At 37.7% G+C, this 288,358-nt stretch overlaps 4 protein-coding genes across 11 annotated transcripts; 1 reads left to right on the plus strand and 3 right to left on the minus strand.

Annotated features, from left to right (window-relative positions):
* Positions 1-42,437: 42,437 nt before the first annotated feature.
* Positions 42,438-52,736, minus strand: MACIR (macrophage immunometabolism regulator). The gene is made up of 2 exons (XM_015849436.2): positions 52,636-52,736; positions 42,438-44,927 (listed from the first exon to the last, which is right to left on the minus strand). Exon 2 carries the CDS (start codon positions 44,904-44,906, stop codon positions 44,337-44,339), a length of 570 nt encoding a protein of 189 aa, XP_015704922.1. The 5' UTR covers positions 44,907-44,927; positions 52,636-52,736; the 3' UTR covers positions 42,438-44,336.
* Positions 52,737-59,012: 6,276 nt separating this feature from the next.
* PPIP5K2 (diphosphoinositol pentakisphosphate kinase 2) lies at positions 59,013-105,599 on the minus strand. Its single transcript, XM_032441356.1, has 32 exons — positions 104,568-105,599; positions 99,786-100,188; positions 98,583-98,778; positions 97,776-97,866; positions 96,803-96,888; positions 93,496-93,650; positions 92,893-92,994; positions 90,447-90,608; positions 89,266-89,387; positions 87,596-87,697; positions 86,980-87,066; positions 86,194-86,269; positions 85,995-86,104; positions 84,799-84,884; positions 84,006-84,131; positions 83,780-83,901; positions 81,071-81,253; positions 79,325-79,466; positions 78,030-78,253; positions 75,680-75,807; positions 75,372-75,486; positions 73,998-74,105; positions 73,797-73,913; positions 72,936-73,109; positions 70,431-70,604; positions 69,090-69,159; positions 66,988-67,107; positions 66,031-66,093; positions 64,342-64,401; positions 62,051-62,182; positions 60,616-60,744; positions 59,013-59,200 (listed from the first exon to the last, which is right to left on the minus strand). Exons 2-32 carry the CDS (start codon positions 99,927-99,929, stop codon positions 59,100-59,102), a joined length of 3,807 nt encoding a protein of 1,268 aa, XP_032297247.1. The 5' UTR covers positions 99,930-100,188; positions 104,568-105,599; the 3' UTR covers positions 59,013-59,099.
* Positions 105,600-107,417: 1,818 nt separating this feature from the next.
* Positions 107,418-124,261, plus strand: GIN1 (gypsy retrotransposon integrase 1). 5 transcript variants are annotated; one of them, XM_015849433.2, is made up of 9 exons: positions 107,418-107,684; positions 111,202-111,357; positions 111,962-112,107; positions 113,032-113,225; positions 114,349-114,654; positions 115,854-116,042; positions 116,140-116,307; positions 116,715-117,003; positions 119,903-124,261. In XM_015849433.2, exons 3-9 carry the CDS (start codon positions 111,969-111,971, stop codon positions 120,202-120,204), a joined length of 1,587 nt encoding a protein of 528 aa, XP_015704919.1. In that variant the 5' UTR covers positions 107,418-107,684; positions 111,202-111,357; positions 111,962-111,968; the 3' UTR covers positions 120,205-124,261. The 5 variants fall into 5 exon arrangements, with proteins under 5 accessions (XP_015704919.1, XP_015704920.1, XP_015704918.1 ...); XM_015849434.2 differs by lacking the exon at positions 111,202-111,357 and having other exon boundaries at positions 107,418-107,753; XM_015849432.2 differs by lacking the exon at positions 111,202-111,357.
* Positions 124,262-126,431: 2,170 nt separating this feature from the next.
* On the minus strand, positions 126,432-238,935 carry PAM (peptidylglycine alpha-amidating monooxygenase). 4 transcript variants are annotated; one of them, XM_015849427.2, is made up of 26 exons: positions 238,798-238,935; positions 187,899-188,408; positions 187,000-187,120; positions 182,958-183,015; positions 176,131-176,218; positions 171,256-171,341; positions 169,649-169,732; positions 163,687-163,735; positions 163,116-163,183; positions 162,367-162,447; positions 162,177-162,253; positions 161,773-161,876; positions 156,562-156,749; positions 155,387-155,455; positions 150,374-150,676; positions 145,734-145,863; positions 140,703-140,819; positions 140,033-140,105; positions 139,327-139,534; positions 138,842-139,042; positions 136,269-136,387; positions 133,165-133,264; positions 131,806-131,859; positions 128,916-129,119; positions 127,734-127,790; positions 126,432-127,286 (listed from the first exon to the last, which is right to left on the minus strand). In XM_015849427.2, the coding sequence occupies exons 2-26, from the start codon at positions 187,988-187,990 to the stop codon at positions 127,105-127,107; spliced, it is 2,913 nt and encodes a 970-aa protein (XP_015704913.1). In that variant the 5' UTR covers positions 187,991-188,408; positions 238,798-238,935; the 3' UTR covers positions 126,432-127,104. The 4 variants fall into 4 exon arrangements, with proteins under 4 accessions (XP_015704913.1, XP_015704914.1, XP_015704916.1 ...); XM_015849428.2 differs by lacking the exon at positions 238,798-238,935 and adding an exon at positions 213,223-213,333; XM_015849430.2 differs by lacking the exon at positions 150,374-150,676.
* Positions 238,936-288,358: the final 49,423 nt, after the last annotated feature.

Genomic DNA, 288,358 nt, shown 5'->3' on the forward strand with positions numbered 1-288,358 from the left:
GATTTACATTTTCTACAAGTTCATTATCTACATTATAATGACAGAAGAACGATTGTTTAGCCTAACACAGTGAATTATGTACAAAATCTTCAGCTCCCTCCTATCATCAGTATTGCTCTAATTTATTTCAGTGTTATACGGCAAGCTGAAACTTACCTTCCTGCAAGTTATAAGTATTTATTTAGATTTAATCCACTGGCTTTCTATACCGAAGTCCTGAACGCGTCCTGAAAATTGCACATCCCTTTGAAAGTTATCTACATCAGCAAGAATCAAAAGAGGTGGTGTTACACACTTATTCAGCTATACTAAACTGAGCTATTCTCATTACTGGTTATTTTATAGGTGGCTGGAGGCTATGGAGAAAGCAGTGCATCCTGTCCATCAGGTAATGCTTTATTTATGTGAGAAGCATGGTATAGTATATTGTGCAGAAAACTGAGAGACCATAGATATTTTTGTGCATGGCCCAGTGCAGATAACAACATGGAAGCTGCAAACATTTGTTCGAGGCAGCTGAGTTGTGAATCAGCTCCAATCTGAAAGTCATATACACACATTATTTTGTTTCAGCAAATATGTTTTGCTGCCATATGGTGGTATGAATCAAAATGTTCCCTCTCCAGATATCAGCAGCTTTTAGCTCATACAGAAATACAACCTAAAATGAGACTAGTGGAAAGGTAGAAAGGAGAATGAGCACAGTTCAGAAGACTCTTACTATGTCATGTGCTGCACAATGTAATACTATTTAGAATAAAAGGAGAGAAGGGCTTTATCGTCTTAGATATTCCCTGTAAACCCGCCTTGATTGCTAGGTGTTTAGGTTTTTTTGGAGGCTATATACTGTCCCTTCAGACAGATTAGAAAGAGTGTGGTTGGGGTATTTTTGACATTTCTGTATTTTAAGAGATAAAGAGAGATGAGGCAGCTGATGGATTTGAATTTATCTCTCCATCTCTTTATACAGTTCTGCTCATTGCTGGGAGTTCTCCTCTGTGGCTATAAGTAATGTTGAGCTGCAAAAGGGAGACCTTGTGCTATCCAAGATAGTTTAAACAATCCTTGACTGGTTCCAGACTAGGTGCTGCAAAGATAGTTCTGTTAATTCTGGGGTTAGAAGCATAGGAGTTAAAGCTTCCCCTTTCTTATTTTTTTCCTCCTATAGACAAACCACTTTTATAAAAATATGCTGTTGATCTGTAAAATCATTTTTAAAGGGGTGTAGCTACTGAACCAGTTTGGATTTTTAGCAAAAAGAAAGTGAGGCTGAAATGCAGGATAATTACCAAAGCCTACTTCTTTCGCAAATGAAATAAAGTCTCCAATCATGCCATTAAAATGTTCACAACACAATGCACTCCACCCAACAGAAACAATACTTAGCTTCACCCAAGGCTGAGGAGAAGGGTACATATATACTAAAGAAAATGCAAAGTCATTCTTTAGGATAACCTGTAAAAATAATTTGTCAAGAGATCAGACTTGATATAACTAGATATTATTTCATGCATTCACCCTCTAATAACACAATCATTTGGCTCCTTTCTGTGCTACTGTGTCTTGAGGAAACAATATCCCTTTCTGAAATAAAAGCTTGATTTACTATGTTGCTTTCATTGCCTAATTTCTACTTCAGTGAATTCTGTATGTCCAGCTAGTTCCTTCTCTCAAAATGGACTTTCCATTCAGTTGAATAGAAGTTTTGTAAGTTTTGTTTGTTTCTTTGTTTGTGTTTGTTTGGTTTTTTGCTATATTATTTGTTACTTTTTAGAACATCTACTGTGTTATAATAAGAATCATAGAACCAATGATATAAAGTCCTCTTAATGAATCTACAAATGTAACTATTTTATGAATACACTTAGTATTTCTGAAGCCATAATCTACACTGTACAGCAATAAGTCCCAGCAAATTCCCTGCTCATAACAAAACACAGTTATCTTTGTTTTGTTAGGTCTTTATTTCTTCGTTGTCTTGTCAAGCAGGAAAGAGAGAAGGAGAGGGAGGGATGGTCATTATTTGACATCAAATCCAGTTCTTTCAATTGCATTTCCAGAGCTGACCTCACAAGCTATTTTCACATCTAAAGCCTACATGTGACTAGAGACAGTGGCATTTCATACTGGCAGGCCATCTTTAATTTCTTAACATAACTGTTCATTTCATGCTTACCTTACAGAACCATGTGTGGGTAGATGTCACACTGCATAACACCACATTGCCACCCTTAGCCATCAAAAACCCAGAGTGCCTGGGGCTCCTACACGAGCTGGACAGAAGTAAAGATGCCTGGATTCAGCACTACTGCATTCTGAAGGATGGCTGCTTGTACTTCTATGCCACCCTCCGCTCCACACCTGCCCAAGGTAGGGCTGGCTGAGGGATTGCAGATATTTATTAAAAATAACGATAATGATAAATTTATTGCAGTTTCCAAAATAGAAGTTGGACCACTAATAAAAGTTTCTTATCAGCAAATTCTCAGTATTCTGTGAAGGTAACCATAGGAAGAATAAGCTCAGTTTTCTTTTCATAAAGCATACTCCGCATTCTTTTTGTTTGTTTGTTTTGTGGTTTTTTTTTTTAATGTCCAGTGGTCTTAATTTTTGCTTCTGGAACAGAGCTGATAAGACAAAGGTGTGCAGAAACTTCACCCTCCAAAAGCACTGCCTAGAGGCTGGATTCCTTACCATTGGTGGCTGAAAGTCTGTTGAAAGCTCTCTGACTACTCTGTGATAAATAGCCTTGGAGGGAGGGACATTATAACTCTGGCTGGTTTCTTCACCATTACCAGGCTTTCATACAGCCTTGGCAAAGGCAGAACAGCAACAGGAAGAACTCCCTTCCTGCAGCATAGGTGGGTCTTTCAGGGTCTGGCCAAGTTCTTCCATCTAGGCTGAATAATCCACGATGTTGTGTAGTGGTTCTCCTTGTAACAGAATAGGAACAGGTCTGGCCACTTCATGAAAGCAGAAAGGAGACATTACCAGGCATCCATCGCAAATGACTTTGAGGTAGAGGAGCTGAATTTTAGGCACTCAGGACAACTTCCTCAAACTTTGTATTTAAAAAAAAATAATAATAATAACAAATTTTTAAAAAAGGTTATTTTAAAAAAGGCTCAAGGAAGGAGGGTATTGATTTCTTATCCTAGGGAAATTGGCAGCCAGAAGAATCAGAAAGGAAATGCTGTACTTTTCTTACTATCCAGCTTTCAAATTGAAAGAGAAAACCTTTTTTGTTCGCCTGCAAGAGGCCACGTGTATGTGTGAAATGGCCAGTGAGTTCCACAGTAAACTGAAGCTAAGACTTGCCCAGAGTAAAGCAATGAATTAGCAGAAAGGGGGGGAAAAAAGCAGTGTTTTGTATTTCTGAAATTATAGTGACATTCCTTTAAAAACAAAAGAGCAGATAAAACAAAAATATTATGAAGAACAAATGCTGTGTAATTCCTTTCCTTAGAGCTACTGGTGTGGCCTGCAGTGGAGTTCCAATTACTGATGGCAGCATGTCAAATAAGGAGGACAAATGCTGATTCCAGGATTTTTTTATTATTTTATTTTATTAGTTTATATCCCATTGCTTTTTTAAGGGAAAAAAAAAAAAAAAAAAAGCAAAAACACAACACCCCACACCAGACAGATAAAACAAAAATTGCAAGTTTAACCTCAAGCAGCCTCTTGGATTAACTGACTGAAAGCAAATGCCTGAATCTTGGGTGTTCATAGAGTTTTCAATACAAGAGTATGGCATACAGGAAACTGAACATAGCACAGATAAATTTCAAATCCAAACTTCTTTTCAGCTCTAACTTTTAATACAGTTTAATTTTAGTATAGTATTTGATGTCTATACATCATGTTAGGTTACTTTATCAGTGAGCTAATCTCACATTTTGTGTAATCATATTCATGCTTATTATGTTTTTGTATTCCCTTTATCTGTCAAGTCAGAGTGAGCTTTCATAATGTTAGGTTCTGGTAACTGGACAGGCATACTTATGCCAAAACATCTGGGAGCATAAGCATTAGCTGAGAGACGATTCAATCTTTAACAGTAAAATCATTTACCTCCTGTACACTGCTTTTCATCCAATGAAGTGTAGCTCTTTCCTGATGCAGTGAAGGGGCTGCAATGAAAGCTGACCAGGCAGAACTCCTGCTGAGTTCTTTACCAAGCAACTGGAAAAGGAAAAAGAAATCTGAAATCTTGCAGAAAGAGCAAGTATGGAGCTCCTTTCATATCAATTTTCAGAAGAAAGCTGATATTTTGTAATTTTCGTGTTCTTTATGCAAATTCTGCATAACTGTGGAAAAGCCCAACACAAGTCATCTGGAAATCTTCTTTTGCAAAAATTTTGACTGTGCAGCTAGCAAGCAGTCATTACCTAAATAGTAGCTGCAATATACCTGATGCATACTAATTTTTTTCCATCGAGGTGGCCTCTACCTCCAGGGATATATTGTGAGTGAACAGTCTCTGGGGTCCAAGAGATCAGTAATCGAACTCAAGCCTCCATCTGAAGAATTTAAAACTTTCTACTTATGTGCTGAAAATGTAAATGAAAACAAACGGTAAGCCAAGATTCTTGTTTCTATTTTATGTGCCAGACTTAAGAAAACTGGGAACACTGGAGCTTGGGGAAGATCTGGTGACAGCTTTTCTTTCTGTTTTCACTTGTTTCACTAGACTTCCTTTCAGTTCTAGCTTTAGTCACACTGCAGCACAACATGTTGGATCATGTGAGTCATCAGTTTGTTAATGTCAGTGATGGAACTGCATGGAATTCTGGATTGCAGAGTTTCAGAAGTGAATCTGAATACAGTGCCTTTTGCAAGGGCATAGGGGTTATTACACTGAACAGAAAACCTACAGTGCTTTCTCATTAGAGGAGCCCGAACTAGTAGAATATATATCCTCCTTATTCCCAACATTCCCAAGGAGGATTTACTTCCAACAGTGATCATTAGTAGTAAAAATGAAAATTAGTCCATAAAGTCATGTTCCAAAGGTGAATCCTGTAATATCAATTCAGTCAAATTCCATGGCTGTCAGTGGAGTTCTGGTTGTGTAAACCTTCAAATTGCAGGATTTGGATTCTAATTTAATGAACAGAGGACAAAGCTATTGGGTATGATGGGAGCTGGATTTAAGATATGTAGCTGTTACAGTCAACTCCTTTGTGTTCTACCCTTCTCTAAGCAGTAACACATTTGTACAAACACCATTCATAGAACGTTGCAGAAGGTATTGAAATGCGTTCATAACACCCAAGTATATGCAATTGTTGGTCTTTCTTTTAGATGGATTACAGCTCTGAAGGCTTCAATTAATAAATGGTTACCCCTACACCAGGCAATTCAAGATTTCATGAACAGGCCACTGGAGGAGACAAGGATGTAAGAAGAAAGATTTTTTTTTTCATGCTGCGTCTTTTGGTTCATCTAGAAAGATGTTCTAGCAGTTGGTAAATTTTAGTGATACTATTCATTCATTAGCAAATAAAATTAAAGCAATATTGACTTCTTTGTGGCTACCTTTATTTTATGTTTCTACTCAATTTCAGGGCCCATAGGCCATGTGTGAAGTTACTTTGGCAATGAAGTAGTGAACCGATATTTAACTTATGCTACCAAAAGGGAGAACACCAAATTTCAATTATTTGGTAGTACCTGATATCTTATATTTGCATCACATTTCGTTTGAAAGAGCACCCTTTGCAAATACTCCTGCATCCCACAGCTTCTTATATGGATTTGCCTCTAAGTTTCAAGGTACTGCGAGGTTCAGTGTAAACTGAGACACTAACAAATACATACTATCAGAGTATGCCTGGAGGAATGGAATAATTTTTAATGATATAGATTAATACCTTTGTTTCTTGTACATTCCTTGTCAACATAAATTATAGTCTAAAAGTAGTCTTATTTTGACCATCTGCCATTACAATACAACATGTTTACTGAGATACACCAATATTCAAAGACATTATTTCCTCCAAAATTAGTAAAAAAAACAGCAATATAGGTCTTCAACAAATGTAACAGAATCAGACTTCTGTGGTCTTTGCAGCTGGTCATATGTAATGTTCTACATTATTCTCTAACATTAAAGTAATTTTTCCTATGAATAAATCTGGGCAGAGTGTTGCAGTTGACAGCTCTGTGTCCAGCCAGAGGCTTGTGACTGACTAGTTGTGATCCTCAGGAGCTCAGTGCTGCTTAACATCTTTATCAGTGACACAGACAGCGGCATCAAATGCACCCTCAGCAACTTTGCTGATGACACCATGCAGAGTGGTGCAGCTGATAAAAAAGAAGGAAGGGACGCCATCCAAACAGACCTGAACAAGTGACCCCATAAGGAGGCAACCTTCAGTAAGTTCACCAGGGAAGCTGTGGGTGCCCCATCACTGGAGGCACTCAAGGTGGGGAGCCCGGGGCATCCAGATCTGGTGGGTAGCAAGCCTGCCCATGGCAGAGGGTTGGAACCAAATGATCTTTAAGGTCCTTTCAGATGCAAGCCAGTCTCTGATTCTATGATTAAGAATCGCTGTTTATCTTGCTATTAAAAAAATGTGTCCAAATAAGTACCTTCACAGATATTGCATCAGAGTGTCATAATTTACTATTTCAATTTGCTACTTCAACTTACTAATGAAGCATCCTGCTTCCAGTTGCAGTGAAAGCTGGGGAAAAAAAAAAAAAAAAAAACAGTGGCAGCTTAGCTATTTTTACCCTCAGGTGCTCATTGCCAACCTCACTTAAGGAATAGATTTTAAACTGTCACATTTTATAAGCCAGGAGAAAAGACTGTGTGATAATTTCTCATTTTCTCTAATGCAAAACCATTTGGTATTGTTTAAGCAACTGCTGACAGCTTTACTTTTATCTTCATAGGGAAAATATACTGGGAGAACAATGAGAAACATGATTGCAGGAAAAACTCTATTTCTGTCCTGAGACATGCAGGTCTTTTTTGGTCTTCCCACAAGATAAAAGAACCATATTTGTAGTTTTAAAGAATATTTAGTCATGTGCTACTTTTTCCAGTCTTCAAATTATTCCAGTGAAGGCAATAAAATATTATTATCTTTAAACTTAGAACATTTCAAGTGGAAGATTAAAAAAATAGTCTAAAATATTCTGAGGAATCATGGAAAGAAAGTCTGCAGAAATGAGACAAATCAGATTATTTTTAAAAAGAAAATAAAGGTACAGATTTTGCAATGAGAAAAATTTTATTTAGTCACCAAAGGAATAGTATCCAACCATGACATCTTCAAATCTAGATTTCTCCAAAAGCTGGAGAATGTAAATCTTTGAATTAAGTTCCCCTTCAGTATCTCAGTTTGGTCCCATTTTTCCTTTTTCTTCTTTTTCTCTCTTTCTCTCTTTCTCTCTTTTACTCTTTCTTTCTTTCTTTTTTAAATTTCTTCAAAAGAAAACACAGAATGTGAAGCTGGGGTAACCTAGTCTGTCTCCTATCAGCAAGGGATTGGCTCAGCTGTGCAATCACTGTATACCTAGTATCTTACCATGGGTCATTTGTTTGTATTCAAGACTCTATATTTATTGCTAGATACACCCACATTCAAGGCTTTCCTTTCACTGCCAGGAAAAAGATAGCTATATTGAAACCAGAACAGTTCCATTAGCAGAGTATGATATTCCGCTGAGAAGAAATGGGGTCATGTACTTGAAGCATGATTTATTCAGATGGTTAGCTGCACTCCAAATGGAGCTCGTTTTCTGCCCTGTTCAGCAGAAAATATGTACAAGGTTCTACAGAGGGAAAGCCACAAAAGGTCACAAATGCATTTTCCACAAAGGAATGAGTTATTTAGCAGGAAACACTCCAGGGCCACAAAAACATTGCAAAGTGCATAATTCCTTTCTGTAATGCATTTCTGAAGGACACAGCTGTGTGAGTTTTGGTTTTTTTTCCCTTTCCTTATGTCAGACTTTCAAATCTCATTTACCAGAAACTCAAAGTCATTTTAGTAGAAAATATTTCTGAATCTTCCAGAGTTAATCCACCCTTCAGCGATAATGATGAAATACACCTTAGCCAAGGCTGAAACACTGCAGCTTTCTATGAGAAAAGTCTGACTGCCTAACACACAGACTTTACTGACGAGAACACTTATGCCCATTCCCTTGTTGCTGGCATTATGCCCATTCACAAGATGACATGCTAATTTTATCTGAGTGCAGAGGAAGGATTGCTGCAGTGTGTAGAATGTGACATCTCTTATTCAGGATGATCTTCTCAAGGGCGGTATATTCCAGCCAAGCCAGATACTTCATAACAAAAAGTCTTGTTGTGTCAGAAGTAATGTTTTTCTTTTTGTGCAAAAAGGAATGTGGCTTTCACCCACAGGTTTCATTACTAGAAGATTTCACAGTCATGCAAAATAAAAAGGGATTTCTTTGTACTCTAGAATATCCACAAGTTTGGAAAAAATATTTATTTTTCAATTGCATATTACAGTATTTAATATGATGTCAGCTAACATTGAACCTGTTTTTATAATTTATGCTAGTAATTTCCTAATTTTATGTTGCTGAGAACAGCTGTTACTCTGCATCTGCTGAAACTGTTCATTTTCATTGCAACAAACTCAAGTCGCTGTGATTTATAAAAAGTAGCTGAGTTCTTGATGTAGACGATGGGATATTTCAATTAAAAAGTCACACTGCTCCTTCAACATTCTGAAAATAATTCTACATCTCTAGAGTTTACAAAAATATCTAAAACTAGCATTTTAAAGAAGGATATTCTGCAAGAAATTTTGGACATGTTTAGCCTTGTCATAAATGGGAATGAAAAACAGAATTTGCATTTTGAGTAACAAGAAGTAAATTCCTGAATTTTGGGGAGGTAATAAAATACATTAATCAAATAGTGTTAATTTTATTGATGCACTGGATTATTATTAGGTTTTTTTTTCTGAATGGTATCATTGCTCCAAGTTCTGGAGTGGGAAGATGTGTAACGTTGAAAGCAACACCGTAAAGTTTTAGCTAAGGATTCTTTAAGAGTTAACTTCAAACAATAAAATACAAAAGCTGATAAACTAATTTCACAGGTAGATGACTGCTACTGGATTCGTTGTTGCCCTCAATGCAGGTGTGCCACTTTGAATCAATAAGTTCAGTTCACTACTTTTGTCAAGAGTTTCGTGGATAAAAAGATTTCCTTGTGCAGGAAAAGACCATGGGCTCACTCCTGTCTGTCAGTGGAGCACCAAACACAGAGAACTGCTGCAGAAAGACCAACAGATGCTCTGCTCTGTGCTTCACTATGATAGGAGGGTAGGAGAGGAAAATGCAACACAGGAAAAATAGTTGCTTCATAGAACGACAAAATCAAAGAATGGTCTGGTGTGGAAGGGACCTTAAGGCCCAGGCAGTTGCAGCTGCCATGGGCAGGGCTGAGACTCATCAGCTCAGGCTGCCCAGGGCCCCATCCAACTCGACTTTGAACACTGCCATAGATAGGACACCCACAGCCTCTTTGGGAAGTTCTGCCAGGGCCTCACCACTCTCTGAGTAAATAATTTCCTCCTAAGATGTAATCTAAACCTCCCCTCTTTTAGTTTAAAACATTTCCTCTTGTCTTGTAAGCCTGTCCTAGTCTCTCTACTGGCAGGCTACAAGGGAGCAGGCATGAGAACTAGAAGGATCTCACTAGAGGAAGTAGAATTATATCAAGTATGAGCCAGATTCTACTTTGTGATTCTTTGTAGGGTAGAGATACCACAAGCCGTGGTTCGTAAATGAGTTTGAAAATGTCTGGATTATGTGAACAAAGCAGATCTCACTGCATGAACATAGCAAAGAAATCTGATGAGTGAAAAGTACAAAGCAGTAAGGGTAAGCACAAAAGTACAAGCATCTAGGCTCAGTCTGAAACTCAGAAGCAGCCCCAGTTGAAGCTGCATTCATAAGAATCCAGTGTCAAGCAGACAGCATGAAAGCTGGGAGGAAGAAATATCCTGGCTGAGTACTATGGGGAAAGGGTACAAGAAAAAAATATACATGTCAGGTATTCACAACTTTCTAAACAAAGAGCAATTGGTACATACAGGAAGAAATGGAGGTGGAGACATAAACATCCTACAAGGAGTATTCCCACAGCATGATTTTAGTAGAGGTAGGAAAATCTGCCCTAGTTCAACTTTAGATATTGCTAAACACAAGACAAACCTCTGCATTGATTGGAAATGAGAACAAATTCACATTCCCTGCAAAACTGAATTCCAGCCTGCTGTACTTTGATGATTGTAAACACCTGTGGTAGCAACACAAAAGTTTACACTGTTTCCCATGCATTCAGAGCATATTCACTGCTGAAAAGGCTGGTTATTTGCAATTGTTCAATTAGATAACAACCAATTTTAACTGGTCTGCAAAGCTGAGTACAGCATAATCCCAACAGTATCAGCAATAACAGAGCAGAGAAATATGACCAGATGCTTTCAAAAAATCGTTCTAGGGGCCATCTGTGAGAAGAGATGTAGGCTGTAAATAAGACAGAGAAGTGAAAGGAAACCCTAAGGCTTTCAGCTGATGACAATGGGTGAACATGTAGGAGTTCCACCCGTGGCAGAACAAGCAAGGTAATCTCACAGAACACACCATGTGGAGAAGAGGGAGTAGACATCTTCGTCAAGCAGAAAAAGGATTCAGATCAAGGATATAGTTATAAAGAGGAAACAAGACTCAGTAATGGAGACCTTTACCTCCTCTTCACAGTAAATTAATATATATGTCAGATCTCCAAGCAAGTCATTGCACAATAAAATCTTACAGAAAGTTTCCAAGTTAGACTTGCTCTTAGAAGCACAGTTATGACAAATCCTAGTGGTAGAACACAGACAGAGCATGCAGCCTTTGGCAAAAAAGTCATGATGAATATAGTGGCAAGGCATAGGTCAAGAGGCTGCCAGTTAAGTTCTTAGGACTGAAGGACCTAATTATCATTATCAGTGAAAAGAAAGTGCACAGGCAGCCATTAGGAAACATTGTGAAAAAGAACAGTATGCACAGCTCATGGAGAACCTGGGAGAGTATTCACTGATAGTAGCAGTTGTATAGATCCCATGTGTTCTCCATTGTTCAAAATGAGATAGAGTTTTGCAAGTGCAGTTTACAAAAGCTATGAAAGTCAAGCCAACAAATTTCCAAAAAGGCAGGAAAAAACTCCATAGTCAACCACGTAAAAATTTAAAAAGTCAAAATCCGTAACATGTATTTCCAAGTACCAACAAATGAAGAGTCGTACTAAAGGCAACAATTTATATAAAGGAGAAGAAATTCCCCTGCCATATTAAGAGCATACATCTCATGGCAACTGTGCTTCCTAGCAGGATACTGAATCCTGCTTGCAGCAAGAAAGGTGAAGCATTTACTAGTAAAATCTGAAAGAGCAACTGGGAGTATGCTCATGTGGAGCATGGAGAATGCACTAGGAGGGGCACTAGAAAGACTGCAGTAGCAGGGCACAAAGCATGTCAGTCCAAAACATCTTGTGAGTCTGACCTGCTTGTATTCTTTACTATTTGGAGCACTGAATCTACTTGTTATTCATACACAGAGAATCTAGTATGAAAGATGGTGTTACCACAACATAAATACATATGATAAGAGGAAGGAAAAGAGATAGTAATAAATATCATGGAGTTTATCTCCACAATATATAATGTATATATATATATATGTATATATATTCTTATTTTCTTGGCAACTTGTGAAGATTTATGTATATATATAAATCCTGTGAATTAACTAAAATACCCCTGTACCAGCACCATCCAAGGATCAAAAATGCCTTATTGTCAGTGATCTGGAAGATGAGGAAGAGTAAATATTACTTGTTCCTGAAGACATTTATTGAAAGAAGAAAGTTTTCACACTTTGATAGTCTAAATGACCTGTACTTTAAGAAAAAAGATGGAAAATGCTCCAAGATCTGTTTTGTTCAGGGGATGATTAGTCAGCAGAAGCAATGAGCATGAATGGCTTCTCTTGAAGATGTTTAAATACATGTTCTGACATTCAGATAAGAACACACAGCTGAACATTAAAAGACTGAGGGAAAACCAGGAGAAAAGTGTTAACATAAAATGAAATTTTGCAAAAATAAATAAATAAATAGATAAAAGCAAAAATTTGTTAACAAAAATGATGTGGCGTCCTTTAAAATAATAATAAAAAAAAAAGAAAAAAAAAAGAAAGAAAAACTGAGATGCTGCATTTGGAAATGGAAAAAATGAGATTCTTTCAAAAGAAAAATTGGACACAGCAGGGGTAGTAAGCCTATTATGGAGAGATACAGACAACTGACAGACAGTAAAATGAGAATTTGATAGTAAAAACAAATTGTTCAGCAATCAAGAGGCCCAATAGCACAAGGCCACTCTTGCAAAAGCAAGAGGAAAGTTGCTTTATCTGTAAATTCATACAGTACAGGCTAAACACTCCTGTCATCTGGCTCACAGGAGGAAGGAGATACATACAGCAACAGGAAACAATGTAAGTAAATGTAGAATTTAATACCAGGTACATAAAGCTATCTCATCATATTCATCACAGCAGTGCTGTGGAGAGAACTGATCATCTCTACCTTCCTCTGAGAGAAATGGGTTAGCTGAAAATACGGTTTATGTAAGTGTCTGCATACAGTGAGAGAAAAGGTGAAGAGAATAGATGATATAAAAGCTTAGAATGAGTGATAAGGACATACTCTGACACACTTGTAACTGCACTTATTATTTTCTGCAGACAAAAATAAACTGTTACCAAAACCAAACGTCTTCCATTTCATTGTCTTGCAGGTTGTTTCGCTTGAGGTTTGATCAAGGCTATTTAAAATATTCATGGTCTAAATTACACATGCACGTGTGCACAGACATTCTGCAAGGATTGTACTGCTGTCACTACCTTTAGCTTGAACCTTATTCAGGTCAGCCAAGACCCTGTGGGACTGCACTGTTGTTTACTGTCTGGTAGCTCAGACATGATTTTCTCTGGAGATGGCTGCCCAGAAACAGCCTTTCGACAGAATGGAAACTCTCTACCAAGAAACCCCCAAGGGAACAGCTTGGAGATCTCTGCTGAGAGGATAAGAATGTGTAATAATAGAACACCAGACCTCTTTTAATTGAAAGTGTGAATTTGCTTGGTTTCGTTTATTTGCTCATTTGTTTGCTTAGAGTGCCAAACTAGCATTTTTACAAGAGCAGCAAATGCAGAAATTTCAGTTCAGGGATGCACAGCTTGATAGAGGGAATTGAAGAGGGAGAGCTTTTCTTCTCCCGTCCTTTTGCAGCCTCTGTCTAATTGCTGTATTGGGGGAAGAACAACAGCTCACCAGAAATATCTACACATACCCACCGCGCAGCTGCTTGCCCTTGACATCTTGTAAATGGCACTGCAATGAAAAAATAAAGCTCTTGCATTGTAGGAGATAAGATTGCAATGTAAAATAAGGAAGGTATTGGAGTATGGTCACTGAAGGACTATTCAGCTGTGACAAGTGATGTAATTAGCAAAGATCAGAGAAAAGAACATTTGAAAGCATTTTACATCAAGAACAACCTGGTAGAGACACTGCAACTTTTTTCACGTACTAGCATTCACCTCGCCAAATCATAAAAGCTTTCTTAATTCATTAGAGGGACTCTTGAACTGCAGTTTTATGCTGGCTGGGTGAGTATTCTCTTGATATCATGATGAATAGAATTTATAATCATTAAAGCTTTTACTCAAGATTTGAAAGCTTTCAAAAATCTTTTGTGCTAAACAAATTTAGATTGGGAGCACATAATATGATTTTACTTACTAGTTATGAAAACACCTTAGTGACAACCTGTGACAGCAGAGATCTTTTTCCAGGGTCACTACCCAAAACAGTAGTCATGAATATCTGATATCATAACACTGAAATCACACTTTTTGACTCTATTAGCATCTGGAGTTAGCTTTTGTTGTTGCTGCTGCTGCTGTTGTTTAACCACGCACATAAACCTGCTACTTTTGCTGGATCTTTCTGCTCCATGTGATTTGGGATTTTCTTTCCATCATTTTATCTCCCCTCTAGTATGCAAAGTGATCACAACTACGAGGGAAAGTTAGGAAATGCTAAGCACTAAATTGCACCTTAAAATAATTTATTCCTATGCAAATTAAAGCACTCGTGAGAATCTGTACAGAATTTTCTAACCAGCAGCAATTTAACATATTTCACTTAAGCATGCAGGGAAACAACTCACATTAGAATCTTTGAAGTCAAATGTGGGGCACGTACAAGGAATGCCAGACAGAGCACGCAGTTCATGGAAATGTTTATGCATTAGTAATCTAAACACATTCAGACTGTGGAACAGGAGCAAACAACTTGGTACAGCTAAACTCAAATACGTGTTTGTGTGTTTTATTTAAAGGAGAAAAAAAAAAAAAAAAAAAAAAAGCCATGATGGTTTCTGTAAATTGAACAGTTCAGTAAATTAAACAGTTCACAGGTGCCAGTCTAAAATGGATCATTTGTTGATCAAAAATAAACTCTGCATACATACGATCTCAGCTTCAAGGGTGAAAACTAAATGCAGGCATTCTCACCATTAAGGCAAGCTATTGTATGTCAGTTTCAGAGAGCCTGAAAGACTTGCTAGGGTGTTGGCATAGAAGCAAGAGTGTCTTATGGATGTGTTAAGAAACAATTAAAGAAGTCAGCTACAGGTTTTCTGGCATCCTATCCCCAGCACCAACCCACAGCTACGGCATCCCAGCACAGGAACAGCAATAGATAGATAGACGGGCAGACAGACAGATAGATAGATAGGAAAAAAAAAAAAAAAGCAATGGCTAGTGGATTTTATGGAACAAGTTGGTCAGAGCCAAGTGTAGACCAGTGTACTCTTCTCTGACCTCTTCTTACTCAAATAGCCACTGGTGACAGTGCTGTAAATATCCGCGTGGCAGCCGCTATGCTGGCCAACTGGCTGAGCAGGCAACTGTCAGAATTAAATCTCGAAGTGCTGACTGGAGCAGGCAAAGAGGAGCAGCAAAAATAAAAGGAGCTTCAGGAGCAGAAACAGAACAGGGAGAAGAAAACCACGTGTAAAAGAAGTTGGAAGAATGGAGAAACACAGTGCAAAGAAAGCCCAAGGAGGCAAAGGAGATGTCCAAAGAAGTGGTGGGATTTTCCTCTTAACTCCTCTAGAAAAGCCACCTGCTTCATGTGGGCAGAGACAGCAATGTTGATAGAAGTATGTAGCAAGCAAGCAACTTATGGTAATTACTACATGCAGAAGAGAGACTAAGTATTTCAGATAGAAATGGGGGAGATAAACATTCTGTTTTGGCATATTCTCCTCATCTGAGACATATTATCATCTTTGTATAATGGTGGCTGCCACTGCAACCTGAAGAAACTGATAACCTAGAAAATCCCCTCAAACCTCCCTCTGCGCAGCACTGCCTGAAAAATAGCCATTAGATGTGTAACCTATTTAACTTAAGTAGGTTAGCTTGCTTAAATAGTGTCTCATGGAATAAATACTTGAATTCCTATTTCAGCTTCAAGATGACCTTGGTGTGTCAGCGTGAATATGTGTAGATGACAGCAGACTACAGGCAGCAGAGTGCACTGTTTGATGTAGTGAGCTGCTTATGAACAAGTCTGCAAAAACAGATGACCTGCTCTACAGAGCAGCATTATTCCTAATCATTTGTAGCTTCCAATCATGTCTGTGTGCACTCTTCATTTGCCTTTACTGCCATTAGTGATCATCAGGAAACACTTTAACTCAGATCTACAGATCATCTCCGGCATTACATCATTCCCTCATGGCCTCTCTGTAAACAAAGAAAGTGTGCTGGGAGGCACTGCAGCTCTGTCCTTGAACATTAAACACAGGATTAATCTTCTTTAAAAAACAATGAAAAAGAGGTGAGAAATGTTAAATAATTTCTACATATTTGATGCCAAAGGAAAGCTTTTCATGCCTCCTGTGGAATTTTACACTAAATGCTTTTTGGCAAAGAACCAATGCAGTTGTTATAACAGATACCTGAACTTCTGTGGCCAAAATCAAACTGGCTGAACTCCACAAGCATACCATGCTATGTGCTGTACTGGTAGATAATATTTCACTTTCAATTCTGTAACCAGAAAAACTAGATTGAGATCGGGCGAGACTCCTTCCTCAACCTTCTTCAAAGGGAGTCAGAGATAAGATCCTAAACATGAAAGGGCAGAGACTTTGATGGGAGTCCTGCAGGGACAATGTCAGGAACAAAAGAAGGGGAAAGTATAACTAGACCAATAATACAAGTAAGTCTACCTACCATATATGTACAATTGAAATTGCAGACTGCATTCCCAAGCTACTGCAAAAGTTTCTGTATCTTCATAATCACTGAAACTGATTTATGTACTATGCTGTCCTTTGCAGCAGGAAGTTTAAGTGCACATCTTGTACATGTGCCTGGCAGCCACCATAGAGAACACCAATAAACTCTGAAAAAATATCCCAATTACATACTGTATATACATGGCAGCAGGCTTCTTCTATGGTACACTGAAGTCATCCCTGTATTTCATGCCTTTTTTAAAGGTGCTTCCTTTGTAAATTCCCCAGTTTGATGGGTTAAAACTAGCTTGGCTGAATGGTCTCACTTTCAATTTGGGATTAATAGCTACTAGTAGAGATATGAGACTCTAAGAAACTCTAAGAAACTTATTTATTATTGTAAAACATTGTTTTACAATAGCAAATACAAACATTTACTTTCCACTGAAGCAAAGGAATATAGAATGCAGTTCAGGTAAGTATAACTTGTATATATGGCCCAGAAATACATCATAGCTTTAACCCGTCTTCACATCAGACATAATAGATACTTACACTAACATTATGTTAACACATTTTGATTTAAAATTTCTGGCAAAATTTCTTTACAAATTTCCATTTGATGTACATACGATTTAAATACGTTTATCATCTTCATTTTTCATGTTAAATATTTTTTTCTAGGTGGGTAAGATAAGCAGCATGAAAGGAAACAAAATTGGGAGTGAGAGAAATTAAACACCTCTGGCTTAAAAAAATAAATAAATAAAGCACAAATCTGTAATTTACATAGCTCCTTATCATATGAAAACACATTTTTGCAACAGAATTATCAGCGATATCAGCAGAGGCTTAGAGAGAACAGTGTTTATTCATTAACAGTTCCGGTAGAATCCTAGGAGGTGAAAACATGAGAGGATGCTTTTTACTGGGAGCTGCTCAGCTGAGGGCCAGTGCCTTTCTCATTCACGTTCTTGAAAAACCAGGAGCAGCTATTTTAAAAGATATCTATGACAGACACAGCCAGGTTTTCAGGAGTGCTGAACACCCACCCCAGCAGGCAGGAATCAGCAGGAGCTGCAGGTACTTGGCCTTTAAAAAGCAGAGCTATAAATTTCACTAGACTTTCTCAGTGTTCCACTGTTACTACCTAAAGTATGTCACAATTTCTGCCCACATTGTCACTGACCTTTTATCATTACACATTGTTTTCTATCTTGGCATAATGTTTTGGGGGCTTTTTTTCTTCACAAGCTAAAGCACTGCAATGTAATGCAACGCGAACATACATACACACATTATATTTACATACCTGTTGAATGAATATATATAAACACCTGAAAAAGAAAAATGAATGCTAGCATTTTTTCCTAGAGTATAAATGTGCCATGTGGAAAGCATAATTATCACATATTCAAAACATTATTTAGTCCCAGAGAATATAGGAAACTGATACTGAGCCTGATAATGATACTCTGATCAAAGTTAAATTGACTGCTTTCAGAATACAGCACTATTGCCTGTAGGTAGAAATTCTGCGTCGTGACTGATACACTGTTATTAATCAATATAATCTATTTGTCAGAGCGCTTAAAGTTGTGAAATGTCCCTCTATATGGGGAGATATCAGTAAAAATGGCATGAACAGATTCAATCAAATGTTGTCACACTCATGACTGAGGAATCATAGACATTAAAATGCAATATGAGTTTTCATAAACACTGCCAGCCCTTAGTGCATTAGATGATAATAAGCTGCCTGTGCAGACAACAAGCAGCAGAAACTAAGCCAAATGACTGAAGGTAGAACAAGATGTTCAATCTTCTTTCCATTTTTGTCCGACAGAGAAGAGTCCACAGTTATGAAGACCACCATTTTGCAGTGAACAGTATGTCACATGTTTTTTTATCTGGGTTCTGAATTGCAGGTCAGATAAGCTCTTCAGTTCCTATCTGTAGGAGGTATATTTTGTCCTTCCGTTTCTGTTTATTGTTACAATTAAAGGAGGAAAAATGCTAGAATATACAAGAGCATATGTTTATGTGAAATGCATCTAATTAATTACTTGAATAGCTGTAGGCAGAATTCACAAGTACTATCAGAATATATAGGAATTAAATTCTGAGTGTTAGGGGGAAGGGATTATGTTCTGAGGAAATTAGGGCTTCATATAGATATGAATCTTTAGGCTTCTCAGCTATTATTTGTGGAATTCATTTAAAATCCATCATTCATAATACATTCACATTCAGTGCTCAAATAATTCATAAAAGCATTCAACTTAGAAGGCTGTCCAGATTGTATACATCCTCTCCATATAGCTGCTGTTGTGTACTTGACCCAGATAGACTGTGACTTTTGCCAAAGCCTTCATTATTGCTAGCTCTTCTGAGATCAAAGTGAAGTGAGATCAGTCTTTCACACAGATGTTCTTCTCCTTTTCCATCGTGGCTGCTCTTGAAAATGCTCCTGGAACAATGTGTGAAAAGGCACACTGAATAATTCTATTCCTAAAGAACTAGCCTCTATAGAATAAGGAGTTTTGAGATGCAGTGGTGTTTTTCTTAAATACAGAAGAAGTGGTTTTATATGGCTGGCCCATTCCAGAAGCAAATTAAATACCACTAGATTGGTCAGGTATGATCTACCCTTGATGAAGTGGCACACCTCCTGATGTTACGTGTGCCTTAACATATCTTCCAGGAGTATCTACTTCACAATCTTTCCAAGAACAAACTTGAGGTTCACTGGCCTGTAGTTTCCTTTCTTTAAAGTTGGAGTAATGCTTCCCTTCTTCTGATCAATTGGAACTTCACCAGACAGCCTTTTCAGACATGCTGGAGAGTGGTTTAATGTACACAGCCTGCATAAATACTGAAAGACAATCATTCCAAGCCCAATGATAAAAGTTTATAACTGCAGTATATCTATCTCTGTACACAAATATAGCATGGGAGGACTAATGCCTATCATCTATCCACCTCCTTTACTTTTTCTGATATTTTACCTAATAGAATCACTTTAATTAGTAGCACCAAGTAGCAGGCTGCTGACAATGAGGTAGCACATCTCAGACTAAAGGCAGAAATCAGCTGCCAGACAATGGCTCATTAAATCATGCCTCAGTGAAAAGTCAAATAAAGGCAAATATAATTTGAAAAAGTAATTTTAAAACCACTTTAAGACATCCCTCACAAATGTGTAGATGCCATTCTAAAGTTATGTGTATCTTATTCCTTTCATCATAGTCAGTATTTTTAGTCTTCTGTATCAATGTGATAATTTAATGAATTTAAAAAAGCTCAATCTCGGGAATCCCAGACCCTGGAGCTTAGTGAGAGGGTGCCCAAAGGGTCGAAAGTTTACAGTAAGGAAGACAATGAGCCCTGGTGAGGAAGATGATGAGCCTTCATCCCATGACCACCCCCACAACTCACTATGCACGCACAAGGGGGGAGGGACTGCATGCTAATGGAGTCTCAGGAATGTAATGAATATATATCTGAATTCCTTCAAACTATTGATTATGTATTAGTTCAGCCTATATCTGTTGCATGCTTTCTCCTGACAGTGTGCCAGTGAGGGGGAGCTATCCCCCTTGCACCAGGGTGTATGTGCATCACTCATTAAACATACCTGCTTTATAACTGCTTTGTGGTTATGGAGTTTGATTCCACAAGTCAAAAGGCTAAGTGAACCATGTTTGTTTAGCCTTGAGAAAAGAAGGCTGAGAGGGGACCCGATCCAGGTCTATAAATATCTGAGGTGTGGGGGGCAAAATGGTGAGACCAGACTCTTTTCAGCAATGTCTGGAGACAGGACAAGGGGAAATGGCCAGAAAGTGGAGCATAGGAAGTTCCACACAAATATGTGCAAGAACTTGTTTACGGTGAGGGTGACGGAGCACTGGAAGTGGCTGCCCAGGGGGGTTGTTGAATCTCCTTCTGGAGATATGGAGATATTCAAGACCCACCTGGAAACCTGTGGGACCTGGTGTAGGGAACCTGCTTTGGCAGGGATATTGGACTTGATGATCTCTGGAGGACACTTCCAACCTCTACGATTCTTTGATTCTGTGAATTTACATGTTAATATACACAACATATAAGTGTATTTTATTTGTCTGACAGAGAGAAAGAAAGAAGCATGATTTTTTTTCTTTTGCATGTTGTTATTGTGATGATAATTGAAATGAAATTTAACCAATTTAATACTAAACCAAAACCAAACCTATTAATATGGTGAGTAAAATACATTTTTAGATGGTTCTGAAACTATTAATTTTCTAGCATGCTTTAAAAACAAACATCTTCTGTTATACAGCCAACTGCAAAAGTCTTTGTTCTTTATGTATTAACAAATAAGCTACTGTTAATATCTTAAATCTGTTCAGTTTTACAAGATGTTCCCATGTAGATGTAAGTTATGGAAAAACATTGTGGTAATTATACCGCAGATAATGTCTTCATGATAGTCTTTTCCATGTAGAATGATTCTAAGTAATAAAGTCTACTCCATTTCAAGATGTTTATTCCTTTACATTTACTATCTTAATTTAAAATATGTTATTTTTATAGTAACTCTGTTGACACTAAGTGTAGACACTAGCCAGACATTTCTCCTTGTTATCTCATAACAGATACAAACTCCATCAGTGAAAATCTCCTACATATTCATTGAAATGATGAGTTTAAGAGTTAATTTAACAATTGGTGAACTTTACTTTATTCTGTAAGCCCCATTTAAAACTTTATATCTACACTGTATGTTTTCATAATATATTTTACATCAGCTGTTGTCTCCAGTCCTCATAAGACCAGCCATCCACTGAAAAAAAAAAACAAAACAAAAAAAAACAACATATATATATGTTGTTGGTTTTTTTTTTTCCTTATATATATATATATATATAAGATATGCACTCCTATATGAACACATGAAATCATGACTGAATTCTTGTACCTCAGCCAACAAGATAGGTTTGTTTTCACACCAGACCTACATCCACTGATATTAATATTGGCATGCTCCAAACCCTGTGCCCTGGAGCAGGTGACTAGATGCGTGATAATAAATTGCCTCAGGACTGATCCATATCATCAGGCCAGGAAGGCATCACATCTCCATTTGGCAATATAAAATAAATTTCACACCCATTCAAGATGGATCAGTTGCTGAGCAAAAGACAAAACCCCGAGCTCTGCATCACACTGCACATACACAAGAATAATAAAAAGATGGAAATAATAATCATTCTTTTATGTTCTCTCCTAAGCTATTAACAGTGACGTATTCCAGTCATTTTAACATGGCCAGTGGCACTGTGAGCACATAACTACATCACCAGGAAAAACAAATGTATTTAAGTCAAAAGCAAATACATTTAGTTGAATATCTTGGCTTTTCAATTTCTTTTCCTTTATTATTGCTATTTTTAGTATGCATAAAAGTAATAAGACGGGAAACAGTGCTAATCTGAACACAGGCAAATTGTATGATCCCAAGTTAGTTTATAAACAGATTACTAAGAGAGTTCCATTGTCTTTTTTTTTTTTTCCCTCCAGTTGAACTGGAAACAACTCTTCAATGAAACTTCTTTTTTCCAAAGTATGTGGACATGACTGGCAAAAATACTTTGAAAATTCATGTGGATTTCTGTTGTTTTCATTCAAAATTGATACTAAAAATCAGAAAACAGGACATTTTTTCAGATTTAAAGGTCTTTCATCATTAAAAATTCTAACTTTCTAAAATACTAAATATCATTCACATTTTTAAATCAAAATAGTCTGAGGAGAATATTTCATTCAGCCAAGACTTACTTTAGCCTAGCCTGTGAATGGTAAATTAAACAAGACACAGCCCTATAAGTTGATGTTAGAAGATGTGATCTATATCCAGACTACTCCATCACGGATGATGATCCGTGAACCTCATGCTCAGCTTTCTGTTTGTTAAAATTCTTGAATATGCTCTTAAGATCATTCTTCAGGTGATCTCATTCATTTATTCATAATCTCATTCATTTCTTCACTTGTCATTGATGTAACTCAAATAGAAAATTCTCCATTCCAGGTTTCTTAATGGAAATGGAAGTTTCTCTCTAAACATTTACAAGTAGGAAAAAGTGCATTATGAAAACCTCTCTACTAATTTAACATCTATCACTGAATAATAAGAAATGTTTGGGATTTGTTGTTGTTGTTTAAAAAACAAACAGGTAAACTTTCTACAGGTACAATTTTAAGCAGCACCCAACTTCCCCTGTAAGGCCATTGCATGTCTTGCTTCAATCATAAACATATAAAATTACTTATTTGCTGCAGTTCTGCCAACTGACCCCACTTGCAGGTCTCATTCCTCCATCATGGATGTGAATGAGGGACCTGAGCACTCCGTGTCCTCTGAAAGCTCAGGTCAGTTCATATCTCCTCTTTGATTTTCCATTTTTCTCCTTTCTCCTAGATTCTCCAGGCATGTTCTTCTCTTTTTGGAAATCTCAATTTCCCTATGTAACTGGCTTTGTGTTGAGTTTCAGAGTCTTAGTTTGAGGTGCTTTCTTATCCCACTTTCTGCCCCAAATCTAACTTTGCCCTCCCAAAACCTTGGTTCCCCACCTGATGTCCACTCCAGTATAGTTCCTCTTCCCTTTAAACATAACTTATTCCTGCCCTGCCTCCTTTTTCTCCCATTCACAGGACTATATTAGCCCGTCTTTTAATAAATGTTCTAAATTTAACTCATGAGGAAGTTCTCTGTGTTCTTGCATCATAGATTTGGCCTCATGTCAAAGGTATCATTTCCTCCCTTGACTTTCTTCTAACTGTTGCCACCTGTTTGGCTCTTGCCTCACTGAGAATCCCCCAGGCATGCTGTGGAACATGCCACTTTTGCTATGATAGATTTCCCACATCCCATTTAATACCTTATCTTTCTACTTGGGTGAAGACAGCAAAACCCATGGCAGTACCAACACTGCACTGTGGTGTCAACATTCTTCTGAGAAGCAGAAGTCAAACAGGATAAGGAGAAGGAGGGGAAACCAGGCATGGTGCTTCTCTCCAGCTTCGGATTCCTGCCAAAACTGTCAGGATCATACAGTTTGCTACCACAAAGCACACACACAAACAGCCAAAAGATTATTAGAGTACATTGTCAGTTCTCAGTCCCTGACCACAAAGCAGAACGTTGCAGCAAATATCTCATTTTCTCTGCTAGCGGAGGAACTAATTTAGATCTCTTAACTGAATAATAATAAGGTGCTTCCTCTGTATGAATGTGGCCTGGATAAATAACTTTTTCAAAGTGAACTGTTTCCTGTTTATCAGCAACAATTATATCCTGAGCTAAAAAAAAAATAAAAATGTTAGAGTCTGAGTCCTGAGGTGTTTATTACCCATGAAAAATGCAATTAATAACAAGTTAACAGGAAACTCAAGTTATAATTACACAGAGAAGTCTAATAATTACATCTTTGGAGGCATAATTGCCCTAAAAATAATTGCGATATTTTAGCTGGAAGAAATGCTAAACTGAAGCAGCCAAATTAATTGTAGACCTCCAGATGATATTGAAGAAGTAAAGTTGAGTGTACCACAAAAAGTACCATAAAGCTGCTATAGCACTGCGAGTGAATAATTTCACAACAGCCTTAAACAGGTCAGTGAGACACCTAAAAGCTGACAGTGCCGTGGAAAAAAGACTGACATCCATTACAGGATGGAGTCATTCCTTTTAAGTCTTTTTATCTTAACTCACATAATTTTTACTGCAGTAAGGATTTTAATTTGTCATTATATATTTCCTTAATTACTTTAAAAAGGCATAAAAGCGAAGTGCAATGACAGAAATGAAAAAAACCATTACTAGGAAATCCTTGCAAACAAAATTTCTCCTTACTGATATTTCTTCAAATATCAAAAAATTCAAAAAATTTCTTTTTGGAGAGGTATCATTTGTTTGCATATAATCAACTGAAATAAGCTTGATCTCACTATTGTAACACTTGCACGTTCACCTAACGCTACTGATTTTTAGATTAAACAGATGGAAGAGAAAGGTGAGCATCCATTTTTGATCTGTGAACTGCAGAGTCCATCTCCCACTGCCCAGCTGGGCTGCAGCTTCCAGCCTCCTCAGAGCTCTGCGGTTCAAAGGACAAAAAAAAGTACCCGTGTCTGGAGTTCTAAACAGCAAATGTTTTGTCTCCAGCCCCCAGGTCCTACAAAATCATTTAAACAATGACTAGCAGCCTGTCTGACAATCACTGCACATCTTCTTCCCAACTCCTAACCAAAGTTTCACTTTATTTTAGATACTCTCAAATCACCATCAATATACTTGTAAATATCCTCAAACTTGACTTACATAAGTGTTTAAAGAGGAAAACCTGCATTTATCATGAGCTTAGTGCTGGAGTGATGTGCGTAAGAAGACTACTTTAACATTCAACTTACACCAGCCTTCATTTATATCAAAATCAAAATACAAAAATCTTTACAAAGTTGAAAAACAAATATTTTGGATGATAAATCTTCAAGTAACTAAGGACATCTACATTCCAGTAAGCAGGCCTTCATCAAGCAGGTTTTCAGCAGTGTTCACAGGATTTAAAAGAAAAAAAAAGATGTGTTTCAGACTAGTTTAAATAAAACAGGTTGGGATTTCAGTTTGCTGAGGTTCATAAGACATTCTGTTCACTCCGGTATTAATATGCTCCTGCATTCACCTGAATTACCTTGAGGCCTCACAAGGCAAAGGAAACATGAGGCGATTCAGCCGCAAATGATGAGAGGCACCGAGACATTCAGCTGTGGGTATACACAGATAACTTGCACAGCCAAGTCAACACGAGAAGAGTTTCCTGCTGCAGAACACCTCCTCACCATGAGGATAGAGTGTCAGACTGTGGTATCTGCGCTCATTTCATCTCAGGTTCCTTCTCCTCTGTGGAAGCACATTCCTGGTCCTGAACACAGATAAAAGTTAGTATCCGGGGATAGAAAGGCTGGTCTCTTACCATTTCTCTTTATTCCAGTTAGTTTTTTTTAAAAAAAAATTCTCACCAGCCTTAAAACAAATGTGATATACACAGGAAAACACTGGCCAGCAGTAGAAAAGAGATGTCTGGTCATTAAAAATGAATGGGTATCAGTTCCTTTCCCCTTGCTTGATTTCAGTTTTAGTGGGAGCAACAACAACAACTAGCATAAACATAATGCTAACTCACAGGTGACATTAACTTACCTAACCTACAGACTCATTCTTTGTCAACATACTTATACAACCATCGTGCTTGTTTTGATAAGGCAAATGACATCTATATCAGCTTATTTCATTACATTAAAGTGTCAAAAGAATGACACAATACTCATTACCTCGATATTACTTACAGTTTGCACTATAATGCCTTGATTGCATAAGTCATAGGACCCACTGTTAGCTTTAATGTCAGCAAAAACTCAGTACCAGATTTTCTTACACATTATTGTTGATATTACCGTAGCACTTTGAAGCAGTAGTAATGCATCAAGACTGAACTGTTACTCTCCAGTCATTCTTAAGGTCAGATAAACATAAGAAATTTTTCTTACTTGCGTAAGAAATTTTGTTTTCTATACATTTTTATTAAACTTTTAATTGTAATTCAGTGTCCCAAACAAACTTGATGACACAATAGGTCAAAAATTGTTTGATTTTCATGATTGTATCAGATGGTTTTAACTAAATAGTAGGGAAATAACTACTTTTTTTCTTTTTTTTTTTTTTTTTCCTGTCAAGAAAAAAAGTCGTGAGTAACAGAGCACTGGCATTTGTTGCCCCTAAGAGGCTGTAGAGACACAGACCCAGGCAAACAGCTCTAAAAGCAAGAGACTGGGTTAAATAGCTTCCAGAAGTCCCCTCCAATCTCAGCCATTCTGTGATTCTGAGCATCACTGGAGTAGATATTCCTGAGCAGTTTTAAAAATAGAACCCAGCCATTAGCTTTTATTCTGCCACCACTGTTGTTAATGTTGGATTTTTAGAGTCTGAACGCACAAATCAAAGTCCCCTTCCTTCAGCAAGTGCAGATGTGAAAAGGTGTACTTTATGCTGCTTCACTGTTTGTGTAGTGCCTAAATCATAGAATGGCTTGGGTTGGAAAGGACCTTAACGATCATCCAGTTCCAAACCCCTGTCCTGGACAGAGTGTCTACTTTCCAGATCAGGCTGCTGCAAGCATTTTCCAACCTGGTCTTCAATGCTGTCACGGTTGGAGCACCCACAGCTTCTCTGAGCAGCTGTGCCAGTGCCTCAGCACTCTGAGTAAATAATTTCCTCCTAACATATAACCTCAGTCTTCCCTCTTTTAGTTTAAAATTGTTCACCCTTGTCCTATCATTATCAGACCATGTAAAAAGCACCCCCTCTCCTGCTTATAAGCTCCCTTTAATACTGGGAGGCTGCAATGAGGTCTCCCCAGAGCCTTCTCTTCTCCTGGATGAAGAGGAACAAATCCCTCAGTGTGCCTTCATAGGGGAGGTCCTGAAGCCCCCTGATCACTTTTGTGGCCTGGCATGAAGTGCTTGAAGCTACCCTTGAATGGACTAGGTTCCTAAAAAATAATTACCCATGAACCCACTCAGCAAAAATAGATAAGCTATGTTAACTTGTTATCTTAGCAGGACGTATTATTTTGTTGCCCACATATTTGGTATAGATATTGCAGCATTCTCTCCATCATGCATCAGCTCTGCAAATATCTTCAGCTCCTCACTCTTCTGCAAAGAAGCAATATGGGTTCTACAAGACACAGGAGACAAGGCATAGGTAGAAAAGAATGCTCCTCTGCAGAGTGGTTGTCATACCATTGCTGGTGAGCTCTAGAGATTCAAACAGCTGCATTCAAGTTGAGGCCACATTTTTGGGAAAACAAAAAAGTTGGGGTTGCCTTTCTTTATTGTGAATTTACTTACCTGCTGTACTAGCAATTAACCTCTCCACACACATCATTTTAAAAAGTATCCCATCGCTGAGCTGCTTCTTTGTGACAGGATATGCAGAAAAAAAATGTCACTTAATTGCAATACATTTTTTTCCCTTTTTCAATGAGCCTAACAAAGTTGTTAAGTACAGTGACAAAACAAAAGGAACTTTCACCATAAGTTATGGTTTCGTGTCTATTTCTGCAAACTACAGAGAGGGATGACAGCATCTGGCAGATGTGGGGTTCTGTATTGCCAGAGAATGAAAATTATCCAGAAGAATTCCAATAAACTGAAATTTTGCTTATTTTGGTATGTGTTAATAGTAGTTACGCCTAGGCATTACATGCTCATAATACCAATTTACTGTACATATTTTCTAGGACAACAGAACACACAATCACAAAACATTATATTAACGCTGTGACTTCCCATCAGCTCTTTAACACAAAAATCCTAAGATGCTTTTTAATGTTAATTAAGATTCATTTCTGCTGGGTGCTGCGTTAAGTATGGCAAGAGTTATTCAATTTATTTATTCTATAGGATTACAAAAACCTCTGAAATATGAGCTGAGAATCAAATTCCACCACAAAAGGTGGAGAGTAGTCATTTCACTAATTATATAAAGAAACTGTTGTGACATCTACATTTCACATAAGCAGAACAAACTGCAATGTCTTCAGAAACCAAGTAGGTTGGTTGCTAAGGCTGCGCTGAAAATAGCAGGCTTTTACAAGTTCCTTACCAATGTGTTTTCATCAAATGGCAACAGAATGCTGCTTCATTTACAAAATTGTATCAAATGCTACAATTATACCAATTTGACTGTAAAAATTCAGTTTTGTTTTGCTTTTTTTTCTACAGAAAATATCTGTAGTGAGAATTTTTACAAAACGGATCAGAAATGGATTACCATTTTTAAGCAGAAGTCTTGCAAATGTGTTTTAAAATTGGTAGTAACCAGTTTTTGGTAGAAGAAGGTTAAAAGCAAACTTAATGCATTGACTGTAGTCCTCTCTTACTTTTCTGCAAAGAATATGTGAAATATTCTATTTTTTTTTCCATAGCTGCTAATATAAAAATCTATATGAATGGTTGTGTTTAATTCTCTTCTCATGCAAAGGCTTTTCTGTTACCCTTGAATTCCTATGAAACCACACTGTGAATTATAATAAGAAACAAGATGACAGAGCTCAACATTTTCCAGTTAATTTTATTCTGCTTAAGGCATTCCTGCTGTCAGCAGGAGTAAAATTTACTGCCACAGAAAAGCACAGAAAAGTCAAATAAGCTCTTCTAAAATTCAATGCAACTTGCATGTAAATGAGACCACAGCAGGGAAGGCACCTCCATCTCCCTCTTTTGTTAAGGTAGGGGTCAAGCACCCGTCATGAGTCACCCCAAAAACTAGGGCGGAAATGGGGCTCCATGTTGTACAGGAAGAAAAAAAAAAGAGAGAGAGAGAGAGAAGAAAGAAAGACAAAAAGAAAAGCCCTCTGACTGAATAAACAGAAACCTTAATACTCAGCACGAGGAATAAAGCTGTTACTGTGGCAACGGCTGCATCACATGGGACTCCTTCCGCCTCCAGGCCCACCACTGTCACGGAAACTCTCTCACTCTGATCTGGAGCAGTGTCTCATGCTCAGCAGTGCAGGCACACAGCCAGATGAACACCGATGCATGGAGCACACTTACATTTCCAGCCAACGCCCTGAGTGCTTTCCTGTATTCCTGCCCAGTTCTGAAGCCCTGTTTCAGAGCCAACTGCGTAATCCATTAGCTCTGAATCTGAGATGAAATTGGTGTAACGCTGGCACAGAGTAAAACAGAAACAGCACTGAGACCATGGAAGTAATGGGAAGAAGAAAACCAAATTTGCCATGGGAATAACATGTGCAGACGTAGTTCAGAGGAGTTACAGGAGTGTGCTACTTGGTCTAAAGTAATTTATCTATGAATCTTTTCTCTTCCTAGTAGTTCCACTTAATTACTGTGTGCAATAAAGTTTTTATGGTAAAAAGTCAATGACAGGTTTTTCATTAACTTTTAAAAGCCACTCCCATTAATTTATGATGTGACTGTTACTAAACTTCACTGAACAGGATCCTTCACTTATCCACATAGCAACAGCTATGACGAGATACACATAACTTTATGGCTATCTCTTCCTTTACCCAATAGAGCAACATTTTAAAGGTACTTATCTACATGAAACAAGACAGCTTTGAAAAACCTGCTCTGAGTAATTTCCCTTCATGCAGTTCCTCACTTCCCATTTCTCTCGGTTTTCATTTGCTGCAGATATACTGAAATTACTCTGCAAAAGTAACTTACACCTCATGTTCTCCAGATCCACTCCACAGCATCTTACCAGCTGTGTATGTTCTGCAGCAGGACGAAGTATCAGCCTCTCCCTTCATCTAAATATAATTTGCAAAAGCTAATGGAGCCAAAAGAAGATCTATAAAAGAATCTGCAAAATTAACTTACAGTTTTCAATAGAATCAAAACATTTATAAAATCTGCTTGCAGCTTTGTGAGGGATGTGGCACATCCAGAATCTACACCAAAACTTAAGGAACAGTAACTAGCTCAACTGAAATTCCTTGTACTAAATGTATGAAACAAGCTACTATGCTGGCTCCGAAAGTAATGCCTCCTATTTATTTTCATGGAAACTAAGATAGTTACAAACAACACAGCAACACTGTTTTAAAGAGCAAATTCTGAGCAATAAGACATATTTTTCAACACAGACCCCACCATTAGCTATATATTTTTGCCAAACATGAACATGAGCCTGTATGCAGCATCACCACTGCTGAAATGTACCACCCACTGCCTCATTGTGCTCACATCCACTGTTTGATCACCAGAAACATTCAGCAGGTGCCAGTGGATGCCACTGTTTTCCACATGGAGGAATTCAATAACACACCTTTGCTGCAGCTGCACTTCCATGTCAGATGCCATTCTGTTGGACTGCCCCTCTTCTGCCATCTGCCATGGCAACAAAAATGTAATGGGATCTTAGAGGGAAGGTTCAGCATCTACTGCCATACCATCAACATCCACCTCTGACACTGTGGGCAAACATAATAAAATAAGAAGCATTACTTTCAGAGCAGCCATCATAAATCTTAACGTAAATAATCAACAATTTATTAAAAATACATTTACCTGTATTAGCTTACATTTACTAGCAGTCAAATACTAGCCAAAATTCACTGGCAACGTGGTTACAGACACAAGGAGTTTTTCTGACCTTGCCTCATAAACGGTTTGCAAATACTTCATTGATTAAATATCAAACTGAGAACAGTATTAAAGCAGAAAAAAAGACCACCTGGCAAAAAATGAGCTGCTTTATCCTACAATGATTTCTCTCTCTAAAAACATGTGGACATATTTTATGTACACATTCCTCCAGAGAGCATAAAGTTCCCTCTCAACACAATCAGTTCCTTTTTCTCATAGTAAACAAACAGATAATTCCAATTTTTCAGTTCTAGAGTAAAATATTTGCTTCTTTAAATTGTGTCAGAGTGCCCCATACCAATGCTGTGAGTTGCTGTAAGGGGTTAGCACTCTGAGAGGCTTTTAGACAGCCTAAGGGGACACTCACAGAGCAAACAGAATAGCAACATAGGGTGAAAATAAACAAATTCCTTCTTCCTGACAGTCACACACAGCAAGGTTAAACAAAATATCATACATTAAAGAGGAGGTTTCTCAAGATGTCAATGCTAAGAGCTGGATGATGAATGAGGCACAAGAACTGCAGCTGGGCAATACAGCAGCCCAAAGCTGCAGCCTGTTCAGCCCTTCCAGAACAAGGGTTCCCAAAAAATGCTGCTGCTACAGTGATTTGAGCAGCAGAGCAAACTTGGTATCTTGCTCCTGTCAGAAGCCTCTGCTTTTCTTTTCCTAGCTCCCAATGACCTCCCAGTGTTCTCATTAATTATGGCTCCAGCTGGATGCTACAGTTAAGTGCTTTAAACCACTGAAACAGCAGAATATGTACTATTTTTCCCAGTGGATCTATTGTATGTCATTCAAGCAAGATGAAGCAGCTCTCAGGCAATGAAGCAGAGTGACAACTAACACAAAGTGAGTGGTGGCAACTCATGAGCAAAGACAGAAGGAGCAGAGAGCTAAAGCTTAAATTCATGTGACATACTGACCCACAATATTTAGCAAAACACCACATTTCATGAGTTCTAACAAAAACAACAAAAAGTATATGCCAGTTAATAATTAAAAACAAACAAACAAACAAACAAACAAAACACTTTTTCAAATACAAAATCAGGTGCTGGCATTCACTTGCAGGTATTCAGTTCAAATGTAAGTTAGCACAGAATACACCATGAGTATCTCACACATTAAATACTTTTTAAAATAAATCTACTTCCCCAGAGCAGGCAGAAGGTAAGTTTGGATGTTACTACATGAGAACCAGACAGAACAGACAAAACGAGGCCTCAGATTTATCCATAGCTCTATGCCATTGGTGCAGTATTTATAAACAAGAATGGAGCTTCATGCACATATGAGAGAGAAGCATGTTTCTTCTAGCCATTTAGCCAGTAGGCTGCTCTACCATGTGATAAACTCTTGGCTACACCTTGCTCTATATGAGCATCAGCACAATTCAAAGCTATTTGAGTACAACAGACTGCATTTAGCCCTCAGTTCAGTACAACAAAGCCATGGCAACTGTGTGTTTTACATTTTTGATTACAAAAATAATGTTCCCACTTTAATCAATAAAAACAGTGGTTCCAATAAGATAAAATTAAGATTAAACCTTCAGAATTATGTTTTAATTCAGCTAATGAGCGGGGAATGAAATAAGAAGGCACAGGAGCACAAAAGCTATGGATGTAGTTCAGCTGGAAATACAGTTTAATAAGAACGGATGGGTTTGGTACAGATATCGTTGGATAATGTATGAAGATTAGGCTAAACACCATAGTAGTGTTTAGTGAGCACATAGATGTGCTCAGAGCAGTGGCACTGTAAAATGGATTTCAATCATTTCTCATGTCTTTGTAAAAGCCTTCTTTTTAAGATCATCCAACTGATTTCTATGTTTTGCCTATTCTTTATTACACTGGAATTAACCAATAACCAACCAAACAAAAAAAAAAAATAAAAAATATAAAAATCACTATATTAACTTTCCAAAATCTAACTATAACTTTGTTTTCAGTGAAATCTGGAAGAAGCCTATGTTTATACATCACATCCAAGTCACTTAATGATTTCAAGGACAACTACAGAAAAAAGAGATTTGTTTCTTACAAGTACTCCTAATAGTCATAAAATTCAGTTCAATCCTAGTTACTCTCAGACTGCTAACAAAACAGAATGAAATGCAAATCAAGAATACATAGGAACTGTTGAATCACAGCCTGAACCTCTGATTGACCTCCTGAGGCAAGCACTGAGTCAGCTGGGGAAGCACAGGTGAAGGCAATTCAGCTGTGTGACCAGAAAGTGTGGAGCCTGGCTGCACCTCTCCTAGACCCCATTTAAGAGCTGACTGCCACTGGGGATGGATCTCTGTGTCTGGGGGACCAGGCACAGTATTTGAGCTTTAGAAGAAGCAGTACTCCCAGAAAATAAAACTAAAGAGTCAGTTGTACAAAATCCTCAGCTGGGGCCAATAATAATTGAACCCCCACTGGATTCTGGTCTCAGATCTGGCACAGAGCAGAAAGGATATAGTATGATTGAAAATCAGTTACTGGCTGCCTACTCCACATTACAGGCAGTAGAGCCGATAACTCAAACAGCTGAAGTTATAGTTAAGACCACTCTGCCAATTAAGATGTGGGTAAAAGACAGGTAAAAGATCTGATCCACCTTCCTAAGACAGGGCACTGATAATCAGGTGAGACCTCAGATTGGCAATGGAAATAATCTTCTGCTCCATGCCCCTGAGGATGTAGATCCAGGTACCCATAGGATAAAATGGCCTTGGAAGGTGCAGGTAGGACCTAAGTGGTGTGACTTACTTGCATCTTGGGGGAGATTACTGGAGGCAGGAGGCTCGGTAGTCCCTTCAGTAATAGTTACATGACCTATGGATGTTGTGGTTAACACTCCAATCTTCGTTGCTAAAGAGATCCCCGTTATGTCCCTATGGCAGATCAGGACACCCACTGTGGTGCCTGATATAGTTATGCAGCTGCAGACATCTGGCCAGAAGGTGTGGTACAGGCGGCCGGGGCATGCCCCAGTACAAGCTGAAGCGTTGACCCAGGATAGAAATACAGCCTGTATCTTGCCCTGGAGGGCAGACCTTCCCCTCCTGGTACCTCTGAAACATCTGTATTACTCCCTGTGAGTCTTTGAGCTTCCAGGATCACTGGAAGGAACAAAATGCCATCAAAGTGTTCTAGCATTGGATCATGTGAAACACATGATGATCTACATGAGACTGATGAAATATACGGTGGACTTGGCATCTCACAACTACATGCCTCCAGTAGCATCATCAAGCCCTGGTCCATGGAAGAACATGAACCAATCATCACCCGCCTTAAATTGTGACAGGACATTGTATAAGTGGAGTGATGTGTCAGATTTCTGTAGATTTCTGTATTAGGAAAGACTCACCCTTTAGTTAACTCAATCATTGGTTTATGCTGTGAAGGGGTGGAGTGCACGGGAACTGCTGAATCACGGCCTGAACCTCTGATTGACTACCAAGACAAGCAATGAGTCCTCTGTACAAGCACAGGTGAAGGCAATTCAGCTGAGTGACCAGAAGGGGTGGAGCCTGGTTGCACCTCTCCTAGACCCCATTTAAGGACTGGCTGCCACTGAGGCGGATCTCTTTTTGAGATTGCTCCTTGTAGAGTTTCCTGTGGGGCTTTCAACACCAATGAGCACATTTCATTTATCTCTGCTTATCTTTTCCAATGTGATGATCTCACTAGCCTAACTTCTCTGAATTCTATACAGCATCTGTATACACTTTGATCATACAAAGAAAGAAACAATCTAGTTGGGAAAGCAAGAAAGAAATTTAAGATGGAAAGAATACAGCGATTCAGTCTTCACTAAAAGAACCAACTTAATGTTCAAGCCAATTAAAAACACAGTTTGGCCTCCAGATGCATCTTTAAGACTGGCAAGAATATTACAAGAGATTATAAATCATACATATACTTTCATCAGGGCTGCTTGAATTGCTTAATTTGATCCAGAGTGTGTAATAGCAACTTCCAATTACTCACTCAAAAATATTTCCTGTACCTTCATTAATTTTCAGAGTTGAGGTGGTTAAGTGCAAATAAAACCTTAGACTGTTAAAAATAATTTGAGTTGCTATGGGGGCAGAAGGTCTGAGTAAGGTCTGCTATATTGGATACAAGGCAAAAGGTACAGAGCAAGGAATTTTATTCACTATTTTCCATCGTAACTTCCAAAAGATATTGCACCTGATGTTAATGATTTTCTCTTTCTCATAAATCAGCTATCACAGACATGCATGAGGCTGGTATGGGAAAGATGCCAAAAAAGATCTCCTCTGTGCCACCAGTTACTTAAAAGTACTTCATGCCTGAGTTTACTTTCATTATTAAAAGAACTTTGTACAATCTGGTATTTCCTTCACCTTTCACTATGAAGGATGACTTCATCTTGAGTACTGTCCCCAAAACCCGACAGACTTTCGAAACCTCCTTTGCTTTCCAAGCTCTGTTTCTGCATCCTGTACTATGACCATCCAGCCCTGTGGTGATGTACTTGCTTTAATAATCTCACCTGCACATGTATCATAAAGTCGAGTAGACTCCTTTATCTGCATGTTTTCCCACCTAGTGCACACTCACCATTTTGTTAAAAAGGATGAGGCTTGAGAGAGCACACGTTGCCCCAACAGACCACACTTACATGTGCACTTAGGTCTCACAAGTGAATGCCGCCCAGATCTGGAGGCATATTTGTGTTGTGTTTCTGTATGTTTCACCATTTGAATAGGCTCCCTTCCAATCAAGCTGGCTCCTCCAACCTCCCCAGTGTTGGGAAGATGTCAGAAGTGGGGATATTGTAGTCAAATGACAGAATCAGTGTGTAGCATAGATTTAACCTTCAGGTTCACAGTCAAGGCAGATATTTGTGCATCACCTAACAGTGTATTAAATGCTGCTGTCTGACCTGTCTTAAATTCTTCATCAAGCCAAGGGCGCTCTGCAAATAAATGTAGCCTGGCATTACCTCAGCCATTGTGGGCAGCCACCCATGCAAAATAGCTGGTTCTGAGCACAGCAACTTGTCAGCAGCCAGAACGCTTTCTCAAAAGGGGTTCTACTCTCATCTTAAAATGGGATGACTCTCACGGTGATCTGGGTTTGATTAATTCAGAAAGTTTAAAAATAAAAGCCAGATTTTCAATTGAATTTCCTTGGGCTTAGCTTTCATGCAGTTCTTTCCTCGCATTACTAAATTTGAGAACCTGAATACCCAGAGTCTCAATTATTTGTGATTATTGTTTACTATGTTTTGATAACCTTTTTGTTGCCCTTCAAAGGACAAAAGGATTTGTTGTGTGTGTGAGAAATCTTCCCAGCTGTAGGAAAAGATACAAAGAGTTCATTGAGGTCCTCTGTCAAGGGTCTCATTACTCAAGTGCCCCCAGCACCCTTTTTTCTCACACGGTCTCACTGACTTATAAACAACGTTCTAATTTTGATGTACATATTTACAGAACGTTTCACTACCAGCTTTAGTTTCTTTGACAAAGAAATTCTAAACTCTTGGACTCCTGTTTTCATTTGACCAGTTTGTCATATATTAGCAGCCTTGTTCCTGTCTTTAACGTTTTCATTTCTTGAAAATCAGCCTGTCCCCTAGAATAGCCACCTGGAGTCTTCCAATGAGTTTTACTGAACCGTGTTTTTATTAGATCACTTTTTCTTTTTGAAATGTAGCACACTTCATGTTGGCCAGTAGTGATCTTAGTGATCTCCAGTTGTTATTTTTGTTCTTGCTTTCTGAATGCCTTATTTTTACATAAGGAAATACATGGTGGATTTATCTGGATAGGTTCTGCACCCTTTATTTGTCTCATCATCTCTCTCTTAATGTGACTGTCAATCTAATTACATTTCTGATGGTTACTATGATGCCTTAAAGTAACACAACTCAAAGAAGAAGTGCAAAAGAGCATCTACCCTTAAATTGCTCAGGAAGAGTTCTTCCAAAGAGCAGTCATGTACTAAGTCTAAAAAAAACCTCACTATTTTTAACATACATTCTAATACAGATTTTTTTTTTCCTAAGCTGTGGTTTTCAGGTATAGTCAATGTTAGCTTGCAGTGATCATAGAATTAAAACATGTAGACTTTTGTTTTTCCAACTTCTGGATTAGGTTTGCATTTGATAGTGGGCATTAATCTTTTAGACAGTTTATACCATCCTGGTGATGTCATCTTATCTGGGTGATTAAGGTCAGCTTTAGTCTTCCAATCAGACAAAACATTCAGTCTCAACAGGAGCTTTAATCAGAATGATTACTTGCTGTGTTGAAATTGCCCCAGTGAACCGTCTTGCTGACCTTCCTTCTGCAGGAAATTGAAGTTTCTGTGAATTGACCAGTCAGAATTACTGCCATTTCACCCAAGATCAGAATTAAATATGGACTTTCCAAGCCAAAGACAGAAGAAAAAAAAAACAACAAAACAAAACAAAACCAAAACAGATTAGATCATTTAGAAGGACCTATAAAGTCTAATTGCCTGACCATCGTAGGGCTAACCAAGAGAACTTCCCATTTCTACAAGAAGCGTGTTCTAAAATACTGCCAATACTTACCACTTTAGACTTGTTTTCCTTAGTCTTCAAAAGCTACACCGGGTACGTCCTGTGGATCCAGGTGCTATCTGAAGTCATTGCCTCCTATGGGTAATGGCACACACTTAACGACTTTTTTTTTCTGGTAGGACTATTTTCTAAATTACTATTAAGTAATAATAGTCACACTAAGGTTTCTGCCATCTTCCCACAGCTCACAGTCAAATAAAAATGAAAAGCCATCAGCTCCCAGAGAACAATTTTTCCTGATGTAGGCAAGTTTCAGCAAAATTGCTGACTTGTGAGAACATCTCTTCATTCCAAAAATGTCTTGCCTTCTGGCTGATATTCTCCTGAATTAATTAATGAAACCTCCACAGAATAAGAAATGAAGAAGCAGGCTGCTTGAAGGTTTGACACAGCATCACAACTTTGGCTTTCTAAGTCTAGATCCTGCATACGTAACTTCAATGGTCATTTTCCAATTGACTTGGAAGTAAGTAAAGCTAAATCATACGAGCAGGGAATCTGACATCATATGAATGCTTTTTAAAGGAATTTCTCACTTCAAGGCCAGACAAAATGCTACTGATGACTGCAACTGTAGTTTTCATTCTGATTAACATCCTGGATTGAAGACTAACTTAAACTATCAATATGTTAATAATCACTTTTTTTTTTAAAAAAAAAAAGGTCTGCTGCTGTATAAACAGCAATACAGGTGGTAGCAAACAAAAATGAATATCAGACAGTAACATCAGAAAGAATATAAGCTGAAACAGCTAAATGTCAAATCTCATAATTCTATTTAAAACCTTGTGTTATTCCACAGCTGGTACATTATAAGGTGCATGTTATATTTCAAGAATAGAAACAGAAGACTTCTTTTATCTAAAAGAATACCTAGATGTAAGATGACAAAGAAAAGCACGAAGACTGTATTTCTAAAGCAGGAAGGAAGGTAAAAATATTCAAATATTGAGAATAAATTCTTTTAAAATTGAAACTGATCTTTGCTCAGTTTCAAACTTAAATACAAATGTCATCTTGAAAGATGCAGTATCAACATCAGAGAACTCAGCTTTCCTTCAGCTTGCACTTCAGGTCCCAGCATCGCCATTCATGGGTGTAACTGATCTTACTGCTACCAGCTGCTCACTTCACTATCAACACTACTCCCCACAAGACTTACTCAGGCATTTGCCAGAAGCTCAGGGCTGAAACATGAGGATATGGTTAAAGTTATAAAATTAGCATAAGAAGGAAGAAATTTGGACATCTGTATTTGTTTTTCATCTTACTACGTTTGATTCTGCAAAGCTTTTCTCCCAGATAAAGCATTCTAAAATTCATGCCTCTGAGCAGTTATTGTAAATCCTATAAAAAACCATGAAGATTCCTCACTTTTTATGCTCCTTTACTGCCATAGCCAGCCATTTAGCCTTTGAAGATGTCTTAAAGAGGACTATTTTGAATTCAGACTTAAAGCTACCAAGATGCCCCAGGAACCAGAGGTTGCTGAAATACCATGCTACCATGAGATGCGAGTATGTGGAAACTGATCTAGTTGATGAGAAGTGAGTAATCCAGACTTCTAAAACCCTTCTGGAATGTGAAAATTTCGTTTAATGAAGCACTAGATCAACTGTAAAACTTGTCTGTATCTCTCAGAACAGTCATCTGTTTTAGAAACTTTGTGCTGTGCCACTAAATATTCCAGTGCACTATGACATTTTCTCTCCTTCTGTTTATTCATTTGAAGCTTGTTTCACAGAGCAAATCTCCACACTGCAGTGTTTCTGGCCTGAAATAGAATTCTAAAAGTATCTCAGTACTTAACACTTTTCTTCAACATTTTTTTTTTCCTTCCAGTTTCTGAAAAATAGGTTAATGTAAAGCACTACAGAGAATCAAGCCTTGCTCAAGTTTTCCAGAGCTCTTAATGCTGTTCTGAAAGTTCTTGCATATTTTAGCACTGAGGTCTCCTTCACAGAAATAACAGGTCATTGGGAGCTCAAGCAGGCACAAGTCTAGCAAAAATAAAATGGGGTAACAATCTCACCAGACATTATCACTGGTGTTTATACTGGCATACAAAAAGAAGCTTGAAGCTTTCTTACCTTTTTTTTTTTTTTTTTTTTTTTTTTTTTTTTTTTTTTTTTTTTTTAATATATTTCTTTCTTCTTTTCAACATAACAATAAAGAAAATTTACAGATAAAAGGTTTTGTTCTTGCTTCTTTGTCAAAGAGCACTGTAAGTTGCACCAACTGCCTGCTGTCACAGCGTACAGCTGCACTGTGGGATCTGAATTCAGATCATATTTGAATGGTGTAAATTATTTAGCTTATAATTTTATTCCCCTAGAACGTTCTTCTAAATTTCACCTAAGCTTATGAGTATGAACATTTGCACGCATAGCCTCAAGCTCCTTCTTTCAATCTCTGCAGCAGCACAGCTCCAGTCAAGAGCATTTTGCTACAATGTCCTGCACCTCCTCAGTCCTCCTGAGATAACCAAAAATGCCTTCTGGACATATTTGAGATCAGCACAATCCAGCTTCCCCCCCCTCCCCTCTGCTTGTTTTGACGCTGAAGCCATACAATTTCTCTCTGCTCTTCTTGCAGAACTGCCCCAAAGGGTTTTGAATGTTTTAATTCTTCGGTCCTACTCCTCCTAAGTTTTGTTGAATTCTTTCTGCCCTTCTACGTTTTAAAGAAATATAACCACAGCACAAAGCACTCTTCCTTTTTCCTCCACCTTTTCAGCACAGACTAGTTTCAATAAGGCAAAGCATTCATAAATTTAGACAGCTGTCTCCTTAGAAAGCCTGGGTAGGAATCAGTCAATACCCATTACCTTTCCTTCCATTTTTGGTGCTTCTGGATTTTTGTCCAGTTGCCCTTTACAATATGCTCTAATGTGATCTAGATAGATAGTCCATCCACTGACACCACTCGCTACCACCAAACCACTACAGCCTAAGCAGCAAGCTACCAAGTTAAGGAGAACATAAGGCAAACTGACTGTTCTTTGAAACGCTAGTTCCACCCTTGAGCCATGCCACAAAAATGCCCAGAATTAGGTTTAGTGCTTTCGGTATTGGAGCAGAAGCACTACATCTTAATTAGTTCCATTCTGAAGCAGACAGATCTGACAACCAAATGCAACTTCAGAGGGAACGGCTTTATTAAGACTGACTCAACCGATCCTTAAACTCTGGATGAGGTGGCCACTGATTGACAGAAGTTATCACTCTGTTGCAAAGAATTGCCTGGTAATGAATCCTGAAACACAAGACAGGTGTGTGGTGGTTCCTTTTGTTTGTTTTTGTTTTTCTTAAAATGAACCTGTTATGCTTTGTAAATAAGTTACATCTCATAACTCAACCTGTGCTCCCTCATGTTACTCCCATGATTAGAGTCAGACACCTACAAAAGTAGCTTACATAAAAATTCCTACACTCAAGTATGATATACCTAAATGAGATTAGAAACAAATCCTGATTAGAAACAGGTACTGAAGACAACTAGTGCTTTCCCTATTCCTTCCTAAAAACAAAGGTTTCCATATTTTAGTCATGAAGACAGCTGGATCTTCCCTCAGTGCAGAATGGGGTCAGGGAGAGGGGAAATGGGAAGGGCAAGCAAAATAATTGACTTTTGGTACTCTTACTGTTGGTAAATATTCAGTGTGTCTTTTAAGTTATTAGCATGGTTAATAACTTCATATTTCTTTCAATTTTAGTTCTGCATTTTTACTACAGCTGAATTTTACTACCTACCTACATTTCTGCACTGTAGTGACACTTAAGAACAGTCTTCCTCCTAAGGAAATGTCTCTGTTTGTTAGGTTTTTTTTCCTTATATGCTCATCAGAGATCATTTCTGCTATTCTTTTTCTAGGTAAACATCAGTTATCAGTCTCCCAACCATTCAGGCTGTCAGCATTTCATTATGTTGAACAAATTCCATCTTGGATTCTCTGACTCACTGGAAAACATTAATGACAATATGCATTAATAATTCTTTGATTAGTCAAAGTTGTAGGTCATACCTCCTGTCCTACTCCAAATATATATTTGATTAATTAATTAACACAAGCTCATCAGCTATGTCTCATCCAGATGCCAACATCTGCATTTTGAGAGGTATAAAATCTTCTATGTTCTCCCAAGAAGAAATGCTCTCTCCAGGAGAGCAGATTTACAAAGCTCTAAAAGCCAGGTACTTGTTTTGTGATATTGTTCGGCAGCCCTCACCTGCAGCTAACAAATCCCACTGCAGCAAATGTGCTCCAAAAGGAGATAATCTCCCAGAAAATTTGACTTATAGGTCAGAGTGCACTGGATGGATAAAGTAAATTAATGCTGTGCCTCTGAGTATTTGTACAGTTGTAACTATGAACCATAACAAAGCATGAGAGCATTATCTACAAATATATACATGTAAAGAGAGAAAGCACTGGAAAACTAATCCATTTCTCAGTATATTAAAAAAGTAAAAACAACTATGTGCCCTGCTCTAAGATCTGCCTCAATACCCCATCTTGAACACATGCACTTGATACCAAGCCGAATTTGGAGCTGATGATCTACAGAAGCTTTCTGTTATTATCTTGTACAGTTTTTACCTTCAGACATCTGATCCTCTGGATCTACTTTATACCAACAACAACCCACTTTAATTTAAAAATAGTGAGAATAGACAGATCTCACTTTGAAAAGTTATTTATATTGTTCATATTAACAGCCAGAAAACTCATCACATCTTAGATTTTAATAAACTAATGGCAGGTAATATAAACAGCAAGAATAAAATCAAAACCCTTCACTTGGCAGGCTGTCCCTCCTTAAAATACAGAAAACAGGCACTCCTTAAGGATTTTGCAGTTCTGATGGAGAACATAACAAATCAAAGCTTCAGGATCTTAAGTGGTAATACCATGCGACATCTGCTAATGATATTATTTTGTGCAAGCACTCTAGCAAGTACGACACAGAACAGATAAACCCCTAGCACATTTTTCATGTTTGAACTTGGCAAAAAAGACCAGCCTCCAGCCCCTCTATGAACGCAGCTATACACTTACAGCCCAGGTGCGTATTAAGAAACATACATGCAACTTTTATAATTGCAGGTCCAATTTTCTGAAATAACATAGTCCTAAGCATTAATGTCACATAAATCCAGGATTCCTGCTTTAGAGTTATGTCTTCAAATGATTTCTTGGCCAAAGCTGTACTTTTTCTCAATGTCCTCACTCTTCTTCATAGCAAAACACTCCACAACAAGAGATATTCAGTATCCTTTTTATTTTTTTTTTCCAGACAGAAATACAGTTTCATATGGTAGTTCAATAAATAGTGGTGTTTATTCCTTAAGCAATATCCCCATCTTCTTTGGCATCTGACCATATTGTTTTTCAAACTAAAGACTATATAGGAAGATTTTACTTTTCAGATCATTGTTCAATACATTAGATTTACAGAGGTGTAGTTAACTTCAACATACACATCAGTTAACAAACCTAGAAAAGAAAACCCAGGCCAGTAAAAGGCAGACAGCCAGGCTGCCTTCATTTACAGCTGAGGAGTAACTACTGGATTGATATGAACTCTCCATCTTCCACGGCATGTGAGCCAACCAGTGCTTCTTATTCTCTCTGAACAAACAAAAATTAAAGTAAAAAAAGAAAAAAAAAATTGCATTGTACCAGAAACAACTGATCAAATAAGTTATGTTTCAAAACAATGTTATCCTAACTTCTACAGTAGTAATCAACCAAAACCAAGTCACACACCGATTCAGTAAGAGATTGCACCTAAAAAAAAGTCTAATAACTATTTTTCATTTTCCAACATAAGTTACTAAAGCATTTTAAATACACCTAAGAATACAGCTGTCAAAATTGCTTTTGATGTCACATTTGGATAAAAATTTCTTGAGCAACCAAGTAAGCCAGTGTATTCAATCTACCCTCAATTAATCCAGGATCATCTCTTCAAGGCTAACATAGGAATACTTCACTTGCACTCCATCAGAAAAAATATCCATCTTACAAATCCCTGTAGAAGAGTTCAGTTCTTCAAATCAACTAAATTCCCAAAGCAACAACAAAGTTATTTGACATCTCCTACTAATATATATGTTACGGACATAATGAATTAGAACACTGACATACTGATGCAGACATTCTAGTGTATTTCCTGAAATCTAAAGTGAATCCTTGCTTAGGTGCTGAAACAATGTTAAAAAAAAAAATCCTATTAAAAAAAAACCCCTTCATTCCCCAAAAGATTTTTATAGTATTTGAATATGCATCCTGAAAAATTCTGTAGAACAGAGGAGGCAAAGCAGTTCACTCCATGCAGAGTCAAAAAAAATTTAGTGTGATTAAAGTACCAAATGAACTAAGTTTAAATCCATAAAAGGGCTCAGGGAAGAAGGAATCCAAAGACCTTTCAGTTCCAACCCCCGCACTTACCCCTGCATTTATGAGTGAATTTGCCCCTCATCAGCAGTGCAAGACCAATTTCTAGACTGTTTAAATATCAAACAACCAAGTTCAGCCAAGCTCACATTTCCTTCAACGATGTGGAAAAAAAAAAACAACCCAACAACAAAAACTCAACCAATTTCTCTACTGTAGAATACAGGAACAAAAACTAAAGACAAAAGACCCCCGAATTTGAGTACTTATCCAAGAGCAGTTTCTAACATCAAGCCAAAATTAGCAACAACCAAGCAGACATCACTGATTTTTCAGTGTTAAATTACTGTAGATGCTAGACCTAACTGTACAAAAAAAAAAATTAAAAAAAAATCCCAAACCCCCCAAAAAAAGAAACCAACCCAAAAGCATTTTTAACATTTAGGAACTTTTGTTGTTAAAAGGTATCCAAAGAAATATCCCCTAGTTGCAGTCAAGTTTGCATTAGAAGCTGCTTTTTCAGGAAAGATTTATCCTTCCAAGTATTTCTAACACATTGCATTGTCTAGATTTCTTTCAAATAAAATTTCTGATAACATTTAGCTGATACAACCACCTACAATGTGGACAGTCATGTACACAGAACAATAGTGGATTTTTGCAGCAACAGATAAACAATCAGAAATTGGTTTTACATCTGAGAAGATAGCTCATGTGTTATTTCTTGCAAACATACGGTCCCCTCTAAGGGTAAGGTGTTGGAGCTAGTATTGTAGCACTTTTGTGTCAGCAGGTTCCTTGATGCTCATTTTGTCTAAATTGAGGTAGTCCAGAGATTTTGAGTGAGCCCTTTTACCTTTTAAAAGGCAAAGAGGCAGGGGACCGTGAAGTGCCTTGTAGGGTTCATATGGTAAAGCCTTAGTGCATTTATTCCCTGATCTGGGCATTCGTCTCCTCCTCCTTCCATTTACTGCTGGAATCTCATATGGCTGATAATACCTACTTCTAGCTTTGTACAAACGGGAGGAACGTGCAAGTCCTGAATCAAGCTGTTTGGAGCGCAAGTTAGGCCCAGTTTCCCCTTTACTCTCTTCATTTCCTGTACATTTCTGGGCGAGTTTTAGCAGTTCCTCTCCAGTCGCGAAGCCAACCAGGTAGTTAGAATCCATGTGGAGGATCTGATATCCCGAAACCGTCCGTCGCATGGGTGAGCAGGGGGTACTGGAGCAACGTGGCTTCTCAGCTTCTGTTCGGCCTGCAGCACTCACCTCTGCGAGGGGCACCGGGAGTGTGGATATGGCACTTCTGGACTCTCCATTGATGTCAACTTCCATTTTAGACACAATGCTATTCTCCTAAAATAAAACAAAGCTTGTTCAGAAACAGAGCCTTTACACAACAGGACAGGCTGAGAGAGGATTGCAGAAATAAGACTTTTTTTTATCAGCCAGAAGTCAGCACCAATACTTCCCTGTTCAGCTGCCTTATGAGCTGTGGGGACTCCTAACAAAGCAATTACTGACATCTGCCTTCTAAAATTGTTTCCAGTAGTTTTTAAGAACAGGTATGGGAAATATATTCCTGATACTGTGTTCAAAACACTTGTGATTATTATTGTACAAAAAACAAGCATCTTCCCATTCCATTTCTCATTTTAGTCCATTTGACCCCTTACATTCCCTCTTCTCAGGTCAACCATTACAACATCCATAATAGTTTCTCCCACATTCAGCTTTTCACCATTAACAATAATGTCAGAAAACACAGTTTTAGAAAACTTCTGTCTAATAGCTACTACCTAGGGCATCACCACGGAGCAGGCAATGCAGCTGTGGGAACAGTTCATTTTACACTGAAAGAGCAATATCTTGACTGTTCAACAGCATCTTTGTGGGCTCTCAGGAAGTCTCCCCCTCCCAAAAACCATCACCTTATTCACAGTTAATCCAACACAATTACATTATTTAATCTAACCCATTTTTAACAGTAGAAATAGTATTCTAGAGATCACTAAAAAGCAAAAGACAAAGCATCTCACAAATAACCTACGTTCTGATTTCTGTGCTACATTTTTTTTTCCTACTTGTTTTGGAAATAAAAATTTTGCCCTCTACCCTCCTCCACAGCTATTCCTAAAACACAGATTGGTGTATTTTTCATACACAACAACCTCCTTCTACAAGTCAGTGTCACCTCTAACATAAAAAGATAAAGTCGATATCACAACAAGTATATGCCAGTGGATGCCCAGGCACAGAGAAATCAATTCTTTTCAGTATCATTTACAATCCCCACACCACAGCTACGTCAGAAAACAGAAAGGTCAATTTTTCCTCCTCCTCGTCTGTGCTCCCCCACTATTAGCCCCACCTTCGCTCTTGATAGTAACTAGTGACTGCCACACCAAAGCCTTTTGGGAGGCGAAGTGGGGGATGGACAAAAGAAAGCAGTTTTTTAATGGATACTCAGAGGAGAAAGAAAATGCAGCATGCAAGCAGAAAAAAATTCCCCGCTTCACTAGCAGTTCAAGAATATTTACGTAATGAGCCACTTTTATGTATTTATTTATTTTAAAAACAAATTTACCAGTTGGTAATAGCACGTTATAGCTGCTACTTGCAGCCAGTCTAATCATAGGTAAGAATGGAACAATGAACCTTGTGTAATCAGACACCCTACAAAAATTCCATTCAAGATGATTCCCAATCTTAACATATGGGAGAAAGAAGTGTGCAGATTTAGCTTGCAAAAAATCAAAATATCCATCCATAAGAAAAATCTAAGCCTGCCTTGTATCCATTCAAGAACTGGAAGGGAACAGACTAGGCAATGCTCCAACTTCTACCTCTTCACTTAATCTCAAATCAACATTGCTCCTCCTGTCCTGTTCTAAGAAATGTGCAAGCAAACAAATCACCATAGTTTTGCTAAAGAGGATTTTGTTTTGCCACTGACAAACTTCTACTATAGGGAGACTGTTGTGCCTCTGTAGTACAGCACCTGCCAGAAACACATTAACATGGTAAGATTTTCAGCCAGGGAGCTACATTCAGGAAAGCTCTAAGATTACTGCAAGCATAGCATAGACAAACCTTGCACTAAAACTTTTGGTTATCATATGCTTTAGCCAAGAAACAAACTCAGCTGTTCCTGCTCTTTTAATTTCCGATTTTTACCCTGCAGTTTAGAAACCATGTTTATAGCATTATGGAAAGATTCAACGTGTTCTGTTTAGAAATATAAACAATGCTAGAAAAAGTGCAGCTTAATCTCAGATGTATAAATAGAATTATCACACAGCAGGTTTAAAAATGAATCATTCTGTAGACAGGTGTAAACAGCAGCAATCAAATAAATCAATAATCTATGCTTTAAGTGAAGAAAAGGTGTCTCTGTGCAGTTACTGAGTTAAAAACAAACAAAAAAAGCCTTGAGAACTGGAAATCTCTCTTCTAAGTACAGCTTTTAAAATTAATTTACTTCAACCTGAAATACAGGTGTGTGTCTGCTAACAGAAAGCAATCAACTTCAAAGAACAGCCTGAAGCAGGAAAGAAGAAAGAGTAACGACCTTTCAACTGTCCAAAAACAGTACAAAGGGAAAATGAGAGGAGTAAAAAGGCCTTAAAGTGAGCAAGCTCCAGCCTAGTAGTTAGTCTGAAGCTGCAGAACTTCCATGTCTGCACTGTGGTGCATGAAGCAGAAATCCGACAGACATTTGAACACAACAGTAGCATCAGAAGCCAAATTGCAGGATTTGGTGCCATAAACATCAGAAGCTTAAGGGAATAGCACGGCTCGTTGGTGCGAGGAATGACTGGCCAGCTCCGCAGGCAGAGGTCCAAAACTCAGTGTATATGTGTTCAGCTGTTCTCTCCCAAGATTTAATGTGACTGACTCAAGCTGCCATATGGCTTCAATATGCTTTGTTTCCTTATCTGGTAAAAAAAGATGGAGTAGCATTACTTAAGACTTCTATAAAAAAAATAATCATCTGATAGCTTCACAGTATCTGTGAATATAGATAACAGTACCTACAAATACATTTAACACTTCCAGACTGAATTTTTAAGCTATCTCCACAGTTCTCTACATCAGGTGACTACTACTAGGTTTGCTGCTGAGTAATAGTGTAACCTTGTCAGTAATTATCAGCATCAACTATAGCACTGAAGAAAAACAGCACTTTAGTTCAAAAAGATTAATTCTTCTGATCACAGGTCCCCCATCTTCTCGCTTCACAGGGCTTGCCAATTCAAGATAATTTATAATTAAAGATTTACTATAGAATCGATACAAGGAGAAGATAAACAAGATGGCATTTACTTTTCTTTGCTGCTGCTTCACTTTGCTGCTTTGAGAAGTGCAGGAAATCACTGAAGGTAGCAGCAAACTAGAGGACTCACTCGATCAATACGCACTAAAAGTGGTTCCAAGATGCACTTCCCTTAAATGAGATTTTTTCAAGATTATAACAATTATCTTTAAATTACAGAGCAAGCTTTGCATATAAGGAAATCTGGCCAAATCCAGCTAAATACTGACAAGGCTGGCTAAACCACAAAGAAAGAAAATTATGTATAGAAATGAAAGGTTAACTAGTACAAATAATTTTATTGCCTCAATAAATGCATTAGTACTCCTGGGACAGAAATTTGAGGGCAAAAAACAACAAAATAAGAAGCCTCAGCTTTTTACACATACACCTGTCTGATTTCTGAACATTTACAAAAGTTATCAAATGCCACTCAAGGACTGATGTGTTGCAAATAAAAAAAAAAAGAAATGTATTATGCATTAACAGCACACTAACATACACACACTAAATTGTTTGTTGTCTTGGATTAGAGCCCTGAAATGACCTCTAGTCATGTGCTCTTGCTGCAACAAATTGTATTTTTTGCCTTTTTTTCCTCCTAATCATTACTATTTTTCTGCTAAATGTGTTACTTACATTTGTCTCCTCCTCAAAGAGAGGGGAAAGGAGTCTTAAAAATAAATCACCTTTAATTATTCACTATCTAAAGACAAACAAAGATGCAGCAGGGTTTCTCCTGACAGTCCTAAGTTTTATATACAACCTGTGTTGCTTCAAAACCACCAAAGAAAGATGCTCTCAGAAAACAAACTGATTCTCTGTAAATTGGCACATCCCCACTGTTGTTCTACTATCTATCTACTAGAAGGTGGAGCAATTTGAGAACATGCCCTGCAGCTGCAATTTATTTGCTGCCGTTTATTTAGATGAGCAATAGATTCCTGCCCATCTGAACACTGTTGCTTGGGTGTTCTTTTTCTTCAGATAAGATACCTGCTGGAGATACCATTTGTTAAAAATCACCTAGATCTCTCTCACTGAGAAAATACTCTTAAACTGTAGATGGAAGAAGGGAAAGTGGTAACAGATGCAGCATGTCCCAGTCGAGTACAAGCATCAAACACATCAGGCAGAGACACCAACTCAAGCAGTACCAGTTCTGATGTTTCCCACATCAGTTTCTGATGTGAAGGGGAAAAAACAAGGTCTACATCTTTACCCTCGCAGTCTGAAAAAAAATCTCAAATGCATATGCAATATGTATACCCTGAAATATCATCTTGTTCTGCTGTCACTGGTGGACAAGCTGATGGAATTACATACTTGTAGAGCAAAGGTTTCTGGAAACAATTATTTCCAATCTGCGATTAAAACATTAAGTATTTAGTGAAAACATTGTGTCTTACAGACCAACATTGTGTTTATAGAGACAGGAAAACATAAAAGAAGAAGCAAAGAACAAGCTCAAGACAGGTACTGATGAACTGTAAACATTCCTAAACACTTTCTGTTTGCTAAGACAAAGGCTAAGGTAGTCCAAGCCAAAGAAAAATATTAATCTCTGGCATTTCAGAATGTAAAAAAAAAATAAAAGCTCTGAGTAATAAGTTAAAATGACAACTACAGAATCATAGAATCACTGAACCCATAGAGATGGAGGGGACCTCTGAAGGCCATCTTGTCCAACTCCCCTGCAATGAGCAGGGACACAACAACTAGATTAGGCTGCCCAGGGCCTGATGCAGCCTCCCCTTGAAAATCTCCAGGGACGGGGCATCCACCATGACACTGGGCAGTATCTCACCACCTCAGTGTAGATTATTTTTTCCTTATGTCTAACCTAAAGCTATGGTTCCTGAGCTTGAAGCCATTTCTCCTTTTTTACCAACACAGATCTTGCTAGAGTCTGTCCCCTTCTATCCTGCAGCTCCTCTTCAGATGCTGAAAAGCTATCAGGTCACCTTGCAGCCTTCTCTTCTCTCAGTCTGTCCTTGTAAGAGAAGTGTTCCATCCCACAAATCATTTCTGTGGCAGAGATACTGTGACCAAGAGCAGGTGAAGGATTAAGACCTCCAGCAACCCCAAGTATGGGGAAACGACACAGCACTTGTACCACACAGTTCGTGCAGAACGACAAATTGCTAACTGGTTAAAAGAAAAAATAGAAAATGCACACACCAAATTTCCAGTTACATTCTTACTGCAAGAAGCAGTCAACTAATTTGTTAACCCTTGCTACTCATTTGGCTTTAAAAAGAAAGCAAACCTGATCTAGAAATGATTCATCAGAACAGAGAGGGACACAAGTGCTGAGGAACCACACGAGCTCTCCTCGCTGATGGGCCGGCCGCAGAGCAGGCCAGCACTACAGTGTGCTGTTAGACCCAGCAGAGACAGAAGGAATTTCAAAAGCCGGACCAGGCTGATGAATTTTGTATAAGGAGGCTTAGTAAGCAGGAAGAGTAAAAGAAAATGGTAGGAAAGGCGGCCATTTAGTATCTCTTTGCCAAACAAGAAGAAAGAGAAGCATTTAAGAGGGTACCTTTTCTGGAATGTGTTCAGCTCTTTAAATAAGCAATACCCCTTTCTTTCAGGTTGGAGTGCCCCTCTTCATTCCACCATTAGCTGATGTTCCCAGCCAACACAAAGCAGCTGTTTGCTATTACTGCGTATCAAAAGGGTGAGTGGTACGACACAGAATGTTCCTGACACAAAACATTGAGTTCTTTGGTTAGTAACGGCCAAAAACTAAGATGCGTGCTTTACAATTGCATTTTATGTTTTCACATCTTTGCTTTCCATCTTAATAATGAAAATAAGTAATTTTCAAAAGTTTCCTTCTCACAAGCTTTAGGTTAGCTGACTTCAGGAAAAAAAAATAAAAACAAAAAAAACTACCACGTACTACAACTTGTCTAAAGACACAAGAATCCCTTTTTAATACAGAAGGGAAAAAGATGGGATAATTTGGAAGATATCACAGACTTCATTGATTAAGTACTGATCTTTACCTTTAAAGAAAGAAAGCATGAACAGCAATGAGGGCATCCACTGAGGTGAAACAGGTGTTAAGCAGCGTGCTGTTCCACACCTGAAAACACAGCTCTGGAGATAACATGTTGAAAACACCAGCCCAGATAAGAACAGCTCTGCATTCAGCTTTGATTAGGAACAGGGATACAAAGACACCAGCCAAAAACAAGATGCGCTCTCGAAGCTATTGGGGAAGATACTATATTTAACTCATGTGATTTGCTTTGCTGGATTTCTCACTTAACTGGAGCACTCCAGATGAGCAGCTCTCCCTCTCAAGGTGATGTAATCTGCACCAGATATTTAGGTTTTTGCTGAAAAGGTACGTCTCATTCGCTTACACCATCCATACTAGAAAAAGGCTAGTTGCTAAGCTTCCTAAGCAAAATAATGCAATGGCTTTAAAGTTTTCTCCTTCCTTCTCAAATGCTCCTTCCGATAGTTAATGTTGGCTAAACACATGTTCTTGCAAGTGTAATACAAATAGTGGTGAATATTATTAAACATCCAATGGCATACCCAAGCACAGTGCATTTCTTTTTACTACAAGTGCCAAGTGAAAACTCTGACCAGGAACTCGGGGTTTGTTTGACTTTACCCTTACACATGTACTTGCATATAATCGTATGATTACGCAATGCTGGTGGCCAGCCCTTCGTAGTAAGGCTGGTCAAATGGGGGGATTATTAATGGCTACGATGTAGGTACTGTTACGCAAGAACTTCACTTCAAGGGCCACACCGCCCCTGCCTCCCTTCCCTCCATTTCAAAGTCCGTGGGATAAACTCCCTCCTCCATCTTCATTATTCTAATAAGAGCTCTTCTTCGAGGAAGGGGAAAAAAGAAAATAAAAGTGCACTACATAGGAGAACGCGTTTCAAAACGCACAAACAGCAGCAGGGCAGCGGGAAGAGACTTTGAGGACGGGGATGGGAGGGAAGGCTGGAAGGGGATGGCACACCACAGCCTGTGCCCCGGGGCGGCCCTCGGGGTTCGATGGGGTTCACCGCTCCCACCGAGCCGCTGCACCACCCGCTCCCAAGGGCAGCACCCATGCACGGAGGGCACGCAGGGCTCGGTGAACAGACACAGAGGCGAGCAAGGACACGCTCGCAGAAAGCATCCCCTTGCATATCGCTGGCTGCTTTCTGTGCAATTGCTACGCACACACACAATCCCTTTTACACAGGCTAAACCCCCTATATAAAAGAGCACCGTAATAACTGCACTAGAAAAGTGTACTCCTACAGTCCTGCGGAGCGCTCGGGACCGCGCGGGGCATCTGCCGGTGGCGAGGTACCACCTGCCGAAGGCTCACACAGCAGCGCGGGGACCGCCGGCAGCCACAAGGGGCAGCGGGAAGGACTACGGTCGGTCACGCACAGGCACAGCGCGGTACCGGGCTGCAGAGCTCACGGCGAACACGGGCACAGAGCCCGCTGCCCTCCCGCTCCCGCACGCGGCCGATCCCCGCGGGCACGGCCCGGCTCCCGCTCCACGCCACGAGAGACAGCCCTCGCCTTCCGCACGGAGCCGAAAGCCGCGGGGCCGAGCCCGCATCCCACGCGAGGGCTAAGGGAAGCCCTCCCGGCGGCACACAGCCCAGCACGACCGGGCCCAGGCCACCTCAAACGGACCCCCGCCGCCCCTCCGTGTCTCCCGCCGGGACTCCGCCGCGGGAGGCGCAGCCGCCGAGCCCATCCCGCCTCCTACCTGCGCTCCAGGGCGGCGGGCTCGGCGCAGGGCGGCGGCGGGGAACGCGGCGGATGGCGGAGGGAGCGGCCGGGCGCTTCCCTTGCTCGTCCCGGAGCGGCCCCGCCCCGCTCGGCTCCTCAGGGGCGGGGCGTGCTGTCGGTTGGCCGGCCGCCATCTAGCGGCCGCAGCCCGTCCCGCCTCGCCGCCTGCCGCGCTGCTCCTTAGGGCACGGGGCCTCTGGGGGTGCGATCTTGTTTAGGTTAGGTCCTGGAACAGGCTGCCCAGGGAGGTTGTGGATGCCCCGTCCTTGGAGGTGTTCAAGACCAGGTTGGACGGGGCCCTGGGCAACCTGATCTAGTAAAGGTGTATGTTTGGTGGCCCTGCCAGGCAGGGGGGTTGGAACTACATGATCCTTGAGGTCCCTTCCAACCCGGGTCATTCTGTGGTTCTGTGATCTTTAGGGAATGTTTTTGTCCTGTTTTCCAACCTGAACCTCCCCTGGCACGACGTGAGGCCGTTCCCTCTCATCACTAGTTTCACGGGAGAAGAGCTCGACCCCCACACTCCCCACGGCCTCCTCTCAGGGAGTTGTAGAGAGCAATGAGGCCTCCCCTGAGCCTTCTCTTCTGCAGACTAATAAAGCCATAGAATCAGGCATTGGTCATGCAGGTTCTCTCAAGGAGCTTTGTTTACTACAGGTAGTGACCATGGGAGTGTTCAAGAAACGTTTGGATGTTATGTTGATGAATATGATTTAGCTGGGAAGTATTGGTAATGGTTGGACTAGATGATCTTCTAGGTCTTTTCCAACCTTGATAATTCTGTGATTCTGTATCTTTTCACTGTGTACAGAGCCATAAAAAGGAGTCAAGAAATCACCTCCTAGCAACTTCCAGGGGTCTGGAGCATTGCTCATCTCAGCCTACAAACCACTGCTGTATTTCCACATCCATAAAATCTAGATGCTGAGTAGATACTTCTGTCAGTGGTACTGCCAACAACCAGTTTCATCATTTCCCTGCTTTGTTTGGTACGTACAGGACCAGGCTAAAATGTAGTTACTGCGCCTAACATCATAGTTATTGCCTAACTTGAATTCTTCAAGTAAGAAAAAGCAAAGGGAGCGGAAAACATTAACTTCATCATGATTATTTCTTTGTTGTTGGGAGCTGGTACTGGGATCGCACTGGGCTGGAGCCTGGCCAGCTTTTGTTCTTTAAACCTCTCCAAAGACATGCTCTTCAGTACACAGTGACACAGTCTGTTACCCTTTTTGGCAGTGCACAGAGATCCTCTGCTGAAAGGCCATGCTCCTGTCTTCTGATCCCTGTGGTCAAGCTGCAACCATCTCTGTTGCTGTGGCCTTGCATGGCCGTGCATGGCTGAGGAAGGAGCAAACACAAGACATGTACCTGCCTTGCTAAGCAGGATGCACTGAGATGCATCTGATGTTTGCTTCTTGGAAGTTTTAGCTGGAACTACTCAACACAGGCAGAAAGAACAACACTTTCATAAGGAATTTCATTTATAGTCCTTTTAATCCTTTTCCATACAGCAAAGCAAGCTCAGATTTTCCCAAGACTGACAACTGTTTTTCACTGTATTTTTGCAGTGCTCTCAAAATCACTCAAGGTTTTATATGCTGAAAAAAGGCACTCTGATGTTCTTGGTATTCATTTTCTCTACTTAGAAACTACTTAAAACTTTTAAAGACAGACCATTTGCTGTACCTCGGTACTCTGACTAAATCATTAAATACATAAATCCTCTAATGGCTTTGCTCACCAGTGGGTTCCTGCACTGATGACAGTGAATTAGACCAACAGAATAAGTTGGTTAAAAAAAAATAAAAAATGACATTGTTAAAAGTGAAACACGCAGAGGAAACACTCATTATTATCTGAAACTTCTTCCATATTTATTATCCTTAGAGGAATTTTATCAAAATGCTTTTTTCTCTCTGTTTTTGTGTTGTTTTGGGCTCGCACGCTGGAAACTGTTACGGTGATCTGAGCTCTGATGAAGGCACTGCACCACAAGAATGGAAAGACAGTCAATTAAAAGAATATATATATGTTTTAAATAAAAAAAAAAAACCAACAAAACTTTGCGTACTTGTTTTTGTGCACATGAATTCCAGTGCTTAATAGAGCAAGCAGTTTTTATTATACGTTCACTTTCTTTCTCCTTACTGGGGATTGTTGCCATTGTTATGAAACTCTGGATTTTGGTGGTAACCCATAAGGACATCCAAGTTAAAATACAAAACATTTTTATTCTGGGGAAAGAAGGAAGAGAGAAAAACAATCCTGAGAGGGTATGGTTGAAATAGTGGGGTTAAGCTTATGAAGAAGAAAAAAAAAAACACCAAACATTAAAATTTTGAATATTTTTATAATAGAAGTTAAAAATATATCTTCTGTAATTCTGTGATGAGTAATTGTGATATAACGTAGCAAAATTTGCCTTACAAAACCTAAACTCCATCTTTTTTTGACAGATCTTGAAAGGATATTTGGCTAAGTTAAATGTAGCTACAGGAACAATTTATTTAGAACTTAAAGTGTCTTATGGACATAACTGATTAATCCCACCCTTTTTTCCTATATACCAAGTTAAAAAAGAATTTCAGAGAGCATGAAAAGTATTCTTTAATTTGCTTTCTGAGGCCAATTTCCTTTTTTTTTTGCACAATTAAGCTGACTTCAATAGGAATCTTGGCTACTTATTCATGGCTAAGTTTATTTCTTCATGTCCAGATGGAGGAGGTAAGCACTGGAAAGTACCTGAAATAGGATGTGGTTTTGGAGCTTTATATGTTTTGCAGATGTTCAGTCACTACTCACTCTGATTCAGAGTATCCCCATGACAGCATTAAGGTCATATATCCCACCATGTCTCTATGATTACAGTGCGATCATGGCCTTACAACTGCACACAGTTCACTAACTCTTAATTAATTTCCCATGCTGCTCGCACTGGTATACAGGCACTTTAGAGAAGAAAAGCCTGATGCCAAAGATTGCCCTGCCTCTTCTAGGCAGCTGGATCCCATACTTTTCTAACAGGTTACGATCTTCACTGAAAGTCCTGCTGTCATAAAACCAAAACCCTTGCATGGGCACTGTCCACATAGCCAGGAGCTGATATGCATTATGCATCTATTTATGGCTTCCCTCTTTTTTCCAGGTGGAAAATTGAGGAGAAGATAACTTGGACGCAACTATCCTTCACTTGTGCTCCCAGGGTTTTATGATCATCTTTGATTCCGCCCATGTCCTGGCTTCCAGCACTGTTCGTGCTGTTCAAGAGCGGTAGGGGATAGTAGTCCAAGCGTCAAACAAGCTGCAGCACACATACATAACACACTGACCTCTCTGAGGTCATTTGCAAGGCTCTCATATTCCGTAATTCTTCAGCTTGCTCATTGAAGGAAGAATGACTCATCAGAGACAGACCTGCACATCATTTGAGCACTGAGCTAGACTTTATGCAGGCTACTTTGTAGGGAACGTCAGTGCTGGAATACCAACTCTTTGCTACCCTGAATGGAACTCTATTCCATTAGACCACAGCACAGTTTGATTTAAAAATGATGAGTCACAGAGCTAATGGAGATATTACAGCATATGGTCCAGAGTAATAAACCCCAGAGTGTTCTGGGGTGTATTTCTTTATTTAAAATTTATTTTGATGTAATTTAATTAAGTTTTATTTTTAAATTAGACACCTCTTTTCCGCAGAAATACAAACTGGATTGTTTTGTCATTACGTTAGTTTTTATTTTGGAGCAGACAACTCATCTGAATTTTGTGGGGATAAGTGTGGGAGGTGACTAATTTGTATTTGAAAATAGTGAAACCTGTCAAGTGATTTCAGAAGTGAAACGTGTCAACAAGCCAAATGAAAGCCATTATTTGAATAATAAAAGAAAGATAAATACCCAGCAAATCAGCCTTTGCTTCTTACACCAGCTCTCAGTTTTTCCAGAACAGGATTTTCAGAAGGGTCTTACCTTTGAACTCCGTTGGTTTTGATGCTACTGATCAGATCACCTGATCTGTACGTTTTGTTTGCCTTTCTGCTTACTCCTTAGGCCTGTTAATGTGGATTCCTACAAAACTGAACTATGAAAGCACATTTGATTTCTCTGTTTAACAAAGAACTTGAAGTTGTGTCTTTATTATAACAAACAAATGACATTTAAAAAAAAAAAAAGATTTAAGAAATTGCACAAGTTTCAGCAAATATTTTGGGTTTTGCTTTCCTGGAGGAAACACCAAATGCCTACTTAAACTACATTATCTGTGGGGTAGCATTTCAGGAGTTATCAAATTTAAGCACCGACTTTCAGTGAATATAATCCTTGAGACCTCTGTCATATCTACATTCAAAGGAAAACGTAATGGGAGAAAGTTGAATTACATAATGAAATAGGTTCTGAAGGGGAGAATGCATGCACAGTGAGTCTGTGTAGTACAATCCTTATTCTGCCAGAGCAGCATGCATAAACAGAAAAGCACCCACAGTGATTGTGCACTTAATGTTATCCCTGGAACATCAGGATGCACAGTAGAAAGTGCGACCACTTGACTTTGTGCCTTTGTGAGGAGTGCTCTCAGCATCAAATAGTAAATGCATTATGTCTTCAACCACCAGGAGTAAATCTGGCTCCTCTGTACATTAGTGGCATATCTGCATTGTTGTTTTTTTTTTTCCCCATTAAGATCGATTAAGATCGAGTCACGACACTTTACGACGCTTCAAAGATAGAAAGCGGACACAAGTTGCCAATGGCCTTGCTTTTATTTAGGAGCACATTAAAAAAAGTTATGCCACAGCTTTGGTTGACTGGAATGGTACGCATACTTTTAACAGTATTTCTTTGAATGGTAAACAATGTGTACATTCAGTTGTGTGCAAGACAAACACTGTCAATAACAGTTACACTACAAAAATGAAATGTTTTAAGTACATAGCTGTGAAACCCTTCATATTTTTGGTATTTAACCAGCAGTTTTTATAATCATTGAGCTGAAGCTATTTCACACGTGGTAAAGACACAGACCCTGTGGCAAGGTGAATAAAGTTACAATCGCACTGGCTCTGGAGATGAGAAAGAGCCCTACTGAAAAAATATTAATCAGAAGCTATGCAACTTAAACATGAAACTTTAACTCGTAGCTTATTAAGTCCGTAATAATTATCTGCCACACAAATGGAAAAGTGGACACTATTTTCATACATTTGGAATAAGTGTAATCATCAACGGTTCGTCATGCCACAGAAAATGACACAACTGCTGAGACTGGATGAGTATATAATCCAGGAACTCGAGGTTCCACTGACACGGTAATGCTTCTCACAGATCTTACAAAATCATTAATGTCCTTTAATGAGAGCTACTGTCTATCCCCTAGATTGGAAGGACAAGTTTATGGAAATCCCCATGCCATGCTCAAGCCTGAGTATTTTGCAACATCAGCAACTGAGTCCTGGCAGTTCACACTCTTTACTCTGAAGGGATGGAAATAAAGTATAGACAGAATATTTACAATTTTTAGGATAAACTTACTAGCAGACTAGCTGTAACCTTTTCTCTTTTTATAAACCCTGCTTTGTAACGTCATATTTCTGTAGAAACATATGGCAAAGCAAATAAAGCTGTCCTCTTAGTAAACAAAAGACTTTTTTTTTTTGTTTTTTTGATAAAAAACATATAAAAGACAGTTTTATCTGCCGGATGATATACAGGTACCCGTATACAAGCATGTATACTAAACAACAGAAGAGAAGGTACTTTGAATGTCATACATCTGCCGTAAACACAGGATAAAAATAAGGAGACTCAAAAGTAGAAGTACATGGACTCACTCCATCATGCCTAATTATTGCAGCATATATGATATAAAATTGTTCAGATGCAGAAATCACCTGCTTATTTAAAAATAAACGGCAAAAGAGAACTCTTTGGAAATGTAGTTAAAAAAAAAAAAGAAAAAAAAAAAAAGAAAAAGAAAAAAAAAAGGAAAAAAGCTTTTAGCCAAGACGTGTGTTACATTTCAGCCCACAAAAGAAATTCGCAGGCGAATTATAAACTCCTGAAAATAGAAGTTCATACTGACAACAGACAACGTTTCATTACAGTGACATCAGCAGAGCCTCTGTAACACATCCCACTTTTGTACAAGTTTACAGTCAATATCTGAAGACACTGAAAAGGTTCTTGTGCAGCTTTTTCTCTAGAGGTGTGCAGTTCAAACTGATAAACAGATGCACTTCCTGAAATTTTTAGAAAGTGAGAAAAGACATTTGACAAACCTATGTACAATGCACATTAATTAACCTTGTTTTAACAGAAGGTTCTTAAATGCACTATGAATTGCAGACATGAATGGCTTTTGCATGATCTATTATTTATTTGAACGCTGACTAAAAAGTTGTTTAAGAAGTTCTTTCCAGTTTTTCGTTCCTGATCAAATTCACTTATTCTCAGAAAGAGTGTCACTACTACGTTCTGCATCTAGCGAGGCTTCAACAGACAGCTTAACATCAGGTACACAGAGAGAAGTTTCACTGGAAGCTGTACAGATAAAGAAAATAAATTATTAGATTTTATCCTTAAGAATAACCACGCTAAAACATCAGAAGCAAGAAACCTGCGAGGAAAGTGTTGTTTCATAAGAGACAGCATACTGCCTTGACACCGAGATACAAAAAGAACCAAAGGAACTGCTGTTGATCTCAGCACCTCACATTTCCAATAAAACATTCTCGCATCATGTACCACCACAGGAAGGTGAACTTCCTCACAAAGGCCTAGAAAGTATTAGGTGATGCTGTCTGAAAAGGCGTAAATGCGTCTTTCAAAAAATCTTTTATGTACTACCTCCCACTCGTTTAAATAAACTGCTTTTATATTGTAACTTTCAATTTTGAAGACCTGTTACCATAAATTAAATGGACTAACCTTAAGCAAAAAATATATAAGAACATATTTTCAGTATAAAATCTATATCGCAAAACGTACTTGTAAAGTACACGGAATGACTTTGACTCTAAAACCATTTTTCAGATAAAGGGCCTTTAGACCCCAGCTATTATACAAAGCCTGGAATACTGCAAAAAAACCTGCATCCACAGATTGCATAACTCAGGGAAAAATCCATCACGGTAATGCTTTCAGCTTAGGTCAAAAAGGGGTAAAAATGTATTTTTTTTCTTATTTTTGCAAGTATGGATGCAGCTTCTGGTCTGTATTGCCAATGAGCAGCTGGACTCAAAAAACAAAACAAAACAAAGAAAAATCCCAACATCTAAAAAAAGGAAGCTTTTTACCCTGTTCATGTGTGTGATTTTTCTTTCTAAGGGAAGAATATTCTGTGTGCAGGAAGATGATGTTATTTTAAAAAGCATTAAAAACATTATTTTCCTTTGATCTCCTTTAAAAGTATATAAAATTTCTGCATCGACAAGCTTTGTGTGGAAGCTTTTCTTTAAGTGATCAAAATTCATGCATGCAGCAGCAGCATCTGAATTATCCAGGATGTTTTTCTTCCTTCTTCAGATTTGTCAAGAGGAGATTTTTGATGAGAAACAGTCAACTTCTTTTTCTGGATCATTGCTACACTACATGGTAGAAATTCTAGCATTTAAGTAATTTACCTCTGCTTGTCTCACCTGGAGATAGCCAGATATTGTTGTCATACTTCAAAATGAACAACTATCAATTCTGACACTACAGAAATCCTTTCTAACATCTCAGAGAAAAAAGAGAAAATAACGACTAGTTCAGTTTTATCACTAAAACTATTTGTGCAACAGGACTGAGTTCAAATTGACCCACAGAGTGATCCAACTACACAGCCAAAGAATGTTAAGGAATAGCTGCACTCAGAAACAATGCAATATGCAAGAAAAGCCAACAACCAAACGAAAATACTGCTGGAAATAATTAAATGAAATTTCACAATTCTACCCCTGACAGAAATTACTTACATGAGGTTGGTTTCTCTATTGCTGGCTTTTCAGGCAAAGTTTCAAGTGGTGTGGGTTGAATTTTTGCAGGGGTGTATGTATTCAATGGAATTTTTCTTCCCGACAACGGACTCATGTAAGTTGGAGAAGCTGAAGAGCAAAATAGAAAACATTAACAGTAAAAACTCTCAGCTTCACAAAATGCTAATAATTGTAGCTACAAAACTGTTCTCTGTCTGATATTACCTGCTATCTGTCATGTTCTATAAAAGCCACTGTTATACAACAAGCAACTCAGCTACACATTTTTGACTCCTGCATTGACAGTAAAAAATTTTTAGAAATTTACTTTGGAAAGTGATATAACTTTGTGCCGTCACTAACCCAAGTTTCAGGAATAACTACCTTGACAGAAAACTGGCAACGGCATTAATGCTGCTTCCCCACAGGTTACAAAGATTGCACTAGAATGTATATTTAATACAAAATGTGAATGAAATGTGCGTACAATGCATTACTCTCCAGACAACTGCATGCACTGTGAGAAAGCAGAGGGGGAACAAAGCACCTATGCCCTCAACTCTGTCAGGTCAGGTTTCCATCTGGTGATAACCAGACCACCACAGGAATACTTTAAAAATACTGTCATGCCTGGTGTACTGGGAAGTCTTGAACTGCTACTGAAGAAGTAACGCTGTCTTCCCAACCAGCGTTGGCATTTTAAATCGCTGAGAACTTTGACATGCTTATGACTTACTGAGATCTTTTCCAGTAAAATCAGTTTTCTTAATTTATTTCTCTTCTCACCTGACATACAAATTATAACTGCCCTAGCAAGTGCTGAACGGGACCCAGCTGAAACTGCTTTTGAAGAAACAGCAGTAGTCTTGCAATGAGAAACCACCTTCCCAGACACAATCACACACATACAAAACTCAGTTTTCATTTACCTTCACAACCACTGAAACATTAAACACACTGCACAAACTACTAAAAATAAAACCATGGAGTAATGGCAAAGCATTCTACAGGTTAAACACTAAGTAATACTGAAATAAATAGAGAAATAGCTTAAAGAAACGAAAGGCAACTCATCTCCTGAGGTTGCTCTAGTACAACAGTACTACAAAGCCAGAAATACTGCGTGCTCACTAGAAAGGATTCCTTATCATTCAACTATCAATGTGGACAGCTCAGACAAGATCTTAATGTGAAGAAATAAATTAATTATGATTTTGCAAACTCCCTAGCCTACTATACCAGGCAACAGAAGCCGTACGTCGTTGGATAACGACAGAGTCTATACAGTGAGATACACTGTAATTTTTTCACAGTGTCATCAATGTTATTTCTTTTCCCCTTTTTAAGCAGTATTCTTATTTTGCTTATTGGCTGTAGCATACTAGACATCATCTAACAATTTAAAGTGAGCACAATTACAAATTAAAACCAGTACATGTCTCCTGTAGGTTTTCCTTTGATGGAGCAGCAACAGAGGCAAGAAATTCATCCACCTGCTTCAGAGACAGGGAATTGTGAAGAGTTTCCAAAGGGCAAATAGAAGGCACCATGGAATATAGTTCAAAACCTGTAAGAAAATATAATAAAAAAAAAAAGAGATTTCCAGACTTAGGACAGGATTTAAGCTATTGCATCAGCAAGAATTAATCCACAACAAAGAGCACATGCAGACATAGCACTGCTGAAATCATATTAAATATTACAGGAGTTGGAACGAGACGTTCCAGTTTCCAGGATACACAAAACTTGAGGTACCCTACAGCATATCATGGGATATAAATCCCATGTGTGGCCTACAAACTTTACAGTTGTACCCTACTACCAAATCAGTTAATGAAAGATAATTTTCCTCTATGACAAACATAGCTTTAAAAAAAAGAACAAAAAAAAAAAAAAAAAAGTCAGGTACGGCAGTATTCCTCCTATTCATTCTCATTCTTCGCGGAACAACACATAGGTGACTTATTTGTGTAAGTGCAGTAAGACAGCTGTGTTGCAAACAGTTAGCCAGGATAAGAACTAAAAACGCTACCACTTTCAGGAAGAAATAGATTTCACGAATTCAAATCCTATCACCTTCATTATTCTCTGAAAACGAACTGTAGCCTTGTGTATCAAAGGAAAACCACTATTTGCACTTGCCTACCTTTTGTAAATGAGTTTTAACTTTGTTTTACACCTACCTTCAGGCATTTTAAAACCTTACTTAAAATACTACAAGTTTCATACATTAGACCAGGTACATATTTCTAAACCAAAATCTAAAAATGCTTTAGACTTTGCTTTCCTGTATTAGTATAAGGCAAACATGCATATTCCTAATACTAAGGCAAGGACAAGTATTTAAACATATCTTGGAAAAAAACAAAAACAAAAACAAAACGAAGCACCCTACAATCCTGTAAACTGGTGCACATTTGGTGACTCAATGAGCAGCTCTTCATCCAATTGCATTTCAAAAGCAGAAAATACACCCATTAGTATTTTCAACATACAGCTGTAACGTTACAACTTTGAAATTAAAAACTGTGAATTTACAGTTGCTACATTTTAAAAAGGTATATTAAAATGAAGAAACAATAGTGAATGAAGTAATGTTTAGAGTTTCAGTTCAAGGTACATTTATTAGCGATAGCATTATGACTATGAACTGTTCCCTCCCCCCAGACAAATAAGCATCAATATTCCTCTGTTATCCAGTGTTTCTCATTCACTCATTCAGTGCTTTGCACAAAGAAGAAAAATTTCATGCTGAAAATGCCTATTTTTATATTTGGATCCACCTTGGCCATTAAGCTGGAGGGACAGTCACTCCAAATATACAGTCAACCAAAGTGCACTTGTGTCGGCTTCATATATACTACAAATAAAATTATGCATTTCATGGAAACTTTGTTCTCATATACAAAAGGACACCGCCACATATTTTGTTTCTATTTTCATGTAAACACAATGACTTAAGTTTCAGTGTAAGCAGTAGAATATGATTGGCATACATGTTAATATCTTAAGTAACTTTGCATGCATGCGAAGCGCAAACCCTTTCTTTGCTTACAGTAAAGGTTAAGACTTCTCTCTTTACACTGACAGAAAAATCACAGTCACTCAATCATTTGAATGAGTTTGTTTTTTTATCATTTTCCAATGAAAGTAGTGGGACAATGTCAGGTTACTTTTTTAAAAACTATTGCTGTGACAGTGCTGTTTTACAGAAAACCATAAATGAATTTCAAGTGCACTCACAGTCTTCACAAAGAGGGGGAAAAAAAAAAACAAACAAAAAATTCAACATTTTTCTTTCAGGAATTTGCCCCTTCACAGCTTTTTATTCAGTTCTGACAATTTTTTTTATTTTATTTTATTTTTTTTTTTTTTGCTGCTAGCCATATACCAGCATGTTGCTGCAGTATCTTCACAGCTGATACAACTTAAAAGATACCTTGTAAATCAGTCCGCAGTGTTTTATTTGAATACTCTATAAAGTATGAAACTTTTTTTTTTTTTTTTAATATAATTTTAGGACAAATAAATTCGGATTTTAAAGATGAAAAAGCCTGACAGTATCCCTTCAGAAAAGCAATATCCTGTAAACTAACAACTTTTTGAGTTTTGTCTACTTTGACTGATAAAACATCATCCCCATTGAAATGCAAGACAATGAAAGGGTTACGCGGCATCTCAAAAAGCCACCCTGCTGCCTTACATTTAAAAGCTATAGAGACATACCACTGGAGCCTAGAAATTCCACAGAGGAAATGGACCAGCACCTAAAGAGGTGTGGGTGTTCTGCACAGAGGCCCAGAAAATAAGGTAAAGCACTGTCAGAAGACACTTGTTTCACCATGTTCCTTGAACTAAAGATGGTGGGAGAGGGAGGAGTCTGATGTGAGTTAAAGGGTGTGATAACAACATAAAAGTCAGAAAAGAAACAGAGCGAAAGGGACAAAGAGAACCAAAATAACAGTCCATGGGACAGACAACACTAACATGTCCTTATGTTAGTAGAGAACTCAGAACCTGCAACGTATTCAGGTACTACAAGAGCTCATGGAGCATGCATTCGTCTCATAAAAGATGTGTGGTAAAACATCTGTATGAAATGAATCAGAACAATCAGTGCATTCATTAAAAGCAATTTAGATCTATTTTTAAAGAATGCAGTAACAAAAAAAAAGAAGTGCTAAATGGAACCAATTATTAAATTGATATTCAAATGCAGCTCTTTCTGACCTTGTATGTTTTGGAAATACTACTTGATTTGATTCTAAAGATAAATAATGGGTTCCTATTTTTCCTAGCATACCAGTTTTCCCTTCAATAAGCACTGAAGTGCAAAAAAATTCCCTGTATACTCCAAGTGAATATTGTGAAAGACCAACCTTGCTTCTCAGCAAAGCAAAACAAAATCATACTATTTCTTTAACCTTGTTTATAAACAATTTTGAAGCTAACACAAAAATGCTGATGATTTCTACTGCAGTTTCAATTCTGCCTTCATCACTGAGCTCAGCCAGTGGCCACATGTATTTTAAAACTACACTTAAGAAATCCGGAAATGTTACATTAAGATCAGGTGGATACTGAAGACTGAGTTTGGTTTTCATGAACAGGATATGTTTTGGTCCTTTTTAATTGTGTGTAAAGCTAGGAAATATTTTGCTGAGAAAGAGAAAGATGTACCTCTGTGCGGTAAATGAGAGCTTTTTTGTTAGTGTGAAGATAGTCTAACTCTCACTGTTGCAGCTCAAAAGGTCAATGAAAGCAAGAAGCAATTCCCTTGCTGTGATTTTTTTTTTTTTTTAGTGCAACATGTAAGTAATTTGCACATCCGATAAGACATATGAAAAGTTAAAATAAACTTTTGTCTGATGATAAATGTAGCAAATAAGCAGGAATGGAAATAACGTGTCTGTTTTATTTTTTTTTAATTTAACACTAGTTCAAGAAGACAGTCATAAACTCGAGTTGTCATTTCAGTGGTTTATTTTAGAATCAAGAGGCTGACTCTGTATCAGGGAAACAGCTCCGCAGGATGAAGAAGAAGCAGCAGCAGCTATCAAGAAGTGTGTGCCCAATAAAGATCAGATTTATTTCTGCTTTTATCTTGCTCCATACAGTCTTGATTATATGAGAAATTTGGGAGAATAATTTGTCACAGAGATCATGATTAACAGTAGTACTTCAATTATTTTAAGAATTTTTCTGAGGAATGAATTTTGATGTTATATTTTAACAAACGAATGGCAGAGAAGGGGATTAGGATATCTAATGATTACAAATATATTTGGAATTGTGCTTGAAGTTAGGAATGACAGACGGCTGGATGATACTGTACACCCCATATTTGAAATAAAAATAAAAGGGATGAAGCAAGGAACCTTTTGTTTTTGTTTTTAAAATAAAAGCAAAACGTACCATTGGTTGGGTGTCGAGCAAATGAGATAGAAAACCTTTTAACAGCAGAACCGCGTGTGGTGTCTAAGAAAGAGAAAAACAGGTACCTGAAATTTGTAACAGCTACCAAAAGAGGGACATTTTAAAAAAGGAAAAGAAGAGGAATGAGAAAGAAAAGATGAGAAGGAATTAGAACTGAGTGGCATGCAGAAGGGACCGAGGAAAAGGGCTAAAATCTAAATAGAGGTTAAAAAGAAGAAAATTTGGATTGCTGCTAACTACAAGATGTGTAATGAAGTGTATGAAAACAAGCAGAATGAGCTGGTGATTCTGGCATACAACGTTATATCAAGTTTGAGTTGAACACTGAGTAGTGAACGGTGAGGGGGAAACAGCATGAATACCGTCTCACCTCAGAGCTATAAAGGTGTCCTTTGGCACTTTTATGTTCTGAAATCTAGTGAAAAACTTTCTTCTCTAACCCAGATTATTAAAAACAGAAAACCTCCTGCTCTGTTTGTAATCCAAACCCCACTGAAAAACAAGTCAGGAATCCTAAAATTTTCACCATCAGTATTTAAGTTATCACTTTGTCAATTCTTTCATTTCTTGCATATGCTCCAAGTTACTTACTTCAAGATCAATAATTGATGATAAAACCTGACATTTAAAATGATAAAAGAAATTCAAAACTAAAATCTTGGTTTTCTTAAAAAACAAACAAACAAACAAAAAGCATTTGTTGAAGTCTCCTGACACGTATGACAATTCTATGAGCTAATGTTCAATTCAAGACAGAAATGAGAATTAAATATGCTGTTACACATAAGCAAGCCATGGGCAATTATGAAAGAACAGAACCCCTCATAACTAATACTAAGGCAAAGGATTCTAGGATTCCATTAAAAAAAGATTTATCTTTAGAAGTTTAATGTGGCACATGGGTTTGTGCGTGCATGTGCGAGAGTGTGCACATACCATCTACGAAGCCAGAAGAAGTCAGCTTTTTACGATGAGTACGAGCATAATCCTGTAGGTTAGGTGCACTTGAAGAACCCCCGAGCACTGAGGTGCTAAACAGGCCCGCACAGTGAGACCCTGATGGGAGTTAGAGAAAATACATACAACAACCAGGTGTTCGTCCATTCACATTGGGGATGCATGCAGCATGCAAGCACATGGCTCTTACCACACAAAAGGCAGCTTTTGGCAGTGCCTTGGACAGGTTCACAATATGCTTGTAATGTCAGAGAGGTACTTGTAGGCTGAAACTACCATAACTTATTGTGCTTCTACTCATGAGACAGCACTCTCTGCCATATGTGCAAAGAGAGGACTGAGTTTAACATAGTGACTTCTTATCCTGTTTTCACACTTGGTAAAGAAAAGTTACTAGTTAGCATTAATGTAAACATAACCAAAACAACAAAACAAAAGCAAGATGATGTGAATCTTGTGCACTTTAAAACCTGCAGTTCTGAAACAAATATGAACTGGGAAAATACTGTTCATTGCTTTCATCCGAGTCAGCTTTTGAGATGACAGGCTGCAATGAAGTATGCATGCATTTCCACAGACATGGAAATATTTCCCTCTTTGCCCCTACAAAACATAAATCAAATCCGAAATGCTCTATTCATAGTCCAGCCACCATCACTGACAATGTTAGAAACTGAAAATGTTTCACAGTGTTTAGCTTGACTTCCTTTCCAGCGAAGACATTTGTACAACTCCATGCAAGTAACAGTCCTTTGTTACAACTCGTACAATCCTGCCACTGGAATGGAAGTTTTGACAAATCACTGAAAGCCACATAGAGAAAAATAACTCATAATTCACAGTATCTGGAATTTACATTGGACAATGACTGAAACGGAAAAAAGCTTCATTTTTCACTCGGCTCTTCACTACCAGTTGAAAGGAAGTGCTTTCACTCAGGACTTAGTGTTTGCATTTTAGATACGCTGCTACAGGAGACCAACTACCTATCCAATACTACTTCCTTTTATTGCTTTTGACAACCCAAAAAGGAAACATTACTAGCACATGTGACTAATCACAGCCAAAATAAATTGGTGCCTGGTCTGTGGCAACAGCCTTCAACATCAAATGTAATATCTTGACCTAAGCACAGAAATAAATCAACTTCCACAAGCCATATTGTGTCATTGGCAAAAGACAGTTACTTAACTTTAGCAAGCACACAATAAAAAAAATGACTTCAATAAACAAGAGCACCTGATGTATGCATTTCACTAATGAAAAAATATAGTAGGAAGAAAAATATCACAGAATAATTAGACATGCAAAAAGACAAAAAACAAACAAACAAAAAAAAACCCCAGATCTTTACAAAGAATTAAAAAGCTACTTTCAGTTATGGATATATAATTTATGCACTTTGTACAATTTATTTTTTCCATGAAAGGACACATTTGCAGAAAAAAATAGTATATATAGAATTGATTTATATTACTGTAAGATTTCATAGTTTTATATTTCAGCCATATGAACTCCAGGTCCCAAGAAACAACAGAAACACACCATGTGAACTGAAAGAATTTGAAACAACTGATTGAATTATAGCATGATTCGCTCTAATGCTGAAAAGAAGAAATTGATTTTAGGAGAAGGAATGCGTGTAAAAACCCTAATATATCACAATACTTGATGTTAGTTCCCCTTTCCTCCTCCTCTTGGTAAAGCATCCTCAAGAAATGTGTTTTCACAGTTTCCACTGTAGGTCATTTCTATTCAAAAGATTCTTGCAAAAACCTCAGTGTCAACTTCAGTCACAAATTACACATAAAAAATCTGCTTTATGTTAAAAATGATCCTGTTACTTCTTTCAGTCAGTGCTGTCAATAGTGCAAACTATTTGTTCTTTTTCAGTAGTGATTTACTTAGAAGCTACTGTTGCAGAAAACTGTCCAATTCAATAGGCAGACACTCAACGCGTTATTGATAGCAAAACAATACCAGGTCCTATTCACACAGAAGTTTTAATATACAACTGTGCAGAACAACAGGCAGAGGAAAAGCTGCTAACATGAAAGAAAACTTCAATTGTATGCACATACCTAGACCACTCTGCTTTTGTTCCAGAATAGTTCTTGGTGTTCGTAAGTTAGCATTGCTTTCTGATAGGACCTGAATATAAAAAAAACAAAACAACAGAAAAATAAGGGAAGGTAGAACAGTAGCATGAAATGTCCATTTAACTTGATACAGCAGCCTGTTTCATACAGACAAGTGTTAATAAGCTGTATGATAAGTGTTAGTAAAAATATGTAAAAGAAACATGAAAGATCATGCAATATCCCCTTCTGAAGGGAGTCCATTTCACATATGAGTTCCTTGCAATGGAGTGATGCAAAGCAAGCATTCAGAATGAGAAGGGACACAGACCAAGACAGATATGAGAACAGACATTTGAGACATTTTATTTTATTTTACCAAATTCACTCTCCTAAACTGCGCCTGTATTGAAAAAAGGAGGGGAGGGAAGGAAAGACAGACAGGCTATTGAGGACACCATACAATCACTGATCCATGCACGGGCTCAATCAGTGTTATCTTCAGATGCTCACAGCCTTTACTGATATAAACTTTTCCTATGCACATAGTTTCATAATCTTCCACAAAAGGGAAATTACAAAAATTTTCAAAGAAAAAGCATATGATTAACAGAACACCATCCACTGTCATACAGGTAAACAATATCTTGAAATACAAAGGATCTTAGATCTTCACTGGTATTTTTAAAAATGGTTATTTTTGTCCTGCTTCCTCCCCCACATATTTAAGAAAAAAATCTTCAAAATATTGTACAGGACAATGGATGATGTACTGCGTTGGGAGTTTTAGATACCTCCAGATACAGAACGCAAGAATTATTAGTGCTAGAATTTGTTCCCTGCAATAGTTAATATCAGGCCACTGAAAACATGATAAATGCAAAACAAGTTTTGAATAGCGGTATGAGGTTCCAAATAAATTATTTTAAATGGTATTGGTTGCAATTATTTTAAAAAAAGAAAAAAAAAGAAAAAAAAAAAGAAAAACTAAAAATTAAATTTCAATTTACCTACCACCAAATTAAGCAATGCCATTTTTAAAGTCTTAAAGGACAACTAAACCAAAGCAGAAGTCTGTTTTATTAGGCAGTAGACCATGTCTTTTCTACTGTGGTAACATTTGCAATTCCTAAAAAGAAACCAATTTTTCAGGAAAGTGTGTAACACATTCAGTGGAAAAACATGCACTTGCTCTTTTTCCCCCAGACATTCTCGGGAAGTCATTTTAAAAAGTGGAAGAATTTGCTTCAAATGTAATCCATAACAAGGGATTAGATGTCCTTAAAGACAGTTGGTTGTTGCTTGGAATGCATAATAATGTTTAATGAAGTAAAGTTTAAAAACCTGTTGCCATGAGCCAAAAATACTGGATGTGAAAGCCAATGATTTAGGGGAGACAGGGGAAGAAGTGATTTGTTCCCCTGATCTGCGTCTTCGACGCCCAGTACCCACACCACTGGTGTAATGCAGCCAGGTACCAATACACTCTGGGCTAGACACACTCAGGGGGCTCTCTTCCTGGAAGTGAGAAAGGGGGCAAAAAACAGCAAAGCATGCAAAGTTAGATTCAACAAAGCCAAATGAACAGAAAAGAAAAAACAAAACAAACAAACAAAACAAAACAAAAAAAAAGTCTGCTTGCACCTTTTTGTATACTACTTCTAAAACTATTAAACAGTGAGTAGGGAAAAATATTATTAGAATACTAGGAAGTTATCAGTTCCACTCAATTATGTTCTAATACAACACTTATATCATATTTCTGATAGCTTACTTATTAAATGGCATGAGAGAAAATACATGTGGGCACCAGTAATTGGTAACCTTGACATACTGTTTAACTGTCCCACCTAAATACATCAAGCTTTCCTAATTAATTAAGGTTTTTTTTATTTCTAGTTTACATATAGCCTTATCTAACAGAGTAATTTTATAACTACCCTTGAGCAGATTTCCAGTTCTAAATACCCTCTAAACATTATCTGAAGCTAGACAGCTGTAAGACTTTAAGAGAAGACAGCATCAGGCTAAGAGTCCCACAAGCCCTAAATTGCCATGTATCAATAGCAAACATTTTTTGCAATTGAGATTTTGATTTCAAACACTGATGAGCCTTACTTTCTAACTTCAGACCTACAACTCTTCTTTCAATACTCAATCACAGGCGAAATGTAATTAGGAATATTACTGACTATATCCCAGATTTAAACTTCCATCTAACACCTGACAGTGTCCCTTCAAATTAATGGACATAAAGGAAAAGAGAATTGCCTTAAAGATAAAAACAAACAAACAAACAAAAAAACAAACAAAAAAGGTTCAAGGCAGTTGCAGTTTAAGTTTCAATAAAATCACTTTTTAAAAACACTTGAAAAATACCATTTGGTATAAATATTCCAAATACTGGTTTTGCAGATTTCAGTGGGCCAGATGAAACTTTCACTTTCCCTTCAGAAAAAAAAACAAAATAAACAAACAAACAAACAAAAAAACACCCATGAAAAAAACCAACCTTCTTTGAATACTCCAGCAAATAGACAAATCACTGAAAGCTGGAACACATTCTGTCTAGACGTTTGTTACTCACACAGTCAAAATTTAGCAATTCACAGTATTGTTACCTTTTGAAAGTAACTTCCATATGATTCATGAAAATGAAGAAGGTTAAAGGGTTGAAATAAGTCATCTAAAAAACTTTTGTGTATATGAACTCATAACTAGGAGGGGAGCTTGCATGATCATACTGAAAACAGCATTTAAAAATCCAAAATATTGATGTTGTGAGCATTTGTTTATGATAAAACTTGGAGATAGAAAATGTAAGACATTCACATTTATTACCTTTGTTAATTTATGAAAGTCACATGAAGTTATACAGATATCCTTACAGGAGGAAACCATGCACCTTTTTCTCTCTGTGCTACTAATAACCAAATAACTTGCAAATCTTACTTCTCTAACACTTGCATTGCATACAAACCAGTCCATTCCCAACACAAACATGAAAGGAAAAGGTTTTGGTGTGAATCTTAAGTTCTGATGGCTTTAAGCAACTAAAAATGAGGCAATAAGAAGCTGTTAGTCTGCTTCTAGCATTAAAGTCGCAGAAGTGCCACTATGCACCAATTGAAGCTTTGCCACTCAATTGCGCAAATGGTTATCAGTGACAATGCTATGCATTCCCCACCTCTGTGACATTAAAGCCATATCCGTGAAGCACACCTAGATGTCATGGCCTTCAAGGCAGGAGACTAGACTGTTCAAGCTGTTATCTAAAGAATTCATGAAATGCAAACCCCATCCATTAAAAAAAAAAAAAAAGTGAAACCCTCCCACCCACCCAGTACCCCCCCCTCCCAAAAAAAAACCTCACAATTTATTCTCTTACCTTCAAATGCAAATGCTGAACAAGTGACAAGTGGAGTCACTTCTACTCCACATGAAAACAAATACAGCTGAAAACATTTGTCTTTCCTCTTCTACCCCCCTCCCATAACCCCCACTAATCCCTCTGTTCCCGCTCTGCACGATCACCCTGAAGGTTTTCTCAGTGCCCAATTCCAAATGTCTTGTAAGGATGAATACAGAAGCAATACAAGATAGTTTGAAGATGAAGACTCTTTCAATCTAAATACACATCTTCAAATATGGACTTTTTCTAATATGGCTTAAAAAGAAAAAAGTAAATAAGTCTTTGACGGAAAAATAATCATTCTTATAGACAAAATCCTTCAGGCAAATTACTGCCATGGAGGAACACCGTATTTAAGACTATGTGTAACTGAAAACAGAATTACTTTGTTACTGTTAATTCAAACAGAAATTAACTTCCAAAACATAAACACTTACTTCAACAGAACCAATCTTCCTGGATCTCGGAAGGGGTGACTTTCTGTGGATATGAATTGGGTCTGATACCATTGGCTTGAACATCACTACTGACCGATCTGTTTCATCCCTTTTAGATGCATGTGCCTCCTCATCACTATCATTTCTATGTGAGGTTTTCTTTGAGCCTTCATTCTATAAACAATAAATAATTCTTTTTCAGTTTAGCTGCACACCTTGTATCATGCAGACAGAAGTGGCTACTAAATTAACCTTCTAGAAAAAAACACAAAACAAGCTGATTTTAAAGATATTTAATATATGTGATTTTTTTTTTTTTACAACTAGTTATAAGATACATATTGCTGTAGACTTTAATAATCCATGTGTATTTGCTCCTAATTAACCACTGCCTGTACAGTGTGTTTCTAATTAGTCAAACCATTCAGCCAACATATCCTATTTCAATTTTCTGCTTACATGGTAGTAAAATTCTAGCTCTGTAAGTCAATAGATGAATTCCCAACTTTGCTTTTATTCATTTCTCAGAAATCATGTGTTAACTCCACACACCTATACGTACAACACTGAAGATATTAAGCAGTCCCCAACAATCTACATTTACAAGCATGCTAAACTACCTTATTTTCTTAAATATTTCCATCAGTTGCCAGAATATCATTGATGTGACACTAGCATTGCTACCACCTTTCTTACAAAGGTACTTTGTACTCCTAGTTCAGTCTGGCAAAGTGGTAGAAGGCTCAAACTGTCTGTGTGTCACACTTATATTTTTAACCTAAACATTTCCCACTGTTTATTTTAGTTATTTCTGCATCCAGAAAAACTAAATTTTGCTTGAAACAAAGGCCTGATTATTACCTCTCGGGAGGCAGGTCTGTATCCATATCCAGATGGTAAATTTTTATCTTCCTCACAGCCTTTAGCTCCTGGACTGAAGTGCAGCTCTACATGAAAACGTTCTTCTGAAGAAAGTTCCTGAAGAAAATGATAAATAGGTTTACACTTCAATACGTAACTTAGCACTACTCGTTTCTGAAGGCATTCATAGATTTCAAATACCTTATTTGGATCCTCATAGAGCATAATAACAATCTGTGTCATGTAATTGAGTTCATTGACAACGTTTAAGTAATCCATAGCTCGTTTCCATTGTTCATCTTTTGCTTCCTTGTGAACAGAAAAAAATATTAGAATCTTGACAAATAAAAGCCAGCAATTTTCTTTAGAAAGGCTGATGATTTCCATTTTCAACCATTTAGATGGTTTTCATATTAACAGCAGAAGTATGAAGCTCTATTACAACTAATGAAAAACTACAGATATATCTTGAAAAAGTAAAGTAAAAATACACATAAAATGAATAGGGAGTGAATTTATCTCACAGTATCTTTCAGGTTATTTTGTTAATAACGTTGCATGCTGTGTAAACAGAAGCACCATTAACATTTTTCTGGTTGGAATTTTTGATTTTGCAATAAAATCCGCTTCAAATAGTATGGGTATATTTGTGGGAAACATTTCTAGATATCTAGCAGTTAAGCAGATGGAGAAGGCTTCCAAGATACAGAGAAAAATAATAATCTCATTCTGAATACCTTCATATGAATATTCACCTTTTCTGTGCTCTAAAACAATGTCCATGAATAATGAATAACTGCTATACTTAGTAATTCATTAAATTATTAAAGGAAACTAATGAGTTTATAAGCCTAAAAGCTACAGCTTGCCACAGAGGTTTATGAGTTTAATCAATGAGTTTATTTATCTGTAACCTGAAGAAAGAATGCCAATACAGCCGCTTCAAAGAGCAGATTTAGATTTACATAAAGCTTAGAATCAGCTGTATAGGCCCTGCGGTACTACATTTGTCCTCTCCATGAGCTTATCTGGGCAACCAGTGAATCTGAAAGTTGGTCTTTTTAAGTCTTTGGTTTCCAAGCCAATCAGACAGACAATAAAGCATAACCTTTGAAGTATTACACAATAGTGCCAGGCAGAAAGGTCTTGACAATATGACAGTTACAAAAATAAGCCTATCCAAAAGTAAATTCAGAGACTTCTGAACTGCAATATGAAGGAAAAAAAAAAAAAAAAAAAAAGGACTTGGAAGGGTAACAACAGAAGACAAAGAAATGGGTTATCTGCCCTTTGCAAACCCTTTTGAGACCACAGTATCAGCTGCATAAGTGAACATACCAATGCAACTCAGCATTAATTTAAAAGTAGATGCTCTTCTCCAATAAATTATCACATTTGGAGTCTGAGATATGGCCCTGCACATATACTAAGAAATCCTTTGTTTCAAAAAGTGTAATAACTTTCAAAGACACTTGGGAAAAATAAGCTTTCACTTAATACAGTTTTAGTAAAAATTATTTGTTTTTTTTTTTTTTTTAAATATTTCAGGGTTCACAGTAAAAGAGTTCAACTTACATCACATAAGGCACCATAACGAAGAGTGGATAACAGGGAATGAACATGACTTTCGCTGGTGAAATACAGTCGTGTGCGAACATGGCGTTCAGGGGACATAACACCCCTGGAGTAACTTAAAAGGAAAAAAATCTAATTAGACCATAATGACATATGGCTCTATTTTAGAATTAGACATCAACTAATAAATGAATCATGTCTTTAAAATTACTCTGAACTATTAAGATATTTCAGACATGGAAGCTAGAGTATCTCCAGTAAGTCTTACAAGAATTAACATGATCATATAAAAATATTACAAGACTTACAGAGGGTGAAGCTTATTTACAGTATCATCATCTTGAGTCCTCTGAAGGTCAGAACGTATTTTTCTAACTAGAGGAGTGCAGTAACCTTTGGCAATCTCTAGTTTCTCAGCCTTTGAAATACCATATTCCTATATAAGAAAAAAAAAAGTCTTAAAATTCAGTTGAAGAAGAACATACCTTCTAATACAGGGCTTGTGTAATAAATTCACAGAATTACTGAATTAAGGGATTGGGTGGGATCTCTGCAAATCATCTACTCTAGCCCCCTGCTAAAAGCAGATTCCCTTGCACAGTGAAGCATCCCATGAGTGCTGATTATCTCCAGAGGAAGACTCCACAACCTCTATGGAGAGCCTGTTCCAGTGCTCTGTCACCCTCACAATAAAGAGGTTTTTCCTCATTTTCAGATGGAATATCAGTTTTGTGTCCATTACACCTTGTCCTGTCATTGGGCACCACTGAAAAGAGCCTAGCTCCATCCAGTTAACTCCTGCACTTTAGATATTTATAAAGAGTTAAGAGATTCCCTTTCAGTCTTCTCCAGGTTGAAGAGCCCCAGCCCTCTCAGCCTGTTTTCAGAAGGGAGATGCTCCAGACCCTTAATCATCTTTGCAATCCTTCACTGGCCAATTTTTTTTTTTTTTTTTAATTACTATTATTTTTTTTGAAGTTCCCTTCTTGCTTGGACTGAGGAGCCCAGAACTGGATGCAGTACTCCAGATATGGCCTCACAAAGGCAGATCAGAGGGTGAGGATCACCTCCCTCAAGCTGCTGGCCACGCTTTTTTTAATGCACCCCAGGATACCATTGGTCTTCTTGGCCACAAAGGCACACTGCTGGCTCATGGACAGCCTGCCGTCCAGCAGCACACCTATGTGCTTCTCTACATGTCTCCTTCCTAGCAGGTCAGCCCCTAACCTGTACACAGTTATTCAGTTAGCTACCTGCTATTGTTCTGACTGCAAACAGTTAAACAATTCTGTTTAATGTCTTTATTACATCTGACCCACTTTTAAGTTAGAAGAGGCTTTCCTTTTTCCTATTTGAGATGACAGGGAGAAGCAATTCTTCATCCACAGAAGTGGATTTCCTGCCTGGTATGGTCAGAAAAAGATGAATTATTCTCCCATACAGATTTAGACATGTATGGTGGATTTAATTTCAATTACCTATTTTTTTTCCCCAGTGAATGAAGACAGGTACATCACTTGTTTGATGTCTGCTTTAGTCTGAGTTAAAACACCCCACAGATCATCTCCTATTCACTTCAAATAGCACTAAAATGGCAGTTAAATACAACTGGTAGATACTGTATCTGTTATGGTATTTACAATAGTAAAATAGTAAAACAGTATTTTACAACAGTAAAAAACATCATATTTCAGAAGCCCCTCAGTCTGTGCCACATCTGGTATGAAAGTGCTTGTATCATTTTCCTGGATCATTTTCACCAGAAAGCAGAATAAGTGCTTTTCCATATGGATTATGCATGTTTCACAAGCTTCCGTTTATTTTCTTCCTTCCTTTTATTTTTAGTTACCGTCCCCTAATACACTATTCAAAATTAAGCTCAGCAGAAGCACATAATACACACAGTACACTTAAAATTATTGCTCTTTTCATCCTCATTACTGTCAGGCAGTTTGAGAAATGGGCATGAGAAGAAGTCCCCTCACTTGCTGCAGAAAATGAGTAACACCTCCCTGTTACAGCGGTATATAATTTCAAGGACACTCCTGGACAGCTTTTGCACATTCTGTCCTACACTACAATACAGTTTCATTTCCTGTAGTCAACAGCATTTAGCACTAATCTGAATTTAACAGACTGCAGTACAGAGAAGTTTAACTAGTACATCTGTCCTTAAATTCTACGAAACTTAAAGCATATTTTTTTATCAGGGAGTGGTAGTATTTTGAAGTAGCAGAAAGGTCTTTCCAAATGTAATTTGCTTAAGCAAATTAAAATTAGTTAGATTAGGATTCAATGTCAATTGCAGAAAGCCTGAAAATAAAATTAATTTAATTAAATGTGATTTAAGAACAAAGTTGCCCACATGGGCTCCGCTTACTTCCACAAATAATGTTTGAGATGAACCACATCACTTTAATACACTGCAGCAGAGGAGGCAGGCATGTTCCCAACTTAAACTGCCAGAAAAAAAATCACTCTGACCACAATTCAGTGAATTATGAATCAAAATTTTTCTTATACAAAATAATCTTATTGTGATCAGAAAATAAGAGGTGAAGCTAAAGTGGCTTTTAATATAAAAGTCAGAGTAAACATCTCACATATAGTCTATAAAAAGATGATGAAGTATTCTATTTCATAACTGAAAATATTTACCTGAGGAATCACAATGTCAGCTAAAGCTTTTGAAAGCCTATATAATTCCATTGTGTTTTCTAATTTTAAGGAGACATTGTGCTGCACATCGTATTTTATACAGTCGTAAATATCAGGAATTTTGCTAATGTCATATCTTCCATTCTTTGTTTTAAAGTCTTTTTCCAGCTTGGCCCACCTGCGCAGCATCAGTTCCAGCGTTTCACTGTGGTACAGCTGAATATCTGGATAAACAGTAAGTAATCAGGAGCACCCAAATAACAGGGAAAAAAAAGTTAATTATATGATAAAAATAGTTGAAAACAATTGTGAAGTATGTTTAAAGGGGTAACAGGAAATAACTACACTATCTGAGAGAACAGATGTACATATGGTTACTTTTACTGTTGAAATTATCTAGTTTCATCAAGACAGCAGAGGGTTCCCTGTAGTACTGTACTACTAGCCCTTTCAACAAAGCTACAATACAAAGAATAAAGTGTCCTACAGAACACAGAATAATTACAAAAGTGTAAACTAAATGCCCACTATTAGAAAATTCCAGGAGGGAGGAAGAGGAAGAAGACAACATCTGTTTCAGAACAGAATGTAAATCTAATTTGCTGCTCTTTTCCAAATGTCAACAGTAAAAGACTGGAAGAAAGGATGGACTATACCCATTTGCAGGATAAAAGACTGGATCAAACAGACAAAAAAAAATTATACTCTTTACAGGTGATACCTGCATGGATCAACCTCAGAACAGTAGCTGTTTATATTCAATGCGCAGTAAAGAATATCAGATAACAAATATTCAAATATTTAGCTTATACAGAAAATGCAATGTGGCTGCTCCCAGCTTCAGTTTTCCTTTTTCACTATTTCAATATCATTAAAATAGAACATAAGTCTATGCAGTTCTTACGTGCATTATCAGCAGGCAATAACACATCCTCAGCAAAGATATTTAAACATAAAAGCACACCTTTATAACTTAGCTTTGTTACCACCTGCTTTGCCTATTTCTTCTGTGGACTGCTGAGTTACAAATTTCTATATTAAGAATTTCTGTAAAAGTGTGACAACTAGCCTGAACTTCTGAATACCACAAAGAGCTCTTACCTGCAATATGACCAAGTGTTCCTCTTGCTTTTGACTGTAAAATTATTTATATTGAAATAGATTGTGAAAATCCTTATGCCATCTCTGAAAAGTTCTGCTAAAAGCCATTGTACCACAGAAGGGTTATACTGTAGTTCTCCCTCAAATGTAAACAAGACAAACTACACACAGCTACAAAAAAACTGTTCAAATACCTGCAGACTTTGGTTCTTCCATTTTTTGCCTAATCTGAGAAGTCAAGCTCTGGATCAAGGAGTAGACTTTGTCACATGTCTTAACAGGATTTTTAATAACCTGCATTGACTTTATCAATGAAATGCTTCCAGATGGTGTAAGCTGTAATTTGAGATAAACACAAACTGATTAGATTAAAAAACAAAGCAAGCAAGTAAACAAAAACAAACAAAAAGAAACCACAACAAAAACAACTATGGAAGTAAGATGGAAAATACTAAAGATTCTAAGTATCAGATTGAAGGCACTGATGTAGGTTGTTAGTTTTTGAAACCATTTCTCAATCATCTACTCCCTTAGAAAAACTAAGAATCAAAAACACATTGAAAGGTACTAAGTATGAGAAAATCAAAGATGTCAAGAAATTAAGAATAATCTCATGCAGTAAACAAGAGCAGCTTCAAGAGTTCCGAAAATTTTTCTTTGTTCTAAGACATAGAAATTACATGAAAATTCTGAGGATTCTTATGATTCTTTATATACTTAGCAACTTTCTGTAGCTTTTGTTCAACTAACGATTGTATTAAAAATCTTTGTAAAAGATCTACAAGAAATTACAGTTAGCCTATGTATCTCAGTAAAACCCATGTTGTTCTATACAGTACCTTTACTAGCGTAACTAGAAGGAAGAATGAGACACATGGAAAAAAACCTGACTCTTCCTGTCTTAGCTTTCTGGTCCCATAAACATAGATAAAAATAAACCCTTTTAAGCACAAACTCTGGCATGGAGAAAGAAAAATATAACAAAACAAAAGCAAAAGTAAATTGTTAACTTACCTAAATGCAAGTATGTTAAAAATAAAGAAAGAAAAAAAGAAAAACACAGAAAATGTATTATCACTTTATAATGTCAAATTTTAGTCACTCTCAGCAACTGTCTTAAAAAAGAATGCACTACGGTTTCAGTCCTCTTTTACATTCCACTATATCTATGCAAAGCCAAAAACAGGAAAATAAAATAAGTATTTGAAACCCTGTACCTTCTCATTTTTTCCACATGCAAAATCCACTGCTGGTAGTGGTTTGACTTTTAATCTACATACCTAAATAAGTCCACAAAGAGCATACATGCAGCTAGTACAATTATTTTTCAATAATTTGATCCCAGGACCTTTTAGAAAATATCAGCTAAAACTTACAGAGACCACATCTGAGGTATTTCATTTGAACCAGAAACAATCATGCAGATCATACTATGTCAGCATTAACTATTTTAACTATTTTATTATGCAGTAGATTATTATGATAATGAGACATTTCCTTTCACTGGTAAGGAACTATTCTACTGATTTTCTGCCTCTTATTACTGTTATAGTCAGAAAAAAAGCCTTGTAGGATACCAGCACCTTATAGGATACAGTATCACAAACTTATTAAAAAGGTCACAGTGACGACTAGAAAAAAAAGTATAAAAATATAGTTTTATCTCTTGAATAATTAAAAACAAACAAACAAACAAAAAAACAACATTGACAAAGATTTACTAATGTGGTCCCTACCATCAATTATATTTCTACTTTGAAGTTTGTTACTCAGATTTCAATAGCTTAACATATCTAATTGCTACAGCTTCCTTCTTAGATCAAACTACTTGCGAACACATACATGATTTTTCAAAGGACATACATAAAACAACTGCTCATTATTTTAATGTAGGTATTTACTTGTCATTTCACTTCACTGAAAACTACTTATGTTCTAACCTTATCGTAGTCATCAGCAGTAAATTCTCTGTCTCTCTGGAGAATTTCATGGAGCCTTGCTTTAACACGATGCTGACAGCTGCTTAAAGAATCACTGTCACTGTCCAGTAGACCATTCATATTAGCACTTTTTACCATCTGGACAAGAATAGGGGTCAGCTCGCCCTCTAAGGCCAGTAGTCCCTGGAGCAAATAATATAATGAATCAAGCAAACATGAGATAACAACAGCATCTTAAAAAATAAACAAAAAAACAACTTAAAATCCTAATTTAAACTCAAGATTATATTTGTTGCCTGTAGCTTAGATATACAGGGACTTAGCCATTAGGACAGGGGTGAATGGTTAGTTAGGACAGGAGGGAATGTCTTTAAACTAAAGAAGGTTGATTTAGATTAGATGTCAGGGGAATATCTTTATTGAGAGTTTGGTGAGGTGTTGAAACAGGTTGCTCAGAGAAGTTCTGGATGCCCCATCCCTGAAGGTGTTTAGGGCCACACTGGATGGGGCTCTGGGCAATCTGATCTACTGCTTGATCTAGCAGTTGGCAAGGTAGAAGCACTGGAGCCTGATGATCCTTAAGGCCCCTTCCAACCCAAGACATTCTGTGATTCCATTCTATCATTCTGTGAAAGCACTGCCTTGGTGTGTAGGATTGCTACAGTTGGTGCAACAGTGATGGTTACATGCCCTTAGAGCATGATCCCCACAGCTCCACTGTGAGACCCCAGCATGTTGCAGGTGCCAAGAATGCCCCTGGGAGGTCATAGCTGTCCAGGTCTCAGGTAAGAGGGAGTGCATGGTGCAACAGCAACTGACTCATGGGGGACATGCCCTGGTCCAGAGAACCAGATGAAGGAGCTATGGAAAGAGACTGAGTAGGATCTGGGAAGACATAGAGGACACACAATGCCTTGGCAGAGATCCTACAGGGCCCAAACGCTGTGTGGCATAGAAGGACAATTAAATTCTACAGTTGAACAAAAGGCAGATGGAGACTTTCAAAATGAAGAAGGCTAGAAACTTTTGTGACTCTTCTGGCAACAGAAGGGCATTGAGGTAAGTATGGAAATTGAATGGCATTCCCCTCAAGTCTACTGACTTAGGAGAAAGCAGGACTGATGGCTGTCCACATGGAATACCTGTGCACCAACACATGCAGCATGGAAACAAACAAGGGAAACAGAAATTCTGCAAAGGTTTAATTTACGGAGATTACAGAGATAGGCGGGATAGCTCAAATGAATGGAGCTGCTTTGCTACAGTACAGAGGAAGGCATGGAGGAAGAACTGGATTCTGTATAAAGGAGTGACTTGACTATTGGTACCTTTGCTTTCAAACCAGTTACAAGTCACTTGAGACATTACATGTAAGGATGAAAAGATAGATAAATGATCATATCAAGGCAGGCCTCTGCTACAGACCACCCAACTAAAAGAGGAAATAGATGAAGCCTTCTTAAACTAAGAATGTCTCATGATTTCATACCTTTTTCAATACTTAATTCTGGATACGTAATGCATGAGCAATACCGCGTGTGTCAAGAGTCTCAGATTGCTGAAGAACATCCAGGACAATTCCATGGCAAAGGATACTGATTAATTATCTAGCTGAGACATTTTCCTGGAGCTGTTTCTCAGAAAGTCAGGAAAGTGAAGGTCAGTGGCAGCCTTGGCAATAGAAATCATGAAATTGTGACAAATTCTTAGAGAAGAGGACAAATAATTGCATCAGAGCCCCTGCAAATGATGATACTTCAACTTTTCATGCAATTCCCAGGGAAGAGTGTCCCAAAGGGCAAAGGTGCATAGAACAGCTGTCCCTAAGGACAAAATCATCAAAATACAAAAGCAGTCCAACCTGACATGAGGAAAGTCGTGTAGAAAGTCAGCATGGATTAAAAAGGAACACAGGGAAGGTAAAGGCAGGGATGGGCTACCTAGAAGAATCAGAGAAACTACCTGAGAATGAAAGGGTGGAATTAAAAACTTAGGCTGTGGAATCTTCATTCCTGTAGATGCTCAGAACTTGACTGGATACAGTTGTAGGCAACTAACCTTGTGCTGTCTGAAGCTGAACTACATTGCCTACAGAGTCTCCCTTTCACCTAACTCACTCTTATTGCTCTGTATTTATGAAAACCATTCACCTAAAGAAGTCTTTATGTAGCACTTGCTCTGAGTTCTCTCAAACAATTCAAGATCTGTATCACTGCAAGAAGGAAGTGAATAAAATTATTAGCAGTGGAAGGATTACACATGAGAAAGGCTACTTCGGAAGAGGACCAAAAGAAGAATTTGCCTAGCATGAATAGAGGCAAAGGCACACTTTGGCAAACACTGGAGATGTAGGAACTTCTGAACCCTGGTCAAAGATTAAAATGTATCCTTTTAACTTTTACAGAAATTGTTTCAACTGGTAGAAAAGAAACACACACATACAAAAACAACCAATAACAAAACCCAAACCAAATTAATCTTTATTTTTTTTAACAATTTCTCATTTAAAGATTTTCAAATTAGTTTATTGTTTATTAATTCCTGCATATCACTAAATAACCCTTCAGAATACCTTCTTTAAAAAACAAACAAACCAACAACCCACAGCCTCTGCGTGTATAATAAACAATAAATTTCCACAAATTTTTAGAAAAGATAAGCTATAAATTTTCAGAATTTAATAACTGAAAATACAGTTTGAAACAGTACCTTTGCAAAAGCTGCTGCAGTCATCTGAACTCGTCCCTCATCAGAAGCATAGATTTTGAGATCGTGTCGGTAAGTGCTATGTAATCTAAGTAAGCCGCAGCCAGGAAATCCAGCATAATCTCCTACCAAACAAACATTTTGCTCAGACACTCATTTTGCATGTTACTACCTTCAAAATGGATTTATTGCACCCAGCACATTTTTTATTTATTAATTTATTTTTTACCTTGTCCACCTGGATACATACACCTGAATGCTCTTCCAAGCTCCTCTGCTTGAACCTTGCCTGCAGGGGTCAGTTCTCCTCCCCATTTTAGAACCAGTAGGAGGGATGGTTCATTTCTTCTGTTATCTAATACATACAGAGAAAGGAGTTTAGTAGAGAAGTATATTGTGAATTTTTGTATTTTTTTTTTGCACATGAACAAAAATACTGGTACTATGAAGGCCAGTAAAGAGCCTCTTTAACACTAGGAATCCCTAATGGGTTTCTAACATTAAGAAAATACTAAACCAGAGAACTATAATAGCACTTATCAGAGAAACCTGAAATAATCATGTTATGTAGAAAAAAATAAGTGAAAAATACTGAGCAAGAAATCTAAAAAAAACACTGAGTCAAAAACTTAGGGGAAAAAAATAAGGGATTTTAAATACCCAGGATATTTCAGTTAACGACCATGGAACAAAGATCAGAAAGAGCTTAAAAACATTTTTAAGCCAGCAGTAAATGATACACAGGATTTTCTCATCTTTCTCCCAATACCCAATTTCTGGTGAATCACTGAAGCTTCTTGCCCCTGTTTTCCATTAGGAAAAAACAGTGTTGTAATGTAAATTTACTACATAATTTTAGGTGCTTGATTCAATAGGCTCAGAGACTTCTGAGTATTTGCTGTCAACACAAACATTTATTCAAATCAACATGTTGCATCTTCTTGATATTAAGACATGTTACATCACTAGTATATGTAAATACATATGTTCTTAAGCGAATATACACTAAAGTAATACTACACCTTCCTCTTCACTGGAAGTCTTTGGGCAGCCATGAGGAAGATACGTTAACTGAACTTTGCGATTTATGCCTGAAAAATGCCCATACCTGAAGGAAGAACAGAGTGAGGTGAGAAAAGAGAAAAAAAAACAATGTCTCCCTGTACAATCTCAAAGCTGCTGTGCTCTTGAAACTGAATATAATAAAACTACATTGGTCATTCATTTGAGCATTTAACCACCAGTTAGCACTGCAGTCTTAAATCAAGCCTTATTCATGAAGAACATAAAGCTACATACCTAAGAAACTTTCTGTGATGAAACATTTCCAACTGTTATTATACACTACTTATTTTCAGCACACCAAGCATAAAAGTGAAAAACAAATGAACAAAAAAACTGCATATGCATTTACAGACTGCATGAGCAGTTCACAACTACATGAGCCATAAGTAAGCAGAATCTCATCTGGAAGCGTACGTAGATGGTCACAGTTTTGCCAGCCAGAGAAGCTGTCAAGAAAAACTCAGTATTTTAAGTAATCTTCATAAATGTCAAGAATAATTGGATTTACCCCAATTTCTAAAAATTGAAGTTATCGTCCACCATGTCAAGTCTTGAGACCCTAGAATATTAACAACTCTTGAAGCCTTCTTTTTTTTTTTCTTTTCTTTCCCTTGTATTAAATACCTCAAGTTTCATATGCAAAGCCTCATTTCTTTGGAATCCTCAGTTTTTAGTTTGCTGAACACAGTGAAAGTTCCTACAGGCTCCAAGAAACATCATTATGCCATGCATAGCTAACCTGACACTCCAGTACTTAAGCATTCAAAGAAACAAAATGAAACAAAACAAAGAAAATACAAAACCTAAATTCTTTCAAAGTAGGAAGCACACTAGATAGATTGAACAGTAAAATTCATTAAAAACATAATGAGAAAATAGAAAGGGTACAGTCTTCACAGTGTCAAGCAGGACATTCTTTCTTGTTCTTTGAGGAAGACCTATCTGTTTCAATTGGTGTAGGGAAGCTGCTTTGGCAGGGGGGTTGGACTTGATGATCTGTAGAGGTCCCTTCCAACCCCTACAATTCTGTGATTCTGTGAATTAATATATCACTGCATGGTTGACAGTCATTGCAGCTGAGCAGTAACTGGTAAATCAGGTTAAAATAACAGGTATGTCTTTGTTGCTATGAAGACTGTAAATAGACACTTACATTTCTAACACAGTCTTTAGCTGTTCAAGTTTTGCTTTACTTTCTTCAATTTCAGAATCGTTGTTCTGCCCAAGTTCCACAAGGAGTTGCCTTGCTATGTCAAGCACCTCCTAAAGAAAGCAAACACAGGTCTAGCTTAAGATAGATTATTTTCTATTTGTTGTAAAACACTCAAGCAAGAAAACAGAGACAAACTTGCCTGCAGCTGTTTTGGTTTTTTCAGTTTTAGTTTTCCAGATTTATATCCATCACATTTTTCGAAGAGATCAAAAAATCTTTAGGAGAAAGAATACACATATACATTTAGTAAGCTAACATATTAGTCAAACACATAGCTTTTAAACCTAAAACAGCTTGAAAGTAACTGTACATTACTTGAAAAGCATATTAAAATCTGAACTTCAGAGCTCAAGTGAACATTTATTCAAATCTCATTTTTCAAGAAAGTCTTCAGTATGTTAGAGAAATTTGAGTACAAAAAACCAACATTATCTTACTGACTTGCTAAGTGTTAAGTACAAAAAAGAAAGAATATACACCAGTGATTCACCTCAGCATTCAAGAACAATCCTCAGCAGAAGTACGGACTAGAAACACCAAATATATATTCATATGTATATTTAAAGCAGTTACATGTGAATACATGAGATACTGAAACTGTACCTAATTCCAGGCAAATGGTGAAACAGAAGTATTCTCTACTGATTATTCATAAAGAAACATATAGAAACAAATGTATTTTCATTAAAATCAAATAGGACTCTTTATAAAGCGCATCATGGAATGAAGTCTGAAAAACTAATCTGGTAGTCCTCTTAGAAAGGAATGCATGCTTGCTAACTAGGTGGAAAGATAACAGCTACATTTAAAAGACAGAAAAAAAAACCCAAAAACAGAACAAATAATATGTTATATGATGGACTTTCTGCTTAATTTATTGCTTGCACATCCCCAAGAAACGAGCTTTTATCAAAGTTCTACTTACTTTTGATGTTTTACTTCCATTTTCATTTTTTGTTTGGGTGTTCTGTCTCCATGACGTATTACAGCTATAACACATCTAAGCTCCATCCTGAAATGTTTCACAATTTTATAAATGAAATTTGTATTTATTATTAAAACCACTATGAATCAGAACAACTGACAAAGTTGTCATTATCTGACATAACTACAAAAGTGAAAGAAGAATATGCAAGAATATAAGGTTAACTGAAAGTGATGTGAAGTATAAAATATACACATTGATTTTAAGACTTGAGTAACTACTTGGGTAATATTTTAAAATGATTTTGAAGTTCATTACATGAAAGAGCATGTTTATTAGAAGTGCATATTAAGCTCGTGCTGGAAAAATGATTAGCAGTGAAGGAAGCTATGCACAGAAGATGCTACACTTGAAAATCTGCTGTTCTATACTCAGCTTGACTAAGGATCAGAAATTCTGATTGCTGGCATAGCAATTGTGATTCCTTCCTTGTTTTCATCACACAAAACAAGCGTTCATAGGCGCAAATGGGTACACCTTGTGAAGAGAAAAAACAATGCACACAAAAGTTATGTTAGGATTTTCCACAATTCAGGTGCTGCTACTATTCTCTTACATTGTCCCAGAGGTGGTTGGCACAATAGGGATGTCTTCAGCTTCCAAGGGAATTGACCATGGTATCTGAAACTGGGGAGCAAGTTCTCTCATTATGATATTCCTAGAGAAAAATTAAGAAGAAAAAAATAAAAAAATCTTAGAGCAGATCTTATAAAACACAAATGCACTCCAAAACAAACATATTTATACACATGCACTTTTATCTATGTAGTTTTAGAGTACGTATGACAGTATGTCTCTCCTAGAGAGAAAAATAAGTATTTTTCTTCTAACTGTACAGACATGAAAATGTACTTATAGAATAATTTAAAGCTGCTGCAACTGCAACAGAGACGATACTAGCTTAACAGCACAGGATACTTAAGGAACTTCAGTCTTTGAATTCCAGTTCCTAAAATTGTTCCATGGAAATAATTTGTTCTAGTTTATTAAGATAAGTTTGTTCTAGTTAGATTAAGATAAGTTTGTTCTAGTTTATTAAGATATCTGACTGACATTATCAAACTGCAAGTCCCTGAAAATCAGCAAGCCATACTAATCAAAGTGTAACTAGTAGCTTTAGCAGTAGTTTCATTTCTCAAAAAGTTTGTTGGTAAAACTGGAAAAAATGTGAGTTACCTAACTACAAAATTATAACTTTGCTTTCACATATAAAAGTTTATTATATCTTGCTAATGTTCTATTTCCAAGTATTTTTTAATCAAAACACACTGAATTCAAATTAATATCTACATTAAAAAGCAGTAGCATCAAGAAAAAAAATGTGCATCTTGAATTAGCACTACTCAAGCTTTCATTTATAAAAAGGCAGAAAAATGAAATCTGTTTTGTACAACATATATATATGATGACAGTATGAGGAAAAAACAGTAAGAAAACTTTTTTTTCAGAGAATTCAACACCTACAGCAACTTAAATAACTGAGAACTCAAAATAGAATTCTTACTCTTAACTCAAAAAATGGCCTAAAACAAGAGGGCTACAATCATTAACTATGATTTTACTTTCTCTTTTTCTCAACTGAGATACGATATCAGACCATCTGATAATGAGAAAGGTCATGCTCCTTCTTATCAGTGCAATCTTACTGTGAAAGCAATTTAGCTGGCCAAAATGGGATCAGTCCTATCTGAGGGTAGCATTTCACTGGTATAAAGTTCAGTACAATTCTGCATGATCACTCTTCTGACTCCTTTTGCTCCCAGTACAACAGAAGAAACATACTATGCTAGAAGATATCTTGATACTACATCTGTTTGAATATAAGGGTATGAAATACTCACGTGCATGCCAGCTTCAGATCAAGGACAAAATACATCAATTTGGGCAGGTACTAAATAGCAGCATGCATAATCATCTAGTGGTACTTCTCTACTTCAAAAAAATCTCAACTACCTTTAAAAAAATTAATCCCTTCATGGTACTTAGTTACCTTCCAGCACTTGCAGAACACTCAGACGTTTTAGATGACTTTCGGAATAAGAAATTAATTTATGATTTTTGTATAGATTTACAGATCTTAGTACAGATCTCTAGTAATTCTTTATCTGGAGTCTTACTTATTTCATTAATTAATTTTAAATAATTACTTATGAATAAGTAGTAAGTAGTATATAGTCTATAGGTACATGCAACACAATGAACTGAAGTAAATCAATAAACTCTTACCCCAGTATCTTAGCACAATCATCATAGTATTTCATGGAGTTTTTCACAAAACTGAAGCCATTCACATCGCAGACATATGACTGTCCATTAGCACGCAGCAAATCAAATCCACAAACCGTTTGCTGTTTTGAGGAATAAAAGTTCAAGTCATCGATCACTTCCCTTAAGTTTTCCTATTTCATACTTAAAACTTTTTTTCAATACAATGTGAGGCTCGCTCGTCTTGTAAACATCTTCTAACCTATCAATTTTGTACCCCCAACTTGAACTAAACCCCAGCAGAATCAATATTTTGCATCAAGTTCACATGCACACAAGTTTAGTCTTCAGAATATATAGCTTGGGCAACTATAGACATACAAGTTCCCATTTGGACAGCAGAGTTTCCCCTCAAACACTGCTTTTAAGAGGGGTAAGCAATGATAAAAGATATATGATAAATGATAAAGAAATGATAAAACACAAATAAGGACACTTTTGTCCAAATTTAAATTTTATAGGACAGTTTTGATATAGACTTAGTATTAATACTGTTAATAAAAGATATTAAATACAATTTTGAAGTCCCCTTTGCTAGGTAACTGGCCACACTCTCTAGCAGACTACCATGGTTGCACACACTTTATGAGACAGACTGAAAGACAGCTTTTCAATAATAAGTCTGAAAAGGACAGAAAACACTGAATGAAGTTTTAATATGGGAAACTTAGAACTACGCAAAAACAGAATCTATCAAACACTTTGAGTAAAGAAAAGCAAGCCATGTCAATATGTTATTTATGTTTATTGAGGCCCAAGCTGTAAAAACTTGATGACGGAAGATGCATTTCCCTTATTAGAAATCACTAACATGGTTATGCGTAAAACAGATACACTGTGGAATAGCAAAGCAGAAGAGTAATATATAAGGAAACATATAGGAAACTCACACAACATAAGCAACACATCCAAAACTTCTCGCTGCATTTAAAAATCTTAAGATCTTTTTTTGTATTAAAAAAACATCAGCGTGAAAGTGCAACTTTTCATCTTCTGCTCAAAGCCTACAGTATGCCCTTTCAGGGACACAGAGCCTACAATATCACTGCTAGCTCTGTAAATTTAATCTCTACAGAAGTTTCTGGTAGTAAACAATTAATTAGCATTAAATGTCTGATCAGATAGGAAAGTAATCAGCTTACCTTAAAGGCAAGGCATACTTTCCAAGCAATTAACTTCTCTCTTGCATTCAGGATGACTGGATATCTCACTTCTTTTCCTTCACTATCTCGTTCTACCTTGCCATCAAGAGCTGGGGACTTTCGGGCTTCAGCATGAGCATAGTCAGGACCTACTGTGTACACCTTTATCGAAAAAGAAAGAACTCTTAATTCAGTGTAATTAAGTTACATCACACTTATCCATACATTCTCCTGAATATATCTGAAATGTGATAATCACTGCAATCACTCGTCAGTTTGTTCTAGATGTCCCTGTTTGCACATGGGGTTTGGACCAGATGACCTTTAGAGGCCCCGTGCAACCTTAAACATTCTATGATTCTTGTAAGATACTAGCAGTTGTTATCATTGATAATTCTGCTCTGAAGTACCCCTTATCAATGGCATAGCATTCAGAGAATACCCATTATTTAGTGGCCACTGAGGATGAATTTGAAGCACATGCAAAGAAAATAAAACATATCACTTGATGAACAAAAAATTAATTCCTTAATTATGACATTGTAGAGGTAAAGAGTAATGTTTTTCTCTTCAAAATATCTGCAGTACTTGGAAAGCAGATTAATACGAGAATAATTTGAGCTCTGCTGATTACAGAAACCTGGCCGCAGAACTAAATGATTATTTTGAAACAAAACTGAAGAAAGCTGTCATGAAAACTGCCATATTCTTTTAATAACTTCTTAGTTTTTATGAAGTAGAATAATGGCCTGGTTTAGATGAAGAAACCGCACTAGTTGTTGGTACATCTTTCTGCATGAAGTTTGGAAGTCTAAGCTGACAACATTCCTTCCATGTAATGCCTTCAACAACATGAGATTATGAAGTGATACTGAGAGTATACTAAATATAGCTAGTCTCTAGTGGGTTTCTTGTTCAATTTAAGGGAGTAGCACTAGGCAGCTACGCTTCCTTAGACAGCTGTCAGATGCAAAGTCCTGCAAGATGACATCTGAAAAAGAGATGGTAACAAACGTGTCTTAGACAGTGATTTTAAGGCATGGCATATTATCAATATCCTTGAAGACCTGAATCAGAATATCCTGTTTGAATGACAAATGCAGTACTTTGGCTGCTAGCAAGCTGAGATTAAAAGATGGACAACAGATGCCTACAGTGATCTGGATAAAACTGTGTAGTGTAAAGCTGATGGTCTTCTAACTAAAAAAAAAAAAAAAAATCCATTATTTACATGGGGTGTTCAAGTCTGCAGATGCTGTTTGATGTCTACCATTTAACAGCAGTACAAACAGGAGGCACCCTCAAGTCATATGCATCTCTTCAAGCTGCTATAAACTTTTCTCCTTGGAAACAGACTGTAAAGTTCTTACACAGACTCAGATTAACCTAGCATAAAGTGTTCCACACTAAAGTCACGTGAATAGTATGCAGAACATCTTTAGGAAGGGGGGAATATGCCTGTGAACACAAAATTAGCATTACCCTCATGTGTATCCCCAGGTGGAAGAAGTTGACTGCAATTTCTCAAAGGCTTATTTGGCATATGACTGGATTAGATCATACACTCTAACTTCCACTCTTTGTCTAAATATGGTGATCTTTCATGTACATGGTAAAACACTCATTACACTTGTTCAGTGCTGGGCTTTAAATTGCCAGAACTAACACAAAGCAGGCAATCTCCATAGGTAGCACCTGTGCTGTTAATGCTCTCCTCTATCACTCTTTCATGATGCTTAATCTTTATATCTGCTACGAAAATAAACAGAAGAGTAAAAATAATTACAGATATGCACAACCTATTACTTTTCCAACTTCATAACACTAAATAACTTTTGATTATTAATTAGAAGAATACCTTATTTGGTAAAAAGTACCTCAGCTAGATTTTTTTTTTTTTTAACATTTAGACAAAACATCTAGACAATATCTGTCTAGATAGAAAAAGTACATACAATATTAATGCTAACACAAAAAAAACGTGTTATGTAATAAGCTGTATGGAAAAATAGATCATGGCCTGAACAGCAGACCAACCCACAAGAAGAGACTTGTGTTAGCTTGGGAACACAAGTAAACTGCCTCTAGCAGTATGGCTGGCCATGGCGCTAAGAGGTGGAGTGGTCATACTGCAGGTCTGCTGCCACCAGTATCTGCTGGGGGAAACTCCCAGGCAGACACTGTACATTCCAGCCACTTCCACTAAAGAAGTGCTGGTGCTTCTGCATTACATAAGCCTCCTGCACCAGATTCCAATGACGTAAGCCAACTCTGTATTATAAGTACAGTGTTGAGCTAGATAAAACTGTCATTCTTTTCTTATGAACCCTTCCAAAACTTAATTAAAATTAATCCTCCACACAATGATTTACTTATCTTTAAAACTGGGTAATTCATGGAGTACTTGATTGCTCTAAATATAAGTCAGAAAGTGCAGTTATCATACCTTTACATCAGTGCCATCCGTAGGCATGAACTCCTCATAAATGTAGGAGCCTGTTTTTCTCACACTGCTTTCAGGGGAATAAACACTGCTTCTGCTGCCAATCTGAAACAAATATTTTTCCATTAATAAACTCAAAGGCTACTGAGAAATTGTAAAACTCCTTAAAATAACAAACCTATATTGGGAAAACATTTCCTGTACCAAACATAACAAGTAGGTTTTGACCATACCCAAATGTACTGATAGTGTATGCTTCTTCGACCTGTAAGAATAAGTATCTGCTGAATGTCTACTGAAAAGAACAGGGGTCTCCAATCATTCTAGAAGTCTTCTTGAAGTGCATTTATCTGACCTGCTGCTACCCCTACACTGGCAGGTCATGCTCAGTAATTCTGCTGGACATCTACAACTTAAAAAAGAAAAGAAATAAAACAAAACAAAAAAAAAAAGAGAAAAAAGGAGGGGGGCAGGGGAGGGAAGTTGGACTAGCTTTCAAATTCAACATCAATTAATTTCACCTTTTTTTACAGTCATTAAAACGTATCCAAGAATATAGTCACTTCACATGATGGAATTTCCATACTTTTAGCGTGCTATCCTCACCTTTCGAAAAAGCCTCTGGCTTCCACCCCCAGCAGATGCTGGGTAATAAATGTAAACATTGTGGTCCTCAGCACTAACTGGCTTTTCTACAAAAGGCTTTTGGAAAATTTCCCCATTCACTTCCACATGATCTTCTCCTTCAATCAAGTTGCATTCTGAAGAAACAATGCAAACAACAGATGTAATAATATTTTCATGGAACAAAATTATTAGGGATTTGGAGTAATCTTGGAGGTTGAAATAAAAAGACTGTTGTGACTCTTTGGTTTACTGATCTGTTATTGATGCACTAAGACTTAACATTTTCTGAACACCTGCTGTAGCACATTTCAACTGTGTTACGTTATTATGCTTTCTGTAGATTCTTGTGGCATCACACAGGAAATTTCCCCTACAGATCTTGCATGCATAGAATTTTTTAGAACTGTTTTTAAGATACAACACTAGGACAATGTAGCAAGGTTTGGTAATAGGTGTGGAGAGTGGGCTGGAGGGGAGCCTGTGCTCACAGAGCCAAGCAGTGCCCTGTGTCAGAGAAGTAGTGCTCCACCTGCTCTAGCAGAGTCCCCCTGCTGCCTGAAAGGGTGGGCCCCAAGGTACAGAGCTGTGTCAGAGCAGTGCCAGGAGACCTGCAGACAGTGGGAAGCCCATACAGAATCAAACAGAGAAGGACAGTATGCCGTGGGAGGAATCTAAGTGAAGCAAGGGAAAAGAGCGACTGTGGAGGAATGTCAGAGATGGAGCGTTATGGACTGACTGACCACAGCCCCCCAGTGCCCTGCATTGCCCAGGGACAGGTTGAGGCAGGAGAATTAGATAATGCTTTTAATAAGCATTCTGATCTCACAGCTCTACTCTGCTAGCAACAGGCAATAAATCAATCTATCTGAGCTGCATCTGCTTTGCACATGCTTGTATACAGCGAGTAATCTCTCTGCCCTTATCTCATCCCACGACCATTTTTATTTTCATCATATTTTCTCCCCACTCCTGCTGAAGAGGAAGGATGAGAGAGCAGCACAGTGGAGCAGAGTAGCCCATCAGTCTGAAACCACCCCCAGTGTTTGTTTTTCCTTTAGAGCTCATATTAGAGATATGACAGCCAAACAGCAAATATCATGCGGTGCCAGATGCAATATTTTCAAGAGGCTCAAAACTACTTCTAACATACAATTGATGGATCTTTCACAGATTGTTAGGGTCTTTGAAATTTGAGTTAATGGATCTCTACACTACTGGCTGGTTGCATGCAGCAGGCTTAATTTCTGTAGAATAAATGAGTCTTTTTCCCTGGGAGTGGGCAGGAACTGTTAAATAAAATTATCTGTCCCTTAAAAGTTACTAACTATGGAAATGCTTCCATTTTACTAATTGTCTATCTCATGCTGTCTTGACCTGTCATTGCAATCTCCTCCTACTGTTACTCAAATTTCATTTTAGGAGAAAAAGCTTTTAAATGTCTTTCAAATACAGAAAAGAAAATAATTGCAATTGATATTCAGAGCAGACTATCTGCAGATATGACTTTCCCCTTATACATCTATTTGCTTGCTCATGAAGAGAAAGTCTTGCTTTAACAATTTGATCTCCTCCTATGATAAGGTTGTATAACAAGGAAGGGGGCAGATGTGCTTTTTTTCCTTTTTTCCAATAACACCTTCAACATCACCCCTCACAGCATCCTTCCATAAACATCCTTCACAGTCCAGCTGTGAAGAAAGGTGGACACTACACTGGGCAATGACCTGGCTCAATGGTACAGTTCAAACTGTTGTAGTAACTACATGTGTCCAATGGCTGGACTGCAGCAGTGTTCCCCAGGGCTCAATTCTAGGGCCAGCCCTGTTCAACAGTTTTATCAATGATATGGATGCAGGAGTAGAATGTGTCCCCAGTAAGTTTGCAAGTGATAATAAAAAGATGCTGTTGACTCCCTGGATGAACAAGAGGTCTTACAGAGGGATTTACACAGATTGGAACACTGGGCAATCAGCGATGGAATGAAATTCAACAAAGGAAAATGTCCAGTTCTTCAGCTTGGATGAGGTAATGCCAGACATGGGTACAGACTGGAAGACAAGTGGCTGGAAAACAGCTCAGCAGAAAGCAACCTGGGAGTAATGCTGACAGCAGCTCAACATAAGCCAGCAGTGTGCTTTTACAGCCAAGAAGGCAAAGTGCATTTTGGAATGCACTGAATACAACACAGTCAGTCAGTTGAAAGAGATGATTCTTCCGCTATATTTAGCACTGGTGCTGCCACACCTTGAATACTGCACACAATTCCAGACTCCATAAAGCAAACATTAAGGTTAATGCAGAGGAAGACAACAAAGCTAGTAAAAAGGCTAGAAGGCATGTCCTGTGAAGGGAGGCGGAGGGCACTTGGGTTGTCCAGTTTGTAAAAAAGATGGCCAAGATACAGTCTCATTGCTCTTTGCAGCTCCCTGTGGAAGGGAAGCAGAAAGGAAAGTGCCAGTCCCTCCTTTGTAGTAATTGATAACAGGACATATACAAATGGCACAAAGTTGCAACAGGTGAGGCTCAGAGTGGACATATGGACAAAATTTTTACCATGAGGGTTGTCCAGCAAGCCTTCTAGTGAGGTGTTGTGCTCCATGCTTGTCATGTTCAAGAGACATTTGGATAATTTTGGTTTTAACTTTCAGTTAGCTCTGAAGAGGTCATGCAATTGGACCTGAAGATCTTTGTAGATCCTTTCTAACCAAACTAATCTGTTCAGTTCTGCAAAGGAAAGCATTCGGTAGATGGAATAGTTTCTGCCTGTTCCTAACTGAAATTACTGATTATTGTGGGTAACGTTAAGTTCATGAACACCGCTGTCTTTAGTGTCGTATCTGTGTACCAGTGCAAGCTGGAAGGCCTTCATGTTCTAGCTGGTCTACAGAGGCTACAAGCATATTGTAAACCCAGAATTCAGAACCACAACTTTTCAGATGCATACCTGTATTGGTTTTGGTGGGGATGGAGATAATGAACTTCACAGGAGGTCATACAATGCTCCACTTTGGGTCTGTGATCAAAGTATTGTGAACACATGCATGTTTGAAATATGACTGAATATGGCTTACACAGTGTCAGTGCCTTCTCTGTTACTTACACTTCCCTGGCAACAAGCAGCAAAAAAGTAAGTTTGTGGGTAAACTCTTAAGTAATGCGTAAGAAACTTCCGAGGCATTGAATTAACCCTCCACAAAACGAAATCCAGCTTCCTGCTATGTATCCAATATTCGCCAGTGGAAACACAGAGATGCCATTAGTTAATAGTTTTGTAATCAGTTTTTACCTTGTGGATTGTTTGGATCACGGTTCAGAACTGCATAACGAGGAAGTAAAATCCCTTCAGCTTTAAGAATACCATACACTTTTCTCCTAGAAGAAAAAGATTCCAAAGCATGACAGCAAAACCTGACAGTATTTCTACTTTTATAGAACATGAGAAAGGGAGGAGGAAAATACAAACAGCTGTTTTCTAAAAAAAAAAAAAAACAAAAACACTACATAGGGTACATATATTACTATTACATATTTAATACATATGTACTGTACTTCTGCATATAATACTTTAAAGGTCACTGACACAATGGTTCCTTTGCAGCGACCACATCAATACCAGTGAAAATGCCATTTGCTGTGCCAGTCTTGTCCTCTCCACACTGGTAAGAGAAACAGTTTTAATAGTTTTCTTGTTAAAGACACTACCAGAGACTGAAAACGTTCATGCAATGCTTATGATAGCAAATAAAGGCATCTAAAATAGCAATTCCACACACTGCCCAAAGGCTTCTGTGTTAAATGTATTTTGATTGCTATTATTTTGCTAGTATTTGCTGTGCATGATCAAAGATCCAGAAGAAAACTGACTTTGAATGACCACACGTTCTCTTAATATTAACAAATCCCAGTTCTTGCAGAACATAAAAAAAATCCCTTAAGTAAGCTACATATGGAAGGTTGTATGATTGCTATCATTACCTATGCTAACTTAGCTCTTCCAAAGCTTAAGTTTTGCATTTGCTGGACATTAAACTAATGCATTACTCGATTACAAGCTCAATAACCTTCAGAGTATCAAAATAAAAGTATTAAAGGAACACCTAAACACATATCACTGAAAACTATTAACATGTAAGGAAAACAAAATTCACTGTGCTTTTATCTGTTCTACCCTACAATACATAAGAAGCAGAGTTATGCATTGCCAACAGATCCTGTTATGTCATAGAAGAAATTTACTCTTAGAGGTAATCACGGCTTACCTGTCTTGTATATGATACTGCATATCCAAGTCATTGATTATGAATGGATTCCTGAGTTTTGCATAGGCAACTGCTTTGTCCAGTGGAAATCCTAAAACATTATTAAGAAATAAATTAAAACTACAAGACACAACACCAGCAAGTAGTTTGGAACATTTTTTTCAAGCTTTTGTTAGAAAATCTTATGGCGTAAGAGGGGGGTATGGTTCCTCCCTCAGCTACAGATAATACTAACATTTCCTTAAGATGATCATAAAACTGTAGCTTGATTTCAGTGTAGACTGGCAAAAGCAGAGGTCTTGACTTCTCCACACTCCCTCTATTTTCTTAGAGCCAGAACTAAGGCTTCTATTACTTTGGCCTAATTAAAAAAACATTTTTAACTTTAGTTTGGTCATCTTAGGCTCACTGCACAAACCCGGAAAAAAAGCTAAATATTAACACAGACAGATTAACATGTGTCAAGAGAGCCAACACTCCACAGAGAGAGGAGCACACATTCAGAATTAATGGTCAAAGTAAGCATTAGTGTCACACTGGTTACCATTTCCATTGGTTTCACAAAAGGAATAGCTACTTTAAAATACCACATCAGACAGGACTTCCTCAAAGAATTAATATAGTATCAATTAGCAAGCTTGGACTCTTAAATGTAATATAACTGATGTTTAAGAAGACAGAAGTAATCACCTACTAGGATAACCCACTGATACTGACAGGCAAAAACAAACAACAAAAAAGAAACAACAGTTGGGAAACAAAGTATTTAGATGCCAAAAATTTTTATGGTATTATTAAAAGATTTACCTCTAGAATGGAAAGAAATGAGACAGTCACATAATGGCCAGTTTTCTACTGGCTCATTCAAAATAACATCCTCCTCAAATATTACAACTGTAATGTACTTAAACATGGAGAGGCGTTCAAGAATTTCTTTCATTGGTTTGGACTTTGATTTCTTGGCCATTGAACAAATCCCAACTGCAATTTGTCTTTCTGGTGGCTGAAGAGGAGGGAAAAAAAAAAAAAAAAAAAAAAGGTTTTCTCAGAATATTACTGTGTTAAAACAGCACAGATTTAGAGAAAGCATTTTCTGATAAAATTAACTTACCACTGCTAAGTCAGTTTTCACTATAAGTACAAGAACCTTTTATTTCAAATGAACGTTCTTTAAAAGGTAGACAATTACCTTTCCTTGCTAAAATACACTGACTGCATTGAAAAGTCTGAGCTACGAACCTAGCAGTACTTCATGGCATTCCCCAGTTAAATAAATCACAGTCAAGTATTTTGTTAGCATTTCTTTGCTTTCAAATTTCAAATTTTTAGACACGCTTCAAGTCAGTGAAAATTTAGTATCACATTTCCCTAAAGTGGAATGTTATACAGTAAAAAAAAAAATTCAGCTAAAAATCCTGTAACATAACAAATCACACACGATATAGAACTGGACAAGGACCTGGTAGTACAATTCAGTTTATTATACTTGCAGAGAGTACTAAGCCATAACATAAGATTAGCCTTAACAATATGTACCAAGACAAGGAACAATAATAAAGACATGTTTGGTCTTCATGAAAGCAGCAGTACAATGAAGAAAGAGACATGAAGAGTCTGTTCAAGCTGAAAATCAAAGGAAATCGCATGAGTTGACAACATACACAAAACTAACCCTTTTTTTTTTTTTTTTTTTTTTTTTTGCGACTAATTGTACAAATACATACAATGAAAGTTTTGGAAATGAAGCTCAATAACAGAAGCTTAATCAGGCCTGAAGAGTGTAGCTGATCTGAAACAGCAATAACGAAGGTAAGGTGTATCTACTTCCAAATTCAAGGTACATTTACTTCTCAAGGGTGCCACATTTTCAAACATCAGCAACAAGATCATCGGCTGAGTATTATTTCCCCATTTAGAACATCACTTCAGTATTACACTTTTGTAATCTAACATCAACTTAAAATAATGCTAGAGAACATACAATAACACATATGCCCCTATAGTACGTACCGAGTCATATTCTTCCTCCTCTTCTTCCCCATGGTCATAGAAATGTTCATAATCTGTAGATCTGGCTGAATCCAACAGTTCTTCTCCATCTTCTCCACCAACGAAGAATCTAGGAGGATCACTCTCTGCTGCACTAACAGACATGGCTGCGAAATCTACAGATATTTATGTTGAGACTGCAGTCACTTTGGCAGCTGTGATACTGGGCATGTTTCCTACTGACTTGGGAGCACAGTAGTCCCTGGCTTGTTGATGCTGCTTGAGCAGTGTTGCCACAGTGGTGATGTCACAGTGGTGACGTGACTACCATTCACCCGGTATCATCTGCTCATTATTGGCTTAATATTGCTCCAAGAGACCCACAACAGGCTACTGCTTCCCTGAGATGGTACTGCTTTTGAACCTAAAAAAAAAAAAAAAAAAAAAAAAAAAAAGAAAATCCAAATAAATAAACAAACTCACACACTTGATAAAGATACACAAGAATAAAGCCCTCATTAAAAAAAAGCATCTGGATGTTTATATGCCACTGAGGAAAATATCAGAAAGAAAATGCTACAAAGTACAGGATACGCTTTTACACGTCTTTAGAGAAGAAGGAATACTTTCCAAAGATTTTTAAACTACTGACTCACATTTTAAGAGCAGACAATATAACTGAGGAAAGTAAAACTGTCAATTGCATTTTTTCCTAACTTCAGAAGAGTGAAGTTGAGACCACATACTAAGATAAAAGAACAAAAATATTTAACCTTTCTAACTCTCAACCAGCTGTTTTCCCCCAAAGTTTCTGATCAAATGAAACAGACAGCAAACTAAAAAGAGTAAGGCTGCCTTTCAAACCATTCTAAAGTAGAAAGCAGATCTCCAGATTGAAAGCAGAATGAACGTGCTACCTTGATGTTACAAGCATATTTACTTCCAGCAAAACACTGTTTCATTTTCACACTGAAAGCCAATATTTACAGAGGCATGCACTATCACTGCCTTCTTCCAGAAGCACTTTGGAGCAGTACTGTAACAGTGAAGAGAGCACCCTGTAACCTTCCAACCAGTCACATGAAAATACATTCTTGGCCAAGTAAGTTGGCTACAGAATCAACGACCCAGCACTGAGCCATCTGACATATTAATTGGTAATTCTTCTTGCTGCAAGCTGTGCACTGCTTTATATCATTAATTATAATCTACTACAGTTATTTAGAATGTTAATAAAGCAGTTGTTCAGAAGCTGATCTGATGCTTTAGGCTGTCCGTTACTCAGATCATTACATAAGTGCCATTCAATAATGATGCCTCAGCAGAACTGAATTTGTCTTTAAATGTCTGTCAAAATGACTGTTCCTTGAACCAGGTGAGTGAAGCAATAGTAAATTCCAACAGTGGTCAGCCATTCAGCTTCCTCAGAAAGAGGGTGGTAAACAGAGCAAAAGTTACCGAGAAAGGACCTGTCAGGGAGCAATAGGTTAAGCACAGGCAAACAACACAGTTGTTTCAGACTCTGAAGCTGATGTCTGAACAACATGCACATAAGGATCTAGACTGACAAAAGGTAATTAAATATATTCCTTTCCTAAACACGTTTTACATATTAGCTCTTTCAATATCATTAATAAAAGACTGTTTTCTCTTATCCTGTTAAATTGCACCTATCGGTACTTCAAGCAACAAGAACAAAACAGAACTTCAAACACCTGGCATCACCTTGCTCCCGTGAGAGTTAGAAGTTAAGCTTCGAGAAATCAACCTCATTTACAAAAAGGTGGACAAAACAAGCTTTCCTAATCTTAATTCCAGCAAGCTTCAGAAAGGCGAAGGTCATTGCCAACAGATACTGGCAAATAATACAAGTTCTGGAACAGCTAAAAAAAAAAGATAGACAAAACAAAACATCTCAACCTGGTAGAGTCTGAAAAATAAGTTTAAAAGTTCCCCTTGGAGATGTTTAGTCTGCTTCCCTCTTCCCAGCCAGATGTTGTAGTTTTGAAAGAAATGTCTCATGGGAACAGCTTACGTTCAAAAAAAGTTATTAAAGAAGAAAAAACATTCACTTGAAGCAGATAATCAGATGGCCATCAGAAAGGTGAGCTTTCTTTCATCATATGGTTTTCAACTGCACAAGTTCCCCCAACTCCCGTGGAAAAGTTTATATTCAGCGTTACTGCAGAAAGGCTGTGAGTCTAGAGGGAAGGAGACAATGATAACTTTGAAGGAACAGTTCATGTGTTTTTTCTTAGGAATACAGATGTCTTCCTATCCCAGATACACAGAATGTGCAACTTGGCAAAATATAAAATGCCACAAAAACTGGCAGAGCTTCAACTGCTGTTTTGGTGTTCTCTTCAGGGAAGGAGAGATAAAATGTTCAGAAGTATTTAGGCACAGCTACGTAAATACAGATCACTTCGTAACTGAAAAGATAAGAGGATGAACGTGATGTGGTTCTGGGCAGCCTGGTCTAGTGGCTGGCAGCTTGGTACATAGCAGGGAGGGTGAAACTAGATTATCATTATTGCCCTTTTCAACCCAGGCCATCCTATGATTCTGTGAAGGACAACTTGCAATCCTAAGGAGAGGGTACATAAGTGAAAGGTCTGCAGATGAAGCAAAAGAAATCTTGGAATCAATTTCTCGCATAAATAGTTATCCAGGTTGTGAGTTACTTAACTGCCATCTCCTACTATTGCCACTGGACCCCAGAGCTTCCAGAGAGGTCGTAAAAATAGGGCCAAAGACAAAGGAATAAGAAAAACTATTGATGCTCTTGTAAATTACTGCACAGACTCACTGAACTGCATATAAATTGGCATCCTGACTTCTGATGGATAGCAGATTATCTTACAGACAGCAGATGCTGCAGGCCACTCTCATCAGCATAAAATTGAGTCAGGATATAAATAATTTATGTCCAGAATAAACACTTATAAAACCAGAACTAGAACTCTTTCCTCTGCAAATGCTTTGGCTATAGTAAAAAATACAGGATTCCGCCCCATACCCATTGTGTGTGAAGAAACAAGAGCCCAAGGAAAGTAACATCGAAAGAGAAATCTGAGAGTAACTAACTGTGAATACAGTGAATAACTTACTGTATTTCAACAGCCTTTCAACACCTCTATAGTTATCTGAGATGGGAAAAAGAAAAAAGAAAAAAAAGAAAAAAGTGGAAACCACTGTGTAGCAATTTGACAAATGCTGTTTCTCCAGTTGCATACCTAGTAGAAACAATAATGGCAGAGCAAAAGGATGGAGCTCTCTTCTGACAATGTCCCAACTACCTCAGAAAGTCTGCCAGAGAGGTGCTTCTCACTGATGTTTGGAGAAAGTACCAGAAATAAAGAGTCTTTCCAGCAACCATTTTTTTGTATTAACAAGTACCTTGGTTTTGACCAGGGTTGAATTTATTTTCTTCCCAGTAGCTGGTATGGTGCTGTGTTTTGGATTTAGAATGAGAATAATGTTGGTAACACAGCAGTGCTTTAGTGGTCACAGGGAGCCAAGGACTTTGCTCCTCATGCAGCCATGTCAGCAAGGGGCTGGGGGGAACAGAACCCAGACGACTGGCCCATGCTGGCCAAAGGGACGTCCCATACCATGTGGTGTCATGACCAGCAATAAAAACTGGGGTAAAGGAGGAAGAAGGGACGTTGGGAGTGACGGCATCTGTCTACAAAGAAACTGTTAAGCCCTGGTAGGCTCCGCTGCCCTGGGTGTGGCCTAACGCTTGCCAGTGGAAAGCAGAGAACGCATACCTTGTTTAAATTTGCTTCCCTGTGCTGTTTTGATTTACCTGGTAAAGCATCATTATCCAACCCACAACCTGCAACACTTTTGTACTCCCAATTCTCTCCCCACCCTACCCAGGGAAGGCAACTGGCTGCATGTGAATGGCCTGCCAGGTTAAACCAGCAGAAGTGAGCAGCAGAAGCAGCGGTGTTAGGGCAGACATTCTCCATCCAAGATTCTCTTGTGCCTGGTGCATGAGCATTCGTTTCACACAATGAAGATTACATGCACACCTCAAACAGAGCAGATTACAATTTAAACAAGACAACATGCAAAGCTTCCTGTTGGAGTATACACTGACCCATCTGCAGAGAGATAACATCAAAAAAATAAAAATAAAATGCAGGCAACAATCTTCTCCCATACAATCTACATCCAGGTAAAATTAATTAGTCTACGTTCCCTTCTAATCTCAGTTGTTACACATGGGTTCTGTTTTACAAATTAATAATCTATTTTCAAAAGCCTCCATTTAACTGCGTGTTGTTTCAGAAAGGACTTTCAATCAAATGCACATCCTGTTCATTCCACCCACCCTAAAACTTCCTGCTCATGACAACATGGTACCTCCTGGCCAAGAACAAAACAAAACAAAATCCCCACAAATGCTTGGAGAAAATTAGTTAACTTAAAATAAACGTATTTGAGCTTTTACCTAACAAGACAGATGGCACTAAAGTAATGCACTGCAAAGAAGATGCGTAAGTTCCTTAACTTTTGCTAATATTATGGACATTTAGTGATGACATTTAAATCCTAATGAGTTAAAACTGTGCACACAAATTTGGCATCAATGGACAAATAGAGCAGTACTTGCATCGCACATTTTGACAGCCTGATGAGCAAAAAGCACAGTGCTCAATCCAGTGGCACACTACATACTTTTTTCCTTGCAGAACATATATTCTAGCAGAATATATACATGCAGAACACATATTCTAGCAGAGAAATACTAAGAAAAAAGGCAGTCCTCACAAAATATTAATAGGTATTCACCTAAACGGTTTTCCTGTCCGCACTCTACGTGCTTCAAGAGCTCAGGAATCCAGCCTTGGTATTTCCCAAATTTACTGAGACCGTGAAGATTAGCATTCCAGGAAAAGCCAGCATCAAATCCGCTCAACACAGCAGCAGTGGTCTGAACAGACATGTAGAAGAGGCTCAGTGTTAACAGCTATGTTGTGAATACTAATGAATGGCTAGGATGGAAGGGACCTCAAGGATGACCAAACCACCAGGAGTCCATTAGGTTTCATCCAACTCAAATTAAGCAGAGAAAACCTGAACAGTTTTAATAGCAATTTTCCAGGTTGTCTCAGTAAGGTATCAAAAGACTTCTTCCTGTTACAGCTGCTGCAACTATGATTTTCATTAATGGCACTAGCAACAGCAACAACGTTTGCCTTAGTGTAGCTGAAATGCATTTCTCTGTTCAGAATTTCAATTCTGTAACCCAACTTAAGGCACAACAAACCACAAAAGGCAGTTGGCATATTGGGTTACTGGTGGTGTAGGAAGTACAGAAATGAGATGGAAAGGAGAACAAACTGGTAGTAGTCTGCATTCTGTGAGCTGACAGCAGCAAGTATGGGATCTTCAGGAGTAAGCACCGAAGCACTTCAAAATCTGCCATAAAATAATGACACAGTGAAAATTATATATAAAAAAAAGACAGTTCTTCAGCTTTTCTGTTGCATTTAATAAGCCACTTGGTTGTACCCAAAAGCCTAGCAGAGCTCTCTGTGAGGTTAAAAGCCATAATCAACATTATGGACAGCTGTGAACATGGCAAAGTACTTGCTCACAGGAACACCACAAGTATTTTGAGCAGTGTTCCAAAAGCATTCTTACATAGTAGTTCATGCATTACACCACCAGATAAATTGTAACAGCTCCCACTGCACAACTGAAACTGACCAATCTTTCAGTTTCGCTCCACCAAGTTCTACTGAGACCAGAAAGGAACACTTGAATAAAGAGGAACCAGAAGCCAGCCAAGTGCTCCGAAGGTTCTCCCTGGACAATTAACTACTGTACTGTTACCTGCAGTCCATTTTCAGCTCTGAAGGGCACAGGTGCTTTTACTCACTTTATTTTTTCCAGCTCAGTAGTTACAGAAGAATGGAGGCTGGAAGGGAAAAGGTAAAGACATTCTTCCAGTAAAGAGAAAACTGGGACTCAAAACCACCAAGACAGGAGGGAACATAAATAGTGCTTTGACCTGTTTCATCCAAATGATCTGACCACTAGGCTGCCATAACACAACTTCACCAGCAGTTTCTTTTGAAGCTAAGGTTGAGGGCTCACTGCTTCAGATTTCAAGCAGGAGGTATCTGCTGTGAAGTATCTCCCCAGTGAGATGCATACAGCAGTCCACGAACACACATCTTGCCAGCATTTCCTAGTGGGAACCAGCTCTGAACAGGGCTACTTAGAGGAGCACTGACATTTCTGGAAGTGCTTTGCAGGCAGGCCAGCCAAATAACAGCAGTTGCATAAATCTTCTTATCATGTACTGAAAACTGACAGTTGCACAGGGTCATAAGAACCAGGACACTGTCATAAAGCCAACTTACAGATGAGAAACAAACATGCCTTTGAAGTTGTTGGCGAATTAGATTTCTGGTCCTAAAGCACAATTGCTGCAGTTTGCAGGCAGTAACCTTTTGGCTGACCTCCCAGTGTTTGCTCTTCTCCCTAGTAACTGCAGTTTTCTAGGCAAAGAATTTCCAGACATCCAGAATCACTAAACAACATGAAATACCTTTTCAAAGCAAATATTTTCCCCTTACAACTTTCATTGCTGGGAAAAATTATGTTTTCCTAACATCTCATCCACTGAAAGCGAGACTTTTCTGCACCTGCAACGAGCCTGCTATAACTCACTGCAAGTTTTAAGCTGAGCCATTCCACAGACTGCACTTAGAGCAGGGCAGCCTCCAGCCCTTCTGCTATAGTTCAGCAGAGAGTGTGAACTATAAAGTGAGCTATTACAATCCTTCAAAACAAGTGTCTGAAGTGCCTTAAAAGGTTTTAAAAAAGGGGAAAAAAAAAAAAAAAAAGCTTTCTGGTAAATATCACTGTCATCCCTTCAGGATAGAGGACTAGTATTTTTTAAGCAGGTAAACAAAATCATAGCAGGCACATGATGCCTGTTGTCTCCTGTACAGCCACAGAACAGACAACCTTTGTGTCATTTGACTTCCAAGTTCATTTCCAAGTCAAATCTTGTCAAACACATCACAAGAACACCTTTATGCTCATGCCAGCTTTGGACATCCCAAGGACAGACTTTCTTTAGAGATCCCACTGAATTCTGTCCTAACAGCTTCCCCACGCCCTCACAGCGAAAAGAGCACATTACTTCGTTTAGACAATTGCTTGCAAAGAGGAAGAAGTTCAGCACCAAGCCTGCAGCAGGCGCAACTCCTGGGGGCTCTGCTCTAAGCACAGCGACCTGGAGCATGGAGCTTCTCCACAAACAGCATCTGCACATTTCACATGAGGAGGTTGCATCAATCCCCTCTGACAACGAGGAGGATCCTCTGACAAGCGCAGCCTCACACAGCACTAGCAGCATATGTGCATAAAGGCAGCGTGCTGCGGGATGGCCGCTGCTCATCGCAGCCCATGGGTGGTGGAAAACGCCAGCCTCCAGGTGTCACAGCACCGCATAACGCCCCGCTCAAGCTCTGTAGCACACAGCGCCCCGCACACACACAGCGCCCCGCACACACAGCTCCTTTGTGCTCGCAGCCCCGCCCGCCTCCAGCACGGCCTCACGGCGCTCCACACAGCCGCACACAGCCGCGCCCGCCACACACAGCGGGGCCCGATCCCTCCTGACACACTCACCTCCTTATCCACAACCACAGCCCCGCCAGGTCCCGCCGACAGCCGCTAAACTATTAAACTCCCAGCGCGGCTTCCACAGCGCTGCCACCAACCGCCGGCTCCTCACCTGCCCGCGCCCTGCGCTCCATTGAAGGGCCGCCCCGCCTCCCCGAGCGGCCTAACCCCGCCCCCACCCTGCCCGCCGCACTTCCGGGGGCGCCACATAAGTCCTGAGAGAGCGGGGGAGACTGCGGGCGGGCCGCCATTCTGCGCGGACAGGTGCGTACCCGCCGCCTGGCGCTGAGCGCTGCGGGCAGCCCGGCATCCTGCGGGACGCGAGGAGCGGCGGTGAGGGGCTGTAGCGAACAGCGGGGCGGGGGGAGGAAAAACAGCGCGTCGGTGCCGCTTCGCGCATGCGCGGGCATGGCCAGGTGGAGCCGCTAGGCGGATAGCGGCTGCTGGAGGTTCCCGGCGTGCTATGCGTGCTGCCGTTTGACTTCCGGAGAGCGGCGCTGTGCATCATGGGGGATGTAGTTCTAACGAGGGGGGGGTGGTGGCCAAGAAGACCTGTGGTATCGTGGGTTGTATCACAGAATGCATGGCCTGGAGGTCAAGGGAGGTGAGCATTTGATGTTCAGGGGGCTGGAGCACCTCCCCTATGAGGACAGGCTGAGGGAGTTGGGCTTGTTCAGCCTGGAGAAGAGAAGGTTGTGGGGTGACCTCATTGCAGCCTTTCAATACCTGAAGGGAACTTACTCCCAGGAGGGGAGTAAACTCTTCGAAAGGGCTGATAATAGCAGGACTAGGGGAAATGAAAGAGGGAAGATTTTAGGTTGGATGTTAGCGAGGAAGTTCTTCACAGGAGAGTGCGTTTAGGCCCTGGAAACAGGCGCCCAGGGAGGTTTGGATGCCCCGTCCTTGGAGGTGTTAAAGGACCAGGTTGGACGGGCCCTGGGCAACCGATCTAGGTGTATGTTTGGTGGCCCTGCTAGGCAGGGGGGTTGGAACTACATGATCCTTGAGGTCCCTTCCAACCCGGGTCATTCTGTGATTCTGTGATCCTTCTCCTCTGCTCTGCCTGGCTACGTTTGTGCAACAGTGTCCAGTTCTGGGCTCCTGCTTTCCAAAACTTCCAGCAGAGACCAGATGATGAGGGGCCAGGAGCATCTCCCTTCAGAGGGAGGACTGAGAGACTGGGGGCTCTGCAGTCTGGATAAAACTGAGGGAGGATCTTATCAGTACTTATAAATATCTGAGTGTTGAAGTCAAAGGAATGGAGGGCTGGGCTCTTTTCAGTGGTGTACAGGGACAGGACAAGGAGCAACAAAAACAAACCACAGCACAGGAAGTTCCATACAGATACAAGGAAGAACTTTACTGTGAGGGTTCAGAGCCATGGAACCAGCTGCCCAGGGAGGTCATGCAGTCTCCTTCTCTGAAGATATTCAGAATCTGCCTGGATGTTTTGTACAGCCAACTGGAGGAACCCTGCTTTAGGATGAGGTGATGACCAGAGCTTCCTTCCAGCCCCCAACAATCCTGAGATTCTTTGTAAAGGAGGAAAAGAAACAAAAACGTTCCTACAAAACATTCCATTTACAGGATCTCAGAATCCTGTTGCAGTTTGTGTGGGGATGGAAGATGGGCATTAAAAGGTGAAATAGTGAAGTATTAATGGCCATTTTGGCAAAGATGTTTGGCAAAGTTGCTGACCTACTCATTATATAATTAGTTTATTTGCAAAAAGTACTAGCTATGGTATGAACACTGAAAGAGGTACTGAGTAAATTATCTGTGGTAATGGTTTATTCTAAAATAACTGAAACAGTACATGGGGACATAGTAAGCTAAATATGCTGGAAGGAAACTCAGTGCTTTCCTTTCAGGCTGAAACACTTAAATTTGCTGATTCAGGTTTCTACACAATACTCTAAATGCTTGTTGATGCTATGCAAGATACTTAATGTGTTCTTTCTTCATCAGATATTTGCACTCTGCCAAACTTCTATAACAGAAACTGACAATGCAGGAATAAAGTCAGAACTTCTGTTCAGCTGAAGTATAAGCTGCACTGCTTCTCAGATTGATCTTACTGCTGCACAACTTTATTTTTCTAGGACCTATATCCATATGTTAAACAGGGAACTTTGTCTCAAGCAAGATGCGTGTGATGAGCAGAAGCTGCTGAAAGAATAAAGATTGTTCTGGAACATCTTTTCATGCAGCATATGAAAATCTGTGTCAGTCCAAAATGGACCATCATCCCTGTGGTTACATGAGAAATCACACCCAGCCACTTGTCACTTCCAGGCATGCTCTTGTGACTTCAGGTTGGCCTTCAAGAGAAGTCCTAAGTGAAGGCATATTGAATGCATATGCCTATCAGATGGAATATTTTAACTGCTCTTTACTGATAATCTTTTCCTATCAGGTGTGTTAGTTAATTGACTGCATTAACAAAGCGGAAACAATATATTATCATGGTAGCCTCACCTTACTTCCTGCTGTTATCCAGTTTACCAACTCAGCTGCTTTGGCTTGTACTATCAGTTGTAAATTTCCAAGAAAAGGAATGTCAGCCAAGATAGCTAGAATCTGTACTGTCTTCTGGGTTTACTCCTTGCTTTTATGAAGTACTCTCTTTTCTGACAAGAATAGTTGTTTATTTGTGGAAATTCTCTCAATTATGAGAATTTTGCTTTGTTATTGTAATGTTGAAGGATGATGGACTAGGCTGTTTGTGCAAGCGAGATCTCGGTTATGCAAACTCAAATATTCAGTGGGTCAAAGGTCTTGTCACTGGTTGAATGAGAAGTTCCTGACATGCATTTGACTGATAACACAAGCAAGTTACTTACAGAGAATATGATATTCTATAAATAACATACAGCGTTTCACTTTCTCATGGAAACAGTGATTAGAAACAGGTATAATCACAGTGGAGCTCTTTACCTCTTTCCCACCCTTAATATAGTAAAGGCAGGAGAGAATTTAGACGTTGGAAGCTAAATATCCTAGCTTATACATTGTGCTTTCAAATAACATCAGCATGTAATGAGGCAGAGGATTCTGGAGTGGCTAGATACTGTCATTTTTTTTAATGATTATGTGCCACTTAGCGGATCTGGCAGACAACCTGATTATTCCTTTTAGCAGGCTGCATGTTGTCACATTGTCTAGTCTTGTGTCACTGGAAAGATGAGGAAGAAGTTTGGTTTAATGCTGTGGGTAACAGGCATTCATTAAAAAAATACAACGTGGCAGGCTCTAAACCCGATCATGCTCTTGTACAAGTCAATTAGAGCAGGATCAAAGAGCTGTTCCATCTACATATTCATTACTGCAGGAGCAGATCTGAAAAAAAAAAGAAATCGTGAGTCTGTCGGGCTTGCGTGAATATTTCTGCTTGTCATTAATTGGTAATTATTTTTAGGCTATTCATGGTACACCTAAGCTTTTCCTGCACCAGTGACGCATTTTACTAATGACATTTTAGTTTATTAATGTGATCAGAAAAGTCAGCCCATGTCAGAGAATTAATTATTAACTTGCAGACTGTCTCGTCTGGGGCTTCAGAATCCGGTTGTCAAATGAATTAATGAAGAAAATAAATGTGTCAGTCTCTGTCTGGGAAATTGTTTTTTTTTCCCCATTTGTCTGTGTCTTTTTTTTCAGGTCAGGGTGACTGTTTGGACACATCTAGTCCACAGCACGCTTCCATGTGAGAGCCATCCAAACATTTAACAATAACACAACCCATTTTTCTCATTTTTTAATTTCACTTGTCATTCTCTAGCACATGCAAAGGAAGATGCCATTGTTCGGAAATTATAAAGTATATGTTGACAAAACCAATGTTGTGTATGACAAAATGGTGTGTCAAGTGGTGTTTGTGATTGCCCGTGTTGATGGTGGAATGGAACATCTCTCCTCTGAGGGCAGGCTGAGAGAGGTGAGGGCCTTTCAGCCTGGAGAAGAGAAGGCTGCAAAGTGATCTTATAGCAGCCTTTCAGTGTCTAATGGGCAGCTACAGGCAAGAAGGGAATAGACTCTTTAGCGGGGTCTGTGACAGAAGAAAAAGGGGAAATGACTTCAAGCTCGGAGGGGGTAGATTTAGGCTAGATATGAGGAAAAAATCCTTCATGGTGAGGTCATGAGGCAATGGCACAGGTTGCCCAGTGTTGTGGTGGATGCCCAGTCCCTGGAGACTTTCAAGGGGATCAGGCCCTGGGCAACCTGATCTAGTTGTGGTGTCCTGTTCATTGCAGGGGAGTTGGACAAGATGGCCCTCAGAGGTCCCTTCCAACTCTAAGGATTCTATGATAAGATGCAGTGAATGGTATAAAAGGCCCTCAAGTGCACGAAGCTTAACAGCACTTGAAGCAATTTGTGGGATTGAAATACAGCTGCTTTTGGGAGGAAAAGCTCAATTAGATAAGTGAATTTGGTACTTCACTGGGACACCTCTGTCTAAACTAACTTTTATGAGTTAAACCAGCAAAGTTGTGCTGTTTTGACAGTTGCTCCATCTAACAAATGCTGTTCATTTTGAACAGGTTAGCAATGGTCCGTAGTGGAAAAAATGGTGGACTCCACCTGAAACAGATTGCGTACTACAAAAGAACAGGGGAGTACCACCCCACAACATTATCAAGTGAAAGAAGTGGAATCAGAAGAGCAGCCAAAAAATTTATTTTCAAAGGTAAACACGTTCTTTCAAACTAGTCTAAGAAAATGATTTTTTAGGTGAAGGTTTACTGATACAAACTCTGAGAGTGGCATCCTGCTCTGCAGCATACTATGATTTTAACATACATCCTTTGAGAATAAACAGCCTACCTATCCCTTGTTAATATGTAACAGAATGTTTACAGAAACTCAGATTCTTTGCTCAGAAGTTTTATGTATCTGTCTGAAAGCCAAACATCATTTTAGGTACTGGGAAACTTTCTGTTTCTTGCAACCCCACGTTCATAGGACAACAGTAGAAGTCCTGCTCTGTGGCTGCTTACAAGGAAGGATTGGGTTGGTTGGAGCCCTTTGTGTGTGACTGGGCAGAAGGACTTTGCTCTGTCATCTTACAGCCTCCTGACCCACCCTAGCTTTGTCATATCCCTGAGAAGACAACTTGAAGTTGTGAACCTTTGCATCTGCTTTGCGCTCTCAGTCACATCAAATCCACCCAGCCATTGTAGAGAGAAGACAGGAAGGAGTTAAAGCCTCAGATCACAATGTGTGGTTGCTTGGCAAGCACTCAGTACACCTCATGGTACAGCCTGTATCCCTTTCACACCCCCAGCACTAGCTTGTGTTAATGTTGGAGTTCTGTGGGAACAGTTTGCATTCTGACCTGCCCTTTTAACACCTCGTGTCCAGATTGATAAATGTTGGTGAATATTTTCTTAGGAGACAATAACAAAAGTCATTTTTTAAATAAAACAAACCAGAAAAAAAAAAAAAAAGAAATAAAAATAAAAAGGAACACCACCCACATTCTACTTTCAAAGGTAAAATGAAGTTGATTTAATATGTTCTGTACTGAACCATTCCCAGTAGTTCCGTATACTGACCAACTACAGAAGGCAATGTTCTTGCTTGTAACTTGATGGTATTTTTCTCTTTTCAGAAAATAAACTGTTCTATGTTGGAAAAGACAGAAAACAAATGCGCCTTGTAATTGTTTCAGATGAAGAAAAGAAGAAGGTGCTTCAGAAGTGCCATGAAAATGCTGCAGGCACTCATCATGGCATATCAAGGACACTGACTTTAGTGGAATCTAATTACTACTGGACCTCTGTAACAAATGATGTCAAACAGTGGGTATGGTCACATAGCTACAGGATACTTTTTTAAAATGTAATTTTTGTTACAAATGTTTTGAAATGATATGACTTTGTTACAGCAGTCATTGCTTAATGATGAGGTAACACAAGCTTACAATCAAACTTTAAGTAGCCTTTATGCCAAAGTGTAGCGCTGCCTTTTTATTTTTCATCTTGACTGTGAAGCTTGCATACAGCCATATGTTAGTTACTGGTATGGAGCCATAATTTCTTTCTGGGAACCATAGTTTCTTTCAGTATGCTATGCACCTGTGGTCTTTGAGAGGCACTTCTCTGGCAAGCTTTCCTACATATCTTTTTTAGGCTGCAGCATACCATCCTGTGTGTACAACTGGCCAGAATGACTGCTGGCAGATGAGAATGGGCCTCTGCCTTCCAACTAAATGTGTTGGGGAAGCAGTTAAACAAATCACTGCTTTGGTACATTCCTTCTCCTCCTTCACCCAAAGACACATTGAGATAATCCCTAGGTAGAAGCTGATTCTTGAGCAAGCTGTATGTAAATGTCTTTCCTTGTGGCCAAACTGTTGCTGCTATCAGCTTCCTGCATCACCTGAGTACTTTGTGCAACTGTAACATGAACCGAGAATGAATCTTCGCTTTCACTCAGACCTGGAAAATGAGTTCTGTCCTGAAGATAAAGCTGATCTTTGTTGTATGTGGGGGATTTGCTCACTGTCATTGTCTATTTGCTGCAGCATTTGCAACAGAAGCAAAAGGGATATGATTGAATTTTTATTTATTTCAAGCATGGGTGCTTCATGCTTCCTTTAGTGATGATAGTGAATTTGAATTTGATATTATGCACCTGAACTAGCACGGTGCTTTTGGGATGAGGGCAGTTCAGCCCTGAACTGCTCCCCACACCTTCCCCTGGTCTTTGCTATGGTTTGGTTTGGTTTTATTTATTTATTTATTTATTTTATCCTAGGGCTGAAAAATCTAAGGATAACAAATCATAAGAAAGATGATAAAATGAATTTGATGTGACTTGATCTGACCTGATTTACAGAGGAATAGTAGAGATTTATGATATTTCGTTGTTGTTAACCTTCACCATCACTTTTCACTGACAGGATCTTCCCTTGTTTCTTCACTAGGTGTATGCATGTCAGCAGTGCCAAGTAGCAAAGAGTACAACCACCACCACAATCAAACCGTATCCTATCAAAGCAGAAGACCCCTGGACAGCAGTCACTGTAGCCTTAATGGGACCATTTATTGCTACCAAAAGAAGCCACAAGTATGTCATAATCATGATAGATTTGTTCACAAAATGGACTGTCATCTTGCCTCTGCATGATACCTCAGCAGCAGAAATCGCTAAGGCAATCATCAGTGTGTTTTTCCTATATGGACCCCCTCAAAAAATGCCAATTGACCAAGGGAAGGAGCTTGTTCATCAGGTAAGTCTTCACATAGATGATCTGTTTTTTCAAGAAAAATACATTTTTCTCCTTAGTAAATTTGCATTTTAGGCCATTACAAAGCGGGGGGGGGGNTCTTGAATGTTTACTTGTATTTTTTTTTAATTAATAAAGAGATTGAAAAACAGAAAATGACAAATTAATTATTTGCAATTGTAGCAGTATGCAACTTCTTCCAGAGCTGTTTCCTTGGGTAATGAATAAAGCAAAATGACTTCTTAATAGTCATACTGCATATTTTGTTATTTAGTTGGACTGCCACAATATTTTATACACCAACATTCCACAATACTTCATCTATCTAGTATTTCATGTTGCCCAGTGTAGCAGAGAGACCAATGTCAGAATACCCTTAGATCTAACAATCATGGAGAGCTTTGTCCAGATATTCTCAGAAATGATTAAATGATGAGGCTTTGATGTGGAGAAAATAATAAATGGGGCTAGTGGCAGAAATACATTGATTGCTATATCCTAAACCATACTGATTCCTTTAGCTATCACTCCTAGGTCTGGACTGTTATGTAGGAGTAGGTTACTGCAAAAGTAACACCTCATATTTATTTCCAAGGGAATGACAGCAGTACAGTGAGCTGGAAGTCTCTTTGATAGAGCTCTTATTTGGTAGAAAAACTTTTCAACTACAAAACTCTCCTTTTCAACATAGCACAACTATGCATTTTTGCCTCCTAAGAACAAGAACCTACATGCTGTGCTCATCAAAATCTGAGCCAGTAGAAGAGAAACATACCATTTCAGTCTGCTCATATCCACTGTCTGGTCACTGTAAACATTCATTGAGTGTTGATGAATATCAGTGAGTGCCATTTCTTTTTCCTACCTCATGGAATTCAGTGACAATTTGTTTCCATATACACTCATTTCCATGTCAGACATCGTTTTATCAGACTGCCCCTCTGCTGCAGTCTGTAAAACATCAACAAAATATAGTGGAGTATTGGTAAGAAGGCAAAACATCTGCTGCTGTATCACCGACAGCCATTGTGGGACAATGTAGTGAAATAGGAGGCATTACGTTCGGAGCAAAGTTTATATAGAGGAGTTTTGCTCAGTCACCACCTCACCAACAAAATACTCCGATCACTGAGTATGTTTACATTAACAACATGATACAATAAATGGAAATTTTCAATAATCGTCTTATTTTTCTTTCTAAGATAAACAAAGAGCTATTTGCACTATTTGGAATGAAACAAATAGTATTGTCTTATCCTCAAGCCGATGAAGTAATTGAAAGAGCATGCAAGACAGTCAAAGCTTTCCTTAACAAATACTGCACAGATCATCCAAACGATTGGGATGAACATTTGTCTGCTATAGCCTATGCTTTCAATTTGACTAATTTGGTAAGTACAGGTTCTTCATCTTTCGACTGAAGTCCCACAAAATATATACAAAAACTGCATTCTAAATTGGCTTGTGTTATACCTCCCGAATAAACAGGAGACAGATCAAAACACCCCTTATTTCCAGATGTTTAATCGTAACCCGTATGTTGTTGATCCAATGAACACAAGTGTGGAAGGAGAAGATAGTATGTTTGCGAAAATATTTGAAGCAACTAGAGGAGCCAGTCAAGCACTTGAAGAAGAGAAAACCTCGGATGGCCAGGTACATGTGTTATAATTTCAGACTTTCCTAGGAAGGAGACTGATGAGACAAGAAACAGAAGATGGAGAGATTTAAGTTTGAAGTATAACCAACCTTTAGAGCAAGGCATATTTTTCTTTTTTCCTTCAGCTTGCAACCCTCAGGTTTCAGTGTATGTATGCTTATGTGTAAGAAAAAGAGATATGTTTCCAGGAAATTCGTGCTTTGACTTACAGGGCTGCATACTCAAGGAAACTGAAAAACATTTCCTAGGACATAAAGTACATTTCCTCAGAACACTTCAATTCTACACATTATGACATCCAAAGACATTTAATGTTAAACTTCTGCTTTATTAACCAATGTTATGAAAATACTTGATTATTTCTGGATAAAGAAAATGTAATCCATGTAAATGTCTATTGCAGATGGAGAAAACCACTTTGGATGAACAGAAACCTAGAAATAAAGTCAATGTCAAAAGGAAACCAAAGCAATTAAATACCCTTCGACTTAAAGTTGGTCATGAAGTCCTCAGACAAAGAAAAAATTGGTGGAAAGATGGTCGTTTCCAGTCAGAATGGGTTGGTCCTTGTATTATAGATTACATCACAGAAAATGGCTGTGCAATATTAAGAGATGCCACAGGATCCAGATTGAAAAGGCCCATCAAGATGTCTCACCTCAAGCCATACATAAGAGGGTCCAATGAAAAAGGTGTGTGTGTATATTTTTTCTATGTATGTGTATATATTGTTAACTTTTCCTGCCATGTGTGGTTGTTAGGTGAAGTTATTGCAATGAAAGAATATCATTCAGTGACCAGGGTGAATAGAACCAATACTAGCTAGTGGAGAAATCATTGCAGTTGTTATTAATGAGAACAGCATGTGTTAATGGCTTCCAATCTATGTAGAGCACAGAACAAAGTTAATGAATCATGTTTGAATTCTTCTAAAAAATAAAAAAATCCACTGAAATTGCTTCTAATATGTGGTTTGACCCTCTTCATGCTGGCTGATAGAAGTATTCTAGAGGTATAATTAGGCTGAACTGTATTCATAGAGCATCTTCTGACTGTGTACTTGTTTTGATACAGACAGGATCCACTTTTATTTTATGCAGTGGAAATGTTTGTCTGTTTGTTTGTTTGTGCTTACTCTGGTGCAGATGGCACGTGTTTAGACAAAAAGACTGTCCTCTAAAACCTTGAACTACAAAAACTACATCAAAAGCCTGACTTGTGGAGAGATTGTTTTAAACTGCAGTCATGAAGAAGGAAATTCCTAAGCTACTATTTCTCTTGCACATTCTATGTGCCCTTTTACAATGATTCTGTATTAAACAACAGCAGTCATTTATGTTCTGCTGATGTTCTCTGTGGGTCACTTCAGGCATCTGTAGGAAAAGTAATTCCCAGCGTTGGGAAGACTTCTGTCACAGAACTGTTGTGCGAGATTCTTGAAAAGAAAAGTGGAGGGATTTCCACCTCTTCAGCACATGTGGTTGAGCGCTAGTTCTTTAAAGCACATCAATTATTTTGAGACAGCCATGTCTTCCATCACATAAAACTGAGGGTTTACAAAGCTGGAAGTCGTTCTGGATTTTCACAGGAGGAGCTGGTATCAAGGCCATTAGTCAGCCGCTGCTGCAGCTTGTGTCACCAGGACTGCAGTGTCACAGAGCTTCTCTCGGATGCTGCTGTTGCTGTGGGACCATCATTCAGTGGCTTCCAGCTCTTGGCTGAACTGCTGAGCTGAGAGCCAAAGTCACATGCGGGTCCTGTGCAGCTGATGCAGCAGCTTGGGTAAATTGTATCCCAGGCTGGAAAGTGAAGTGCAGCCCTCTTTGTAGGATTAGTCTGACAGGTTCACCAACAAACACTGCAGAAATGGAAAGTAAAGGGAGGTTTTTTCTTTCCTTTCCCAGGGAGTGACTGAAAATTTGTTGTCTGACACAGGATGGGGAAGAGAAGGAGGGAGGAAATCAATGGGTTATGAATATGTATGAATTCTAAAACTATGTTTTTCTATTCATACATATTTACTCTGCAGAGAGGAATAAAGTAGTTTTGCCCAAAATAATAGACAGCCTTTACCAAATGGCCTAATGAAAGTCGGGAAAGGAAGCTTTACTTCATTAGAATAAGGGTAGTAAAACCTGGCAGTGAATTACAGCTTTTCATCCTTATATACAATGTATCTTTTTATAACAAAGAACTGTTCTTTGTTAGCAACTAACTTATTATTTTTCTGGCTCTGATGTAGCAGACTGATAGCTGTCCCTTTACATAACCTTGAGTGGGGACACAGTATTTGCAGCTGTCTATCTGAAATGAATGTGGGAAAGTGCATCTTAGGTGAGGTGTCTGTGATCTGTTAGTGCTGCTAAAGATTTTGCTTACACTTCAGATTTTTCAAGCAGGCTTTCTTCTGTGTATTGCACCGGAAGTGTGGATTTGAGCTTTTTAAGCAGGAAAGACAAAGGATGAAAATTGAGTGCGTATTTCTTACATGATTTTAAAGTTGACTGCAGTTAAGGAAGGGCAAGTAGAAGCAAGGCATTTTTCTAGCCTTTTCTAACACCCTTGCTCTAAAGATAAATCCTGAGTCAGTGCACTGGTATATAGACTTGGCAGAAGCGTAATGAATTAGAAGTCTATGCAAACCTGGGTTGCTTGCTACTGGGCATTTGAATGGCCTGGCAGAGGTTGCAGGGCACCCTGTGTACACATGCATTCATGTGTCTGAAGCAATATATTTTCATGCATGAATGTGGTTTAGTTTAAATACTAAACTCAAGAGTCCATGTAGTTCCAATGCTCAAGTGATTCAAGAATGTACATAGACAGATTGAGGACACATCTGTTGAGAATTATAACTCGTGAATGAGTTTGTAGCCCCTAGAAAACTTCTTTTCCCAGTAGGGTCCTCATCTGAGCAAGAATATAGTGCCTAATGCCATATTCCAGGACAGAAGTATGAATCTCATGCTGATATGCATTTAATTGGGCTGATCAAACTATTTTCATTTTATTTTAACTCCCTTGGAAAAATTAAACACAGTAAATGTATAGAAAAGTTCAGTAGAGCTATACAGTACTAATCAATGCAGATGTCATAAAATTCTATGAAACTGTTTTAATCCCCTTTTATTCCTTCCCCCCCCCCCGAGAAAAAAAAAAAAGAAAAAAAAAAAAACAAACCCCCCCCAAAAAAAAAAACAACACAAAAAAAGGTATTGTGCTGCATTGCAATTTCCCAGCAAGAATTTGTAGATGCCACGTTTCTCTGTATGTTGGTGCACAAAGCAGAAGAATGTGTGTGTCCATTCATTTAAGTTACCAGCTCAGCAAGCAACTATGGCAGTCTTCAAGCTTGTCTATAACACAGCAAAAAAAAAAAACAAACAACACCCAACCCTTTTAAACATGAGCATTACAAGCATTATTTCATGGATGCATGAGATACAACCAGACATTTACTGTTTAGTAAAATTAGGAAAGCCACATAATCAGACTTCTGTCACTTCAGTAATCTAAACCTCACGGTCATCTTCAGTATGGCTTTCAGTGACCTAGAAGGATCTGCATTAATGGGTACTTTCTGTTTTGCAGATGACCACTACTTCTTACAAGGTGCAATAGTTGTTGACCATGACTACATTGGCTTATCTGAGAGATCACATAATACAGGCCAGCAGGACCCTGCTGCTGGAGAGGACATAAATGCTTATGTGAGAGGTGTCACATCTGCTGTGCCAATGCCACCTTCAGCCTGCAAAGACCGAGAATCAGCTGATGGCGGACATCAGTCTGAGCTGACAGAGGATCATTATTGTGTTGAACCAAACAGTGCAAAGCCAGAACAGTGGCCTTCACCTTGCTGGACGCTTCAGACCAAGATGGAAGATACTTAAACAGTCTCATGGCATTTCATTGACAGACAGTATGGAGCATACCTGGCAGGCTGACAAAGTTCAAATAGCTCTAAGTTTCTCAGCCAAATCCACTTTGCTGTATGAATTTAACAACACTGAAGGTATCCAGTTATTAGTTTACATGGGCATTAAAAAGCAATCACTCTGTTAACAAATTGTAGGTGCAACCTGGTAAAAACACATGCTCTACTGTATGTACTTAAAAACAAGTAGATGTCCTGTTAATTTCATTTAATTTAAGCAGGCACGGAGAAGTAAGCATTCAGTGACCAGTACTGTCACAACCTGGTAAAAGCACATGTTCTCATCAAGCCGTTGTAGTTCAGTTTCTATTAGTAAAATGATTATAGGGCCCAGCTCTCAGGATACAACACATTTCACTGTAATGACCTTTTCGTTAGTTCTCATATGACTCATTCCTAACAGGCAGAAGTGTTGTTGGAAGAAGATAATCTGAACAATAGAAATTCTGGCTTCCCTGTAGAAAGGCAAAGAAGCTGATGTCTTCCTGTTTTAAAACTGGTTTTCGTTTTTCATGAGAAGTTGCAAGCTCTGCTTTTTACAGCTTTAAATTTATACTCTAGTCTGCAGCTCAAAGCTGTCACAAAAGAATAAAGCTGCCAAAAGTACAGGTAATGTTTTGCATATGGAACAGTGAGGCCTTCAGCTGCTCCCAGCTCATCAAAACTCTGCTAGGAGAGCAGTTTTAGTTCCTCACGCACGTGAAAATCATAAGAGCAGTCAGCATTCACTTGTTCTTTCTTCACAAACATCTGGTTTTTCTGAGTGATCTATCTTCCCAGAGCTAGCATAGATTGGGAGATTTCTGCTGACAGTACCCAAGGAAAGGTGAAGAGTGGTGTTATTTATTCTCTGAATTCATTGAATAAGTTGTTGCACGCCTGGACTTCCTGCCAAGAAGACTGTATTTCATGGTAAGATTAAAATGTGTCTGTTGCTAAAGTCAGCTGAGCAAAAACTTTCATGTGGAAAACTGATGAGTGCAAGCTGCTGCTTTTATAGGGGAGTGACAGGAAGAGGAAGAATGCTAGCAGGGGGCTGAATTTATAAATGCAGCAGCATCCATTTGGTACTGCAGAAGACTTGCTTTTCCTGCTCTCTGAACACCTGCATTCCTTACCATCTCTGCTGCTGGATATCATGTGGCATTTAATGCAGTTGGCTTTTAGGTTAAAGGGCTAGTTATAATGGTAGTCTTAGACAAAACCTGGAAGAAGAAAGTATTTACTTATTAAGGGCTTTCACTTAGGTGAAAAGACTGATTAGATACCTAACTCATGTAGAAACTCATACCTGTTACATGGCACACCTGTGGCAGCATGGTTCAGAGCTATGTGAAAAAACAGCTGAGCACAGTAACAGTATTCCAGGATCTGATCTTAAAATCCATCTAGAAATGCTTTCTTTTCCCTGCATATGTTTTCCCTGTTGAGACTGTTTCAGGAGGCAGGTGCTAGGCTCACAGGGTATGCTGGCAGAGCTCCGTTTGTTGTTCATGCAGTTCCATGGAGCTCTTTTCTGTGGTGGGTGCATGGGGGAGTTCTGGTGTAACACATGCTGTGTGCTCCTTGTAGCTACACTGGGGAGAAATAAAGTGCTGAACTGACAGTGGAATAGGAAAAACAGTAACCATTTAACAGTCTGTGAAATGATGATCATTCAAGTTTCCTGGTAATAGTGGTCTACTGCATTAACAGGCGAGCATTAGTGCCTCTTAGGTGCCCTGAAATGAAGACTTCTATGCACACAGGAGGTTTATTGAGAAACAGAGAGGGTTTTCAAGGTAATGATTCGAAAAAAACAATCACTGGAAACTGTGCAAAAGAGACCACCAGGAAACCTGAGACGTGGCAAAAAGCACACAGTGCTCTAGGAAACCAGAGGAAGCCTCCACCCTCACCCTGCCTGGGTAAATGGTGCACAGCGCACAGTTGTCAGCATGGTGAGCAGAAACTTGCTCTATAATTGCACAAGTGCCCATCTTCAACCAGGCATGAGGGCCTGTTTTATGGTGGGACAGTAGCAAAAGACTACTGAAGTATTCTTAGAAATTCCGTTTTTTTAATAGAGTTTGTGCCCCCTCGTGGCAAGTTGTGCAGGAAGAAGGAATAAATAGGAGAGCGCAGCATGAAATAATAGCCAGTTTGCTTATACCTCCCAGCATGTTTTTCCTTCTGGTTTGCTTCTGGCACCAATTATCAGCTAGCAATTAGTTAGATGAAAAACACGTCAAGGAAAAAAGAAAAAAAAAAAAAGAAGAAGAAAATCAGTTTGCTGGTGAAAAGCCTCTATATGAACACTCAAAGTGTTTTAGTATTGAATGATAAACCATATCTCATATTTGAATGCTTCCTGAACTCTTGTGTAGCATTTGCTCATTCTGTGCTCCTGTGTTCCAGCTTTAGACAATACTTGACATTTTGAAGTTTTTCCCTCCTTCTCCCAAGAACTGAATGTTCCCTGTTGAAGGACAGCAATGAGTCATGAGCTGCTTTTCACAGCAAGCCGCTGACAAATCTTCTGGAAAGGCCATTTTTGAGAAATAGATGAATTTCCTTTGCTCACTGCAGTGCAACATCCGTATCCATGACCTTTTGTGGCAGACATCATTACTCTAATGACACAGCATCAGAATCTGTTTGCACAGTTGCCTCTTTGATATTTTCAAACCAGGAAATAAATAATAATAGGATATATATTCTTTTTCATTATGGCTCTTAAATGGATGTTTTCAGCTAACTCATTGGGCTAACTAGAGCTGAAACACACAAGCACTGCACTCTCACCAGGGAGCAGAAACTCTGCACAGAGGATGCTGTTTGCATGTGAATCCAACAGAAGTCAGTAATACCAGACAATTAGAAGGTTGAATAAGTAAATGGGAATTATTAGCAGCATTTTCAGGAGATGATGGCTAATATTACTTCTTTTTACACCTAGTAGATAACCTACGGGCCTACTATGGAAATCTTGGTGTGTAGACATTTATGATCATAGAATCACAGAAAGGCTTGGGTTGGGAGGCACCTTTAAGATCATCCAGTTCCAACCCCCTGCTATGGGCAGGGACACCTCCCTCTAGACCAGGCTGTTCACAGCCCCATCCAGCCTGGCCTTCAACACACCCAGGGAAAGGGTATTCGCAGCCCCACTGGGCAATCTGTTCCAGTGTCTCACCACCCTCACAGTAAAGAATTTCTTCCCAATATCTGGTTTTAACCTGCCCTCATCCAGTTAAAAACCATCATCTCCCCTCCTCCTGTCTCTACCTGCCCTTATAAGAAGTCCCTCCCAGCAGGCGTCCTTCAGGTACTGGGAGGTCACTTCAAGGTCTCCCTGGAGCCTTCCCTGAGAGAGCCCCAGCTCTCTCAGCCTGTCATGATGAAGAACAGTGCACAGTAAGCTTTAATTTGGCATGGGAGCCTCTTTGGAAAGAAGTAACAGCAAACCAGGCAGAAACTTTATTTTAAAACCTCTTACTCAGGAACTGCCTGAGAGCTGTGTTCCCCAGCGAGTTCCCCTTTCCTCCCATCTGCTTCTACACAGTCCAATACTGCATTTACAAGTGTTAGCACACAGAAGGCCATGCTCCAGTTGAGGGCACTGCCTGCTGGTTTGTCCTGCTGGAGAAGGTGTTACTGCAGCTTCCAAGAATGGGTCTGGAAGTCCTTCTGTCTGGATACAGCCCTGATGGTGGGGAAGGGGCCTGCAGGAGCCATGCTGCCTTGGTAGCAGAAAATAGGTGGGCTGAGAGCAGACTGTAGGTAGGACGGCATTCCCAGCTGCAGACTGTGCTGCCCCACTGTGGGTTGCCAACGTGATGGCCCTGAAATCATGTGGATAAAGCTTTCCATAATTTACCAGCTGTTATTCAGGTGAGCCTTTTCTGGGTGCTCAGTAGGAATCACCAAGCTTTGATCTGCAGAAGGGGAGTACTCAGAGCTTCAGCTGAGAGCCTTGCATGTATAAAATGATATCCAAGTGGGTTGAAAGGGAATAAATCAGATTACATAGACTCTGCGTTTCAAAGTAGTTGAAATTTTTTGTCAGTTTATGCCTTAAATCTCTCTATGCCTCACTGCTGCCTCCTGTACAAAGTGCATATCACCGTGTCAGTTCCCAGGCATACTGAAAGAAGTGCTCATTACTCTTCACAAAGCTGGCAGGCACAGCAATGGGAGACCCACAGAAATAAGGCCATGGGAAAATGAGGTCTGTATTCTGTGCAGAATTTCAGCGTTATGTGGTAAATAATACATGGTGTTCCTCATCAGAGGAATAAACTTGACACTGTTTGTCCAGTCAGAGGCATCATCCATCACTTCTGCAGATTAAAGACCCAGAAAAAGGAGAGCGGGACCTCATCCTGAAGAAACAGGAAAGGTTTCAGCAAACTTAGTTTGATTACTTGTGCTGTCTGTCTGTCTGTCAGTGTGTGGAGTACCTACTCAGATGCCAGACCCAGCTGGTGCTGCTGGCATGGCCATGGGCTCCATCCGGCCCTGCTCCCAGCACCAACAGACACAGGGGCATTAACAAGGTAAGACAGCTCGTGAAGCTACTATCCAGCAGTTTGTTTTTCCAGGAAGGCCTTTCCTCCTCAAAATACATTCTCAACAAAGGCTGCACTTGAACAGCACTTTGGTACTCAGTTCATAGATACACACCATTTTTAATGTGCTAACTGAATTCTGCTTTAATACATTTATTTCAAATATACCCATAGCCTTAACATCAGTTTTGCATTTGGTGGAGTTGATACGTTCCTCACCTTGCCAGCAGGTGATGTCACAAATGTCTCCATATTTAATGGTGGTTTATTATTACTTTTTTTTTTTTTTTTTTTTTACTATTTTGTATGATGAAATCAACCAGAGGTTTCCTAGCAGAATGTCATGCTTCACATGGTAATAACCAATGGAAATAGTACCAGAAAGGAGCTGAAGTGAGCAACTTGGCATTTAGAAGGATCTGATGCCTTGCACCTTGGCTCCCATGAAGCTCTCCCTGTGCTTGCCTAACAAAGCCAGTCAGATGCTTTTTATTTTAATTGTGACAAGGACTTCTGTGTGGTATTTGCGTGTGGTTCTCTGTACCACGACCCACACCACTGAGTAACATGGCACACATTGCTGACCTAAGAGTTTTGGCAGGACAGATATAAATCCAGCTTTCACGAACCAGAAGCAGTTGCCATTTACTCTATCGATCTGTAATTCATTAACTACTACAGCACACAGCGTAATTAGAAAATTTTACTCAATGTGCTTCCCACTGCTGACTCAAAGGTCCATCGAGGATTCCAAGTATTTTTTTCATAAGGAAGAAGCATATAAAACCCCTCAGGCTGGGTGAAGAATCCTATCTTTTGCTGCAGTGTAATTACCTTTATTGCCTCAGAAAACCCACAGCCACAAGGAACCCAGAGCCTATTTTTTGAGCTCTCTGCATCACCAGCAGCAGTGCTCTACAACACCCACAATGACGATCACGAAAGCTGTTCCATAAAACCCTGTGGCATTTACAGCTGTGTACACTCTGCTCATAACTCAGGTTTTAAAAGGAGATTAATCACACTGTGATCCTCAAACTAGACTGATAAATCGTGACAGCGTCACACAGTGATTCACACGTTGATGACTCAGGCAGGAGGACAATTATGTACCCGGTTCCAAGAGGCAGCACATTAAGAATGAGGCCTACATTCTTACATGAATACATGAGCATGGATGGAAAACCAAATGAGAAGGAACACGACAACCAGAACTGTCCATCAGGTTGTGCTAGATGTCTACCCTGACTGATCTGAGTGTGCAATGTTAAACGTGAGCTTCCTCTTAGTGGTGACCATGTTTTATTAAATTACCCTGCCGTTTTATAGTACAACTCTTTAAATGGTTAAGCTTCACTTTGTACGTGTAATGTAAATCACGAGTCTTAAAAAACAAAACAAAAACCAAAACAAAAAGCCCCAAAACAAAGAAACCAAACATTGTGACGCAGCAAAATATCTTCCATCTTTCACACAAAACAGCACTTTTCCTCTGCTGGTAGAAGACATTAATTATTATGTTTTTGTTTTTTTTTTAACCTGTATTTCAGTGGTCTGTGTAACTTTTACAGAAATCATACACTTAAAATAAACTTAAAAGCACGCAAAAAATTCCAGAGTACACTCAGCCAGCTAATGCTCTGCGAACACTTTATTACACAAATTACATTCAGTTCCTGAAAATAGTGTTCTAACAGTGATACCATCTAAAAATAAGACATCCCGGAAACACATCAAGAAGAGAAAACAATTAAATAGATACTTTTTTTTTTTGTTGTTTTTTTTGTTTTGTTTTTCCTTCAATGCAATATAATGTTAGTGATCTTAAAAAAATAGAAGAAGATTTAGCAGCTTCATTTTCTTGTGGCACTGTATTTTCTCTGTACTGCAACAGGTTAAGGACATGGAAGAGGAAAGGCACAAAAAAGAAATTGGCAACCGAATATTTATAGGAAAAATACTTTCTCGAAGCAGGTAATACAATTTATTTACAAATACAGAAAAGATCCCCAATTTGTTATGAGAAAATACTACCGCTTTAAATCAGTGCTGCAATCAGAAGAAGATTGTATGCTTTATTAAGATGGTCACATAAAAAAACACAACTGCACTGATATGGAACTTCCATACACTCCTCCACTTAAAAAGAGAACCAAAACCAAACAAAAATTAAAGAAACCAGTGTACAGCCCCACACAGACTAGTACAGTTTACAATTAAATACAATTAAATCTTAAACGTGCTTAAGGGAAAAGGAATCTGACATTCTGGGTTGAATCATATAATGGAGAACTCAAAGGCTGTTTTCAGGAGGAAGAAAGTGCTTGTGGAGGTGGAGGTGCTGAGTATTCTTCTTCTGAGTCTGAGCCATCATCTTCATCTTTTTCTTGATCGCTTCCTTCAGTGCTGAGTCGGTCAAAGCCTTTTCGGCTGTAGCCCTTGTGACTTGCAAAGAAGTTCCCAAGGTTGAGGCCACCACCAGCTTTCCCTGTGGGAAGGAAATAGTCGTCAAAAAATTGCTTAAGTGTGAGGGGGAAAAAAAACCACCTACACAGTCAAATACTTCTTTTCAGAGTCCTTCTAGAAAGCGTTCTTAAATATCTGCACAAGAGCTAATTATACAGATGATAGAACAGAAAGGAAACTCATCTTTGAAGTTTCAAATGTTTATTTTCAGCAAACACTGTTTCATTAGCCTGCGTAAAAACTTCTATCTGCATCTCTGCTATAGACGGGCCCATGGTCTCAAAGCACTTCATTCCATTCACCAGATGCTTCATTAACAGACTCTGGTCTTCCACTTCCTTTTTAGTGGGCAGATACTGCTGGATGAAGGGAGTTAGAGAAGACATTTTCCCATAACCTTTTCTGAGAAGGTTCCACTAGAAGTTATCTACATCTACTGTGTGCTTAACAGATCTCAGATGTTACTTACCTCTAAGTCTGCCTAAAATTCGGCCTGAATTTGAGTCAAGTTTGTGCTCCCCATCAGCTGAAAGACAACAGACATTTCAAAAGTGACCTTAAAGATTATATTCTATGACTCAGTAATTATTGCTGTTTTTTAATACAGAGCACAGACACTGAACACATTGACTGGGAGTGCTACGGACACTGAATTTTCAACTTCTTGGTTAAGGTGAAGAGTGATAATCCCTAGCAGAACAATCACAGCACAAACACTCAGTGTATGGTTCTTCAATCACTGAGAAGATTCCCACATAAATTATTTCTCAGAACTTCATTCCTTCAAGTGTTCACTTCTGTTACCGCCAAGAGCTTACAGAAAGGACAAGAACCCCATGGTTTATAACATGCAAAACCAACAACTACACTCTGGCACAGGACAAAATATGGCTTGACATTTGCAGGCGGCAGAGTCCGTCTTCAGAGATGAATGCTTTCTGTAAGACAGTGATCTGTTAATTCCTTTGGGTGTGCTGAACAAATCCCTCTCCCAACAAAGAACTGGTAAATCTTCCAAAAAAGCCATAACCAACATTTCTCTCTGTAATACTTATATTCCATAAATCTGCCCAGGGAGTTTACTTTAACTGGTGTATCTACATTAAGCTATTTCACTACTTGAATCATTACGGAACGTGAAGATGCTGCTGTGCAATGCAATCACAGAGAACAGTATGCTTGGTGTGCCATGCATGCCTGAACACTGAAAACAGTCAGAAGGAGATTTTGACACATCAAATGTTATAACCAATTCAGCAGCACAGTAAAATCAGACTGCTGAACGGCCCATTCTTTCATACTATGTCTGAGCCAACAGCAGAACTATCACTTGGCTGTTCCATGTGCATTTTCTTTGCTTACTGAGAACATCTTCACAAAGTTGTTTATGCCATGCAAAAAAAAAAGTGCAATTATCAAATGTTCTTGAGACCAATTAAAGGTAAGCGATGGATACACATGCTGAAAGGATGGTGGATTGAGGTGCAAGAACAAATTTGGGTGTTGCTGCTATGTGTGTGCTGATGCTTAGTTTGCATGCAACATCACTGAACCTGCAGACAAGGGTACAGGGAGACAGTACACTTCTCCTCACACCCATGTCCCTCTATATTCAGATACATGCTTGTTTTGTACAGTTGCTTATGGTTACCTCCATAGACTGCTGTCTTCCTCCAACGAATAAATACTAAAATCGCCAGCAGGATGACAATAGGGATAATTAGAAGAGTTGTAATAAGAACAAAGGAAACTCCAGTGCTTGCTCGTCGAACCAAATGCTGTTTTTCCTGCTTCTTTAGTGTGTCTGTTGGTTCTGGGTTGTTCTTCAATCTGGCTTCTACAACTGTTTCTGATGCTTTAAAAGGAAGACAATTTCAGTAAGTAATTCATAACCATCAAGCACCAGAACGAGGAATTAAAACAACAACTAGAATGCCTGAAGCGCTGAGTGACAAGGAAATTAAAGGCAAATAGAGACATAATTTGACCTCACTAAAGAGCGATTGCATTCTCCATTCCTGCCAGGCTCCCAAAAGTTTTCCCTCCCAATGTTTACTTCTAACCTGAGAGAAGAACAATGTAAGGTAGAGATAATGAATGATACCACTCTCCAGCAAGAATGCCTTTTCCTTTTCTCAGGATAGAGTGGTGCCTGGCAGAGCTTTGCCTTTAATTAACTAATTAATTAAATTCACAGAGATCCTGGAAAAAAAAAAAAAAAAAAGAAGAAGAAAAAGAAAGAAAAAATCTGTTTTGCAAATAAGCATATCTCCTTTTGCAAGTAACTTCTTTATAAAAAATACAGAAATCTCAAATAGGTTGTACTATCACAGACAAAAAAGATAGCATTTCATGTTATTTTCCATAAACTTGTGACTGCAGGTTACATATTCAGAACTTCAGTATCTCATGCAAGAAATCTGACTCTGTAAAGAGCTTTTGAAAACTTCATACAGTCATTCCCAGCTATTTCCTATCCACCTACAGTGAGAAAAACAGTTTGAATAAAATCCTTTGCATAATGTTTCAAATGTATGAAAGACCATGTACTTCATGCTATTTTTTCCCGACTAAAACTGTCTAGCTATGTTATTTTAATGTCTAAAAAGGTGGCTACATCACAAAGATTGAAACTGTGATGCTATTCTGTATGCAATTGAAGTGATCTGAATGAATAGTAGACACTTCAAATTTCAACTAACATTATTACAGAGATAATCTGCTCTCTGTTCAAATAGCCATGAACTCCTATCTGCATTTTTGCCAACCTCTGAGCAATGCTGCAGTTCTCCAAAAAAGAGTGAGAACACACAGCACGTGCTGGACAATCAGTTGATCAAAGTCCAGCCCTCACAAAGGGCACGTCCTGCTTAACCAACCAAGTCTTCTACGATCTAGTGATCCACCTGATAGATGAGGGAAGGCTGTTGATGTAGTCTACCTTGATTTCATCAAAGCCTCTGACACTGTCTCCCATAGTATTCTCCTGCAGAAGCTGGCAGCCCATGGCTCGGACAGGTACACTCTTGGCTGTGTAAATAAATGGATGGCTGGGCCCAGATAATAGTGCAGAAAGGACTTAAATCTACATAGAGGGAGGAAGACCCTTCAGGGGATCAGGACATCCTGGATGATTGGTCTGTGGCCAACTGTGTGAGGTTCAAGACCAAATGCTGGGTCCCGTATCTTGACCACAACAACCCCAGGCATTGCTAAAGGACTGGGGCAGAGTGGCTGGAAGACTGTGTGGAAGAAACTGACCTGGGGTGTTGGTTGACACTCAGCTGAACATGAGCCAGCAGTGCACCCAGGTGGCCAAGAAGCTCAGTGGCAGCCTAGCGTGCATAAGAAACAGTGCAGCCAGCAGGAACAGGGAGGTGATCATCCCCCTGTACTCAGCCCTGGTGAGGCAGCAATTCAAGTACTGTGATAAGTTTTGGGCTTCTTTCTACAAGACACTGAGGCCCTGGAAAGTGTTGAGGGCAGGGCAGTAAAGCTGGTGAGGAGTATGGAGCACAAATTTTATGAGGAACAGCTGAGGGAACTGAGATTGTTTCATCTAGAGAAGAGGAGGCTCAGAGGAGACCTTATAGCTGCCTACAACTGCTTGAAATGAAGCTGTTGCACGGTTGGTGTCAGTATCATCTCTGGCATAACTAGCAATAGGATGAGAGGGAAGCTGGCAGTTGAGATCTTTTAGAACATTTCTCTGTCCACAAATACATGCGTAAAGTACAGCAAAAAAGTACTGAATCCAACAAAGGAAACTGAATAAGAACAGCTGAACATTTTATAAAGCTCTCTCAGCTGCCAGGCACATTTATGCTGAACAAAAATAAAAACTTTTCCTCTCCAGCATAAAAGTCTATTGGACAGAAGATAAAGGATTAAAACTACTTTTCGTCTTCATGAACAACTAGTTTGGTTTATCTACATACATTCCCTAATCCCCTCATATTAAATTTCTACGTTTTCCTTTTTTATCTCCTGTTCTTATTCAGATAAAATGAAAGCAGTAAGTCTAGAAAGAAATAGATAAGACTACAGTGACTTGAGTTATTTTATATATGGTGTAACCAAGGAGACTGCATGCTGAAAGATTATGCAGAAAGATGAATCAATTGCTGTCCCCAAAAACCCTTCTTTGTTGGCTGAGGATGGTAGAATAAGAAGGCTGCTGGGGAACAACTATCACCGTTATGTTTCAGAGCTATTTCTGCACCTACAGATGCCAATCTAGTACAAAGCAGACAGTGATGTGAAATTAAACCTCTTGTTAAATAATTTTCATCTTCATGCTTGTGAAGCAGATGTCTTTACTGAATACAAAGTGCTGACTGGTGGTGAGTTACTACCTACTAAGTAACATGCCTATAAGCTGCTTTCTCTTAACTTCTCATTTTATCAATGAATATATGTATGAAATGGTGGTGAAAAAGCAATCAAACTAGTTAACATTTTTTTTTTAACTCCAGTTTAGCAGAAATGGACACAGTCTATATGAAAATTGTTCCTCCATTTCCATTCAGAATCAGACTAACCTTTTATTTCCTGCACCTCAATACCAGCCTTTTTAACTGACCGATGTTCCATTTCTGTAAAACAAAATCATTCTTCAGGACAACTGACATTTCAGAAGGACACTCAGTGACATTTTCCTGCTAGCTTTCTCAAATGTACAGTACAGCCTGTAGTAAACAATCCCATTAGCATCTGAACTTCAGAAAGTACAGCCATGTAAAACTATTCAATAGCACACAAGGCCTTAAAAAAGAAGAGACCTTGATTCATAGAAGGTACTTGCAATAATTAATTCTTATGCTTTATGGATATGTGCAAGGCTTCCAGGGAGTCCTACAAAAACTAACACTGCCAATTACAACACAAACCATGATGGATTAAAGACTGGTTGAACTGGGACTCCTTAGCTACTGCAGTGTTATACTGCATCTTCAGCCAAAAAGAAAATAAGGACTTTCCTCTCTGAACATGAAAGTGATGAAGAAATCAATTTGTTCTTATTCTCAGATTTCTTTGAATAAAAGCCTAGAAGTGTTTTTGTTCAGGTTACTGGATGCAGAAAAAAAGGCACATCCATTCAGACTTAAAATTTATCTGGTCCCATTTCCTTTTACTAACAGCGCCCGATACCAAGTGCACCATAGGAAAATGCGTGAATTATAAACAGACAAATGTGGAGTAAGTGGTTTAGTCAGACTGTTGCTGGTTGTGTAACACACCAGAACCCAAGACTTTCACTCATCTATTTTTTTTAAATCCAAGGTTATGTAATGGTGTATTATACTTTTATTCCCTTGAAGTTTATTCATTATTCTTAAATATCTTTATTCCATTTATTCTCTTCTCTGAATCCCACTAAACTGATGTTTGACTAATAAGGCTTCTCTCTCTGACATCAGGCTATTGGGTTTGAGGGTTACTAGATTAAAACTGAGAAATATATTCTACTTGATAGGAACAGAACTTCAAAGGACGCTACATTCATTTTCCAGTGATACATACTCCCCAACAAATGAAAAGAAGTTTAAAGCTGATTTCATTTCAGCCCCAGAAAGTTTTCAAAGGAAGCAGTGGACTTGTCAGCACGTGACACAAAAACAAACAAAATGCTAAAAAGTTATACTTTTGTTTAAGCATGCATTGATGTAATGAGGGGCAGATCTATCATGAGGCAAATGCATTTTGATACCTCCTCATATACACAGGATTCCCCTTTGACAGAGCATACGGTAATGCTGATGAATGTTCTTCTAAAAGAACTTCTGCAGGTAGAGCATTTTGTGCACTGCAATCACTGTGATTAAACCAGTAACAGACAAGTGGTACGTATCTGAAAACACAAGTGTCAGGATGTGACATTAACAACAAAAGGAACATACTTTCTGAAGATGCAAACTTCCACACTGTTCTGGCATGAACATCTCCAACAAATACTGTTTTATCTTCTGAAGCAACAATATCATGTGGCATCTCAAAGCTCTGTGAAGAAAAGCAGCAACAGATTATTCTTCAGTGCATACACATTCATAAGACCTTTTTCACTCCAAAGGCTGAGAATGGTCCTATCTAGTTCTTAAGACTGGAAAACATAGCACATCTAATGCAAGTGAAAGGAGAGGAATTACATCTCTATGGTTTGCTTGTCTTCTCCAGGGATAACATCATGGAGATTATCAGATAAATAAATGCTTAACAATTCATATTTCTATTCTAGCATTCGATTTTATCCAGTGAAATATGGGATACATACTGCATATATAGCTATGAATGACAGTGGTATTGCAATGTAGCTTACTAAATGTGGACATTTTGGATAGCATTATGTGGCTACCCACAGTGTAAACTTGCATTTATTTTTTAAGAAAGAGACTGTAATATTTTTAAGTACAGATTCTCCAAATAAAACATATCAGCATGTACTATTCCGTTAGCATAGCTGCTTTAGGTGTTGATCATTCATTCTCCAAGAAACCCAGTGTGGGTCCTTTTTCAAGGAAGCGTGTTGGCATGCTGTGCCACTGTGTCATTGCTTACAGACTTAATGTTAGTAACAGCTGAACATAGGATCCCATTTTCCAAGTTAAGAGTGTGATGAATGAAAAACCATAATTTACCAGAAAATATATATGATTTTAATGGGAACCCTATCTATCTATCTATCTATCTATCTATCTATCTATCTATCTATCTATCTATCTATCTATCTATCTATCTACAGACACACACATATTATATATATGACAGATCAGGAGACATATCAAAATACATAAAATATTTGAATTACTGTTTAGAATGACAATTAAAGGGTGACATTGCTTGTTATCATATGTTATATTATCTTAAAATATGAACAGTCTCTCAATCACAACCATAAGATGTGCAGACAAGTGTGAGACAAGTGCTGATCTGTTTGAGAAGATAAACGTAAGAGGTGGGTAAACAAACAGTGCCAGAAATATTAAGTCTTTCCAGAATGGGCTTTTTTCCACATGGCTTTAGACTTCAAATTAACTTATTGACCTGAATCATTGTCCTTGGTTTCTGCAGACTAATTAAAGAACTTCAAGGAGAAGCAATAAGCAGCCACAGCGCTGAGCACATTCCAAAGCAACACCTACTCTGTCTACAACTTATAATTTATATACCAGAGAAGAACTAAAAATTATCTGCCACTATTTTTAATGTATGTCTCTTCCCAGCTATTATTACTGTTCCCCACAGTAAAATGTTTAAGGAGTAAATGGTAGTTCATTTTCCTAGCCCTGAAAAACCAAAGAACCTGGAATAAAAACTGGGATAAGTCAGTGTCTTTGTAGATGCACATGCTGTTCCTTCCTAAATGCCTTTCCTGAACATCTACTACATTTGCCTAGACACGGGGAGTTACAGATTCCTCCCTAACACAAGATTCTTAATGAGTCCTTTCTTTCACAGGGGACTTAGGGATACTCAAACTTGCAGCAGCAGGCCTTGACTCAGTAAGACTGACATAGTAAGAATATTTTCTTCCAGTGAGTAGCCTCGAAAACTGAATACAGTGAACTTATTTATCAGGTCGAATTCTCTTAAGTATTCTGTTTTAGGTCTCAAGACTGAAAACTACACCCTTTACAAGCTGCTAACACAAAGAACTGTGTACTGAAGGAAGAAACTCATTCTCAAAAAAAAACCCAGCAAACACCAAACCAACCACCACCAAAAACATATGAAACCAGGAAAAAAAAAAATCAAAATCATCACTCTAATCCTAAGTTGTGTTTCTTCATGTGTAAGGTTTCTCATAAGCCAAATGCAATGGAAGTAGTTAGGAATACCACTAATAAATACTAAAAATTTCAGTGCAGTCATCCTTACAGAACATTACTGAATGAGATTCCCATTACTTTAATATTGTTTTTCATAAACTTCTTTAGTGAAATCTTTCCTAGATAAAGTGTGTCCATTTTACTCGAGCATGTAAAATTTTACAAAAGCATAAAAACAATTCAAAAGTATTTCATGGCTGAATTTAAAGTGTTTTCATTTATTTCACCCAAGATATTCCTAGGTTAACTTGATCTTAGATCAAATTATGAAAGAAGTATACCTGTTCTATTGTCTGGAGACAAAACTGAAGTACGCAGTAATTCTTTCCAAGGATATTTAACTACACAAATTCTTGGAACTATCTAAACTAAACTAACACACTGATTCTCAGGATAATAATGAAAATACTTTCGCAATTATAAATGAACCCATTGTTGAAAACCATTAGGTCAAAAAGCCCTCAGAAGGACTGTGGATGTGCTAACGTTAAGGCAAAATTTCCTATGCGTGTTCATATAGAAATAAAGAATCCCAGTTACAAGTGCACACATTTAGCTTTTGTCAGTCTGCAGGCAGCACAGTAATTTGCTATACTTAGGAATAAATACCTCTCTCTAGAATCAATTGAAACTGGACTGCAAATCACATAGTGTACATGCTAACTAGAAACGGGAATCTTGACATTCATTCTTTAGTGTAAGTCAATCTACAATCAACAATTGTACTTTTTCATAATACTGTATAAATGCCATTTAGACTTTACACTAATCTTCTGCAAAGAGAGGATGTAACCATGAAGTTCAATTTCACTTCTGCTTAGGGACACCATTTTCTTTCTGATATATTACTATCACGCAACTGTATGAATATTTCTGGACCTTAATTTTTCTTCTATATTCATTTTTGATAACTTTCTGCCAACTATAAAGGAAACTTATCTTAACTGATGGAATTAACCAAAGAGATCACATTGACAGTAGTATAATTTTTGAGTGTGACCTGATAATTTAGCTCCCTTATTAAGCTTATTACAAAAAATTCTTTTGACAATTACACATGTAAAAACACCTCATTTTCTACAATAATATAATGATCTTACATAAGTTGCAGTAGCAGAATGTTGTCAACAACTCCTAAACATAAGTATACACAACAGGAACTCAGTACAATACTCTACCTTTCTAAGCGGAATGAAAGTATCAATTATCTCTCCAGTAGAGAAGTTCATAACAAATCCTTGCACTGGCTCTGACTCTCCAGGATAAGGCATCCCATTAACTGCAAAGAGCAGACCACCTGCAACAACATTAGATTTTCTGTAACAACTCAAACATTGTAATCTACAGTACAGATCAATGATAATGGATAGTATTCGTAAAAACCTGCCAGACAGACTGGCAGAGACAGAGGTAACTCAACAGGAAACTAAATAACGATAGGGAAGTTAAGCAAGGTGTCAAAGTCCAAAGTTTGTCATTTGAGAGCTGGAAATGTTGTACAAATGATGAGAATGAAGAAGGCAGAATTTTACAGGTTGGTTGGGCTAAGGAAAACAAGAACATAAAACCATTGAAAAAAATCAAAATGATGCTTTGCTATGGACGTTTACTTTGGCAATAGAAAGTTCTTAAAATGAATTTAAAACGAAGAATCAAGTAGGCAATCAGTGGGACCACAAGGATGTGACAATAGAAGCTCAATACTGGTTACTTCTCACTGTTGAGTATGCTGGGGAGATTCTGACACACAATTATTTTTATTTTTTTTTTTGTAGCAAAGATGTCACAGAAGCCAGTTCAACTTCAAGGAGACACACAAAAAGCTTTAGAAAATTTGGAGGTTAGTAAGACTCCAGGTATGGATGACACCTACTGAAGTTCAGAAGGAAGTAAAATGTGAAATTAAGTGACTCAAGCCAAACTGAGTCATCTAGCACTGCTAACAGCCATACTTCCAAGAGACTGAAAGAGTGCCCGAATATTTCCCATTTACAAAAAAGAGGTCAAAAAAAGTGCCTCGGAAATAAAGATGTACATATATTTCCTTCATTCCCAATAAGAGGGTAGAACAAGACTGGTAAGCGTACAGGTAAGCAAGGCCTGTTGGAAACAAGTTAGTGTGGTTTCTCAAAGGGAAAAATTCAGCATCTCCTGATTGAGAAGGAAAATCACACAAGTAAAGGAGACTGTAGACATACCTGAGATTTTCAGAAATTTTTTGACAAGGTTGTATTTCAGAAGTTACTAAAAAAACAGGGTTGTTATTGGGTGAAAGATCCACTAAGCAAAGGCCAGAGCTTAAATGTCATTTTTCAGGACAGGAAAGTCTAAGTAGTGGGATCCCTCCTTCAAGGATCACAGGCAGAAACATTTCATTAAACGGTCTCCAGCAGAGATGTAAAGAGTAGGGGTGAGCAGTGACGTCATCTCCCAGACTGGGGAAGATACTGAATTCCGTGGAATAGTTATGTGTCTTGACATCAAGAGCATCTGGAAAGACTTTTTGTTAAGGGTAATTGAATTGTCAAACAGATGGCAGAGGAGCTTCAAAGACAACAGCAGGGTGTCACAGCTGTGAGAAAAAAAATAGAAATCTAGATCTTATATATGTGATGCTTATACTGGAACTCACAGTGACAGTTCAAGATCAAAGGGCCAACAACAAAAGGCCTCTGAAATCTTTGGCTGTATGCACAGTGGCAGTTAGAATTTCAAAAGAATGTTGAGCAACAACAGGAAGAACATTAATAAATGAGGACACAAGTTTGCCACTAGGCAAGAACCTATCATGCCTACATGTTGAATACTGAGAGAGGGTTAACTGTTTGCTCAAGAAAGTAGTAGAAAAACTCATAAGCAACAGGTTTATAGGGAGATGCTATGAATACAATGACAAAAGTTATCACCTACCACATCTACGACAAAGTAGTTTTGGGTGTGTGGGGAGAAAAAGAAGAGTAGAGTACAAAATGCTGTCTCTGACAGTGGCAGCAGGAAATGTATTCTAGAGAGGGACTGCATTTTGCAGTCTACTTGCACTCCTTCCCTAGAATGCATCTCCTGCTGCCACTGCCAGAGACAGCAGTGGACTTTACAGAGCAAGTATCTCAACTTGTACAGAATTTCTTAAATTCTTGGAAAATGAAACAGAGATAAACTCAGTATTAAAACCAGTATCAACTACAGAGTCAGGGTCAGACATTCCAAAATTCCTACTTCAGTTCTTAACATTTCTATCCCCTTTGGTGCTGGTATTAAAAATCTGACTAAAAACCTAAATACAGTAATTGTATTAATCATCAAATTTTAACAGTAAATACTACAACTTCTAAATTAGAACTATTTGCTTTCACATCTTTTTATTTTAAGAAACTCAACACTTTTCCTGATGGCTTGGAAGCTCTTGAGTTTGCTCTTCTTAATGGAGCTTGAAATGAATATTTTAAAACATAATTTCTAACGAATTATTGACTGTGCAGTCACTAGGAAGCAAACAATATAATCTACTTGACATCACATTTAGGGAGCCTAATCAGTCATTTCTCAGCAGCAGAGATTTATGCAAGCTTCCCTTCCTGCAAATTGGAAAAACAGCTCAAATTTTCCATTACATCAACACCACCGTGAAAGACAATAAATATCTGGCTGAAGATACATAATGGAACTCTCTATAAAATATTGCTTTATGTATACCGTGACATATTGGCATCATACAACCACTTGAAATCTCAAGAACAAAAAAAAGAATTACCTGGAGCATATGAGACAGCAAACAACTCTCTTCCAAATGATTTGTGCTTTATCTCTCTTACAAACTCCGCAGTTTCTAATCTGAAGCACTGAATTCGACCATTTTCCCTGTCTGCAACACAGAGCTGACTTAACTCAGGGATCAGAGCTAAGCTGTGGGGGATACGAAACTGTGCAGGTCCGGCTTTGCCTGAGGAAGTCTCTGCAAGACAAAATATCCACAATATCTGTTGAAGTACGCACTGAAGCTGTCAGTTCTACTTCAAAATATCAATATTTCACATAACGCAAGAAAGCACCTGGAAAAGAATAAACATTATTCTGTTCTAAAGGAAGAAATTCAACTGAGGCCTTGAAGGTATGACAGTAACAGAATTTTACAATTATTTTTTTTTTTCTTTTTTAAATAAGAGCAATAGTGTCAGCAATTTCACAGTTAATGATAACATGAATTGATGACAGCAGCAAAGCACCAAGAATTCTAACCTTCTCCCCACTGCTTGATGTACAATCCATTTGGAGAGAACTGGATGATCCGGCTGTTGCAGTAGCCGTCAGATACGTAAATGCTGCCAGTGACTGGATCCACAGCCACATCGGTTGGTTGACAGAAATGACTGTGGTCACTGCCTGGCTGCAGAGCTACTCCAAGGATAAGCAATGGTTCTTTTGTATCCACTCCCAGTTTGAAAACCTTTTTAGTCAAAGGGAAAAGAGAAGAGGCTTCAGTTATGAACGGTGAAATAAGAAGAGGGATGACTGCCAATAGAAAGTATATGCATTATTCTGAATAGAATATTTGCATATACTAATCACAACCTTCACATTTGGATTATGTCATCTACTATCAGCTTTACAGCAGTTTTGATTCTAATAAATTTCTTAACATGTAAATTTCCCATGATTACGGCAAACAAAACAGTTGCACGTCCTGAGTTAGAGTGTACAAGAAAACTACTTTTTAATAAAAGAATCACTGTTTTCAAACAGGTATATTTACTTCTGAATACTATGCTCAAATTACAACTTGTATCTGTATTACTTGAAGGCCACGGGGAACAATTTCTGTGGTCATATTGTTAATGTTGATCTTAACAGACCTATATAAATAGCTCACATAAATCTCAAAGAAAGCAAACAAATAATAATGGCAAAATACTAATGTTCAGTTATTACAACTTCACAAACATACCTGATGGAGAGCTACATCAGTGACCCAGTAGTTACCATCCTTATCTATACTCAAACCATGTGGTAAATAAAATCTGCAATCATAATTATGGAAGAATCAAGTTAAAAACTTATTCCGAGAGTAATGATATAAAGTAGATTTGAAGATTTCATTTTTTAACCATGAAATAGCAATATGTTTATCTTAATATACACATATATATACATATGTATATACACACACACACACACATATATATATATTTAATAAAGTACAGCTCTACAAACTAATAACCTGTTGGCATTTCACAAATAATAAGATTTATGTAACAGTGCAGAATTTTCTTTACAAGACTATCTCAAATTTGGAATTCACTTTATCTCTGCATTCTCAGTCAAGCTAACATTAGGTGACTTGGAAGAAAAAAAAACAATACTTCGCATTTCTGCTAATCTGACCGATAGGTTAAACGATATAAATTGGTAGAAAGCAGATATAATAAATTAGGTAAATAATTTGATTATTTGCTGATTTTTCTGTTTTTTAAAAAACTCCAGAGGTTACAATCACACAATGCAATACAAAACAGGCATGTGAAAATGGGTTGGAGATTTCAGGGATTCAAATACATGGAAATGTTAACAGTTCTATTAGTAAAGGCAACAAAATCCACACAAACCACAAAACTTACAGATTTCTGCCTGTGGAATGCAGCAGCTCTGCATTACTTGGATTCAGAACAAGAATCGTGTTTTGTTCAATTGGTCCAAGTCCTCTTTGTTGATAAACAAATTTGCTGTCAAAAGAACTACACAAAAACATTGGAATACAAAGCTAGTATTAGAATCATCCATTGGTGACCAGTACACATGAAACTTAAAGTCAAGTTTTTTATTTTAAATACAGTGCGTGTGACATGACTTTTTTAGTCTATTATTGTGTTGTTGTTGTCTTATTTTATTATTATATGACCATAAAAGTTCTACTATTGGGATGTCTGCATTTCCTACTAAGGCTATGACATCTTCACTCAAAGAGAACAAAACCAACTCAGCAACAATTAAAGATAATTCTAAAGCAAGCTGGCAAACAAAACAAAACAACAAACATTCTAAGTTTTATTATTATTTTTTTTTAAATTATTATTTTGCTATGGCAAATAACAACGTAGTCTAAGTACAAACACAGTTAATCACCAGGGCTTTATATAAATAAATAAATAAATATATTTCTCTTACATGTAAAGTTCCACACACAATTTTCAAAGTAAACTGAGTTTATTAGTAAAAAAAAAAGAAATATTTAAACAATTACAACATTACTATGTATTCGTGACATTAAAAACCAGAACTGATTAATGTTCCAGACATAAAACTACCATACTCTGAGTAAAGGAAAAAATAATCAGCTACTTGTAACCTTACAGAGAAGCTGGCTATTCTTTCAACTTATTGAATGCATTCAGCCTTCAGATGCCATGTTAACCTTCATTAAGACACTATTAACAAAACTTAGGTATAAATGTTAGAAAAGCGTACTTGATTGAGGACAAAAAAATGTTAATAAATGACATACTCTTCCCTCCTGTCTTATATTTTAAAGACCATTTTTAATCTTCCTAAGAGAAACCCAGACATGACTGATGCAACTTGGTAAACAAGAGCATATTTTGTAGTCACAGACAAGGCAAAAAATAGTTATTAAGGCTTTGAACTCCATAGTCCTAACAGCCTAGTCTCTCCAAATATTCATACGTCTAGAATTTTTTCATTGTGGAAAGGCAAAACTGGCTTCATTTGTAAAATAATTCACTCAAGTTTATGCATAGATTACAATTTTAAAAAAGTGTTTAGATACAGTCTTAATCTAAAATCAGTATATCATTTTCACTGCAAATGATCATGAACAAAATGTTAGCAAAACTCTCTGCAGAGCCCTTCCTGGACACTGCCAAGATGCTATGGTGAGATGCTTGTTTGCTACCTATTTATCTTTGCTAAAGTGTGTTAGTTAACCCCAGTTAGTTAATGGATACAAGTGAAAACAGCTGAAGTTCAAGCTCTGTGGAGGTTTTAGTATTAATCAACACAGAAGAGAATCTTAGTGAGGGCACGCATTCCACAAAAACAACAACAAGAAAACAAGATTCTTTCTCTGACTGACTAGTTAGATTGCTTAAAACAAAACAAAACAAAACAACTGATCAACTTCCCTTATTATTATTCTGGATCCCAGTAACAGCCCTGCCCAGAATTCTAAGCTTCACCTGCCAGATGCTCAGCTCTTCTGTGAAATGAATGCTTTCAGCATAAACGAGACTGTACAGTATTTTCAGCAAAGGAAGATTAGTGAACACTGAAATGAGGGTATGGGATGGAATTTCGTGCACCTTCATCCTGTTAAATATTCTTTGAGGAGTTAGACTAGTATGCTACGGAGCTACTCTTTCCAGGGCTTAAGACCATTTTACAAGGTATTCAGCATTTCTTTTTTATTTGATAAATAATAATAAAAAATATTGCTAGTTAAAAAAAAAAAAAAAAACAAACAAAAAGGAAGAATTGAACACCTTATTGTTAAACATCATATTACTCTCCTCCCATCATGGTTTTCTAATATGTTACACAGTTTAAAATCAAAGGACAACTAAAATACATTGAATGTCACAACTTCCAACTTCAAACTCCAATATAATTTCACAGCTATTTTTCTGCTTCTCAGCTGGACGGTCCATACTAATATAAACAATTTAGTACCATGTTTAGAGTCTTTCTGGTATACTATGTATTAAGCTTAGATCGCCTGACCTCATAACCTTTGAAAGTACAACCTAGAGCTCTATTCTTAGTCAATATTGAGACTAAATTAAACCTACCAATCTTGTCAGGAATGCAACAAAGATGTTCAAGAAAGATTTTATATTCTTTATTATGTTTTCTATAATTTGCTCACACAGTGAATCTTTTTTCATGACAAAATCCAAAAAACTTTCCAGTGATTAATTGCTCAACCAGGTGAAAAGTTCCATCTTCTTTTTGAATTGCACACTGCACATACAGCGTGAAAGACAAAACTGAAAACAGTATGTGGTAAGAGAACATGAATAATTTAAGGAGATTATTATTATTTTATTTTTTCAACTATGCCTACAAAGAACTAAGAGCCACTGAAAAGCTGCTACTGTATTACAGGGCTTGTCATTGTGTAACTCTTTCTGTGCTCCAAAAGCAAACTAAAGGTGCCTTATAACACAGCACAGACCATTCATTCAGCTATATTTAGTCGAGTAAGGAACCAGCTTTTATGGCACATATTAATAATGCATTGAAAACATTTGTGTAGTTTCTAATAGCACAGATTCTTCTTTTCTTTTTTTTTTTAATTATTTTTTTTTTAAATTTGTTTCTGTACTATGCTGGTGAAGCACTAAAATAGAAAAATTCAGAGCATTCAGGCTCAATTCATCATGTTTAAGATTTGCTAAGAAAGAATATGCTCAATACTTCTGTATTTCCCGCTATAATGATAACCATTAACTTCCAAGTTTTTATCCCTATGCACGTAAAAGCAACAGGAATGACAATTATTTTGATAGAAAGGAGTATCAATTACATTAAGCCTCTGAACTTGGAAATGAAGTAACTGATGGAGACAATAAAGCAGCAGCAGAAATAAGTTGTAAGAAGATGAACTAGAAATGAATGCACTTCATTTACAAAAGGAAACTAAACAATATTGAATGAAGTGTTCAGGCAGCACATACAATACTTTTTTGAAACTGACTTTTTCCACACAGTGTGCAACAGTCAAACTCTAAAATTCAATGATGACAGTGCAAACATTTCACAGGGATTCCTTAACTATAAATAAGCTGGTGCACTTGTTGGTAGGGGGGTAACTCCCTATAGCTACAGAACATAAATCATTGTTTCTGGATGGTCCCCATAACAAAAGATTCAGAATATGTGCAATGGCTGCAGTCTAGGACTGGACTGAGTTAGGAGAATCCTTTTTGAACACAGTGTAGTCATTAGATACGTCAGTAGATTTCAGACCTATGCCAGTGCCTCACCACTTTCTGAAAAAAACACCAATTTCTTCCTCCTTTGTGATCTAAAACTACTCTCTGTTAGTTTAAAACTATAGCCTCTTGTTCTATTACTGAAATCCTTAGAAGTCTTTCTCCACCTTTCTTATGAACTGTTTATCACAGTAAGGTCTCACCAGAGCATTCTTTTTTCTAGGCTGAACTGCTCCTCAATGTATACATTGAGAGGTGCCCCAGCCCCCTGATCAGGCTCCACTTGCTGCAGCAAGTCCATGTCCGTCCTGTGATTAGCCCCAGAGCTGGATGTAGTACTCCAAGTGGGGTTTCATGAGGGTGGAGTAAAGGGCCAGACTGCCTCTATGCAGCTTGGTGTCATCTGCAAACCTGATGAGGGTGCAGTCAATGCCAGTATCAATGTCAATCATTTAGACATTAAATAGTATTGGTCTCAGCATGGATATTTGAGGAATATCATTCATTGCTGGTTTCCATTTGGACACTGAGACACTAGTTTTAAATTTTCAGTACTTTCTTCAGTGACACAAAGAGCAAAATCTGAGTTAATCTGTAGGATGATGAGGAAAAAAAACAAACCAGCTTTCACTTGAAGAGGGTTGCTTGAAGTTGCAGCATGCGTCACTCTTTCAAATTTGTCTATATTTATATACACTTGAGATGGCGAGATCACAGGTACAATGCACAAGGACATAAATCATTGCCTGATCTTCTCCATTATCTTATTTACCTCTCACCCATAAATTAGTACTTGAAGCATCATTTTAGTATAAGGCTGAGAAAGCCGCTACTCTGATTTTTGAAAGATACCTTAAAACAAAGGAACTGAAAAAACAACAACCACCCTAATCTTTAGCCTTTAAGTTACATACATGGAAAAGGGAGGCTTACAAAAATCAGAAAAGCAAATTTACTACCAGCATTCTGTTAAAAGCTATTACATATTACCTACAGTGTTCTGGTACAATCTGAATCAGATTTTGTACCTACAGTTAGATATGCTGTTTGAAAGTAAAAGACAGCATTACATAAACGGGGACACCATACACTATTTAGAATGTTCTGTCCTTATATTATATATTTTTGTATGTATTAAACACTAGAAGAATGGCTTTTCTTCTCTTTTTGAGATGACACTAGTTTTTAATTAAGTCAGCAATGAAAACAGTAATGAAAAAAGCATGTTCTCTTGAACAATCTCTTTTTTTTTTTTTCCCCCCAGTGGATCTAAAGACAGATGCGTTCAATTCAGATGAAACAAAGCTAGCTTTGCATGCCTTAAACACAGGCATTAATAGCAGTAAATTTTACTAAAATACCACTCTCCCAGACTAGTTAATCCAGACAACAAAATGGAGAAGCAGGCATAATTCAAGCTCACAATAACTTGGGTATGCAGTTTTGGAACCTAATGTACAATGACATGTTCTTACTGTCTACAGATCTAGCAACCCCATAGGTTGTCAGTCACAAGCTCTGAGTCTCCTCCTCAAGGCACTTTCAGCCAAAGAGCTGAATTTTGAACAGCAGAGGATCTGCACAAAGAACTGAATTTTAAATAGAAAAGGATCTGCAATCTACTGTTTCTTCAAGAAGATACTCAAACAGTATACACCAATTTGATCTTTTAACATGTAATTCTGCAAAGAATCTACTTACTTTTCATCCCAAACATGATCACCTCTGTGGAAGATAACTAGGTTATTCTCACGGTCCAGAGCCAAACCAGAAACTTGGCCTAGTTTGAGGTCTAACCCTGGCCACTCCATAGCCTCTTCTATGTGGAAATCTGATTAAAGAAACAAAGAAAAAACATTAACACTGTGTATTTATATATATATAAAAAAAGCCCGTAAAATCCATAAACAGGAGTGTTTGATATTGTACCTCACATGCATAATTTTCTTGAAAGCACTGCAATTCAATTCCAAGCATAATCTTATTGCAGTAAAGCATGCACTAACACTGGTATCCTGCTATATGCAGGAACACAGAAATTTCAAAACTGCTACTGTCTTCATTCCTCTGTGCCTTATAAGCATATAGGTACATGGCTTTCAGATGTCTGAAGAGCTCTGTAAATACTAACACTGATCAATTACAGAAACATACAACTGTTAAACATATATATATTATATAAAATTTTATATATATATATATAATAGTACACATATAATTATATATAGTGTCATATGCATACAATATATACTTACATAATATTACAGAAACAGATGTCTAAGTCTGTTGCAAGAAATGAAGGGCATAATATCTATCACTGTTTATGAATGAGGACGCTATTTAAGAACAAATGCTGGGTGGTTTTTGAGTAACACAAATCTGACCTAACACTAAATCAAAAGTACAGGATTTAGGCAAGTGAACCACTGCTAATAGGTTGGATACTTCCTGCATTTGTCTTAAATTGTAAAACTCAATGAAGGAAGAAAAACATAGCTGTAACTTTAAAATTAAAATTGGAAATGTAGAAAGCAGTTTATTTCAACCTCTGTTGTATGTAAAATTTGACTGATTAAAGACAGAAACAAAGTAAAAATTTTAGAAAAATTGTAGAGTTTGACTAAGAGAATTTCTCAAATATAAAGTGCTTAACATGAAATCAGAAAGAGGTTGGTTTGCATTGTGGCTGCATTATGAAAGAACAACTGAGATGGGAGACAATCCCCGAAATCTTCAGGCCACAAGCTCTACAACCCGATAACCATATGCCCCACTTCCTGCGGGAAGAGAATGGGAAGAGATGCAGTCTGAGGAGTAACAGATGTGTGGGACAGAAAACAACCTTCTACAATCTACTGCAGGAAAAGAGAAAAACAGTGCTGAAACCTGGCTGAGACTAAGATATATTTTACCTCTGTAGTTTTACGTAACAGAGTAGGTTACAGAGAAACCAAGGCAAATCTAAGACAACCGTCATCTGCTGTGAATACAATCAAACAACTGCAAAATTTTGAACAAATTATGTCCTAATCTGTAGTAGTTTTAGCCTTAAAAAAAAAACAACAAACAACAAAAAAAAAAAAACCAAAAAAAAAAAAACCAAAATCTTGAAGCTAAAAGAAGAACTGTTAAGAAAAAAAACATATTCAAAAATCCCAGAGTACATGGGGATCATCAAAAATCTGTACAGTACAGATCACTGACAGCAAGCACAGTACCAGGTACACTCGCCTGCAAATCCAGTGTCACTTGGTCAATCCATACTTATACATATTTAATGTTTTGATGTTTCTTGATCTCTAAGACTTCTCAAAATAAATAAAATAAAATAAAATAAAATAATAAAATAAAATAAAATAAAATAATAAAATAAAATAAAATAATAAAATAAAATAAAATAAAATAAAATAAAATAAAATAAAATAAAATAAAATAAAATAAAATAAAATAAAATAAAATAAAATCTACAACATCTGAAAGTCTAAACACAGAAATATACATTTTGGTCTTTGTAAAATTCAGTTTCTCAAAAGTGATGATCTACAAGACACAACATTTTATTGTCTCTTTTTAAAAAGACTGAAAGATTTCTGATGGGTAGAAACAGTAAAATAATAGAATCATTTAGGTTGAAAATGAACCTTAAAGTGAAATAGTCTTAATCATAAAAAAAATCTGCATTTTCTTCCAGGTTTTCAGAATTCATTTATTATGTTTTTGTTTTTTTTTTCCCTTTGCAAGTTTCTGGCAGGAAGCCCTCATAAAAAGGTGCATCCAAAAAGAGAACTTGCTTTTCTTATAAAAGCTTGCATGCTGAATTCGTACCTTATACATCTGAGACTATTATTAACTCCCTACAAAAGCAGCCCACAGACCAGTTACACATGAAACCAAACAATGACTTATACCCATTAAAATAACTTAAAAATACATCTATATGACTCTCAGTGATTTTGTTGTAAATGTGATCTGCATGGCAATTCTTTTATTAAGAATTAAATAAGCTTCCAAAATGCAAATCAGCTTCTATCCTTCCTAGAATTGAAAGGATAAAACCTCAATTCATAGGTAAAACTCTCTGTAAACCCCTTAACATTACCAATTTTATTCATTCACTTAGCATTCATTTACTCCTTCATTCATTTACTCCCTGCCACCATAATTGTCGTTATTTACAATTGTTGGCAAATGTAAACAAGAAACCTAAATGGAGTTTTTAAAATTTGAAAAATCATACTGTTAATTAGAATCAGAAGATGCAGTTGTGCTGTTGCACTGATATGGAACAACATGACTGACCAATGAACAGTCACAGGCTAATTAGATTAACAGTGCTGGAGAAGCAGTAGCATAAGTTTAATATGTATATGATATTATTTATATCATTTTATTATATTTTATTATTTATTACTTATCTGTCTATTATTTATTTATTATTATATTATTATTTTTTATATTATTAATATATATGACATAATATGTACAACAACCTTACTTACCTGGTCACTAGAAATTTCACATCAGTCAAAAAAAAAAAAAAAAAAAGAAACAGAACATTTGGCAAGACTAAAAATATTAAACTTTTAGAATCCTGGTAATTGTTAAGCAGTTAAGGGAAATAAAAGTTATAATTTAGCAGAAGCCTGACTTCTCCAAACGTGCAGAATTTTTTAATTCAAAATAACAATTTTATGAAGGGTGCAATGTTTCTTCTCATTAAATCATCACAATTTAAAATCTTAAATCTCCTTTCTCTATTAGAGAAAAAAAAACGTCAGAGCAGCAAGGTTCTGTTCTCTAGTATGTATAGATGCAAAACAAAACGTAGATGTGATTAAAGGCTTTATTGCACTAAAAAAATTACCAAAAGATGGCGCTGACAGCTTCTGCTGTTCAGAATTTCTGTAATTAGCAGTATGAGAAACACTGGAAACGAATGCTAACATCATTTCAGTTTTGCTTTATCTCAGAACTGCACCATTTAGAAGTTCATTTGTTAGTGCTCCACCAACACATTCCCCTCTGATAAATATAGAGCAACTAAAGAGAAACTATCAGAGACACTTTCTACAGTCAGAATTAATGCCATATGGTGTTGTGAATAAGACGTGTACTCAGTTTGCTGACACTCTTTCATCTGAATCAGTTAAAACAAAGCATTTTCCAGGCCTTTTTCCTTCTACACACCACATATGACCATTCTGAAGTTATCAAAATGGTTTTGCAGAAATATACATTATCCTCCCAATCATTTAATTCTACTGTTGCTTATGGAATCACTTATGTTTAACACTTATTAGGCGTATGACAATATCCCAACTGTTTTTTTGGGTTTTTTTTTTTTTTGCCTCTATGTTAATAATTTGACAGGTTTTCATTTAACCAAGTGAAATAAGCGAACACTAGAAATTCCCTAGCTTTGGCTTTCCATTTAATACATACCTATAAGTGTGCTGAATTTGAATACTGTAACAAAAGCTCACATAACACTACATTTTGAATAGAAATAAAGAAACGAATGATGTATAATTGTATACAACAGTACTTCAAAACATCAAGCTTGTTGGTTGCAACATAAAAGCAAGCATGTGCTGCTGCAACTGACGCATACAGATGACTTCCATGCATACATATCAGTTTCTTTTATAAGATACTGATTCACATGCTGCATTATTTGGCTTTCCACATTAGCAAAAGTAAGCACAATCACACAGTCAAAAATGCAAGTAAAACAAACACAACACTTTCAAGGTTTCTGCTGTCATAGAAACCTGAAGGGAATGAATTATAATCCTAGTATAATGAAATGGCCTGTCCAGGAATATTAGGATAGCCAAAGCCAATTTGTAATGAATATTTCAATTCTAAAGACTTTTTTCATCATTTACTACAGATCTTTCAGAATGAGAGAAAAACAGCTGATAGAATTACAGCAATGAATCTCAAAATCTTGACAAACCAAAGTAAATCTTAAAAAAATCAGAGTACAGAGGTTATCTCTGTGACTAATTCCCAGTAATTAACCATATTAAGAAAATTCCTCAGTCCCGGTGATTAGCATGTACTTTTAGTTTTAGCCTGTTCCAGCATTACTGATATAAAATCTTTAAGTCTTAAAAGTGGAAAAAAACCTCTATGATCTGGTACAGTTTTTCACATATGGAGGGGGAATAAAGCAATGAAACCCCTCTTAAAAAAAAAAAAGGCAGAACATTCCCACAATTGGGAAAGCTGTTATATAAAACACTTTCAAGTATCAACTGATATTCCCTTCAGATTTGCTAATGTGGATCACAGCTCTTACATTGCATTTCACTGTATAAAATTAACCCCTAACCCACCTCCTGTATTTTCTTTTTCCCAGCTTCCCTCACCATGCTTAGGCTGTTGTAAAGGAAACTGTTTGTTTTCTGGTGGCCTCAAGGTAGACTCTAGTCTGTGAAATTTGTGAATTCTGTCTCTGACAAGAACAGTACTGTCCCTCTCATGATTTGTGATCTCTCTGGCAAGGTCCTTCTTTTGGACTACATTAGCAATCTCAGCTACAAGATCTGATTCTGCCTTTTCTGTAGGGTTTTGCTTATGCACGTGAACAACATCTTCCCTTTCTCCTAGCAGCTTGGAAAGCAGTGAATAGAAATCACCTGTACAGAAAAGAGAAAAGAGGAGAGGAGGAAAAAAAAAACAAACCCAAAACAACAATTAAACAGATCAGTTTTAGAAAATTTCAGCAAAGCACATGTACCATAGTTATTCAAACAAACATTGTCAGTAGTAGCATTAGAGGGAATTGTGTCTCAGAAATTCAATGAACCAATCCTGCAGTATGAAAAATTGATGCCAATTCATTATAATCTTTCATTTACACATAGAAATCTACTTATACCTGACATTTTGGCATCCAAAACTCATTACTCGTGTACGTATGTCCTTGGGGAAAAGAAAAGGGATGTATATAATTAAAAGATTATTTATCTAGATTTGAGCAATTACCTGGATTTGCAGGTTACTGATGACTGACTTTTTATATCACAGAGGTGTAAAAACTCTATAGTTATGCACTTGTAAAGATAATAATACATAGTCACAATACATGCCAAAATACATTCCTCTGAAATCTGTCACCACATAAGGAGCTTAGTCTGAAAGAGAATAAAGCTTCACAACTGCAAACACATTCAACATAGCACACAGCAGAAAGAAGACTCATAACTGAAACACGGAGTGGTCTATTAAATATTACTGAGCTAATTCAGTCTGGGTCTTGCCCTTCCCCCTCTCTGCAAATAATAACAGCCCTTGGACAAAGATTCAGCTAATAATGCAGGGAACAGTATTTTCCCATTTACAGCCATTGCTACAACTGTCTTAGACAAGTATTCCAGGAAATTCCAGAACAACAGCCCAAAATTCAGTATGCAAAGTCCACTAAAACAATCTTCTCAAAATATTCAAGCCAAACCCAACTGGTTTGGAGAAGTCCAAGGGATTTGATAAGAATGATGACAAATGTATATCCTACTAAACAGGAGGTAACCAACTTGTTTGATTTTACTGGGTAAACAAGTACCTTGGCTACCAGAAACTATGATCAATTCTGTTATGAACAACAGCAGCTACATGATTTGACTAGAAAGAACATTCTGTACGCATACAGATTTGATTCAAACAAGTATACTTCTATTTCATTGTAAGAAAAAATAACTTGATTAAAAATCTGCATTATTTCATACACATCATAAGGTAAAAAAATATATGTATCTAGATAAGAAAAAACATCACTATTATAGCTTTCACAGAGAAATCACAATCAGAAAGCACCACTTGCACCCTGGAAATTATGTCTTTTGAAAACATCCTTAAGAGGACCTGTCATATTTATAAACATTCCTACTTCAATGATTTTGAGTAGCACTCTACTCAGCGTCCTTGCAAATGGATTATCCCAGGTGAAAACTCCTGTCAGAAAACAATTACTGAAGTAACAGGGCCAATCTCAAAGAAATTAAATGAACAAAGCAAATTAGATAAGAGAAACAACAGTTATTTAAAAAATATGAATTATTTGCTCCAAATACAACTAGGAGTCTGAATGCATTTTAGCCCTAATAATGTCATTCAGCTAGTTCAACTACTAAGAACAAATCCAGATACTCAAGTAGTATGATATACTGGAAATTTTGAATGAATACCGTATTCACTTTAAGAAACTTCTATAATTATTTTAATCAGGTTCAGTATACTCTGAAAGCATCCAGAAATTGATGATGATACAGGAACACATCTGGAACATCCTTTATGTAGAACAATTTGGTATTAATGTGGTTTTCATTAGCCTTAACAACACATTTCACCATTTCAGAAATTAAACCAAGTTCCTAAGTACAAAGTACTTTTGTACATTTTGATTTTACTTCGGGGTGCAAGGAGACCTGTAGAATCAAAAATGTCTGCTGACTTCTTTTATGCAATCATTCCTAATGGAGAGGACAGAATGGCAAAACGAGCATTCTTAACAAGTTGGTACAGTTGTGAACAACTTCCCCAAACCAGCAAGTCTGGTTCTTCTCTAGAACTTTTTAAGCAATGTTAGTGTCCCATATCAACAATTAGTTCAGTTGATTAATTTGTCTGTAGATTTTGGTTGCAACAACACACGTTACAGTTAGTTAAAAGGCTTCAGATTACTAACTCACACACTCATAGTTTTCAAACAAGTCTGCCAGCTTCCAGCTTTTGCCACAGACACTGCATTCCAACTCCAACATGCAATACTTGAAAAACTCCCAGCACTAATTGTAAGAGACATTAACAACATTTCAACAGTAGAGTAATGAGTAAGGGGGTTTCAGAAGGTCACTGTCAGTGGCTACAGATATTTTCCAGACTGAGTCCTACTAGTGCTCAGAAGGGGTACTGTAACCAACACACTGAAAAGTATTTAGGAACTGTCTGAATGTTTGTTTTTTTTTTTAAAAGTGAGTGCCTCAGAGAGTGAAAGCAGCATGAAGTGAATCTGCTTAAAAACCACAATCTTCAGCTTAAGTGCATTTCTTTGACAAAATAAGTAAGAAATCCCCATGCCTAGGGATGAACAAAAGTGAATCCTACAGACATGATCAACAGTTCCATATGCTCAGCATCAACTGCAGGTCTGAAGTCTTGCCTATTTGTTGATACTCACAATATTTATTAAGAAGAAAGGACGTGAGCAGATATGAGTGGGAACTCTCATCAGGGTAACTCATTCCTGGTTACCAAGTATAACTGGCTCCTCTCTGAAACTCATATTTGCATCGAGGCCCTGTATGATCTGGAACCAGACTTTCTTGTCTTTATAAACCACACGCAAACACCAATCAATAAGACAGAAGCATCATTTTAAGAAGTCACTCAGAATTCACTACAGGTAACTTGCGAAGAGTAGACTTCTTGTCTCTGATTAACAGTTGGATCTCAGCAAGAAACATCCAGTAAATGTCAGAAGAAGAACTAATGTTATTTCACAGTTGTTCTGTACTAGCCAGAACACCTGAAGGATGTTGCCTGTCCGAAAATACTCAGTGGGAAAGGAACACCAGCAAGATAAACCATATTATTTGTTTGGTTTTGTCTGAGATGAGACAGTGTGACCTTTAGTGTATCTCTATAGGGCTAGAAGACAATGTGGATGAAGCACAGCTTATTCTTATTGAGATAACTGAAGTCTGCACTTCTAAGGGCCAAAAAGTATTTCTAAAAGAGCCATGAAGTTCTCTCTCTATGGAGAGAATAAAACCAAACTTGATCTCTTTTTTCCTTTGCTTTACACTAAAACTTCAGGACACCAACATAAAACTTAAGCCAGGTTCCTGTAAATGATAAGAGAATTTATCTTAAGCTAATAGCTAAGAAGATGAATCAAGATTCTCTCACTGCAGCTTCTGTATTTTGATATTTCACATCAGGAAACAAACTAACTCCAAATGGACAACACGATGAAGTCTGTTTCCATAGAAACATGTTAAATGAGAATGTATACCAACTAGTGGTCAAAGGAAACAAAACTGGATTGCTGAAATGTGCCTGTGAAACACATTTCAAAGACAAATTAAAAGTATTTTGGAGACAGGATCTTATTTCAAACATTAATGAATTCAGTAAAATACACTGATAACAATCTTCAACCTAATGATCATGCACTCACTTGAAGTAGCTTGTCAATATAAATCTCTATGTTTGTAAGCAGTTAGTTCATTCTGATCTGGAAGGGGCTTAAAAATAAAATATTTTTAGAATTATATCTATTTCCAAGACTTAAAATTAAGTCGGGTAAGTTTCAAATATAGAATTGTAAAGGTTGTCTTTAGCAGTTTGTGGTACTTTCAGGACCATGTGGAGTCCCTCAGGCTCTATAAGCTAGTTGTTATGTAACTGACTTAATTATTTGAGTTGACTTCAAAACAGAAGTGTATAAAGAAAGCCTACATCCTCTTGGAAATGTTAGGCCAAACATTTGGGAGATGTTACAAGTGAAAGAAAATCTATTATTTAACTAGTACCACAGGAGCATGGCTTTTAAAAATACTGCCTTTGACACATTTGTTATGAATTCATACTTTGGCAATCCAGCTTCATATCAGTCACCCTACTAACCTTATACTTTGTACTACCTGAACCACGAAGTTACATAGCCTCAGTAACATTCAATTAAAACAAAATGGAGCTCCAGTTGACAAGATTTTCTCCTTGTGAAAAAAAACTCTAGATACTAAACAAATGTCTACTTAGTAGTAACATATGGCACCATTCAGAAGCACTGTATAGTACAGACATATTAAATTTCCCTGAAATCTAAGCACATCAGCATATTTCTAGATGTTACAACAGTCACGGATTTCTTTTTCCTATAAGCACTGTACAAATCCATGCATGGGTTGTGATGCACGTAGGCAGATCTGTGCAAGTTGTGAAAATTTAGTGTTACGCACTAACAGCACCCTACCCACCGCATTCACTACTGACAGTGAAGAGTAATAAAACACTATTTATAGAATATATGCACAGTAAAACAAATTTAGGAACAGGAGTAGACAATGTAGTAGATTACATGAATCATCACATAAAAGAATAATTAATATATTCTCCTGCTTTTTTAGGCTGCCACAATTTCTTCATCCTTATTCTAAAATTTTTTTACCTACAAGGCTGTATATAAGTTTCAGTTGTATTAACTGAAATACAACATTATAAACTGCATCAGCTAAAGGAAAAAAGATTTAAAATGTTATTTATCTTTAATAATCAGAATTTTATTTAGCAGTATTTAACATTAATGAATTCCTTATTTGAAGATGAAATAAACAAATACATACTCTGATCCAAAATCTCTTCCTCTTCTCCTTTTGACAGCTGCAAAGAACTTTTATCAGTATCCTTGGTTTCTAAAAAAGGGGATTTAGAATAAGCTGTTAACTTCTGTGTGTGAATGGAAATGAACATCATGTGCTAGATAAAAAAGCCTTTCTGAAGTCAGTATTTTTTTTAACCCTCAATCAATAGCATGTGTACCAAACAACACTGCAGTAAAAGAACTGGAATGAAAAAATTTATTTGCACTTGTAACAGGACAGTGGGTGAGGTTTAGGCAGAAATTTAGACCTCTGCATCACCTACTTCCCTACCCATCCACACAGATGGAAATATTCCACAGTTGAAGTAAAACATACGTAACTGCCAAGAATTTTCTCTTATGGACCTTTACAAAAGGGTAGCATAAACCTGAAGCCCAGTTAAAATGGCAGCCTCACTGATGTCAGTGAAAAAAAGTATTACAGATCATTTCAGCTAGTCCTAAAATTAATTAAAAGCTGGTATCAAATATACCCCAGCTTTTATGAGTTCAAGTGTTTATATAACGCAAGACTGCCCAACAACAGTGCAACAAATGACTCCAATATTAATCAGCTCCAGCATGAGAAACAAATCTAGTTCTGTCCAGGCAGCATTTTGCCATAAATAATTATTAGTTTTCTAAGCATCTGATGAAATATACTGCTTTATATCTGCTGCCCTGTGTAAAACTATACTTTACAATGAAGGCAATATCAACAAAATTATTACTGAATACTGCTACCACAGTACCACACGCGCATACCAGCATCTAATTGAAACATTTGATTCCTCCAGTAACAAGGCTCTAGAAAACTTTAACTTTACAGGAAATAGACAGAAGCTAAAGTAAATATTAAGAAATTATTTAAAGTACTGATATCTATGTACCATAACAGCAAGGTCAGTTCTTTTGTCTACTTGTTTCACATAGCTATAAAACTGGGTTGGAAATTGAAAGTGAGTATAGGGGAAAAAAGAGACAAAAGACCAAGGACGACATTTTGATCAAAATTAAGAGCAGGAGGTCTAATTAACAATTTGTGTTTTATTCAAAATTGCATTTCCTTTCCATGAAAATGTATCATATTAAAGTAAAACAAAGACATCAGTAAACATAAAATCTTACACAAAATGGATTTCAAGTTTTTTTTCTTACCTTCATGATGTCCATGCGCCATCTTCAGCATATCAGGCTTGACTGGAATAGGAATATTTGCTTCCTGTGGTATGTTTCTGAACATCTCAGGGTTTGCATTCTGTGTGCATGTTATATATGAGACAGCATGCTTGGCTTCCATATAGTACATAATGTAAAAATTGCACATTTCATCATTGGCTGTTCCACTACAGAACAAAGAAAACATGCAGCAGTTAGAAGAGAAAAATGAGCTGAATACAGCTGTTATCCAATCCAGCTAAATTAACAGAATGTTTAAAAAGTTGCAATGAAGTGCTTATAAGTCCTTTACTCACTAAAACTTTTCACAGCTTCACTGCTTGAAGTTTCTTTCATTATATATTCTCTGTCTTCTTATAACAGAGAATAACACCTTGCACAAGCTCCTCAGATATCTCAGGAATTTCTAAGAATTATGCTTTGATTTTACAGAAAACTGCATCCATGATTTAAACTGCTCTTTCCTCTCCTCTTTTCTCCAGTATTGTCTTTGTATTCCCCAATACATCATCAACTACATATATGTTCTGATGAAAAGAGGAAAAACTGTACCATTAATGTTGTCATAATCCATACAATTCTGACAACCTGGGGCAAATCAACCTAAAATATTTGCAAATAATTTCTGTGTGTAATTTCAGGAGCTATCACTTAAGTCCTTCCATGTTCAAGTACATCCATTTGCTGGCCATCTTCCACAGTGTTTCTAACACAGTAAAACCTAAAACATGATAAATAACTCCTAAAGTTAAGATGGCATTGCCATCTTCTGAATGAATTGATCACAAGCTTTTGTAGGAACAAGAGGAATGATTACACACTAGGCGAAATACAATTCTTTGTCAGGCATGTACTTGAAACAGAAGAGGCTCTTCTGTACAGCTACATAATCCTGCTTTCAATAGAAAGAACAGCTGGTAAAATAATTTTTCAGAAAAAACATTACTTTATGAGGCAGACAACACAGAAGCTCTTTTGCAACTCTGATCTGTTTCTGTTTATTTATGCCATATCTCTTAATCACTGCTACAATCCTGACAATAGAATAAGCCATTTCTTACAAATGAAAGTTCACCAAATAAACAAAGGGTTTCATGTTAAAATTTTTTAATCAGCTCTCACAATTAACCACTGATTTATTCTCATAAAATGACATGGGGGTGGCCTATTAGCTGTTTGCAAAAGACGTCAATGCTGACTTTTCAAGCAGCATCCTGAAGCATTCATTTATTCACCATAGCAACAATGATGACACCAGCCAGAGGGGGGACAGAGGGAACATGGGAGAAGAGCCTTTTTCCGGAGGGGAATTGGTATTTTTCCATGCACTGAAAATTTACAGTCCCTTGGAGACCACAAAAATCAGATTCCGACTTGGCAAGCTCTGCTTAAGCTTTTAGCAAGCATTCACTTCACCGCTGGACTTTAGTATCTATCACCATAATTGCCTCCAGCAAAAACAGAGGATGTAGAACTTGCATCAACACTAGTTCACCAAACACATTACTGTGTCTAAATACTGCCAGGTTAATTATTTTATATTTACTGAGAATAGAAAAAATACTGTAGTATACTATAGAACAGAGAAAAATACCGTTAACAACAGTTCAGAATCCTACCATTAGATACCTGAACAACTGAGAAATCTGCAGTTCTGTGAATGACTCTAATGCGTAGAAATGCTGATGAGTTATTCTAAACAAAAATAATCTTGTAAACCACATTCACAAGTACCTCCAAGTACAGACTGTAGTATATGATCCATACACAATGAAGTGTAACAGAACAGAGGATGACCAGAGGGCTGGAGCACCTCCCCTATGAGGACAGGCTGAGAGCTGGGGCTAATCATCCTGGAGAAGTTCCCAAGGAGACCCTGCCAGTACATGATGGGTACTGGAAAGGACTTCTTATAAAGGTAGATAGCAACAGGATGAGGGGAAATGGCATTAAGCTGAGTGAGGGTAGATCTAGACTAGATATTAGGAAGAAATTATTTACTGTGAGAATGGTGAGACATTGGAACAGGTTCCCCAATGAGGTTGTGGATGCTCCCTCCCTGGAAGCATTCATGGACAGGCTAGATGGGGCTTAGAGCAACCTGGTGTAGAGGGAAGTATCCAAGCCTATAGCTGGGAGTTGGAACTGGATGATTTTGAAAGTGTCTTCCAACCCAAACCATTCCATGATTCTATCTATGATTTGGCATAGTGGCACCTTCTTTAACAAAGACACTATCTTTACAGTGACTGGGCTCTAGACCTTGCAAGTCCCTTAGACTAGTAGCAATATTATGCTTGGCACTGAATCAACTTGCGTTTGCTCTAAAACATCAGCTTATCTGTTATAAAACTTTGGTGCGTGCATGGAGTATTTTATTTAGTGGTTTCATTTCTGAACCCTTGTCTGCCAAATCCTATATACAAGGGCTGCTCTGAAAGTAATGCTGCCTATTTTATTGTGTTGGCCCTTGAATTCACAGGCACATGTTGGTAGTACATGAGGTTGAACCTTCACACCAATATTCTGTTATATTCTGTTGCTGTGTGATTATGGCAGAGACAGAGGCGATCTAATAAAATGGTTTCTACCATGGAACTGTGTACAGGGCAGAGATGAGTCACTGAATTCCTCCATGTGGCCACAGTGACGTGAAAGACAAGCACATTCTGGACAATCACGCAGATATTTATAAGTGTTGCATACTGGCTCTTGTTCATTGCTGGTGAAAATACACAGCTAAACGTGGTGACCATTCAGAAAAATAATATTTCATAGCTGAGAATTTTATTTACCAAAGAGCATTACAGTGCTCTTTGTATCTGTTGTAATCTCCATAGATAAAAATAAGAGGCGTTACTTTCAGACTGACCTAAGTATATAGAAGAATGTCTAGATGTCAAATTTCATTTGTCAAACTAGAAACAGCAGGCTGAAAAAGGTTAATGTGAACCATCGAGGTCATAAAATAATAGAGCAAGATAATGAAAATGAACTAGTGTATCTAAGTGAAAACAATAATAAAAATGTAATGTGTAAAAAACCAAAGGTATAAGCAGTTTAAAAACAAAACAAGAATATTTACTCCTCAAATAACATATTTAGTGACAGACATGAAAAATGGCAATTTGCATCTTACTTCAGTAAAAATATAGAGAAATGAACTAACTGAAGTAAGCACTATGTCATAAAAAAAAAGGCAATCAATACTTTAAATAAGAGAGCATCTGGAAGTTAGTGTAAAAAATGACTAAAACTGTAACTGCATTGCAAAATAGTCATTTAGAAAGGCAGTAAGAGAAAGTACTATGCAAAAGCTATAATGAATGTAGTCTTAATTGAGTAAAGCAGAGAATATTGTGAAAAGCTGCTAACTCCATTGAGAGGTTTAGAACATATGAAAAGTAACACCTGCAGTAAATAAACGATGTCAAACAAAATAAACAGTTTAGTAACATGTAATGGCCTTGACTGCTATCACAGAAATTACTGTGAAGTTAAGAAACTGTAACACAGAGAACATCATGTTTTAACTACGGTCTTGAAGCCTGTATTAGAAACTGTTATGCTTTAATTGATCAGCTTTGAAAAGGGGAATGAACTAAGTAAATTCAAGTTCCTCTGAACCCTAATTTCTAGATATATTAAAGATACATCACAAATGGCATTTAGGATATTTTTTCATCTAGTTTGAGAAAAATAAAAAATACAAGCAGAAAAACAGACACTGTGAAACTGAACATATAGACAATCTAATATATATATATATATTATTTTTCACAGTTTTCCTTTTGTGCTCGCATTTCCTGTTTTTTCAGGGTTTATATTTGGAATTCAACATTTCTCGCATGGATGAATCATTCTGAATAGAAAGCTAAGACACTTGCAATATAGGAAAAACATTTTCTGAGATTTAAGCAATTTTCATATATCATATTTTAGCTGTATATTATCTTTTCATATGCCCAGTATTGTGAATACATCACTTTTCATTCATTCACATTTTATTATGATGATAGTTTCTTCCCCACACTTCCTGATGATTTAAGCTTCCACAACATTTTGATTTTTGTGTAACAGTTTAAGACCTTCCTTCAAATGCTTGCATTTTTCCTCAAAACAGACCGCAGAAATCATGTAATGCAAGACTTTACCGCTTCTGCACAGAAAGTTCTATAGCACATTGAAAGAAAAGATGTTTGTTCAGTAACAGAGTTTTAAGAAACAGTCCTAGGAGAACTACAAGAACAACTTCAGCGAATGTTACAGAAACACAGTAGAGAATTTTGAAACTTACAAGCTTTATTAAACAAAGGTTTTGGATATATCTTTGTTAGTATTAAAAAACCTCAGTTTGTTCTTGTTCTGTATGTTAACCATGGAACATCACGGAAAGGTGTTAAATTCGTGTTGAACACTCAGCCTTCTACTGTGATGCAATCTTAGGTTGTGGGGAGCACAGAATGAGTCATCCCTTCAGGCAATCCTACACCTACTTCCAGAAAGCTGACACTTTAGTAGGGCATTTTCAGACATTTTTTCTACATGTCTAATACATTAGTTTAAAGATCCAGGGCCAGTTAAGAGAATATTAATACAGCACTTCTGTCAGCTTGTTCTTATAGCACTCTGTCTTCTCAGGTAAATAGCAACACTGACAAAATACAGTCCAGATTTTCCTACTCGCTATCAATATTCATTTATAGTTTGTTTTTTATATAAAATCTTATGTTTTCATTTTGACAAATAAAGCAACTGTTTAAGGTTAGATTTTATGATGGTTCAATATTTATCACTATCTTAAAAGCTTACAGAAATTTTCTTTCCAAAATAGAAATGACAAAGTTTTAATATTTTATTTTAAATGGTTAGTAACTCAAAACAGATTTGTTAAAATTGATGTTCTAACATTAGTCTAAGAGTAGAAAAGCGAGACACCTGAGCAAAGAGTCTGGTAGAATAGCCTCACCTGAAGAGTGTTCTGAATACTTCAGAAATGTGATTATTCACAAAATAAAGGCCCTAAATATTGAGCAATAGAAATAAAAGTCTCGCAAAATAGATGGCAAAACAGATTACTCCAGGAGAATTTAAGTTTGATAAAAATACCTTAGAAAAATAACACAAAAGCACATAATGAATATTATGGATAAAAAAAATGTTTAGAAAGGTAAAGGAGAACAAGTTTACCCTATATGTGTCTCTGTAGTTCTGCCTTCACCACTGAACACACATCTAGCCGCTAGAATATCATCATAGCTAACATCAACAGGATGTTCCACTGGATAGAATGCCTGGAAGAGAGAATGAGTCACCCTAATTAGTAAAAGCGTCCTGTATTACACTGACGTCAGTATACACACACAGAAACAGTACTACACATCCAAAAAGTAATTTCATAAACGTTTTTGCATCTAAGTTATCACAGTAATGTTTGCCAGTATTCACGTCTAGTGGCACAATAATGCGCACCAGCAGAAACATGACGCAAATCTAAGGCACGTATTATCAGTTAAAATTTTTAGTTTTAAATAAATACAATTAGAATTGAAAGCTATAGTAAATAAACAAAACAAAAAAATCCAATAACCAACCTGTGGTACCTGTGGACTCTGTCTACCAATTAATGTCCACTGACCATTTCTCACTCTGTATCCACTCACTACTTTACCTGGAACACACAAATATGTATATGAACATTGTTTACTTCTAAAAATGATGCTGCAGGTTCAGTATCATGCCATTAAATGATTGGTATATTTAATATTGCAATAAAACACTTACCTAGTCTGTGCGTATGAACTCTGTAGGCAAAAAGGTGCATTGGAAATCTTTTGTAATGGCAAGCAATATCTGCATCAACCTCTGTTAAAATATGGTAATAAACAAAATCATTCATTGTTGAACAGAGAAAGGCTATACTACTACACTTCATCTAGTGTAGAAGTACTTTCAATTTTAATTTAACTCACTGGGATTTTTCAATCTAAGTTTCAGATAAAATCTACTGAATATGACTGATTAGAAAATGTTCAGAAATTTGTTTTTACAATAGATTTTTTATGTTTTAACTTCTTAACTGATGAGAAACACAGTAATGAAAGTTTAAAAGAGCATCTCGTTACAGAAATTCCTTTATTGAAATTGACCTTTTATCTAAATCACAAATATATTACATAAATACAAATGTAGATGAAGAAGTACCCAAATTTTATGGATTTGTGGGAAAAGGGAGAAAACAGGCTGGACTGTATCAGCAAAATACTGCTTAGACGGACAACAAATAAAAGAAATACTTCTAAGAAGCTCAAGACCTCTAATGCCGCACAGATCACCGCTGTTTTGTACAACACATATCTACAACACTGACTGATTTCCTTTGCAAATGTAGGAAATGTGACGATTCATTTCACTATAAAACAATCAATTCTTACTCCAGTATTCCTCTGATACATCTTCTTCCATGATCAGCAAAAAAAATAATAATAATCAGATACTGACATTACACTTCCCCTTGCAAAGCTACAACTTACCTTTCTCGCCAGGTGGTATTACAGTGTTCACAGACATCATTAGATACATTCCAGCAATCAAAGGCTGCCTGCAATTCAAAACCCAAGCTTTTTTAAACAAGCCTTTTGTAAAACCAGACAAGGAGTGACACGATGTGCAATACTGCTTAGCATCACTAATTTTTAAGTGTTCAGTTACTTGTGAAACTGTGCTACAGAGCCTGCAGCACAACACCTCCTCTTCCTTCCTATCTTACATATGGAAATACAGTTTTTAAAGCATCTTCTACAAAGCAGGTGAAATAACACAATATGATTGCCCGCATTGTTATTCTTATCCTGAATTTCTCAATGTGAACCTCTTAACCTGGATTAATTCTAAACTGACAGAAACAAATCACCATATCTCACAAATTGAATAAAAGCTTTTGCCAGCAGATGATGCTTCAGAATTCTTAATGTTTTAAGTTAGTCATATTTTTACTTCACACACCTCAAAAGCGCTTACTTCACACACCTAAGTGCTTTCTATGTCTTATCTTTGATAAAAAAAGAACACTGTAATACATTCAGTATTTTTAATTAGACTTACTTTTGATGAGTCAGATGCAAAGTTACACCAGAGCAGTCCTTGTGTTTATCTGTACAAATAATGAAACAGTTTAATCATTGCCAAATAAAAGTATGTAAAAGTACGTACAAAAGTATGAAGAAAACAACCATATTATTCCGTGGAATAAAAAAGTAACAAATAAGTTCTAAACATTATATTTTCAGCAAATCATTCCTGCAGAAATATTACGTAAATCTGAACAAACCTTCATATCACAGAACTTCATTTATAGCAAAATCTGTAACATCTGCATCCTCTGGAACTTTGCTAACTGCAGTTCTTGTCACTAGAAATAGCGGATCTTTAAGAACTCATTTTGATGAGATGAAGCCACGCTATTTTTGCAATAGCTAGAAAAATTAATGTGTATTAGAAAAACTTTATTTTGTCAAAAATTAAGGAAAGAAAGCAGTCCTGAGACTTTAATTTTTGTTCTGCAAAAAAGTGATGTTATGTCTGGAAAAAATTGCTATAGTGAGACGAGGGATATAACTCTAAAGCAAGGAAACATATCCTTTTACCCTGTAAGTTCAGAAATGAAAGAGAACAGAGTTGCTATGTATCTGCTGAAATGTAGCAACTTCAGACACATTTTCTTCCTGTCAATAAGTAGGTAAGATTCAGAACTGAAAAAGCATTTGAACAGAAAAAAAGGATAACGATTATAGTGGGACTATGCAGAATAAAATGAATCAGTAATTTAAAAAAAACCCAAAACATTAGTCACAGCATTTCATTATGAAACGATAATAAACACTTCTATACCTAAAAATCTGAATCATTACTTAACAGCAACAACAAAAGGCTTTCACCTTTCTACCATTTCACCTGAATAGAAGCTCTCTCACCCAGAGTACACCTGGGTGTAGTTCCACTGAATGCTTGGTAAGAATATCTAATGAGATCTTTTTGAGAATAATCACAATGAAACAGATGGAGAGCTGCTGAAAATTCAAGTAGTAGTGCAGAAAAAGAATTGATTCAAAGCAGGTGGAATTCGGGTGTCTTTCTTAAGCCACACATAATATTGTCTCAGATAGGCTGTACGACTCATGTACTTTTGTTCTGTGTAAGGGATCAACATGGGTTTGGTAGAGCACTGACAAATGCATAAATTCACCCACAATCACACACACAGCCAAGCCAGTCATTGCCCATATTTTAGCTGTTTTTATAAAATCCCCAACACTCAGAAAGAGTCTTCCAACAAAATAAGATATACTTACACCTATATCATTCTTGTGCTAACATGCAAGTTTATAAAGAAAAACACTATACACTGATAAAGCAATCTACACTCCAAAATAAACACAATTTAAGATAGAGTCCTCAAATGTTTCAATCTACTTTTTAAAACAGAGAAGTCTTTCTGTAAACACATTCACTACACAGGAAGCCATCTGCCTGGAGGCAGAGAAGGAAGTAGAGAAAATGACAAAGCTGTAGAAATAAAGGGGAAAGGACCAAACAGAAGACCAGGAAACAGCAGATTACAGCAAATGACAAGAATTAATATACAGTCACTACTGGGCTCAAACAATGCAACAGGTTACAAAAAGGGAAACTGACTGATAGAATATTATTACCTTTCCTTCCTATCAAGTTAAAACAGATTATTATTGACACTTCTACTTTGATTCTAGAGAATATGTCTATATTCTTATGTGCTGGGAAATGCAAAGGTAATCATAGGACAGGTTAAGTACCACATTAGACTTTGGTACAAGAAGTACAGGATAGAAGAAATTCTATACCTTGAAATTTTATGTAATTTTTTTTTAAAAAAATTATTTATTTATTTATTAAATTTAAAGTCATTTACACAGAAAAATAAATAATAAGCTGTTTAACAGCTGCACTGCGTATCTCCGCAATGGATATCTAAAGTTTGGTACCAGACCTCAGGATGGCTAGATTTACTTTTGTTTGAATCTGAAAGCTAAACACGTAGGAAGTAATAAAAGCAACAAACACCTGACTTACTTTTCACTTCTAATTATCTGCTGTCAATAAGAAGTCAGAATGGCTTACATAGTTACAGTTTTCAGAAAAAGAAAAAAAAACAAAACAGAAAAAAACCAAAATGAGCAATTACTATTTTTTTTAATGGTTTTTTACACAACCCCCATCCTGCCACCCTCTATCTCCATTACTTTCACTGAATCCATTTTTGGTTGCCACTTTATTTTTTAATAAGGTGCATTACAGACAAGATACATAACGTTTTATTTTGATGGCAGAGCATAAAATGCATTCTTAAACACAAATATTTAAATACGGATTATCTCCAAGGACAGAAGGAAAGCACAATTAGTTTAATTACTGGATCAAGAAATGAAGAAACATCTGCAACTGTATGTAAGAGGGATAACAGTTGATAAATGTTAGCTATGACATGATATTCTCCCTTTGCCCAAAAAACTGATAGGAAGTAGAATTCTGTGCTAATTCCTGAATAATTACTATTTGAAGTTAAATATTTTATACTTGCAATTTCCTACATGTCAAAATATTAAACTCTGAACAGCACTTCTGAATTCTTGATATGTTACTGAAAGTATAAATTAACTGAGTATATTTCATCATTTGTCCTCTATTCTGAACTGCAGTAACCACACAATGAATATATGAAGTGTAATATTCTTACATTTAGAAAAGCTACATTTATCAACAGACATCTCATTCCACACTAAAAAAGCTTCCTTTAGGTAAGTCCTTAAGTGTGGAAGTATCTCTAGAAGTAGTCGAGGGTTCTCCACTGGGTGTCTTTGAACACACACAAAAAACCACCAAAGTTTGGGACACTTAAGCTGTGGGATTTAAATTACACTCTTTAATGAATTGAATCAAATATTTCCCACTCACAATAACAGTAAACCTAAGAACAAATATTCAAGTTACTACAGAAAAAAAGTGAAAACTCTGAAACTGAAAAGAAAGTAGAGCATATCCAGACAAACTCAACTACTGAAACAGTACATGATACTAGGACTGCCTCCTAAGTTACATCATTGTCAGTTTCTACTTTGAAAAATTCTATATTTCTAGAGGTTTGTGTGACATTGATTATATGGAGTCCTGCACAGACACACAAGTAATAAGGAATTATGTCATACTAAGATTCTGGTTTTTATTTCAGGCTAATTTCTTTCACTTCTTTCTTTGAGAAAAGGGATTTTTTTTTTAGTACAAGATTTGACAACCAAGTCAATTTCCTAAAAAAAATTCTTAACACATCCTCAAATAATGTGCAATTGGAGTTACTAATCTCCATTTTTTTTTTTTTTCCCATATCTATATACACATAAATCATACTTAAAAGAGAAAATGAACACTGAGAACTATCACTGTCCCCAAGCAATAATGAAGACCGGGCTCTCTACTAACAAGTTTTCTTTAGAGGTTTGTAACTTTAATTATGCATGATTTTAGCAGGCGAGGAATCACACACTGTACTTGTCCATGAAAATCAATTCTTTCAATTTCTGTCATGCACATTTACATGTATCTTCCACTTAAACAGTTCCAGCATACTCGGCTCATTCATCCTACTTGTCCTCCCACATTAGCAGTATTGCCATTATGCCACATTATGTCTTCATGTCACAGAAGAAACTGTACCATCAACCTCAGAAAAGTTATAAAGACATTAGGACACTGCTGAGCAGGACACTAGATGAGTACCACTCAAACGTGGCAGCAAAGAGGTATACATGGGAGGCTGCACTGAACTGTCAGCTACATCATTGCTCCTCCATTGTAAAGTAGGTATGATCAGCGGATCATGTACCACATTATCACAAAAGATTCAGAGCCATAGGCATAGCTCAGGAACTAAAAGTGCAATGTATACTCCTCCCTGTTTTTTTATGTCCTCTACAGCTTTAATTTATGAACAGAGCTTCTGGCTCCTCTAAAGCAACAAATTCTACTTTCTCCCACCATTACAAGGAAATCAGACTCACTGGTAACGACGCCGTAACTATTAAAGAGTTTTAAAAATATACTTCCTGCTATGCACATCTTCAAAACACCATAAATTTACCTTATCTTTTGTTATTATTTACTTCCCCTTTATTGTCCAACTATTTTTATCTCTTAGATCATAACAAGCTCCACATACTTGTTTTAAATTCTACACTGTAAGGTATGACATAATTTCTTCAAAAGCATGGAGATCCACAGGTTTCTTTGTTCCTTAACACAACAGAAGGCTTAACATAAAGATTTGACACAGCAAATGCAAGAATTTATGCTTCCTAAAGATGTCAAAATATCCCAGTTCAAGCTTAAGGAACATATCAGAGCATGGAATTCTACAAATTTTAAATAATCTTATTTCAAGAAGCTCAAATAGGAGCACCCCTATTTTCATAAGCCCTAATCATTATGTGAGACCTAACTATCCCACTATCTACTGAAGGGCAAACACAGCAGGGCGTAGGAAGTCCAGGTGGTCCCTGGAATGCCTGGATTTCCTTGTTCAAGTGATAGAGGAACCAATGAAGAGAGAAACAATGTTGGATCTCATTCTCAGAGTCAAGAAGGGGCTTCTGAGGAATGTGAAGCTAAGGGCAGTCTTTGCTACAGTAACAGTGAAAACCGACAGAGAGGCCCTGATAAGAAGGATTGCAGGACTATGGTAGACAAAAAGCTGGGCATGCACCAGCAGCATGCACTTGCAACCTTGAAGTCCAACTGCATCCTGACCTGCATCAAAAGAGGTGTGGCATCAGGGAGAGGGAAGGGACTGTCACCCACTGCTCTGTCCTTGTGAGGTCCAAGATGGAGTGCCAGGGCAGTGGTTGAGTCACCATCACTGAATGTGTTTAAGAACTGTTCGGATGTGGTGCTCAGGGACATGATTTAGTAGAGGATTGTTAGGGTAGCCTGGTTAGGTTCCTGTTGGACTTGATGAATGTCTTTTCCAACTTGAGCAATTCTATTATTCCATCATGTCCAGGCCTGGAGCCTTTACACAAGAATGATATTGAGCAGCTGGATCATGTCCTAAGGAGTCCGTGAAGATGATATCAGGGGGCTGCAGCACCTTTTCTATGAAGAAAGATTGTAAGAGCTGGGCTTGTTCAGACTGGAGAAAGCTCCAGGAGACCTCATTGTGGCCTTTCACAATTTTAGGTGGACTACAGAAAAGATGTGGAGGGATTCCTCACACCAGGGGTGGTATGAGGAACGGGAGCATGGAATAGAAGCTTTAAACAGCAAGAAGGTGAACTAAGATTAGATATGAAGAGATGGAACAGGTTGCACAGGGAAGTAATGGATGTCCCATTCCTGAAAGTATTCAGGAATGTTGGGTGGGACCCAGAGCTCACAGCAGGGTAAGAAAATGGATGATATTTAAAATCCCCCGCAAACCAAACCATTCTGTGACTACATAAATATTTCAGTGTACATTAATGCAATCCAAACACTCATGACAATAAGCACATTACCATGCTTGAAATTATTTTCACCTTAATTGAAATATGAAGAACACTGTTTCCACTCTTTGCAACTCTACAATTCCAAACACAGACATTGCAATTGATCTGCAAATACAGGTCATCTTCTGCACCAACTGTTCAATTAAAGTCAAGCATAGTCATGTGTATTTGTTCCAACCTTCTAAAATACAATTGTAAATTACATAGGGGTAAATAACTTTCTCCCTAAATGTAGATTTATTTATCTACTTTATTAATTTAAGACATTTGCTCTGTAACCTTTGAAAAAAATAGATCTGTTTACCAGAGAGAAAAGAAGTTTCTAAAAGAAGTAAAATCAATACATGGACGTTATTACTAATATTACTGCAGATCTTTATGTGCAAGAGTGGTGCTAGCAGAGAAATTCCTTTGTGCAGTTAATGTAAATATTCTTAAAGATCTGAATTTCTATAACTAACATAACTTACAAAACAATGTTCTGAAATACATACCTCTAAATGCACTGATGTCACCATAGTGTACCTGCAGTACAAAAAATTTGCTCCCTGTTTCTCCTCCAACTCTGAATCCGACACCTAAGGGTATGAAAACACAAGGCCTTCAGAAGCAATAAAATGTAATTTAGTTCACCAGGGCTGAACATATCTAATACAAATACAAATCTATCAAATACAGATCACTGAAACTGCTTAGAGAGAAAGGGTATATAATTTTACTGAGATAACAGTGAACAAAGCACTACCCTAAAAACCCAGGAAAACTACTCTCTCAGCACACTTTCCCAGACTAAGAATCTAAGAACAAAATTTAGTTATTAATGATCACATATCTACCTTCAAGCAAAGAATTCTCTCAACACAAAATTCCAGTCACAGCTTTGAGGTATACATTACACACACAATTTAATTAAAAAAACAATAATTTAAACAGAAATATCAGATTTTTGTAATCCCTGTAGAATTTGGTGCAACTCTTGTCTCAAATCCCGGTCTCTTTACTTCCTGTGAAGAATACAAACCAAATAACACTGTCTAACTGAAAACACACTGTAAATTAAGATAAGAAATAGTAATTTAAAAATATCAGCAGTAAAATACTTTAAGACAAAAATTAACATCGTGTGCTGAAAATGTCTTGTGAAAGTTATGAAGCTATTTTACTTGCTAACAGAAACAAAAATGGGCAGAGAAGAAAATAGAGGAATCTGAAATAATTTGTAATAATGAAATTGCAAAAGATCTCCATCACCAAAGGGAATTCTCTAAACTGGTTATACAATGAATGCTCCAGGAAAGAGTCACCAAAAGCAATTTCGATTTCTACAGACATTGAATCCCAGTAGACTAAAACTGCTCGTGGCAGGAGCTGATTTATAAAGGGGACTGCAGTTTCCCTGTTGAGAAGTATGATATCATTATGACAGAAAACAAAAACAGAATACCTTGTATTTATGGGCAGCTTAAATGCAGAAAAATTAATACAAACTGAGGTTTAACATCAGAGCAAACACCAGTCATTCACAGTCATCCTCTAAGCAGCAACTTTTTCTAATTGACATTCTGATAACCAAATCAACTAACATTTATGGTCATAAGCATGAAAACTGTATTTCAAATAAACCACTTGATGATAGTATGTATGTATTGTTCATGGTTAATTAAAAAAAAATGCAGTAAAAGAGAAAAATATGTCAATGTCAAGGTTATATTTATATAGACAGATACAACTTCTACTTGTCTTATTAAGTAGCCTAAAAAATTTTGATTTTAAATGAGCAAAATGGATTCATACAATGCATAATCCAAAAGAGCACATACATTCAACTTCATGAAAATATCAAGAAAATAAAACCAAACAAAATTATCCAGTATAACTGACACAGAAAAAAGTTCAATTATTTAGATTCAAGTTGTCTATACTTTTCCAAAGACAAAAATATTTCAATTATATTTAAGAGAGATTGCATTAACTGTGTCACTGAAAAATATATCAGTAGTACCCTTCCAAAAGGATACAGTAGGAAACGTGAGATTAATGTTAGTTAACATCCTCCCCTCTGCCCCTGCACACAAGTACTTCACATTAAATGGTACAATACCTTTCGGTAGCCTAGTAGGTGGAGCATTCCTTGCCCAAGCATACAAAATATTTGATTTGTCTTTGCAGATTCCTTCATCACAGTCCCTAAAATTATGAGGAAGAAAGACAAAAGGAAATGTTTTTAGATTTTGAAATCTGAAATCAACAGCTAAACTATATGGAAAATTATAAATTTTAAACTCATAGAACAAACAGGAAGGTTTAGGTTGGAAGGGACCTTGAAGTCCACCCAGTTCCAACCACACCTTGGCCCATCCAACCTGCCCTTGAGTGCCTCCAGGCACGGGGCAGCACAGCTTCTCTGGGCAGCTGTGCCAGGGCCTCACAGTCCTAGAATGTAGGAAGATGTTTTTGGATGTATTTTGATTAAACACCTTTCTTTTAATGCAGATTATTTTCCCAGCTATAATTAGACCTCACACACTTTTCACTCTTCCCTCTGTTTTAAGATAACATTGGGCAAACATAGACATGAACATTTTACATAAAAAAATATTTAGAATTCATCTTCTGCTAAGTCCAGGTGGATAACATTAGCTGTTCTTCCCGTAACAACTGATGCTGTAACATTCACTACAATCACCAAATTCACTACAAACACCAAATTCACCAGGCACAATTCACTCTTAGTCATATTGGCTGCCACTAGTCATCTCTGTTTTGCATGTGCATGTGGAAGATACAGCTTTCTCTGTTTTAACACTGCCGGTAAAAAGAAAACTGGGAAAAACAGTTTCACAGTGCAAAAAGAATAAAAATGTAAAAGACAAGGGCTTTTAAGCAGCTGCAGGCTCTGTGACCATTTTGCTGAGGATGCCTGCGACTATTCGTTAGTGCTCAGATGAGTATTCATCCTGGTCGGCTCTCCTCCAGAGATAACTAGTTCTAACTGCAAATAAGAAAAAGCTGGACATTATGAGTTCCTATGATTTCCAGAAGCCTTAATTCAGCAAAGCATTACTGTTTTCTTCTGACAGAAAGCACTGCTATGATCATTAACTTACCTACAATAAAGGGAAGATGTCATTTATTCCCCCTTGCTAGTTTTGCTCACAATGCATATTCCTAGACCTTCACAACAACTAATTTGATCTCCCAGTTCTTCCAACTCTTCATGGCCCCTCATCCTAACCTAACATCCCAAAGAGAAACTTCATTTCTGGAGAAGAGAAACTTATTTAAGTGGAAAAGAAAAAAAAAAAAAAAAAAGCCATACAGCTGCAGGTAAAAATCAGCACAGCTTTCAACTGGTGCAAGTTAATACAACAAAAGACTGCAGGGATCTAATCAGCTATTGCGCTGCACAGGTCAGAATATATTAAAGTGCTGGGAGGAACAAGAACAGAAACCACAAGCAAGCACAGACACAATTCTGCAGCCACTGTCTGGGTCAGCTTACCTTCATTAAACCACAGAACTTGCTAGAGTCTATTACATAAGGATATTCTATCACATCAGCTAGGCAAAAATCAACCGACCAAAGAAAAGATATGCTGTTCTAAACTCCTCTTGGGCATCAGGAAGAAAAAAAGAAGAAATACCCTGTTCTTTTGTTATGCTTTAGCAACTGTCAAGTTCCATTTAGGCAACAGTGCTGATCTTGTAAATTCAGATAATAAAACCAAATTCAAAGTAGATTCAAAATAAGAAGTAAGTATTTGATGACATTACATTTTTGACTGACTACCTGGACTGAAAGCAAAACATTTTACTACATCATCAACACCAGTATTTTGCTGTCCTCTTAGGACATTCACACTGTTTATAAAAAACAAAACCAAAACTTCTTTTTTGTTTTTTCCCCTCTATTATGTTCTACTTGTTTGATTCTATCCAAGACTTGTCAAAAAATAAAAGATATTTGAGGTGTCTGAGTAAGAAAACTGATGATTTTTAGTTGCTGAGCTGAGGTATGGCACAGAACATCCACATCACAGAAGTGATGGTACTATGAAACTACACTTGGATATATAAACATTTGTACAATTGCCCCTCTCCCAAAAGCAGTAAAATACTTATCTTACAGATGCAGTTTTAACATATTCTGCATCTTGGAGCTAAAGACGCAGTTCTTCCAGTAATAAGCTTCCAGAATCATCGTCTACTGCCAACAGAAGCAGCTAGTCTAATTGAAGAATTACTGCATGGTGACCTATGGCTTGAATTTACACATTTGTTTTGACTGGACAGCTATATATAGTTGCTATGCTTAATCTCATTAAAGTTTATGTCTATGAATCATCTGAAATGGGAGCTCATTTCAGCACAGGGTTTGAGACTAAATGAGACCTTGTCCTGCCAAGAAGCTCTGAAATTCTGAATAACAGCCTATGGAGAATCACACCTTTTGGTGAATCGGCTCAAGCATACTACTTCGATTAACAGCTCTGATAAAACTCATCTACTTTTAGTGCCAATTATCAAGGAGCAGAAGACTTAAGAACTTTTTTTTCCATGGAAAACTAACAGCACAGTAAGCACAGTCACCATAGTTCATTCAACAAAATTGTTTCTTGTGGCTGGAAAACAAATTAAGCCAGCAAATTTACATTAGTAGTATGCTCACTTATGTAGCAATTACTCTCTACAGTGACTTACAAAAACGTGCAACAGATTCTCTACTTTTGAATATTCAAGTAAGGAAACATTATATAACATTTATAGATCTATATATACATGGCTATACACATACATACTACATTACTTGCATACAAAAAAAGGCAAAAAAAACTAGCTCTAGTGTTCTACATTTATGTAGAACAGATGTGATGATGTTTTTAGCCTTACAGTCATCTGACTGACAGGCAATGCAAAATGAAATGGTGCAATCTGTTGCAGCATCATAAGATGAGATAATGAATGAGGAAATTTTCAGAATGTAAAACAAATACTACACCTCAGAAACTACATACTGGAAAAAATAGTAATATTTAACCAAAATGTGGGTATATTAAAAAAAATAATCAGAAATATTGGCTTTAAATACAACACTAATTACGTGTCATCATTTGACAGGCAGGTATTAGGTATACCAGTCAAAAATGAATGCCACACTGCACACAATGCCACTGGTGGGACCTCTCTGCTGGCAATCATTTTCTTCTAAGGAAAGTGATGATATAGTCAGGGTGCAAACAATACCTAAACTCTAATCATATGCCTGATCTGAGTCTAAATTCAGCTTTGAAAAGCTTTTTCCAGCTTTTGATTCATCTGCATTTGAAAGATCAGGAACCAAACACGACAGAATCACAATATGTTAGGAACTGGAAGAGATCTCAAAAGATCATCTAGTCCACTGCCCCTCTTAGAGCAGGAACATCTAGATTAAGTCAAACAGGAATGTCGGTTTTGAATGCCTCCAGAGAAGGAGATCCCACAGCCTCTCTGGGCAGCCCACTCCAAGTGCTCTGTCACCCACACCATGAAGAAGTTTAACATTTTCAGCTAGATCTTCAGAACATCAGCTAGACATGACTCAGGCATCACCTCATGTTTTCATCTTGATAGAATTGTTTCCAGATATGTTAAATCACACTACAAGCACAATCTACATAGTTCTGAACAGCACACGAGACTTGAATAGGTTTTAAAAGGTCACAAGTGTAACCTTTTAAAGAGTCCAAACTCTTTAAAACTATAATATATAACACAAGACAATACAAAGAACACAGAAAACCTGTTTGCTGGGAACATAAATGAACAGTGCTTTCATAGTGTTTTTTTTTCCTCCCCCTTAACTTTAAAAATAGCTGCTTTTCTTATGAGAAAAGATTGTAACATTTATTATCAATATCAGAACCATTAGCTGAGAGGAAAAAGGTAAATAAAGCTTTTGATGAAAGTTTACTGTTTCTTCAAATTTTCATTAAATCACCTCCAGCAACCATGAAGAGATTATTAGAACTGTTATTTTTTTATTATTATTATCTTAGGTGGTCTTGCCAGAAAACTTGAAAGAAATGAGAGACAGAATCCTCTCCAAACCCATAAAACAGTACCTGTTAAATTCAGATGATTTACTAATGACTTGCAGGCACTTCATCTAAATACTGTAAATGGTATGTCAGTCAGAACAGAAATGCAAGTAAATGCTGACCAAGATTTTGACAGAAAACTGCATTATGTATACAATTTTGCATGTAGCAGTATTTCTTTTCCTTGAATTTTCCTTGCTTTTGGAAGTCGTTTATACTTTTCTCTCAGTAAAGAAGCTCTGAACATATACACATATATGAAGTTATGTCTATGCAAAGATATATATGAATTATATTAATTGTATACTCTAAGGTTTATATATTCAAATACACGTAACTATATGTGCATATACATATAGTAATCAGAGCTGCTATAGCTATACTATGGACTAGTGGGAACTAGATTTCGAACAAACAAAGAACAACAACAACAAAAAAAAAAAAAGCTTAACATTTTTATTCTCATAATCAAACTGGCAACACATAAATCTTTTGAATAAGAAGCTACAGCCTGCTTAATGATTCCCATGGATAACTTCATTATCTGTAGCTCCAAATGTGATTCTGTCCTTGTTTTGAAAAGCAGGTTACTCTTTTAAACACAAAAAAGACTAAACCCTTCTAATTAGAATCCTAGATGTCTTGGTATCCATTGGCATCCTGCACATTGTAGCTCTGGCCTTCTTCCTGGAAACAGCAAAAATTTTTTCTTGCACTTTAGAAATGATTCAATTAAGAAAAAAAATACCAAAAAACATCAGTGCAGAAAGCCTGTAACATTATATGTTTCTTTCTTCCTCTGATTTTTTCCAACTTCTAAAAGAAACAGTAAGTGCGGAGACAAGCAACACAAGAACAGCTGGATACAATAACGAAAGCCAGCTTCCAATTCTTACCAGTAATTTTCATTAGAAGAGGGTTCATTACATCCAAATAGCAACATGTGATGGACAGTGTCCATGCTGGCATGAGGTTTAAAGTCAACTGAAAAAATAGATGATAAAACAAGTAAGTTACCCTTCATCTCACCACAGTTTACACAGAGAAGAACATTTTGTATTGATATTTCTCTGTAATACTAGAAACAAAGTATGTATTCTTCCAGCCATTTATCTGTATTTTGCATTCAACTTACAAGCTTTCCATTCAGTTCATTGAACAGCCTCTCAACCAAGCTATAACTGTCTCTCATTTATTCAATGAAATAAAAAATTCCAAGTTTCCACACAATGCCTCTCTATTTTCCCCAATCGGTAAATAAAACAGTAGACACATCAATATGTCCCAAATGAAAGTTTTTGTAGTAACCATTCACATGTAAATTTAGTTTCAAAACCCACACTTGTGATTTAACTGAACTTTTTTAAAAAGTTCTTTCTATCTTTTTCATCAGAATAAAAACATAACTTACAGTTAAGAGCAACTATTATCCGTGCAAGATACATAATTATTTGAAATCTTATCTTTTCTCAGCATTTCAATTGATTTACTCTTCTGCTGCATCTTTCTTGGGACTTTAGTTCCAAGAACTATGATTTATTCACATTAACGTGACAAACCCTCTGGTATGAAGAATAAAATTCCCTATAAGACAACAAAATCCTTTTGCCCAAATACTTCCCATTGTTAGAAAATTGGATGATCTCCATGCATTATTCAAATGCCTGTTTGTTGTTAAGTACCAGAAAGCCATACTTTTCATTCCTCAAATATTGAAGATCCTGTTCAATACTGAAAAGATCCAACCAACATCACAGAGTAGTAATACTGATCATAAATGCACGATGACAGCATTTCTAAAAATAAAACAAGCTACATTGTGTAACTTCCTCTGTTATTACTGAAATGCTGCGCCAGATGCAAACAATATGAAGGAATTTTGCTCAATATGTGACAGAGAAAAGGGCTGGAGGATTTTCAACCTTATTCAACAGCAGAACTGCCAAAAATAAAAATAAAAATGAGTCACTCTTGACATCAGACATTGACATTTAGGAACCTCTGAGTGCTTTTTAGTTTTTCAAGGGTCTTAGTATGGTCAAACAACGATGCTGTAGATCACATAAACCATGTCTGCTTCACAAATTGGCAAGTTTATCAGTATGTTAACAACAGCTGATGTAGATCTTCTGGTATGGATTATTGTCCCAGTTCTACCAAGGGAAAAAAAACAAAAATTCAAAGAGATAGCTTTCAACCCTACTTTTTGGAGCTCAGCTTCATAGTGAAAAGCAAAGAAGTAATACTGCCAGAAGGCACAGCTAGCTTGAAAAGCTAGCTAGCTTGAATACAAGCCGTGAAGCCACGCTCGGTTGTAAAGAAACAATCACAATAGAGTTGAGGGTCTGGTTTGAGAAATAAGGGGTGCCTCCATGTGCTCTGGGAAGAGAGGAAGCAGAGTTTGATATATTCTTAAGAATGTAAGTGCAGAATCGTTCCAGTTGCTTGAAAAATTAGAGTTCAAAGATTGCATGCAGCCATCTTTTTACTAGCAAATTTTACTCAGTCCTCAGCCATAAAACTGATCTGCATTACAGAAAGACTTTTTGTTTTGTTATTTTCATCATTAACAAAGTGAAACTATGATTAACTCACGCATGGAATGGATAATGTGTCATGTTAAGCAGACTAAATTTTCAAGCATTTATGCTGCTGTTGCCAATGTAAGTGAGAGGGCATTTCTAAACAGTTCATAAGCCGCTATAATGATTTTTCTTGCAGAACTCAGTATCTGTACAAAATGTTCTGTAGGTAACACTTAAAAAGACAGCCTTCAATAAAGGCAAATTCAAACACAGAGCCTCTCATCTGCAAATATTTGCAGCCAATACAGTCTTCTTGTTTCTTTTTAATTCCATGCCACGCTTTCTTCTTTTAATTACTGTAACGTGAGTCCAGACATCTTTTATTTTCTGCACAGTGTCTACTGCAATGACATTCCAGTGCACAGCAAGGACCTTTAAGACCTGTTACAATATGTACTACAAATAGCCTAACAAGTACTGCTAGTAAAAAAAGAATATAATTAGCAAAGCAAAATCACATCTCTGAACCACATGCACACACTAGTTTAGCTCATATCCCTTCACTGCTTCTGGAAGAAAGAGCTCAAAGGCACCACAGTTTGCTTGTGAGCTAAAGAAAGTTCTGTACAGTCAGTTACCCTTTCCTATGTAGGTATCCTCTTAGCAACACTGACAAGCAAACAATATCACAAACACTATCAGCTTTCAAAAACAAGAGTTAAAACAAAAAAGCAAGTTAAAGATAAACTGTAAAAGTCATGCAAACCACCATGAGATTAAAGCCAAACAGTGCCTGTTACTAACAAAGTCTTAAAAATATCAGACAAAAGCTTCTAGTTATTCTCCTAGTTGACAGACACCACATTTTAACATAAGAAGCATAACAGAATTCAATCTTTAAATGACTGCGACTGTTTCAGCCTAATTAAATACCAGCACCTGACTTGTCTGTTTTACACACCGGATTGACAAAAAATAAACCCCAATGATTTACCATCCCAAATTAGAAAACTAACAGACAAGTTAGTATGTATGTATACCGCAAGTGGTATGTGCACATTCTAATATGTGACTGGAGTTCTCTCACTGTTGCAAACTCACTCAAAATCAAGACTTTTCTTACAAAAGCACTCGAAATAGGTGCTCACTATTTCTTAATAAAAGAAGTTCTAAAAAAAATATGGTTTGTTGCTGTTTTTAACAAATTGGTTACATGTATTTCATCTGTTAATATTATTCTAAATAATACAAAATACCTAGTTTGAAAAAAACCCACAAGGGTATAGTTTTAAAAGGAAAACCCCAGTACCACTTCCAATTTAGTTTCTTTTAGGTGTAGCTGTTATATGAACTGGAACTTTTACTTTTGTTTTTTTTTTGTGTGTTCTTTTTTTTTAAAAAAATTTATTTATTTATTTATTATTTCTAATGCATTGATAAGCTCTACAGAATGATTACCAAAATAACACTTCTGTTACATAAACAAAAGGTGAATTCAGTTTGAATCTGCAAGTACTACTTAGAGCGACGAACTCTAGAAGGAACAGAAATGGACAAACAGGACAGTAATTAAAACTTTACTTAGTAAAGGCGTATCTTTAAAAAATTAATTTCTCGGGTGTTCATCTTTAACACTGAAAACTCAGTAAGTGTTGTTATCCTTAAAAAAATAGTTTTTTTCAGTATAATTTAATTCATACACAGGAGTATCAACACATCAGCGTTCCCAGTTTGGTAGAGTAGACATTAGAGGTCTTCAACACACCACAGACATTATCCCTTTGTTTGTGTGGCTGATTGTAATAGACTCTGTCTCATTTCTACAGCACCTTCTCACAGATAGGAACTTATGGAATCCTCAGAGAAACATACTGGTTACCCACATGAGTAAAGGTAAGGAAGACACCACATTTCTTGAGTGACTTGCTGTCAGATTCATTTCTTAAGTGTATTAGAATCCCCTTTAGCTCTCACTACAGCTCAGTAGTCAAAAGCCAGTACTGATCAGTGTCTGTATCATTAAAGACTCGATCTACTACCTACTTCGTCTTATTTTTAAACATGAATCAAACGAGATGTAGAAGCACAGAACTGTGATACACTTTACAACTGCAAGTGGAATCATATCTTCTTTAAGAATTACAAACTAATCTCATTTATTAATATCAATTGCATACTAATCTCATAGCCATTTCATTTAACAGCAGCAAAAAGTGTTTTCCTAACATCAACCTAAATAAACATTACTTCCTACACTTGTTTAACAGCAGTTTCAGCCCTTTTGGGGACATAAACAGACTGATTCAAAAAGGGATTCTCCACCTTGACAGTAGGACCCTTGCAATGGATGATAACAGCGCCTGGAGAAATACAGATATACCCCTACAAAAGACCTCCAGAGCAAAACTTGCTCTATATGTCTTTATAATTTGTTAACACTCCTTAAGTTTGCTCAGTTTCTTCTTTTGATACTGCCTGAGAATGGACCCTGAACTAAATGGTGCACTCTGGTACAGCACCCTCCCTTGCAGTATGAAGTTATACCCCTTGCTCCTCTGGTAGTTTCAAATCTTCAGGAAACAAAGCTGAAGTCAGAATTCAAAGTCCTCAAATACAACTGGAAAGTCATGGACAATATTTTCTACTCACTAATGCATGCAGTACAACCTACATGCAATGCTAAAAAACAAAATAAGTCATATTTCAACAAAACTGCCTTGCTGCACGTTCTGCTGCACAGTCAAAACTTGTTCTTCCAGGCTCTGCTGGAAAACAGATTGAGGCAAACAAGAAAATAAAGGAAAAAAACAAAAACAGAAATAAGAAAAGTCACTTGGCAGTATTATGTAAATAAATGGAACTGGAGGCAGAAACATAGGTTCTGGTCTCAGATTTTCCACTGAGCTATGTCAGAAACTCAGTTTACTGTTTCCATTCTATTTATCATTCACACCTATAAGTATTTTGAAGTTCCACAGAACACACATTACCTTTTCTATACCTTGCTAAATGGCAAACTAGGGCAACAGTACATCTGTTAGTTGTCAAATACTGTCACAGAAATGAATGTTAGTTACACGATCTATTGCCAATCCAATGAATAAAGGTTCTGCTTAAACCATTTAAAAGTGTAGACAAGATCCTTTCAAAAATAAGTATTCAGATGTGTGTCAATTTTGTGCTTATTTATGCAACAAAAAATAAATCCATGCAAGTAATTAAATACCAAGTTTCATAACTTTAACAAATCATTATACAAAGCACCACCAGTTGTCATGTTTCTTGAATAATAATGCCCATAATAAAAAAAAAAAAATTTAAAAAAAAATCTTTCCTGAGAAGTTGTAATTTGTTATTAGAGTATTTCTTAAGGCAGGTCAGTTTGCACACTCTACATTCTTCAGTTAGATATGTTCCAATCTAGTTCTTTTGATGAACAGATGACTTCTGTTGCTTCTGAAGACTCTAACATTAGAAATCCATTCAGCTCAAATAACTTCTCATTGACTTCACTGAAGACAGACGGAACTGATCACACGCTTAAGACTGACCATATTCTGATCTATTTTGATAGAAGTGACTAAAGAAGAAAAAAGCAATTCTGCAATTCTACATTATTTTCAAGACATTCAGATATAAAAGGTTTTGTGCAGCACTCTTGTGGGAAACCTTTATGCTCTCAGAATAGGATTTTCTCATTCATTTTTCAGTTTTTTACTGTTTTGCATTATATTTACCTAAAGCATGGTGATCACTGGAAAGCTGGTAAAAAGCTAATAAAAACAACATAACTAAAGAATAGATGTTCACTTTTCAGATAAAAAAAAAAGTTGCCTGTCATGAATCACATTAAGATTTTGCAGAAAACTGGACTTTTATTAAAATTGTTTTAGTCAGTCCTTCTAGATGCATATAACACAGTAAGTATTTTTTATGGACTTAATGCAGGTTAGCACCAAATGACAGATGTAAATGTGCAGCAATATAATAAAGATTTGAGCTATGCAATTTTGCAATTCAATGAAGCACTAAATCTAAATTGCATAAGCAACAGGTTAGCAGTATGCCCTTCTATGAATTACTTGAAAGCAAAAGTGTCAGCTGCACATACTGCATAGTAAATATAGTTTATTAGAAAATTAACATGAATATCAAATCCATTTTGTACTCTTGTGGTTTTTTTGTTGGTTTTGTTTAAATTTTATTCCTCAGGGGTCAAACAGACAAAGTGTAATTTTGTGGTTAGAAGACAACTTCTGTACTAAATGAATATACAGATAAAGCATTGAAAAAATCTTTTTTTTTTTTTCTTTTCAGTTAACATAAAGTAACAAGCAAATCTGGAAATGATAGGCTGTTTACAAAGGATTTCCACACAAGAATTAATGTGGAACAATAGTTTCACAATACCCTACAACAAAAGCTCCATAGAATTTCCATCATATGATAATATGATGGAACATATCTTAAAAGGCAACAGGGAAGAAAAAACAGATTTCAGTTTAAAGAGCATTCTGTTAAAGAAACTTTCGTCAGAAAAATCATCCCCTTTTCTCCTTACCTGAACAACTGTTGGTTCACAGGCAAGAAAAACAGCATCAAAAGTACAGTGAAGACTCTCTTTACAGATCTGATGTTTTGCATATACATTTTGGTACTATTTCCTAGTGTTAATTTGTCACCCTATTCATAAGGCTACATTTTACAGAAACAAAAAAGGATGGAAGAATTTTGGTTGGTTTTACTTTATTTTTATTATTTTACCTTTTGCTTGCTTTGTTTTCCCCCCCTCTTAGATAAATAAAATCTTACTGCAGCCAAAGCTGGCTGTAAGTGCAAAGGATTTACAGCCTATACCAGCAGGTAAATAAACAGCCTGCTCAGTGGAGCAGAATTAAGCATCCGTCCAGAGGACAGAAAGCCAATACTTCACAAATGGTACTGTTTGATATTGACTGCCAGAGGCATTTGCATACAGCTCCTTAACTACGATTACTCATGAATCTCTCCAGATACAGTTTGTTATCTTGACTCTAAGTAGCTCTCTCTAGTTAGTTTCTGTATTAGCCATGACAAATGCATTTTAGAAACTATGACAGGCAAAGATTAAGTCAACAGAAGTCAAATTTAAAACAAAACAAAACCATGAACATCTTTAAAATGTCTTGGTTAAGCTTTTCCATTTAACCAGCACTCACCTACATAGGCTTCATCATCCACTGGCAGGGGTACTGACATGCAGAGGTAGGTATCAGACTGCTCAAAGACAAAAGAACAGAAATTCCCTTAAAATAGGGCATTCTTGCAATGAAAAGAAACAAAGTAGGAAAACTTTTTCAGAGGATGAATGGGGGGAAAACTAAAATACAAAAAAAAAAAGAAAAAAGAATTAATAAATTATACACTTGTAAGTCTTGGCCTTGAAATTATTTCCAATGGCTAACAAACACCACACTCTGCCTAGCAAAAATTGGAAGTGTAACAGTACCGATGATATCCAAACATGCTGCATAAATGAATGTGTGATACGTAAAAATGATAAGAATTACTAAGCTTCTGTATCCTTTCAGTATTTACAAGCCTTTTGTATTTACAAGTTGCATTCTTTCAGTACTTACAAAGTTCCTATATTCTAAGAATAAAGAGTATCTCAGAGCTAAAGATTTTTCTACCACTGTCCCCTTAATTGAAGATGCATATAACTGGACACCAAAGGGTAAAAATACAGTGCCATTGTAACAGCAATCATAGGAATAAATATATTTGTGATTCATGCATCTAATTATACGATAATCAATAAAAATATTTTTCCCTGAACATTACAACAAACATCACATGGCCCTTTAAACAAAGAACATAATTAACTAAAAAAAATAATAATAAAATCAATTTGCAATTTTCTTGCTTAAACATTGTAAAGGACTAGCAATTTCCTGGAGCAATTGGATGAACAGTACAGATGAGATACTGAATAATGGGCAGTCCATGCAGAAAACCTATCAAGAATGACCTCTGCAAGATGTTACAGATGCCTTAGTAACCTAAAACACTTTGAGTTTAAAGCACTCAACGTGTCATTTTTGGAATTATTCTTGGATTAAAACAGAAAAATCAATTAAAACACAAAAACCGTATACTCGGAGCAATGGCCACAAATAATACCCAGGTTTGAAATCTACTTTGGAACATAAAATAATGCCCCTGAAAACAAAACCGGGCAACTCTATGGAAAGAAAAGCTCTTTCATAGCTCATCAGCAAAACAGTGAATCATTGGTACAGCACAAAATTATTCATCTTACATGCATATGAACTATGGAAATCTAAAAATGAAATCAGCTTTATCTCATCTGCCAGGTGGAGGTCAGTTCCCTACAATAGCACCATGCAGAAAAAAAACACTAGTAGCTTTATGGAGATTATTTGTCCAAAGATTATGTAGGATGTCAACATTGCTGTAATGAATTAATTCCTTTCCATGTTTTATTTAGATGTAATAGAGATTACACTATAAGGTCATGGATATGGCTTGTAGGTTGACAGCTATGCTATTATGTAATTTAAACATTATTTTTAAGCTTTAAGGTTGTTTAAAAAAGATCTTATACAGGTGGTACTTCACTACAACCATGAACTCCAAGACCAATAGGATGGTCCTCTTTCACTATTATTTAGCAAAACAGATAAAAACAAAACTCCTGCTACAAAACACTTTAGGTTAATGGGAAAAAAAAAAACACCAAAACACTGCAAATAGGCTTAAACAATTAAATGCAGCTGAGAAGGAATGACAATTACAAGGGTGATAACAGTATGCAATTGCACGAAGCAGCGATTACCAGAGATAAGAAACTTGCATGGGTGGTTTGCGTGAAGATGGAAAGAATAAGCACAGGTCAGCTGATATAAACGATTTGAATGCCTTCGTGAACTCCAGGTATAAGTGTTTACAGAACATACAAAAGCGATTCAGAAACTGAAAAGGAAATAGTTTATTTTGTATTTAGCTTGGAATAAGAATTTCATTTAGAAACTTAATCTTCTCAAGCCAACAGCAGCAACGCTGCTCCAACAGAGATGCTTTAAAGAAGCTACTTGAGCAGCACGTCACTGGGGCTGCTCAACTGTTCCCTTCAAAGCCTTTCCACAAGCACTACCAAATTCACATCACTTGTGAAGAACATTACATAAAAAATACATCACAAAAGAATATACCATTCGATTTCTTAGGTCAGTTAGCTGCTGATCTGAATAAAGGTTTCTTGCACTACATCACAGCATAATGATTCATTTGAAGCATAAGGTTTTCTTTTCATAGAAAAATGCATGATAAGGAACAGACAGCACAGAACACGTGTGTTACTCTAAATATATTAGTTTTGTCTCCACAATTAAACTAACCTACATCTTCTCTAGTAATTTCATCATCATTTCCCACATAAGTTGCTTTCATTCAGAACTCAAGAAATAAATGCAATCATAACCAATATAGCAAGCACATCTCCAGAAATCCTTTGCCACTGCATTTTAAAAACTGCACTTTTTTCCTTGCTCACTGCTTCACTTTGGCATCTTTCTTGATTAGATACAGACTCACAAATAGGTCTTGAAACTGCACACGAACATCTGGAGGGCTAAGAGATCCATGAAGAAGACTGAGATAGTAAGAGGCCACTACAGAACAATCTCCTCTCTAAAGAGGATAATTCACCTCCATTCCACTTACACCACAATAGTGAACTAATGGCACTAAAATGCTTTTGGTCATCTCCTTCTGTGAATTTGAAGAAAAGAAAGACTGCCTTTCCTGCATTTCTTCTCACTACACACATTGTGCTTAACTTGTATAAATAGGAACCAAGTTCCCTGCTGTTAGAGTGGGTCAGTGCGGAAGAAGGAAGGGACAGAAAGGAGAAAGGGAAAAGAAAAAAAAAAAGAGGTGAGACAGAGAGCATATGAGGTTAGGAGTTATTTTTGCTTATCTTCTTAACAATTAGTGTGGCAAGTTGCTTTCTGTTGCTGTCTGCCTTCCCAATCCCTCTCACAAATCTACACTAGAATAACATTTAAGTTTGTCCACCATAAGCCCTGCTGGATATAGATATTCATGCATATTTCCCATCTAACAATTATCCCACCATTGATGGTGATGCCTTCTATCTTCTTGAATAGGACAAGGAAGAGACTGACCCCTTCATGCATGATTCCCAACATTTCAACTAATAATTCCTCAGGTGTCATCACTAGAACTTACACAATTAGAAATGTTCACCCCTCTCTCTAAAAGGGATGCTTAGTGTTTTGTTGCAGATAAATAAAGTACAACAGAAACTCTTATCACTGTTTGTACTTACTGGAGTGATGCCACTTACTCAGAATTTTATGTTCCAGGGGGCTGCTCCCCAAAAAACTGAAAGCCTCTTTTTCCCTTCGCTATTTTTTAAAAGTGCAATCTGCAACAATGAGTCATCCCTCTCTGCAGCACAACATCCTGCTCTTTTGAAGCATGGACAGCCCTTTTAAAGAGACGTATCTTTTAATGACATATATAATTCCCTGCATTGCCTCACCACAGAAAATATAAATTAAACATTGTTTGTCTCGCCACATGAAGCCACATCTGAAAGTCACAGCAGAATTTTAGGCTTTTAATGTGAATCTGAAAAATGCTGATGTTAAAAATTAATTTTTCGTTTTTGCTGCCTTGGTTCAGTAGAAGATAAGCTACTTCAAACCACAAAAAGCACACCAATGCTACTTACTGGAATATTGTTAACATTTTAGAATGTTAGAACAAAAGTATTATTCTTGCTAAAATGCTTTCTAGCATTGTCTCTCAGCTTGCCAAAGTTGCAGTAATGTTCAATTTACTGCAACTAAAATTGAACTGGGAAGCCATTTGAGATTTGGTGTAAACTGCAATTTAAATCTTCTCTCTTATGAGTACAACTGCGGAAGTTTCATTTTAGTAAACTCATACTTCTTGTTTCAATACGCTCTAGCAATTGATTGTAAGAAATTAACACATTAGAAATAAAATTGGTCAGGTGAAAATATTTTTCTATCCTTTGAAACTATTATTCAGATTTCTATTCCTCACTGGACATGTACATGTCTATTATAGTTACCATTTTCTTCATTCATTTGACACTAGTGACATTTCAGGCAAGACTTTGTTTCTCTAGCCCCTTGAAAAAGAAAATATGATAACTGGCAAAATGAAAGACTACACTTCTCTCACCTGCTTGGGTGTCACTCCAGGCATACGAATGTCCAATGTGAAATCTGATAGTCGAAATGAAATCACTGGCCTAGCGCTCCCAAAGCATTCACTGGAAAGAGATCTAGTAGCATCTTTATACCTTAGAAACAAGGAGGGAATATGAACATGTTTTTAATACATTTGAAAAAGATCTGCCTTAGAAATAGTAAAGAAGTCTGACAACACAGAATGGACTCCAGGAACAATTTGGAAATTTCACTCCTTCATTAGGTCACAAAAACATCTCCACCATCAGCAATTACTAAAGCAATTCCTGTGCAAAAATCAGATGTGTTAATCTCATCTAAATAACTGCCTTAGGTACACAGATGTGCAGATAAAGAACCACTTCACTAGAATATGTCAAGTACTATTAATCATGCAAGACAGACTGTTGTTTTGTTTAGGACTACGTAACTGCCATATAATTCAATAAAAGAGACTTTTTATTTAACTTCCAATACTATGACATTTATAGCAATTCCCACTGCCAGCAGAGAAGCAAAACAGGAAGTTTTAGAACTTCACATAAATATCAAGGTCTATATTGAGGGCAAACTACAATAAATAAATAAATAGAAAAATGAATTCACTGTATCAGTGTTTCATTATTGTTTTTATCATCCAAATGACAGCCATCATTAACTTCTACTTTACAGAGCTATTTGTGAAAAAAAGAGTTTGACCTCACTATAGTGAGAGTGAGGCTTCCAAATTTTACAAGCAGAGCACAGAACAAGTGAGCAAAACCAAACAAACAACATGCACATTTTTATCTAGGACATGCTTTTTCATGTATTTATTGTATTTCCATATAAAAGTGATGGCAGCCCTAGAAAGCAAGCACTCAAAATGTAAGGTTTTTCTGCATAACCCACCTTTTGAAGACAGAAAGTGGGCTTCTGAAACCCAAGCAGATGTTTTGAAGAACAAGAATCAGTATTAGCAGGTTGTTAATGAGGCCAGCCATGTCCACCCTACAGTTCCTGGCCCGACTAAGGGAGCAGAAAAAGGGCAGTGCAGCTCTATCAGCTGTGATCCTGACTATTAGGCAGCAGCAGCATCAATTCATTACTTCATTATTATGTGCTCTGCAGGCATCCTCCGGCTTCTGACAGACCATCTGTCTTGGAAGGTGATGCACTGTAAATCGGGAAGGTAGATGATGCTATGTAGTCTTTATTACTAGCTGTAAAAATCTGTTGAAGAGTTTTCCCTTGGAGATAGATGAGACTGTGCCTTTGTCCACTTAAGGAGCTGAAATGAAGTAGCTCTACTGATGCTTCCTCTGCAGGTTGCGCAGTTAGATCTGTGTGTTCCGTATCAGTCCATGGTGCCAGAGACACCCAGTGGCATCACAGAAACCAGCATCAGTCATCTTTTAGAACCTGTAAAAACAGAAGCGGATAAAGGATGACTAACAGGTTACACCATTAGTTATCAGCAAATCCCTGCTCAGAGTTTTTGAAACGTTAGTAAGTATTCTTAAAAGGTACAGCCCAAGCCAGGGAAGAATAATCATTTTAGTCCCCTCCCATTCATTCAGAGGCAGAAATTGATGCATTCAATATTGACATACAAAAGTCACTTGGGAATTCATTTTAAATGGCACAAAGGAAAAATAAATAAATAAATAGATAAATAAAATAAAAATGTTAATATGCAAAAGGCAAAACTATGTAACTCAAATATACAACAGTACAGTATAATGTATTCTACAAGCAGCTAGAAGAACCAGACGCTGGTACAGCAAAAAGCAAGCTCTACAAATTTTAAGAACTATCACTAAAAGTTTCTGCACTTGTAGCAGATTGGGATACTATATTTTTTAAAACAAAAATACAATATTACACCACTCTGTCATTAATGCACCTGCTACTTATGCACTGCATTGCATAACTGATCCTAACAAATTGTTTTAAGAAATACTAAAACAAGACTGCTTTATGCTATTTGTGTACTGTTTCTATATTCTTCTATTAATGCAATTTCAACTTAAGACATTACCATTCAAGCTGCTTTTCATTAACTTTAACCTTAACTGCCCTTACCTTGCCATACTGGCTGATTACATGCTTCAATTTCACAAGTTCACAAGGGTTTTTTGAAGCATGTTAGAAAATAGAAGTGTGCATTACTGAAAATACACGGTAACGTTTGGGTTTGCTTTTCAGCATTTACAGCTACATAAAAAGAAAGATCTCAAAGTCATAAAGAAAATCAACCCTTCAAATCTGTTACTTACTAATTACATTAAACAAAATATAACTAAAATCCACAAATCCAATAAATTGCATGTGTAGCAGCCACACTAGATTTGGACTGAGCAATGTGAAAGAAGCACAAATTTTAGAATCTGATTTAATTAGACATTCTAAAACCAGCATATTTTCTTCTTTGAAAGATGACTAAAGATCCAGTCACACCAACTAAAAATAGACTCTTAGATCTAAAGTTGCTAAAAACACGCCAAACTTTCCCAAAATCATTCATGAGAAGTAGTGATACAACACTAATTATTTTTCTTTATGCAAATTCTTAAGCCTTCTGTTCTACCATCTTCATCTTCTTAAGTACTGAGCTATGGAAACTGTAATACACGTCAAGGACTGCACTATGTCAGAAAATGAAGTCTCTCTCTTTCAATATATGTACTATTTAATAAATGCTGAACGAAATGTAAAGACCTCTATAAATACAGATAGCTTCATTACTTTTCACATGAAGATACGTTTATGCAATAGTAACAGAGTAGCATCTTTGTAGGCCACCTGAAAATTCTAGCATAGCTTAAGCATATTTCCATATAAGAAAGGAAAACTAGTTATCTCAGACAGAAAAACAAATATACACTGATGAGATTTTTGTAGACAGACATAAAAAACAAAAAAATTAAATTAAATTAAAAAATCAATTACTTCTCATAAGAACTGAAAACTGTGTTGCATTCATCTTCCTAACAATTAGGTCTAAAATCAAACCACTCCAAAAAAAGAAAAATGAGAGTGGTTTGCACAATACTGACTGAATTGGCTGCATTTTTTTTTCCACCCAGCAAGTTAAAAATAAGTATTGATGCACCACAACCATTATGCTTTGATTCATTTTTTCCTTTGTGGCAATTCTCTCTGTATAGATTTCCATCAATATATTTTATATTCTTTCCGTCTATAGTAATAGGGAGCATAAAATGGTTGGAAAAATACTGAGTGAGTCCCCAGACACATTAAGCAACTTATTAGCTATTTAGATTGTTGTTTGATTGTTGAATTGCTGAAGGAAAAAAAAAAAAAACCAACAAAACCATAAGATTTCAAATGCTATTTAACAAATATGCTAAACAGTAACAAAGTAGGAAGTGCTGGGACTTATTCTTTTAAATCATATTACCCAAGAAATTATGTCTTCATTCTTAATACAAACTATCAATTAATTAGACAAGCAAAACTTCTAAAGAAAACAGGCAGAATGAATACACTGGATTTTAATGTACATATTGCTAACAACGCTCTAACTTAATTTTCTGGAATATGAAAAGCTTTTTCATACTTCAGAATATGAAAAGAATATTTTTTCCAGCTTTAGGAAAGTCTCAGATTGTTTGTAACAAGTCTGCTACAAGCAGCTACCTAGTATGCAGATTAATTAAAGGAAGACACGGAGAAACACGAGCATTTACAGTCCTCTCTCATCTGTAATATTCATGCTTTGTTTGATGCATCTGGCATGTAGCATATGGCTCCTGCTTGTCCTCACAGTGTGATGTTGGGTTAACACTGGGGGTTGAGGGATAAGGAGGAGGAAACTACTCTGACCCCACCTGGAGAGATGACACAATCAAGAATAACAGACAAGGAGGGGAAAAAAGTCAGGATGAGAGATTCAGTAAGATTACAAGGTTTCTTCAGTTCATTACACGGACATCCTGATACCTCAGTTCTGCTTTCAATTTGGAGTAAAAGTTCCCAAGGGAAGAGAAAAAGTGAAGTAAAAAAGATGTAATTAACAACAAAATAGTGAAAGAAGACAAAAGAGAGATGGAAATCTGCTTGATCAATATAAGCATGTTATTTTATCCACCATGTCCAACACAAACATAGTAGAAGGCATAAAAAACACGCAAGTACAGAAAACTGCAATTAGCAGGAAGAAATCTTAACAAACAAGCTGAAGGAAAATAAATTAAAAAATGAACAGGCACTGAAGAATCTGGAACACAAAACCTATTTCAAAATAGCATGCAAAGTTAAGTAGCAAAATCTCGAAGTTATTCATTTATGTCCATGAAAATTAAACTGCAAATCTCAAAAAATACTAATTCCGGAATATGATCCATTTCCAAAATAATAATAATAATAATAATAAAATAAAAAAGCAAAAACAAAAAAACACACCCACCCAACACCTTCTGATAAAGAAAGCCTTGTATTAACCACAAGTTTATAAAGCATACTGCAATAATTTCTTCATTTCATTTTAGTCATTTTACACACAGTACAAATTCAACTTGCCGCAAGGAGAAGCCTCATCTTCAACATTCCCTGCCTTCAAAGGAAAAATAAAAAGAAGGCTGTCAAAGCTAAAGATTATTGATCTAAAAGTTCAAAGGCAGTAAGTTCTCAAAGCTGAATCTTGTTTCATGATTCTCATGCACTGAAATCATGGAATCGAGCCAGGACAACCTGATTTCAGTCTCCAGCTCTAGCACACAAGAATCAATTTTTCAGCTAATGCAGGGGCGGCCATGTTTCATCTCACACTAAACATGAAGCTTAAGCAAGGCAAGTTTGCCATGTTTAGATCGTAGTTAAAAATACCTGGTAACCTTCACAACCTCTGTTAGAAGTGAGATTAAATTTAATGTTTGCAAAATAATAAGTTAGACAAATATGGCAATACAGTGTCATATTCGACCTATTGCACAGTCTTACATTTTGGGGGCTGGGGGAAGTATTTCTTTATTCTCTTTCATGATGTTTTGCTCACATCATCACACAGTCAGTCCTTCAGAAAAAAAGAAAAATCCTCAGAGGAAATGCTCACACTCACAGAAAAGACAAGCTAGCCCTCTTCTAGCATGCATGTCTTCCACTTCATAGTTAGCAAAGCTCAAGATTTCTCAGTAACAGTTGTAATAGTTCAAGCATTCCTTACAACACCAGGAAGACAAAAGGCACCAAGGATAGATGGTACCAAGAATTTTTTTCTAAGGAGTTTGGCAACAAATAGCGAATGTTCTCTTTCCACATAGGTCTCCATTACTTTTACTATGCCATGGTCCATGCAGGGGAATTAATCTGTAAGAAAACGACAGGAAGACCGGAAAAGTCTTCCCTGGATAAGCTGGTTTTAGATATTATAATTCTTTGGAAAATAATTAACTCAGGATTACAGAAAACAGCGTCCTACTAATTGTTGTATTTCATAGAACCTTTTACTTTCCTTGAAGCAACTCAAGTAGTTTTCCAGGAAAACATACCCAGCATAATTATGAACCATCCAAAAAAAACATAACTTTCTACAGAAAATGCTGCTTCTGATTAGACCTCATTGGATCATTCTTCTGATTTAACACATGATAAACTTCCATCACCATATACCACATCCACTGTAATAACACGCTGCCTTGTATTTTCATTCTCTTTGTGCACTGCACTGGTTCAGCAAGCTGATGTCCTCCTTCCCCCAAGCCCCAGCAGCATATTCATCCTCCATCAGATCAACTGGTCAGTGTACCTGCTTGTAGCTGCCACATATCAGTCACAAAAGAAATGATGCAAACATGCAGATGACAAGGAATCCTCTGCTTCTGGAACAACTGAACTGTGCGTAATATCACCCTCATTTTTAAAAAGAATTATCTTCATAAGTTGTCAGACATAACTGGACTCTTGGTTTAATTGACATTTTCCTAATTCTCATGTTTTGCTATGAAACCTTTTCAGATACGGACATCAAAGGAAAAAAAGAAATATGATTGCTCTTATTGTTGTTTTTATGAACAGGTTTTTTATTTTTTACAGTTTGACTGGCTGAACTTAAATAGTGTGAATAGTTCTAAAATAAACATTCATGGTAATAGAAACTACTGTTGATTTCATCGGAAGAAGTACAGCATTTGAATAAAGAACTACAACTTGAACCTTCTGTATACTACAGAAGTTTAACTAAATGATATCTAAACGGATTTATATTTCGCAGGTTTTCAAAATTATAGGAATTTGAACAATATGTTTTTTCACTTATTTGGTGATAAGTATTAAATGAAAATTCATACAAAGTAGTATTAAAGAACAAAAAAAAAAAACAAACAACTGATCACCTGAATACTTAAACTCATCCCGAGTGATTTCGCTGATCTGTTAATCTCTTATGAGCCCTTCATTGAATGGAGCATTATTTCCACAGAACTGTAGGGACTGAAAGGAACCTCTGGAAATCGTAAAGTCCAACCCCCCACTAAACTAAGTTCCATACAGTAGATTGCACAGGAAGGTGTCCACATGGGTTTTGAATGTCTCCAAGAAAGGAGACTTCTCAACTTCTCCGGTTAACCCATTCCAGTGCTCTGTGAACCTCAAACTAAAGACTTCCCTCACATTCAAATGGAACTTGCTCTATTTCAGTTCTCACTGGTTGCTCCTTTCTGGTTTGCACTGGGCAACAACCACTTGAAACCCATCACTTAGGTACCTGTTTATAATGATAATATTCCCTTCTCAGTTTTCCTTCTATTCTCCTGTCCCAAGTCCCAGCCTTTCCTCAAATGAGAGATGTTTCAGGTCCCTAATCATCTCAGTTGCCCTCCTCTGGAGTCTTTCTAGAAGTTCCCTACCTTTCTTGAACTGAAGAGAGCCCAGAACTGAGCCTCCTCCAGCACCTCACCACCCTCTCAAGGTTTTTACTCTTTCTCTCCCATCATTTAGTTTAAAACCATTCAAGTCTTGTCTTATCATTATTTACAGGCAAAAAAGTTTATTTCCTTTTAAGTAACCAGTAGTTCACAATGAGGGCTTTTAGAGTGTTGTCTTCTCCAAGAAAAACGAATCTAACTCCCTCATCTTCTTTGATAATTTTCATGGACCTGCTCTGAACCTGCTCCAACAGCTCTGTATCCCTCCTGCATGAGGGACCCCAAGCCTGGACACAGCACTCCAGATGGGGCCTCACAATGTAGAGGAAAACAATCCCCTGCTGACCACTCCTCTTCTGACACAGCCCAGGATATAGTTGGCCTTCTGGGTTGCAAGCACGCATTGCTGGCTCACATCCATCTTTTTGTCCATCAGGACCTGTAAGTCCCTCTGAAGGAGTGAAATGGAGAAAGTCCTTTCCTTCTTGTTGAAGTCAGACCTCCTCACAGTCCTGAAGACCACAGAGAGCTCATTTTAAATGCCCTCGCTTCATTTTTAATACATCTGAAATGTATTTTATTCACAATAAATCACCTTGTAATCCTTCTGCTTTGTCCAACCATCATACAAGTAAAATTCTCTTGTCAAGGAAGATCAACGCTTTTCACTGAAAGACGACATCTTAACTAAATGCTAATTTCATATTCTGAAAAGAAATGAACAAGTTGGATGGCACTAATTACTTGCTTAAAAGGGAAAGCACATGAGAACCTTCATCTTTCATTTTAGTATCAAGATCATTATCAGTAGCACAGAGCAGTAATGATAAAGGTTCATTGAAGTGCCCTTTATCTTCCTTTTTTGTGGAGAAAAAAAGAATTTACTAAGGGGAAAATCTTTCAAGAATTTGGATTAACCTCCAAGGATAAATCAAAGGAGAGATCATTAAAAACATTTAAGTTAAACTACATATTATGTGCGAACAATGAATTAAATTCATTGCACATTCCTTCACCAGAAAGAACTTCAAATCCTGCTTCCCTGTGCATCTAGTCAAACAAGAATAAAAGCAACATTTTTCAGTCACAAAGTGCAGGAGTTAGTTCATGTAGCTATTTAGACTGTTTTGAACTGGCTGGTTCTAGCAAAGCACAAAGCAAGAGGAAGTACAAGCAATTGGATATGTGGCGGTAGGCAACAGGTGACATACCATGCTGGCCCAGGCAGCATCTCCAGCAGGTACTCCCTGCCCCTCACCATGGGATGCCCTTCTCCCTTCGCCTAACCCTGTTAGGCTGCTGAGTTGAACTGACCCACAACACCAAGAGATGAACACAAGCACTGGAAGAAGATGAAGGAAACAAGAAAGCAAGCGTGTGCCGCTAGGAGAGAAAAGCATCAATTATTGCTAGTGACATCCTCCCATTCTGGCACCACCATACATACAGCCAGGTTATTTACATGTGTCCTATGTGCCTGGGAACACCCCCTCACAGCCTGGACACTGCACATCCCTATGCACAACCCAGGCAAATCCACCTGTACAAGCATCTTTTAGCAGGGAGACACTTTAGATGGAGACAATGGAGGGAACCACCTTTAAAGAAGTAAAGTGAGGCAGTAACTACCATTTAGTTCTTAGCCTAGCATCTCCTAGTAGAATATTTAAGAGAAATATAAGAAATAGGGTTGTAGATATACCACACCCCATCCCCACTTCCCCCTCACTCCACTATTCCCCAGAAAACAAAAACAAAAAACAAAACAATTTTGCCTTCTGCTGTAGTAGGATACTCTCCACTCTGAGCTAATAGATCACCATCTAAGATAGACTGGACCTGTTGGAGCACATGAGATGTAGATAAACTGAGACTCTGAGCATTTTAGCTCCATGAAAGTAACACAAGTAACTCTCATTCATTAATATATAAAAAGTTTGTGAGTGTAATACAAAACTAATCTTGCAGTGTTTCCTTGTTCCAAAAGGAACAGACACTCCTTAAATAAATGATAATAGGGAGAGAGGAAAAAGCAAATAATTGTACCTAATTCAATTCAGCAGTAGTTAACAACTGGATCATTTAAGTTCACAAAAAGCAGGTAACCGAATTTTCTACTATTACAGTTCCATTTCTATAAGACGAACCTTTTTCTAGTTGAATTTTTGCTACCACAAAATACAAAAATGCTAATAGTAATGTAATCAAATGCAACGAAGCTGTCTAGTTTTTCAGCAGAACATTCAGAGGAATTTTTAAAAAGTAAAAATAAAAGTTAAAAACAAGCACCAGGCTTTCTGTAAACTGTCCATAGAGACAGAATATACAGGACAAAGATGAATAACCAAGAAGTCCAAATTTCCTTTCTAAAGCTCACCGCTAAATATGGGAAAATAACAGGAAAAGGCAGAAAAGCAGAAAGAGAAGTGAAGAATTAAGAAAAATATGCAGAAAGTAAAACCAATGTAAGAAACAAATGCTGAGAGCATGCAAGGCTTTGTTGCATGGAAAAAGTCAACATCTATTTTTTTCAAGCAAAGAACAAGTCAGATGAAATAATTATCTCCTGTTAAAGCCCAATCAAATTTAACAGAGCCAATTAATACACAGAAAAGGTCAAAGCTTCCACAGAAAAATAAGTTTTTGTAATGGCTATCCCTTGTTAAGAATGATCTCTGAAACCGCTCTTGATGTTTCAACAGTAACAATGGAAAACACTAGTTTGTTAAAAAACGAAGTCTCCTGAAAATTATTCAAACACTAAAAACAGTAAACACAGCCTGTTTTTGAAGAATTCAACATTGGAATTTAGAGAAATGTAACAGCCTACAAAATTCTAGGCATATATAAATATGCACTGAGATTTCATAAAATAATATCCTGACTTCAGTGCAGGCAAGTTAAACACGAACAGTAGTGTAAGAAAGAAAAGCCCTTACAAATACCATATGATAGCACGGAAAACTAAACAAATGTCAAGCAGTGAAGCAGTTACAATTGGGGGAGAGCAAGGAAACACATGCAAAAAAAAAAAAAAAAAAAAAAAAAAAAAGAACAAGCCCATGCCCCAAGTCTGGGCAAATTTCAGGCACAAATCCAACTGACAGCCAGCTTGACGACTTAATGGGTAATGTTGATAAAAGGTTCTCTCAATAACATTTATGTTGTCTTTGTATGAAATGTTCATAGGAGGAAAAGGAAATTAACTGCTATTTGTCTTGAGGGAGAATACAAATGGTGGTAAAGTTTGATACTAGTTTTACTGTATTTGCTTCCTCAAATCAAAAGAAAACAGACCAGAGCTTAAGCAGGGGAAATAAATCATCAAGGACATGCTCCCTCCCTCATACTGGTCTGTGAGGAGAGATTTGAGGATATGTATGGAAAGAACTTCAGACTCACTCAGGCTTGTTCGCTTCCACAATAGAGTGAGTCAGAGTGCTGCACTCCCACCTGGCAAATGCTATTCAGCTACAGAAGGATTTGGAAAGGTGATGCAGAAAAATTTACACTGCATACTGTTTTTTTGAAACATGTTGTTCTTTGGCTCAATTGCTAAATAAATGGAATGGCTACCAAATAAATAAATAAAAAAGGAAATAGGTGTAGGAGAACTGGATTAAAATGATGAAATTAAACCTCCATAGGACTGGGAAAGAAAGATTTCTTTACTGCACAACTCTGCTCAATGACGTTCCAGAGTAATTTATGTTATCTCTCTTTGTTTGTATATATATATGTATATATATATATACACATACATACAAGTTTATAATACCAATAAAAAAAAATGAAACAAAGTTCTAAGAAGCTCCACTGCACATCAGTTCCTCAGGGCTGGGCTTTAGCATGTGTGCTGTAAGCATCTCATCTCAGAAGACTATTCTAGTTATTAAATTGATCCCCTCTAATTAAAAAACTACAAAGAGTTCTTCAGCTTTAAAGAGAAGATTCAGTTCCTTGCCTCGTCATTTATTGTCATTCTTAGCGGACCTTATATTAGTGTCATGAGGAATTTTCCCTTGCCTGCCCCCACTCAACACCTCACTGGCAAAAGGAGCAGTTTGGTAGGTAAACACAAAGTTTAACTTCATTCTTTTAATTAAGACTACCTGACAATCTGTGTATGCATTACATATAGTTTGTCTTTTTCTTCAGAACACAATCTCTCTTCCGTCCTATTTCCCAAGTAACTATTTTGATGCTCAGGGAGTAGAAATTAAAACAGGTGGGTTTTATCAGTGACTTGTCTTGTCAAAACACCGTCTTTTATTAAGCACCACAATTGATTTAGCCCAGAACTCCATTCTGATGCTTGCTAACTAATAGATCTATGGAAGAAGAAAGTGATCCATGAAGACCTTGCTATCCCAGAAGGTATCAGAGTAACTACTGGCATCATGGCTTGATAAACAATGGCAAAAGGTAAATATCACAGGAAGCAAGCCTTTCAAAACCTCTCAAATTTAACGATAGTTCAGACTTTGAAGAAAAGTATGACTATCTCCCTACTCTCATTCTAGTTACAGAGAAACATAATTTTATGAAAAGGAATTAAGAATAGCCTAAACAACACTACCACTTATGTCCTACATTACATGATACATATCTTCATTTGTCTCATTCCCATCCCCCTGATGAGCTCACTCTTCCTACTGACCAGTTCAGTTATCACTGTCATTAATCAAAATCAGATTCAATGTAGCCAGTTGTAAACCTACATGTCTAGCAACTTCTACCAATCTTATTTTTCTTCAAAATTGTGAAAAACCTGAAAAATAACATTTCTTTTAAACAGAGGTGAGAAATAAAAAAGCTAACTAGCAAACATTTTTCTTTAACATGTCTTGTACTCTATACAACATAAAAAAAAATTTAAAAAAAATTTGTTTTCCTGCATGATGTTCTCCTGTGGTGAGAATTTTCAGTTATACAAGAAAAATAAGCAAATAAATTAAATTCTATATGGAGTTTTCTAAAATTCACAATTAAAAAATACATACATATATAATAAAGAAATATATATTGAGCTATTTTTAAGCTACTATTCCCTACAACTACTTCTGAAGTGCTAAGCAAAACATTATGTAGATTTAAGTATAAAAATTATTTCTATTTTCACTTTTATTTGGAAGTAAATAATTTAAGCTGAATTCCCAAAACTGAATCCCAAAAGACTTCTCAAGTATCATACTTGAAGGCATTCAGATTGAAATACTTCTGTTTTGCTTTCCATTCTCTAAGATGGAAGTTTTTAGGTCAGCATTAAAAACTGTTTACACAAACATTTCATTGTCCTGCTTTAAGTACTTCTTAGCTACTTATAAAAAAAAACAAAACACAAAAAACATATATACTTCGTTACATACTTTGATATCAAGTACGACCTCTATCTTTTTTTAACCAAAAAATTTGCTCAGTATGTGACAGAAGCAGATCCTCCACCAGCAGGAAGGTCACTACTTAGATGGCTTGTTGGGAATTGTTAATGATTACAGTGCTACTACTATTTCAAGGAAGGAAGCACTTTTGTCCAATGGGTTACATTAATTGACAGTTATTAATTTATTGCCAGGCAGGTTATTTCACTGACTAAAAATAAATAAGTAAGTAAATAGGTGTGAAATAAGGTTAGCGAGTAACCCCCAAAAATGTTTCTAAAAATCTGATTTTTAGAAAAACCAGTCCACACAAACTGGGCAGCCTGAATAGTGGCAATGGACAGAACAGACGCATTTTAGCATCATACATTCATTACACTTACCAGACTATGATGTTCACATGGAGTGATATGGACTGGAAAAGAGCACAGAACACTGAAAAACCAACACCGTGTGCCTTGCTTCCCTGTACTCACCACTTCAAACAAGATTTGTAATTTCCAAGGTTACAAATTTACCACATCTGCCCGACTTGGACTGCCTTCCGGCACTTCAAGCTTGAAATCAAGGCACTGCAAAATCTATTGCAACAAGATGCAGAGTAGCTTCCAATTCAAGTCTGGAAGTTAGGTGACAAAATAATGAAAACAAACAGCAAGCCTGAGACTTCAAGATCAGCATGGGCTTCTTCAGCTGAAATCCTCAGGACACCTTCAATGTTAGAAATAGGAAAGCAGAACTCCAACATTTCTTTCCTGGTTCAAAACAAACTCTACGTATTCTTTCCCAAAAGGTCCTTTCCAACTCAAAACATTCTGTTATTGTGGAAAAATGCTGCAGGATTACAAAGCAGAAACATGTGCCAGAGATACTACAGAACATATGGTCCATGAGCCTCACAAATGGATAGAAATGTGAAATTGGAAATAGGAACACAGGAAACCTGAAGACACTTCATGGTCTAAATTGCACTTTGTACCCAGAGATTAGGGCATGGTAGACTGCTTGTGAACGAAAAAAACAAGGAGTGCTGAATTTAGATATAAACATCTTTCTGAAAATTAGGCTTAAAAACTCAATGCCAATTTTCTCTACACAAAACTAGATTACTGTGGCAGCTACTCATGCCAGTCCATTGAGTACTTGCAATTTCCTTTAGTAAAACATTTTTACAATCATCCTCTTATGGCTGTTTAATGGTTTACATAGAGTCCCATTGTTCACGAGGAATACAGAATTATCACAGAGTGCTGTTTCTGTGCAGCAAGTGAATGCCATTTCCAACTAAAGCTTTCAAGAGGGAAATCTGTGTTTTGTACCAGCAAAGACTTCACATCTACCACTTACATAAAATTAATCACAGCACTTTATCAGAACTTCATAAATCACGCTAAGGGTATTTTATTCACATAATACTTGAAAGCAGAGGTGACTAACACCAAGCAAATGGCTGGCATTTCTTAACAAAAAAAAAAAAGAAAAAAGAAAAATCCCATGGCAGATTTTTTGCACTTGTGTAGCAGAAGTTTAGGCAATCATTACATATGTTGTTTACAAGAATATCATATAAAGAAAGTATTAAGATAACATCAACAAGGTGAAACTAGTTGATCAAAACATTTAAAAGACTGAGAGGGAAATGGCCATGACCTTGTAAAGTTCCTTTTACCTCCCCCCAGCCTTACAATTTCTCCTTCTCACGTCTTTCTCTAAGCCTGGAGGCTATCAGTCAACAGAATTAGCTATTTATATACATATATGTATGGGTATATAAAAAATAGAGCTGCATAGAGATGAGGAAACGCAGAGAGATACTGTGGAACCAGGAGGGTTGAGATACTGTGGAACCAGGAGGGCAATAAGGAAATTTGTTACATTCTTCGTTCAGTTGTTACCTGGTGCAATTGACAGAGATTTTTCAGTTTTCCAACACATAACAACTGGATGTCTCATCTTGCCTAATGAATAACCTATACTGTACTTTCATACAGTATTCTCTTTAAACCTATACTGCATTCTGCAACCACTGCATGTCACTACTAAACAAAAAGGCAAAAGATTTTACTAAGGCCTTGGTACTGGAATTGCCTGTTTAAAAAATGTTAAATAAAAGCAAACAACAACAAGGAAAAAAAATCCCAAACTCAGATCACAGATATATTAGGTATCCAAACCTGAGCTAAAATACCTTTGAAGCTGTATCTGTTTGATGTTTGAGGAAAATGAAGGGAGGTTAATAATAATAATAATAATAATTATAATTATAAAAAAAAAAAAAAGAAAAAAGATGGAGATCAACTTTTTGCGTGGTCTGATAATGACAGGACAATGTGGAAATGCTTTGAACTAGAAGAGGGGATAGGGGATAGTCAAGTTAGAAATAAATTCTTTACTCAGACAGTGGTGAGGCCCTGGCACAGCACCTGTGGGTGCCCCATCCCCAAAGGCACTCAAAGGCAGGTTGGACCAGGCCCTGGGCAACCTGATCCGGAGGATGACATCCCTGTCCATGGCTGCAGGTTGGAACTGTGAGGTCTTACACAGACCTTCCAAGACAACCACTCTGTAATTTCAAGAAAACAGAACGTAAACATGAGCTGGGTCAATGCTTTGCTCAGAGTAAGGCAATGCATGCAACTTTCTTGCCACAGCTGGGGGCATAGTACACTGAGAACTATCAGTTCCAAAACCATCTTCCTTTCCAACACAGCAGAAACAATCACTTCTAACACTAAGTGATGTTACTTCTCCAGTGAGGGCAGCAACACGAAAGAAAACTCCTAAAAGAACAACATTTGCCTTTAAGTTCAGACCTGAAGAATTCCTTACAGAATTCACCAGAAATATCGCATGAAATTAAAGTTACCTATTGAAATGTAACTACACTACTCTCCATTTCCACAGTTCTGTGCCCTCAGTAGACCCAATAAAGCCTATCTAGAAGTTTAACTGCCAGCCTAGGTTTGCATCCATTCGTTGCCACTTCCTCAGAGCAAGCTACCTGAGAAAATATGGTGATGGCCACTTCTTTGGAGCTCCACCATAATATGCACATAAGCTCATCATCAGGTGAACTGTGGTAGGCAGCAAAACATCTGAGCTGCACAGGTGAGGGAGATAGGATTACACTCAGATTAAAGCTTTACTTACCAGTGCTGTAACTGTACAAAATACACCAATAGAATCACACAGGGCGTGATATGGCTGTTTTCATCCCACAGCCTCTTCTCCCATGTAACTAATGATAGGATGAAAGGAAATGGCTTCAAGTTGCCCCGGGGAAGATTCCAATTGGACATTAGGAAATAATAATTCTCCAGAAGAGTGGTAAGACACTGGAATGGGCTGCCCAGGAAGGTGGTGGAGTCAGAGACCCCAAAAGTGTTGAAGAAATGTTTAGATGTTGTGCTGAGGGACATGGTTTGGTGGAGAAATATTGGTAACAGGTGGATGGTTGAACTAGATGATCTTAGAAGCCTTTTCCAATCTTGGCAATTCTATGATTCTGCAACTGCTAGAAGGAAAGCCCTCTTTTTCCTTACCACACACAAGCCACATGAAAGAACTTTCCAAAAACATACTGCTAGCATCTGTGTAATCTCCCATTTGTTTCCAAATTGTTTTGAGCAGATTTTAATCCTGCTCAAAAAAAAAAACCAAAAAAAAAACAAAAAAAACCTGACCTAAACATTTTTAAAGGGCAAGACAAAAAACACCTGGCCTACAGTCATCCTTCAGTAAAAACAGGTACCATTGTTTCCAGTATTGTTTCTTGCTTTCCTTGTTTGAATTTTCTTTTTTCTTAAATCATCAGACAAGAGTCTCATTATTTACCAGTTTCAGGCTCTGCTTTGGTTTAAGAGAATCATCAGACTCGGTATTAAGTTGCAAAGAGAAATACTTTCATATTATTCAGTAGGCTATACAGAGAGGCTTGATATAATTTTATGATCATTGTAGTGCTTCTGGAAAAAGTTTCCTTGTTAGTGCTAATTCAGGCTATACCAAACATTCAACGAATACAAGCCAATATTGTTCTGTTTTACCCTGATATTGGCAGTGTTGAGTAGAAAATCTGACAGCTTTCTGGAGGGCTTCAACAGCTAATGCTGACAAGATGTAGACAGCTGGTTTACACTGCAGTACCTTTGTGCCTCCTCAGCATGCAATTCCAGAATGTTAAGCATTAGCTACAAGTACCTTCCTGAGATGCTGCTCTGAAAACACGAGTGCATATTAGGATTGCTGTTATGTGAAATTTTTGTTTGTTTCAAAGACAACTGGTCACAAAAAGTCACAGCATCATACAGATCAGTGCTCAATATCTCTAATTACAGTTTTGTCAATCTTAAAGCTGTACAAACTAAAATACAGAAGTAGATATGAATGTTGATTCCTTTTTTGGACAGCATTTTTGTCTTCTGTTTGTAGTAAGAAAATGAGTTATAAAATATATACCTGTCGGTTATTCACAAAACAAATCTTGTTCTGCAAATAATAAGATCACTTTTAAAAAGTAATCAAAAATTTGTGGTTGTATTGTTGCTCAAAACAACCTCAACACTACTTTCAAAACTAAACAGGTATACCTGGAATCAAATCTAAGAACCAGAAATCACTTATTTTTTCCATAATCATAATGAATGAAACACTGATTTATGTATGGTGCTTACAAGATAATAGTGATTTTTAAAAAGTCTTTGTGTAACAGTAAGCTGAATTCACTGAAAAGATTTGTTTAGCTTTCAGGAAGTTTGTTTTAAACTTACTGAAGTTCCTTCCTGCTTTCTGCAGGTCTCCTGGACTGGCAGAGAAACACAGGTAAACTTCACAATAGTACAGAATGAAACAAAACATAGATATTATTATCTAAATAATGAAATATACCCGTGAGCAGAATCAATGAGCTCAAATTAAAACAGTGCAAAAACCAATTCAATTTTCAAGAAGTCATCTAACTTTTATAACAGAGTGGAGGTGTTTTCTCAGCTGAATGCTATTATTTTAAATTCAGCTCATTTTGAAAGCTGTATTATTCAAGTAGCAGAAACTGCTTTAATTTCCACAGCAGAGACAAGCCTGTGATAATGACGAACAAAACAAACTTCGAGCTGAAGAAAATCAAAATGCCTCAAAAGACAGATCATGCTTTCCAGCCCAGACAGTCTACTCCTGCCTCTAAGCCATGAACTCAATGGCATTGCAGCTCAACCATCTGAACCTTTGCCTTCAGCATCTGTGTTTGCTTTGATAAGCAATGAAATGGTTACTTCTGAAATTTAAAGCATTGTAATTTAGATTTACTCCAGCATTTTCCTGAAATGAAAAGCTTGAATACTTCACAGTTGTCTTAAATCTTTTGTTTCAGGCTGACAGCTCCAATGGATGTGCCTGCATTGTTTCCACTTAAATCACATTTAAGGATGCCCAGGCAAGCACATGAGGAACAGAAGAATTTTATATTTCATAGTTAAATAAAATCTGAGTTTTGATTAGATGGGAGATGAAGAAAAAAAAAATCTGACAAGGAGCAAGTCCAAAGATAAATATATTCCCTATTGGGAAAAGTAAATATTTATATCAATTTTTCATACATCTATATTTTAATTACTTTAAAACCTAAAGGAGACGATTTTTTTTTTACAACCTCCTAAATAAATAAACTTAAGAAACGACACAAAGTTTCTTAAAAGTTTAGCCCACAGTACTGCCCAAGACTGGAAACATTCTCACTGTGGTTTTCTTGTACTATAAATTTATTAGATACAACAACAGACACAAATGCTCAAAAAATTCACTGCCCAATGATGTCACTATGATTGTCACTTTTTCTGCCTTAGTTGGCAGTATAGATTTACATTCCTTTTTCTCTTCTTTTTAATTTATTTGGGCAGGAGACAGACACCTTCCTAAGTAGTAACAATAAAATTATCTCGTGTTAATCAGAAGATATTCTCCCAAGACCACACTCTAAAGCAGGCTGAAGACAGATGGTGCCTATGTTCAGCATCATGTAACACTGACTAAATATATGCCTCTCAAATATATTTGAACAATGAACTCCATCTGTGTCTTAATTACTATAGCAAAACCATCCCACCCCCCATAACCGCAGTGATTCCACAATTTGGTAACTTTAAAAGATAAACTGTTAACTAAAGGAGGTTACCCAGGACTAGCTACTATGCACTGTAACCAGAGAGTGAGTATAAATATTGAAATATGAACAAAATTTCACAGCTTACTGGAAAAAAAATAACAATAATAAAGCATCTGTTAAAAACACTTCAACTCATCAAAATACAAAAGCAGGTTTCAGGTTTCTATGTTGCACAGAAGAACAGCAAATAATATTATGTTTAGGAAACAATAACCCCATATTTATTGCCTGTTTCATTTCTGAAGTGTTATCTAAAATCCACATTAAGCTTTTAGATTACATTTCATAGTCTGATGTCACACGGACATGACAAAAAAAAACAAAAAAAACAAAAAAAAAAACCAAACCACATAAAGGAAATAACCTACTTCTAACACAAAGAGCAATAATCATCCTAAAATGAAGAAAAACATTAAATCCTACTTGAAATGTAAAACACAAGCATTTTGGAGCTCTGAAATAGTGAATAAAGCTAAGAAAAAAGTGTACACTGGTGAGTTACAAAATCATTCCTAAGTAACACTGATGAAGAATATGAAATACAAACAGTAACAATAGTGGGTACTTGTGTACACTGACAGGTATTTCAGCAGCAGTAGTTCTACCTAAAGAGACTAATTTGCAATCATTACCAAATTCTATTCTGAGAGCTTCTGTAACATGAACAAGTAGCTAATTTACTATACAGAATAGGAACTGAAGCAGGAGTCTCTTGTAAGGCATCCTGGGACCAAGCCAAGAACTAAAATCAGTTCCACATGCACCAAACTGCTACTCACAACTCGTCATCATCTGATTCTTGTGAAGTCACAGTGTCCTCAATAAAATTCAACAGAGCTAGAATGCACCGTAATTAGACTGGACACTTCTGAAAGCTTATGTTAGAGCTAAGAATGACAGGTATGTATTTTCCTATTACAGTATCATACTTTAATTACAGAAGAACAAATTCAATATTTATCGTTCATGATTTTTATTTGCTAACTCCTATTACTGTTGGCCTACTATACCTAACAAGTAATATAAAAAGCACACTGGGTTCTTAATACCTTGAAAGAGCATAGACTCATGGAAGCTCTTTAAGTCTCATGACCAAGAACGGCATCAAAATTTCAGTTTTTTATAAGCTGATGAAAGAAATAAATTCTACAACATATCAAACTTGAGACTTTCCCCAACAAAGGTACAGAATTGCATGTGGTTGCCTCCTCAGGAGGAGAGAAGCAGGTTTAATGCCTTTTTCCAACAAAAGTGTAATGGCCTTATGCCTCTCACCTCCCAGGATACAAGTTTTTCTATTGATGTAAGCAAATGTGAAAACAGACATACTCTCCCTGAGATTTCCAGCAATCATGGGATGGTGCGTATCATTTGACCACGTGCCCTGTTTTAAAATCAAGGGCACGCTTAGTCATTTTGGACTCCCTCTTGCTATTCTTAAAACAATGGTTTGAGAATGGTAGATGATCTTCAGACTGAAGAAGGATCTGCATCAGCCTTCTCCCTCCTTTGTGAGCCACTTAAAAGGGCTCATGTCCATTAGGACTGAAACAGCAAGCTGCCAGCCAGGGGATTCAAGAGTCACTTTGTCACCACTGTTCTCAGGAAAGCTATAGCAGGAACCTGCTCCCAGGCAGCAAAGGGAGGAATGGCTTACCACTGAACTGAGCGGTTCACAAGAACTAGGTTAGGATACTCCAGGGAAACCGCAAGGAAACTCTGTATTGTTGTATTCTTTCTCTTAGTATAAAGCTGTATTTAAACACTGAGTCAGCACACCATACTGAAGGTCTACCCTACTTTAATGATTAAGGTGGCATGCTCCTTTCCTGCCCTCTGAAATTATATGTCACTTCCCTATGGAAAATTTACTCTGTTCAGCGCTACAAAACAGACTACAGCCCTCTTTTCATGGATGCCTTACTGATAAAGCAAAAGCCTCCAAAGCCTTTGAGTTATGTTCAATTTTTAATTAGAAAAGTAACCAAAATAAAAGTAACTGGAAATAATTCAGCAATGACAACAATAGAAATCTGATTGCTCTTCTGCACTAGCTTTATAGCATTATTTCTGTGAAGCTGAAGCATTTAAAGAGAACAATTGACTTAACTTTCAACACTGCACTCAAGCTTCTTTCAGTTGTCCATAAGGACTTATGGTAAAAGACTCCCTACATACTATAATATAAAAAGAAGCACCAGATTGATAAACTAACTACTGTACTTGCTCAATAATTAAAGAAGAGAAACTCTGGTGTCTTGCAGAGGTATACAACTGCTTCATTTCTACAGAAATCTAGGAGGTTTGGCTTACTTTTGGAATTACAGAATTACATTCTAAGAAGTGCATATCAAATTCATTTTCAGTTTAAACTACGCAAATTTCACTAAAGTGAATATAATTTATTTGCAAGTATGGTGCTTACAGCACCCCCAGTGGAAATTACCTTCCTCTGATATAAATTTTAATGCATTGGAAAAAATGGTAGTGATTTTTTTTAAGAACATACGGCTCACCTTCAACCTCTTTGAGGTAATACATGATGCTACTACAGAAACAGAGGTACCTAACTGAAAGATAAATTAATGTTTCTGTTAGAAGTACAGCAATACTTACGTTCTGAGGTAATAACCAAAGGACTTAGAGCAAAATAAAGCAAAATAATTGCATGGCTTCATCACTAACTCCCATTCAGATCACAGAATCATCAATAAGGCAACTTGGGAAGAGAAGAAGGCCAGTAAATCGTACCATAAACAAATCCCATGGGCATCCAAAACGAAACCCTACAAGGAACACCAAACTCCTACTTCCCCCTCATGTAGAACAGGCCGAACAGTGTCAAATGATTATTTTGCTTTCCTAAGAAGTTCTTCAAAATTAGGTGCTGTAGTTACGACAGTGTAGACACAAAACACGATGCTGCAAGCTCTACAGAAGGCTACAGCAGTTTTCTCAGTATGCTATTACATTTGTTTTATATTCATCTTTATATTTCAAAGAATGATCACCTTAATTCCTCATCATTGCAAAGTAATCATATTTGGAATATATGATAACAAAGCCAACACCAAAAGGTACAGTTTCAAAACATGAGTATGCAATTTTGGAGATAAACAAACCAGTAGGATGAAAACAGGTTATCAGTCAGTATATACTAGAAGTATACATAAAACCCCCCAAACTTTTGGAATCCATTTCAAAGAAGCTCAAGCTACCAGTTCCACTTCTTTTATAACCACTGTGTTATACACATGAAGACACATATGAGGAACACAGTAGAAAAGTTCTCATGGGGACTTCTGGAATGATACAAAAGACATACAAGAGTTGCATATGGATTTTTCTACTTTTGTAGTCTTCCTGACCACAGGGTCCAAACTTCTTAAATCACATCTCTTAAATCACATCTCTAAGAAATTTATTTTGATAACACTAAAACACTACACACATCCTGCCAGCAAACATGACTTAGCCAGAACAGGACACAATTTGTCTGATTTATGTCAATATGCAAGCTGCAAATCTTTTGTCTCCATGTTCCATTAATATGTGTACAAATAAGGTCTTACCAGACAGAAGGCAGTTGAGGAAATATCACAGATTAATTCTCAAAGACTACACGTTTCCTTCATTATGATTAATTTCTGTGTGTGTGTGTGGGGGGAGATAGGGGTAGGGGCAAGGCAGATGCTGCATTCTTTGAAGACAAAACTAAGGAAAACATTACAAACTCTGTGTCTTCAGCTCTTCAATCCACCTGCTGAGGTCTGGCCCATCACAGACAGGCACTGTGGTCATGCCCTGAGTCAGCACAGCCCTGGGCCTGTGTACGCAGATCAGATACCTCAGTAGGTAACAGACTGGAAGGGGAGATGACAGGATACAACACACAGGAAGTACCCAATCAGGGTACAGACTTGCTTGCCACCTACATGCAGCTAGCCCTTGATCATTCATTTTTTCCCCCAATTATACTCATCCTTAGATCACCTCATTCTACACCATTTCAAACTTCTGATTCTGCCCCTACTCATCTCATAAGCAGTCTGACACGACGACAAAATGCACTCCCATGGCATCCTGCGTCCCATGCTCCCTGGCAGTCTCCCTGCATTCTGAAAGGCACTGATAGCCCACTGTCAGTGGACTGTCAGTGAACTGAGTTGACAGTTCTAGGAGGGGCACCAGACCAGGCACGTCCACCTTCCCAGCCCTCACTACAGGGTGACCCTGCCACCTCCTCCTGCCCTTGGGCTCATCTGGCATTTCGGAGACTGGCATCTGATGGCTTCTGCAGTAGGCTGGGCACAGCAGGGCTAGCTGCTGCTTGCATCTCTCCTGCCATTGCCTCTCAGCTCTTTCACTGCTCTGCAGACTAGCTTCATCATATAACCCTAATGGACTTTTGTCAGGCAGACAAGATTAATATTAAAGTTAATGCTGCTGCAGCAGTCTTCTACACTGCCCTTGCCTAGAAGTTTTTCGCTATTTTTTTCTTTTGGTCATCATTTAAAAACAGCACATTCTTACTGCCAAATCTTAAAATAAATTGTTTTGTTCAAACAAGGTCAAAAAATTTCTCTTTCATTTGAACAGTAACTCAAGTTGTAGGAAGAATATGCAAGAACTTTCTACTTAAACCAATTAAATCAATTAACTATGACCACACCTACCAGCTAAGGGCTCTTCCACTCAGCAACTGCCTTGAAGACAAAGATTTCAAAAGCCACAAAGCTGCACCACAACAAAGGGTCGGTGTTCAGATGCTATACTCTGTATGTCCACCCTTCTGACTTCTACCTTCTTACCTATGACAGAATTCATGATTACATAGCTTAAAGACCTGAGAAAGGCTGTTGCCATGCAAGTATATATCCTTTCCCCTAGCCACCACTTCATCTTGTTTATTTTCTACTCAGAAGGGGGAAAACAAGCCAGTGATTAATGACGCCAGTCCAAAAGAGGATCCCAAGTAATTTCACAATACAATCAGAGTCCGCTCAAACATGAACCCCTGTGAACGTCCTAACAGGATTACAGTGGAAGAACAAAGAGAAGTCTTGTTTTGATTAAGAATTATTTGCCAATGAAATCCGTACCTGCAGCCCAGAGCTCTGGTATGAAAGAAAAGGAAAGTGAAGTGCACAAAGCAAGGAAAAAAGAAGCCCCTAGCCCTGAACTACTGCTTACATCCTGAGACAACAATAGACACTGGAGAAAAAAACTGTGCATTGGAGAAAGACATCTCCCTTGCATTACATTTGGGACAGCTGTGTCAAAGAAAATATTTTCTTACAACAGTTTCTCAAAAGCAACATTAAACAATTTGGAGTGGGTGAAAAAATACATTCTTTTCTCAAAACTTTGCCCTGGAACTTTTATTTTTCTTAAATTGCCACATTTCAGTGACAATCACGTAACACTGTTTGCATCCAGAAGCTAGTAACAATTAAAGCAGTCTAAAAGCAAATCTAAAATGCATCAATCAATGGCTAACTGCTATTTTAACTCCTTTAAGACACCTTTAAAAGCATTTTGCCTTTAATTGGGACTGTAGTTAAAAACTAATGCATACATTGAAGAGAAAATACAATGAAAAAAAGGTAATTAATACAAATGACATCTTCTGGGACAAGAAACACTTCCAGAGATTATAAAAATGGTTGTATCAACTGTTGCTAGCCCATACTACAGAAAGCCGCATTTGAAACTAATGATTTCATTCAAGAGGTTAAGTATACCACAAGAGTAATAATTAGTATCTAGGTTAAATAGGATAAAATTATAAACTCAATTTAGAACTCACTGGCACGATCTTAGATATTCTCATTTTAACAGTCCAGGTAAAACTATGAATGGATCTTTAATGTGCCTAAGTATGTAAATATTTTTACATTTAATCATATGTTAAAAGCTATGGATTTTTCCAGAAAGTTGCAAAGCAATTTCAAAATAACTGTAATAGTTAAATATAGTTAACAGGTCAATATTTCATTCCCAATCATTTTTTTCTCTCCTTACATGCTGTCTAACTTTCCAGATTAAAGTAAAAATATACAGAACACCTAAATTCATTAAATAATGTAATGTACTGTAATCCATACAAAATTAATATTCAAATGTGAAAATTAAAGTTGTTCTTTATACTAATATCAAGTAATGATGCAGTAGTAGAGGAAAAAAACAGTATAAGTATTTCTGTGTTAGAAAGGAAAAAATCCTTAAGCTAATTGGACTGAGAAAAAAAAAAAAATCCAAGAATAAAACTTGATTGTCACCAGACAGTCTAACTCTTCTAATGCATCTCTTCTACCATGATTAATAGCACTTCCTGACCCCATCTTGGACATAGCATTAGACTGCCTAAGTGCCTTATTTAATAGGCACAGCATACTAAGTACTTCACTTTAGAAACAGTGATGCCATTCCCAGACAATTCACTATCTAATCAAAGCAACAGACACTGTGGTCAGAGCACACAAAATAAAACAGGTAAGCTAAAGAAAAAGATATTTGCAAGCTGTCAAGAGGAAAAAAAAAAAGGAGTAAACTGGTGTCTTGCATAAAATCCACTGTTTTAATTTGCATTAATGTATATTTTGCTGCTACAATAAAAACAAACAACTTTTTACAAATTTATTTTCTTTTGCACCAATAGTTTATCCCTGACTCCCACTACTAGAATTATTTTGATTGTAAATATTAAGCATAATTTTCATGCAGACCTAAAACACAGAATTTTCAGTGTAGTGAACTCAAGACTATAAAACCAAGATGAAGTTAAAGCATTAAAAACAAACAAACAAACACACACAATGAATGCTTGTTATAATTCTACAGCTTAGTTCCTGCAGGGTTGTTTTTTGGGTTTGGTGTTGCTACTTTGTTTTTGGTTTGATTTGGTTTGTTTGTTTCAGTGTGTGCTTTGCTTTAGGTGGTGGTGGCTTTTTTGGTGATTTTTTGCTTGTTTGTTTGGATTTAGTTCTGTGGGGGTTTTTGTTAGAAAAACATTTAATATTGATAATAGCCAAATGTAATCATGGTCAAAAAAAGTCAACTGAAAGAAGGGGAAAAAAAAAAAAAAATCAAATTCTAAAACCAAACAGTTAATGGCTTTTCATGGTGGGCTTACCAATAAACTTAGCTTGCAAGGCCAAAATGTGCAAGAGACCACTCAGCCTTTCAACATCAGTTTTTTCCAGTGTTTCACTAAGCTTTTCCACTACTCAGTATAAAAAGCCAGAACCTCTTCTTTGCTGAAGGATGACTGTATTTCAGTAAGAACTTAAAAACACTTTACATAAGCAGAACTGCATGTAGGCTATGCTCAACCACACTTACCCCATATAATTATCCCTTTACTCATGTGGCCCTATTCTCACTCTTTATTCTTCTATCCACCCTCCCCCTTTTTTATTGTTGTTTTCCTTTTCATATTAAAGGTTTAACTTGTTTCTCTTTGATGATGCTACCATTACATATTTTGTGTGCTCTTCTGATCATTAAAATTAAGGGCTAAAGTAATTTCATTTTATTAAAAAAAACAAAACAAAAAAACACAACACCAAAAAGCACTCTAATTACTCAGTAAAGCAGTTTTTCATTAAATATTTTTTTAGTTTGCATTTCTTCTTATTGATGAAGATTAGCTGGACTTTGCCAAGTTTAATTTACATAGCCTATGCAATTAGTTCAAATAAAATACAGTGTTCATTTTGTGGACAATGCAACAGAGGACCAAAAAAAGCAATGCCTTACAGTGTAAGGATATTAAAAAATAATAATGTGAAGAAAAAGCCACTTACCTTCCAGCCTCATGAATTTCTAAAATGATACTAGACAATAGAACATATGGAGGGACGCTTACGATCTTTAGCAAAGGCTGAATCATCTTCATGTAGATGCTCTGAATAGCCCCTGTATGCATACTGACATCATCAGTAAAGACTTGGAGGCAGAGGATACTATGGTAACCATGCAATGTACTGTGAGAGAGAAGCCTTTAATTGCTTTAACAACTTCCTGAGGCTCTTGCTACCAGGCTTCGATTTGCTAAGTAGGAAATGAAGGCTGTCACAGATGCAACGAGTGTGACACCATGTAGGAAAAAGCTCAGTGAATCCTGAATCTATTAATTGTGATGTGACTTTTTAAGTGACAAGTGTCACAGCCTGAATCCATTACTGACATTTTCTGACATCTGCAAGCTCTGCCAGAAGTCACAGGTCAAGAAATAATACTGTCAGGTAGCAATTTTATAAGCATTTGTATTTTGTTTTCTCTATTTGCACACGTTGATATCATTGCACTGAGATGTTTATTTCACAAAGTAATGGTACAGTTTTAAGTATCAGATGCCCTTCTGTAACTGAGGGTCAACAGATCAATCAAAACAAAACCCAGAATCCTAATACTAAGGCTCAGGTACAATATAAACTGACATGCTCTAAAATTTTAAGGCAGTCACACGTTCATCTGAGTGTCTTAGTTTCAATGGTTATGTCAGTGAGTGCACCACTTAGGAAGGACAAAGCTCGTGTAAATATTAGCAGCTGTGAGATGATATAGCCAAGAGAGAGCTGAGCGTGAAGTTTTGGCTAAACTTTCAAGAAAACTGCAGTACTTCCTCTTCATTTTGCATGCAAATAGCTCAGCTGGGGCTTATTCCAATTTTAGAAACTACAAAGTAACTACATGAATAACAACTTGATCAGAATTATTATGAAGCCAAAATGCAAGCCTTAGATGGGGGAGAACTCCACCCACTCACATTGGTTTTAGGTTTTAATTCCAACTAGTTTGTTTTGGTTTTTGTTTCATAAGGGCACGGGGAACAGTAGCAGATTGGCTAGGGGGGTGGGGTGGTGTGAATTAATCACAGTTTATACATTTGAATTAACTATCATAGTACTACTGTGGAATCAGGCTTCATTAGACACAGACAAATTACAGATCTACGAAGACACTTCAGTTTTTATTTCCAAACAAACTCAGCTTCTCACTCCTAGTCATCTCCTCCCAGGGTAACCTTCTCCTTGAACACTATGATCAATTATGAATTTTAAACTGAATATGGTAGTTACCCAGAAAAGACAGAATCAGTCATTTTTGTCTATTGCTCAGAACAGCAAGGTAGACTCTTAAAATTCATTCTTTTCCTTAAAAAAAAAAATAAAATGCTACAATTGAGAAATCTTAAATAGCTTCTGTTTCATCCTAGTCCTCACCTCCCCTTTCCCACAAGCATCAGATAATGAAAAAGGGTAATCTCCAATGTATAAATGCATAAATGAAATTCTGCAACAGTAACGCTACTGCACTTTCAGGAGGTTTTTCTTATCTAAAGCCTAGAGTTCATAGGATGACTCATTATACAAGTTCTTTAATACCACAGCTGAGATGGCTGGTTCACACCTGGGAAGACAACACATCACACCATACTGAACCTTGTGGCTGGCAATCTGGCACCCACACACACCATTATTATCCAATAATGAGCACAAGGTGCTGGTTAAAATGCACAGGGTTCTGCCAGATTGCAGTCTGCCTATGCAGAAACATTTACTTCTTTTTACTGAAATCAGAATTGCCTCCAATTCAAGAGGCTGCTGCCAGCTTTGCACCAATATGCAGAGACCACAGATATGCTTTATCAGTTAGGATTCTCCCTGATTTGAGATGTCAAGAAGAGCTGCTGTTATTTAATGTACATCACAGTTTCAATTCTAACATTAATCAAACCCTTGGGAGGAAGTGTCGCTTCCCACAGGAAGGTTGAAAACTCTAATCACAATGTGGTAGATTAAGAATCTTAATCCTTATATTCCAAAAATGTAAAGTGTCAGCTGTCATTCAGTGTGGCTTTTTGTTGTTGTTGTTGTTTTTTTAAGTGTTAGTGCCCTTTTTTCAAACACGGCACAGAGACTACTCACAATACATAGACTACTTGCCATAGCAAGCTTTCTGCATGCATGCCTGGCTTTTAAACTACCAAACTAAGGTATGAAGAAATGTATTGCCTTCCACCACAGTCCCTGTTGCTTTATGCATGAAATGCTATGTACACATCAAGCATCAAGAAAAAAGTAAATTAATGTATACAACAGAAATTAAAAAAGAGCTGGAGAATTATCACAAAGTTCTACATACATTTCTCAAGTTTTAATTCACTCTAACTGCAACCATGAAGAGAGCCACAACCAGTTATTTTTAATTCTCTGCTGGGATGGAATGAGGACCTCAGAGAGCATGAACAGCAATCATCTTAGCAGATGAGCAGATGCAGAAACAAACAGCAGCTCAAAACATAAGCAGAAAGCCACACAGCCTCTTTCTGCCCCTTTAGAGACTGACTTAACAAGCTACTTAGTGCCTGTCAGTGCGCTCAAACACCAGAAGGGCCACAGCAACTGAACGGCAATTGAAGCGTTAATCTCTTGATAGCAAAGTTGAAAATGTAGTTAGTTGCAAAGGATGAAAATGAAAACCTCCATGATCTTCAATTGCCAAGTCACACACAGGCTTTAAAGAAACATTCACCTACAACACATTTACTACAGATTTCATCCAGTTTTGAGAAGAGGAAGAACAGCATTTTCAATGACTAACAAATGAAGCCCATACCCCCAGAGGACGTAAAAGTAAATAATTCCAATAAAACCATCACCTGCATGTCTTGATTTATTAACAAAGGCACTATCTTTGTTTCTTCAGCTAAAATCTCCTATTGATGTATTTTGCTGGGCAAATTCTAAAATCTCTTTCCTGAAGTTCTCAAGCTAATTCACTTCATTGATTTATAAACAAAATAAGAATAGGCAGTAGATTGTTCTTTGGAGAAAAGGAACATTTTATATTTATTTACAAAACCCATAATGGAAGTCTTCTCTCAGTTATCTCTCCAGTGACAGTAACAGGGCCTGAGGAATGGCATGGAGGTGTGTCAGGGAGGGGCAGCTGGGGGTCAGGGAAAGGGGTCTGCACCAGAGGGTGGTGGGCATGGGCTGCTGGATTTCAGGGAGCATTTGGACACCACTCTCAGACAAAGGGTTTGAATTTTGGGTGGTCCCAAAGGGAAAAGAAAAAAAAAGGAAACAAGAAAAAGAGAACAAAATTCCAGCAGATCATTTTGCATACTTCTTACAGTCTGATTTAAGCTAACTGTGAGTTCCAAGAAGAAAAAGAGTAAGCAATCATGGTACTTTCAGCCATGAATAGACAGGCACAAGGTTAAGGCACTGGCATATGCTAGAATGAGATTGCAAATTACAATGAGAGAACAGCACACAAACTCCTTCTTTAGATTAAAAAGTCAAGTATTGGAAAATTACAGTTGGTGTATACAATAGCAATCTTAATTTCAATTTTGCAGATCCATGCAATCATTTCTTCATACTCTTAAGCTTGTAATGCTCCATAATCACCAAAATCTAATTTCAATAGCAATAGAAAGAGTAGGGAAAAAGAAAACAACCGATTAGCTTGCATTCTTTTGCAATCACAACATCATATTCTTAAGTTCTGTTCATTTTAAAAGGCCTTCCAAGCTCTTTACGTCCATCCCTTGATAACTTCACACTCTATCAGTTAATCTAACGCAACATCTTTGCTGATAATTGCAACGGTGAGAAAGCACCAAGCAGTTCTCTAGAATGACTTTGCCACCACTGCCCATCTCTTCAGGCAGTCACTGACAGCTAGACAACAAGCAAAAATAATAGCCAGGGCTCACAATATGCCATAGAGATAAAGAGAAAAGAAAAGAAAAAGAAAAAGAAAAAGAAAAAGAAAAAAGAAAAAGAAAAAAAAAAAGAAAAAGAAAAAGAAAAGAAAAGAAAAGAAAAAAAGAAAAAGAAAAAGAAAAAGAAAAAGAAAAAGAAAAAGAAAAAGAAAAAGAAAAAGAAAAAGAAAAAGAAAAAGAAAAAGAAAAAGAAAAAAAATAAAGGGAGAGACAAAAAAGGAAACAAAACTGTTTTCAAAGCACCTGAAACACGTTCTATTTTTCTCCATCTGTGAACCACTTAATTAGGGTTCTGAACAGAATGTCTCCTGCCTGGGCAAGTTTGCTTTAAGCAATAGCCAGGGATTAGCTAAAAAAAGTGGGAAAAAAAAAATGAATCAGAGAGACACAGAACTACACATTTCTAAAATAGTCATGTTGCAACCTACTTACACAAACAGCATGCACTCAGTATGCTGTACTACAGTATAGACTGTAGTACAAAATAGGTTCAGTAGATTCTTCCTACAGCTCAAGCTTACCTCTGAAGATGAACATTTGCAGTATTTCTGCACAAAACAAAACTTCCCCTTGAAGAAATGTATCAGAGATGTGAGAACATCAACACACACAAGTATCTACTTTTATATCTAAGCATGGAGCAGTTCACTACACCTTGAGAGTGAAATAATGAGGCATTTACCACCACTAGTTCCACTGTTCCTCTTAGTTTTCTGCATTTCAGACAAGAATTTCAAAACAAATCACAATTTTCCATCATCTAAGAATACCCTGACGTTGCTCTGCCCAACTGCTCCTCACAGATATAGAAAAAGAAAGGCACACTAACCTCCTTCCACTCCCTTTGCGTCGTGTGCACATTTAATTATAAGATAGCTTCTGCAGTCCTGCCTATGGGAATGACAGCAAAGCTTTTCATCCACACATAGCAAAAATATTGCTGCTTATCCCTAAAATAAGGTTATCCTTCTGCCACTAAGTGTTATTTCTTCACTGCTTTGCTAGTGTGAGAGCTGATTAAAGCACACTGAAAACCAGCCATATACTAGAAAGAACGAAATATCTATTCCTTAATCCACTCCACCATTATCCACAAAATTTTAACACTTCTACTCCAAGAGACATAATAGGTTTAGGTATATGAGATTTCTAAATCTCATAAAGTTCTCATGCTTTGTGCATACTTTGTTTTTCTTCAGTAAGAATTTTTTCTCTACAAGAATGATTCTGTTTTTTTTTCACAGCATTTTTAAGATGCCTCCAACTTTTATTACAGAAAATTGGGTAAGCATACAACCTGTTTATAGTGCAAGAGTTATTTTTTTGCCATGGATATTCCCAGCCTCAAACAGTCAGACTGTTGACAAACACGAGACGTTCTGAACTAAGCGGGTTAAATTTTCCAGATAAGCAAATCCCAGCTGAAAGGAACGGATGAGAAAACTTAGAATTGTAATTGCAATTGTTTTCCTGTAACCAAGAAAAGTCTGAGGAAGAGACAAGCTCAGTAGATGAGAATTCTTTTGTTTTCATGTTGAAGTGATTTACCATGTCACAGTACTTTGGAGCTTGTAAATCTCAGTACTGGATACTTTACAGTAGGAGCACACAGCATCTGTGATGCTCACTTGCTCCTATCCAACTTTTAGACAGAAATATAAAAGGTAAGTCTTGACCAAGGTAATATTTACTCAGGACAAGGGAATGCCTTATAGAACATTTGGCAAGCAAGGTTAGCAAGGTGGCACTCCCTAAATTAGCTCAGTGGAGACTTGACAGTGAAATCATCACCCTACACTGTCATTTGTTTTTCCATATAGGCCCTGCAGGTGAGCAAACACAGATTATGTTGAAAGGTTTATTTTCCCTTACAGATGACTTGAAATAGTCAACATTATCAGAAGACAACAGACAAACTTGAACTAGTCAATTTAAAATTTGTACGACAAATAGGAAAATAAAAGCACTAAATTACAGCAATCCATGCAAAACTGTCACAAGAACAGAATACACAGCTCTAACATTCTCCCCAAGAAGGGTTCACACATTAAGAAGAAAAACATTGATATAAGGAAACAGATCATGTGTTATTTTGACTTGTTTAGTTGCCCCACACATACTATACCTACGTAGGCAAAAAGAATGCAAATTTAGAATTCCATGTGAAAGCATTAAAAAAAAGAATTTAAAATGCTTCTGATGAGGATTAGTAATTTAAGTGGAACTTTGTTTGGCAGTGTACAGAAAACAAACAGCATTAGGATAAATATTTTCTTAAACTGGAAAGACATAGCATGCTAAGGAAAGTAGTTTAACAGACCTTTAAGCAAACCCCTTTTGACTTACTACCTACATGGAGATATTGCAAGATCCCTCTGATTTCTTAGCTCTCCTTTGAAGATTAACAACACTCACTTAGCTGAGAATCTAAATCCATTTCTGCTAGTTATGCATGCAATACTTGTCCCTAATGCCAATTTAAATAAACTCATTGTTACAGGAGGGTATTTTGTAGTTGAATTTCACCAAGAAATAGCAAATGGTTTTAACAAAACTATAAGCAGTATGGATGATGCCACCGCTCTTCAATTGTTGTGAATCAGACTGCTTGGAACATAAAACAATCAGCTACTACAGCAGCTAACTATTAAACACACAATGTCAGCCAGCATATCTATTCTAGTAAACCATATTTTGGTTTGGTTTCAGGGAAGAGTACTGCTGTCTCAGGCCGCACCGTGTAGTGACACTGCTGAACAATCTCATTTCAGCTGTTATCTCTGAACAATAAGAACACCAACACCCAAATCCTCATCCTCAGAAAGTTTCAGTGTTTATTTTCCAGAGCTAATGCTGCCATGACAACACATAGCTCCTTAAGGGAGGCCCAAAAACACAGGTATGTTACCTATGCTACGCTTAGTTTGCAAAATGAATCCCAGGAAATACCACACAAACTTCAGCAACAAAGATGCTAAAAAAAGCAAAAATTGACATGACTCATAAGGAGTCACTGAATACAAACTGACATAATTTGATACAAATGAAAGATATGTGTCAAAGATCAGAATGCACCTAACCAGGTAAATCATATTCTCTCCAGGTAAATCATATGCTCCCAGGCATATGATCCCAAGCAACAAAGCGACATAACTGCTTCGTGTTTTATGTAACTGTACAGCAATGAACCTGTAGCATATATGAACATATAATGAATATAACCATTCATTATACTACCAAAAAACAAGCTATTTTTAAAAATTTGTGAACATGACAACCTCCACTGCTGAAGTTATGGCTTGCAAATGAGTCAAAAGTGACAACCACGAAGCTGGATATACCAGGTTTAACCCTATTTGGTGCCGTGTGACAAGATGATTTTCCCTACTCCTTATTGGTAAAAATGAGACAACTTAGAGTATAATTCATGGGAAAATAGAACTGCATATACTTAAGCTTTGAGATATCTGCAGTAGATCTGAAGAACAAGAAAAAGAAAAAACAAGCAAAGATTATGTATATCGAGTGAAATAGCCTTAGAGAATTCACATATGCAAGATGCTAGAATTGTTTTAAGATGAGAAATGGTTTGCTACATTACAAAATCTCTTACCCTCCCTTTTCCAAAAGCTACATTAAATAAAAGACAAAAATACAGACTGTAATAATATTTGCTTTATTGGGTTCAAGGAGCATTCTTTGAGCACGCATTAACAGCATTTAAGTTTGAAATTGAAGGGTTGGCAAGACTTAAGTCCATTTTCTATGAAAAAAAACGCAATTGACAAGAGCTACTGGGCTCAAGATAACTGCCCAACCACCTGCCTAGGATGTGTGCCCTGCCCTAAATATCACACCTCTTTAAAAGCATATTATTCTGTTGTCAAATCAACAGGGGCAGGCAGAAGAGAGTGTTCCAAGACAGACAGCTGACCACATCTTCACCTTCACATACTAGAATAATGTTAACACAGAGCAGGAATGATACCGCTAAAGTAGAGGTCACCGCCATCAGAATAAAACCCACTCAATTACAGCATAAAATACTTCATGCCTACAGAGAAGCATGTTTTGTTTTAGCCAAACTCTTGGCCTCCTTCTGCATTAGGAAAACATGAGGAAATGTCCTATTAAAAGTAACTACATTCCAGGCATGGACACCTATGTGGAAAGTCAAAAGCAATTAAGATGGTAGAAGATGACTGCATCAGGGAATGATTAAGTAAACTGTAGCCAGTGAGCCCTGATGAAATGCAGGAGTACTGAAGGAGCTGGTAGATATCACTATGTGGCTGGGAAAGGCACTGAGGTAAAGCTAATATAGCATCCCCACCTTCAAAAACAGGAGGAGGAAAGACCCAGGGAACAACAAGCTGGTTGTACCCAATTCAGACCCTGGGAATATGGTGAAGCAGATAATTCTGGAAACAATTTATGGGCATAATCATGAGGAGTTAGCATGGATTCACCAAGAAATTATACTTATCAGCTTCAGAGGCCTCCACAATGAAATGTCAAGCATGCTAGACAAGGGGAAATATATCACTTACCCGGGGAAATGGGCTGACAGGAACATTACAAAGTTCAGATAAAAGAAAAGGGAAGTCTTGCACATGGGTAAGAAAACAGTTTGTGAGAAAAGGACCTATGGGGGCATCCTTATGGACAGCAAGTTGAATATGAACCACTGATGTGTAAAAAAGATTATGGCTGCAGGTGTATCACCAGCTTATCATAGCAGGGGATTGTTCTCTTCTTCTCAGGGCTGGTGAGGCTAGAGCTGGAGTACTGAGTCCTGTTCTGAGTTCTTCTTCACAAGAGACATGGGTACCAGAGCATCTCCATCAGAGGTAAGAAAAGATGGTGAAAGACTGGAGCATCAGTTCTATGGGATAGCTTGGACTGTTCAGCACAGAGAAGAAAAGTCTCAGGGGTAGTTCTTTTTGAGCCTTACAGATACTTGAATGGAGGGTGCAAAGTTTTCCAAGACTAGCCCCTTTTGCTTGTCATGGCAATTAGCAAGCCATCCACTCTCTTTACCTTGACCCTCACACTTTTCCAACTTATTCCTTCTCTCCTGCTCAGTAGGCAGAATGAAAGAACAGCTTGACAAGGACATGTAGCCACTTAGCACACCAAGATTTAAAAACAAAAAACAGAAAACAAGAACAGGCCATGCCATTTCTAAATGATTGGCAAAACAGTTTACAGACTATACTACGCAACTCTAAAACAAAGCAGAACCAGTTCTGGATGCAAGTATGCCAACAGACCTTAAAGTCTAACCTCAGTCTTAAGAGTGTAACAAGGTCAGCAGGCGATGGAAAAAACTCACACACACATTGAGTTTTTTTCCTAAGCAAGCTGACACAGTTGTATCTAGGTCAAGTCATCTTAGTAGGAATGAAAGAGATGAAATAAGACACAGATGGAGATCTTCATGATTTGAACATGCTCAAATGGAAAAATTCACTTGATCTAGCCAAAAACCAGAATAACCATAAGGTATCACGGCACCACTGTGAACACAGAGATTGTTAGCACTGACTGATAGAACAAATCTTGCATTATAGTCAAAAATATATTCCATTTAACAAAAATAGTTGTTCCTGCACACATGTAATACAAACAAACACAAGACCCTAGGTCAGTCTAAATAAAGAGAGAATATATTCTACAATAATGGACTTCTAGCTTTCAATAAAGCAGTACCTCAGTGCTGATTTCCCTAATTTGGATGATTAAAGAAAAGCGACAAAACTACTCCATATTAAATGAAAGTACTGCATGACAGAAGTAAAACAAGTGCAAGAAACAGCGCAAATATCAAACTATAAACAGAACAGAAAAATGAAACAAAAACTGCAGAAAACCAGCCCAACAACACTGCAAAGAAACAGGGTCTAGCTCCAGATCCCAGTATCTCAACTAACAGACAGAAAATTCATTTTCTATTCTACTGTTTTTTTATTTTGTGTTTTTTTTTGTTTGTTTTTGTTTTGTTTTGCAAATCCCTTGTCATTATAACAGAAATGTCCCAATTCAAAACCAAATGGGACAACTGTCTGGGTACTGTAAGGGAATAAGTAATCAGCACAACAACTCTCAGGGAAAAAAAATAGCTGAAGAAAAATAAAACAAAAAAATCAAGACAGGGCAACATAGAAAACGGACAGGCTGGCTAACAGCAGGGAGGATGGAGATCCCTAGTCACAGGGCCAGGAAATAAAAGACAGGAGAAGCAAGCAGCTCTGCCCACAGACAGAAGTTTCCATTAAGTTTCCTCCAGAAAGACCTTGGCATCATCAAAAACTTCAACAACAGAGGTGGTTTTAAGCCACAGTTAGCCCTTTTCTGGTGCACATTTGTCTATTAAATTTGTGCCAAAAGACCTCTGTAACCACAGGCAGCATCTTACAGTTGAAGCTGCCAACACTGTAAGAACTGAACCATGAGAAACTCTCGTATTATATTCTACAGCAAATAGGAATTCTACAAGAATCACTCAAGTATAACAAGAAAATTATTTATAGTCTATTTTGCAGGCATATTTAGTACAAACAGGTCCCCTAAAAGGATAGTCAGAACACAATCTGAATAAAAGTGGCCTAATAAAGCAGCTAAATAACAAGAATACTTTTTATAGCTGCAAAAAAATCTGCAAATTGCCTGAAGACGACAGAAAACTGCACTTATGCAAATAAAGAGAATTGAGTTTGAGATTAATTAAATCATTAATCCTTTCTATTTGCAAGTCATTTTCAGAAAACTCTTTAGCTTGACATTAGGAAAGTACTGTACATGCAGTATTTTATACAAGTCATATTCAACATTTTGACATTGCTTCTGTATTCACAAGAAAAAAAGAAGTCCTTAGTTTGCAATCTCTGAAGCATTTTTCCACTCTTTTGCTGAAGTTGGTTTTCTAGTGCAAATTCATTTTAAAATCTCCTTGAGACCACCTTATTCTTTTACTGTCATATAGGATCCTGAAAAAGTAAGGTGCTAGGCTATGAAGCCCTAGGCAGTAAGTCTACTAAATTTATCACAATTAATGGAATATGCTTGATCAAGGCAAGGTGTTTTTGATTCACTCTAATAGTCTCTGCCACAAGATACTGCACAGCTAAGTTCATCCACAATCCCTCACACTAAAACTGAACCTTTTCCTCTAAGTTGGGAACCTGTAACTGCAATTTTTTAAGCCTTGGTACAGATATTCTAAGATGTCTCATCACCAATACAGACCCAAGAGAATATCTTAATATCTCTGCACTCTCCTAAAGCTCTAACTTTCTTTTTCTCTGAAATATCAGTCCCAACAGTTTTATAACTGTATTATTTTTCAGTTTTAATTTTACACAATTCAAATGTAAGAGATGACAATGAAGAGCCATCTGCAATGGAAGATGATTTCCCTACAGTGACACTTGCACAGAAGCCAACTAGGGCAAGGAGTGAGACAGAACTACTAGGTTTATTTCTTATCTAATGACACTTTCTGGATCTAGGGTGGTAATTTCAAAAATGAATTGAACAGCTCAATTTAACTAATAACTAACCTGCAGCAACTAACCTGAAATGTGTAAAAAGTAACAAACAAACAAAAAAAACAATACCTGCATAAATATTTAGTTTAATTTATGCACTAAAAAACATTTTAAACAGAACTTGCAGACTAAATGACACAGTTCTCATGAGACATACTTCTTTAAAAGCCTTGTTAATCATTTAGATCCCACCCTAGCTAAGGAAAAGTTCATGCAGTCTTGAGTACATGCTTTCTCAAAACATGCCATAGGAATACATACTTCCTCCAAGATAAGCCACTAAATCTTCTACCTACAGCACACAGTAACTCAACTACAATTAGATGCACATTTCTGTGACTGCTGAATAGATGAAAGTTTTATACAAAAAACAGTGCAAAGAAACTCACTTATGAAGTACAGGGATATTTCCAGTAAAACCAAAGACTCATTACATTGGAACACAGTTTTCTGTTTAGATTCCTATAAGAAGTAACAAATAAAAGCTCATTTTTTTCAGGCGTTTCACTGAAGTTCAAGGTTGTAATAAACATGATGTTAAGAAAGAAAGACTCCCATAATAAACCCACTGAGAATACTAACAAGGTTTCTAGTACTTGCCTAAATCTTCTGGTACTTATTTATAAAGTGAGACAACTGGTGCTGGAAGCCAATATTTACTCCCAAACAAACAGAACAGGATAAACCAAAACTCCACACATTTCCACCCATAAAAGATCCTCTTTCATGATCAAGTCACAGTCTAATAAGAATCGGAGACATTTGAGGAAAGCTACACCTCCTTAAAACATTTTTCAAAATAAATTTATTTCAATTATCTATAGGGATAGCATATATCAAATATATACTTGCAATTTGTGTTAGCTGAATCAGCAGCTCTTGCAAGAAATAACCACAAGTAATTAAATGAACACATAACTTTCTTGCTATTACAGATAAAAATAGGAAGCTCTCACAGGCTAAAGGATATCAAAGAGCAACACAGCATCAACAAATATTAATCCTACAGCATACAAACTAAACTCACAAAGCTATCATAGATTCAAAAGCCAAAGCTAACCGAGGCATGCATAGAGACTGAATTTATCACTAATTTACTATATGTTCCCCAGATCTCCATTGAAGTGCATCATGATTGCAATGATAACACATTAACTGATACAATAACATAGATAAGGAAGTATTGCATTAGCTACCTATATTATTCTCATGAACTCTTAGGGGGGAAAAAAAATGCTAAGCATTTAGACTACTTTAAGAAGACTAACAACACTGGCTGCCTTTCAAAGTAATGCACTGCATAAAAATAGTAGTCAGCCTCCAGAAGCAGCTCCAAATTATTGGCTGGGGCTTTTTTCATTGTTTGTCTTAATTTTGTTTTTCTGCACAAGAAAAACAGAAGCAAGGACTGATAGGTATCCAGTTCACTCAGTTCAATTATTTCCAAAGATGAAATTAAGTGAAAAGCAGTGAAAAATGAAACAACGAGCATCCCACAAATCCCCTGCCACATCAAAACAGCACCATAAAATGAACAAAAGAAAAAAGGCAGACAAGATACCACATGTTCCATCTTCTCAAAGGATTGGTGACAAAGTTTCACTACAGCACAATCTTTTTCATGTTATCTGGTCACTTCTGATGGTGTCTCAAGCCAGGTACAGACAGTCTCAACCATACGTTTTGCTACCATATAATATCAATGTATAAATACGCATTACAGGTACTTCTGCTTTCAGAAGCTGCATGACTATGTGTCAGAAAAGAATTCTGTTACATTAAATACACACACTGCTCTGAAAATTTTCATTCATTATCTCTTTTTTTTTTTTTTTTTAACTTTCAGCCTACTCATTACAAAATTGCCATATCACAGGGTAGGACTGGTACCTATAAGGCAGACATTTTGTTTGAGGACCTGGTGAACTTGAACTGTTGAAGCCACAGTTGTTCCACTGAAACTTGAACTTAAGGTCTGTGAAGTCCATGTGTAAATATGGGCAGCTGGTGTATGGGACTGTGCTGAAGTGTCCCACAGTGGCCTATGCAGGGTGCTGGTTTATGCAATGAAAGAGATAACAGTCAAGCATGTCAGCAGGTGACATATCATTATATATAAACTCTGTATAGATAAACCTGAAAAGTGTTAGCCAAAAAGCACACGTTTTCAGCTTTACTCCAGATCTGAAGTCCCAGAAGACAAAACAGACAGGAAACTTATTTTATGTAAGAAGTATAAAAAAGCAAAAGGGGAAAAAACAGATGACAAAACAAACAAACAAACAAACAAACAAACAAAAACCAAAAAAAAAAAAAACCACAAAAAAACCCAAAAACTGAGAAGACTGATTTCACTCTTTCCCTTCTCTGGGTAAAGGTTAGCATGTTAGTACCAGTTTACTACCCCAATCTTGTCACTGTGGTGCACTGCAAGTCATTAAAAATCCACACCAATTGACTGGATTTGGGTAGCTGAGTGACACAGAGTGCTAATGAGCCTTGAGTTCCACTGGACACTAGAGCAGACAAACAGCAGTGGCTCTAAAGGACAGAGGGACTGAGAGCACATTACTTCACAGAGACCTACCCCAATAGCTTTAAAATATATTGATGAAAATTAATGCCTTTTGGAGAGGGTATGAAAGAAGTCACTCGTTGGATCCGTGATAATAGAATTGGCTCTCACCTGCCTTTTGTGGTGAATATACAAAGAGCATGGCTTGCTGGCAGGCAGAAACCTCCATGACAAGGAGGTTTTGTTAGTGGTTTGTTCACGCCACTACTGTGGGGAAGCAGGTATAGTTTCTGATGATTTGGGTTCTCTTCCAAACGGTATAGGCTGCAGAGAGGATACAGAGATCACCCACACAGCTAAGCAGCCATCTGAGGCAGAAATAATATTGGGATCCTGCTCTTCATTCAGCTGCCCCACTTGATGAAGAAAAGTATCTGACAACTACCAGACAAGGACAGCTGGCTACTGATCACCAGATCAGGCTGCCTCATCACTGTAGGACCTGACTGTCAGCCTTTTCAAGACAGTCGAATCTGAAGCCATGATACAATCCAGTGCTCATCCTCAGCAGTAGAGTTGCTGAGGAACTGCAAGAGAAATCTGCATTCTCATGCAAGGCCAGCAGTACAAGGCACCGTCCCCCTGGTTTGCCATGGTCTGACAGCCTATGTTTGGAATACTGTAATACTTCTGCATTATAAGTTGTTCAACTTTATGGAGAAGTGATGACTGATGCACATCACTTACTTTGACTTCTTCAAGGCCTTTGCCATGGTCCCAAAGGACACTTTCAGGGACTTAAACGGTGAACTATTTCATGGAAAAGAAATTGGCTGGATGGCTGCAGCCAGAGAGCTGTGGTCAGTAGCTCTATCACCAGGAAAAGGCCTTTGATGAATGATGCCACACAGGGGTATATCTTGGGACTGGTGTTCTTTATCTTCAGCCTGGACAGTAAAATCATGTGCACTTTCAGCAAGTTTGCAGAAGTGGGCCCACATGAACCTAATGAGGTTCAACAATGCCAAGTGCAAGGTGTTGCACGTAAGTCAGGGTAATCTTAGGTACAGCCTGAGAGAAGACATCATGAAAGAGAGAAGGACTTGGGGATTCTCATAGACAGAAAGGTAGGAACAAACCTACCAACTGTGTCCTGGGCTGCATCAAGAGGAATGGTCAACAAGAAGAGGGAGAGGATTGTCAACCCTCTGCTCTGCCCTCATGAGACCCCATCTGCAGTGCTATGTCCAGATCTAGGGCCCTAAGTACAGGAGGGATGCAGAGCTTCTGATCCAGAGCAGGGCTGCGAAGATAATCAGAAGGCTGGAGCACCTCTCTACTGAAGAAAAGGTAAGGGCTTGTTCAGCTAGGAGAAAAGGCGGCTCCAGGAAGACCTCACTGCAGTCTTTCAGAAAGAAAGAAGGAAAAAAAAAAAAAAAAAAAAAAAAGATCAGGATTGACTTTCTATACAGTCTGACAGTATGACAGTAATAGAATCATAGAATGGCCAGGGTTAAATAATGACCACCTAGATTCAATACCCCTGCTGTGTGCTGGGTCACCAGAGACTAGATCAGGCTGCCCCAGAGCCACATCCAGCCTTGCCTGGAATGCCTCCAGAGACGGGGCATCCACAACCTTCCTGAGCAACCTGTTCCAGTGTGGCAACAGGACAAGGGGAAATCATTTTAAACTCAAAGGGGAGATTTAGATTAGACGTTAGAGGAAATTCTTCACTCAGAGTGGTGAGGCACTGGAACAGGCTGCCCAGAGAAGCTGTGAATGCCCCACCCCGGGAGGCATTGAACACCAGGTTGGAAGGGACCCTGGGCAGCTTGTTCCAGCAGGTGGAAACCCTGCCCACAGCATAGGGTTGGAACAAGATGATCTTCCAGCCTAAGACATTGTATGATGTTACCCATATTACTGTAAGGACTACTGGCCCCACAGAGTAAGAAGTGGGAGAAGCACTGAGTGATGCTGCTGAGACTACACAAAAATCATGCCTGGTCATTCATCCCAAGAACATTTAGAAATTTGACAAAGTAGCAAAATTTGGAGGGATAATTCAGCAGGATTTTCACAGAATTATGTCTGAGTCAACTACACAAATCACAATCCATACGGCAAAAATGCAGACCAAAATGGAAATACAGAAGTTCATTAGCCTTTTGGGAAACACTATATACTGCATTTGATCCAGATACTAAAAATATTATACAGCAAGGGAAAAAAAAAAAAAAAAAAGGCAGGAGAAAAAGAAAAAGCTGTTTCTCATGAAGCAGCTCTGGGCCACAAACCAGCCAATAAGCCTTTCAAGCTTCAAGTCGTAGCATCAAATAAGGCTCACTGGAGCCCATGATAACAAAATGGACAAGCTAAATACACAGCTGGACTTTTGGTCTTGGAGGTTGATCCAATCAGTGCAAAGCTAAAAATCTGAGCTGCTTATTCAGTCCTAGCTGCAACAAAGAGTCACTCAAAGAGCCAAGGTAACTAATAACAGGGCTCCCAGTTTTACAGTGAGTACTGCCAATTGATTGCAGTCAGCCCATAGGAAAGGCACAGCAGACCAGTACTATGAAATGGAAGTGGTGCATTTCTGCATGGCCTCTTCCAGCCAAAACAGACTAAGTTCCTTACAAGAGAAAATAGCACAAATTGGCCTGGGTAATGACAGTGACAATCCATAATCTGATCTGTCGCCATCCTGGGCCCAGGATAAATGCCATATGAGCAATTAACCCAAGAGCAGACACAGAATGTATGGTTCAATGATCAGACAGGAAGATATTGTGAAAGAGAAACAGCAATGGAAAGCAGCAACCTTTAAAATGGCTCAGCAAGCCTTATGATCCTAACAAAGGCATGGGAGAAACAGCCAGTATGTCAAATTGGTGACTCTGGCTCTGGCACTGGAAGAACTGACAACTAGAGAAATCTTCATACTGACTCTTGGACAGTATATAGCCTTACACTGTAGGCTAACAACGTTAAGCAAATAACTGGGTAATAAAAAGTAACCCCCTCTCTGGGGTCAAGACTTGGAAAACACCTGGCCATACCTGGCATACACTGGAACTCTTCCAAAGAGTCAGGGTTTACAGTTGGTAAGCAGCAGCTGGTAAGTAGCAACCACCTGGCTGTACTGCCTACTGCACCTGCTGCCCACACAGCCACTATCACAAGGTCTATGCTCATTAAGGCAATGGTGAGGTACTCTCATCTTATATTTAATCAGATAATGATTCACAGGACAAGCTATCCAGAAGTAGACAGCTGAAAACCAGGTAACATGGATTTATCGTACCTCACATTATTTTTATGGAGCTAGTTTAGTAGATCATATTAATACTTAACTAAAAGAACAATTGTGAGTTCTTCTACCTACACACCCCACACAGAATGGGTTAACAACAGTGGAGCAAACAGTACTAAGTCTGAATAGCAGGGTGGGAGCACAAAGTTCCATCAGTTACCAACCATTGTTAGGCCAACACCATACAGAAATGCCTACTGTGTTCCTATCTGAAAAGGAAGAGTTTACTTTGGCAGAGGACAGACAATCCTGTTTACACAAGTCTTCATCAAGCAAACCAATCTCTGCCAAAAAGCTGGTGCAAGGGCCAGAGGCAATGCTCCTAATCTTGGAACGCCCAGCTGATACTCTTTAATATGCTCTTCTTATTTCATAAAAAAGATACTATTTCAATCTGTTTTGCAAAAAGTGGATACAGTACCCTCCCAGGGGGGCGTCTGCGCTGCACTAGTCCACAGCGACACCTGTCGGCAGCCTGTAGATCACACTGATGTACCAAGTCCCACCTGTCCGGCATATTTTAGGGGAAAATGGATACACTGGCTGGAACTAAAATATGTATGTTTAAGTAGATGTCTGTGCTGATCAACAGCTGAGGGTGCCAGCAATAGGAACCTAAGAAATGGGGAGACAGTGGCAGGGGAAGAGGGTGGCTAAGATTCCCAAGCCTTGATGCTTGCAAACATGGATAAGCATCACTGACCATTTACAGTCAGAAAAATGATTCCTCTTCATCATGATTATCAACATAATTGCCCTTAGTTTATATGAAAAAAGAGTTAAGGTTAGCTTCACAATGCCACTACCATTGCAGCTTGTGACTTATGGAAGATACAAAAGATGCACTCAGAACCTCCATTATCCTTCTCTGTGAATTTCCAGAACAGCTAGACAACACACTGTTTTGGGGAACCATTATTTTTAAGCACTCAGGCTAAAACATCCAGCTACATGCATTCTGCAGTCTCTTATAATGCCCTCATAGTTAATGTTATAAAAAACAGCCCAGAAAAACAGTCTAGTGAAATGACTAAACTGACAGGCTCAAACAGCTGTGATTAGCAGCACAAAGCCCATCTGGAGGCATAAAACAAAATACAAGATGCTTTCTTATAAGGTTGGCAAAGCATGGGAGCACACTGCCCAGAGAAAAATGCAGAGTCCACATTCATGGACGAATTCAAAATCCAACCAGACGCAGTCCAGGGCAACCTGATTAAGCTGACCTTGTTTACATGGGGTATGGAGCTGTATACATTATATTAACTCCAAAGGCTCTTTCCAATATTTTCCATTCTGTGATTTTGTATAAATTTCACAGGGAGAAAATTATCCCTCCAAGGGGTGAAGTAAAAGAGAAAAAGAAAACAGTAGTAAGCATATTTTTGCTGTCAAAAAAGAAATGAAAAGAAAGAGATAACACTTTAATTAACATTCTCATCAACTGTCACAAGTAATAAAAGCCATGGCACATTTTAACTGTATTTCCTAGAATTAAGTATCACTGCAAGGTCTTCTGAAAGTATTACTCTAAAATAACAACCCAAAATTAGTAATTTTATGATCAAAATACATTAACGCTGTTCCAGCCAAAACATCAGTAAGCAACTAAAAAGCAAAACCTATGTTTTTGAATCAGGATAAAAAAAAAATACACTAATATCCAACAGAAATTCTAATCTCTCCCACAGTGAGATTAGGGCTCTTAGTATCATGCAATCCAGTTCCTTAAATTGAGTTCGGGGTACAGCATACATAGAAAAGAATTAAAATCAACTAAATTCAACTACTCTCAATCCATAGAAAACCAAGAGTACCTAATGGAAATCTGAAACAGAGTAGTGGTGGTTTAAAGTGAACTGTAGCTTCCCTTCTCCTTCTTCCCCCCCACCGCCCCAACCTTTTCCTTAGAAACAAATTCCTGAATGCATATAAAGTGATCTAATGAGCTCTGCAGTCTTTTTCAGTTCATTCCTTAAAATATTCAGCTTAAATATCCATAAACCAGATCTAAGGAGAAACAATTCTACTCGAGCACAATAACCTCTGGCTTTCCAGAACCAAAAACAATTCCAAAAAGATAAGCACTATTGTAGATTTAACCTTTGGTCACAACCAATTTTGATGTCTGTAAAGATATAGTTTCCCAACTAACTGATCCAGCTGAGGAGGGGACAAGGAATCTGTGTTCAACAGAAAACTGTGGCTTCCTGAAACAATGCTGTTAAGAAGTATAACAGCAGATCACTAACGTTGGATTGTGATGGCTTATTAACAAATTTCACAGAGCAAAGCACCCACTTACACCCAACAATTATAGATGTAATCTGCAATTATGGAAGCTGGGTATCTTTTAAACAGTTGTTAAAACCTCACTTCATATTAACCTCATCTTCACTGTTCCAGTAACCCCACATTTTTCTGCACACTGGCTTCCTGCAGTGGACTTAACTTCATATCAGCTTTCCCTCCTCCCCTTGGTTCACCTACTCCTCCTTAAATTCTCTTCCAGTCTTAGTAATATCTCAGTCCTAGCATGGATGGGATCACCACCAATTCCCCAAGTCAGTCAATGTTATAGGCTACCTCCAAAACATACTGTGGAAAGTACCACACAACTTTTATTCTTTCTGGTTGACCACCATCCTGTAGTTTGGAAATACACCTTGGAAATACTACTATTTGGCATCTACATATCTACAGGCAAGTTAATTTCATTTTTGATGAAGGTGTCTTTAATGAAATAGAATCAAATAAAAGGGGAAATTGAACAGATTAAGTGAAGAAAACACAGAGACAGAAAGAAAAAAGTGGATTGCCTGAAGAAATAAGTAAGGAATTTATTTGTTATATTTGGCAGATGATACAGTTGTTCATAAACAAATAAAAGAACTTCTCTCCAGCCAAAAATAAAAAATGAAAAAAATGCTGCAGCACTAGTCTAGGGGGAACAGAATATATTTTCAGCCCCAATACAACTTAAAAAATTACTAGTTAAGCAAAAAGGAGCCACATATTCTAATGACTAATCCAGCATTCAAACAATAATGCAGTGACAGAGTTTAATCAACTTGGACTGATTAAAAAAATATATATCTTTAATAACTGTATAGAGAAGACTGGAAAGAAATATAGAAGTAAATATATAAGTATGTGTATAGAACCTGCTGAAGCAGGGCTGAAGGATTCTTGGTGAGCTCAGAATATCACAAAAAATCTGGAGATTCTAAGGATCAAAACAAACACTTGAATTTATGCTTATGCCAACTACACACTTCTCTTACTCTTATCTACCACTTTATCAGCTGAAATGATGTTTCAGATAACCACATAATAAAAGCTACCATTCCATATTCATAACAACAAATAATAATAAAAAGTAATTTTATCTATTCCAATTTCACTCCATCACAGATGTGCTTATAGTAATGTCACTGTCTTCAACTGGAATACCACGTACAGTCACAATACACAAGAGGGATGTGTACAAGCTGCACCCAGAAGGGTAAAGGACTACTAGATTCACAATGTGCTCTTAATTTACCCACCAACATCATAAGCGAGAGCCTGGATTGCTCAACCTGGCAATAGGAAGTCTAAGACAAAATATGATTGTCCTTTATAAAAAAGCTACAGCTTGTTTACAAATCACAAGGAAAGAAGTAAGAATTAAACTACTGCATCATGCTAAACCAGAACAAAGGAGTACGTGAAGACAAAAATATTTTAGTCTAAAAATTTGATAAACATTTTTGAAACGTGACAAAAAATAAAAATGATCTACAGCATGTCTCAGAGCATCATCCCAGGTATTTATACAAACTGGGGGAAGAACTCCTTCTGGAGAGCAGCTCTGTGGAAAACGACTCGGGGTTCCTGGTGGACAAGAAGATGACATGAGCCAGCAGTGTGCACTTGTAGCCCAGAAAGCCAACTGTGTTCTGGGCTGTATTAAAAAAGGGGTGACCAGCATGCAAAGGGAGGTGATTGTTCCTCTTTACTCAGCTCTTGTGAGGCCCCACCTGGAGTAATGCATCCAGGCCAGGAAGAATATGGAGCTCTAAGAGCAAGTTTTGGGGAAGGGGGGGGGGGGCACTAAAGATGATCAGAGGGCTGAAGCACCTCTCATATGAGGAAAGGTTGAGGAAACTGGGCTTGTTTAGCTTGAGAAGAGAAGGCTGCAGGGAGAACTCACTGTGGCCTTCCAGTACTTGAAGGGATTATGTAAACAGGAGGGGGAACAGCTGTTCACAAGGGTGGGTAGTGATAAAACAAGGGGGAATGGTCTCAAACTGAGACAGGAGAGGTTTAGGTTAGGTATTAGAAAGTTTTTCACACAGAGGGTAGCGATGCACTGGAACAGATTGCCCAAGGAGGCTGTGGATGCCCTGGAGGCATCCAAGGCCAGGCTGGATGTGGCTCTGGGCAGCCTGGTCTGGTGGTTGGGAAGCCTGCACATAGCTGGGGCCTTAAAATGAGATGATCATTATGGCCCGTTTCAACCCAGGCCATTCTATGATTCTATATCCTAATATGAGTAAGAGTTTTGTTATGAAGATTAGAACATGTGATTTACAGGCCTACAATAGAAAGCAAACACAAAAATTAGTGACAAAAATCCATGTGTATACTTGGGGAATAAAAGCAAAGTAAACATATGCAGTTTTATAGTAGTCATTCAGGGCTAATGAAGTATTGTGCTCTTAAGAAAAACAGCCACAATTCTTAATAAAAAGATTCCACAAAACTTAAGTGCAACGTGAATACTTCTTTTACTAATCCATTTGCATTCTTAAGCATGAAAGATCTAGGGACCACACTGGCACAGATGATTGTGAAAGTGAGTAGGTCACTTTCAGCCTCCAATGGGAGCATTGGAAGAAAAATTTTCTCACATTATTTAAGCCCTGACAAACCCATCACACTGGGGATCACCACACAGATAATACAACAAACATTCAGATCCATAATGCACTCCTTTTGAATCAAACTTTTGAAACATAGAATGGCTTGGGCTGGAAGGGACTTCAAGGAACATCAAGCTCCAACCCACCACAGGCAAGGCTTCCAGCCTCCATATTTAATCCTAGACCAGGCTGCCCAGGGCCCCATTCAACCTGGACTTGAACACCTCCAGGGATGGGGAATTCACAGTCTCTGTGGGCAGCCCTGTCCCTTCCTTTGTAGGGACTTGTATGGTAAATATTATACTCCAGGAAAAGGAGGTACACTGCATCAGAGGTAAGAAGTTCGGTTCTGCAACCTGAACATCCTGGGTTACCACTTACTGTCTTTCAGTTTCTGCAAATCACAGGTATTCCCCTAACTGGGGGGAAAAAAAAAAAAAAAAAAAAAAAAAAGGCATAAAAATAATGAAATAACTCAGAGAACGGAGGAAGTGAGAAAGTCTCTTACTGCAAAAACCCGCAATGTGTGCTCACAGTGTAATTAGGCACTCACAACACATGGTACCGTGAAGACAGAGCTCTTCCAACTGATGACTATGAAGCTTCCCCACCTGACAGAGGTCAGTCAGCTTGCTTCTATTAACTGCACCAGAAAAGCTGTCAGCATCCCTACATGTATAATCTGCACATCCCCTGAAGCCTACTTTTACATTTTGTTCACATTCTCACAGGAGATAGGAAAGGAGCCCCCTGTGCAATTTGTTTCTCAATACAACAACAAAATCAACAAAAAAAACACAAACACAAAAAAGTGTAATAGAGATTTACATCTAAGGAACAGCAGTGCTTCAAAAGCCAGTACTGATCATGAATTTTGACTCCTGTTTATACCTATGTTACCTAGGCCTTTGTCAGTGCCTGTTCTTTGTTCACATGGTCACAATCTACATCTCAATCCTGTGTGAGTTCATCTCATACTACCAGAAATTTGTCATCATCTTGCACACAAAGCAGCTCTCCTCAAGCCTGTTACCACACTTTAACACAAGTTACAAAATAATCAGTAAAGTTAAGACATACTGACACAGAATATCTTTTCATATTAAAACCTCTGTATCCTTCTGTAGGAAGGAAATTAAATGTTATTCATAAAAACCAACAACAACAACCATTTTCGCTTCCTTCCACCTGAGCACAGTTAAGACTGACAGGGCATTAGAAACCAGTCCTTCATCAATCAGAGAATTTAAGTCTATTATTAAGGAGTAAGGTGTAAAGTCTCAGAGTCCTTCAGCAGCCCAACGTATTTCAGTGCTACATATTCTCACCGATAGCCTTAAAGAAAACAGATAAGAAGCAAAAAGAAAGAGAGCCCTATCAAGCAGAGGGGAAGAAAGGCTGTCATTCAGGAGAGTTATAACCTACACGTATTTCAATTGTTTCCATTTCCTTCAAACTGCAGCGTTCTGTTGTCAGAAATTACTTGCCTGGCTCAACCAGTGATACCCTCCAGACCTCTTTTTGCACCACTGACTGTAATGCTGGGATAACACAATCACACACACAAGCATCCCAGGAGCTTTGCTGCATTTTTCATCTCAAATACCAGAGATGGTCAGACCAAGTTGTGAGAAGGAAAACCGGCAAGCTGCAAGGCAACTTTGAGAAGCAATCTTCACTTCACCACGCCTGTCTTCCATCCCCTGCCCTGCATGAGGGCTGCAGAAGTTCCAACTCCAGGCTCCCTTTGAGAAATGTCCATGCATAAAACAGAAGAACAGTAGCAAAACCAGGCTCACATTCAGCATGCTTGAATTTCTCACCATCACTCCACAGGATTCATATGCAAGGAATCAAGAACGAAGCCCACTTCAAACTGAACATTTTGTGAAATAAACAGCAAGCAGAGATTCAACATCTGAAAACCTGGATTCCTTCGCATCCTGTTCTATCCAGCTCCCAGTAGACTGGCAGTTATCTGACTTGAGAAGTAAACCAACACAGCAGATGACCCTGTGTTCTGGCTCAGACCCTCAAGCCCTCACACTGCCAACCCACCTGCAGCATCACCCAAACAGGGGTGCTCTAAGGGCCAATCCTGAGCCACAAATGCTAGCTGAAAAACATCAGTTTCCATTAAAATTTAACTCCTGGTAACCGGGCCACAGTGAATAACAGGCTAAAACAGCATTCTAGAATATCAATAAACAAAAACAAACAAACATACATAAAAAAAACATTCGGTTAAGATTTTGGGTTTGAGACTTACTCTTCCAAAAACTACATTCGTCGCTAACCCCTTCACTACTACAACACACGTGAAAGAAGAAACACTCAAACCCAAAAGAAAACAGAAGGGCCTGTCCCTCCCCGCTGACATCTCACGGGGAGGACCTGCGACATCGCCTGCCTCCTGCCAGCTGGAGTGGCACCGCTGTGCCGGACACGGAGTCCCGGAGCAGTAGCGGGAACAGCCGCGTACAGCCCGTTCCCTCCCTCGCATCGGACCCACTTGCTCCCCGATCCGCCCTCGGAAGTGCCCAGCGCTGAGCGGCTCCCGCAGCCGCCCCCCCCCCGGCTCGGTTCGCAGCTATCGGCGTGTTCGCGCAAAGCGAGGCTGGGCCGGGGAACAAATAAACTGCGCTAAGCGACGCGCGGGACATAACGCAAGAGTTAAAAATGAAAAAAAAAGCAGGAGGGGGAAAAAAAAAAAAAAAAAAAAAAAAAAAAAAAAAAAAAAAAAAAAAGAAAAAAAAAAAAAAAAAAAAAAAAAAAAAAAAAAAAAAAAAAAAAAAAGAAAGGAAAGCCACTCCCAAGGAGCGATGGGAGCCATAACATCGCAGTTCAAAATAGCCTCAAGTCTGGAGCACCGCGGGCACCGCTCCGTGCCACCCGCGGCGGGCAGGGCCCCAGCGGCACGAGCAGCGCCCCGCTCGCCACCTCCCAGCCCCGTCCCGCCGCCGCCGCTTCACCGGAGCCGCCCCGCTCCGTGCGGGGGACGCTCGAGGAAACTTCGCCGGTGGGGGGAGCGCCCAGCCCGGCCCGGCCCTCGGTCCCAGCGGCACGGGCACAGCCCCCACAGCACCGCAGCGCAGTGGGACAGCAAAGACGGCCCGCAGGCGCCGCGCATAAGGCGGCTCGGCCCGGCCCGACCAAGAGCAGCAGCACGGCACACGTGCCTGACCGACAAGCCGCGCAGCCGGGCGGCCGCCGCCCCAGGGATGGGACCGCCCGCCGCGAGACGGGACCGGGAGCAGCCCCGCAGCGGATCCGGGGCGAAGCTCCGGGACAAAGCTGTTTTCCTCCCCGCCCCGCTCCGCTCCTCGTCCGCGCGCAGCACGGAACTCACCAAGTCGAGAACCGCCGACCACAGACAGCCACGCTGCTTCTGTACTGCCGGCAGCACCGCCGACACACAAGAGCCGCCGCCGCCGCCGCGACCCCCTTCCTGCCGCCGCCCCAACGCCCCGCCCCGGGGGCGCGTCCCGCTCGCGTTGGCCCCTCCTCTGCCCGCCCTGCGCGGGGACGCGTTGCCGCTCACGTCGACCTGCGCGCTGAGGTCGCGCGGTGGCTGTGGGGCTCCGGGCTGTGCCGCTCCTTCGAAGGGCAGCACCGCGGACGCGGCTCCAGGTGCCGTTGTGTGAGCAGGCTTGGGCTGTGCCCAGAGCCGGTGGCACTTGTGCGGTACGAGCTGTCTGGCAGTCAAAGCAGCGTGCTATTCGGTTTAGGACACAGAACTAGTTGGCCCGGTGTCATTCTGCCACTTCCAAGTTAAAATAGTACCTCAGTGCATAAGAACTACTACTGTTTGAATCTTCCACGCAGACCAAGTTCAGTGCGTTGGTAAAGGCTTTACCTGTTCATGTGAAATACAGATGAACAGAACTCTTGTAGTCTGTTCGCTTTTCCTAAATTAGGGCATGTTACTGGATTTTCAGCCTGGTTTATAACACCTGATCCTTCAAAAGGTGGAAGCGTGGGCCCGTTGGGGTCATTCATTCATCAGTTTGTCCCAGTGGCATTTTCATTCCCTGATAACAAGAAGTACTGAGCCCTCCGAAACGAAGTGATGACTCACAGCCCCGGCTGCAGTCACACCGACACTTCGTGTGTCACTTTGGCTGTCCCTGATGCTGTGCTGGGCCTCTCAACTAGCACAGGTCTTTGTGATGCTGGGCAGTGTAGCTGTAGAGGCCTGTTGTGGGATCTCTGGGCTATGTGGTGTCTTGGAGAGGCAGCTGATGCACCTAGGGGCTGCCCCCACCTTCTGCTATGCCACATTAGGAGGATTTCCTACCAGGGTTTCCTTTAAGATGTTGCTTCTGATTTTTATAAAGTTTCATCTTCAAAATTAGAGAAATTAAGATCTCGGCTTTTAATGAACACTTTTGTATTGCAAAACTCCCTCATTTGAGAAGATGCCGCCAAGTCTTATTTTTCATTGCAGCATAAGTAAAGCAATCCACCCTAAACTTCATGTTTAATGGCTCTCTAAATAATTCTACTGTCGTTATTTCCATTTGCCTATATTGCTTTCATTACTCTGAGTGTTTTTTTGTGTTTTGTTTTGTTTTTAACTTCAATTTTGCTTATATTACTTGTCTCTTTGCCAAGTGATTTGGTATTGATTCACAAAACCCACGAAATGAATACACTGAAATGTGTTTAACTTTTGCCTCCTCATCTTCTGAAGCCTGAGACAAGACCTTCAGTGCCCTTTTCTTTTAATATGACACATCATAGTGTAGAAAAAATAGAAAAATCTCTCTTTTTTTTTTTTTTTTCTTGCAGCTTATGCTGTAGCTCTCAGCATGAATTACATAGAATATGGTTTATTTCAAGGCTTTTGTTGGAAACACAGCAGTGTGAGGTTTTCTCTCACTTGCAAATCTTTACTCAAATTCTACAAGGTTCTGCATCAGGCCCAATTAGCAAGTATTTTAAGCTTCCAGAAAGTGGATACATGCTTAAGTAACTAAATCCAAATATTTGAGGTGAAAATTATGTCAAACAACAAGATTTGTTTGCTCTTCTTTCAGTCTCATGTGAATGCACTTGGGCTTCCTTCTAAGTAGGAGTGGACCAAACTTTGTGTCCTAAAACTTTTTATTATATACTTGTTCATATCTCAGAATGTTTCACTGTGAGTGCCTCAGCCATGTAAGCAATTGCCACCTGCCAGTTGTAGGTATATGACATAGTATTGTTTGAACTTTTGTCCTGAAAGCTTTTGAGTCATGATGTCCTCTTGTGTGCACTTCTGTAACACAGTAATGTTGTCCCCAGCAAGCAGCTATAATAAATATTAAATTGTAAAGGCCACTAGCATAGATCTCAATGAAATATTTTAGATAAATAAACACATAAATATGTAGTAGATTGAATGACTGTAATCTCTTTCACTCTTTGCTTTGAGCATCATATCCTCTGCCTTTGCCACAGATGCTTATTTTCTTTTTCCCTTCCCTTGTAGGCAAAACAAAATGTCACCCTTCCCTTTTTTCTCTAGAATATATAAAAGTACAGACAGCATATACACTGGAGAGTTCTGTGGTGATTTTACTTTGCAGATGGAACAGCATGCTGGCAGCATAAAGGATGCAAGTCTTTGAAGAGCTCTTTTGAGGATAGAAATCAGCCCATAAACTCCTTCAGGCTGCAGTCTTACTTATCATTATTTCCAAGACTTTTTTTTAAAACACCAAGATAAATTCCAGTTATTTAAGAAACAGCCCCAATGAGCTGGGTATTTATTATATAGGTATGCAATGCAGCTCTACACAATGCTTTTCTCATAACTGAATATAATGTAAAAATACCTCAAAGAAATACCTCCCCACTGGAGGTTTTGTTTTGTCCGAGTAAACAGGGAAGCATATCACAAATCCAATTACCGCAGCTACCACCTTCAGCAAAACTTTGCAGATGAAGTAAGCTTTTTGAGGTGCTGCTGCTTATATAATAACACCTTTCCTGTGAACAGAGGGCTTTAAACTTCAACTCTGCAAGGCCAATACTTAAAAATGATACGTCAAAGAGGTAAAATAATACATTCAAACAATACTGTAAAAACAAATTAATCATAACTATTTTGTAGAATGATGCCACATCTTACATAGAACTAAGAACAGTTTGGGTGAATACATGGTTTTAGACCAGAAAATGTTTATTGTTGGACCTATTGGATCTATTTGGAGTATTGCTAACATATACAGTGGTCTCTGGATCTTAGAGTGAAGCATATGAGAAATCTGACATGGTTGATTAGTGGTGCCCTGGTGCAAGTAATTCAATTAGTTGTCATTAATCAGAATCTGCCAACTCAGATAAACATTCTTGAAAACTGTCCATATATCTCCTGAGGCTCTTCATTTGTCCTTACATACCCTTACTCTTGTCACTTTGCCTCTGGGACCTCTGTGTAAGTCTCACTGATTTTTATTTATTTTTTTTTTAAAAACTCTGAGTGGCCTTCCTTCTCTTGGGAAAAAACTTAACAGATGTCTATGATAAGACTGGAGGGAGTCTTGCCAAAATGTTTAGTATATGCGAACCAGATCTTATACTTCAACTTTAAAACTTCACCTAAGGATTTGGTGTAGGAAAGCAGTCGTTCAGCATTCATTGTTTGATTGTTCTAAGCAATGACTGATGATAGATCACAGAACACCTCTAATTCTGGCCACACGTACCTGATGGTTGATGTGATGGCTGAGTCTGTAGTGAGATACATCATTCTAAAATTGCTCCTCCTAGAGCAAGACTACTTGCTTACAGAAGGAGAAGTAACACAAGCTTTAAAAGTGTTTTGAGCAAATCTCACAGTTGTCCTTTATGCATGCTGGGAGGTTGTGCCTGTAACGTAATCCTATGTTATAAGGATTCAAAAAGGGTTCCCATTACTCATTTTGCAGATAAGGTTCAAGAATAGTGCCAGGTTTCACAAAGCTAGCCATAGGCACGCAAGTAATTGGGGAGGCCTGGTGCTTTTTGTTATGAAACCTTGAAAGATGAATAGTTATGGACAGAGGAGATGAAAGTAAAGGAATAGTAGTGATGCCAAGTTGTTCTTTGCTTATACATCTGTGATTGAATATATCTATAATTTTTATTTATTTATTTATTTATTTATGCATAGAACAAGACAAAATCTGTCAGCAAAGCCCACTGAACGAACAATTGTTTAAGGCAATTTGTTCTATGCTAACATCGTTTTAAAGGTAACTGCAGCCAGTGCACTTGAACAGAGGCAGCTCTTGAGGGTAGAACAAATCATACTGTGGTAGATGTGTATGGATGAGCTGATTTGTGTTTTCAAGTGTGGGAAATAAACACTGAAAGACAAACAATTGAAAAAAAGTGGCAATGTTTAGCCATGATTTATCCAGGAGTAAGTTTACCAGTGTTGGGCTGGAATTAAAACACTTTGCTATGGGTTGAGTCACGTATCCACACCATTTTAAAATCCAGATAGATCTAAATGCATTTACTGTGGAAAACTGATGGTAGGTTCACTACGAGCTAATTATTACACATAGGCAATACAAAATGTCACAGAAGTTAATGTTCTGAACAGGGGTTTAGCCTCAGGATGAACACTGTGGGACATCATTCAACCATAGATATATATCATGGCCAAGTGCGTATGTGCCATGACAAGCAGTGGGACACTGGATGGCTGCCCGCTCCTGCCTTGCTTCACACAGTGAAATCAATCTTGTGTTCAAAATTCATGCAAAAGGATTCAGTTATGACACTGGTAAGAGAAACAGTGAAGTAAATGAATGTAATGTTTATTTAGTATTTTAGGTTTATTATAGAGTATTTAAATACTAAATAACTGAGCTTTGAAGCAGCAGTGTAAAGAAGATAAGGCATTTCCCTCCATTTCTTCCATGTTCCACAGAATCTGGTCAACTATTAGTTCTTTAAGACTGAAAATGAAGATACTCAATTGTGGATATTGGACCAATTAGATAACCTGCCAAAAAAACGTATTCCTCTTTTGTTAAACTATCATTAAAAAATGCTTAGTTAACTCCTTTTCCTTATTCCTCTTTCTTCCAGAATTTCTTTGTCCCAGTTCTACAGATATAGAGCAAAAGAGTCACCAGCAATCATGTCAGAAAGCAGAGGTCTGGAACTATCTCTCTTTCCTAGAGAGGAGGCAGGATCCCGTCAGTGTGATGTGTTTGAGTATGATGGCCAAATTACCTGTTCTTGAGAAGAGAGCCACCAGTTCAGATATCCACTTTCACTCTGAGTGGCATCTGATCAAAGAACCAGCCACTGTCTGAGGACTCTAAGGAAAGGAAGACAAATAGCCATTTTTCTGAGACAGATTTACTCCAACTGCTTTAAACAAATCCTTAGAATTTCATTTAATCCCAAAAAGAAGGACTCATCTTTTCCCTTCTTGCAGTGTATTCAGTATTCAGTTTCTTTCTTGCTTCCTTCCCTTGTCTCTGATCTTTGCTAGCCAGAAGATTAATCTGGAAGCACCTCTAGCCATATTAAGAGAACAGCAGGATCAAATGCTGATTTGCAGCAGATAGCCTTTGGGTTAATAATTAGATATTTCTTTACAGAAGACACTGTCCTTCAAGTGAACCATGATCACATACACAGAATGATAGCAAGTAACTGAGTGAATTTGGAATTATGTGGGGGATGTGACTCCACAGCCTGCTACCAAAACCAATTATTTCCTTACCTCACAGGAAGAAGGCTGAGCAAGATATGTGGCAAGATATGTGGCAAGATATGTACCTGAGATTTCCCCAGCCTGCATGACATGCTTTTATCTGAAGCTAGGGAAGCTACATTTCCAGAAGCTGAATCTTAACACTTGATCCTGCAACAGACTTGAAAACAACACAGGACTAATTTTCTTATCTTGCTATATAGCTCTTCTGAAATAATTGCAAATAGTATTGCTAGAGCCAACTAAGTTGTTTTTCATTTGTTTTCATTTCTTACATTGTGGGACATATATCCATTCATACAATGTAGCTGGAGTCCTCTAACTATAAACTAAAAGGAGTAGATTGATTTTACAGTCCATTATAATTCCAGCTTCAACTTAAATCCAATTTTAAACTGCAAGCTTCCATGGGGAAATGCTGGAGTAAATATTGGCTAAAATGCAGTTAGTGTTTTTAATACCTGGACACAATAGTTTTTGAATCACAAGCAGATCTTTATTTAAAAAGACATAAGATCAAGATACTTATCCCTTGTAAAACACCTGACTTTATCATGCAGATTTCAGTGGTTTTTTTCCTGATTTTTCTAGTCCTCTTGTAAGTGCTAATGCTGATTCTTCTCCTTCCCTTCCCTCCCTTCTTCCCTTCCTTCCAGATCTGCTAGTAGTCTATCTTCTTCATAGTTCGTAAATTAAGGAATTATACCCCTAATTCTAAAATCCAATTCAGTCATTACCTAGATCTTCTGTAGTGTATGAGAATATTCACAAGACAACGAAAACTGAGGATATCAATCCAAACATAACAGATATTTGAAATACCACATTGCTTCAATCCCTATTGAATTTCCTTTGGCATTTAGTGCAAATTCCTTAAAGTAAATGAACAGTGCAACTGTGGAAGTGCTTTTGTATGCAAATACTGTGTGCTATCAGAAGACATGTTTGTATAAATGCTTTTACTCAATTCCTCTGTTTCTGTATCAAAATGGTGTTTACTTCCATTAATAAAAAACAACAACCACAGAAAACAAACAAAAAAACCCCAAAGCCCACATCTTCAGTCAACCTAAGGCAGCACAGATTTGAAGGCTTCCATCATGTCATTTAGCTTTTATGAATGTAAAGTTCAAGTGCAGTTATAAAAACAGATTTAGACTGTTGATGACCATCTGTGACTGCCTTTAGCTACTAGAACAATGATCTGAAATAGCATTTTTTGAGCTTTGTCTTCTTTTTTTCAAGGATAGGAGAGAAATTCCTGTCGCAGTAAATTTGTTCCATATCTTGTACTCCTTTTGGAGAAGCCTAGATGCTTCCACCACAGCCAGCCAAGTTTGTCCTCTTTTGCAGACTGCATAGTTTTTCTGAGGAGGTATTGGAAGGTGTGCTGCCAAGTGGTAGTTCTGCCATGGTTCTGTACCACTATGGAGGTAGAAGGTAGATTAATCCTTACTTACATTGCAACAGAGCAAGACCAAGAGCATCAAGTGCAAATTTACAGTAACATACATACTGAACAAGAGAAAAACTAAGTGTGCTTTAATAGATTTTTTTGGATCTCATAAAAGCAAGCAGGGTGGAGAAAAACATGCATGAAAGAAAACTGCTGGTATGCTATTTGTCTTACATTCATAGAGCCATAGGATTGAGTTGGAAGAGACCTTTAAAGGTCATCTAATCCAGCTCCTCTGCAATGAACGGGGTCATCCACAGCTAGACGATGTTACTCAGAGCCCCTGCAGCATAATGCTGAAAATCTCCAGGAATGGGGCATCCAACTACCTCTTTGGGTCACCTGTTCCTGTTGCTTTAAAACCCTTAATGTGAAGAAATGTCTTTCCATATATCCAGTCTAAATGTCCCCTCTTTTAGTTTGAAACAATTTCCCCTTGTCCTGTCATGAAAGATTCATAAGGTTCACCTGGGCCCACTGCTTGAGCCTATCTGTATGGCATCTCATTTCTCAGACATTTTGACTGCACTGATCTGCTGGGTCTTGGCCTTCCTGACTCATTCCGTACACAGCCCAGCAGCATTCCTATGCTTCTCCCAGGTTACCTGTCTCATCTTCCACTGCCTATGCATTTTCTTCTTGTTCTTTAGTTTGACCAATAGGTCCTAGTTCAGCCATGCCAGTCACTCACCTTCTGACTTTCTACACAGGAGGATGAAGAGCCCTTGTGCCCTAATGAAAGCTTCCTTAAAGATCTGCGAGCTCTGTTCTGCTCCCTTGTCCTTCAGTACAGATTCCCAGGTGGTTTTACTGTTTAACTCACTGAAGAGCTGGAATTTGGCTGTCCTAAGTTTAAACTTTATGATTTTACTCTTTGCTAGTCCAGTATTCCTCAAAAGCATGAAATCCACTATTGCATGGTCACCACAGCCCAGGCAGCTTCCAATCCTGATGTTACCAATCAATTCACTTGCATTGGTGAGCAACAGGTCCAGTACTGCATCCTTCCTGGTGGGGCTGTCTGTTACTTGGCTCAAGAAGTTAGTGTTAGAAGTTAGAAGTCAAGAAGTTAGAAGTTAGTCTCAGTGCATTGAGCCTCCTGGATTACCTACAGCTCACAGTGCTACTTTTCCAGCAGCTGTTAGGTCGGTTGAAATCCCCCATCAGGATGAAAGCCCATGATCATGATGCCTTCTGTAGCTGGAGGAAGAAGACTTCATCAACAGACTCTGCTTGATCACGTAGACTGTAGTAGATACTAGCCACAAGGTTTCCTTTGTTGTTGTGGTTTCTAATTCTCACCCATCAGCTTTTGTCTTGCTTGTGACCATTCTTCAGGGACAGCTCTTCATACCCTATTCCTTTCTTGATGTAGAGTGCAACACTTCTTCCCCTCATTTTCACACCTGCTCCTTCTGAATAGTCATCGATAGCCACGCTCCAGTTATGGGAATCATCCCACCAGGTTTCAGTGATAGTAATCATGTCATGGTTTTGTAGTAGCACATTGGCTTCCTACTTCTGTTTGTTTCCCAAGCAGTGTGCATTGTTGTGGAGGAACTTCAGCTAGGCAGCCGGGCTTGCCACATTCTTGGAGGATAACTCCTTAATTCCTTTGAAGTATTTCCTTTGAGTTTCCCTGTTGCCTTCTCCTATTACCTCAGTGGTCCCTGGCTCATTGTCATAAGATTTCAAGTGTGCTGCAGTGTTGCCAGCACATCTCAGGGCAGCAGGTTGAGGGCCCCTACTAGCAGCTTGTCTGTCTGTTCCACACTTTATCATTTTACTCCACCTTCCTCCTAAACTGCACTTTCAAACATTATATCAAAAGGGAAAACGGAGCAAATGTACATCTTTGTTGTTGTTGTTTTTCTTTTATATATAGCCTTTCTTTGAAACATGAGCTATTACTCTCCTCTCCCTTAAATCCAGTTTAAAGCCCTGCACTTGAGTCCTGCCAGCTTTTCCCCAAGGACCTCCACCCCTCTTTGGGAAAGGTGACACCTTCTTGTGACGGGAAGCCCAGAGCCTACAGGAAACTGTATTTAAGCAGAAGTTCAGTATACCTCAGTAGCACCATTGTTTCCTTTCTGATCCCAGGACAGTGTGGCTGAAGTGTCCAAGTGATGTACAGCTGCAACAGTATCTCCAACCAGGAGTCTTACGGGAAGTGGTTTTGTCTCTGAATACAGTAGCAGCACCTCAGCATGTCAGTTTGCATGGGAAGTTTTGCCATGTTCCACAAACAAACATACTGCTCTTAAGAGAGGATTTTTGTTTCTGTACCCTTTAATATAAAATTCATTTGCCTTTGCATCGACTCTGACTCAGACATATAAACTGTGAATAAGAGAAATGTTCAGGATGCCTGCAATTTTTTCAGCCTTTGCTTCTATTTTCTGTAGTTTAAATTTTGAGGATTTCCTAGTTAGCATGTAGATATTTCAGGTTACCTTTTCAGAATATATATATTTTTTTCATGTTACCTTTACACTATATTTATTTTTAAGTCACACGACTCATTCCCTGCATTTTATATGGGGCCCACAGGCTACCCCTAATCTAAAGTTTTAAGTTCCACTAAGTGGAGGTTCTATGCTGAACTGCTGGTTCTTGTCCTAAAAGCATAAAATATTGTGTTTGTACAAGTTCTTTTGAGCCAGCCTTCCCTCACTTGAACTTTTTTCATACCACAGATATAAACACGATTTTAGGAAAGAAAATATTGGCTCTGTTAAACTACATTTTCTAATAGCAGACCTGTTGTTTGAGATGGCACAGTGACAAAACACTTACACAATCAGCCTCTTTGTAAGCTTTCTACTGTAGTTCAAAAAATAAAGTGGCTACATTTCCATTAAACTCTTCTAACAGCAGGGTTGGGGATGTATTATTCAGACGAGCTACCATTAAACTCTTCATTTTAACTGTAGGGGAGAGGGCAGTGGGAAATACGATGCAGAAAGTTATTTTATTCATAAGTATGAATTAATATGTGTAATAGTATGGCTTTCATGTAGGAAATAAAAAAGTATTTCAAGAGAGGTGTTGCCTGTGCTATACACTGCGCAGAGTTCAGTGAATAAGAATGCAAATATTCACTTCAGGAGCCAGTGTTTCTATTAAAGAAAATTACTAACTGGTTTCTCAAATAAGAATAATAAAACACAAACACTCCCCACTGCCAACAGCTCCAAAAAGCAGTGAGCAACAAAAAATGCAAAGAAAGACAACACTGTAGCAACTGAATTATTTTAGTGCATTTTGAAAATGTTCTGAGAATATATTTAAAGGCTTTTCAAGTAGTCCCTGATGATGGATGTACTGGTTTCTGAATTTTCTGCTTTACCAAAATTAATTCTACTTGAGGTGAAATACAGTTTTGTCTACACATTGCAGAGATTCAAGGAAGCTTGCTCTCACTCCCTGAAAGCACTTAACTGACTTGACAAGAATCCTCACTTATTCCTTCCCACAAGCTCTATCTGGTAATGGCTTTTAAAATATACAAAGAATTTGTGAAAATATGGTTGCTTTCAACAGCTATGAAAGCAAACACAAAGTCATAATTTTGCTGGTGACCTTCCAGTCACTTCCATGTCTTTGCCTCTTAGAATGTATTAGAATTTACTGAAGGTATCAGTCTATTTATTTTTGTCAGGTTTTTGTTGTTGTTGATAACATACAAACAAAACATTTGGTTTTATGAAATTCAGAATTGTCAGATGTGTGTCTCATTGCAATGGTGTGGCTGTCTCAGAAGTTTGTTGGAACAGTGTTAGCATTATCTTGTTAAAGAGAAGTGGAATATGTCATGTTCCTTAAGTCTTTTCATTAATGTGAAAACTCATTAAATTACATAATATTATGATAGTCTAATGAATATCCAAGTTAAACATTCAGTTCTTCCTAAAGCCTTGAAGAAGCTCAAGACTTTCATTAGTGATCTATCCACAAAGTCAGCTGCACTCAGTGAAGTGCACTGGAATAAGGAGATTCAGAGCCAGAGACACTCGCAGACCTGTCTAAAATGTGTATGTCCAAACTCATTCAGATTTTGCTATTCAGGTACAGCTCATTCTAGGTAATTTGGTTCCAGAATTCTATATGAATTTATACTTGTTTACTTCTGCACTGAAATGAATTTAAATAATGTTTATTTATTTATTTATTTATTTATTTTCCCAGGAATTACCTGGACAGATTACTACAGGCATCCTTCTGATACCACATTTCATGGAGTGAAGACAATCAGCAAAAAGTAAATCCATCAGGTTCCAAATGCATTTTTAATACACATTCTCTCCTTATTTTTGGCACTTGCAAGTGAAATACTGAATAGAGTACTGGTACTATATGTATCCTGTGGACATCTGTCAGTACAGTCTATATTACATAAAATAGTAAAGAAAATAGAAATATTCACAAAAACAGTAATTCCTAGGTAAAATTTAATAACTTGTTTGTGAGAGCTTCATTTGCATAGAATCATGGAGTAAAAGAGAGCCCAGAAAGTCACCTGTTCCATTGCACTGCCTCAAGGCATGATCATTATATGTAAAATGAATACTTTTTCATGGAAGTACTTCTGCAGGTTATAGCCAATATAATTTCATAAATAAATAGTGTTCAAACATTGTGCTTTTATGTTCCAAATTTCATGGCAATTTACAACTAATACAGGGAACCACTGACATAAGATGATCTTCAGCAGACATAAACTGGCAGGTAGCTTCACAGATCTTAGTAGATGTATGTCACAGTCTACCATGGCATGGTTTGACCTATGCTGCATAAATAAAAAACAACAACAAAAAACCCACAAACAACAAACTTGATGAGCTACCACTTGGCAGAGGTCTAAACAGATGAAGCTATATATATATATATTTATTTTATAATTTTGGCTTCCTTCCACCAAAATAAAAACAAACAAACACAAAATAACTAAGTATCCCTTGAATAAATATTCACACCCCAAGGAGTGCAGAACAGCTGCTTTCTCTTAATGGAAACCTTCATTGTGCATCTCAGGATTTGTCTGTGTTGATCAGGGCTGCCTGCATGTTCATTCTTCCTGATTGTAGATCTTCTCACTTCAAAACAGATTGTGTTAGCCAAGAAGCAACTTCAAACAGATCTGTTAGCCAAGAAGCAACTTCTGTGTGGGGACTTTGTGGATGAATATCTGTGCTAAAACAACTCTTGATCTTCAGTGATTTTCAATACAAAGCAATTGTACTTGAGTGCTTTTCTAATGGGAGAACTCAGACATTTCTTTCAGAGAGGTGTATGTTTACCTTCTCTAACCTAGGTCTTGCAAATAGCCGAGTATCAAAATGACCATTGTCACCTTACTTCAAATTAAATTATTATGGGGGGAAAAAAAAACAAAAACACCTTTTTGAAAACTATTGTGATTTCAATGCATACTTATGTTTCTACTGACATTTTTGATTGACAGCATATCAGCAGGCAATATTAAAATAAATCTATTTATATTATTTAAATTGACTGTGTCTGCACTGTTAGAGTCTGAATATTATATACACTACTGGATACATACTTCGCATTTCTTTCACTCAGAGAAGAAAGCAGATGAGATAGCAAGGCAGCTCTTTGAATATTTTTGACCTTGGATAACAGACATTGAAAATGGTATGCCATATTTCTTGAAGCAGGCCATCTGAATTTTCTCACTAGTGATCCAGAGGACAAGGATTATGTGTTTTTCACTGATGCCTGATACAGTGGGTGCCCGCTCCTAATCCAAGCATAAGTAGTTGGGATACAGCATAGAGATTAAATTGAAGCGTCCTTCTTATGCAACCACTAGAAGCATATTTTCGTTCCTTTAGGATCCATTTGAACTTGGAATTTCCAATATTTATTGAAATATGGAGGCTGCTCTGAAAGTAATTTCTCCTACTTTATGATGTGGGCCAACGACCTCAGAGACAAATGTGGGTGGTACGGCAGTAGAGGTTGAACCTTCCCACCGATAACCCATTCCATTATGTTGCCATGTGACAGATGGCATCAGAGGGGTAGTCTGACAGAATGGTGTCTGACAAGGAAGTACATATCAAGCAAAGGTGCATCACTGAATTTCTCCATATAGAAGTGGTGCCCACTGACATTCATGAATTGCTGAACATTTATGGAGTCTGAACAGTGGTGGTGAGCACAGTGAAAAGCGGGTGGTTTGTTTCCCCAGTGGCAACAGCGATGCTAAATGCAGGCCATAGTCTAGATGGCATTCCAGACGTTCCATTTATAAACACAGCATCCAGGTTCTTGCTCACTGCTGGTGAAAATGCACAGCTAATAGTGGTGGCTATTTTGAAAAGTACTTTTTTGTAGGTGAGAATTAGTTCTACCTAATAGTGTTATTCTCCTCCTTATGGTTTTGTAGTTTCTGTGGAAATAAAAAGGACACGTCACTTAAGGAGCAAATTATGCATATAGTACTGCCGGAAAGTCATACTTAAATACAGATCAATATCCTTCATTTATAAGCTGATACTGTGGGGCATGCTGAAGACTTATAAGATAACTTCATGTCACAAGTAGTCTGAGTTCATTGAATCTCTCTGAACCTTTGAAAATCATAACCTTTGTTTTCTGGTGCTATGAACTGTGTTTGCAGGCTAATGAAAAGAAAATGCAACCTCAGGAAATATTTATTTTCCTTATTGATTCTCTGTAATTTTTAATGATGAAATGCATACTGCTTTTAGAGAGTATAGTGAAATAAATATTTGGGAAATTCTGAGATTTTAGTTGGTTAGCTTTAGTGCCTCACATCAAAAGCTAATGTCCATAGATGTTTTTACCAGACATGTACCTTACAGGCTGTATTTTTAGTACACAATTACCAGCTCAAGAGAGTATGGCAGCTTGGAAAGAGCACTCCTGTTGTTGGTTTGTACTGGAAAGGTGCATGTCATGGCTTTCACATTGATGCAAGGCAAAAAAGAACATGAGGACGTGTTTAAAACTGACAGAGGAATAGTGACGTGATTCTTGATGCCTAGGAAATTAGTAGCAGAACTTAACAAATAGTCCACTAGCACTGATTTAAAGGGCAATGTATTTCCAAACCTTATGACATAATCACAAGGTTATTTGCCTTGGAATATATAAATACCCAGCAGATTTACTCATTTAGGATTTTGGTTCATTTAACAGATTAGCCAGCAGTTCAGTAATTACATCATTTGCTACATGGGGTTTGTGGTTATGTAAAATTTTAATTGTTTCAGTTTCATATTTGTTCAGGATTTTTGAAATGGGAACACAACTTTAATAATCTGGGAAGGTGTCTTGTCTAACAAGCATTTCTGATGTCATTATGTTTCTGCTGTATCACTGACATCCTCACTGTGTGTGAAAAGTGACTGCGCATCATAAAAATCTCTGACACTCTCGTAGTCTTGGTGACCAAGAACTAAATTCAACTTTGTCATTGAAATGACACCGTGCAGACTGAAGCTGAAGAGCAAATTAGTTGCTCGCATCATCAGTCAGATAGGCCTTTTTGTGGGGGGGCTTAGCCTACGATGGCAACCAAACCAGGGCTCATGGCCAAAATGAGAAAACCTGCCCTCAGGAGCATTGCAAATATTTCTCCACTGAGCTGTCAGGCATCTTTCTTCCTTTCAGAAACTGTCAGCGAGACTCATGCTGGTACATTGCTTCCAGGGATCAGGCTTAACCACATGCTGTTATGAACAAAGCACAGATCGTTCAAAAGGGAAGAAAGGAGGGGAAGTAAAGGACATGAAGAATAGCAATACAGAAAAGAAGTGAGGTTTTGATAAAAGGAGTTGGAAACAGGTAGGAGTGCTCATCCAATAGGAATGACATGGGCAATGTGGCGCCAGCAGGCAGACTTGTCATGAGTTTACTCTCCAGGTTGTGAGGCTGGTACTGTTTTGTTTGTCTCCTCTCCTGCACACAATCCATGCTAGGCCATTAATGGCCAGGCAGCAGCACAGAGTTGCACTACCATGGAGCAGGCCCTGTCTGGCCCTATCTGGCCCTATACCACCACATGACTGGGGTGGTGATGGCAAACTTTCTGGAAGGAATAGCAAGGCAACAGGGGAAACTTGCTCCTGCTTTTACTTCGTTCCTTCTCTTTTCTCCCACATCTCAACCCATTACCATTAGGTGTCCTAGAAGAGTATCCTTCAGTGCTGTATCTCCAAGTGTAAGTGTTTTGCACTGGCTGATTAGTTCATATATTAGATACTGGATGGGATGATTTTGAGGTATTGGGGATATTGTGGGATAAAGAATATTTCTCAAGTTAGAGAGAAAAAAGAATTTTGAAGCTCTCCATCTCATTGTAAATAAGTATCTTGTGAGTGTTTGTGTTAATAAATGTAACCTGCAGAAAAAAAGCAAACCCTTAAAAAAAAAAAAAAAAAAAGGGCAGTTGTGTCAGTCATTGCAGGGCTGGGGCTTCTCTTAATGATCTGCAATTGAACATCAACCAGATGGACCACAGAAAATGTACACTCAGAGGGAGAATTATAGTCCTATATATACATAGAATGTTAACACTAAAACTTGTTAGCTGTCCAACAAAGTATAGCAATAGTGTATATAATACTGTGTCAATGTGCAACACTTTGTTATATCATTTTACATAGGTTGACGTGCCTGTAGTTTGACAAAAAAATCTCCCTCTTGGTCAAGCAGCTGGTGTGGCTGTTCTTCCCAGCAAAGCATTTTTGCCCAGACAAAACATTGACGATGTGTGTGCTACTGGCACCATCGTGGTCCATCTTAGCTTTTTTTTTTTTTCCGACAAGTCTCTTTAGCACCTTGGGACAGAAAGTGTTTCCTATGAGATGGACAGAAGAAGAGAACCCGGCACTGAATGTGGGCAAGACCATGCTAAAGAGGTTGTTCTATAGCTTCATTCCTTTGTAGCCAAAGTGAGATTTTTTTTTTTATTATTATTCTAATTGGAAAAGGGGTTGAAAACTAGGAAATATAAAAGAGCCAAGATGTAGGGCTTTTCCCTGAATTCACGAAAGCTTCTTAGTAGCATTGCTAGTGTTTTACAGTCTTCATAAACTTCAAGTCTCACAGCTGTATCTTAGACTTGGGGCCAGTGCTTGCTGTTGCTGTCATGGCTTAATTTTTGCTTGTTTCATGACGGGTGATTCTGGCATTTTCAATTTCTAGCCATGTATTCTGTTCTGTCTTGACCTAACAGATTCACTTATCCTTTATAACTACAGCTCGTGGTGAAGCTGATAAATGAAACTACATACCCGCCTCATGCATTTTAATAATAATAAAAGAAAAACCTTGTCATGTTTGCAGAATCAAAGTCAATGGAAAATTCCATCACTTGGAATAAATTAGATCGACAAATATTATGGTGAAAAAGATTTGAGGAGAACACAGCTGGACATTATGCTAGTTACAGATGCAATGTGTATGACATATCTTTAATGAAAAATTAAATTGCTGCAAGGTCAGAGACGAATCCATTTTTCTTTTCTTTTCTTTTCTTTTCTTTTCTTTTTTTTCTTTTCTTTTCTTTTCTTTCTTTTTCTTCTTCTTTTTTCCTTTTCTTTTCTTTCTTCTTTTCTGCTCTTTTCTTCTTCTTTTTTTTCTTCCTTTCTTTTCTTTTTTTTCCTTTTATCTCTTTTTTTCGTTTTTTTCTTTTCCTTTCTTTTTCCTTTCCTTTCCTTTCTTTCCTTCCTCTTCCTATTCCTTTCCTTTCCTTTCCTTCCTTTTCCTTTCCTTTCCTTTCCTTTCCTTTCCTTTTCCTTCTTTCCTTCCTTTCCTTTCCTCTTTCCTTTCCTTTCCTTCTCCTTTCCCTTTCCTTTCCTTTCTTTTTTTCCATTTTTCCTTTCCTTTCCTTTCCTTTCCTTTCCTTTCCTTTCCTTTCCTTTCCTTTCCTTTCCTTTCCTTTCCTTTCCTTTCCTTTCCTTTCTTCTTTTCTTCTTTTCTCCTAGACTATTCTGAATTAGTCAGTTATTGGACAGTATTTTGCACAGGCCTTAGCTAATTTCTCTTTTCCTAAGATGCTGTAAGCACAACATCTATCACCATATCCATAATTAAAATCTCTCTCTTATTTATTTATTTATTTATTTATTTATTTTCAGAGGGAGTAAGTGGAACCAGTACAGAGGCTTGTATAAAGCCCACGCCACCACAGCTGAACAAAAATATTTTAGCAGGAGGCAAGGTCTATGAAGAAAAAGAAAAGTCTCCCTAGGGGTTCTTGCTTTATTCACAGCTTGAGTGACCTAAAAATAACGTATTACTGCATAGAGTGATGGCCATATTATTCCCCATACAATTCTACCAACCTTTCAAACTAAATTAAAGCAACCATTCTAAGTTTAGTTTCCTGAAGCTGTTTTCCAGCTCATCTTTCCATCTTCTCTGTCTTCCGTTTTATAACCTACACTCATTTTTTTTCCGCTTAATTAAGGAAATACTGCTTTAATCCCCACATGGCTGGCTTGATAATGAGCATCAGCATTTTCTTCAACTCCCAAATCAGAAATATATTCCTCCACACACGGTCTCCTGTAGTTCTGTTTCCAGAAACCTACAGGATTTGTCAAGGATCCAAGTAACAGTCTAATGTTTTTCTCATCTCTCAGCAACAACTGAAGAGAGTCTCTTGAAACATATCAAGGGCATTTCAAAGGATCTTTAGGGATAATCATAGCATACATTAGGTTGTCTGTCTAGATGTATTCTATTTTGATTCGTAGGATTGCTTCACTTAGTAAAAAGAGCAGAGCATGATGGCACTGTGCACCCCTTTGTTAAAGGCCAGATTTATTTCATAGGAAATTAATCTCACGTAGATGTTTGTGCAAGTCAATTCTTTCCAGTTGATTTACTGCTACGGTGCCAATGGCAGGTAGAAATAAGTATGTGTATGTGAATTAATGTTCTCTGGATTGTTTTTGACAATGTTGCCTCTCATTTCCAGTTTGTGTTACCTAATGCTCATCAGTCAGTGTCCAGATCTGTATGTGTGGTGGCAGCATGTTCTGGAACATTAGCTGCCATATTTAGTTGTGATGCAGTGTATCAAGGCTAGTCAGCCTCTGTTAGGAAATGGCAAGATTCAGTTACAATAGTGTTCGCACTCATACTAATGTTATGGATATAAAGTGTTCTTATCAACTTCTGTAACTAGTGCTACATGTATATTTTTTGCCAGAAATACTGAATTATGAACTAACAAACTTCTAGAGTTTCTACAGTGTTCACAACTTTTCTCTTGAAGTTGTTTGCATACTTGCATTTAATTCTTTTAAGAAGACAGGCTCTCAGTGAAGACTTTTAAGGAGAAGTAGCATAGCCATTGCCAAAGGATACTTGTCAGTTTCTGTCAAAATTCAATAAATGTCAAAATGCAAACCATGCATTCTGTAGATGAAAAAGAGGAACCTTTTGGCAAGGCTGTTGGGAAAAGTAGAGAACTTCTTCAGGCTTTACACAGAAATCTCTGTCTGAATGTGTTGCCTAAAATGAGAAAATGCCAGCACTTAGAAGGCAAGGTGAATCTACAAATGCCTGTGTACTGTAGATTTTCTATGCTATGTGATCTTACCTTGTCTGCAGGTTATTTCTGTTTGTAGCTCCAATGCTGCCCATTCTTTTGTTCAAGGGAAGGAAGCACTAAGGCATTTCCCCCCAAACAACTACTTTTTGCTACAAAATGAGCCATCTGACCTTGGAAAATAAATAAATAAATAAAAACAAAAAAAAAAAAGCCTCAACCATGCAATAGCTAATTATGCTGATGTTTAATTAATTATCAGTAAGTACATGTAGTAATTCCTAATTCCTCATATAGATGAATGAAATACATTGCCCCGTTTCCTGCCAGTGCTTTACACTGTTCTTATTTGCATTCTGGATTGCTACAATTTAGGATGAAGAGAAAGAAGACATGACTGGAGACTGGAGCAGTAATTTCATATAAGATGTCTGTATAGCATATATTAACTGTATCAAAACTCAGTCTATTATAATGCTGAAACATGATATGAGACCATAAATGCCTGAGGTGCAATTATGCCTGACATTTTAGCACTGCTCGGAGCCCAGATTAATTTGCCCCCTGACACTCTGATTGCATTGATGTGGGTTAAAGCAGAGGAAAGACAGTTAAAAGAAAAAAAAAAAAAGAAAAAAGAAAAAAAAATAAAAAATAAAAAGGAAGAGTGTGGTTGCTGGCAGTTACAGCCCATAAATCAGCTTTTTCTTCAGGTGCTAAGGGTGCAGAAATTTGCTAGAGCACATCCGTTTTCTCATTGCACTGATGTGTGTGGAAACTGCAAAGATACTACATGACTTTTTAGAGTCAGATTGTCAGTCGTGAAATCCTTTCTATAAGCTCATCTCTAATTTATGTTACTCAGTTACTCTGCTAAGATTCCAGAGGATGGAGCTGTAGATTATTTCTTGGGAAAAAAAAAAAAAAAAAAGACCAAACAAACCCAATCCACAAACACCTTTATCATACTGCAGCATTTATTTAACCTATCGTAATTTAAGTAGAGAATTTCAGTTCCTGGTCATTATCTGCTGAATAAATGTGGTTTAGCGGTTCATGAGAGTTTCCATATGCTGTTAAAGAATGTAAGCTCATCTACTTCAGCCTCTTTCCTCATAATCACAGTTAGTTTATATTAATCTTCCCCCCCCCCCCCCCCGAATAGATTGGTAGTTTATTCTACACATTGTCTTTAACAAGTTTTGCTTAATTTAAAGTTGTGTTAAAAAGCCTGATGTCAAAAGCAACCACATCCCCTTGACCTTTCATAAACTAATCTGAGTAATTCCTTCATGAATCACTAGCAGAACACTCCATGCAGTTTCAGAGTCCCCTCAGCCTGAGCACTGCATTGGATGTCAGTCTTCATTTGCAGACAAATAGTTCACAAAGATTTTGTTTTGTTTTCATTTTCTGAAATATCTAATTGCCTGTCCTAAAACAGAGCATTTTGGAATACTTTGTAAGGATGGAGATCACTTGAAAAAGGCTGTTGAGAATCCTTGAAAGCTGTTTTTCTTACACTGCTCTAATTGTTGCCATCTTTTATATCGAATGTCATCAGCAGGTGCAGAGCCTTGAGGGGACAGCGCACATTGTAGAAACTTTGCACAGAGATGAAAAACTGAGCAACTGTTATTTGAAGATGTCAGTAAGAGCTGTCTCAGTAAAGGCACACTGTGAGTCATAACACGGTGTTAAATATTGCCCACTCTATTCAACCATAGTGCATATACTTTCTTTACCGTGACACAAGATTTACAGGGCAATTTGTTACATGAGGCAAAAATAGTTATTATACCTAAGCTTCACAGTAGGCAGAAAGCAAGTCTGAAATATATCTGCAATTATACATGAAGAATATAGTAAGAACAGTGAAAACACAGAACTTTAACTTGCCTTTTCTAACATAGGAAGTCAACGTTTTATTAAAAACACTCCTCAGAAGCCACTCCAGACATAAAGCTGATGACAAGCGAGGATTTTAACATGATGTCTTTGACAAGGTCACTCAGCTTTGAAAAAATAAATCCTTCTAACACAAATATTCCAGCTTTTCCTTCTCAGTGTCAGAGTAATTCCAGAAACTTGTAAGATACCAAACTCCAAAGAGGCACAAAATGGCTGTCACAGGAGAAAAGAAAACATGTTCTTTTGAGAACATAAGAAAAAGACTTATAAACCGGAGCAACAAATTAGTGACTAAGTGGAATTAAATGAGAGCTAGTTTTGATTCAGAATCATGACTTTGCTCAGTGAGAAGACTCAGTGACGCAGTGAGTTTCCACCAGACAGTTTTCTATAGAAAACTCATGTGTTCTCCCTTTAGGCCAAAAGGAAGCTTCTAAAAAGAGAAGGGAAACATTTGATCCAGTTCACTGCCCCATTTTAAAGGTAGTGAATGAAGAAAATGAGCCTTTGACAAGCACCTGAGTCAGTGAAAATGCAACATCTATGGCAACTCTGTCCTCCAGTTCTCTCAGTGTGTGTCCACCTGTGCATGCCATGTAGGTATTTTTTGGAGAAGAGAGCTTGGTGTTTGTATTTTTAAACAGAGAAAATCGCACCCATTTAAGTAATGCAAATATTAAAATAGAGTGCTCTGACTTTTGTGATTATCTCTTAAAATGTATCAATTCTGATGTAGAACAGTGAATTCTGATGTTTCTTTCCTGCATTCTTTCAAAGCTCTGCTTGCAATCACTGTGATTATCTTTGTAGGATAATCAAGATGTCTGAGATCAAGTGCAGCAACACAAATTCCTCTCAAGAACACAGGTGTCATTCTCAATCTCTGCTCTCTTTATTCCCTGTATAATTAATTGAACAGGCACAAATAACAAGCAGGACCAGGCTTATCTAAGTCACTAATGATGCTATTGTTCTGTCTGTCCCCCCTCCTCTGCCTGATTGCATGTCAGCAGAGCCGCTGTGCAGCCTTTCTTATCCATGTGAGACAGCCTGAGTGGCAAGTACATAATGTACTGTTACTGCTTTTTTTTTTCTTTCTTTTTTTTTTTTTTTTTTTTTTTTAAATTTTGGCTTTGAATTTGATATTCCTTTTCAAAAAGAGTCTTTGATAGAACCCAGGAAATAATGTTTAAGGAGAAAGGAAGGTTCATGCAGGGTTATCTACCACAAACCTTGGATACTTAAAATATTTCAGAATGTTTTCTGAGACTTTGACAGCAGCAAAATCAACATGCAGGAGAGGAGCAGCCTATCATTTCTGTGGAAAAGAGACATTTTGCATGCATCTATTCATACAGGGATTTGCTCACTTTCTGTCTTGGGCTGAAGTAAGCATGGTTAGTTTTCGGTACACATATTCATGACATGTCCTTTGCTACCTTTTGAAATGTTATCCTGGAAAGATTTAATCAAAGGATTAAATGAAACCACTGAGCCACTTCAAACTGACACCGGACAGTTTATAAACAGGAGATGCTGTAACAGCAGCAGCACTGTTGAACACTTAGTTTGCATCTCCCTTTACAGGGAAACACAGAGGAGATCAGTTCAAGTCAGAGATCAGTTTACATGCAAAGACAGAGAATGAACTAGACCATGTACAGATTAGAGAATTGCTTCTTAGAAGCCTAGATCCACTTAATACAGACAAAGCAGGCTGCCTGGATGGCACGGATCTCTAAGCCTCAGAGGCTATGAGTGAGGAAGCAGCAGCTGATTTGTTCACCAGCTGTGGGATTTGTTTCAGGGGATTGGCAAGTAGAAAGAAATCTCATTATTTTAATTTATTTGAAAAGATAGGAAAGCAAAACATAACAACAAGAATTAAGAGTCATTTGTTTCATTCTGGGACAGTCCTGACTACTCTCTCAGGGAATCCAGAGAAAAAGGAGGAGATAAGGAAAGTAAATAACTATCGGAAGTCGTGAAGAGAAATTTAATAACCTGCTGCACTACTTTGAATGTGATAAAATATGGAATGCCTGCCACATACTTGACCTGCAATGAATGTGATGGATTACAGACAAATAAAATCAAACTCTTGAGATTTCCTGCTTTGTGTATGAAGATGCATGGTTCTCATGGCCCACCAGCTGAGGTGTCAGCTGCTGAGCTTTTCTGAGAGGTCACCCTGGTACCCATCACATGAAATTAAATGCTGCCAGTGATGGGGTGAAGTCTCTGGCAGACAGGACAGTCAGATTCCAACATTTTCAAAGACCGTCTGTTCTTCCAGTAAAAAAAGAATGCTGGCCTCCTCTTCATCTGATAGTAGATGTCTAGATCTGAAGGTGGAGTGAGCTAGGGCAAGTGCAAGCTTCATCTCCCTACCATCACAATAGCTTTGCAGCTGTTCTGAGTCCTGCTGGGGGTGTGGCACAAGGCAGGGAGCAAACCAGCCCATCAGCTGTAAAGGCGTTTGGAGACATGGGTGAATGAGTCATGAGAGAAAGCACGTTTCTCATTAAATAACCAGATTTTGCATGTGTACATTCATATTCACTGTTATTGTGTTCTTATTTTAATTTTATTGTCACAATTGAATTCTCAGTGTTTCGTTGTGATGCCTTGGTGTTTTTCTGAAACTGTGGAGGAAATGACTTGGGAGTGCTGTGGAAGTATGAGAAGGTATGTTTCTATTCTGTTCTTGTATCACTTCCAGGTTCTTCTGTTCATTTTGAGAATAGCGGGGAAAAAAGCAGTGCTCCAGTTAATAATTTTTCAGAACTTGCAACTCATATAACATACACAGTGCTTTTCTCTGAAGCTGTGGAAATACCAGAAGAAATTCTAAGAGTTGTTTTGCATAAACCAGAAGCAATTTTACAAGAATATAAAGAATTCAGCAGTCATTAAGATCACAGTTAGATGGAAGTGAAGCGTTGCACCTATTTTCAGCATTTCTGTGTTTTAGACAATCCAGGGAAAGACCTGGAAGACATATCTCCTGGCTGATGAAAGATACTTGACTAGACATTTAGGGCCAAGTGTTGGGTCCTGCATTTCGGTCACAACAACCCCAGGCAACCCTACAGGTTTGGGGAGGAGTGTCTGGAAAGCTGCCTGATGGAAAGGGACCTTGGTGTGCTGATGGACAGTCGGCTGAATATGAGCCAGCAGTGTGCACAGGTGGCCAAGAAGGCCAGTGGCATCCTGGCTTGTATCAGGAACGGTGTGGTGAGCAGGACTAGGGAAGTCATCCTTCTATTATCTGAAAGGTGCTTACAGCGAGAGCGGGGCTGTTCTCTTCTCACTGGTGACAAGATGAGGGGAAATGGCTTCAAGTTGTACCAGGTAAGTTTAGGCTGGATATCAGGAAAAACGTCATAACAAAAAGGGTAGTAAAGCACTGGAATGGGCTTCCCAGGGGGTTGGTTGAGTCACCATCCCTGGATGTGTTTAAAAGCCATTTGGTTGTGGTGCTCAGGGACATAATTTTGTGGAGGGTTTGTTACAGTTAGGGTAGAATGGGTAGGTTGTGGTTAGCCTTGATGGTCTTAAAGGTCTTTTCCAACCTAAGCAATTCTATGATTCTAAAATTTTATCATCTGTTTAGTCACAAAAGCTAGGGCCAAAATATACTCATTGTGGGTACTGAAGGAGGTACTTACTTTATATTTCCATATAGATTTGTTCTGCATGGCGGAACCTATCGTAGACACACATGAACAAACCTACACTGGGACAAAACTAGCAAGCCTACATTTTTTGTTTGGTTGGTTGGTTGGTTAGTTGTCATTTATGATGCTTCTCTTGCACTCTAGCTCTCCTTGCTGTTCCACAGTTGCCTCCAGTTCCTTTTACCTTTTTTAAAGTGTGAGTCATAAGCAGAATATGTTCATACTTTGCATATGTCCTCATGGCTCTCTCTAGTATGTGCCACAGTGGCAGCCTTGTCTGGCATCACCCAGCGGTGTAAGGAATATTTGCTGGAATTTCTTCATATAACTACTGCCATATCTGCTCCACCCTGACCAGAGCAGCAGAATGGTCAGAAACTGATGCATAACTGTGTAGTTCTCTGATTCAGGATGCCCAGTGAGCATTCTAAGGAAATGCAGTAAATTAGATATATATTCAGCTATGTCTTTTTTCAGTTCTAATTATCTTCCTTTCCTTGTGCTGCTTTTCTTCCTATCTATTCTGCAATCTCATCATAAAGAGCTCACTATAGGGTGATGGATTGAAATAGGCAGGCATGTTCACAGCCTTTTAAGCTTTAATCTGCAACTGGATTTCCTCTGCATAAGATGCTATGCAAGTTTAATAAATAAATAAATAAGAGCTTCTATTGATCTGCCTTCCACATTAACCAGTAAAAATTCTTTAAATACATAAAATTTTTATAATAATATACAGGTACTGCATGTTGTGTCTTAGTTCCTGATCTTGAAATAAATGTTGTCTATGCAGTCATGTTTTATTTAAGAAAAACTATGCCATGCTGTCATTTATTATCTTAAACCCTTAATTTTTTTTTTATTTTTATTTTATTTTATTTTATTTTATTTTATTTTGAACCTGGATACTTAAGGTATGTTTCGTTATGTTGTTACTCTGGTGTCTCATCCATTGTCACTTTATTTTTACAACCACTCATCAAATCTATAGAAGTACTTTCCCAAAGCCAAAAGCTCTGTTACTGGAGACAGTCTTCTTTTCTTTTTGATTTGTTGCCTCTGTGAACGGGAGGCTGACTTTTTACTTGAAGATACAATATAGCTTTGGACAATAAACTGCTTTCAGCGGCGTTTGCAGGCTAGAGAACTGTTTCAGAGAGCCACTGATTAATAGCAAGCCAACAATTTCTTTATTATAACAGGTTATTGCATCTTATTTTGGTTACTTTTAAACACTGGATGAAAATTAAAAGGTTGGTGATGATATCTACAGTCCATAATTATGGTAGTAATGTAGAGAAAATTGGGAGGAAAAAAAAAAACCAAACCAAAACCAAACCAAAACAAAAAAATCACAGATATACTGTTATACAATATTCACTCAGCCGTATTTTCCATCTGAGCAAGTAATATGACAGCTGGATAAAGCAGTTCGTGCCTCAGTAGAATAACTAGAAAGCTAAAATTGCATTCACGAGAAAAGATCATGGAAGTGTGCTTGTATGCGCGCACACATGCACGCCCTCACGCTCTCCTGTATCAGACATTACATTGTTATCTGAAGGAATGAGACAAAATTGCAAAGCTGTCTTGAAGAGCAGCTTCTAACTGGGTTAAGATATTTGATCTGGCTTTGCTGTCTTTATCACGAGGTAACATGGATAAAGACCTGTTAAGCCACTGACTCCTGGCTTAATGAGATCTGTACTCCAAAACACCATCTGGCTGGCTTTCAGAAGCACAGAAAAAGTCAGCCATGGTGCCAGAGGAAATGGAGGATTGAATTTAAGGAGCTGAGGCAGAGGAAAAAGGAGGAAAATATGTGAGTAGAGTCGATATGCCTACTAGCGGGCCACTGACTGCAAATTTAAGTATTCTCCCAGGTACATCCAAGTAATCAATGAATAATCAAATACTGTAGAAGAAAAGCTCTGTAGTCCAGCTAGAAGGAATAATATATATATATATTAATCAAACAATTGAAAACAGTGCTCTGTAACTCAGCTGCTCTGAAATAGCTCTTTCTGTTCACTGTTCTGGCAGCTTTGGGCAGGTCAGTGTGAAACCTGCTGAGCTCTGGCTGCTCTGTGCATGGGACCTTGATTTCCAGTATACATTCTGAGGATAAAAGTTCCTGTGCTGAAATGAAAAGCATTAGAAAGAAGCTAAGCACTAATCAGTGGCTTATCTCCTCAGATTTTCATCTACTCATGCAAAGGGATTACAAAATATCAATATTTATGTAATATGAAACTGAATTGCTGTTATTTAAACTAGACAACAGAAAAAAAAAAAAAAAAGGCAAATAAACACATGCTGTTCTCTGAGGTGGAAATGAGAGAAGGAAAGGGATGTGCAGAGTCACTGCATGCCTTCCAAGCTGTCTGAGACTGGGCCAGGTGTTGCTGCAGGGCTGTGGCAGGTCTCAGTGCTCCCTCGGGCAGCTACACTTCCCATTGCATGCTGGATTTGCAAAGCACTGGGTGCAGGCCGACACATCCTTGTAATGGAGCTCCCTGTCAAATGCAAGTGGTCCAGGCATGCTCAGACACTGGTTCAAGTGCTCTTTTGTTAGCAGAAACCACAAAAATGAGTCACACTGGAAGCAGAATTAATGTGAATGTGTGAAATTTGGTCATGCTTCTATCACTGCATAAATGGAAACTTTCACAAGCTCTGAAATGCTTTCATCTTGGTGACCAGTGTAGTAATTTGTAATGTAGTACACTTAGCCAATATGTTTAAGTAAGGAAGTGTGGTTTTGTGGTAAAGGCGATGGACTAACCTCCCATTTCTTGCTCTGCTAAAGGCTTCCTGTTTGAGCATAACTTTCACTCCTCTAGTAGTGAGACTTGTGCTGTATCTTCCAGGGTTATGCTTTTAATTTACAGTGGAGAGGTTTTTTTTTTAAAGTGACATAAATGCAATGGTAAGCTACTGGTATACACCCAGAATATTATGTGGATCATTTTACATTATACAAAACTGAATCAATAACTACTGTCTGATTTAAATTAGGAAAGTTTTGATGAAAGATGCTTTTTTTTTTTTTTTTTTTTTTATTTAATATATATATGTATTTTCCCTCAGGGGAAATAGAATATATTATCTCAAACAGCCTGGACTCAACAAAGCTGCTAGCTTAGTTCCTACAAGGAGCTCTCTTAAGTCATAGGCAGTGGAGAATAAGAGTTCAGTTCAGTGTGAAAAATATCAGAGAAAGCTATTGCTGGATGTAACTCCAATACTGCATTTTTCTCTCGAGCTAGAGCTTTACAATACAGAATGCTCTTGAATTAGTCATAGGAAGCGAATTTCTGAAATGCCAAATCTGTAGTACAGGATTGTCCCTGGAGGCAGAGGAGGTGACATTTGTGCTGCTGTGCTAGCATTATCAGCTTAGGAGGAGGGATACATCCGGCATCACATTTCAACTGATAAATATGATGATAATAAGAAAAAAATTCCTTAAGCTTTGGCAGCATGTATTCACTGCTCCAGACACATCATGGCTGTCATGTCTTATAAAGTGAACAGAAACAGAAGAATTGGAGAGAATACGCTATGTAGGAAGATTAGACCAATGAAAGACTGGCACTTAAGTATGTCCTTCATCAGTACAAATTGTCTCCTTGTCCATAGGATTCTATTTTCCCCTCCAAATATATACTATATCACCTACAGCTGCTGTAAAAGCTACTTGTATGCAAAGATAAATCACAGCAGTGCTGGGCTCTGCAGCACAAATTACAGAGGGTTTCTTGAGGTAAATCTGTACACAGAAGAGAACTGTGCTCATGTTTTGCCTTCCTGGCATTTACAAAAAAACAGCAGCGGAAATATGAACATCCAGTGTTTGAAACAGAAAAGCACTCAACTGATGGAGGGATCAGGAGCTAATGAAGCAGGAAACTACTAAGAACAAATAAGCAGAGATTCACTGGCATTAGTTTGATAATATTGCACGTCAAAAGCTGTTACAGAGACATTCAGGAGCAGTTCTCTGCTTAGTAGGATATGCTAAGACTTCCATTACCCATCGCATTTTTCAAGTATCAGCGGTTTCATCATCTTCTCCACCTGTTCAGTCAGAGGTTTGCTTTTGACCATTTAAGTTTAGGAGAGCATTTTTATTAGTCAGGGGATAGAAAATGCAAATAAAATAAAAAAATAAAATAATAAAAAAAAAGCAATAAAAAGTATGTAACAACTTGGTTCAAATTCTGTGAAGGTATTAGTATTAGTAGGCACAACGACAGTAATTTCCTCTGTCCAAAATGTGGAATTATTTCACAAAGATTAAGGGCAGCTTATCTGAAGGTAATCAGGCAGCCTGCCAGCTAGGAACAAACAGGAATTTTCAAAGGAGCAGAACAGGTACACTTCCAATGTTCATGTGCTTTTGTTTTGGTATTCAGTCTCAAGAAAGGATGAAATTACTGTGGAGCATACAAGTTGGTTTAGTTATGTTTATCTTTCTGTTCTCCTGATTGTGGTTAAATGTGCGGTCTATAAGTCTTCGTGAAACACAAGTGTTTTTTGAGTGACCCATATTCCTGAGTAGAGGAAGGTTTGGTTTGGTTTGGTTTTGCTTTTCTTTCATAACTGGTAATTCCTCTGCACAGTGATTTGTAGTGGCAGGTTTACAGCCTTCTCGATCAGCTCCATCGACCACTTTGGAGTGCTGATACTGTGGCTGGGCAGCTTACCTCTCTTGTCTTGAGCTGAAATGTGTTGTCTAGCAATAGACAGCTCTCTTTACCACACCAGAAGAAATATGATGCTTATCTCGCCTGTTGTCTTTTCTCCATTTTTCTATCTGACATAAGAAAAATTGGCTAAGTGTAGGAAAGTTTAATAGAGAGTACTTCATGTACTGAATCACAGACTGATGCAAGAATTTCAGCTGTGTTGAAACTGTACGCTCATGCAATAACAATGTAGGTCAGTCTGAATCTAGTGCTTTCTAAACTAAAATATGAAATCTTAGAAGGGAGTAGTCCATTACATCATTTAAGCAAAACCATTTTCCTCTCATACTTAGGGTTTCTTTTCATGTATTATGGAGTTGTTGGTAATAGTTATCTAGGGCAAGAATGTATGGGCCATGCAGGAGAACTGTTTGCTGGCAGATAGATGGGCGGCTGAAACTGTCATCATGCACAGTGAATACAGGCACAAACTGACACAACTCTACAGATTTTAAGGAGCAATCAAAATATTACAAATATTCCCATGGTCTGAGAAATTTAAGATTTTACAGAGTGGTTAAGGAGTTATCTCTGAAAACACTCTTTGTGACTGACAAAATAATTTTACTTTATCTCTACACCTGATAGAAAACTCTGTCTGTGTGTACAGCATGGAGACAACTGTGATATGACAAGAAGTCTGCCTTCTGACACAGCGCTAACAGCACAGTTCAATACTTCTTCATCAGGTTAGAAAGGGAAATAAATGAGCATATGAATATAATAATGAATGGAGATGTGTCAGCAAAAGAAAACCAGTATGTCGGCTAGCATGATTGCTAATCCTTTCTCAAGCCTATGCCAGCAGTGAGCTCAAATCAACCCTAAAATGCCCTTACATATGTTTGTAAGACGACATAAGGATCACGTGCAATGTGAACTTCATCTAACCTCATTCCAACTTCATCTAACCTCACTGTTTCCTCACTTAAAGATCAAGAAAAGAAGAAAGATAGTGTTTAGAATATTATTTCTTCTTAACATCTAGGGTAAAAATGAAAAAAAATTCTGATTTCAGAGTATATGTATGCATGAAATAATTATGAATTAGAAGTATGTATTATCTTTAAAATTCAATGCATATATATTCCAGGCTTCTATCCAGCAAAACATTTGTTACATGAAATTTACAGGCAAATTCAAGTGTGTACCTAAGTGTTTTCCAGTACCAAGTGTATCTAATTTATCTCTTTAATTAAATCTGAAACTCATTACTTCAAAGATACTTGAATTTGAGTACTGTGCATATAGTGCACTTAACGTGTTTTTAACGTCAAGATCCCTTCTAGCATCCTACTGGCTCTACGTCATAAACTTCATATGCTGCAGTAGATGTCTAATCTGATAAGAACTTACATATTACTTAGATAAGTATAAATCTGTGCTTATGGCTGTGTAACTTTGAAGTCTTTTTGTTTACTCTGATAATCTTCAAATGCTAATTTCAAATTCTTTTCTAAGCACTGCCTGACATCTCATCAAATAGCAGTAGTTTGTGTATGAAAGCTCCCATATTGATAGTGAATGTGTGAAAATTTAATAAATGTAAAAACGCTGAGCAAGATCTTCAGACATCAGTTCTGGGCTGCATTCAATTAATTCTGGTGAAGTTACCTGGGTTCAGATTTCTGTTATATTCACTAGAAAGAGTATAATGGCAAGCAGGATTCTTGAATGGCTCTCTTATACAGTGCCCTGGCTTCCATCCCAAATACATGCCAGGAGCACAAGCTGCAATAAACAGATATATTAATGTAAGTGCCTTACCAGCTTCATCTGCTCTGAATCTTGCCATGGGTAGCATTTTCTCTTGATATTCTAAATTAAGCTTAAAATAAGGCAGACCAATGTATAAGCCTAGTATTTGAAATATTTTGTCCCTATGCCCTGCTCAAGAGAGTTAAGTCATCTTGGAGAATATAAATATATCATGTGCCTGAAGGCTGGTAGAAGGAGAACTAGAGATATGATAGATAAACCCCATGCTGTTACATACAGGACTTAAAACTAGAACGCTATCAGTATATTTCTTTGAAATTTTACACTTCTATCTGTGATGTTTGTATTTTAATGAAATAGTACAGTAATGAGAAAGACAGCATCCACATTAAGCAAGAGAAGCAGAATATGCAGCATCCATCCATGCTGTGTGGCAAAGTGCCCACTGACATAACATTTAGCTTGCATAGCTAACTGTATCACAGACAGCAAATGTGAAACACATGCATTTTTATGGAGCTCTTGGCTGAAACTTCATCCAAAAGAGCAATCCTTAAAGTAAATGTGCAAAGACAAATTAAACAGGAAAAAAAATATGCTTCTTTGGCTCTAAACCAAAACTCTGCAATAACCAAGAAGAGTCTGAGAGCCAATTTCATGCTATTAGACAAAAGCTAGTAAAGTATGATATTTTAGAAAGGATTTTCAGTAGAAGTACTTTTTCATACCTCAGTGGTTTCTAAGATAAGAATTATTTATCCTCATTTCACAGACAATGGAAATGAAGGTGACAAAGCTGCTCATCCCAGGACAAGTTCTTCTAATTCTTTTTCTCCAAGGCTCCCATGCTAACTGTCCATATGCTCTAGCGTACAAAGTTTTGGTGAGAATTAAGATGTTTAGTCCCCTGGGCATTACTTAAAATTCAGCATGTTTCTGTGCTGAATTCTCTATTTTTCATTACAGGCAATTCATGTCAGGAGTGTATTACCATGCCAGCTACGGCAGGCAGCTGTAAACCACCCATCTGGCATATGATAATAATGATCCTGATACATATTCAGTGCATTTCACGGAGCCCTCTGGAAATCAGATGCACTACAGGAGTAAATTAGGCAGGAAGAGGGATCTGGGAACACAGCTGTCTGCTACTGCCTGCAGTATTTGCAAAAACAATGAAGGATGTGGCAGTGATAAGCCAGTCATGAGTGCCTCCTTCACCAATAACCCATCAGTGATCAGAGGAAGAAACAGGAGCATGTCTTTCACAAAGGACAGGCCAGATCTACTCTTAGAAAGCCACACAGCATGCATGTGAGGCTTCTATTTTACCTCAGTCATGCATATGTGAAAGCCTGTTTGCTACATAAATGATCTGTTGCAGTTTCTAGCGGTTACATTCTTTAGGGTGAAATTCATCCTTCCTGCCCTTTCTTATCTGATTCTAGGACAAAAAAGGGAAGTACTCCCCAAGTAATTCTATCCATCTTCTTCTTGGCATGTTTGAGATGAAGCACATGCTGAAATGAAGACATAACTGCTAAACACTCATTTTTTTGCAATGCAAACAGAAAAGAAATTACTCAACCAGAAGATCTGTGATAAAATGCTGAAGATCTTGGGAGGTAACGTCTGATACTTCAAAGCCACAGAGCTGTCATGGTTTGGACAACTGCACATCAAAATAAGCTGTGGAAAAATAACTCATTTTTTCTCATGTGGTTCCTGATTAATGTCCATAATTATTCATTAGCCTACTGCTGCAATAGTGACTACTTCAAGGACTCTTGACAGAAAAATCCAGCAGATGGTGAGGAGATGCCCACCTGCTCAGTAGACTCCATTAGAAACATAATGTGTTTCTTCTACAAGGACTTCCCTTCAAACAAGCAGAAATCATTGCTAATTTATAGCCTTTTATCATTTCTTTTTGAGTGCATACTCTGCATCTTTCAATGGGCTCAAATTATTACAGTATAAATTAATTTCTTCCCTTTGTATGTTGAGATTACAACAAGCAAGGTGACCAAACAGTCAGAATACTCATGGGCTAATGTCAGAGCTTCAGAGTGGGCGTTTGATAAATAAACCTCATTCTATGCATTAAGCAGAGACATCCATCATGGTTACTACAGATTCCTGTTGGGAAAGCATTCTGAAGTTCAGAATAAACTGCCTTGCTGAGAATCAAAAGAGGTGCCAGCAGATAATTCATCATAATTTTGAGGAGCGACTGAAGGAACTGGGGCTGTTTATTCTGGAGAAAAGGAGGCTGTGGGCAGACCTTATTGCTCTCTTCCAGTCTCTGAAAGGTGCTTACAGCAAGAGCAGGGTTGGTCTCTTCTCACTCGTGACAGGTGACAGTATGAGGGGAAATGAATGATACGAAGTTGGGAGGATTGGCTGACATGCCTGAAGGCTGTGCTGCCATTCAGCGAGACCTGAACAGGCTGGAGAGCTGGGCAGTAAGAAACTGGATGAGGTTTAACAAGAAAAAGTGTAGTCTTGCACCTAGTAAGGAAGAATTGCCTGCATCAGTACGGGCTGGGGAATGATCTGCTGGAGAGGAGCTCTGCAGAGAGGGACATGGGTGTCCTGGTAGACAACAGGTTGGCCATGACCCAGCAGTGTGCTCTTGTGGCCAAAAAGGCCAATGGCATCCTGGGGTGCATTAGAAAGAGTGTGTCCAGCAGACACACCTCTACTCTGCCCTGGTAAGGCCTTGTTTGGAATACTGTGTTCAGTTCTGGACTCCCCAGTACAAAAAGACAGGGATATCTTGGAAAGAATCCAGTGGAAGGCCACAAAGAGGGTGAAGGGCCTGGGGCATCTCTCCTGTGAAGAATGGCTATGTGAGCTGGGTCTGTTTAGCCTTGAGAAAAGAAGACAGAGGGGACCTGATCCATGTCTATAAATATCTGAGGTGTGGGAGGCAAAGAGGCAAGGTCAGACTCTTTTCAGCAGTGTGTGGAGACAGGACAAGGGGAAACAGCCAGAAACTGGAGCATAGGAAGTTCCTCATGGATGTGTGCAAGAACTTCTTTATGGTGAGGGTGACAGAGTACTGGAACGGGCTGCCCAGAGGGGTTGTGGAGTGTGACCTGGTGTAGGGAATATGCTTTGGCAGGGAGGATGGACTGGATGATCCCTGGAGGTCCCTTCCAACCCCTACGATTCTGTGATTCCAGGATTCTGTGATATGGCTTCAAGTTACAGCAGGGTAAGTTTAGGCTGGGTATCAGGAAACACTTCTTTGCAGAAAGGGTTGTTAAGCACTGGAATAGGCTCCCCAGGGAGGTGGTTGAGTCACCATCCTTGGACGTGTTTAAGAACTGTTTGGATGTGGTGCTCAGGGACATGATTTAGAGGGGGCTTGTTAGAGTTAGGGCAGTATGGTTAGGCTGTGGTTGGACTTGATGATCTTGAAGGTCTTTTCCAACCCAAGCAGTTCTATGATTCTATGATTCTATTTACATGTGTTTTTTTTTTTTTTTCCTCAAATGTGTGAATATTTAAAATTCTAATGCCTATAATGAAATAATTCTTGGTAAAACAAAATCAGTATAGCAAAAGGTCATTCATTTAATGAGTTTTCACTTGAATCACTTGAAAATGTAGGAAATAACAGTATTAGATCCTTTAAGTATATTCACAGTGATACTGTCTTCATTGACATTAATAGTCCCCAGTTACACCAGAGGAGGTTTAGATTGGATATTAGGAGAGTTTCTTCACAGAAAGTGTTCAAGCATTGGAACAGGCAGCTGGAGCCCCCAGCCCTGTAAGACATTTGAGAGATTTGTAGAGGTGGAACTAAGGGATGCAGTTTAGTGATGGAACTTGGTAGATCAGGCTGGTGGTTGGCTTTGATGATCTTGAATGTTTTTTTCCAGCCTAGATGGTTCTATGATTCCATCACCAGATTTATTTATAGATGTTGAAAAATATTATAAAAAGCTAGAGGTATTTGGATGTAGAATGCACGTGTACGTTTCTTTTCTTTGAAGACTGGGAGAGTTCTTTTACTAAATTCCTCCGGGAGTGTGATTTTTAGCTCTTATCTCTGCTCTCCTCAGGAACTGTTCTTTGAGGAATGAATTAAAATTATAACAAGGCACTGAAAGAGAAGGTGCCACAGTGGTTGTGTTCAACTTCTCTTCCTGCAGGGACTGTACTTAATGTAAGTTCGGAGATTATCCTGATAACATCTAGTATCATTAGTTTACAAGTCAGATGTAAAGGACTTCAGATCAAATTTTTTTTTTGCGTCCAGTAGAAATTGTAAAGCTTCCAGGAGCCTGCTTCAGTGATTCTCTGACCACTGACATCTTTCAAGAGAAAGCCATCCTTTGCAGAAGCCTGGAAATTACTGTGAATGCAGAAACTGTGGGTTGTTCCCAAGAGATCATTTATCACCTGAAAGCTGATACCTGAGGGGTAGCAAAATGTAGGATATGGCAAAGTCACTTTGTTATTTTCTAGCACAGCTGACTTATTTGAAGATGCTGCCAAACTTACAACCAATTCTCAAACTTTCTGGTTAACCTAGCTCCAAAATTTCCTGCTGTTGATAAGAACATAATTCAAGGACTTTTGGAACTAGGAATGAGAGTCAGTGTTTTAGACATTTTTCATACTATTTTCCTGGTTGCCCTTTATGTATTGGTTTTGGCTAAGGTAGAGTTAATTTTTATATAAGTTTATTTTTTTTTAATAGCTGATAGGTATTTGATTTAGGGTGACAATAGTTGATAACACACCGATTATATAGTTTTTGCTGAGCAACATGTGCACAGAGCCAAGGATGTTTCTGTTTCTTATGTTGCCTTGCCACTACGAAGCTGGGAGTGCACAGTAAGCTGGGAGAAATTAGAGGCATGACATTTGATCTGAACTGGCCAAAGGGATGTTCCATGCCATATGGTGTCATGCTCAGCCATAAAAACTGGGGTAAAGGAGGAAGAGAGGGACACAATCAAAGGGACAGTGTTTGTCTTCCTGTGTAACCATTAATTGTGACAAGACCTACTTTCCTGAAATGACTTATTTCCTGGAGTCCTGCTTTCCTGGTTGAGCATCTACTTGCCTCCTAAGTTCTCTCTGTGTTGTTCTTTTTTAGATGTATGATCTGATCTTTCTGCATCTTTTCAGTTGCTTCCTAAAATTAGCATTACCAGATTCGTAGAGGTTAATCTCCCTTTCTGAGGTGCCCCCCAACCCCATGCATTATTATTATTATTATTATTATTATTATTATTATTATTATTATTATTATTATTATTATTATTATTATTATTATTATTATTATTATTATTTTCTTTAAGAGTTAATTTGTTCTTCAGAAATCCAGAGCATCCATTGAAGAAGGTGGGAGCTAGCTGCTTCTGCAAAAATACTGTTGGATTGTGGCATGGGTACTTCATTAAAATCCAGTGAAATGGCCTGCTGAAAGCAAAATGCTGCATCAACATTTCAGACTTGAAATTGCTTCAGTGGTCCTGTGGACCAAGGTGCTGTGTTTATATACTATATGCAGAGTAAAGTTTAGCTGTACTAATAGTTCTGTGAAAAAGTAATCCTGGTGAAATTAAACAATCAAAGAAGATAGGTGAGATGTATCTTTATGTAGTAAACAGTGATTGAGAAAAGAAGAGAAAACAGCAGGACTCTGCATGAAGCAAATTAATTCATGCTGGAGTTTCATGCTCCTGAATAAATTAAATTGCCCACTTCCTAATCAGTAAAGCTCCCTGCCATTTCAATTCTTTTCTTCATGTTTCCTCTCTCATACTTAGCATAATTTGTTCTGTACGAACATTCCTTAATTTATGCTTTTACTATATTTTAGATATTTTTATTTTTCAATTATTTTACAAGAGTCTGTCTTTCTTTGAATCACTTCAAGAAAATTATCACAAAGATGTGACCATTTCTTATTCTTGCTCTTGGAAACAAAACTTACTTTTTACTCTTGTGTCCTTTATTTCTTCTTTCTTTACTTTCCATGAAAGTGAGGTGTGCTGCTATGCCACTGTGGGATGCAGTGACGTACATAAAAATGTTCTGTCAGATACACATATAAAGTGTATCATACAGAACTTGAGAAGAAAATGAAGACTATTAGCTTTTAAACTACAGAACTAATGCACCACCAAGGACAGAACTTCAAGAGTAAAATCATAAAGTAAAAAATAGATAATGAGCCAATCTAAAATACAAATTATAAACACCCCTGCTTTGTTTGTGCTCTGTTTTGCGGTTGTTTTTTGGTTATTTTTTTCTGGGGGGGAGTGAGGGGTATAGGAGCTGGAAAATCAGTTCCAGATCTTAAGTTAGCAACTCATTAATATACAAATATTATGATTGGAGTAGTGAAATAGTATTTTCCCTCATACAGCTGAGTGTCTAAATCTGACAGCATGAGTATTATCCATTCTCTGAAATGCTAGCAGCAACTGCAGAGAAAAATATAAATACCCATTATGTGCTGTAGAGGAAGTCTGAGATAAATCAGAGCATTTTGGGAATGACATCAGTATTAGACTGCAAGCTAAAATACAGGCTTTGTACTTTACATGGTTCTTTCAGCTTTCTTTGTTATTAGAGATTCTTAAAATAAACCTGTTCTAACCTGTTATGCTTGTACTCAACTTTATTGCACAAATGGCTATGATAATTATTTGTTATTCATAATCTAAGACCTCTGTTGAACAAGGTGATACTCTGATGAAATGGAAAATCAAAAGAAAAAGAGGAGGTTTTGCCAGAACCTCTCATTCTCCAGAATCAGGTCCAGACGAGGAAAAGCACTTTAAGTAATGGCTAAGTTTCAAAATGTGATTCAGTTTGTGCTTTTTCAATCATGAATGAGCTTAAGCATGTACTTATTGTATTTTGCTGAGCTGAGGCCAGAGTTCTGTCCTTGAACTTTAACCTCTGTGCTGTTTTAAGGATAGGAATACAGGACACATGTGGCACAACTGGCACATACTCTCAAATTTCCATTATTTCAAATGGATGACATTTTTAGTTGATACCTCATGAGAAGCACTCATCAGATTTATGTCTCTGAATATGAACCCTAGTATGATCTGGCTTTGAGCCCAGACACTAAGCTTCAGCTTAAAAACTGATTCTGATCTGACTCTGAACACCTCATCAGCTTGTTGATATTACAGTATGGAAAGAGAATTATCATTTAGCCCAGAGACCTACATTGTGGAGTGTCATTGGAATATCTGATATGGAAAAGAGAGGAATTGGTCCTTGGTATTTTCATTTCTGCATCTAAACCCTCCGCTACATATCCTTTAGCATTTTGCAATTCTGTTTTAAGGCTTAGCATCCTCAATATGACATAAATCTGAAAAGGATTTAAAAAAAACAGTATAACTTTGACTCTGCTGATAGCTGTATCTGAAGATTCTAGAGATCTATTCAAATTACTGCTCATGTATATAGCTTTCTAAATGCTGGCATAGTGTTTGCAGTTTGTTTTAAAGTTAATTACCTCCAGCCTTCTCCTCATGCCAGGCTCTGTATTTTCTTATATTTTCTTTACCTGGGAGAATTGCCTTCACCTTTATTTTTCATCTTTCTGCAGAGGAATATATGGCATTTTAGATTTGCATTCCAGCCCTTACTTTCCTCATCTGACAAGCTAACAAGTGAACAGCTCCAAAACTCTGCATTTCCTTTACTCATGATATGCTGAGGACAATTTCAGGCAATGCATCCTTCTGCTCTGACAATTAAAAACCAAAAGGACCAGAAGATAAAATTGGTATTTTACACAGTCACAAGGAGCTGACTGATCACTGAAACCTTCCAGTTTCAGTTCATTTCCAAGTGAGCAAGATACATGGCTCCTTCATTCACTCCATGCTGCACATTCATACTAAATGTATAGAATTTTGTAGCTCATGGTCTAAGATAAGAAGATAAGAAGAGTACTACTAGCAAATGACATGACAAATTAAGAAGAGTACTACTAGCAAATGACATGACAAATTAAGATACTAAATTGAAATTAAAGAAATGGAACACATGAAGTCTGTGTTACAAAACTTTATTCTTTTCGTTCTTGAAACCTAATCTTCACTTGACCGATCAGATCAAGCTAATTAGCCACCACTCCTGTTTCTAGTAGTGAGTTATCAGATACTTAAAGAAAAAGCATAGAACAGAGCAGGCACTGAGTAATTGTTCAGCCCAGTAAAACATACAGTAGCTGAAATTTCTGAGCAAGAGTCTTCATCTTGATGGTTGCTTCATAGCTTTTGACAGACCTTCCTCCATGAATCTGTCTGATACCTTGGTGAACTTACAAATACTTTATCCAGTTAGTTTCTCTATCAGTGTTCTCCCATTTTTCTCCCATCAATAAAATATAACAGGAACTTTTTTATTTGGGTTATTTCTTTATGTTGGAGCAAGCCTGCCTGTTTCTTGGGCTTAGAAAAAACAGTCTCTAATGGAATAACACTGAACTTTTGTGTGATAATACATGAGTGACCAAACATAAAAGCATCATTAAATCTTCACAGATCAAGGAATGAGCTGCTGTGAATGCCCATAACCATGGATGATGGATAAAAAAACATGTCTTTAAAACACAGATCATACTTATTCTATGAGAAGGGCCTTAATCATTTAATGAGTGCTATTTCATATTAGCTCAAGTCTTGACTCATTAGAAGTGCTTGCAGTGCTCTCTGACAGAACACTTCTGGTAAGAGTGAGAACCTTCATCTTAGGTATAGTAAACCAAAAAGTCTCCTTTAGAACATAGTGCTTTTACATAAAGTAATTATGCAGCTTGTCATGCCAGTAAGATAAATAATGCTAGCACACTTTGGTGCAGTAATTCAAGATCTGTGGATGGAATACTGCCTCCTTGTGACAAAGTAATATATATGCATAAATAGGTTACTTTTGCACTGTTTTTCTATTCCTTGTGAGGCACATACATGCTTGCCTAAGTAGAAAAACACAGTGGATGAGCATATATTGCCAATTGCATATTGGATAAGGCAGGAATTTTATGAGCTTGGCAAGTTCTACATACCCATTTAACGGTCTATTGACCTGTTCATGCCATTTCTTTCAGGTTTAGCACCCAATCACAGCATTAAAAAAGATAATTGAAGTGCCCCCAGATGTTTCACAATGAGCCAAGTTTGCAAAATGATAAGAGCATACTTAGCTTCTACATCATTAGAAAAGATTTAGAGAAAAGAATTGTGAATTAGATTCTGCATGGTTCTCCATAATAAGTATTCATTTCACAAAATATAAAGAAATTAATGTTCCATCTCAGTGATCCAAAAATACAATTGAACATTGTCCTACCATCTGTCTCTGCAGCATTTCGACCTGACTTTCAACAAATATTGCCCAGAAATACTTGGATTATCCTGTGAAAACAGTTTATATCACTAGCCATTTTTAACAGCGTTCTAGTAAAAAAATGTGCCAGCTGCAGAGATTGAAAGTGTATCAGATGCAATGCCTAGACCTTAGGAAAAGCAGGAGAGAGAGTATATTTCTTGGGTTAATTGCAAGTTTTCTGGCTGATTAAGAAACATTATCTGAAGCATTTTCACTGACTCATGGTTCAAAGTGCACTCTTGCACAATGAAATACAGGGTCATAAGGAAGTCTCTGTTTTTGGGGAGGTATTTTTATAAGGATCATAACATTTGCTCAGCTCCTATGTCTTAATAAAATGATTTCTGAAGGAGGGTCTGCTGCTGCAGGTATCCCTATATAAAAGATCTAAAAGAGGTCAAAATTCTAATATTTGATTTGATAAAAAAAAATCAGGTATTTTCCACAAAATATACATCGCTGTAGATTACATTAGATTTTCAGGAAATATCTCACTATGTTTTCAGTAAACATAGCTATCTGTTCAAAAGCATCAAACTGATAATAAAAAATATTATGGTTTCTATTTCCATTGTAATATTTTTCACTGCCTTCTTTGTTTTTGATTGAAAGCACCTTCATTTCTGAAAATTTACAGTTATACCACGGGATATGGCAATAGCATGTTATATCCTTGAAGTGGCTGCGTTTTAGTAGAGTGTAAACAAACCTTGAATTACGTGCATTACCTCCAGTCATAGGAAAGATAAAAAATAGAGAAAGCTATTATTACTAGTTCTTTGACGCAAGCCTTTCCTGGATAATATGCTATTGCTGCTGTAAAACAGATCTCCAGAAAAATGTACTGAGAAAATGGTTTTTCTTTTATTTGGTTTTGAACATGCTCATTCTTGAGCTAGAATGAATCACTGATGCTCATGTTTTGCCTCTTAGTCATCTGATGGATTAATTCCTTTTTTACAGACAAGAAAATACCTAACTCTTCCAGGAAACTGGAAGAAAAAAATGAATTCTATTTTAAAATATCTGGGCTAATTTTACAGTAACTTGGCTTCATGCCTTTGCGTTGTTCTCTGTTGAAGCACCTTCAAAGTTTAACTTCAAAAACCACCCCACTAAAAACAAGCAAACAATGGATCAGTGTATACTTTGCAATCTTAATCAGAATTTCAACTGCACTCACTTTGGAACAGGAAATAACTAAAAAAAAATTGAGGATTAAGTTAGCAAGAAGAGCCCCAGACTCTCCTGAATTCTTAAAGGCCACAGTACTCACAGTAAGAGAGGATTTATTGTTCTCGATGTTGCTACAACAGCCTTTGAAATATACATCAAGAGTGACTGATGGACATTTCGTTTCCTGGACCCAACATTTATGACTGTGTTACACAGCCCATCTCTTTATCTCAATTAAAAATCATTCTTGATGCTATTTGTGTGCCATTTAATGTGATTATGAGATATTTCTTTCTCAAGTGACTGCTGTGGCAAATGGCATTCTTATTCATAATCTGAAAGTAACAGAACAGTGCCTAAGTTGCCTTCTTGGCTGTCTAAACATCTTTGTTCAAGATACGGGAATGTGTTATCTTGCAAGGGAAAATTAAATTCACAATGCTACTTTGAGACTTATATATAGCAGTGTAATTAAAAAAAATAAAAGAAAAGCAGTGGTTGTCTAGATTTTTGGCACAGTAAAGCCTGAATGAAATTTCAGTCATGACTCATGGAGATATGGCTTCATATTTGTAAAATCTCACTCATATAGATTTAAATATTTGAATGACACGATATTTCTTCAGGAAAATTTGAAGTGTAAATGAAAAATGTATTGGCAAGACTGCCAGGGTATGACATTCACTACTGTTGATGCTCTGATCCAGTCTCCCTTACCCCTCTCAGACCCAGACCCTGCTTGGCTGGGCCTACTGGTAGGGCCCATGGCCTGGCATCATCTCCAGCCCAATGAGATGCACAGTGCCCCAGGGCTGGGGATGACCCAGTGGCTACAAGTTGCACCCTGCTCCTGGCTGAGGTGATGGGATAAGTAGCTTCAGGGATCCACAGCTTCTCTAGGCAACCTATTCTAGTGCCTCACCACTAACAGTGAAAAATTTCTTCTTTAAATCTAATCTAAACTTATGTTTTCTAGCTTTAAACTTAACCTATCAATATACTCTCTGATGATGAGTCTCACTCCATCTCCTGTTAGCTCCCTTTAAGTACTGGAAAGCCACTGTAAGGCCTCCCTGTAGCCTTCTCTAAAGTTATCCTTCTCTCCTCCAAGTCCAAGATAGTGAAGATGGGTCCTCATTGCTGTAGGAGAGCCAACTGAAGACTTATAAATGGTGCAAGCAGTTAGCATTTCTGTCCTGGAATTAAGATCAGAAAGGCCCAAGCTTGTCCACTCTTGCCTTGCAAGTAATAGTGTATAAAAGAGGAGGAACACATGAACCAAGCAGTGCTATTCCTAAAGTAATTTCTAGAGCACATACAGAACAGGTGATTCTTAAAAGGGATGCTCTGCTTCCCTTCTCATATCCTGGTCCTGTTCCAGTCTCAATCTTACCTTCAGCAGCAGCACTAAAGTACACCAGATGTTTTCCTACCACAGTTAATCTGCTGCCTGGATTTCCTTCTGCCCAGAACTGGCCTTGTTTATTTGTGAATTATTTTCATTTTCCCATCCTTCCAACATTCCCCAAAGGTGACCACAAACACAGAATTTTTCTCTGTGTTGGGAGTTTTAAGTTCTGTTTGATGAAATTCTTGTAAAGAGGTAGTTAGCTACCTGGTCAACCTTGCAGCATAACTGGGGATCAATTAGTGAAAAAGTCATGCTATACTTCTGGTAGTATGCCAAGAAAACAAAGATAACCTTTCCTCAAAGACCTTGCTCACCCTGTCTAGAGAATGCAAACAAACATTGCCTCTGCTTCCTATCCTCATTCTCACTTGTGAAAGAAACTGTTTGACCCAAAGGTGTGCTACAGTGGGGAAGGTGCATTATTCTGGGTGTGTTGTTTTAGTGATGAGGTGTTTCTGTGCTTTCTCTGGGCACAGCATCTAGAGTCCTTCTTAAGCATTAGGAAGACACCTCTGCTTAGCAGAGATGCTGGTAGATGACTGAATCTAGAAGCATGCACTGGGGCTGGGCCAGGGCAGAGGGCCTGGGGCAAGGACCAAGGGCAGGAGCCAGAGCTGAATCAAGGTCCTGGGGAAGCAGATGCTTCTCCCAGCTCTGTAAGTAGTGCTCCATGCTCAGCCTGAGCCATGAGTATGTCTATAGTGAACCAGAGCTAGCGTGGGCAGAGTTTACTAGAGGTGGGAAGGAGGATAGATGGGAGAAAAGTCTGCAGAGCCTCTTGATCCATGAGGTGCTGATGATGATTTCTGGTGTTAGCCCCAAGCTGTTTCAGCAAGCACTTAGATAGTGTGCAGGGAGTCGTTTATGAGTGGCTTTACTGATTGGTATTATGGTATTATTTTTCTAAATGTTTGGAATTCTTCAGGAGGGATCTGCTAAGGGGCTGAACTTCCAGTCGAGTCCCACAGATGGGGAGACCAAGAAGTGCTAAGAACTGAGGGGAATGATTTTCAGGGACACTACGAGGGAAATGAAAAAGTGGACTTATGGTAATATTCCCACAGCATTCATGTATGAACTAAATACACAATGAAGGAGGTACAGTTAATTACCCCTGCTTAGGTTAGAGCCCTCAGTGATTTGGTATTAAGCAAGAACGGACACAACTGTCAGAGCAATCTGTGCTAACGTGATTCCTTTAAAGGACAGCCACTTAAAGCAAGGTGTCACACTGTGAGAGGGATCCACCCACAGGCTTGAAAGCAGCCTCTTCTGTTGCATTCACAGGTGGTGTTTCTTCAGAGCATAAATTTTATTTAGTAGTTTTCCTACTTTTCCTTTGTTCTTTCATTGTAAAGTTTGACTGGTATATATGAAAATGTTCTTCACTCAATTTAGTTTATATCTGGTTATTGAAACTTCTTGCTCAGGTACCAAAAATTATTCTGCATTTAGAAAAATACATGAGCTTTTCTAATACAAAATCTCTACTGGGTACAGGTGGGCACTGTCATTCTCACCTCACATAAATTTGTAACTTGCTAAAGAATTGTCTGATTAGTTGTTATACATTATCAACTTTGCAAATGCTCTGCACATAAGGAATATGCAAAGCACAGTCTGATATACGTCTAGGCTTCATTTTATGTATGGAACAATATATGTTTAATCAAGTGTATGTGACAAAGCAGAGAAAACAACTGTGGTATTGAAAACCATTTATATGCCTTCAGAAACCATTGTTGATTGGTTCCTTGATCTTTTTTACTTACTGCTTTTTAGGCTGCTGTTTAGATCTGACATAATAAACTTAGTGTCTGAGTTGTCATATGCTTTATAAGCAATAATTAAACTGTGTGCTTAAAATAAATAGCTTGCATGTAGATCAGTTTAATGTTTCACTTTATATCATGTTTCATGAGTATATCATTCTAACGCAGAATAGCTTCTTTGCAGGGAATTCAGCCTGTCACTGGATGTTTAAATTTTTAGTGTCTGTTGTCATGACAACGAGAATTGACTCTGGTACCCACTGTGTTCAACATAAATTAATTTAAAGTCATAGCATTTTGAAACATTTTACTCTCTTTAAAAATCTGGCATTTCTTCAGTTTTATTGCAGCAAAAAAAAAAAAAAAAAAAATCGCTGCACTTGAGATAGCATTAAAAATGCATTGATTCTCAGCTAATTATTAGTTTTACTTGTAGAATTTAATGGATAGAACTTAATAAATAATTTATGTATGGAAATGTTTTCCTCTGTTTCTTGTGGAACAGTATTTTTCAAATAATATCATTGATGCATTTCAACCATTATTAGTTTCTTTTTACTTGGAATTGTGTACTTTCAGGTGACAGTTTCAGTATTTTCTAATACACACAATAGATTCTGAAAGTAATATGTTGGTATTCATGATTTCCTTAAATTTCCCACTTCCTTTGCAGCTTTGTTGTTATCCCACTGAAAACTGATAACTTACATCTTGATTCATTCAATTAACATCTATGAAAGCATCTTTAAGACAAAGCTACCTATATGTTTAAGGGAAAAAACAACAGAGTGCTTCATGTGTGAGATCCGTTGGGATTCTCACAGTCCTAGAGAGGATTAAGAAGAAATATTAAATGCATGTGCTATGAGAAGGAAGATGGTTTCAGCATGCATGACAAAACATTTTTTTCATAATACTTGGGAAGTGCAATCACTCATGCCTGATCTGTCCTCTTACTATTAAAAAGAATAGCTTTGTCTGGAATAACTGGCATTGTCTAGGGTTCCTCAGTGCAGGATACTGTCGATGGCTGCATTTTGCATAACAGTATTGACATTTATAAGAAATTCAGTTTTTTCACCTTCCTGGTACAGGTAGGTCTTACATATTTAATTCCCTTTGATTTCTACTGTACCTACACTTCTCACGTGACTATTGCTGAAACAGTTCTTTAAAAGAACTGTATATTTTATGGTGAAAAGACTGTGAACAAAATGTTATTCCTCCTGAAATTGTAGGCACCTTTTAAAATATAACATTTTGATACAAGTTAGCTGGTGGCTTTTACAGGCAATCGGAGCCTTATTTTTTATTGTGAAAACATTAAAAGTAATCCCAGCTTGAACAATCACCTCCTAAGAACTGAGTCTCACATAATGAAACATAAGACATGTTGTTCAGATTCAGTTTCATTTCCACACTGAAAACAATTATTAACATTCAGGGCTCTAAAAATTACTGCTGAAATTCAGATGTTAATGTCTGTTGGTGTCTCTGTGTGTCTAGCAGTTGTAACCTTGCCATACTGACACATACTGTAATGAGACATTTAAGAAAACAGAAATCTGCTGCAGCTCTGCATGACTCATTTGCACCAGCGGCACACATTCATTAATAACCCAGCAGAGACAACAAATCTGAATCCAAGGTTCCTGTAGGGATTTGCGTTGCAACATTTTCTACAAAAATGTTAATGGCTGCAATTCTCCTCATTTGGATTAAATCTTCCAAACACCTCTATTTCTTAATTAGTATGTTGTCACTCATTATGTTAAATCTTCTGTAACGAGCTTCAGAGGAGTAGGGCTGAGATAACTATTCTCATCTGTCACTGATGGAACAATAACAGTCTTATAAATGACTTCATCATGTAGACTGCTTGATTCAAACTGGAAAGTAAATGGATCTTTTCACTCCTGAATTACCGAGGTTTTACTTTTCAGTTCAGTAAGCAGTAAGTAACACAAAGTTCACAGTGATGTTGTGGAGTCATAACGGTGTATTGTTACATAAATACAAGCCTAAGTATCGTGTCAGAAAATGATTTCCATAGAACAGAACTTTATTTTCAAGCTTACCACAGACAGTTGATTGCAGACAGCTGATAAACACAATCTGTTGGATACTTCCTTTCCTTGAAGAGAGAACCACTCCACAAGCGTAGGCCAGGTATCGCGGCAGATTTTGACTGGCTCCCTCAAGATATTACATTGTCCAGTGTCTTTTACTTGTACAGTTATTTTTTAAAACTTCTGTTTTTATCTGGGGCCTTTCCGCTCGTTATTCTGAGATTTTCTTTAAGCTGTTAGCTATTCTTAAATTCTCTCCCCCTCTTTAAAGATGGCAGATGATACAGTTACAAATCTTTCATCTCATTTTTTATTTTAATAAAATAATTCTTACTTTCATACTATCAGATATCATTTTTCAAAGCAAGAATGACTTATCTAACTCCTGGCAAACAGCAAATAACTTATTACATATCTTGGCTTCACCAGGGAGACAGTAAAAAACAAATTCATAATAAAGTCTGTAGCCTGTTTGAGGATGAAAATCTTCCACCTCATGAAGTATACTTGATACTTTTCATAAATGAACAGAATCCAAGTCATTTCAGAAACATGAATTGATGGTACTGTGTGAAGGCAGTAAACTCATATTTTTAAACGATTTGCAAAATTTCCTTAAATAAACCACACTGAACTTCTTTTACATTGCAATAGGTTTGCTGCATTCTTCATACACACATATATATGACTGTATGCAGATAAACTGGGTAGAAGAAATGAAACTTCTGATGTTAATGCTCTAATTTTCACATATTTGGAAGGTTAAGATTTAGCAAAACATAGACCAGTGAGGTGATTTTCTCTGTATCTAAAGGATTTAGACAGGTTTATGTACTGTTTCTAATATCTTATAAAAAAAGAAAACTAAAAGAAAAAGCATTCTAATAAATCATAATAGTTTTGCTTTAGGTCAAGATTACCAAGGTTTGTAGTATTAGTTTCTTGTAGAGTCACTGATAATATTTTAGTTTTAATTTCTATCTTACAGTTTTTCCTTCTGTTTCTGAAGTGTATCAGCTTAAGTGAACGGGGCAGTTCAAATTCAGGAGATGGAGAATTTCTTTATAACAAAGGAAGTAGTCTGCTTGACAACTCTTGAACATTTCCATGAGAAGTTCTTCAGAACTGTGTCAGTTCTAGTAGTGATCTCTCTTAGATACTAGCTGTCATTATTTCATCTGGTGGCAAAGTTCATAATAAATTCTCCTTAATCCCAATCTTTACTATTTTTCCCAGCTGTCCATGGACACTCAGAGAACTGATAACACTCACCATTTGCTCTGTGTTCTGACTTTCCATGAAAAGAAAAAAAGAAGTGTCATCTTGAATCTAGTATGCATTTCCCTTGTTAGACTGTCTGGTGAGGTTACAATTTTGTGAACAGTGCAGTCAGAAATGCTTTTAATGCCTCAGTGAGTTGAATGCTCTCTGGGTAGTAGTCCAGGGCTTTCAGAACACGATTTCGATCACTTCTGTGAAATGAAAAACACTCCATATAAAATGTGGAATAAAAAATAATAATGAAAAAAACATCTGCAGCGATAAAAATCAGTAGATATAAGACAGGAGACTGGGTACTTCTTGTTGGCTTTGTAGTAACTTATGAGTAATACCTGCTTGTACTCACGTATAGGTTCCTGTGCATTATCCATTGAATCAGGGTCTCATTTGAACTTCCCTCTGAAATTAGCATGCAGTTCAGAGAAATGCATTTAACTTTCTTAATTCCAGGGTTAATTTTCCCCAGCTCTCTTTGAACTCAGTAAATCTGATTTTCATTTACAGCGAGAACATTTTGAGTCACTCTGTTATTTCCATTTTAAAGGCTAGTATGCAGTCAGTGTGATAGAAAAGGTCATAGTACATCAAGGCCAGTGGGATTTCTGCATGTCTTGTTTGTATATTTCAAGGCAATCATAAATAAGAAGGAAAAAATATTTTTGACATTAAAAAAAAATAATTCTTTCCAAATATTGAATCTGTTTTTCTTTTGTAAGACAGACAGAAGAATGCTATAAAAATGTACGTGAATGCCATTAAAAACACATTGCTTCCAAGTTGATGCATTCTAAAAAATCTGAGTTTATATTAAAATGAAAATTTAAAAATGCAGTATTTCACTTTATTAATGTTATACAGGAATTTCTGGTGCTTCAGACAGTTTTATGCAGTGAAAAGGGGTATGGCAAAAAGAAAATCTCCTACTCTTAGTACCGTGATTGGAAAGTCTATAGTGTTAAAGATGTGACACTGGGCCTACTGAAGACTGCAAAATTCCATCTGAATTTAAAACCAGATTGTATGCACTTCTTGCAAACATAGCTTGTTTCACATGGTTATGTTTCTCAGAGATCTGTTCAGTTTAACTGGAAGCATCCAAGGGAAAATGAGACTCTGTCATTTTAGTATAGAGACCATCTCATAGTCCTACAGGTCTCCCATACAGGAAATTTTTCACAGTAACACAGCCTATGTTTTCCTTACTGCCATGTTAAAGCATTAAGGTTAATTTTTTAAGTGATTACTGATGCCTGGGTATCACCATTAACATCTACAGAAAATGTGAAGCCTTAGAGACATTTAAAGAAGGCCTAAAGGAGCTAGATAACCACTTCTTATGCATATGCTTTGAATCAAACATTTTATTTACAGAAACTGATCAGTTGGCCAAGTAACTTCTTCAGGCTTCTTCATTTCAATTGTCTGAAGGCCTGTGATGAGGTTATTTGTCTTCTTTATTGTTCACATCAGTTGTCAACATTTATACTTCAAGGAGGAGCATAGTGATACCATTCATATGTTAATACCTAGCATCTTGAATACCTATGGATAAAATTGGAACCTTTGTTTCAATAGAGATACAGCAATACAGGCAGTAATATGTCATACAGAACCATACAGACACTTAATAAGCAGTGAAATTGCACAAGCTCTGGAATCTCCCTGGAGATGTATTTGCAGCACAGTGGGGTCCCTATTTATAGTAGGGCCTTGTAAGCATCAGGCCTACATAAATAATAAAGGAGACAGTTGTGGTGGCTTTTTAAATAGTTAAAGCAGAAAGCACAGTAGAACCATGTTTTGGGGGGATGCCATGTGCAGCTATGTTGGAAGACTCTAGCGTAGAGAGTCTTCAAATAACCCTGGAAAAACGGCTAAAGCTTTTGTCAAATTAAAGCAGCCTTCAGCAATTCTTGAGGTCCTGGGTCAAAATGTATTACATCTGTTTGAAGAAGAAAAGCCTCTCCATGTAACAAATAATATGGAGGAATTTCCTTCCTGTGGGCATAGTCTGGTTAGCAGTAAACAATTGT

Source organism: Coturnix japonica, chromosome Z (assembly GCF_001577835.2).
Source record: "Coturnix japonica isolate 7356 chromosome Z, Coturnix japonica 2.1, whole genome shotgun sequence".
NCBI lineage: Eukaryota > Metazoa > Chordata > Aves > Galliformes > Phasianidae > Coturnix > Coturnix japonica.

Bases quoted from the DNA above. Each gene is read 5' to 3' on its own strand.
- GIN1 (XM_015849431.2), top strand. From the start codon at position 107,927: ATGGGGGATGTAGTTCTAACGAGGGGGGGGTGGTGGCCAAGAAGACCT. The intron at 108,025-111,961 runs GTGAGCATTTGA...CATTTTGAACAG, and splicing joins TGGCCTGGAGGTCAAGGGAG to GTTAGCAATGGTCCGTAGTG. The intron at 114,655-115,853 runs GTAAGTCTTCAC...TTTCTTTCTAAG, and splicing joins GGAAGGAGCTTGTTCATCAG to ATAAACAAAGAGCTATTTGC.
- PPIP5K2 (XM_032441356.1), bottom strand. From the start codon at position 99,929: ATGTCTGTTAGTGCAGCAGAGAGTGATCCTCCTAGATTCTTCGTTGGT. The intron at 97,867-98,582 runs GTAAATCTTTTA...ATAATGTTTTAG, and splicing joins CATTTCTTTCCATTCTAGAG to GATTTCCACTGGACAAAGCA. The intron at 59,201-60,615 runs GTAAGTAATTTC...TTATCTGTACAG, and splicing joins AATAGAGAAACCAACCTCAT to CTTCCAGTGAAACTTCTCTC.
- MACIR (XM_015849436.2), bottom strand. From the start codon at position 44,906: ATGGAAGTTGACATCAATGGAGAGTCCAGAAGTGCCATATCCACACTC.
- PAM (XM_015849427.2), bottom strand. From the start codon at position 187,990: ATGGCTGGCCTCATTAACAACCTGCTAATACTGATTCTTGTTCTTCAA. The intron at 161,877-162,176 runs GTTGGTTATTGG...TCTCTCTTCCAG, and splicing joins AGAGTCCACAGGTACCACAG to GCATTCTATCCAGTGGAACA. The intron at 136,388-138,841 runs GTAATTCTTTTT...ATGTTGTTGCAG, and splicing joins TGCTGTCTCATATGCTCCAG to GTGGTCTGCTCTTTGCAGTT.